General features: G+C 38.4%; 2 protein-coding genes, 1 long non-coding RNA gene and 1 other non-coding gene across 7 annotated transcripts; 2 read left to right on the top strand and 2 right to left on the bottom strand.

Moving 5' to 3' along the window:
* Positions 1 to 58,164: 58,164 nt before the first annotated feature.
* On the bottom strand, positions 58,165 to 58,271 carry LOC149990763 (U6 spliceosomal RNA). Its single transcript, XR_016508712.1, has one exon. It is a non-coding gene; the product is annotated as a U6 spliceosomal RNA (small nuclear RNA).
* Positions 58,272 to 83,534: 25,263 nt separating this feature from the next.
* SMARCA1 (SNF2 related chromatin remodeling ATPase 1) lies at positions 83,535 to 206,077 on the bottom strand. 3 transcript variants are annotated; one of them, XM_090264346.1, is made up of 25 exons: positions 205,760 to 206,077; positions 200,924 to 201,010; positions 198,864 to 199,030; positions 198,428 to 198,528; positions 198,221 to 198,321; positions 194,397 to 194,576; positions 192,525 to 192,680; positions 187,776 to 187,907; positions 186,794 to 186,862; positions 182,583 to 182,692; positions 181,054 to 181,280; positions 179,977 to 180,098; positions 177,291 to 177,326; positions 176,193 to 176,345; positions 165,097 to 165,229; positions 164,357 to 164,505; positions 161,689 to 161,808; positions 151,335 to 151,445; positions 150,922 to 151,035; positions 140,531 to 140,653; positions 128,188 to 128,320; positions 125,731 to 125,849; positions 125,404 to 125,616; positions 85,117 to 85,227; positions 83,535 to 84,011 (listed from the first exon to the last, which is right to left on the bottom strand). In XM_090264346.1, exons 1-25 carry the CDS (start codon positions 205,949 to 205,951, stop codon positions 83,940 to 83,942), a joined length of 3,231 nt encoding a protein of 1,076 aa, XP_090120472.1. In that variant the 5' UTR covers positions 205,952 to 206,077; the 3' UTR covers positions 83,535 to 83,939. The 3 variants fall into 3 exon arrangements, with proteins under 3 accessions (XP_090120472.1, XP_090120473.1, XP_090120474.1); XM_090264348.1 differs by lacking the exon at positions 83,535 to 84,011 and adding an exon at positions 84,018 to 84,080; XM_090264347.1 differs by lacking the exon at positions 177,291 to 177,326.
* On the top strand, positions 205,634 to 215,386 carry LOC149990761 (uncharacterized). Its single transcript, XR_016508569.1, has 3 exons — positions 205,634 to 205,686; positions 206,660 to 206,759; positions 215,352 to 215,386. It is a non-coding gene; the product is annotated as an uncharacterized LOC149990761 (long non-coding RNA).
* Positions 215,387 to 230,409: 15,023 nt separating this feature from the next.
* On the top strand, positions 230,410 to 278,210 carry OCRL (OCRL inositol polyphosphate-5-phosphatase). 2 transcript variants are annotated; one of them, XM_090264552.1, is made up of 23 exons: positions 230,410 to 230,486; positions 234,845 to 234,924; positions 237,574 to 237,612; positions 244,801 to 244,911; positions 245,528 to 245,614; positions 246,299 to 246,419; positions 246,506 to 246,667; positions 248,828 to 248,929; positions 249,456 to 249,570; positions 250,953 to 251,069; positions 251,173 to 251,360; positions 253,585 to 253,696; positions 255,045 to 255,154; positions 256,658 to 256,793; positions 260,620 to 260,730; positions 261,322 to 261,487; positions 261,734 to 261,969; positions 269,473 to 269,496; positions 272,457 to 272,573; positions 273,996 to 274,080; positions 274,639 to 274,766; positions 275,522 to 275,633; positions 275,846 to 278,210. In XM_090264552.1, the coding sequence occupies exons 1-23, from the start codon at positions 230,419 to 230,421 to the stop codon at positions 275,968 to 275,970; spliced, it is 2,652 nt and encodes an 883-aa protein (XP_090120678.1). In that variant the 5' UTR covers positions 230,410 to 230,418; the 3' UTR covers positions 275,971 to 278,210. The 2 variants fall into 2 exon arrangements, with proteins under 2 accessions (XP_090120678.1, XP_090120677.1); XM_090264551.1 differs by lacking the exon at positions 269,473 to 269,496 and having other exon boundaries at positions 230,413 to 230,486.
* Positions 278,211 to 288,358: the final 10,148 nt, after the last annotated feature.

Here is a 288,358-nt window from a genome sequence, read left to right as displayed (position 1 = left end):
TTTGAACCCCAGTTTCCTTCCCTTCACCATTGATTTTGTGTAGATTTTCCTTCATTCAGCATAGCCTTCACTTCTTCCCTTCTGTGTTTACCATACTTAAGCATATTTGTCAATCCTGTTAGCATCTTTATCACCAGTGTTTTGAATTCTATGTGTTAGGTTAGCTATCTCTGCATCAGTTAGGTCGGCTATCTCCTTGTCACTTAGTTCTCCCACTGGAGCCTTGATCCATTCTCTATTTTGAGCCATACTTGTCTGTCTTCTCATCTTGACAGGCTCCTGTGTTTGTTTGCCTCTGTGTCTTAGGTAGAATTGTCACACCTGTTATGTTGTAAGGGGCGGAGCCTTAAGTATTCATCAGTACAGGGCGACCCGTTTCACCATGTTGTGGCACTGTATGTCAGGGAGGGGTCTGCAAGGGAACAATGCCACTTGCTCAGCACTCGCCCCTTTTCCAGGCACTTCTCCCACTTCCATATGGGGCTGGAACCTCTCTTGCTGTTGCGCTGTCTGTTGTTCCCAGAGTGGGTGGGTCTGCCGACATTCTAGGTCCATGGGGGCCATTTAAACAGGTGGACTCTGCTGAGAGACCAGCAGTTTCTTCCTCTGCCCAATCCCCCACCTGTTTCACAGTCAGAAGCAATGAAGTTTTATCTTCTCCAGCACTGGAACCATGAGCTGTATAGTCTGTCTGGTGCTGGGGCACTCCCCAGGTGTCCTTCCCTACTTTTTAAAAGATGTGACTGCACTTTCTGCAGGTCTTCCGCTGCTGCCACTGCTGCAGCTGCTGCCACTGCTGCCACTGCTGCTGCCACTACCACACCACATCCTCTCTGCCCCAGTTCTGCCCCTCCTACCTGTCTGGATGAGTGTTTCTTCTTTGTATCTTTGTTGGACTTCCATGCAGCTTGATTTTCTGGAACTTTTGGTTGTCTATAGTTTTGGGGTAGTTGTATTCCTTCTTAGTTGTGGAGGAAGACACAGTGTGTCTGTCTAGTCCTCCGTCTTGGCTGAAAGTCGCTTACCTCTATTTCATTTAGCATTCTTTCTGGGGATTCCTCCTTTCCTTTTGATGGGGGGTTGTTTCTTTGTCTCCACATTTTTGTGTGTCTTCTTATTTGTTTCTGCCCTTTAGATTAATCTGCTTTCACTTTTCTTCATGTTGTGACCTTTTGTGGTAGGAGACCTGTGCAATTCAGTGGTGCAGTCTCCTTGTTCTCCTGAACTTGATGCTCTTGGGATGCCCTTTATATCATTTATTTAGGCTGTCTGTTTGTACTTGGGGTTTGATTGTTGTTGTGTTGCTCTTTGGTGGGTCCTTCCCTCTAGCTAGCTGACTGAGAGTCACTCCTCCCATCACATCTTGTATAATGTTGTAGAGGTTCACTTTCTTTACTTCCTTTATCTGCCCCTGCTGGTATCAGATCATGTCCCAGTCTGGGCCTAGGCATCGTGATCAAGATTACCAGAGATCTACTGCCTTTGTCTGTCTCCTTTAGTTGTTAATATATTCAATCTGTGATCAGCCATCAGGCTTAAGCACCGAGGGTGAGGCAGATTAATTCCTATGGACAGGGCTATTGCTTTCCCTCAGGTTGAAGCCACTTGGAGAGGAGTGGTCTGTCTGAAATATGGGGAATGAGTCAGCGCTGGGACCCAGTCAGCTGCTCCCTCAGTTCTCTTCTCTAAGCCACAAACCAAAATTATCCTTAAGCATCTCTAGTCCACTCTGCTCTTCCTCTGCTGGAGCCCAGAGTAAGTGGGTGCCAATATAATTGTGTGCATGGTCTCTTTCAGAGCTCTTTGTCTCCAGCTGTTTCTCTCAGGCCAGCAAAAAAAACCTATGGCTTTTCATTTTTCACAGCTGGGTGCTATTTTACTTTACGCTCTGTTGCTGTAGGCTGGGAAGCTGAGCTGGGGGGTTAGACACCACCCCTCTCAGGGGAAACTCCCAGCTGCTGAGATGTTTCTCTGTCCTTTCTTCTGCCACCCATGGGAGCCCAGCTCTTGCATCTCTGCACTTCCTACCAGTCACATTGTGATGAAGGGGCCTTTTCACTCTGTCTGTGGTTATAAGGCTTCTCTCCAGCTAGAGTTCATTTGGTTATTCCAGATTATTTCTCCACAATTAAGTTGTAATTTTGGATTGGTCCTGGGAGGAAGTTAGTGTAACTTCCACTTACTCCTCCACTATCTTTGATCTGAGACCAGATTTCTTATTTAAAAATATCTACTTTCTTACCTGAACCTGGATCTGAATCCCTAATACCCACTATCATGATCCCTGGATAATTGAACCCCACCCCCTGCACCAGCTAATCTGGATTCTGCCAATTGCCAACTACTTTGGTGACCATTAGACACTTCTGCTCATTCAATAGCCTAATTTTTTTTATTTGATTCATCATTGCAGATACTTATAGTCACACCTTACCTACTCTTAGCCTTCTGTGGTCTGATTTCATTTTATTTTTATTTTTAAATTTTTACTGAATTTATTGGGGTTACATTGGTTAATAAAATTATATACCTACCCTGATTGGATTCCAACCATCCTGTACCCAAGCTTATAATAACAAAATCATTAAACTCTGGAATCACATGCTTGTCCTAGTCCCAGATTTTCCCTGACACAGTAATCCCTCCTGAATTCCCAAGCCTTGCCTATTCCAATCTGGACCCTTCTACCACCACCCTGGTTGCATTAGCAGGCATTGTACTAGAATACCATTCAATAACAAGATTCATACTACATCAGAACTTAGTGTCTGAGAATTGGATGTGGATTATTGGATATTTGGGGGCTCTTGTAGTGATACAGCTTAGGCCTGGTAAAGAAATGAGGTGCTCCTTTACAACACTTGAGCTCCCTTGTGCAGTTCCTGGAAAGTTAGCAGTCACACTTGAATAGATTTGCCTGAGGCCTCCCAGTATTTTAATGAGTGACTATATTATATATCCTAGGCTACAGAAATCACTGGGTGACATCACTATATTAACTCTGAGGCAATAGCCCAGAGAAACAAGAAATATCTCCTTCCTGGATTGCTGGAAGACCATATAGATCAGATATGCATCTCTGAACATGTAGGTGAAGGCCCAACTACTAAGGTCCCTGCTCCTCATATTCAAATAGTCAAACTGCAAGTGAATATGGAAGCAGGTGGGGTAGAGGTAGGGGTGAACCTACTAATTGGTTCAAAGTCATTCAGTTTTCTGGACTTTTTAAAGAAGTTATCTCTTGGAAAAAGTCATCTCATAAGAATCTTGGAATCCTCCTGATTAGGGTCTGGTGGTGACTCTGGTTCCAGAGACTGGGAGGAGGAAACTCAAGGCTCTGAGAAAGAATAGAAAAATGTCTGGAAAGCCCAGACCAAAGAGCTGAAGTTAGAAGACACTAAGACTCCATAATAGGCAATAGAAGTAACAGAATGTTACAGTACCAGAAAGAGATCAAAATCAACAGAAGCAGACCAAAGAGGAGTCAGTCCCAAAGTCTGAGAGCTTGTATCACTAGGCAAACACAAGAAGTTCTTTTCCTCTTTAAGCTCACAAGGAGCTCTCTGTAACAGGCTTGAATCTGTATTAATCATAAAGATTATGCTCACATCCCAGGTGTTAAGTTTTTCAGTGGTTGGCCCCAAGACAAAGTATAATAAATAGAATTTAGTTTTTAGGTTTTCTTTCTTCCATTTTAGTATTCTCTCATCCCAGGCATCACTTCCTGAATCTAGCTACAGAGCTCCCATCCATAAAATCTACACTCTCATAATACCCAAGGCCCCAAAATCTCTGCATCTTGGATCCCCTTCCATGCTCTCTTCCAGCCAGTTTAGGACTTAATAGATAGAATGTTGTCTAACTCATTTTTCCTTTGCAATTTTGCTTTTAACAATTGTGTCTTTTAGTGATATCACCCAAAGCAATAATTCAAATATTGGGAACTTCTGGCTCTCCAGTATATCTGGAAAAAGTTGGAGGGCTGGTTTAAAGCAACACAGATTTATTCTCTTACAGTTCTGGAGGTTAGAAGTATGAAATATATCTCAATGGACTAAATTCACAGTTTAAACAGAACTGGTTTCCTATGAAGGCTCTGAGAGGAAATCCATTTATTTGCCTTGGTCAGCTTCTAGTAGCTGCCTGTATTCCTTGGCTTTTGGCTCATTCCATCCTTTTCAAAGTGTCTCTTTTCAATCTCTGCTTTTATCATTACACCTCCTCCTGCATCCCTCTTATTAGGACCCCTGTGATTGCATTGGACCCACTCAGGTAATCAGGATAATCTTTCCATATCAAGATCCTTAACTTAATCATATCTGCAAAGTCTGTTTTGCATATAAAGTAACATTCATGGTTTCCAGGGTTTAGGACATAGAAATATTTGGGGTATAATTATTCACCCTAACACAGGGAACAAACATTTCAAATTGTAGCATGGTACAAATATTTTATGTATATACACATAGTTTATGGATTATATATTTTAAAGAAATGTAAAATAACTCAGTGTTACCTTTACTCAATGATTGTCATCTTCCAGTGGCTGTATGTGAACAGAAGGTAGTGACTGAGGGCAGGGACCATAAGTTACAAAAGTTCTACAGTGGTACATTTGGAATTTGCCTCTTACATGAACAACTCTACTGCCAATTATGATCATGTTCTGCCTTGTGTTTGCATTTGAAGCCTATTTCATGACAATTCATTGCAGTGCTTCTGTTGTTTTCCAATACAATTTGTTCTTGAACACAAATGGTGCTTTCAGGCTGGTTGGAGATTGAAGGCCAGGTTTCTTCAACTCTGGCCTTGATCAAGGAAATAGGAAGTGGACATTTGGAGAATTTATATGGGAAAGGGGGTAAATTAAAACTGGAGGGAACCCAATTGTTTTTCAGAAATGTCTAAATAAATTAGAGCTATGGTGACTCAAAATGACTTCCTACTTAGCTCACAAGTACCCAAGTGTTCTGCACTCTGTGGGGCAGGAGCTAGCCTGAATCCCTATGTCCAGAGGATCTGCGCAAGCCTCAGAAGCTGAGGGCAAGGATGTAGTGGTGAGGAAGACAAGACCATTGCTTCCTAAAATTTCTGTTCTATTGATAGTAGAAAGAAACACACATATTAGCTACCAGTGATTGTGCAATTATACAATATGCAAAGCACTGTGTTAAGCACACTCATGTGTCATGTCATTTACTTTAACCCTCATAACAACCATATAAGGTAGTTAATTTTACCCCATTTTTCAGGTTAGGAACCCAAGGCACAGAGAGGTTAAGTGATTTTCATGACATTAAACAGTTCCCACAAAGCAGAGGTAAAATTTGAGCCTAGGTATATTTGACTCCAAATCCCATGCTGCTATCAATTATCCTATACTAATCTACATGGACCTCTGGTTGGGGGATTCTGTGTTAGAGATGTAGAAGTTTATGGTGCATCATAACTGCTCACTAAAACTATTGTCCTTAAGGATTTAATTTCCACCTTAAGGGAAGCACTGAGGATTTCATCAGGTTTTCATGGATTATTATATTTTGGTAACAGGTGAAATCCAGGCATCTGTATCTTTAAAAATAAATTATATAATGATATGCTAGACAGGGTCAAAGATAACATGGTACGCAAAAGATCATACATGGGTAAAACCCCTTCTGGAGGAAAACTTTGTATGATGAGAGTGTGCATTCAAGCGTACTACTTGTAGTAATCCTCAGTTTCCTCTTTATGTGCATTTTTGAAAAGCCCTATCCAGTCATTCCCTACACACCTTATAAATGGAAGAAGCCCTAGGTCTCATATCCTCGAATCAAAACCTTCCAAAGGTCAACTGTTTCCAACCAGCAAAACTGGTTCAGAGGTATGATGAACTTCAAGAGCCTTGGATATAAGATTTTAAAAGAAGAAGAAAGAAGAAAAAAGAAGAAGAAGAAAGAAGAAGAAGAAGAAGAAGAAGAAGAAGAAGAAGAAGAAGAAGAAGAAGAAGAAGAAGAAGAAAAGAGAGAGAGAGAGAAAGAAAGAGAGGGGGGGAGAAAGAAAGAAAGAAAGAAAGAAAGAAAGAAAGAAAGAAAGAAAGAAAGAAAGAAAGAAAGAAAGAAGAAAGAAAGAAAGAAAGGGACTTCCGGCCAAGATGGAGGCTTAGACGGACACGCTAGGTCTCCCTCTACAACTATAGAGGAATACAACTACTTCAAAACAAAGGATAACTAGAAATTCCAGAAAATAAAACTACACGGAAGTCCAACATATGAAGTTATAAACCAGCGGTGCCATTTGGGCAGGTAAGAGTTAAAGTGGGCAGTGCTGTTTGCGGTCGCACCCGGAGCGGCGGGCAGCGAGGAATCCGGGCTGCGCAAGCCTCTGGCGGTGCGCGACTCCGGAGCTGGGGAGAGCGGCCGCATCGCCTTGAACAGTGAGGCCCAGGGGGGCAGGAGGACGGATCCCGGTCTCCTAGCTGAATAACTGTGTGAATCCATCTTGGACCCCCGCCCCCAAAGAAAGCACCACACGGCTGCGAAATAGGTTGCGGACAGGCAGGCGCCAGCCGGTCGCTGATTTGTGACGCGTACACAGGCACTGCCCCGGACAGCCAGCCCAAGAAAACAAAACGCATCTGTCAAAATGAGGCAGGCAACTTTAGAAATACCGGTAACACAACTCACCAGGCAGCAGATAGAGAACCTGACAGATGAACAGATAAGAAACCTGTCAGAGGCTCAGTTCTGGGCCATTGTTATCAGGTGGCTTACAGAATTCACAAAAGAGCAGGAAAAAGATATGAAAGAAGCGAAAAACTTTCATAACGAAAGGAACAAAACAGCATACGAGACAGAAGGAAAGGAAATAAAATCCAGAGTTCATTTCAACAAACTGGAATATGGAGAAGGAACAAGCAGTCAACCAATGCAGCGAGAGGAAATGGGAAGCAACAATGAAAGGATCAGAAACCTCTGGGACAGCTATAAAAGACCCAACATAAGAATCATTGGTTTGCCAGAGAATGAGGAAGATGAACTAGAACTTGAAAAATTGAGTGAAAATATAATAAAGGAGAACTTCCCAGACTTGGGGAAGGGAATAGACCTGCAGGTCCAGGAAGCAAGGAGAGTTCCCAAGAGACTGGACCCAGGGAGAACCACTCCAAGACACATTATAATCAAAATGTCAAAAATTAAAGATAAAGAGAGAATCTTAAAAGCAGCAAGAGAGAAGAAAAGAATTATGTACAAAGGGGTCCCAATTAGACTATCAGCTGACTTCTCAAGGGAAACCCTACAGGCAAGAAGAGACTGGCAAGAAATATTCAAAGTAATGAAAATCCAAAACCTACAACCATGAATACTCTATCCAACGAAATTGTCATTCAGAATAGAAGGACAGAGAAAGTGTTTCCAGGACAAAATAAAACTGAAAGAGTTCACTAGATCCAAACCACTGTTATATGAGATGTTAAAGGGACTGGTTTAAAAAAAAAACAGAAGCTAGGGAGATGAAACAAAGGCAAACTAAATAGGCAACGAGAGTGGAAGAGGAACTGTGGGTACGGGAAGCATATTAGGGGGAGGTCAACAGGGAGGGGGAATGGGGAAAGGGAGGGAGATGATATAGGAATTGGGGATCAAGGTAGGAGGGAATGGAATAGACGGAGAGAGGTTGGGAGGAACTGTATGCACAACTAATGGACATAATCTAAAAGGGGGGGACAACTGGAGGGAGGGGGGCCACCGGGTGGAGGGGAGCAGAGGGAAGGGAAATTGGCACAAATGTAATAATTTAATCAATAAAACACATTAAATCTGAAAAAAAAATAAAAAAAAATAAAATATTAAAAAATAAAATATTAAAAAAAAAAAGAAAGAAAGAAAGAAAGAAAGAAAGAAAGAAAGAATGTCACAATTTTGAAGATTGATCATTGGAGCCAGTTACCATTGTGCAGTGCCTCAGCTTAACGATAGAGGCAGGACATCATCAAGACTATGCCTTAAAACAATATCCTCCACCTCTATTACATATTGTCTCAACTCCTGTAAGATTGGATCATTCATTACATAGACCTTTATTAGGGACCAACTATGTGCTCAGCACTATGCTACACACTGTGGGAGATACAAGGATGTACAAGACACAATCTTGTTATCCTCCTTTAGATCAAGGTATTACATCTATCTTGCTTTTCAAACTTCCCACCAAGTATAGGAATCACAGAAAAATGAAAAACAAAGGATTAAAACTGGATCAGTCATCAAGTTTGCTTAACTTTGGGTTATTTTCCTTTTTGTGCCAGTGTTTCCCTGTCTCCTTTACCCCACAACCCCTTTGTCCCATATCTCATTCTTTGAAAATCAGACTGCCTTTCCTCTTCCCTCTTCATGTTATGACCTATTTTTTGTTCTTTAACATCTTCCTGCTGCTTGAAAACTCCCTCTGATACCAGATACTTCACCTATTCACATGCATCACACTACCCCCAATCCTAAGACATACACCACTAACAAAAGCAAAAACAAAGCAGTCTGCAGTTTGAATTATGACACCATGTGAATAAATAAAAATTTTAAAAGCTGGCAACCACTTGGCGGCAGCATACCCAAATTTAAATAGCAAGAACAATTTCTAAGTGGGATCAGTCTGAATTTACAAAACTAAAGTTAGAAAATGCCGAATATACAAAGCTAAAGTTAGAAAATGATAACTATGTCACAGCTATAAAGTAATTTCAGTTGTACTCAGGAAAATTGAATTGAGAATGTGTTGCAGTCCTGATAACTGGAGGGGAGAGAGAGAGAGAGAGAGAGAGAGAGAGAGAGAGAGAGAGAGAGAATACAAAATGTATTATGGGAGTAAAGAATACATCCTCAGGGTCATAGCACAAGAGAGAGCCCTGGGTCCTAATGTTTTGCCACTAATGGCAGAAAATCTGTTGTATCTCCATATTCTCTTAGAGAAAACTAAAGTTAGACTAATTGAATAATCCAGACTTTTGAAAACAATGATGAGCCAAATGAAAATACATATAGTCACTTATCTCTCTGGTGTAATAGGACATTAATTGGATACTTACAATAATACAAGCAGCAAGTATATGGCTTTATGGAATGTATTCACAGGAAGTAAAATCCTCCTCTGGGATTTGTATCAAATGTCAGATGAGTTCTCATTGATGCTGAAGACAGCAGGTTGTTGTAGATGTCCTTCTGAGGCTCTTGAATTCTACAAAAACACAGAGACTGTATTCTAGTTCTTAAGAAGTGAGAACAATATAATTACTAGCAGCTCAACACAACAAAGTGTCCCTGATACCTTTGGAAATGTGGGGATCAGAATAGCTTTCCAATTAGCCCCTTAGTCAAATGATCTCTAATTTATTAAGGAATGTCTATGCTTGCATCCTAGATTCCTGAAAAACAAACGGCTACTCTTTATCACATTAGAGCTTTTCTATTTCTAGGGGAGTGAGTCTATAGTTTTCATCTTTAATAAGACACTCAAGCCCCAAAGTTACATGGTAAAAGGTATGGAGTACTTTGGCTCAGCTGACATGCATATGGCCAAAATCAATAAAAACAACATATATTGAGCCCCTACAACATACCCATACTTGAATGCATTTCAGCCAAGATGGAGGCATAGGTAGACATGCTTTGCCTCCTTCCGTAACCATAAGAAGGATTACATCTACGTCAAAACTAAAAACAGCCAGAACTACCAGAAAATCAAACTTTATGGAAGTCCAATAAAGATATAAAGAAGTAATACTCATCCAGACAGGTAGGAGGGGTAGAGTGAGGACAGAAAAGACCCAATGTGGTGGTACTGGAGGTGGCAGTGGCAGTGACTGTGATGGCAGCAAGGCACTGGCTGTGGCCGGCCAGTGGAAAGAGCAGTCATACATTATAAAAGTTGGGAAAGGGTTAGGAACCCCTGAGACAACTTTAAATATACCAAAATTTGAATCACAGTGGTGCCAGAAAAGAAGAGAAAGAGCAAGAAATTTAAAACTTATTTGAAAAAATAATGAAGAAAAACTTCTCTAATTTGGCAAAGGAAATAGACATACAAGACCAGGAAGCACAGAGTCGCAAACAAGCTGGATCCAAAGAGGGCTACACCAAGACACATCATAATTAAAACACCAAAGGTTAAAGATAAAGAATCTTAAAAGCAGCAAGAGAAAAGACGAGAGTTACCTACAAAAGGGTTCCTATAAGACTATCAGCTTATTTCTCAAAATGAACTTTGCAGGCAAGAAAGGACTGGCAAGAAGTATTCAAAGTGATGAAAAGCAAGAACCTAAGACCAAGACTACTGTATTCAAAAAACCTGTCATTTAGAATGGAAGGGAAGATAAAGTGCTTCTTAGACAAGGTAAAGCTAAAGGAATTTATCATTACCAAGACATTATTATATGAAATGTTAAAGGGACTTATTTAAGAAAAAGATCAAAACTATGAACATTAAAATTACAACAAACTCACAACTAACAACAGAATCTAAAAAATAAAAACAAAAATAAACTAAGCAAACAACCATAACAGGAACAGAATCACAGATATGGGGATCATTTGGAGAGTTATCAGCTGGGAGGGGGAAGGAAGAGAAAGAGGGAAATAGTGCAAGGATTAAGAAGCATAATTGGTAGGTACAAAATAGGGGGATTTTAAGAAGAGAATAGAAAAGTGGGAAGCCATAGAACTTACATGCACAACTCATGGACATGAGCTAAGGGAAGGTAGGATTGCTGGAGGGAAGAAGGGTACTAGAGAGGGGACTAAGGGGGAAATTGGGGCAACTGTAATGGCATAATAAAGTATACTTTTAAAAAGTACCCATCCTTGTGCCATCTTCTATAGGATAGAAAGAAAAAGTATAGACTTGATGCCTCATCTCAAGTGCTTAAAATTTAGTGGGGAGATAATATTAACATATAAAACAATCAGATAAAAGACAAAAAGTGTTTTGGATTGTTCAGAGGTTAGGCATTAATGGCATTAAGAGGAAGTGAATATGGACTAGATTGTTGTCAAGAACTGTGAAAGGTCTGAGATTTTATTCTACTTACAAGCTAGCAAGTTAGCCTGCCATATTTTCATGGATACTGGTAGAGAGTATGATATTCCTGTACTAGACAGGACAATGTGAAAAGGACCAAATGACACCTGCTCATGGAATAGGTTACATTACAGGAGAGTTATCCTGAGCTTAGGCAACTCAAGCTCATAGACTCTTTTACAATGGAGGGACAAAAAAAATGGAATTATCTTCTGGAGGGCAGGCCCCCTGTAGCACAGGCTTTCTCATCTAGGTGGTTGTTCTAGAAACCCATCTGTATCAGTGTACCAGCTGGTGTTATTGTGAGAGGCTGTGTTTGGCTTCACTGGATTTTTTTTGAAGACTCAACATATTTGTCCATTCCATGATGGACAATTTATGAGCACACCTGCCCATACTGCACTGAGTATTTAGCAGTTTTTGACCCCAAATTGGCATGATCCCCATGCCTCATTTTTCCCATTCATCCAATCTCACCTTAGGCAACTTTTTTGTTTGTTTGTTTCCTCAGATGAAAAAATTCTTCAAAGGGAAACGTTTTTCTGATGTGGAAGAGGTGAAACAAAAAATGGCAGAAGCACTGAAAGGCATCAAAATTGATGACTTCAAAAACTGCTTTGAGCACTGGGGAAAAATTGTCTCAATAGGGTATTCCATAAAATGGAGAGTACTTTGAAAGTGACTGAATTTATAAGGTGACTGGAGGGGAGTTGGAGGGTGATAATTGTAGAAAGAAGGTGAAGGATCTAGTTAAAGAACATTATGAATGACCCATGGACAGGGACAACAGTGTGGGAATTGACTGTTGGAGTGGGGAGTGGAAAGGGCAGAGGAGGGCAAAGAGGGAAAAAGTGGGACAACTGTAATAGAATAAAAATAAAAAATAATATAAATAAATAGATAAATAAATAAATATGCAAGAATAAATACACAATTAAAAAATAAATAAATTCCGGGTTGGAGGGTGTGCCATTTCATATAATGGGAAATGAGCATCCCTGCTCTTTGTTCCAGAGACACTATTTCTATATTAAAAGACTTTTCCCTATACAAATGTCCTTGAAAAAATAGTCCAGAACAATGGGCAGTCAGCGCCTCACTTGCAATATATTCAGATACCGGAAAGACTCAGTAGTTAGGCTGGGGTTCATGGAGTCATGACTTTGGTGGAGGGTGTAGATCATAGCAAAGATGACTCATGTAAATTCTTGTCCACTAAAAAGCACATGTCCTAAAGATGACAGATTTCCTAAAATGGTTAATAAAATCCTAAAAATATAGAGAGCTGCAAAGGCCTTTGTTCAACATACTCATTTTGCAGGCATGGAGACCAAGTCCCAGAGAAGTCAAGTGGTCCTAATATCATTGTGATGTATAACTAGCATGTTTCTCAGGTCTGATTAGACAGGTATATTTTTTACCCACTGAACAATGTCCTACTTTTCATAATAGGATGTTAGTGGAGCACCTCATTATAAATAAAATTACTACCTGCATGAGACTTATACTAATGTATTGACATCTATAGCACTCGTTAAATGAATAGTAAATCCAATATGCTGAATGAAGTCATTTTCCACCAAACTGAGTTCAAATTTAGTCAAAAGAATTAGCATGTGATATACTTAATGCCTGGTATTTGCCAGGGGTCTCTGACTAGATTATTTCAAAGAGAAAAAGGTGCAGGATCATGAAATAGTGCTGATTAAGTATGTCATACTGTGATCATTCTAACGAGAGCTTGAAGTTTAAGGGCAGTAATCAACTCAAATTTACTAGTTGGCAAAGCCATCTAAGGATTCATAGTTCTTTGTATACTAATCTGTCTACACTTCACTATCTCCAGACTCAGAAGTGCCATAAATAATGCTCCTTGCTTTGTCTAAGAATAATTTTAGTCCTTCTCAATTTGCATAGCAGCAGAGCTGTTGTTAATATTAATTGGGGGAATACAAGTACCCAGAATACAAAAGCTGAACCAAAAGTATAGACAAACCTTGTATTTGTGGGAAATCTGGATAAATGTAATAATCCCAGAGCAAGAAAGTTCATTGGAATTAAATCTATTTTCTGATTATCTTTCATTAAACCTGAAAGTCAAAGGAGAGAGTGTTGAACAAATGAAAAATCTACACATGAGTTTCTGATTTTGTATGCAAATCATTCCACACTGTGAGAAAATAATTGCTCTTTTCAAAACTGGGAGTATACTGACATATAAAAACCAAATATGGAATAAAATCAAGTGTTTCTCTCACCCCCGACCATTATCCTCCACCTCTAGGCTTCCAATGACCTATCATTAACTAAAAAGTTATTGCCAACTGTTACTAGCTCAAGAAGAATCAGTTTGTTTTGGATACCAAAATTACTTTCACAGACAACTAGTGTTGATGTCAAGGGAGATGATAATCTCATTGCATCTGGCAGTTCATACCTGAAGTGTCTGTATTCAATTGTAGGCATCATATGTAACAAGAAATTTTGAAAGTTATAGTGTGTCCAGAAAGGAGCAATCAATATGATTAGGAGACTTGGATTCTTAGCCCCTGAGGACTAGTTGAGACAGCTAAAGATATTTAGCCAGGAAAAGACTTAGTGGGAAACCATTAGTAGTGGCTTCAAACTTTGGAAGGGTTATTGTTTTAAATAAATTACTTAGTTTGAGTGGCTGCAGAGAACAAAAATGGGGCTATTGGCATGATTGAAAAAGGAAACAGAATTCAACTCAGTAAGAGAAATAACTTTTAAATAATTGCAGTTATTTTAAAATGAAATGGGAATTAAGTAGAGCAGGATGACTCTTCTGAGTAAAAGATTCCATTTGCAGTGTTATCTTCCCCCATAGGGATTAGTACAGTCACGAGGTCTGGGAGTCAGGACCTTAAGTGGCAGGACCTTAAAGTGGCATGCTTTCACTAGTCACGAGGACTCTCAACCCTCTGGTTGTGAAACCTCTGGATCTTTGAACTTATTAGATTAAGAACAATCTATCTCTGAGCAAAAGAGTCAGGATCCTTCAAATAAAACCTTTATTTTTGTTCTTATAAACTTTATAACATAGGACCATAGGATGTTGGAGGAAAGAGACCTCTAACATCATCTAAACTTCCAATTAAATTCATATTTCACACCATGTGAACCAAGGATATTCAATAAGGTCGCAGAAGAAACATTTATGGACAACTTGAGATGTTCCATTGACTGATATTATTCTTGCCTTTAATTCTATACACTCTTAAGCAATGGTTTTACTATTTGCTTCTTTTAGCATCTTCTATCAGTTTATTAGAGAGCCAAGCTGAGTTGTGGCCCAAATCAGAGCATAAACTATGCTCTACAAGCAAGAGTTCCCAACACATGTAGTATGTATAATGGTCTGTGTAGAACCTGCTAGGCTGTAGACTCTTCTGAATATCTTCCACAGCCTTCAACCACTTCTCTGGCCCATGTAGTATATTGCACATTTCTGCTCCACAATAAAGAGCCCTGCTGCAGGTGTAGTAACTCTAAACTCAGTGTCTATACCACAAAGAACCAAGAAAGTAACTCTCTCTGTCTTACTACATTTTCTACCCACTGAAGTACGCTGAGGCATGCCTTATTGGCTCAGGATCCATTGCATAGTGAAGAGGAAAAATTAGGACTTGTGTATTGCCTCTCCTACTTCTCTTACTTTTTCTTACAGTGAAGACCTAGAAAGAAAAAACTTTCCCCCTTACACTTTCTGTCTGTTCAAGCCTGGCTGTTGATATGCTAAAGGAGGAAATTTAGGGACTTTTGAAAAATCCTCTCTTAACCATGTACAGCTTTCAACTTGTATTCCTGGTATAAAATTCTATTTTGAACATCAAAAGCTGAAGGTTACTGTTTTCTTTCATATTTTATTCTCAAGCTTATTCCCTTAGCAGTAGATGGACGACTTAAGCTAAAAAAAATTCATGTACCCCAAAACTCAAATAAGAAAATCAATTTATATTTTTTCCAACTAGTTCCTCCATTACATTTATTCAGCACTAATCATGGAAAATGCACTTACAAATCAGGATTCTTTCAGAAGTACGTGAGAGAAAAACTATTCATACTGTTCAAGCAAAAAAAGACATAAATGGGAAAGCCTGCTTCAGGCATAGGTGAATTGAAGAGCTTTCACTGGGTGTTGGGTTCATCCTGCAGACAGGCTTCTTCCATATGTAAGGAAAGATGACTGTCCACAGCCCCAAGTTAACATGCTCCCAGTTTAGAAATCCAAACAGAAAAAAAGTTTATATCCACCCCAGCATCCAAAAGTCAATCCAGGAAAGGCATATAGTTGGCCCTGCTTAAAGCTATTTCCCATTTCTAGACTATTGTTGCCAAGGGATAGGCTACTATTAGAAGTCCATCATATATTATACCATTACCACTATAGCCATTATTTGGAGGGCATCATGATTAACAATCCCACCAGAATCACATGGAATGGTGGAAGGGACAGTCCCTCAAAGGACATAAAGATAGAGGGTTGGACATAATAAAACATCAGAGGTGGACTTCACAAACATTTCCTCAATCCTTAAAATTCTTCAACTTATTCTAATTTAATTGAAATGAGCAAAGTACTTTTCCTAAAGTCAATTAGCTGTGTAATGGGGTTAGAGTTCAAAGCCAATCCTGATTCCCAATGCCCTTGCTCTTTCTGCTACATCTATTTTTAATTCCACCCCCCTCCTTAAGTAGTTTACACTGTCCCTTGCTTTCATTCTTTAACCCCACTCTAAACCTGGTGTGAGAAAAAGAGTTGACAAATTCATTCACACCAACCTTTCTGACAATGAATGACTGAGCTTCTAGTATTTCTCCCAGGGAAAATAGTAATGTAGCATATCTATATATCAAATTTAGAAAGATTAATGGATTAATAATTAAGGAGGTTAATTTAAGACTCACACCTGAATTTTTGGTCTTGCCTCCAACACTTGCTAGGTGTATGATGTTGGGAAAAGTATCACTTTGAATATCAGGCTAACTCATCTGTAAAATGAGAATAATAATACATGTCAAGCAGTGATGTTATAAGGATTAACTAAGTTCTGATAAAATTCCAAGCCCAGAGAGATCTAAGGTGGCAGAGGAGTAAGTGGAGGCTGCACTGACCTCCTCCCAGGGACAATGTGGAACTGCAACTGAATTGTGGAGAAACATCTGAAATAACCATCTACTGTCCAACAGCTGGAGAGAAGCCTTATAATCATGGACAAAAGAAACCAACTCACCACAATGTGACTGGTATGGAGTGCAGAGGAGATGCAAAAGGCCTGGCAAGGCTCCCATGGGCAGCAGCTGAGTTGCCAGAAGGAAATTTCAGTGGCTGGGGTGGGATCCGAACCCCAAGCCAGGCTCCCCGGTCTGTAGCACCAGAGCCAGGAAATAAATGCAGAGAACAGCCACCTGTGAAAAGTGGTGGGGTTTGTGTCTGCACGGAAGAGACAGCTGGAGTCACAGGGAACCTCTTAAAGGGCCAATGCATAAAATTTCATTTGCAGCCACTTATCCTGGGCTCCTGCAAAAAGGGGATCAGAATGGATTAGAGACTCTTGAGGAGAGTCTGGGAATGGTGACTTTGGGGAGAGAACTGAGGGAGCAGCTGCCACAATCCTTGTGTTGAATCATTCCCCATACTGAAGCAGCCACTTTGCTCAAGCACAGCAGTCTCCTCCAAATGGCATCAGCCTCAAGTGAAGCAATAGCCCCATCCACAGGAATTATTCAGCATCACCCTGTGGTGCTTAAGCCTGTCCACTGATTGAAGGTTGACTAGATTAATAACTGAAAAAGACAACCACAGACTAGATCACTGGTAGTCTCAAACAGACTGTCTAGACCCAGACTGGGACACGATTTGACATCACCAGGGGTGGATGCAGAAAGAGAACACAGTGCACCTGTACAACAGCACATAATTTGTGGTGGCCAGAGTGACTTAGCCAGCTGGAGGGAATGACCCACCAAATAGCACCCTAAACCCAATTACAGCCAGAGAGCCCACATAAATGGCAAAAAGGGCATCCCAAGAGCATCAAGTTTAGGAGACCAAGGAGACTGTATCACTGAATCCCACAGGTTTCCTACCTACTACAGAAGGCCACACCATGAATACAAGAAGCCAAAGCAAACCACTGAATCAGAAACAGACAAGAAGATTCACCTAAAATAAGAAGACAAAGAAACAACCACCAATCAAAAAGAAAGAAGAAGTCCCCTGTAAGAGTGTTAAATGAAATACAGGCAAGCAAACTATCAGATATTGAATTCAAAATAATGGTGATAAGGATGCTCAATAAACTCAGTAAGAACTACAGAGAATTCCAAGGAAACTACACGGAACTTACAGCGAAATACACCAGCATGAAAAAGAACATAGAGACTATCGATAAGAGCCATGAGGAAATGAATAATATAATATCTGAAATGACAAATACATTAGAATGAATTAAAAGCAGTCTAGATGAAGCAGTGGATTGAATCAGCAAGCTGGAGGACAAGATAGAAACAATTCCCAGACATAGCAACAAAATGAAAAAAAGACTCAAAAAGAACAAAGAGTTTAAGGTAGCTGCAGGACATGAAATGTAATAATATCTGTATCATAGGAATACCAGAAGGAGAAGAAGTGGAGCAAGGGATAGAAAACATGTCTAAAAAACTAATGACAGAAAAATGTTCCTAACTTGATGATAGAAAAAGTTATACAAGTCCAGGAAGCACAGAGAGTTCCAATCAAGATGAATCCAAAGAGGCCCATTCCAAGACACATCATAATTTAAATGGCTAAATTTAAAGACAAAGAGAATCTTAAAGGCATCAAAGGAGAAACAGCTAGTAACATGCAAAGGAGCTCCAAAACAGCTATCATCTGATTACTCACCAGAAACACTACATGCCAGAAGGGAACGGCAAGAAATGTTCCAAGTAATGAAAAGCAAAGGGATGCAACCAAGACTACTCTACAAAGAAGCCTCTTATATAAAATGGAAGGTGAAATAAGGAGTTTCCCAGACCAAAAAAAAAAAAAATTAAAAAAAGTGAAAAGAATACATCTCTACCAAACCAGCATTGCAAGAGATGCTAAACGGACTGCTTTAAGAAGATGAAGAAAAGGGGGTGGGGGACACAGATACAAAGGGAAGAAATGGCAATGAATAAGTACCTATCAATAATAACTTTAAATGTAAATGGGTTAAATACTTCAATCAAAAGGCAGAGGGTAGCTGAATGGATAAGAAAACATGACCCACATATATGTTGTCTACAAAAGATCCACCTCACAACAAAAGATATACACAGACTGAAACTGAAGGGATGGAAAAAAATTTTCAAGAAAACAGACATGAAAAAAAGCTGGAGTAGCAATACTTATATAAGAAAAAATAAATTTCACAACAGAGGCCATAAAAAGAGACAGAGAAGGACCCTTTATAATATTTAAGAGACTAATCCATCAAGAAGATATAACCCTTGTAAACATATGTGCACCCAACATAGGAGCATCCAAATATATAAGGAAAATCTTGGAGGACTTCAAGAAAGATATCGACAGCAACACACTTGTAGTAGGGAATTTTAACATCTCATTGTCAACAACGAATAGATCCTCCAAGCAAAGAATCAGCAAGGATATTGTGGCACTGAACAACACTCTAGATCAAATGAACTTGATTGATATATACAGAACCTTTCACTCCAAAGAAGCAAAGTATACATTCTTTTCAAATGCACACGGACCATTGTAAAAAATAGAACACATGATAGGACATAAAACAAGCCTCAACAAATTCAAGAAAATTGAAATCATATCAAGCATCTTCTTGGATCACAATGACTTGAAACTAGAAACCAACCTTAAGAAAATAACTAAAAAATATTCAAATTCATGGAGACCGAATAACATGCTATTAAATAATGAATGGGTTAACAATGACATCAAGGAAGAAATAAAAAAGTTTCTGGAAACAAATGAAAATTAACAAACCACAGTCCAAAACCTATGGGACAGAGCGAAGGCAATCCTGAGAGGGAAGTTTGTAGCAATACAGGCCTACCTGGAAAAAAAAATGCAACTAATTTCTGCATATTAATTTTTTATCCTGCTACTTCACTGAATTTATTAATCAGTGCTAGTAGTCTCTTGGTGGAATTCTTGTGATTCTTTATGTACGGTATCATGTCATCTGCAAATAAAGACAGTTTTACTTCTTCCTTTCCAAGTTGGACACCTTTTATTTCTTCTTCTTGTCTGATTGCTGTGGCTAGGACTTCCAATACTATGTTGAATAAGAGAGGCAAAAACAAACACCCCTGTCTTGTTCCCAATCTTAAGGGAAATGCTTGTAGTTTTTTCCCATTGAGTGTGATGCTGACAGTGGGTTTATCATATATGGTCTTTATTATGTTTAGGTATGTTCCCTCTAATTCCATGTTGCTGAGTTCATATTATAAATGAGTGCTGGGTTTTATCAAATGCTTTTTCTGCATTTATTGATATAATCATGTGGTTTTATCCTTCATTTTGTCCATGTGGTGAATCACATCTATTGATTTTTGAAAGTTGTAAGAACCTTGCACTCCCAGAATAAATCCCACTTGATCATAGTGTATGACCTTTTTGATGTATTGCTGTATTTGGTTTGCTAATATTTTGTTGAGGATTTTAGTGTCTACGTTCATCAGGGATATTGGCTTATAATTTTTTTTCTTTGCAGTGTCTATCTGGTTTTGGAATTAGGATATTTCTGGCCTCATAAAATGAGCTTGGGAAACTTCCCACCTCTTGAGTTTTTTTTAAATAGTTTGAGAAGATGTGTTAGTTCTTGGAATGTTTGCTAAAAGTCACCTGTGAAGCCATCCGGCCCAGGACTTTTGTTTGTTGGGAGTTTTTTATTACTACTTCAATTTCACTAGATGTAATCTGTTTGTTCAGATTCTCTGATTCTTCTTGATTTAGTTTTGGAAGGTTGTATGTTTTTAGGAATTTGTCCATTTCATCCATATTGTCCAGGTTGTTGGCATATAGTTGTTCATAATATTTTCTTACAATCCTTTGTATTTCTTTGGTGTCAGTTGTTATTTATCCTCTTTCATTTATGATTTTACTTATTTGGTTCCTCTTCCTTTTTTTTTTTTTTTCCTTGATGAATCTGATTAAAGGTTTGTCAAACTTGTTTATCTTTTCAAAGAACCAACTCTTGGATCATTGATCTTTTGAATCATTTTTAGGCCCTAGTTTGTTTATTTCTGTTCTGATCTTTATTATTCTTTTCCTTTACCTCACTGTGGGCTTTGTTTGTTGTTCCTTTTCAAGTTCTTTTAAGTGTGAAGTTAGGTTGTTTGAACTTTTTCTTTTTTTTTTTTTGAACTTTTTCTTGTTGTTTTCTGAGATAGGCCTGTAATGCTATGAATGTCCCACTTAGGATTTATTTCTCAGTGTCCCACAGATTTTGGATTGTTGTGTCCTCATTTCATTTGTTTCAAAGTATCCTTTGATTTCTCCCTTGATCTCATGGACTCTTTCAATGTCTAATAAGATGTTATTGTGCTTCCATGCCTTTGGGTGTTTTTCACTGTTCTTCTTGTGATTGATTTCTAGTTTCATGGCATTGTGGTCAGAGAAGATGCTTGATATGATTTCAGTCTTAAATTTATTGAGACTTATTTTTGTGTCGTAACATGTAGTCTATTCTAGAAAACATTCTATGTACACTTGAGAAGTGTGTATATTCTCCTGCTTTGGGGTAAAATGCTCTGTAGATATCAATTAAATCCATTTGATCTAGTGTGTCATTTAAGGCTGCTGTCTCCTTATTGGTTGTCTGGACTATCTACCCATTGGAGTCAACAGGATGTAAAAATCCCCGACTATGACTATTTTTGTTGATCTCTCTCTTTATGTCCATCAAGATTTCCTTTACAGACTTAGGTGCTCCTATGTTGGGTATGTAAATATTTACTAGATTTATATCCTCTTGTTGGATTGTTCCCTTTATCATTATTTAGTGTCATTCTTTGTTTCTTACTATAGTCTTGGCTTTTAAAGTCTATTTTGTTGAATATAAGTACTGGTACCCCAGGTTTTATTTTCTTTGCATTTGCATGAAATATCTTCTTCTACTGCCTTTACTTTTAGTCTGTGTGTATCATTCAATCTGAGATGGGTCTCTTGAAAACAACATATATATAGGTCTTGTTTGTTATCCATTCAGTTACACTCTGTCTTTTGGTCACAGCATTTAAGCCACTTATATTTAAGGTGATTATTGATAGATACATATTTAGTGCCATTTTATATTTAGCCTATTTTCCTCTGTTTTTTTTTTCCTTCTCTTTTTCTTCTTCACCTCCTTCTTCTTAAAGCAAGCTTATTAACATTTGTTGCTGCACAGGTTTGGTGTTAACAAACTCCTTTTGCTTTTTCTTGTCTGGGAAGTTCCTTTTTTTCTCCTTCAATTTTAAATGATAGCCTTGCTGGGTAAAGTAGCCATGGTTGTAGGTCGTTGCTTTTATTTACCTTGAATACTTCATGGCACTCCTTTTTGGTCTGAAATGTTTCTCTTGAGAAATTTGATGGCAATCTAGTTGGTGCTTCCTTGTATGTAAGTACCTGCTTTTCTCATGTGGCTTTTAGAATTCTCTCCTTGTCTTTAAGCCATTCCATTTTAATTATGATGTGTCTTGGTGTAGGCCTCTTTGGATTCAATCTGTTTGGAACTCTTTGAGCTTCCTGGACTTGTGTGTCTTTTTCCTTCTCCAGATTAGGGAAGTTTTTGTTCATTACTTATTCAAACAAGTTCTCTACACGTTGCTCCCTCTCTTCTCCTTCTGGTATTCCCATGATGCCGATGTTCTTACACTTCATGTTGTCAAAAATGTTTCTTAAGCTCTCCTCATTTTTTTTTTCTTTGCACTGCACTGCCTTGGTGTTTTTTTTTTGTTTGTTTGTTTGTTTTTTTTTCTATCTTGTCTTCCAAATCACTGATTCAATCCTCTGTTTCATCTAACCTACTGTTTCTTCCTTCCAGTGTGTTATTTACTTCAGATATTGCATTCTTTATTTCTGATTGTTCCCTTTTTATGTTTTCTATGTCTTTTTTCATGCTGTTGAGTATCCTTATAATCATTACTCTAAAGTATCTGTCTGATAAGTTGCTTATCTACATTTAGTCTAGTTCTTCTTCTGGAGAATTCTCTTGTTCTTTCATTTGGGGTCTGTTTCTTTGTCTTCCCATTTTGGCTGCTTCTTTGCAATTTTTTTCTATGTATTATGTAGATCTGCAAAGACTGGTGTAGACCTTTGTTAGACACTGCTTGTGCCTGGCCTGGTCAACCAGTTTGATGCTATCAGTGATCCATAGTGTGTGGCTCCCTCTGCTGGATCTTTTTGTGTGCAGAATGTACCAGGATGCACACTAAGTCTGGCTTTTATCAGTCCCTGTCCCAGGGGAGGGTCACCTGAAGTATCAGGTCCATCTTAGTTGTTAAACTAATCAATGACATAGACTCAAATTGTACTCAGCAGCCTGGCTTAAACTTCACATATTGGGGAAGAGTAATTCCTGCAGGGAGGCTATTGCTTCTCCTCAGGCTGGTCCACTTGGGTGGGAGTGCTCTGCCTGAGCAAGATGGCTTCTGCAGTTTTGGGATGACTCAGCACAAGGATCCTGGCAGCTGTTCCTTCAGTTCTCTCCCCAGAGCCCCCAACCCCAGACTCTTTTCAAGCATCTCTAGTCCACTCTGTCCTGCCTCTGCTGAAGCCCAGGGTAAGTGGCTACAAACTAAATTTTGTGTGTTGGCACTTTAAGAGGCTCTCTGATCTCCAGATGTCTCTCCCTAGTGAACAGAAATGCTACTGCTTTTCACAGCTGAATGCTATCTGGGTTCCTTTCCAGCCCTGTTACTGTAGGCTGGGAAGCCCAGCTTGGGGTTTAAACCCCGCACTTACCAGGGGGAACCCTCAGCCACTGAAATATCCCTCCTGAACTTCAGCTCTCTCCTGTGGGTGCCCAGCCAGCCCTCTCCTGCCTCCTCCTTATTTCCTACCAGTCTTGTTATGTTGAAATGGTTTCTTCTGTGTGTCCATGTTTTTAAGGCTCCTTTCCAGCTAGTGTTCAGTTATTCAGGATGATTTCTCCACAATTTTGTTGTACTTCCAGATTGGTCCTGGGAGAAGGTCAGTGTAGCTTCCACTTACTTCTCCACCATCTTGGGTCCTCTCTCGCATGGAATTTTTGCCAAAGGTTTCAAAAAGGCAGGTTTCACACTGAATTTCAGCTATTGTTTACCTCTCACAGACCTTCAATCATGTAACAAGGGAAAAGCTAGCTCTTATGAGAGCCACACTGTGATAGAGAGCAGACTTAGACAACGCATTCACGGGAGGAAGAAGGAGGGGATATAAGGCTCTTGGATATGCAGTAGGTACTTGATAATAAGTTTGTAAAAGAAGAGGAAAGAAAATAACATGAGAATTAATACCTAAAGGGAAAGGTAGAGTCAAACTCTATTACAAAATTAAAATAATAATAGTATTCCTTTATGTGTACAGATTTTCCCAACTTTCAAAATTCTTTCATTTTCATTTTTTGTTGCTTCTTCTCAAATATCCTGTGAGTTGGGCAGGGCAAGCATTATATCCAGTCTCTTACACTACCTCCCACTTTTGTTGTCATTTCTTTCTATATATTTATATGGCCAGACTTCCGGGGCTTAAATCTCTGCTCTGCCATGTACTAGCTGTGTGTCCTTAGGCAAGTTACATAGCTTCTCTTTGCTTCAGCTTCCTTAACTCCAAAAATAATATGATAGTATTACATACTACATAAAGTTTCTCTAAGTATGAAATGAGTTAATATTTTTAAAGTGTTTGGAAGAGAACCTAGCACATAGCATGCACTATATATCTTTGGTAAATACAAAAATTACCAATTGGGAAACTAACTAGCTGTGTGGCTTTAGGCCTCAACTGGAAAATTGGGGTTACTTACTCTGAAATATTGGGGGTTAAATTTACTTTCAGACTTTCATAGTGGGAGTGCAAACTGGAGCCAGGCTTTTGGAAACAGTTTATCTGTGTATAAAAATATTTACTTTTTAAAACTAAGAAACTAAAATTAATTTTTATAACTCTATAAAAAATCAAAAACATGGTGATCAAGGGGTATTTCCCCATGATTAAAGGTCACTATGAAAGAATGTATAATAACAGAAAGATGAAAACAACAACAGGGGAACTATTAAGTAAATTGTGGTATATACACTTAGTAGAAAATTTTGCAGCTATTAAAATGATAGTAATAAAGGTGTTACTGTAACATGGAAAATGCTGATATTATAAACAAATAATAAATCATATGTATAGTATCATTATGACTTTGTTAGAAAATGATATTCTTGTTTTTTAAATTGCCAAACATTCTATTCTTTTATTTTTTAAAAATATTAGTTAAAGTAATACTAACATTTATCCTGTCTACATAACAGGCTTAGAGTGAGAATTAAATGAGACTCTAACATCTATGGAAGTGCTTTGTAAACTTACACATAACAATCTGATGTAAGGTGTTATTATTTCATGGAGAGTTATGTACAGTCTGTACAAACCTATGAGCATTAAGTGGTACTGTGGTACAGTGCTTCCCACATTTTCACATCAGGACACACATAGGAAATGAAAGTGTTTTTCATCACACAGAGGAAGACAAACTAGGCTGTTTGCAGCCAGAGCAATGGGCCAAGGTTCTGGCCACTCCAGGACCTGCCCCACTTGAAGGTGAAAAGACCAATATCTCTGCATACCAAATGGGAATGTTGGCTTCATGGACCTTACACTTTTAAAAAAGAGGCCAGTGAGTGTAGAGTCCAGAGATCCAACACTTTGTGACCTTGGACATTTCACTTCACCTCTCATTTACAAATAGAGATAGAAGTATCCTTTTCCTTCCCAGCCTCAGAGGATATGGGGAGTATAAAATGAAATGGTGAATGTGAAAGTGCTTTGTTTGGAAAGAAAGAAGATAAAGACATGTGGCAAAAACTGTTATTCTTTTACATTAAACCCCAGAAAGGGACTTCAACATTAAGGAGACTAGAAGCCAGTGTGCTTTCAAATGATACACATGTGCTGCTCATTTATTCTGTTTACAAAACACTGTGCTAGGTGCTAAGAACCAAAATTTCCTGTTCTCCTCAGATAAAAACTGATTCGTTTTTTGGCCACAGCAACAAGTAACCCCCAGAGCCAGTCTTAAACCCATTTCCTTTGTCAGTGACACTTTGTACTAGTAATCATGCTTCTGAAAGCCATCCAATTAGTGCTAGCCCCGCCCCTGGGAAAGACAGTCAATCAACAGCAGATACACTCCAATAAGCATGTTGCCATAGCTAAAGATATAAAGTCCCTAAACACTTCCACTTCTGAAGTTCACCAATTCCTAAATTCCACATTTCCCAAAACACTACATAAAGTAAACTCTCTGCTTTTTTAAGAGAATCTACACCTTATAAGTAAAAATCTCCATTGCTTAAACAAGCAATAAAATCAGCTTTTTGTTGCAGTCATTGAGTAATAGCCTTCAACATTACTGAAAAGTGTTATGTAAATGTGTCAAAGATGGCCTCTGTATATTAGCTCTATGATATTGACTTCTTCATAGCAATCTGGGATCTGTTAGCTCAAAAATCAATTGGCACAGAACTCAAAATTTTACACGCCCAATTGATTTAAATATAGCCCAAATTGGCAGATGTTTTAGCCTACCTGTTTTGCATACCCTGTGAAACTTCACCTAACATATGCTAGGCATAGATAAGATGAATCCTATAGCTATAAAAGACCACAAGCTGCTGCTGCCCTTCAAAGTTTTCTGACCCAGAGTATTCCATTATGCTCTGAGCAACATCACAAGGATCTGTAAGCTCTCTCTCCAATTTCCTTCTTCTCTGGAAGTCCCTTGACGTCCTCCCTCCCCCATTTCTGGGTAGTGGTCCCTATGTGGTAGGCTTTGGAAGGTCTCATGATGTAAGGGACTTCTCCCCTATCCCTACCCAATCTCCATCCTGCTAACCTGTCAAATTGGCACTCAAATAAATCTTATTGTGTGCTACTGCCACCTCGTGGTCATATGTTTTACCTTTGATAAACCCCCATATGCCTTCAAATGCAATACAAAGAGGAATTAGCCTGGCTTGATGGGGAGTTATGACAAAATCATTCAGATCAGTGGCCAGTTGATAGATATAAACTATAGGTGGTAAGATTTGGGAGGAGGTAAGAGGTCTCCGTGGGCAAGGGTGTATCAGGATAGCTTCCTGGAAAATGTGGAAGTTGAACTGAGTATTGAGATGACTAAGCAGAGAAAAGGATATAGAAATCAAAATTTAAAACCAGGATAAAACAGGTCAAACCACTCAATAGAATAATTTTTGTATTTAAAATTTTTCTAAATACCTAGAAGAATTAGATTCTCTAACACAGACCAAATACTGAAAGCTCATTTTTACCAAGTGGATCTGTATCTAAGTACTGTCTCAAAGGTTCTTTTACCCCTTAAATGAACACTAGAGTTATAACAGTGCATGTGAAAATAGTTGCAGGCTAAGTAATGTGTGGATCACAATACAGACCAGCTTCAAGACCCACCTGTCCCTGTGTCTATATAACCCCAGAGAGAAATAACCTTTATAAACACAGAGGAAAGATTGCATCCCACCATGGCTTTTCAAACACAAAAGAAATGTTCATAAATATTCTTTGATTTCACTGGTAACAGTAGTTGCTCACAGGAAAATAAAACCATCCTTCCCCTCCACTGTCCCCAGTCTTCCAAAGGCATCCCACTGCCCTGATCAGGTTATCTTCCTTGAGACAAAGTAACTTTTAATAAAGTGGATTGCTGGCTGGAGAACCTGACATGATCACACACCTGTTATAATAGGATTTAATTCTGCTTCAGATGTTCCAGTTTTAATAAAAAACAATTGAGAAAATAGAAAATAAATTACATTGAAAGGTCAGGCTTATTGCTCGTACTGTTATGTCAACTCCCCCACTGACACTCTTAGAGACTGTATTTATGAGACCTTTTGTTTTGGAAAAGAGAGGTATAAAATACATCTACAATTTCCCTATTATTTGCAATGGTATTTCATTTTCAAGTGTCAATTCCAAGCGCTTAAGTATGGCATTCTTTAACAGAAGTAAATCTAAAAAGTATGAGTTGTTTATAGAATGCTGTTATTCAATATATTAATAAAACAAGCTTTTCTATCCAGCAGAAAGTTAGAAAAATTCTTCAAGAGTTTATGCAGCATGATAATTCACTGTAGAGTATATGGAGCAATTATTAAGAATGAATTGATTTCTGAGATGAATGAATATATTCCTCTGACATAGCATCTCCTTTGCCAGGAGGAAAACCTGCTTGATTTAGTCACTAGGGATGGATGGCACCAACCAAGATTATTTTCAAGATCTTTCTAATGGGACATTCAAGCAGATATAGTGAGTTGTTTCTTTTCTCAGCTTCAAATTAACTAGAAGTGTTACCATAAGCAATTCCAAATGCCTTTCCTTGTTCCTAGATTGGTTTCATGACCCTTCCACCAAAAATAACAGAATGTTGAAGGAGACATCCTATTGCCCTCAAATTGGTAACTATAGTCTAAAGCTGAAGACTAATAATAATAATAAGCAAGGAAATCTTCCATGGCATTTATTATATACCAGGCACTGTACTAAACACTTTACAAACATTAATCTAATTAGTCCTCACAATAACCTTACCAAGGTATTAAATAGATATTATACTACACCTATATTAAAGATGAAGAAACTGAATCAAAGAAAATTTAAGTCACTTGCCCAGTGACACACCACTTATAAATAAAATAGTCAGAATTTGAACTCAGGCACTCAAGCTCCAGAAGTGTAGCTTAGACTCTCATATTCTAAAGACAGCCAAATGGGATCAGATATTTCACTTAGGGCTTATTGGAGATGCTGTCATCTACGATGCTCTACTACCCTCCACCTCTATTCTACTACCCTGAGGCCTGGAGGAAGAGAGGAGAGCAAGTTATTGGTGTTTTCATCCTGAAAGGAAGAAGTGGTTTTTCTCCACCAAGGCCAAGTGAAGTAGGGGGTGGGCTCCAAAAGAATCTGTCATATATTTGGTGATAGCCTAAAAGGAGTAAAGACTGACATCTTGTTCCTTCGCTGTAAATCCTGCATACTTACCCTCATACATTTGGACAGAACAAGGTGAGAATCTTTAAGAAAATGTGATATAGGTTCTGTAAAGGTAGAAGTTGTATATGAATATTGAGGCTGGGGCCTGTTCCTCACCTGGATATTTCTAAAGGCAGGTGACTTCTTGGAGTAGTCTATTCCAGCAAAACATGAAAGGATTGTAGTGTAATGTCATGTGGAAGAGAATGGGATAATACTCTCACCTCAAATCCCTGCTGCCCTTGACAGTCACAGAAAAGGACTGCAGCAGTTCTGTGACTTCATTTAAAAAACATGAAGTAGAAGAGCAGGAACCTTAGTGCTATCCAGGTAGTTTCAAGGCCAACAGTCATGAGAAACTACCTAGTGAAGAGGTTAGGCATATGGACTTCTGGAAATGACTGCAAAAGAACAGGCTTCCCTTCTCTGAGAGCGTTCTCAGTAACAGGACACCTCAATGAACTAGTCATCATTCCCATAAAAGCCACATATACCACCTGTGTGAAGAGAAAGTAGCCCAGTAGCAGAAGCTACCAACAAGAGCTAGACAAAATCTAACCAGGGTAAGGCTGGGGAATATTCCTATCCCTAATAGTTGGCTAGAGAACAATACCCAAGGAGTTAGATTATAAGCAGGAAGGGGAAAATAATGGATAGTATAACATCTCTACATATACTCCTACTTCTCTACCTACCCATCTAGACAGCATCTTTGAATCAAATATGAGATTGAAATTTTTTAATGGACTAAATTTTACTAACTAAAAAGGACTAAAAGTTTATGAACACAAAAGGGGAACTCAACAAACTGAGGCTGGAATCAATGTTCAGAAAATATAAAACATATTATATGTTAATATCCCAACCAAGTTAACATTCCACAGTGAACCAGTTACATCAGAATTTCAATGGAGAAGATAGGTGCCTCTTTATCAGTCTGTAGAGTATGAAAATTCTCTTCATGCCCTTCCTTTCAAATATAGGTCTACGTAAATATCCTGATTTGTAGTTCATTTTCAGTTCATCATTCCTAAATTTACAAGCAACAGGTGTTGCCAGGCCACCAGTGTAAGGCAGAATATAGTCACACATAGATAAACACTAACAAAATTATCTTTCTCTAGTTCAGAATTGGAGGAACACTGATCCCATCCAAATTCCTCCTTCTGGCTTAAGTTAGCTATGGTGAAGGATAGACGAGGAAGGATCCCTAGGGTGTTTTGAAATTTTTGCCTTAGGTCTTATTTCCACATGGCTCCTGGAGAGCAGGTCGTGACCGTTCTCTCCACTCTCTCTGAGGCCTACCATATTTTCACTGCCCAAAGATTCTACTGCTACTTGCTGTCACAACACTCCACCTCCATGATACTGCTGGTGCCATCACCACCACAGCAGCAGACCTCTTCTTTATTGGCAATCAGCCTCATACATATGTAATACACCATAATGTGCTGGCATATTCCAGATACTAAATTGGAACCTCCTCTCCCTTGTACACTGACATTTGTCCCAAAGAAATATGCTAGCAGCCTATGCGAGTGTCAGCCTACCACAATGTACTTGATAATCCCTCTCTCCACATTCTAGCATTGTCCCCACATAAAGTTAATGAACTTCAACTCTCTCTGTTACCAATATGAACTCTTAATAATATTAGATGTGTATTATGCAAGGGCTGTGTGGCCAGGCACTGTGATAATTGTTGCATTATAACACTGAATCTTCAAAACTACTCTATTAGGCAATTCCTGGTTAGGATAAATTGTGCATTAAAAAATAGAAATGAACAGGATAAATTAAAAATGGACTTAATGTAGTCCCTTTAAAGACAAGGAGGGTAATCTTAGGGAGAAAAATCATTATTCAAGGAAAATCACAATGATCAGTAGTACAGTATAAAGTAGGACAACTAACCGTCTTAAAAGTTTCTTCTCATTTAAAATATGGTTTCACTTGGAAATTAAACCATGTCTGTGATATCATCAAAGATAGTCAAGTTGCAGGCAAGTAGAATGTCAAGTGCCTTGCAACTGGATGTCTTCCCAATAAGACAGTCTTACAGATTTAGAGAATTGTTTGTGGGTTATGTTACATAAATTAACATGTGTTTTCTGTTTTCAAAGGGCATAAGCCTATGACCGCATTACCTGAGTGATTGTCTGTCGCATAAGCCTCACTTAATCCTCTCTGCAGCGCTGCTTCCTGAGACTCAATGGTTTGGCTGAACTAAATGGCTGTGTTGGTGAAGAATGGTGTGGTCTGTGGGCTACACTTTAAAACTGATTTCTCTTTTCTATCCTAATGGCTTGGACAGAAGGGGCCCAGAGGTCTGAGAGGGGGAAAACCTAAACTATTTCCCTCAGCCCAAACTAAGTATAATGGGCAAAAGGGTTTTGGACAGGTGAGATGTGCCTAGCACACCTTCCTCCAAAGAAGCCCTTTTTTTTTTTCTTTTCTTCTTTCTCCTAATGTGGAACATTGAAAAATTAATCCCTGCCTTTTGTCATCTAGTAGTTATGAATTGAATGATGTCTTTTAACCCTTTTCGCCAAATCTGTTGCCCCCAGAACACAACAAGGATGCCAGCCTGTTAAACCAAGCACGCCGTTGTCCGGGGACAGCCAAGTGATCTGGAGTCTGCACGATCCTTCCCCATGTGGGAAGGCCACCCTCCCCTCCACACCCCCACTCTTATTAGGGATTTCTGGACCCAAGGGTAGGTAGAACGACGACCATGTCCAGCTTGAAGCAGCTAGAGGAGCTTGAGACCTTCGCCCATTGTCCTTTACAAGATCACAAAGGGTCTTAATATCTGAGAGGGAGGGATAGCTATTTTTTACGAACCAGGGGTATGGACTTGGCAGGCGATTGCTGGGGGAGGGAGATGCTGGGTGGAGGGGAGTAAAGGGGAGAAAATTGGAACTATTGTAACAATATAATCAATAAAATACATTTAAAAAAATAGAAATGAAGAGGAGTAATAGTGGCTTCAACAACATGGGGCTTAGTTTCCTCTCCTGTGCATTATACAACTGGTAAAATGCCCACTTGTGTCAGAGATCTAGTATCCTATTTCATTGCTCCATCTGGTTTCTTCCATTCCCACTGAACAGAGTTGGGAAGATATATGCAATAGTACAATATTATATAGTATTTCCACCATACAGATATAAGTAAATAATCTTGAAAGCACACATAATAGTAAAATATCATCAAATAATTATGAAGTGGTGAGTTTTGAGTATTTGTTTGTACAATAATATAAATTATATATTTATGTGATTTAATTTTTAATATTTAATAATAGCTGTGTTTAAAAATAGGATATCAAGATGATGGAGGAGTGATGGGAGGCTGCACTTTCTGGCTCTGAGACCTGTCTGTAGTTTGGACTAATTGCAGACAGAACATCTCAGTGAGCAGCTGGACACTGGCAGGAGTCGAGCCTTGACACTGCTGGATTAGAGAAAAACCATCTGGGAATGAACTGTTTGGTGAGGATAGTGGAAGAAAAGGGGACGAGATGGGATTTCTGACTGGGGTGGCTCCCCGAGCTGTGGCTGGAAGTACACAAAGGCTTTTTGGCAACCACAGGCTTCCCCAGAGAGGAATCGGGAGGAGAGTGGGTCTCTGCCCACTGGCAGAGACAGGACTCGACCAGGTGGCATTGGCGCTGAAAGACAAGAAACAGCATACTGCTGTCCATGTGAGAACATAATTTTTCTTCATATTTTTCTCTTGTGAACTGCAGAGAGGGGAGAAAAGTTTGGGGGTGATAGGACATTCTTGAGGAGTGCAGGAGTAGAAGTGCGCTCGCCCACTCCCCAACCCTCCCTTTGGGTCGCGCGGGTGCACTTAGGGAAGTGCCCTCATTCACTGGCCCAGGTGCGCTGGGCCACGAGTCCAGATGCCCCTCAGATGCACCCCAACAGACATAAGATCAGTGCCCCAATGGGTGCAGGGCGGGCCCGCTGGACACGCAGAAGACCATGTGCAGACACCCCTGGCCAGCCCCAGTAGGTGCGAGGCCAGAGCGCAGACCACTTGCTCAGGCTCTGCTCATGCCTGCCCAGGCAGGCGCAGAATGGCGGGCTGCTGCGGCTCTGGAACAGTGGGCCGCAGCGACTCACAGATGCTCACTTCCACTGTGCACAAGTATCCCGGGCCCTGCCCTAAGAGGCGAGAGACCAAATCCCAGAGCACGACTTGGTAGGCCTGAGGTTAGCGCTCAGGCCAACTTGGGCGTGCACAGGTGCGCACGCAAAAGCACCTTGCCGGCTCCAACAGACGCCAAAGGAATGCACCACACCAGCTACCACAGGCACATGCCGCTGCTACAAGGAACAGGAACCTCTGGCCCACTTCATTAGATCAGCTGTGGAGGCAGAAAAAGAAGACCACACAAAGGCTGAATTGAGTAAAAACATTCCTTTTATATACTTTTTAAATTTCTATTTCTACTTTAGTTTTTTCATTTGTATTTTATTTTACTTTAATTTTTTAAATTTCTTATTTTTAATTTTAAATTTAATTTTAATTTTAATTATTATGTCTTTTTTTCTTAAAACACCTATATTTCTAATTTGTTTCATGCAATCTCTCCTTCTCATCCTTCCTCTTTAATCATTGTTTATTTGTTTGTGTGTCTAGTTTAGCCTCCCTTTCACACTAAATAAATAGAATATAACTACTATATAAATCTAATACTATAAAATCCCACTTTCTTACTATATTCTGCATTCTTCCCTCCTTTTCTTCTATCGTTATTAACATATAATGTAAATATTACCTGCTGTCTTGCATAGTCTCAACTATTATTAATCTATCATCCCTTGGCAAAAACCATATTTCTCCCCCCTAAAAACAACTCTTATCTATTCTTCCTATAGCATAAAAGCTCTAATCTCTCTACATTTATATTAATACTGGCTTGTTGGCTGACGATAGCAGGATAGAGGGTGGGGGATGTTTTTGAGGGTGTGAGTCTCCTACCTGGGTTGTGTGTTTATGTTTTTTACAGCATCTCCACAAAAGACCTCAAAACAAAGTAGATAGAGTGACTCTCAATCAACTAGCCAGAAGGAAGATCCTATGAAAGAGCATCTGAAATATAACCAGACACCATAAACAAATGACATAAAGGGTACCCCAAGGACATCAGGCTCAGGAGATCAAAGAGACTGCACCACTGAAACCTCCAGATGTCCTATAAAAAACTTCATACCACAAAGGTGGGAAGTCAAAGCAAACAAATCAAAAAAACAAAAACAAACAAGAAGAATCTAACATGGTAAGACGCAGAAACAACCTCTCAATGAAAAGAAAAGACGAATCCCCAGAAAGACAGGTAGATGGAATAGGCATAGCCCAAATGTCAGACATGGAATGCAAAACAATGGTGGTGAAGAAGCTCACTATACTCGGCAACCTCAAAAACAACTATGACGACCTCCAAGGATGTTACCAACAGTTCCAAGAAAATTACAGGGAACTTGCAGAGAACTACACCAGCAGAAAAAAGGACATAAAAACTATTAATAAGAATCATGAAGAAATGAAGAATTCAATCTCTGAACTGAAAAACACAGTAGAATCAATCAAAAACAGACTAAATGAAGCAGAGGATTGGATTAGTGAGCCAGAAGATAATGTAGAAAAAAATTTTCAGACAATACAACAAAATGAAAAAAGATTGAAAAAGTACGAATGAGATGTAAGGGAATTACAGGATAGCATAAGGAAAAACAACATCAGAGTCATTGGAATTAAACAGGGAGAAGAGGAACAAGGAATAGAAAAGCTAATAGGAGAAATAATGACAGAAAGTTTTCCCAACCTGATGAGATAAAAAGTTATGTAAGTTCAGGAAGCATAGAGAGTTTCAATGAAGAGGAACCCAAAAAAACCCACTCCAAGGCACATCATAATTAAAATGGCAACATTCACAAACAAAGAGAGAATCCTTAAAGCAGCAAGAGAAAACAGCAAATAACATACAAGGGAGCTCCGACAAGGCTATCGACCAATTTCTCAACAGAAACACTATAAGCCAGAAGGGATGGTCAAAAATATTTCAAGCAATGAAAAACAAAGGCCTACAACCAAGAATACTCTACCCAGCAAGGCTCTCATTTAAAATGGAAGGTGAAATAACGAGTTTCTCAGACAAAGGAAGACTAAAAGAATACATCTCCACCAAACCAAAATTGTAAGAGATGCTAAAAGGAATGCTTTAAGAAAAAAAGAAGAAAAAAAGAGGAGAGGAACACAGGTACAAAGGGAAATGAATAAACACATGTGAATAATAACCTTAAATGTAAATGGATTAAATGCTCCAATTAAAAGACATAGGGTAACGGAATGGATAAGAAAACAGGACCCACATATTAGCTGTCTACAAGAAACACACCTCAAAAAAAAAGATTTACACAGACTGAAAGTAAAGGGATGTAAAAAAAATATTACATGCAAAGGGACCTGAAAAAAAAGCTGGGGTAGCAGTCCTCATATCAGACAAAACGATTTCAAAACAAGGGCAATAAAAAAAGACAAAGAAGGGCATTTCATAATACTTAAGGGAACAATCCATCAAGAATATATAACACTGATAAACATATATGCACCCAACATAGGAGCACCCAAATACATAAAGCAAATAATAGAAGACCACAAGAAGGATATTAACAACAACACACTCATAGTAGGGGGCTTCAACACTCCATTATCAACAATAGACAGATCTTCGAAGCAAAGAAACTCCAAGGATATACTGGCATTGAACAACACACTAAACCACATTGACTTAACTGATATATATAGAACTAATCACCCCAAAGATGCAAAATGTATATTCATTTCAAAAGCAAATGGGACATTTTCAAAGATAGACCACATGATAGGACACAAAACAAGCCTCAAGAAATTCAAGAAAATTAAAATCATATCAAGCATCATTTCAGACCACAATGCCTTGAAACTAAAAAGAACCTCAGAGAAAAAAAATCAAAGCACCCAAACTCATGGAGAATGAATAACACGCTATTAAATAATGAATGGGTAAACAATGACATCAAAGAATAAATTGAGAAATTTCTAGAAACTAATGATAATGAACACAAAATAGCCCAAAATCCATGGGATGCAGCAAAAGCAGTCCTGAGAGGGAAGTTCATAGCAATACAGGTCTACCTAAAAAAGCTAGAAGAATCTCAAATAAAAAATCTAACTCTAAAGCTACAAGAACAAGAACAACAAGAACAAAAAAGCCTAGGGCAAGAAGAAGGAAGGAAATCATCAATCAGAGCAGAATTAAATGACACAGAGACCAAACAAACAATTCAAAAGATCAACAAAACTAGCAGCTGGTTCTTCAAAAAAATAAATAAAATGGACAAGCCTCTAGCCAGGATCATCAAGGAAAAAAGAGAGAAAACCCAAATAAACAACATCAGAAATGAAAGAGGAGAAATCACAACTGATACCACAGAAATACAAACGATTGTAAGAAATTACCACAAACAACTGTATGGCAAGAAATCTGACAATCTAGAAAAAATGGACAAATTTCTAGAAACATATAACCTTCCAAAACTGAATCAAGGAGAAGTAGAAAGTCTAAACAGACCATTAACAAAGAAGTAAATTGAAACAGTAATCAAAAATATTCCTGCACACAAAAGCCCTGGACCGGATGGCTTCACAGGCGAATTTTACAAAACATTTAGGGAAGAACTAACTCCTATTCTCCTCAAAGTATTCCAAAAAATCCAAGAAAGGAAAAAATCCCAAACTCTTTCTATGAAGCCAGTATTACCCTAATTCCAAAACCAGGTCAAGACACAACAAAGAAAGAAAACTACAGGCCAATATCACTGATGAACATAGATGCTAAAATCCTCAACAAAATATTGGCAAACAGGATCCAGCAATACATCAAAAAGATCACACACCATGATCAAGTGGGATTCATCCCAGGGATGCAAGGATGGTTTAATATTCACAAATCAATAAATATAATACATCACCTAAACAAAATGAAAGACAAAAATCATATGATCATATCAATAGATGCAGAAAAAGCATTTGATAAAGTACAACACCCATTTATGATGAAAATACTCAGCAAAATGGGAACAGAGGGAGCATACCTTAACATAATTAAGGCTATACATGAGAAGCCTGAGGCCAACATCATACTCAATGGACAAAAACTAAAAGCATTCCCCCTGAAATCAGGAACTAGACAAGGCTGTCCACTCCCTCCACTCCTATTCAATGTAGTGTTGGAAGTTTTAGCCACAGCAATCAGACAAGAAAAAGAAATAAAAGGCATCCAAATTGGGAAAGAATTAGTAAAGCTATCATTATATGCAGATGACATGATAGTATACCTAGAAGACCCTATAAACTCCACTAAAAGACTACTCGATACAATAAGTGAATTTGGCAAAATAGCAGGGTACAAAATAAATATACAGGAATGTAAGTCATTTCTGTACACCAACAATAAAATATCAGAGACAGAGACAAAAAAGTACCATTTACTATTGCAACAACAAAAAAATAAAGTACCTAGGAATAAACTTAACCAAAGAGATAAAAGAACTGTACTATGAAAGTTACATAACATTGAAGAAAGAAATTCAAAAAGATACAAATAAATGGAAGCAAATACCATGTTCTTGGATGGGAAGAATCAACATCATCAAAATGGCCATACTACCCGAAGCAATTTACAGATTCAATGCAATCCCTATTAAAATACCAATGACATATTTCACAGACCTAGAACAAATCCTCCAAAAATTCATATGGAACCAAAAAAGACCCCAAATAGCAAAAGCAATCTTGAGACAGAGGAACACAGAAGGAGGAATCACAATACCAGACATCAAACAGTATTACAAAGCCACTGTGATCAAAACAGTCTAGTACTTGAATAAGAACAGACATATAGATCAGTGGAACCGAATAGAGAGTCCAGAAATAAACCCAGGCCTCTATGGTCAACTAATCTTTGATAAAGGAGGAAGGAACATAAAATGGAGTGAGAAGAGCTTCTTTAACAAATGGTGCTGGAAGAACTGGACAGGGATGTGCAAAAAATGAAACTAGACCACCAACTTACACCACACACAAGAATAAACTCAAGATGGAGCAAAGACTTAAATGTAAGCCATGTCACCCGAAAAGTCTTAGAGGAAAACATAGGCAGGAAAATTCAGATATCCCACGTAACAATATTTTCATGGATACATCTCCTAAGGCAAGAGAAATAAAGGAAAAAACTAACAAATGGGACTATATCAAACTAAAGAGTTTCTGCTCAGCAAAAAAAAATCATCAGCAAGATGAAAAGGAAACCAACCATATGGGATAACATATTTGCCAAAGATATCTCAGACAGGGGACTGATCTCCAAAATATATAAAGAGCTTATATGACTCAACATCAAGAAAACAAACAACCCAATTAAAAAATGGGCAAAGGACCTGAACAAAGACTTCTCCAAAGAGGACATACAGAAGGTCCATAGACACATGAAAAAATGCTCAACATCATTAGCCATCAGGGAGATGCAAATAAAAACCACAATGAGATACCACTTTACACCAGTCAGAATGGCCATCATCAACAAATCAACAAACAACAAGTGCTGACGAGGATGTGGAGAAATGGGAACCCTACTGCACTGTTGGTGGGAATGCAGATTGGTGCAGCCACTGTGGAAAATAGTATGGAATTACCTTAAAAAACTAAAAATGGAACTGCCTTTTGAACCAGCGATTCCACTGCTAAGATTATACCTGAAAAATCCTAAAACCCTAATTCAAAAGAACTTATGCACCCCTATGTTCATAGCAGCACTGTTTACAGTAGCTAAGTGCTGGAAACAGCCTAAGTGCCCACCTGTAGATGAGTGGATCAAAAAACTGTGGTACATCTACACAATGGAATACTATGTAGCAGAAAGAAAGAAGGAACTCCTGCCATTTGCGACAACATGGATGGAACTAGAGAGAATTATGCTGAGTAAAATAAGCCAGGCAAAGAAAGCAAAATACCATATGATATCACCTAATACAGGAAACTAAAGAACAACACAAACAAAAGAACTAAATAGGACAAGGAGCAGAATAGCAGTCAATAGTGGGGATGTGAGAGTGAGAGAAGGGGGATAAGGAAGGGAAAGGTTTAGTCAAGGATGGTGTATAAATGACTCATGAACATGGACAACGGGGAGGGATATAATTGTGGGAGAAGGGGTGGGCTGGGTTGGGGGGAGCGATGGGGGAAATATGGGACAACTGTTATTGAAAAAACAAAAAATAAAAGAGAAAAAGAATAAGATTTCAACAAAACCTGAAAAGTTAAAAATTGCCTCTTATAATCCAGAATGAACCAGCTCTAGGACATCCTTGTCTAAGAGTCATAATTCAATCATCTAGTCGTTTAACCAGCCGAGCAAACTCCTTGCTTCATTCTATGAACCAATACTCAGCCACCCATCTCTCCAGCCCTCCTGATATGTATGAGTTAACTGAATATTTATAGCTTGGCCTACATCCTGACATGCCTCTCTGTCCATATATCAGCACTTCTTTAACCTCTTCTATTTCTTTTCAGCCTATATTACTCCTCAGAGTAATAAAATCTGTATGTACTTCTCACTGGTTGAAGCCCATATTTCCTTAGTTTATTTATTCTAAAGCAATATCATTAGACTTATAGTTTCAGAAAGGGTTCCTTACCTTCCTTTTTCATGACCCAACATAGACAACAGCTCCATTTTCTCCTGTTCCCTACCCCCATCTTCCTGATAACAACAGCAAAAAAATTTGTCTTGTCAGCCATTCTTACTCAATTTAGAGTAAGCCTAATATTTTGTCCTTGTGGTCAAATTTATCCACCCACCCATCCAGAAAATTTATTCCTATATTCTCCTTGGCTAGTCTCATTTCCTTCATTGTGGCATATAGATTAAACATTTAAAAGCCATACAAGACCTTTCATAAAGTCTATATAAGTCCATTTCTGGAGACTGAATTTTGTCACTCCTTACCACACATTTGGCATTTCATCAACACTGAAAAGTCTGGAGTGTTTATACTCTCCCAGGTGCTTCTTGCCTGGTACTGCTGCTTTTCTCTCTGCCTGAAATGCCTTCTTACCCTCTCCCTAACCCCACATAATCATGTTCACTTGTCAAATGTTTGTTCATCCCTCTTCAACTCCTCCATGAAGCCTCCCCTGATACCTTGAGGCAGAATTAATGTCTCTACTACATAGTTTTTCCATTATGTACACATTTTTATTGTTATGTGACATAAGATTGCCATATTTAGCAAATAAAAATACAGTACACCCAATTAAATTTGAATTACAGGTGAATAATGAATAATTTTAGTAAAAGTATGTCCTGTGTAATATTTGGAACATATTTATGTTAAAATTATTTATTGTTTCTATCGAATTCAAACTTAACTGGGCATCTGTATGTTATCTGGCAAGTCTAGTGACACCACATTAGCATTTGTATCTGGCAGTTCATTTATGCGCTTCTTGATGGCCCGGATTTGGGTTTGTTCACCTACGTCTCCTTAGCACCATGCTGTCCTTAGCACATTATAAGTGCTCACTAAATGTTTTTGAAACTATATTTGGTCACTTCTTTATACCATGTGAACAGGTTTACATACATCATCTCATTGAGTTTTACAAAAAATAAAACCAGTGAGGTTTAAAAAAAAAGATATTATTGTCTTCAGTGTACCAACAATAAAATAAACCAGAGAGAAGTGAGTTACCCAAGACCAACCAGTATGACCACAATAAAGCCAAAACTGAGATCAGGTTTTCCTGAGTTCCTAGTTCTTTCTACTAAACCACACTACTGTTTTTCATATGGCCACAGATTTTATGCAACTTTGCAATTTTCAGAACTACTTCTAAGGTTTAAATAAATTATCATACTTGCTTTGGTTTTAAATGATATTATTCCTCCATTGGAATAACAGTGACTTTAATATAGCTTGAGGTACTTGAAATTGAGCCTAGTGAATTTTTAATTAGATATCAATCAAATTGAAAGACTGGTTATAAAGCATCATTTTCTAGTTAAGTCAGCAATATGGTAAATTATTTTATTTTCTTTACATATTTATTATTATTATTATTATTATTATTATTATGTCAATACAGCTTTATTCTATCTACGTGTGTATGGCAGTTGACAATATCAGCCACATCATTAGTTTGGTTTCCTTTGCTTGGCTAGATTTTCAGTTGTGGTAAGTGAAGTCTGCATTCCCTGTCTCAGCACTTTTGAAGAAGTGACAGTTACAGTAAAACTTATCTTAACTTGCACCAAAGTAATGAGCCCTTTGTTAATTGAAAATTTTATGCACTTAGCTCTTATGGAAAAAAGAAGAACTATGTGAAGATAGACTGACAAATATTTTTTTTCCCTACAAATCTGATGCTGGTCTATTCAGTTCAATATTCTATACTACTTATTTCCATTTAGAATTCTAGGCAGTAATGGGTGATCAGCACCTTGGTCTTTGCAAAGAACCCAGCTTTTAATTTATATGGGATACAGAAGAGGCATAAAGAAACTAATGTTTATCAAATGACTACTATGAGTATACCTGGAAAGATTCTCAAGAAACTAGTGACTGTAGATGGCGGAGGAGTGAGGAGAGGTTGCGGTTTTAGGCTCCGGAGACCCGTCTGCAGTTTGGGCTAATTGCAGACAGAACATCTCAGTGAGCAGCTGGACACTGGCAGGAGTTGAGCCAAGGCACTGCTGGATTAGAGAAAATCCATCTGGGAACAACCTGTTTAGTGAGGATAGCGGAGAAAAAGGGGACGAAACGGGATTCCTGACTGGGGCGGCTGCCCGAGCTGTGGCGGGAAGCACACAAAGGATTTTTGGCGACCACAGGCTGCCCCGGAGAGGAGTCAGGCAGAGAGCTGATCTCTGCCCGCTGGCAGAGACAGGACTCGACCAAGTGGCATTGGCGCTGAAGGACAGGAGACAGCGTGCTGCCGGGCAAGTGAGAACATAATTCTCCTTTATATTTTTCTCTAGTGGACGGTGGAGAGGGGAGGAAACTTTGGGGGTGGTAGGCCGTTCTGGAGGAGCCCAGGCGCAGAGGCACGCTCATCCACTCCCCAACCCTACCCTTGGGTCGCAGGGGCGTACATAGGGAAGTGCTCTCACTCACTGGCCCAGGTGCGCGGTGCTGTGAGTCCAGACGTCCCTCGGACACTCCCCAACGGACATAAGATCAGTGCCCCTACAGGCACAGGGAGGGCCCACTGAACAGGCAGAGAACCGTGCACAGACACCCCTAGACAGCTCCCGTGGGCGCAGGGCCCCAGGCCGGAAAGCAGACCACTAGCACAGGCTCTGTTTGTGCCCACCCAGACAGGTGAGGGAAGGTGGTCGGCTGCAGCACGGGAACAGCGGGAGGCGGCGACCCACGGACGCTCGTTTCCACTGAGCACAAGTGTCCCCGGCCCTGCCCTAAGAGGCGAGAAACCAACTCCCGGAGCTCGGCTCAGCGGGACTGAGGGCACAGGGCGGCGCGCGAGCGCGAAAGCACCTCAGCCCTGGGTCAGTGGGCGCCAATCCCGGGGAAAGCTCTCGGGCTGCCTGCGAGTGCAGGGACGCGCGCAGGGACACCTCGGTGCGAACGGGGAACCACCGCGGCCCGGCAGCAGTGGGCTCCAACCGCGGGGCAAAATCTTGGGCCGCCCGAGCGAGCAGGGGCTCGCGCGCAAGGGCTCGAGCGCAAGGGCACCTCAACTGGCTCCAGCGGGCAGCAAGGGAGCACGCCGTGCAGGCAACCGCGGCGCGCACCATAGCGGCAACCGGGGGCGCACACCAGTCCTGCAAAAAACAAGAACCTCTGACCTGCCACACTAGACCAGCTGCGGACCCAGAAAAAGAAGGCAACACACCAAGGCTAAAACGGAGTAAAAACATCGCTTTTTTTTTTTTTTTCTCCAAATTTTTTCTCCCTTGTTCTTTCTTTCTTCTTAATTATTTCTTTTCTTTCCTTCTTTCTTTATTCTTTTCCTGGGGTTTTTTGGGGGGGTTTTGGGGGGTATATTTTTTTTTCAATTTTTTTTTCTCTCTTCTTTCTTTCTTTCTTCTTTATACTTTCTATCTTTCTTTGTTCCTTTCTTTCTTACCTTTTGGGGTTTTTTTGGGGGGGGTTGTGGTAAATTTTTTATTTTCTTCTCTTTCTTTCTTCTATTTTCTTGGGGATTTTTTTGGGGGGGTGTTTTTCCTTCACCTTTTCCCATAATAACAAACTTTATCTCTAACGTGTTGCATATAACCTCTCCTTCTCATCCTTTCTCTTTAATCGTTGTTTATTCATTTGTGTGTCTAGCTTAGCCCCCATCACTCTAAATAATATAATATAATTACTATATAAACCCAAATACAATACAATCCCACTTTCTTACTATATTATGTATTTTTCTATCCTTTTCTTCTATTTTTATTAACATACAATGTAAATATTACTAACTGGCTTGCACAGTCTCAAATATTATTAATCTATCACCCCCTCTATCAAAAATTATATTTTTCCTCCCCCAAAACAACTCATCTATTCTTCTTATACTATAAAACTCAAATCTCTTTACATTTATATTAATACGGGCTAGTTGGCTAACGATAGCAGGATAGAGTGGGGGATACTTTTTGAGGGTGTGGGTCTCCTGCCTGGGCTGTGTGTTTATGTCTTTAACAGCATATCCACAAAAGAACTCAAGACAAAGCAGATAGAGTGATTCTCAACCAACTAGCCAGAAGGAAGATCCTATCAAAGAACATCTGAACTATAACCGAACAGCATAAACAAACGACATAAAGGGTAACTCAAGAACATCAGGCTCAGGATATCAAAGAGACTGCACCACTGAAACTCCCAGACCTTCGATAAAGAATATTACACCACAAAGGAGGGAAGTCAAAGCAGACTACCCCCCCAAAATAAATAAATAAATAAATAAAAACAAAAAGAATCCAACATGGTAAGACGCAAAAATAACCCCTCAATGAAAAGAAAAGAGGCATCCTCAGAGAGAGAGATAGACGAAATAGACATAGCCCAAATGTCAGACATGGAATTCAAAACAATGGTGGTAAAGAAGCTCAATGTACTCGACATCCTTAAAATCAACTATGACAATCTTCAAGGAAGTTACCAACAGCTCCAAGGAAATTACAGGGAACTTGCAGAGAACTACGCCAGCATAAAAAAAAAAAAAAAAAACATAGAAATTGTTAACAAGAACCAGGAAGAACTTAAGAATACAATCTCTGAACTGAAAAACACAGTAGAATCTGTCAAAAGCAGACTAAACGAAGCAGAGGATCGGATTAGTGAGTTAGAAGATAATGTAGAGAAAAACTCTCAGACAATACAGCAAAATGAAAAACGATTGAAAAAATATGAACAAGATGTAAGGGAATTACAGGATAGCATTAAAAAAAATAATTTAAGGATCATCGGAATACGAGAGGAAGAAGAAAAGGAACATGGAATTGAAAATCTGATAGGAGAAATAGTGACAGAAAATTTTCCGAACCTGATGAGAGAAAAAGCTATGCAAGTCCAAGAAGCACTGAGAGTTCCAATCAAGAGGAACCCCCCAAAACGCACTCCAAGGCACATCATAGTTAAAATGGCAACATTCCAAGACAAAGAAAGAATCCTAAAAGCAGCAAGAGAAAAACAGCAAATAACATACAAGGGAGCTCCGATAAGGCTATCAACTGATTTCTCAACAGAAACATTACAAGCCAGAAGGGAATGGTCAAAAATATTTCAAGCAATGAAAAACAAAGGCCTACAACCAAGAATACTCTACCCAGCAAGGCTCTCATTCAAAATAGAAGGTGAAATAAGGAGTTTCTCAGACAAAGGAAGACTGAAAGAATACATCTCCACCAAACCAGCATTGCAAGAGATGCTAAAGGGAATGTTCTAAGAAAAAAGAAGGAAAAAACAAGAGAGGAGAGGAACAGAGGTACAAAGGGAATGAATAAATACACGTCAATAATAACCTTAAATGTAAATGGATTAAACGCTCCAATTAAAAGACATAGGGTAACGGAATGGATAAGAAAACAGGATCCACATATTTGCTGTCGACAAGAAACACACGTGAAAACAAAAGATTTACACAGACAGAAAGTAAAGGGTTATAAAAAAATATTCCAAGCAAACGGACCGGAAAAAAAAGCCGGGGTAGCAGTTCTGATATCAGACAAAATGGATTTCAAAGCAAGGACAATAAAAAGAGACAAAGAAGGACATTTCATAATACTTAAAGGAACAATCCATCAAGAAGATATGACTTTGATAAACATATATGCACCCAACATAGGAGCACCCAAATACATAAAGCAAATACTAGAAGACCACAAAAAGGATATCAACAACAACACACTCATAGTAGGGGACTTCAGTACTCCATTATCAACAATAGACAGATCATCAAAGCAAAGAAACACCAAGGATATACAGGCATTGAACAACACACTAAACCACATGGATCTAACTGATATATATAGAACTTTTCACCCCAAAGAAGCAAAATATACATTCTTTTCAAAGGCACATGGGACATTTTCAAAGATAGACCACATGATAGGTCACAAAACAAGCCTCAACAAATTCAAGAAAATTGAAATCATATCAAGCATCTTTTCAGATCACAATGCCTTGAAACTGGAAATCAACCTCAGAAAAAAAAAAATCAAAGACACCCAAACTCATGGAGATTGAATAACACGCTATTAAATAATGAATGGGTTAACAATGACATCAAAGAAGAAATCAAGAAATTTCTAGAAACTAATGATAATGAGCACACAACAACCCAAAACCTGTGGGACACAGCAAAAGCAGTCCTGAGAGGGAAGTTCGTAGCAATACAGGCATATCTGAAAAGGCTAGAAGAATCTCAAATAAAAAACCTAACCATAATGCTACAAGAACTAGAACAACAACAACAAACAAAGCCTAGGACAAAAAGAAGGAATGAAATCATCAAGATCAGAGCAGAACTAAATGACATAGAGACTAAACAAACAATCCAAAAGATCAACAAAACTAGGAGCTGGTTCTTTGAAAAAATCAACAAAATCGACAAGCCTCTAGCCAGTCTAATCAAGAAAAAAAGAGAGAAGACACAAATAAACAAAATCAGAAAGTAAAGAGGAGAAATCACGACTGATACTTCAGAAATACAAATGATAGAAATTACTTCAGACAACTGTATGACAAGAAATTTGACAGTCTAGAAGAAATGGACAGATTTCTAGAAACATACAACCTTCCAAAACTGAATCAAGAAGAAGTGGAAAGTCTCAACAAACCAATAACAAAAAAGGAAATTGAAACAGTAATCCAAAATCTCCCGTCACACAAAAACCCTGGACCGGATGGCTTCACAGGCGAATTCTACAAAACATTCAGGGAAGAACTAACTCCTATCCTCCTCAAACTGTTCCAAAAAATCCAAGAAGAGGGGAAAATCCCAAACTCTTTCTATGAAGCCAGTATTATCCTAATCCTCAAACCAGGTCAAGACACAACAAAGAAAGAAAACTACAGGCCAATATCACTGATGAACATCGATGCTAAAATCCTCAATAAAATATTGGCAAATAGGATCCAGCAATACATCAAAAAGATCATACATCATGATCAAGTGGGCTTCATTCCAGGGATGCAAGGATGGTTTAATATTTGCAAATCAATAAATATATATCACCTAAACAGAATGAAAGACAAAAATCACATGATCATTTCAATAGATGCAGAAAAAGCATTTGATAAAGTACAACACCCATTTATGATGAAAACACTCAACAAAATGGGAATAAAGGGAGCATATCTTAACATAATTAAGGCTATATATGAGAAGCCTGAGGCCAACATCATACTCAATGGACAAAAACTGAAAGCATTCCCCCTGAACTCAGGAACTAGACAAGGTTGTCCACTCTCTCCACTCCTTTTCAACATAGTGTTGGAAGTCCTAGCCACAGCAATCAGACAAGAAAAAGAAATAAAAGGCATCCAAATTGGGAAAGAGGAAGTAAAACTTTCATTATATGCAGATGACATGATAGTATACCTAGAAAATCCTTTAAACTCCACTAAAAGACTACTCGATATAATAAGTGAATTCGGCAAAATCTCAGGGTACAAACTAAATATACAGAAATCTAAGGCATTTCTGTACACCAACAATAAAATAGCAGAGACAGAGACAAAGAAGAAAATACCATTTACTAAAGCAACAAGAAAAATAAAGTACCTAGGAGTAAAGTTAACCAAAGAGATAAAAGATCTGTACTCTGAAAATTACATAAAATTGAAGAAAGAAATTAAGGAAGATACAAATAAATGGAAGCAAATACCATGTTCTTGGATGGTAAGAATCAACATCATCAAAATGGCCATACTACCCAAAGCAATTTACAGATTCAATGCAATCCCTATTAAAATACCAAGGACATACTTCACAGACCTAGAACAAATACTCCATAAATTCATATGGAAACAAAAAAGACTCCGAATAGCAAAAGCAATCTTGAGACAGAAGAACACAGCAGGAGGAATCACAACACCAGATATCAAACAATACTACAAAGCCACTGTAATCAAAACAGTATGGTACTGGCATAAGAACAGACATATAGATCAGTGGAACAGAATAGAGAGTCCAGAAATAAACCCAGGCCTCTATGGTCAACTAATCTTTGATAAAGGAGGTAGGACCATAAAATGGAGTGAGAAGAGCCTCTTTAACAAATGGTGCTGGGACAACTGGATAGGGACCTGCAAAAAAATGAAACTAGACCACCAACTTACACCATACACCAGAATAAACTCAAGATAGATCAAAGACTTAAATGTAAGTCGTGGCACAATAAAAGTCCTAGAGGAAAACATAGGCAAGAAAATTTTAGATACCCCACGTAGCAACATTTTCACTGATATATCTCCTAAGGCAAATGAAATAAAGAAAAGAATAAACAAATGGGACTACTTCAAACTAAAAACTTTCTGCTCAGCGAAAGGAAACATCAGCAAGATGAAAAGGGAACCAACCATATGGGAAAATATATTTGCCAATGATATCTCAGGCAAGGGATTTATCTCCAAAATATATAAAGAACTCATACGACTCAACACCAAGAAGACAGACAACCCAATTAAAAAATGGGCAAAGGACCTGAACAAACACTTCTCCAAAGAGGACATACAAGGGTCCATAGACATATGAAAGAATGCTCAACATCACTAGCCATCAGAAAGATGCAAATAAAAACCACAATGAGATACCACCTCACACCAGTCAGAATGGCCATCATCAACAAATCAACAAACAACTTGTGTTGGAGAGGATGCGGAGAAATGGAATCCCTGGTGCATTGCTGGTGGGAATGCAGACTGGTGCAGCCTCTATGGAAAACAGTTTGGAATTTCATTAAAAAACTAAAAATGGAACTTCCTTTTGAACCAGCAATTCCATTGCTAGGACTATATCTGAAAAATTTTAAAACACCAATTCAAAAACACCTATGCACCCCTATGTTCATAGCAGCACTATTTACAATAGCCAACTGCTGGAAACAACCTAAGTTCCCATCTGCAGATCAGTGAATGAAAAAACTGTGATACATTTACACAATGGAATACCATGCAGCAGAGAGAAAGAAAGAACTTTTACCATTTGAGACAACATGGATGGAACTAGAGAGAATTATCCTTAGCAAAATAAGGCAGGCAATGAAAGAAAAATACCTGATGTTGTCACCTATTACAGGAAACTAATGAACAACATAAACAAAAGAGCAAAATTGAACCAGAGGTATATAAACAAGGAGTCAACTAACAGTAACAATGGGGGAGGCGAGAGGGAGAGAAGGGGTAAGAAGGGGAAGGGTCTATTCAAAGAACATGTATAAATTACCCACAAAAATGGACAACTGAGTGGGGACTGAATGTGGGAGAAGGGGGGACAGGGTGCAGGGAAGTAAGGGAAAAAAGTGGTACAACTCTAATGGAAAAACAAACAAAAACATTTTTAGTGGGGGAAAAATGAAAATATGAAAAATGGAAATGTCAGTTCAATAAATATTAGAAGGACAAGGATTTTCCTTCACACTGTATATTTTTATTTCTATCTGATCCCTCCAGAGTTTGGCATTCTAAACAAGTAAGTAATGACATAAGTTTATTTGCATAAAGCTAATAAGACCAGTTGTTAATAGAAGTTTTTTTGAACAAGACGTTGACTGGAATTTCATACCTAAAGGAGACATGCTTGGGCTCTGGTTGTTGCCAAAAACACTGAGGAACTGGGAATGACTTTTGAAGGTAATAAAAACCCACGAGATAAAAGGCCTGGTGCCGTGGTGGGTTGTGCAGTCCACAGCAATCTTTCCAGGGACGGAATGAAGGTTGTTTTCCTGAAAGATGGCTAGAAGGGACCTTAAGGCACAATGGAAAACCAGAAGGACTTGGAAAAGACAGGTGTGTACAGGCAAGGCTGAATGCCAGGTATGTGGCTCAGCTTCTCTGCCCTGAAGGGCAGACTGAAGGTCACCCTAAATGTTCCTTGCGTAAGTTCCAGCAAAACAGAACTAAAGATCATAAGTGATCATTTGCTGCTCTTGTTATGTTTATGCAAATAAACAGAATATATTAAAAATGAACTTAATGCAGTCCCTTTAATGACAAGGAGGGTAATCTTAGGGTAAAAATCCATTATTCAAGGAAAATCACAATGATCAGTGGTAGACTATAAAGTAGTGGAGCTAACTGTCTTTAAAGTTTTCTTTTCATTTAAAATGTGTTTTCACTTGATAGTTAAGCTATGTCTGTGGTATCATTAAAGATGTTTAATTTACAGGCTAGAAGAATGTCAAATGCCTTGTAACTAGATGTCTTTCCAATAAGGCAGTCTTACAGATTTAGAGACTTGTTTGTATGTTATGTTACATAAATTCAAATGTGTTTTCTGTTTTCAAAGGGCGTAAGCGTATGATCTCATTACCTGAGTGATTGTCTGTACATATAGGTCTCACTTAATCCTGTCTGCATCGCTGCTTCCTGAGACTCAACGGTTTGGCTGATATAAGTGGTTGGGTTGGTGAAGTATGGTGTGGTCTGTCAGCTTCACTTTAAAACTGGTTTCTCTTTTCTATACTAATGGCTTGGACAGAAAGAGCCCAGAGGTCTGAGAGGGGGGAACCTAAAATATTTCCCTCAGCCCAAACTAAGTATAATGGGCAAAAGGGTTTTGGACAGGTGAGATGTGCCTGACACATCTTCTTCCAAAGAAGCCCTTTTTTTCCCTAATGTGGGACATTGAAAAATTAATCCCTGCCTTTTGTCATCTAGTAGTTATGAATTTAATGATGTCTTTTAACTCTTTTTGCCAAATCTGTTGGCCCCAGAATACAACAAGGATGCCATCCTATTAAAGCAAGCACGCTGTTGTCCGGGGACAGCCCAGTGACCTGGAGTCTGCACGATCCTTCCCCATGTGAGAAGGCCACCCTCTCCTCCACACCCCCACTCTTATTAGGGATTTCTGGACCCAAGGGTAGGTAGGACGACGAACATGTCCAGCTTGAAGCAGCTAGAGGAGCTCGAGACTTTCGCCTATTGTCCTTTATAAGATTATAAAGGGTCTTAAGTCTGAGAGGGAGGAATTTTTTTTTATTATTAAAATAATTAATCATTTATTTAAAAAAAGAAGAATATATGAAATGGTGAAGCGGGAGAGCTTTTATGTAGAACCCATGGGCATGGACTTGGGGGAGATTGATGGGGTGGGGGGTGCTGGGTGGAGGGGAGCAAAGGGGAAAAAAATGGAACTACTGTAACAATATAATCAATAAAATATACTTTAAAAAGAAAAAAAACAATCCCATGTTCATGGATTGGAAGATTTCATATTGTTAAAATGGCATTATTCTCCAAGTTAATTTACAGATTCAACATAATCTCTATCAGAATACCAGCTGAATTCTTTGTAGAAATTGACAAGCAGCTGCTAACATTAATACATAATTGCAAGTTTCCCAAAATAGTCAAAACAACCTTGAAAACAAAGAACAATGTAGGAGGGCTCACACTTCCCAATTTCAAAACCTACTAAAAAGTAATGGTAATAAGGACAGTATGGTAGTGGCACAGGATAGACATATAGAACAGAGAAATAGAATCATGAATCCAAAAATAAAGCCATGTGTCTAGGATCAACTAATTGTTTACAAGGCTGCAATGACCATTCAATTGGGGAAAGTCTTTTCAATAAATGGTGCTGGGACATCTGGTAGCCATATGCAAAAAAAAAAAAAAAAGGACCCTTATCTCACATCCTACACAAAATTAACTCAAAATGGATCAAAAACCTAAATACAAAAGCTAAAACTATAGTATCCTTAGAAGGATTTTACAAAGGATTCTTAGATGTGGCACCAAAACACAAAATAGATAATTTGGACTTCATCAAAATTTAAAACTTTTCAGCTTCAAAAGATACCATAAAAATAAAAGTGAAAAAAATCAGCAGAATGGGATAAAATCTTTGCAAATCATATATCTGATAAGAGACTTGTGTCCAGACTATTTTTAAAAACTTACAATTTGTCGGCGGCGGCGGCGGCAGCCGTCCGTCTCGAGAGACGATGGTGTAGCTTCTTAAGAGTCTATCTGCACCACCGAGAATGGTTGTGCAGTCCGACTCGGGAGTGACATGGTATCTGTCTCCTCCCTTGTTGAATCGACATCTTGCGATGACGCTGGGGTGTCCTCTCCAGTGAAGCTGAAGCTACAGAGCCTGGGAAGGGTGATATGGAGGGTCTGCTGTTGCCCATGCAGCAGACCCCCCTCTCTTCGCAGCTGAAGGATCCAAGGGAAAGACGGAGTCAATACAGCTTGGCTTCAGGTGCGCCGCAGGAGTTGCCGGTGTTGACTACAACGTCAAACCGCCTTAGGGACTCCGGCTCCGGATTTTCTGTCGGGGTTTACTCCCTTAGCCTTTCCCCTGAAGAGGTATGCCGCAAGGCAGTGGAGGTTTTGGAGTCAGAGTTTTCCTTCTCTGATGTGCCCTGACTGGAAGATCGAACCAGAGACACTTAGCTCGCAGGCCGACGCTCAATCCACTGAGTCAAAGGATCTGAATAGACATTCCTCCAAAGAAGATGAAGAAATGGCCAATAAGCATATGAGAAGATGCTGATCATTATTAGTCATTAGAGAAATGTAAATTAAAACCACAATGGCATACCATTTCATACCTACTAGAATGACTAAAAAAATAAACAATGACAAGTGTTGGGGAGTATGTAGAGAAGTTGGAATCCTCATACATTTCTGTTGGGAATATAAAATTGTGCAGCCACTATGGAAAACCACCTTATAATTCCACAAATGACTAGTTACCATATGAACCAGTAATTCCATTTCTAATTATATACCCAAGGGGGAAAAAAAAATATCTCCACACAAATGTTTGCAAACAAATATTCACAGTAGCAATATCCATAGAGCCCAAAAATGGAATCTCAACTGCCCACCAACTGATTAATGGATAGACAAAATACAGTATATCTGTATAAGGGAATACTATTCAGTCAAAAAAAGAATTAATTATACTGATACATGCTATGACCTGGATCAACCTTAAAAATCTTTTTCTAACTGAAACAACAGTCACATTGGACCACATATTATATGATTCATCTATGTGAAATACTCAGAACAAGCATATTTATAGAGATAAAAAATAGATTAGTGTTTGCTTAAGGCTGGGGCAGGGAGAGGGGAAATAGGGGTAGCTACTAATAAGGGCAGAGTTTCTTTTAGGGGGAATAGAAATTATAAAATTAGATTGTAGTGATGGCTACAATCCTGAGAAGATACTAACAACTATAGATTGTACACTTTAAATAGATGAATTGTGTGCTATGTGGATTATATCTCAATAAAGCTGCTACCTGTGAGTTGAATTGTGTCTCCCAAAGAGATCTGTTAAAATCCAAAGCCCCAGTCCCTGTTAATATGACCTTTTTGTAAACAGAATCTTTGCAAATTTAATCAATTTAAGATGAAATCATTAGATTGGTCTCTAATTCAACATGAACAAAGATACAAAGGGAAAATGCCCTGTGAGACAGAGGCCGATACTGAAGCACTGCAGCTGCCAGTCAAGGAACACCAAGGATCAATTGCCACCATTAGAAGCTAGAAAGATGCAAGGTATGATTCTACTCAGAGTCTCAGAGGAACCATGGCCTTGCTGACACCTTGCTTTCATGTTTCTAGCCTCCAGAACTATATGACAATAAACTTCTAAGGTTTTTTAATTATATTTTTATGCTATTACAGGTGTTCCAATTTTCCCCTCTTTGCCCCCCTCCACCCCAGCACTGCCCTTAGGCAATCCACATTGTCTGTGTCCATGGGTCATGCATATGAGGTCTGTCCAGAAAGTATTGAGCCATGAAATATGAAAAATAGAGAAATTTATTGAAGAAGATAAAAGGAACATTGTACATAGGAAAATGACACCTCAGTCCCCTTCAAAGTAGGCACCTTGGGACCTCACACATTTCTCCCAATGGCCAGCTGCCCCATTGTATTTTCCTGAATCTCATCAACTGTCTGAAATCTCTTCCCTTTCAAAGGTGATTTTAGTTTTGGGAAAAGCCAGAAGTCACAGGGTGCCAAGTCTTGGCTGTAGGGGGGCTGAATCCCCTGGGTGATTTGATGTTTCGCAAAAAAACTCTGCACAAGACGAGATGCATGAGCAGGTGCATTGTCATGATGAAGCTTCCAATCACAAGTTGGCCATAGCTGCGGCCTTCTGAATCATCTGAATATTTTCCACGGAGGAATGTTCAAGCATAATGCAAAATTTGATGCATATTTGTTGCTCTTCTCACTCAGTCATTTTGAGTGTGATGGCCACACAGTATACATGCTCATTCAACAGCGTTTACCACCCCTACTGACTAATACAGTCAAGTCATCATTGTACACACATGCACATTCCAGTCCACTCTCCTTGGTTGCCAGGCTACATCAATGTCATGTAAATTGTTCTCATTATATTAATAATGGATAGACTTTTTCCGGACAGACCTTGTATATGTTCTTTAGCTAATCTCTTTACCTTCTGTCATTCAGTCCCCTCCCACCTCCCTGACAGCTATCAGTCTGTTCCATGGTTTTATGCCTCTGATTCTATTTTGCTTGTTAGTTTATTTGGTTCATTAGATTCCACATATAGGTGAGATTATATTTAAGCCACCTAGTTTTTGGTACTTTGTTATGCTAGCCCTAGAAAAATAATAGAGCTGGTTAACTAAATAAATAAATGAAACAACCCAATGAGTTTCAATTTATATGATATTCAAAATAATATTGGATTGGAAGTTATAGATTTAAGTTTTACCCCAATTCTCTCATGATTTATTGTATGACATTAGGCAAGTCACTAGCTCTCTCTAAGCCTAAGTTTTCCCATTTACAAAATGTAGAGATTGGGTTGCACAATCATTAAGTTCCCCTCAAGGATGACATTTCCCACCATGGATAAAACTCATTTATTTTACAATTCTGAAAATTTTTGAGACACAATACAGTTTTGAATTAAATTCCACTTGTCCTTTCTCTTATACCTTGTAAATGTAGAACTTCCTTTTCAGCACTGTATTAATAAATGCCTGTGTGATGCCAACAACTAAACCTAATTTACCAAAGAAAGAAAAGTATTATTGTTCTAACTCTGTCTTGTATTCAGAGATGCTTGGTGTAGTTTGTAAACCATTGGCTTTAATGTACATTATCCATGGACAAAAACAATGGTGTGGGGATTGACTATGGTAGTAAGAATGGGCTAAGTGGAGGAGGAAAAAGGGGGGAAATTGGGACAACTGTAACAGAATAACAATAAAAATATAAATCAATAAAAAGAAATCTCAAGCTGATCTTCCCTTTATTATTAAAAATGTACCGTATACTGTTGCACAACACAGCAAGTGTTCAAAATGGCTTCCCCCTCTCTTTTCGCTTTTTAAAGATATGGAACATAATACACTTTCTTTTATGTTTTCATTATGCTTTTATAACTTTCTTTCATCTCTCCTGTGATTTTTTTCTCTTTTCAAGAAAAGTTACTTGACCTTCTTGACACTGGCAAACTTTATTGTAGCTCAAGAAATGGAGTTTGTATCAGTTGCTGACTTGTGTACATGCCATAGAGGTTTCTTCTTTAATACACAGCACCATGTGGAGTTTAATTTAACTTCCCATATCACCACAAACTAGCAGGATGTTTTTTTCACAGGTTAAGTATTCAGGAAGCAGTTTTATATTTAGCTTCAAAATAATGAACTCTTCTTATATGTCAATCATTGGCTTTTGGGCCACTCATTATGGTTTCCATTTAATAACTTGCCTGTTGGACTTATAATTTTTCCATATTCTGCTAATTGCTAATTTGTGTCAATTATTTTTACCCTGTAGATGTTAATAAAATGGAATTTTCAATTCCATGCTACAGTAGTTAATTTTACATTCATTCATTCAGTCACTCATTTATTCAGTATTTGTTGAGTTTTACATAGATTGAATTTTTATAAATTAAATCACTTCTTAGTAAAATACATGAGTGGCTATTTAGAAGAAATCTAGAGTGGATCCTTCTGTAAAGCAAATAATCATTTGGTAAAGAGATAACCCTAAGCTAATGTACACTATATTGAGTTTACTTGAAGTGAAGACCCTAATAGTTAACACAGATAGAGCATTAACGCTCCTAAAGGAATAAGAAGTGTAGTCTTTGGACCACACAAGACAGAAAATGGAAATTTAGACTCTTGTTTAAAATAAGGATCCTCAAAATCTACCCATTCTGTGTAAAGACTAGAACAATTTTACCCATCATCTCAGAGGAACACCAAGGACACTTATAGGTTTCTGAGGGCTGTGAATTAAAAATGAAGTCTTCCATGTGAAGTCATGTTCTAAGTCTGTGACATATTTCTGTGGAGTTGCCCCCATATACATTATTCACGTGCAATAGGGCGATAAATTAACATAAAACATGATCCAAAACTGGTAAAACTCATAAATCTCCTGAAGAATCAAAAACAATTATTTAGAGGCACCTCTACATTCTAGGGTGCATGAAACACAGAAAAAAACAACCCTGAGTTTATAATAAAATATAGAAACCACATAAGGAAATTAACCCTTGTGAGAAACAATCAGCTGTCATAAACAGCAGGATTAACATCCCAAAAACTGAATAAAATAAATAGTTGAAGGAGATTATAAAATAGGTATGTTTAAAATAATTTAAAAGATAAAGAAAGAGTAGGAATTTGAATAAGGAACAAAAAGAACTTCTAGAAATATAGTCATTGAAATTAAAAACTAAATCAGAAGTAAAACTGTAGACTAGATATAGCTGAGGAGAGACTTTGTAAATAGATGTTAGCTGGAAAAATCACTAGCATAGAAAGATAAAAGCTGATGAAAAATGTGAGTGATTAAAATACCTATGGATAGAATAAGCAGAGTATAAAGAGGTAGTATTACCTTAAAATCCAATTTACAATAAATAGAAAATGAGTTACAGAAGAAATTAAACAGAATGGAGAAGAGGCTGGAAATTTTATTTAACTGAAGAAAGACACTTTTCAGATCAAAGCACAATAAGTCTTAAGCAGGATTAGTAAACAAAAGCATATCTAGACATATCACAGTGAAAATGAAGAATACCAAAGGTAAAGCAAACAAAAATATCTTACAAGGGAATGATGATAAAATATACTTAAAATGGTCTGTAAAATCAAGTTTTTAGAAAAAGAGAGTTGATGAATGGTTGCCTTAGGCTGAGGGTGGGAATGGAGAGTAACTAAAATGGACATGAGGGATCTTTCTGGGGTGATGGAAGTCTTTGAAAATTGAATTGTGGTGATGGTTATGCAACTCTGTAAATGATCAAATTCTACACCTGAAATGGTAAATTGTATGGTATTTAAGTTACACTTCAATAAAGACATAAAAAACTATCTGTAATAAATATAGCAAAGTATTATATTGTATGTCTCCGTTAACATAAAGACAAATGTTTATATATGCATTAAAAGCTTTTCTAAAAATGATGGGGTATAACTGTTGGTGGGAAAGCAGATTGGTGCAGCCACTATGGAAAAGAGTATGGAGGTTCCTCAAAAGGTTAGAAATGGAACTGCCCTATGACACAGTGATTTTAGTTCTGGCTATATATCCGAAGAAACCCAAAACACTAATTCGAAAGAATATATGCACCCTCATGCTCCTTGCAGTGTTATTTGCACTAGCCAAGATATGGAAACAACCCAAGTGCCCATCAATAGATGAATAGATTAAAAAAAAAAAAACAGTGGTGTATATATACATATATGCATATATACATATGTACACCACAATGAAATATTATTCAGCCATAAAAAAGAATAAAATCTTACCATTTGTGACAGCCTGGATGGACCTAGAGGTTATTATGCTAAGTGAAATAAATCAAACAGAGAAATACAAATATCATATGATTTTATTTATACATGGAATCTAAAAAAACAAAATATAAACAGACTCATAAATGCAGAGAGCAGACTGATGATTGCCAGAGGAAAGGTGTGTTGGGGGACTGGGTGAAAAGGGTGAAGTAATTAATAAATACAAATTGGTAGTTACAAAATATTCATGGGTTTTAAAGTATAGCATAGAAAATATAGTCAATAATATTGACAGGTATGTACTGGAAATATCAGGGGGAACACTTTGGAAAGTATATGATCATTTAACCTGAAACTAAAATAAAATAATATTAAGTGTAAACTGTAATCAGAAAATAAAATTTTAAAAATAAAAATAATAAAATGAAATGATGGGGAATAGTCGTTGGTTTCTGCCAGTAGGTCTGATGGCTCAAGTCAACTGCTTTTTAAAAAGAATACAAAGAATATGGGATTTAAAATAGCATTGCTGAAATAATAAGAAAGATAGTAGCTATTTTATATTATTTGATATTAATTTAGACATGCCAATATTTAAATTTTAAGTTAGGCATGTTACTTATCCACTCTTATTTCATGAAGCCAAATCAATGTTTTCATATTACTGGGTCAGTTTTTGCTTCATCTAACACAATTCTCCAGAGAACATCACTTTCACTTCCATGTAGTAGTAGAAAATATAGCATTTTTAAACCAGTCCATTTTTTTGTTTGTTTGTTTTTAGAGAGAGAGGGGAAGGGAGGGAGAAAGGGAGAAAAACATTGATGTGAAAGAGAAACATCGATCAGTTGCCTCCTTTACATGCCCCAACCAAGGACCAAACCCACAATCCAGGCATGTGCTCTGACTGGGAATAGAAATGGTGACCTTTCACTTTGCAGAATGATGCCCAACTGAGTCACACCGGTCAGAGTGAAAGATACAGCATTTTAAAAATACTTTCATGATATTCTCTCTGGGGGGAAATGTTCTCAGGCAAAAAGTATTTACAGTCATAACATGCATAACAGTTCATTTTTTCTCATTAATAATTTAACACAGTGATAAAAGTCTAGGCTCTGGAGTTTGTCCAGCTAACATCAATTGAGGACTTACTAAGTACCAAGCCTATCGATCTTTACAATAATCCTTTGAAATAAATATTGTTACTTAGCACCATTTTTCAGATAAAGAAATGCAAGGTTCTGAGAACTTGAGTAATTTACAGCTAGTGAGGATTTTTTTTTTTTTTAATATGGAATGCTTCACGAATTCACGTGTCATCCTTGCGCAGGGGCCACGCTAATCTTCTCTGCATCATTCCAATTTTAGTATATGTGCTGCCGAAGTGAGCACAGCTTGTGAGGATCTTATGGCAAAGCCTGAGTGTCTACTCTAGCTGCTCCTACCAAAAGTCTAATCTACCTAAAGTCATGTTGTAAAATTAACCATAAAAATCTAGTGGAAAGAGAGTTGTCCTCAATCTGTGTCAATGCTATCAGAGAAAAACCTTGTATATTCAGTTCACCTAATGTTTTCACAAAATTTTGACACCAAGGGTTTAAGAGAATTCAGATATCTTTGCCTGTCTTTTTAAGACAGTTCCAAATTCACCAAAACATAGATAATCTCTCTGTTCCTTCAGCTCCAAGAAGACCCAGGAGTGTTGGTTGACTAAATGGCCAAGTAGCCGGTCAGAGATGGCCAACATTCTTTGACAGCAATGATTTAAATTAAAAAGGCATTATTTGCACACACACCCGAAATGAAGAGTAAAGAGACCATCACTGGAGTAGAGATATCAGTAATTCGTTTGTTTTTTTTAAAGATTTTATTTATTTATTTTTAGAGAGAGGAGAAGGGCAGGAGAAAGAGAGGGAGAGAAACATCAATGTGTGGTTGCCTCTTGCACATTCCCAACTGGGGGACCTGGCCCACAACCCAGGCATGTGCCCTGACTGGGAATCGAACCAGCGACTCTGGTTTGCAGGTCAGCACTCAGTCCACTGAGCTACACCAGCCAAGTCTCAGTAAATTTCTGAAGATAAGAATCAGATGTAGAAGTGGTAAGTGATGAAGTGTGGCAGAGGAAGCAATAGCCTAGAAAATGCATAGGGGAATACAGCCAAGAAGGAGTCAGAATGCCCTCTGTGATCCCAGAAAAGCTCACTGTTCAGAAGGTCCAGAGACAACAAAAGTAGGGGTGGGTTGTAGAACTGACAACACAGATATTAATTAAAAGTCTCTATATGAAACAGTTGACTATCCTCAACCTCCAATTCCCCATGCACAGAAATATTAGCCACCAGACAACTATCCCAGACAAGTGGAAGGAGTCTTCTTCAATGGAGAAATTAAATAGTTCTAGAGTAAAGGCCTCTGGTTTCTGATCCTAGGGGTTTTCTTATCAGATCATCCTAAAGTGAAACATACCCGTTGATCAGCTTTATCAAAGCACAGATTTCCCAAGTAGTTGTTTACATTTTATTTCATTATTCTTATATATGAACAGACACCTAAGTATCATCAGCATTTGAAGAAACTTTTGCAACAACAACAACAAAAAAATAGATCAATAATAAGCAAAATAATGGCCCCAAGAAAACAGCAATAGTTCAGGGAATAAAGAGAACTTAAACAGAAATAAGAACAAATAAATGTTTTATTGTGGTAAGAGCACTTAACATGAAATCTACCCTCTTAACAATTTTTAAGTGCACAAAACAGTATTGTTAAATATAGGCACTATGTTGTACATCAGATATCTAGAACTTACTCATCTTATATGACTGAAACTTTATACCCAGTGAACAACCACTCCTTGTTTCCCCCTCCCCACAGCCCTTGGCAACCACTTTTAAACTCTTTGGTTCTTTGAGTTTGACTATTTTAGACACCTCAAGTCAAATCATACAGCATTAGTCTTTTTGTTACTGGCTTATTTCACGTAGCATAATGTCCTTGAGGTTCATTTATATTGAGGGATATGACAGTATTTCCTTCCTTTTTAAAGCTGAATAATATTCCATTGTACATATAAACCACATTTTCTTTATCCATTCATCGTTCAGTGATGGTTGTTTCCATGTTTTGGCTGTTATGAATAATGCTGCAGTGAACACAGGAATGCAAATATCTCTTCAAGATCCTGATTTCAGATCTACAAGTACACCCACAAGTGAGATTGCTGATTCATATGGTAGTTCCATTATATTTTTTGAGGAAACTACATACTCTCTTCCATAGTGGCTGCACCATTTTATACTTTCACCAACAGTATACAAAAATTCAAATTTCTCTGCATCCTGACCACTTATTTTTTTGTTTTTTTATATATTAGTCATCCTAACAGGTATGAAATGGTATTTCATTATGGTTTTGATTTTTATTTCCCTATTAGTGATGCTGAACATCTTTTCATATATCTCTTGGCCATTTGTATGTGTTCTTTGGAGATATGTCTATTTAAGTCTTTTGCACATTTTTAAATCAGTTTATGTTTTTAGGTATTAATTTGTAGGAGTTCCTTATATATTTTGGACATTAAGCCTTTATCAGATATATGACCACCAATATTTTCTCCCATTCTGTAGGTTCCTTTTTCACTCAGATTGTTTCCTTTGCTGTACAGAAACTTTTTTGTTTAAGTTAGCCCTACTTCTCTATTTTTGCTTTTTTTGTTTGTGCTTTCAGTGTCATATCCAAGAAATCATTGCCTAGGCCAGTTTCATGAAGATTTTCTTCTAAAATTTCTTCTCGTGGTTATATAATTTCAAGTTTTTAAATATTTAATCCATTTTGAGTTGCTTTTATTTTCAAATCCTCACCCAAGATTATGTTTATTGATTTTAGAGAGAGAGAGTGGGAAAGAGAGAGAGAGAGAAGGAGAGAGGGAGAGAGAGAGAGAAAGAGAGAGAGAGAGAGAGAGAGAGAGAGAGAGAGAGAGAGAGAGAGAGAGAGAGATCAATGTAAGAAAGAAACATGGATCGGCTGCCTCCCATATATGCCCCAACTGGGGATTGAACCTGCAACTTAGGTATGTGCCCTGACCAGAATCAAATCCACAACCTTTTGGCATATAGGGCAACACTACAGCCAAGTAAACCACCTGGCCAGGACAATTTTGAGCTGCTTTTTATGTATGGTGTAAGATGTCCAATTTCATTCTTTTGAAACCCATTTTCAATAGCATTAACAAGAATAAAATACTTTGGAATAAATTTAACCAAGGAGGTGAAGATTATACACTAAAAACTATAAGATATTGATGAAAGAAATTGGAGACACAAATAAATGAAAAGACACTTTCTGTTCATGAATAAGAATATTTAATATTGTTAAAATGTCTAAACTACCCACAGAAATCTACAGATTTAATGCAATTCCTATCAAAATCCCAATGTCATTTTTTACAGATACTTTACATTTGCCATGATATTTTAAAGTATATTTTATTGATTATGTTGTTACAATAGTTCCAATTATTTTTCCCTTTGCTCCCCTCTGCCCAGTACCCCACTTCTCTCCAGAAATCCCACCCTCCTTAGTTCATGTCCATGGGTCATGCATATAAGTCCTTTGGCTTCACCATTTCCTATATTATTCCCAACTTCCCCCTGTCTATTTTGTACCAACCAATTATTCTTCTTAATCCCTGCACCATATCCCTATTTCTCCCCCTCTCCCATCCCAGCTGATAACCCTCCAATGAACCCCATACCTATGATTCTGTTCCTATTCTGGTTTGCTTAGTTGAATTTTGTTTTTATTTTTTAGATTCAGTTGTTGATACTTGTGAGTTTGTTGTCATTTTAGTGTTCATAGTTTTGATTTTCTTTTTCTTAAGTAATTCCCTTTGACATTTCATATAATAATGGCTTGGTGATGATGAACTCCTTTAGCTTTACCTTGTCTGGGAAGCACTTCATCTGCCTGTCCATTCTAAATGATAGCTTTGCTAGATAGAGTAATCCTGGTTGCAGGTTGCCTTTCATCACATTGAATACTGCTTGCCAGTCCCTTCCTGCCTGCAAAGTGTCCTCTGAGAAATCAGTTGACAGTCCCATAGTCACCCCCTCAGAGGCAACTCTGCACTTCTCTTTTGCTGCCCCCAGGACTCTGTCTTTATCTTTCACCTTTGGCATCTCAATCATGATGTGTCCTGCTGTGGTCCCCTCTTGGTCCAACTCTCCCGGAACCCTCCATGCTTCCCAGACCTATACGTCCATCTCCTTTTCACAATTTGGGAAGTTGTCCTCATTTTTTTCAATTCTTGCTTCCTCATTCTGCACTGGTTGAATGTTCTTTTCTTCCTTATGTTCCAAATCATTGATTTGAACCCCGGTTTCCTTTCCTTCACCATTGGTTTTTTTGTGGACTTTCCTTCGTTTCACTTACCATAGCCTTCACTTAGTCTCTTCTCCATTTGCCATACTCAAGCATATCTGTCAAGCCTGTCAGCATCTTTATTACCAGTGTTTTGAATTCTGCATCTGTTAGGTTGTGTATCTCCTCATCTGTTAGCATGGCTATCTCCTCATCGCTTAGTTCTCCCACTGGAACTTTGATCTGTTCCCGCTTTTGGGCCATACTTCTCTGTCTCCTCATTCTGACAGGCCCCTGTGTTTGTTTGCCTCCAGGTACCAGGTAGAGCTGTCACTCCTGTTATGTTATAAGGGGCGGAGGCTTAGGGATTCGTCAGTACAGGGCGACCTGTTTCACCACGTTGTGGAGCTGTATGTGGGGGAGGGGTCCAAGAGGAAACAATGCCACCTGCCCAGCACTCGCCCCTTTTCCAGGCACTTCTCCCACTGCTGCACTAGACTGGCGCCCCTCTAGCTGCTGCCCTGGTTGTTGTTCCCAGAGTGGGTGGGTCTGCGGACGTTTTAGGACCATGAGGGCCCTTTAAACAAGCGGACTCTACTGAGAGACTGGCAGTTTCTTCCTTTGCCCCAACCTCCACTGGTCTGCACAGTCAGAATCAATGAGGTTTGGTTTTACCTGGTGCTGGGACCGGAGATGCTAGGTCCGGTGAGGAGGTAGGAATGCTTCCTAGGTGTCCCTCCTGACTTTAAAACGTGTGACTGTGCTTTCTGCTGGCCTGCTGCTTCTGCTGCCACCACACTGCATCGTCTCTACCCTGGCTCTGCCCCTCCTACCTGTCTGGATGAGTATTTCTTCTTTATATCTTTGTTTGCTGGACTTCCATGCCATTTGATTTTCTGGAACTTCTGGTTGTTTCTAGTTTTTAGGTAGTTGTATTCATTCTTAGTTGTGGAGGGATATGCAGCATGTGTATCTATGCCTCCATCTTGGCCAGAAGTCCTACAGATAGTTTTTTAACATCCTAAACTTCATATAGAACAACAGAAGACCCCAAATAGCCAAAGCAATTCTGAGAAAGAAAAATAATTTTAAATAGTATCCCCAGAAAGTTCCAATTATTCATAGAAAAAGAAAGAACTTGTGTAAATTTAAAATGTGATTTTCAAAATAAAATTTAGTGACAAGGTTGAGCATAAAGCTGAAGAAATTTTCCAGAAAGTAAAATGAAGTGATAAAGAGGTAGAGAATCTAAGCAAAAAAATAAGAGATATAGAGGGTCAACCCATATATTCTAACTTGTATTAATGGAAGTTTCAGAAAAGGAATTTTAAAAAGAGGGGAAGAAATAATAAAAATAATACAAAAAAATTCTATAGAGCTTCGTAAAGAACCGAGTTTGTATATCAAAAGGGCTTCTCCAGTGCAATGAATCAACACTCCACAAGCCACATCATTGTGAAATTTCAGAATGTCAAAAATCAAGAGAAGATGCTAAAAGCTTCTAAAGAAAACAAAATTGGTTATCTACAAAGGTACAAGAATCAGACTGGCATCATATTTTTCATCAGCAACATTGGATGCTAGAAGACAACGGAACCAAACCTTCAAATTCTGAAAGAAAACTACTTTCAAATTAGCAGTGTGCATCTATAAACTTATCAATCAATTGTGAGACTAGAATAAAAATATTTTCAGACACTTAAAACTCACAAAGTTCATCTTTCACACATTCTTTCTTAGGAAGTTACTCGAGGATCCATTCCAGCAAGAAAAATAATAAACAGAAACAGAAGTCATTGAGATCCAAGAACCAGTGGTTCCACCGAAAGACTGCAGTGAAGAGGAGTCCTGGGATGACTGCTGTTTATCAGAACTAGGGAGCAATCAGGCCAGATTGGAGCAAGGTGATGGAGGGATCCAGAAGTTAGGTATGCATGGATAATAACGAGAATCAAGAGATGTTTATACTATTTTTAAAAAGTTGAAATAGGCAGTAAGTGGAAGCTACACTAACCTCCTCCCAGAACCAAACTGGAACTACAACTATGTATAGAAAAATCATCCTGAATAAACAACTGAAAACTAGCTGGAGAGAAGCCTTATAACCATGAACAGACGGAAGAAACCACTTCACCACATCATGACTGGTAGGGAGTGTGAGGAGGTATGAGACAGCTGGCTGGGCTCCCATGGGCAGCAGCTGAAGTGCCAGAGGGATATTTCAGCAGTCAGGGGGTACCCCCTGAGAAGGATGGGGTCTAAACCCCAACCCAAACTCCCAAGCCTAGAGCACCAAAGCTGGGAAAGGAACCCAAATAACATCCAGCCATGAAAAGCAGAAGGGTTTCTGTATGCCAGGGAGAGATGGTAGGAGACTGAGAGAGCTTCTTAAAGGGCCAATGAACAAAATTCCATTTGTAGCCACTTGCCCTGGGCTCCAGCAGAGAGAGGGCAGAGTCAGAGTGGACCAGAGCTGTGAGAGAAGAGCCTGGGGTTGGTGACTCTGAGGAGAAAGTTGAAGGGTCAGCCACCAGGATCCCTGTGCTCAGTCATCCCCTCATACTGCAGAAGCCATCTTTCTCAGGCAGAGCAGTCCCCTCCAGGTGGTATGAGCCTGAGAGAAGGCAGTAGTCCCACCCGAAGGAACCCCTCTTGTCCCACCCTGTGGAGATTAAACAAGGCTGCTGAGAAGTACAGCTGGAGGCAATTCCAGTGTTTAATTTTAACAGAAAGCCTAAAGACAGAGACATATCTCTGGTATCTTTGAGATTTTAGCTGACCCTCCTGCAAGCCCAGTGCTGGTAAAATCCAGCTTTGGTGCACAGCCTTGTTCTTTCTGCACACAAACAGGTCCAGCAGAGAGAGAGACACACTGTGGATCACTGATAGCTCCAAACAGGTTTGCCAGGCCAGTCATAGATAGCATCTGATGTAGGACTGCACTAGAGTCTTTGCAAGTCTACCTACTACATGGAAAAAAAACACAAAGAAGCAGCCAAAATACAAAGAAACAGGCCCCAAATGAAAGAACGAGAGAATTTTCCAGAAGAAGAACTTGAAATGCAATGAAATGAAATGAAATGGAAGCATGCAATTTATCAGGTATAGAGTATAGAGTAATGATTATACAGATACTCAAAAACATGAGAGAAAATATAGAAACTATAAAAAAGGACCAGTCAGAAATAAAGAATGTAATATTGGAAATAAATAATACACTGGAAGAAATATACAGTAGTAGGTTAGATGAAGCAGATGACTGAATCAGCAATTTGGAAGACAAAATAGAAAAAAAACACTCAAGCAGAGCAGCAAAAGGAAAAATAAATTTAAAAAAATGAGGACAGCTTAAGAAACCTTTGAGACAACAACATCCACATTATGGGAATACCATAAGGAGGAGAGTGAGCAAGAAATTCAGAAACTATTTGAAGAAATAATGACTGAAAATTCCCCTAACCTGGTGAAGGAAATAGACATAAGTCCAGGGAGTGCATAGAGTCCCAAAGAGGACCACATGAAGACACATCATAATTAAAATGGCAAAGCTTAATGACAAGAAGACAATCTTAAAAGCCACAAGAGAAAAAGTTAGAACAACCTAAGGAGATAATAAAGGCAGGCAAGGCCTGGAAATTAGGAAAGCAACCAAGCAAGCAATAAAATGCCAATGGACCCTTCTGGAAAAAACTAGTTAAGAATAAAATATATACAGGCAAGAGATATGCAAAATAAAAAATCTTATAAATGAATATTCTTTGGTAAAATAAACTGGTGTTCTAAGCATTAAATCCATGTAAATATAAAACTAAAAGCAAGCAACTATGGAAATTGAGGTTACACAGATTTCTCACCTTAAGTAATGTGGTGAGTGGAAAAACTACATTCCTCAGCCTTTCCTATATAGATGGGGGGGCAGGGCTGGTGGGGTAGCAGGTAAAGGAATATAAATGGCAGTTGGGCTTCTGGAAGAGTGTTTTTATTACGTTCTCCCCCTCTTCCTTCTTCTTGCCTGGAATTTAGATATGATGACTAGAACTCCAGTGGCCACCTTATGACCTTGAAATGAAAAGTCACACACTAAATTTGGCAAAGCAAGAAGGTAGAGCAAACTCAGTTCCTAATGAGTTCATGGAACCCTGGCCATGTCCTGACTCCAGTCTTCCTTGAAGTGAAAGTAAATCCTTACATATTTCAATCACTATAGTCATGTCTCTATTATCTGGCAGTCAAACATAATTTCTAATAGTAATTCCTAGAACATAAAGTAAATGTTACAAACCTTGACAACGTGCTATGTTACTATATAAAACAAAAATTGGAAAGGAAGAGAAAAAATCATAAGTGTAACTTTATCTTTCATGGAAGAGAGTTAGTCAATATTATTAAAATTGATGACAAGGAAAAAAGCATACCACCAACCTCTTGATGTTTTTTTCTTTTAATTGTTTTTCTATTACAGTTGTCCCAATTTCCCCCCTTTGCCCTCCTCCTCCTAACCCATCCCCTGCTCCCACAGTCAATCCCCACACTGTTGTCCATGTCCATGGGTTATTCATACATGTTCTTTGACTAGTATCTTCCCCTTCTTTCCACTATTATCCCCTCCCCTCTCCCCTCTGGCCATTGCTTTTTCATCAAATTGTTTTCCTCAACCTTAGAAGGATCTATTAGAAACTGGAATTTCCTGTGGTAAATAAATATGGTTCCAAAGTATATAATTACTTCCGTTTGACTTCATTTTCTCTATAATTTTAAATACTAGTAAATGTAAAATGAATAACTTTTATTAACTATATATGGTCCAAACTTTATCAAAAATGTGTTATATGTGTGTAATGAGCTATCTAGAATGCTGTTAACTTCATGTTATTGATAGTTGTATCAGGATTGTGGGAATTGAGGTGGTTTTAGCTTTCAATTTTTTACTTTGAACTTGTGGGGTGGCTCAGGACATGGTCCCTCCACAACCTCAGAGAACAGGTGTCTGCCTGACCAGCATCCATAAGGAGCTAGGAAAACAGTCTATATCTGGAGTACCAGCCTTCTCAAGGCCCCTGTGTTTATTACAATCCTGTAGCGTTTTCACAGGCTACTGTGGCTCCCTCCCTGATGCCGCTGCTAACTCCTTAACCTGATAAGTAGATAAGTAGCGTCAACTATCGCCAAGACTGGAGGTAAGGAGCAGTCTCTCACCTGACCCACTGCCATTGGTGCACTTCCCTGTAAAATGAGTAATAAACAGCATGTCCACAGCATGTCCTCAGCATGTCCACATCTGCTGGTCCTCTGGGTGGTTTTTTGAGAACATCAGGAACACAGGCACAGCTTTCTTGTTTGGAGTTCCTTTGTTACAGAATTGCTTAAATGTTTTATAATGAGCATGTATCACTTTTTAGGAGAACAATAAAGCTTTTTGAAATGAAGGAATTAGACTCAAAAGTCTCCAGATATCTTCAACCTCTAAAAGGCTGTGACTTAATAGCCTATACAAACATATCCATAATTCAATGATAAAAGTCTCCACATTAAAAAAGAAATGCCTCAATGAATCTTCTTGCCTCCCTTTGATCACTGATCTTCATCTAGGCACAATGCCTATTTAAATAGCACTAGATGACCTCAAATAATTAACCTTAAAGGACATTGTGTTCTTTCATCAACCAAAAGCAACTCTTTTCAATAAAAATGAAAATTTCAAAACAAAAAGGATGCTACCTAATCCAAGAACAATGGAGAAACATCAACTTACACATAGTTTTAGTATTTAACTGCAATGGTAGTAAATTGTCTACTTAAAGAAGCTGTAAATATAACTTACATTGGCATCGCTATCTTCAAAAGAAGGAGTCCGAAAATATTATGATAGGAGAATCCCCTATTACCCTAATCTTGCATCTCTTTCAAATCTGCGTCTTTGCACACACCCTAATAAGTTCTACCTCATCTATAGTTTGTAAAAATGCCATTCACTTGGCTAAACTCAGCCCCTCCTATTACTACAGGCCTATAGCACTTGGTGTTTACCTCTGTTTTAACAGTTCTTAAGGCCACTGTTATGCAGGTTGTGCACTGCACAAAAGCACCCAAATGAAGGAATAAGTAGGAGCTAAAATTCTTCCTGAGCTCAGCTGCCAAGCCAGGCTGTGCCTACATAGAGGAGTCTCCATTAAATTTTCACAAAGGCACATTATTGGTTCACATCGACTGTTACAATTGTTTGGATTGAAATCAGAGTTTACCTATTACTTCTCCTAGACTGTGAATTCATCAAGGAGCTGGCACAGAGTAAGAACTTAATGTTTGTTTAACTGATCCTGAATAAATATATCAACAGTTGCCTTATCCTATTAACGTCACAGTGAAAACAAGTATCAGGTATTTTTCTCTCCTCTTATTTCAGTTGAAAAAAATTTAAAATTGTAAAGAAAAATACAAATAAAACTAATTATTTCATGAGTAGTTACTGCATGTCATTCTATGTTCCAAATAACTCCACACATTCAGTCTTATTAGGATAGTCAAAATATTTACCAGCCTGTACAGAATGGGCACCCACAAATCAGAAGGAACACTGGCCTTATCAGAGCAGAGCCTGGTAAATATGAGTTGAATGTCAGTCTTGACCATATTAACCCCACATTACAGATGGGCAAATAAATGCTCAGAGGTAAACCGGTGTATCAAGTTCACACAGCTAGTAAGTGGAGAAGCTAGGAGTAGATCCTGCATAAGTCTGATTCTCCCTGGTCACTACAGCCCAGCAGAGATGTGGGAATTTGGGTCTAAATTTCCTGATGTCTAACCAAGTGTTTGTTCAGTAGACTACTTCACATCCCCAAAGAGGAATAACCATTCTTTTTTTATTATTAAAATTATTTATTTGTTTATTTATTTTTAGAGAGTGAGGAAAGGAGAAAGAGAAGGAGAGAAACATCATTCTGTGGTTGCCTCTCATTTGCGCCCCCAACTGGGGACCTGACGTGCAACCTAGTCATGTGCTCTGACTTGGAATTGAACCAGCGACACTTGGTTCGCAGGCCAACGTTCAATCCACTGAGCCACAGTAGCCAGAGCTGGAATAACCATTCTTTATAACTAAAGTAATGACCCTCATTCTACAAGTCACATACAACAAATAGTCATTTTACTTTAGAGTCATGCTTCATACCTTAATAAATCTGAATGGGACATTCTTATTACTTTATACTTTGAAGTGGTTAGTAAAAGGAGATAATTCTTAAATAATGCTCCTGGCTCCCTTTGCATTTTTTAAAGTCTGTGTTCTTTAAATTTGAACTACATAATGCAGTTCCTCTCAACAAATACACTTCATCTGCTGAAGAATATACCAAATGTAATTTTGTTCTGTGAAAGTTCTGGGCAATACTTTTCCCTACACATTTTATTATTGGTTGATGAATTGGTTTCAAGACCTCATATGTTCATATATTCATTTCAGGATCCTATTATTTACTCAATCCTTGGGTCAGACTTTGCATAACACTTTGGTCAGACACTATGCATCATGCCAAATTCCTACTGAGAATAAAAACATTCAACAATGTTTGGTTTGCTTTGAGGTTGTTTGCATTATATCCCTGTAGGAGATTCTAATAAATTTGTTTATACTATGAAATATTTTCTTCTCTGTAAAGGAAAGGGGATTTTCCCCCCCTTAGGCCAGTTTATTGGAATGTAATACTAACCTATAGGCACTCAACTCATTCTGTTTTGTGACCAAACTTTATTAATTTTTAATAATTTATTTGTTTATTTTTAGAGAGAGGGGAAAGGAGAAAGAGAGGGAGAGAAACATCACTCTGTGGTTGCCTCTCACTTGCACCCCCAACTAGTGACCTGACGTGCAACCTAGTCCCTGACTGGGAATCAAACCAGTGATACTTGGCTCACAGGCCGACGCTCAATCCACTGGGCCACAGCAGCCAGGGCTCCAAACTTTATTTTTATGGCAATTAAAAAGTCGACCTAAGGACAGATTATCACTTAAAATGCCTTTTTTTTTTTTTAACTACTTGCAGAAAGTCCTTTTCTCCCCCCGTGATTCTAAACAAGTAGCTTCTTTTGGGGTATTAGAGAAAAAGTTCAAATGATCCACTGTTCCGTAGCTGGCAATGTGCTAATATTTTCCACAGTTTGTAACTTAATCAACAATGACTGGAAGGGAAGAGGAAGAAAAATATTCTTCTTTCATATGTATTAGAAAACTATCCTTTAAATTCCAAGATTTGGCTTTGGTCTTCTCAGTCTCACAATATCTATCTGCGAGACCTTGAAACTAATTTAACTGAATGCCTCTGACCCCAAATGCCAGCATCATTTTTGGTGGTCTTTGGAGTTAATTTCCCCTTGTTTTTCATGTGTCTATTGAAAAACTAAATGGAGATATTTTGTGCTCTGTCGCTGAGAGATTCTTCGAGTGGGCAGCACTAATTTGGCTCCGGATTGATGAACAGTAGCCATCAGCCTATGTGATCTTTAATATGCTGATGCTCCTCACTGATGCACAGGACATCAGACCTTTTGTAATGGACTATGAACTCACTCTGGGTTTCAGACTGAAGCAAAACAACACATCATTTAGACCATGTTTTACCTTTATCCTGAAGTTCTGGAAGATATGCTGGTTATTTCTTTCCATAACCAATTTAACTCTCAAACATTCCACATCTTTAGGCTAACATGAAGGATATTGAGAATAAATTATGGTGAAATAATTTATTGCTGTCTCCTTTTTCCCTTGCTATTTATTGAATTCCCAGTGTGTGCTGGGAGACACTCTTCTAGGCACCTGGAATGTAACCATGAGTAAAACAAAGATTTCTATTGGTGTGAAATTCACATTCTGCTGCATGGAGGTTTTTTGGATTCTTTATATTTTTTAATTTTATTGTACTGATTGAGAGAGAGAGAGAGAGAGAGAGAGAGAGAGAGAGAGATCACCTTGTTGTTCCAGTTATCCCTGCATTCCTTGGTTGCTTCTTGTATGTTCCCTGGTGCCCTGACCAGACAGAGATCTATCCTGCAACCTTGGTGTATCTTTAGTATGATGCTCCAACCATGCAACCAACTGAGCTATCTGGCCAGGGCCCAGGTTCTTTAATGCCTTGCCTCCTGTTATTGGATTTGGAAAGAAGAATTAAACCAGAAGACTAAATGCTTTACAAATCATATTTTGGTAAACTTACCTCTATTCACCCACCTTGACCGCTGCCATACTTAAGCACACACCTTGAAGGAGAAGGAAGGGAGACAACGTGAATTTACTGTACCAGGGAGTGTTTGCTGTGTTCATACCAAAGGTCTGTGTAACTCTGTCTCCAGTCTTAATAATTGGCATTTTAGAGAATCGGTTTTAACTCTCTTTGTTGCTCCCACTGGACAATTTCTCATTTTCCTGGCATCAAAAGTTCTACCTCCTCAATAAATTTATGATTGTGGCAGTTATTTTCTTAAATAACTCACCCAGTAGTGACGAGTGCACGGGGCTCTGCTCTCTATAGTGTAGGAGGTGTGACAGCCCAGCCCAGGAAGCAAAAATCTGCCAGGATGGCAGGGATAATGATAGAGATCCCAATCACGCAGCTGACCAGAAAGCAAATACATGAATTAATGGACAAACAGATAGATAGATAACCTTTCTGAGGCTCAGTTCAGAGCTATAGTTATAAGACAGCTTACAGAAATAACAGCAGGACTTAATCAAGATGGGGAAGGAATGAAGACTAGTCCTGCTGAAATGAACGAAAACACATACGAAACAAGGGGGGAGGGAAGGAAAACCAGGGATCAAATCAACAAATCGGAACACAGGAAAGGAACAAACAGTCAACCAGTGCAGAAAGAAGAAACAAAAAATGAGGAAAATGAGGAGACGCTCAGAAACCTCTGGGACAACTATAAGAGAGCAAGCATCCGAATTATGGGGTTGCCAGAAGGTGAAGAAGAACTAGAAATTGAAAAATTATGTGAAAAAATAATGAAGCAGAACTTCCCTAACTTGGGAAAGGAAATAGACTCACAGGTCCAGAAAGCACAGAGTTCCAAATAAACTGAACCCAGGGAGAACCACACTAAGACACATTATAATCAAAATGTCAAAAATTAAAGATAGAGAGAGAATCTTAAAAGCAGCAAGAGAGAAGAGAATTATGTACAAAGGGGTCCCAATTAGACTATCAGCTGACTTCTCAAGGGAGACCCTGCAGGCAAGAAGGGACTGGCAAGAAATATTCAAAGTAATGAAAAGCAAAAACCTACAGCCATGATTACTCTATCCAGTGAAGGTGTCATTCAGAATAGAAGGGCAGAGAAAGTGCTTCCAGGACAAAGTAAAACTGAAGGAGTTCATTAGATCCAAACCACTGTTATATGAAATGTTAAAGGGACTTGTTTAGAAGGAGGAGGATCAAAACTATGAACATTAAAATGAAAACTGTATCACAAAAACCAACAACAGAAGCTAGGGAATCGAAACAAAGGAAAACTAAGTAGGCAACGAGCGTGGAAAAAAGAATGATAGGTATGGGGAACATATAGGAGGGATGTCAGCAGTGAGGGGAAAGGGAGGAAAGGGAGAGAGAGGATGCAAGAATTAAGAAGGATAGTAGGAGGGAGTGGAGTAGATAGGAAGATGTTGAGAAATATATGCACAACCAATGGGCATGGACTAAGGGAGGGGCTACTGGAGGAAGGGGGGTCACTGGGTGGAGGGGAGCAGATGGAAAAGAAATTGGGACTTTAACAGCATGATCAATAAAACATATTTTTAAAAAGCTTATGAGATCAAATCACTATGAGTTTAGAAAGAGATGGTACTATGGCAAGCCATTGCCCCAAGCCATGTAGTCAAAGGGAAACAGAAGGACCAAATCTGTGGAGTGACAGGCCCTGCAACTGATCCGACCCCAGCTCTTCCGGTGTCCTGAAGAAAAGTTAATGTTTCTAAAGAACTCAAGTGTTTCTATTCCAGACCACTTTTTGCCAGAGCACACTTGCTGGGTGGAGGCCTGGGTGGGGATCTCACAATGGGACCAGGGAAGTGATGGAGGTGGGAGTGTTCTAGCTCAGACACATCAGTTCAGTCATAACAGATGACAATGCACAATCCAGCCCAGCAATGGCAACAGTGGCAATATTACATATCTTGCCAACTTCAGTGGCAGCATAAGTGGCATGAAAGCGTGTTCTGAAGCAAACCACTGAAGGCAGGGAATGTGAAGATCTTGAGACTCAAGATGTCTTGTCTAAGTTCTGACCCAAGTGCCAAGAGAGGAGTAGCAGGACCACCAAATGTTGGTCCTTGGGGTATTTCCAGATAACACATTACATTTGGCTCATACTGACTATTTTGACCCCTGCCATTTTGACTCCAAGGACATTTTTGTTCTGAATTTTGCTCTTTCCTCTACCCATAGTATGAACTATTCAGGTTAGAAGAATTCAACTTTACTAAGAGTTTAATACCTCTACTTCATCTTACACATTCCTTTGAGTGTATAAATAGGGATTTGACACCTTGAAAGTAGCTGAGCCTGTGAGAGGAAAGACACCGTGTGTTGATCTTCCCAATTATGGAACGAGTAAATGTTTCATTAGGTTCACTTCTTTTTTTTCAACTATGTTTTATTGATTATGCTATTACAGTTGTCCCAATTATTTTCCCCTATGCCCTCCCCCCCGCCAGTACACCATTTCCCTCCAGCAATCCCCCAACCTTAGTTCATGTTCATGGATTATGCAAGTTCTTTGGCTTCACCTGTTCCTATACTGTTCTTAACATCCCCTATTTTGTTTCTACCAATTATGCTTTTTAAGCCCTGTGCCTTTTCACCCATTTGCCCCTTCCCCCTCCCAGCTGATAACCCTCCAAATAATCTCCATATCTATGGTTCTGTTCCTGTTCTAGTTGTTTGCTTAGTTTGTTTAGATTCAGTTGCTGAGTCGTGAATTTGTTGCCATTTTAATGTTCACAGTTTTGATCTTTTTCCTAAATAAGCCCCTTTAACATTTCATTTAATAATGGCTTTGTGATGATGAATTCCTTTAGCTTCACCTTGTCTTGGAAGCACTTTATGTGCCCTTCCATTCTAAATGATAGCTTCACTGAATAATCTTGGTTGTATGTCCTTGCTTTTCATCACTTTGAATACTTCTAGCCAGCCACCTCTTGCCTGCAAAATTTCTTTTGAGAAACAGCTGCTAGTCTTATGAAAACTTCTTTGAAGGTAAGTCTCTGCTTTTCTCTTCCTCCTTTTAAGATTCTCTATCTTTAACCTTTAGCATTTTAATTATGATGTGTCCTGGTGTGGTCCTCTTTGGGTCTAATTTGTTTAGGACTCTCTGTACTTCCTGGACTTGTATGTCTATTTCCTTCACCAAATTAGGAAAGTTTTCCTTCATTACTTTTACAAATATATTTTCAATTTCTTGCTTTTCCTCTTCTCCTTCAGGCACCCCTGTGCTTTGGATGTTGATACGTTCAAAGTTGTTCCAGTGGTCCCTAAACCTCTCTCTTTTTTTTTTTTTTTTTTAACATTCTTGTTTCTTCTTTCTGTTTCAGATGAATGTTTATTTCTTCCTTTTGTTCCCAATTGTTGATTTGAATTCTGGCTTCCTTCCCATCACTGTTGGTTCTCTATATATTTTCTTTATTTCACTTTGTGTAACCTTCACTTCTTCCTTTATTTTGTGGCTATACTCAATCATTTCTCTGAGCATCCTGATCATCAATGTTTTAAACTTTGCATCTGTTAAGTTGGCTATCTCGGCTTTGTTTAGTTCTTTTTCTGGAGTTTTGTTGTGTTCTTTTATTTGGGCCATATTTCTCGGCTTCCTAAATTTGGCAACCTCCCTGTGTTTGTTTCTATGTATTGGGTAGAGCTGCTTTGACTCCATGTTTTGGCAGTATGGCCTAATGTAGGTGGTGTCCTGTAGGGTCCAGTGGCACAGCCTACCCTATCACCCAGGCTGGGTACTCGGGTTGTGCCCTTCATGTGGGCTGAGTACACCCTCCTCTTGTAGTTGAGCCTTGGTTGCTGTTGGCAGATCAATTGGAAGGATTTACCCAGGACTGGCTAACCACCAACCTCCACCCTCTGTGGAGGATCAGCTGTGCAGGGACAGGGTGGTTGTCTCAGATGTGGTCTGTAGCTATCCAATGTATGTGCTGGCCCTGGGGTTTCCTGGGTGGTGTAGGTCAAGGTCCCCCATAACCTGTGTTTTGGCTAAGGTACCCTGCCTAAGATATAAAGCAATCTGAGATAGCTGCTACCTATGCTGTGCTTGGAGATTCCCAGGCAAAATCAAGCTGTGACTCTAAGCTGGCTGCTGCTAGTACTGGGCCTAGAGCTCACTGAGGCCAGCTATTACTTATTTGATAGGATTTAGGAAGTTGTGAAGCATGAGCCAAAACCAGCCATTCATATGGAAAAGCAGCTTAGGTGGGTCCATAAGATGGATGGGAATGAGTCTCTGGGGATCTCCAATGTGGGTTAGCCAGGTTGATGGAGTCTCAGGCACCAGTTTGTCAGCTCTGTGAGGGGAGGGTTTAGAAAAGGGACAAGGGCCTCTGCTTACCTTAATGGCAGACGCTGCAGTTTCTCTCAGCATCCCACTGGTGCCTTTCAAGCTGCTACTCTGATGCTGGAGCTCAGAGAGAGTGACTCTGAATAGGTGAGTCCATGTGTGGAATAAGAGTAACTGCTTGGTTCTCCAGCAGTTTCTTCCACTGACTCAATCCCCATTGCTTTTTGCAGCCAGAAGTTGTGAGGCTTTATCTTTCTGGCACTGGAATCCTGGGCTGGGGGGCCTGGTGTCAGGCTGGGACTCCTCCTTCACTCCTGAGATATTTCTTCCAAATTTTTTTCCACCACACAGAGAGACCAGCTGGTCCCGCCTCTGCGCCTCTCCTACCCATCTCAATGGATGTGGTTTATTTAATTCCATCGTTGTCAGACTTCCATTCAACTCAATTTCTGACAGTTCTGGTTGATGGTTTTCCCATATTTTAGTTGTAATTTTGATGTAGTTGTATAAAGTGGTGAGCCATGTCTGCCTACACCACCATCTTGACCAGCTCTCTCCTGAGGTTTAACTCTTGCAGTACTCCTGCTTTATCAGCTTATACCTATGATAACCTGGAGCATGATGCCCAAGAAAGAAACAAAGCTGCCCCTGAAATCTAAAAGTTGGCCTGATGCTCACATCTAAACTGTGTTATTCTCATATTGGATAGTAAAAATTTCATATGCCAACTTCCAACAAAGTTACTCTGAGAACATGACAATGTGAGACAGAAGAAGGCCACTTCATAATTTTGTCTTATGCACAAAATCAAGACCAGTATGCCCCCAACAAACTATTAAACACCGCTTCCTCTCGGCTAAAGTGAGTAACTGCTTCTTATTTACCAATGATCACTTTATCGGCTTCCTAGCTGGCTCTCCCTATAGATAAAGTTTTATTGAGATACCCAGTCAGAGTCATCCCTGATTTCAGACAGCATCCAACCTAGAATGAACCTTCACTTCCTTAGGCCCTCTCTCAATCAGCTAACCAAAGCCCAAATAGTAGAATAGCTTCTTTCTGCTATCCTCTCATTGTGAGACCCCAGGGTTTTTAACACAGACACCCCCGAAACAAATAATAAATCTACCTTATTCCAACGCAGGTGTGTTCCTGGTGAGTTTTAATTGAAGAGCATTGGAATGCCCCTAAAATTCATTCTTTTGATTTGTCCCTTATGTTTTGCATTAAAGTTGAAGGGTATAAACTTTCAGTATCATATTGATGATTTTGGGTAACAGAGTTTTACATATGTTGAACACACCATAGCTACAAGTAGTTTAAGGAGAACAGGTAAATTGATGTAATTATATGAGGAGAAACTGCCCAGTTAGGTTGTATTACATACAATAAGTGATGTCAATCATTAAATTGTGAATCCATTTTAATGGAAATTTGGTAGTGTTTTAACAAAATAGGTGTCAATTGGGGAGCTCAGAGATGCATAACATTTTTTTTCCATTTAAAGTAATGGTGCTCTAGTCAAGGTAAAAGTGTCATCCTGATGTGCCAAGGTTGCAGGTTTGACCCCAGATAAGGGTGTGTGCAAGAATCAATCAGTGAATGCATAAATGATTGGAACAACACATCAATGACTCTCTCTCTCCTTCTCTCTCTTTCTTTCTCTCTCTCTCCCTTCTTCCCTTTTTCTCTCTCTTTCTCTCTCGCTTCCTCTCTCTCTAGAATCAATAAATTTTAAAATTTTTTAAAAATTAGTCATTGCTACTTTGATGTAGGAGTATTTACACTAAAGGAGATTGCCAGGAACATATCACAAAGGGAAAGGTTATATTTATAATTACTGGATGTGCAACAGCATAGATCCATCTTGAAGAATGTGAAAATTCTGGAACACCTGATGGGAGCTGATCACAATTTCTCTATGGAATCATGAAGAAATTAATATCAATTTCTAAGTAACAATAAATATAACTGGTAAAACTAATCAACACAAAATAAAATGGTCAATGTCTAAAACTTCACATAGTAAAATGTATTAGAAAAAAGATGAAAAACTACAGGTTACTTGTAACATTGAAAACTGAAAATTAACCTGAGAAAACTTAGACTGGGTGAAAAATAATCACCATGGGAAAAAAGTGATAAGTGGTGAAATTACAGAAGAAAAATTTTGTTGTTAGCCATAATTTTACAGAAAAATTACACGTTCTTGAAAATATACAGTATTCCCTCACTTATCGCAGGTATTACATTCTAGACCCCCCTGAGGTAGGTATTTATGTATATTTTAAGGCTTTATAAACCCTTCCCACACACTTATAAACTGTTCCCACTCCCTTATTAACCTTTATCACTTCCTTATTAACCTTTTCCACACTTTTATAAACACTGCTTATGTTCTTAAACGTATTCTACACTCTTAAACCTACATAACTTTAACAACATACATATACAGTACCACAAAATCCCTCAATATAGTAAAAAATCCGCAATAAATAAATATAATATTTTTAAAAATCCCGTGATACAATGAGGCCACAATAAGTGAACTGCAATATAGAGAGGGACTACTGTATCTGTAAGATTTGAGCCAGGAAAGTACACCTTGATAAAAATAATGTTCACTAATAAAAAATTATAATTCAAGGTAAATTTTACTATGAAAATAATTTATTGATAAAGCAAATCCTTTCAGTAAAGTTAAAATGAAACTAATCAATACCAATGAAAATATTTTTGGTAGATTAAAAATATAAATGGAAAAAATGAATAGTTTATCTGTACAGTTCATAAAATTGATCAAGGACCTTTAGTTGGCTTAAGGGAATTTGTTTCAATAAAAATTTGCTTAATAAAAGAATTCATCAGATTTGGAGTATTAGGATACAGCTCAATGTCCCAATGACAATAAAGTTAAAACAATAACAAATTAAAAACGGATGGAAAATTATCTCTCTCTCAAGATGAAAGTTTCAAACTGGAGGCACCCCAGGGCTAGAAATGCAGTTTCATGGTCATCAGCAACCCAGGTTCCTTCTCTATAGCTGCTACACCATCCTTGATGTGCATCCACATAATTCAAAATGTTTGCTCTAACACCAGTCCACATTTCAACTAGCAGGGAAGAACAAAGGATGAAGAAAACCTCCTCTTTTAAGGATACTTTCCAGAAGTTGCAATATCAATTATGTTTACATCTCATTGGCCAAAACTTAGTACTGGTAGTACCTTGCTACAAAGGAAGGTGGATAATATACTCTTTCAGCCAAGTGACAATTGAATAGCTGAAGATAGATGTTCTTATTTCTAAGCAAGAAGTAAAAGATGTATACGGTGAGGCAATTAGAAGTCTCCATCTCTATTAACTTGATTGTAATATATATGCTCCAATGTTCTTGTAACTAAAATATATGGGGTATCCAAACTGCCAGATCAAAAAGACTACTGGTTCAAAATGGTAAGAGTCAAAAAGGCAGCTACAAAATACCTTTGTGCCCTTCATGGACACAACAGGAAGGCAGACTCAAAGTGACAGACTCTCATCTTTCCACTGAACTGTGTACATGGGGTCTCACAGGTTATTATTTGGAATACTAGCAGAGGACTGTTATTCTACACAAACTACAAATCAGGACACCTCAACAGAAAGAGTCTGTGGTAGATTTTCCTCCACACCCATCTTGTGTCAAGATGTTTTACAATGTAAGTTTGTAGCATCTTTGGGAGAGGGTGGAGGTGGGTGGGGCAGGGGAGACCAATGGAGGAAAATGGGACAATTGTAATAGTAAAACAATAAAAAATATTGAATTTTTTAAAAAGTGGAGCCAATTTCCCTACCTATTGAATCTGGTCTGGCCTTGTGATTTGCTTTGTTCAGTAGAATCTAGAATCTAGAAGCTGTGTGACATCCAAGCCTGGGCTTCAAGATACCTTGCAAGCTTCTGTTCTTTCTTTCAAACCCTACCAACCTTGCCATGTGAACAAGCCCAAGCTAGCCTTCTGGATGATAAGACATAAGTGGCTGAGTTACCCAAGCTAACAATCAGTCAAGGCCCCACAACTAGAGTTACCTAGCTGGCCAGTAGTTGACCAGACACAAAGCCCAGCCAAGAACAAACAAACCACACATCTGAGCCCAACCAAAAGTGCCAAATCACAGAATTGTGAGTTAAATAAATGGTTGTTTTAAACCACTAAGTTTTAGAGTGGTTTGTTATCCAGAAAAGCTGATGAGATGATACAGAGCCTAAAAATAAATCCATACCAAGCTTAGTTGTCTTCAAAGCCTGAAGCTGACAATTCAGAATACAATTCTGAGTATTTTCCTTCAGTATATTAAGTGAAAATCCCTGTATCCTGGGAGATACCATCCATAAGTCATGGTTTTATGAGCTTGGGCAGAGAAGCTTGCCATACTCCAGCACCAACCTAGCATTGTTAAAGATCTACATGTGAGGAAAATTATGGCACGCAAATTATTCACAGATAGTTTACATTGCTTTGTTTTAAACTACAAAATAAAAGCAAATCTTTTAAAAACTTAGTTCATCCATACTCAAATTTTAGCATATGTGCACTTGTAGTAGCATATAAAAGCATCACTTTTTCTCCTACTACCATGACCATCAACAGCTGCCATCTCCCTGAAGAGAAAACTCAAAATACTGTGATGCTGTTATAGGAAACCTCTATTCTTTTTTTGTTGTTGTTAAAATTCATTTATTTTTAGAGAGAGGGGAAGGGTGAGAGAAAGAGAGGGAGAGAAACATCAATGTGTGCGAGATACATCCATCATCTCTCAACTGGGGACCTGGTCTGCAACCCAGGAATGTGCCCTGACTGGGAATCAAACTGGTGATCTTTTGGTTCACAGTCCAGCACTCAATCCACTGAGCCATACCAGCCAGGGCTGGAAACCTCTATTCTTAAGGACTCAAGTTCACTGGTGAACTTAATCTTACCAATAATCACAAAATATGGTAAATAATAAGAAATCCCACATAGGTGATATAATGCTCATGAGAAGTTATCAAGTTTGCATTCTATAATGGTACCTCTTATGATAACTTTTGCTAGTTAATGTTCCAGTCATTTATCAACATGTTATCAACCACAAACTGTAGCAAATGACTTGGCTCCAGAAGCTGAGCATCTAAGCAGTCTAAGCATAATTCCCATATTGGTCTCCAGAGGAAGGGGATCAAAGCTTCTCTCTGGTCCTCTCCCTATCTTCCTACACAAGTACTGGAGGAGTGCTGAACTGATGGGTGAGATTGCCAAACACTTGAACCAGCGTCTAGTGGGTGGAGCCTTGGGAATATAAACAATTTTATATCATAAAAAGCCTCTTTCTGGATTCATTCCCCGTGGAGCTGGTAGCTGTGAGGGTTTTGTGTTTGTTTGTTTTTCCTCATTGCAATGGCAAATTGTGAGATTTGACTTTGGCTCAAGAGAAATGCTAAGTCATTAATCCTACTTTGGTTCTGAGTTCCATTATGGTCAGTAGAGTGCTGAACTGGGTCTGGAGCCAATGTCACAGTTAATAAAATGTTACTTTGCCTTCTTTTGCCACTCTTGTGCACATATATCCTTTTTGGAACACACAAGATGGTATGGCCAAGGCAGGATTTAAGTATTCTTGCCTCCCCTGACCTATTACCATCATAATTGCATCTTTTAACAGCATGTGGTTCTCACCTTTGCTCTGAATACTGACATGGTCTTAGCAGATAGAGCAAATATATGCTCTGAGAACTGATATATGGAGAGCAAAGTCCCACAAAAGCAGTTGAAGTTCAGTCTTCACACTTGAAGCTCTACTTCTATAGATTTAGGATATAATATCCTATGTAACAGGCAGGTGTTGGTATTGATGCAAATATTCATTTAGAGCTAGGGTAGCCTTGTCCATGACTTCAAATCACAGGAGCAGCAAGGTCTGCAACACGACCTAGATGTATTATAGAGTGGGACACCTGCAACTTATATAATCTTATTAACCAATGTTACCCCAATAAATTTAGTAAAAATTCAAAGAATAAAATAAAATAATACAAAAACCTTAAAAGAAAGAAATGTTGGACTGATCAGAGTCCAGAAAGCATGAAACTTGGGGATAACAATAAGTCCCTCTCAGGTTATCATTTCTTCTGCTTAGGTGGTTGTAGCTTTTAATCTCATTGGAGTGAAAAATTCCAAGACTTTGAGTTTAAGAACTCTGGATTGAAGTTTGGAGCCACAGCACCAGCTACTGAAGTAGTACTTTGTTACTTTCACCTCCTTTGTGGGCCTTACAGAAAGGGCAGTAAAGCCAAGCATGTATTTGGGTGTCTCTGGGTCCCTTGATCTAATATCGTAATCACATATCTTATTAGCACTCCAATTTCAGCCTAACCACCAATAAAGTACAAGAGTCTAACTCCTAATAATGGGTACAGTAAAATGTATCCAATCAGGAGCATGTCAGTAAGCAATAAGAAATCTGGACAATGAATAAAAACTTGGAAAAATCCAGCAGAGAGTGGGCTGCCATTCTAGGTCTATTCTTGTTTCACAACCCCTATGAGAAGACTGAGGACACGAAACATGTTGACTAGCACTCAGAGCTGCCTGAGATTTGCCAGTGGTACACTAAATAGAATCTGATAGGAAATACAAAAGATCTTGATAGGGGAAAGGAGCAACTCTTTATTGGCCCAAACCTTGTTTTGATAACTACCACTGTCCCGTACTCCCATATTTTCTTATTTGTTGTGTGTTTCACATTAGATTCTGATCCGTTTAATCTGTTCCCTTACATACTAATCTTGACTTTGATTAATTACACACTAACACTTTCATGTGACAGACCCAGGTTCTTTCTTGAACAGACAGCCCCTGTAGCAGAGGCAATAATAGAAAAAAATTCTCTTTTTCCCCCCCCTACATTTGCCAGCTCACTTGCATATATACAAGGCCACATGACTAGTTTTGGATAATGAAACATGTGTCACTTCTGGGCTGAGGCAATAAAGTGCTTACATGAGATTCTCCAGCCTCTTTTTCTCCTACAGTGGTAGCTGAACTGGCCACGTGTCCCAGATGGTGCATCTACAAAACTGGAGTCTCGGTCAGCATGAAACCTTGAGTGACTCTGTAGAGCAGATTCTCTCCCATTCTCACATCCCTCTCATCAGCAGTGGGATCTCTGGTTTGAGCAAGATATAAACTTTTGGTGTGTAAAACTTCTAACACTTTGAGAGTTATCTGAACATAACTATATTCCCATAGAAGGCAGCCTTCCTTCTTCTGCATGCATAGTGCTTATTTCATACTCTTAATTTAGTCATTAATACATCTACATGTTAACCTCATACTCCTCTGAACTGGCTCTATTGGACATAAGATCATGCACAAGTCAGCAAGCAAAGCTTTAACTTTCAACCAAATACACATTAGTGAGCAATACAATTCAGTAAACACAAATATTTTCTGCTGCACAAAAAACAGGAAATAATTAATTTCTTATAGATATTTCTTTATTATATTTCCCACCTGAATAGAGAATAACTTAAATGTGACTCATACTGACAGCAAGCACGGTATCAAATATTAGTTTTTTTATATTTTTTCTGTTGTCACCCTTGATTTCTTTAGGAAAAAATATTTAGATGACCTCAAATAAACAAGTATTATGCTAATCACAGTATGCAGTAACACAACAATCCCATACGCAATAGAAAAGAAAGCAAAAAAGAAGTGAAAAAGTCTTTCTCCTCAAATCATTTTAATTATTTTTCCACAGCCATATAAATTTAAAGTATGAAACAACAATAATACAGCTATAGAATCTAGGTTCTCTCTCAAAGCAGCGGCATATAAAACATAGAAAAGCTAAAACCTCAGCACAAGCTTCAAAAGAACAAGGACTGAGAGGATTTTGATGAAGACATGAAATGCACAAAATACAGTACACAAAAATACTAGAATGCATAAAATATAAAGCTACACATTTCAAGTAGAAAGCATTGTAAAATATATAAAATATGCAAAAAAATCAAAAAGAGAAAGATTTTTCTTAGAGTACCATGAATACACTGGAACTGGCAATTAACATTTGAAGATGGGAACAAGAAAATAGCAGTTTCCCATTTAAAACTTTATTTCTAGGCTTTAGGATTTCACCTTCTTGACATCCTTCTTTCCAGAGCTCTCAGTAGCTGACTCTGCTTTTCTTTTCTGTGACTAAAATGGAAACAGATTTAATGTTCTGCTCCAATATGGACATTTTTAAATGGCCCAACAATGTTAAATCTAGGATGTAAATGCATTAAAAAAAATTTTTAACATGAATATTCACTTAAATGTTACACTCACAATTAATGTTCTATATAGCCCAACAAACTATGTAACCCAATGTAAAATAACCATCAAAGATGTTTGTTTTTAAGAAAAGACAAAAGATATGCATAAAAATAGTAATCAAGTGTCTATTTACATGTGGTACTATAAATGTACTCTTTTCTTATAGAACTACTTAATACTTAAAAGTTGTATGGGCAAAATGTTATTTATGAGTGTATTATTTTTAAAAACTGTATGATGGAAGTTAAAATACCACATTTCATATGCTCTATGATGCACATTTCTTTCCCAAGTTAGCATCTCTGAAATCAGGATGCATCTTACAACTGATGACAAGTTATAGTAACTTGACAACAATTTTTCTCAGTGTACATAAAATAATGCTGTGTCTTAGAGTGGAAGGCACCTGAGACTTGATGAAATATGGTAGTTTACATAACCACGCTCAAATAACATGATCTATTAAAGACTATTTTAAATTGTAGCTATACAAAACAACCTGACTGGATTAAAATCAAGTAATCTTATTATTCAACACTTAAATTACTAGCAAGTAAACCAAAGTCTTCTCAAAGTTCTCATTTGAACTCATAGTTCCACAAAGGTAAGAAAAACTTATTTGATCAAATCAGAACTCCCTGTTTCAATTTCAGTCCCATGCCATCCCAAATCCCTCCTTCTACTCCCCACAACAACTCTAGTCTCAAGTTGAAGAATTTTATTTGCATTATACTTTTTCTTAAAGTCATGAGGAATGTTTTATAAGTACTGAGCCCTGTTACTAAGGAGTTCCTAACCATATATTCTATAACCAAATAGGAAATGTGTTTGTAGTGTAATTCATTTTCTGTCAAAAACAAATTAGCAGTTCATAAAACCAGTTTTTATAATAGGTATCACTAAGGCATTAAACATGATATAGGCATTTAAATTATGTAAAAAAATGGAATCTACCTAAAAGTTAGGAAAATGCTGAAAATTTTACCATTGGGGTTTTAGCTGTACGTTTCTTCTTTTCTGCTCTCTCTCTTTCCTCAATTTCCATATTTTCTTTCTCAATCAATGAAATCAGAGTATTACAGCGTCTCTGGAACTCCTAAACCAAATAGTAAAAGATTTTTTAATTTCTGTAATCCAGGAATAATCCTTAAAGAGTAATAATTCTTTAAATGTATAATTTCTATGGTTCAGATTTCTAAAGTTGGTATTATTAAGAACAATATTCATATAGGATATTAATAGATTCCACCAAAAATATGGGAAGGAGGTAAATGTCACTCAATGGGTGAATGGGTAAAAACCTGTGGTACATCCATACCATGAAATACTACTCAGCAATAAAAAGGAAAGAAGTCTCAGTACACACAACAATCTAGATGAATCTCAAGGGAACTATGCTGAATGAAAAAAGCCAATCTCAAAAGGTTACATACATATTCCACTTATATAACATTCTTGAAATAACAAAAGTTTAGAAATGGAGAACATATCAATGGTTGCCAGGGCCTAGGGAAAGGGGGAGACTGGGTGTGGCTATAAAGAGCTAGCACAAGGGACTCATGTAGTGGTGCTGGTTACATGAATCTACATGTGATAAAACTGTACTGACCTACATTCACAGGAGTGCACATGCACACAGAAGTGCATGCATAATCAATGAAATCTGAATAAGCTCTGTGGATTGTACTAATGTCAATTTCCTGGTCATGGCATTGTATTATAGTTATGCAGGATATTACCATCATGGAAGACCTCTCTGCACATTTCTTTACAACTTCCTGTGAATCTATAAATATTTCAAACTAAAAAGTTAAAATCACATAGACAAAAAAATAAGGTAATATCTTATTGCAAAAATAAGTTTTGGGAGTACTCAGTTTACAAAAGTGAAACATATTGCTTTAGTATAGGGCTTCTCAGAGCCTTCAAGTTCCTGACAAACACTGTCAACCACCAGGTGAGAGACGTAGGACACAAGCAGCTCCCAAAACTATTCAGCCAACAGAACTCCCTTCTCACAGAACATATTGTGGAATCAGAGTTCTGAAGAGCACATCTCAGGAAACACTGCTGTGTTTGTTAACTTGGAGCGAACAATAGCTGAAAAGATTTTGCATTATCCTTGCCACTACTTGTATTTTACTCCAACAAATCAATGCTTCCAACTATAATATAAACTGTTTTTATGAATGTATGCTGAGTATCAAACATGACTCATTAATATGAACACTTATAGTTATTAACCCTGTATACATTTGCTGTATTTTAAAGGTAAATAACAGTCTAACATTAAAGGATAAGTAACATTTTAAAACATGATTCCTTTTTTGCCTAAGCAAAAATTGTCTAATAAAATACAAAATAGCTAAACATCCAAATGAAAATGTATGTTTGTTGACAATTAAAACCCCAACAAAAATTGTCAAAGTACAATAACAGAAAACTCCTAAAAATTAAAATATCTAAATATTTTTAAATTTGTCACTCAAACAAGTGATCAAAGAAATGCAAAGTAAAACAATACCATCTTTATCCAATTAGCAATGATATGTGCATGTATGCACGTGTGGTCTACACATCCAGAGTCAGCAGTAAGATGGTAAAACAAGAACTCAAACTCAGTGATGACAAGATGCTAATGTTATGAACTGAATTGTGAACTCACAAAATTCATATGTTGAACTTAATACCTCACATTGTGACTGGAGTTAGGGCCCAAAGGAGGTAATTAAAGTTAAATGAGGTCATAAGGGTGGGATCCTGGTCCTACAGGACTTGTGTTCTTGTAAGAGGAAGAGATATCCAGAGATATCTCTTTTTACACTCCAAAAGAGAAAGGACCATATGGGACAAAATAAGAAGGTGCCATCTATAGTCTGGGGATAAAGGTCTCACTGAAAACCAACCCTGTTAGCACCTTGATCTTAGACTTCCATTCTCCAAAACTGTGAGAAATTTCTGATTAAGCCACTTGCAAACTAATACACTACCTTTCCAGAAAGTAATTTGGGAATATCAAATTGTTTTCTTAAAAATTTCATACATTTTGAACCAACAATTCTATTTCTAGAAACTTAATGTAAGAAAATAAGAACTATATACAAAGTTTTACAGAAGAATGTTTAGAGCAATGTTATTTATAGCAGGAACATACTGGAGACTAAATTTTTGGTAATTTGGAAATATACAAACACATCTTATTTTATATAATATAAGATGTGTGTGTGTATATATACACACACACACACACACACATACACAGAGAAATAGCTGCAAGAATATTAACTACAGCATTACTAGTGGTTAACAGCGGATACCTCAGAGAATAAGGCCAATGGTAACTTATATTTTCTTCTTTATACTAGCCTGTATTTTCCAAATTTTCTGCAATGAACATTTAGGTGCTAGGCAATCTGTAGCATTTTTAAGAAACGGAAAGTGGAGGCAGCCAGGCCCAACTGCCACCTTCCGGCTTTCTAGGCCACCTCTCCCTGCGAGGCTTGCCGCAGCATGGTCACCCCCAAGCGGTTTCCGACGCTGGTGCAGCTCGAACAGCGGGAAGGGAGGCTATTCCAGGTGCTCAGTAACATCAGCAAACAGCACTACTGGTTCCACTCCGAGTACCTTAAAAGTCCGAAGGCAGTTCATCTCGAGGTGTGGCTGGTGGAAGCGATCTTTGGCCTGGGCGGAAAGCACATTCCACACGTCGAGTGTGTGTCTCAGACCCTGCTTCACATTAATCAATGGGACCCTGAAGGCGAGGCTGAGATCTTGATATTTGGTCGGCCTTCTTACCAAAAGGACATGTCCAAGATGATCATGAACTTGGCTTGCTATCACCGCCAGCTCCGGGCTCAAAGCTCAGAGAGGAAAGCTGCGCAGGAGACTGAGACCTAGCAGTCCCCCCGACGCTGCCCTGGAGGCGGCGACCCAGCGGTCCCCCGACGCTGCCCGGAAGACGGCGACCCAGCAGTCCTCCGACACAGTCCGAGAGGTGGCGACCCAGCGGTCCCCCAACGCTTCTGAAGGCCCGGTTCCCAAGATATGAAGTCATTTTCGGGCCGGTAGCGAGAGCTAGGCAAGGTTCAAGTGGAAACCCCCATCTGGAGGATGATGTGAGTTGCTCTTGGATTCCCCTCCTCACCTCCTCACCCCCCAATGTTAAATGTTTGCAAACACGAATTCAAAAAAGTCCTAACAAATTGAAATTCCTTAATAAAGAATCAAATTTCAAAAAAAAAAAAAAAAGAAAAGAAATGGAAAGTGGTTTTTAAAAGTTTGATCTGTCCAAATAAAAGCCAGAAAAATGCCATGCTGTTACATACAGAAATATTATCAACTACCCAAGTATTTTCTACTCTTTATAATGCAAGCCCAAAAGGAGGCAGAAAACCAAAGATATTCTAACCAGAAAAAAATCCTTGTTAACAAGTTATTGTTTAACTATTAAAAATAACCTTACAAAACACTGGTACATTCAAGTCTTTTGTACATATTCCATTACTCAGGGTTAAATAATTTAGGAAAAATAACACTGGCATTTTCCTTACCAAAACAATACTGGTATCTTTAATATGCAGACCAAATACTCTCCGTAGCTCATCCAATATCACACATACAAATTAAAACAGCATGTTATTCAACTTATCTATTATAGAAAGGGCTAAGCTGACCCTGATGAGATTTGATTGTTGGTTTCTAGGGGTCTTTACTTGAAGCTGATTCTTGAATCATTAAGCTATACCCTCTGGCTATTATCATTCCCAATAACAGTTGCCTATGAATGCAGATATCTTTAGATACAGATTCATGGTTCATATGGGTGATTCAGAAAAAAAAAACCTAATACTTTTGAGACAGTCTCATATGCATATAAGTAGAATATCTCAAAATAATTATAAATAGACTGTATAATAACTTCCTACATTCATTCCTTTTATACTGTCACTAACTACTCCAGACACAGAAAAATAATCAAACTCACTAGAAAAAGGCACCAAGAAATGGTAGAGTATAAATGTTGCTTTCCTAGTCTAGGTATTGTCACTTTCTCTAGAGCTACCAACCCCATTATTTATTCACCTGCTTAAAGACTAACTAAACAGAAAGTATCATAAACAGAACAGTGGATAAAAACCGACATTACAAGAGAGGCCAGGTTACCAATACAAGTGTTATACTTTTTGAATTACTAAGTGACTATGAAATGACTATGAGAAATTTCATGACATCAAATACACTTTCACCTTTTATAATTTTTCCTTTTACTTACATAGTCCCCTAAATTTTTATAACTCTTTATCTTCCTATTTTTCTAGGGTTACAGGGAGTTGTTCATGTTCATGTGATCTCAAACTGTTTCTACAATTCTATGGTCTAATTATCTTTTTCTCTCACCGTTTCCCAATGCTGGATTTAGGCATGAAGTTGGAGGAAGAAAAATAGCACACAAGGGGAAGAGAGATGCTAAACGGGACAACAGGAAAATGACAAGTGGAAAACTGTTCTGCAAGATTAAGAGCTGTGGCAAAAGAACAAAGTGTTTTGTGTTCATGCATGTGTGGAAATGCTGGATTTTAAAAAGGTTAAACAAATACCTTCAAGGCAGGACTTCTCAGAGCAGGATTCAGTATCAGCATTTCCCCAAACTATTTGAACACAGAACCCTTTTTCTGCATGTCATCTACTTGCATATCCTAGTATAATGTTTGGTAGAAACCAACTGGGGAAATGGTGTGCTGTGTAAGAATGATGGATAAGGCTAAGTTTGAATCAAAGTACAAAAGAAAAAACTAGAAATGAAGAACAAAGAACTAAGAAATTTTACTTCATTCAGTTGACAAAAGGATCTCATTGATGATTTTTGAGCTGGATAAGTACTATGTTGGTTCCTTTTGATATAACCAATCGCACTCAAAAATTAAGAAAGCAGTAGTAAAAAATAATGCAGACAGTAACACATTAGTCAAGGGAAGAAAGAAAAGATAAGGAATAGGGAAAAGATAGACACATAAATGTGCGGATTATCAGCCTTATAGTTGGTAGTTGAGGTAGACATTTGCCCACATACACAAAATAATATTTCTGAAATGTAAATATGATCATGTCACTGATCTGCTAAAAATATTTCAGCCCTGGCTGGTGTGGCTCAGTAGATTAAGTGCCAGCCTGCAAAACAAAAGGTCACTGGTTCAATTCCCAGTCAGGGCACATGCCTCAGTTGTGGGCCAGGTCCCTGCTTGGCGGCATGTGAGAGGCAACCGACCCATGTAACTATCACACTTTGATGTTTCTCTCCCTCCCTTCACCTCTCTCTAAAAGTAAATAAATAAAATCTTTTAAAAAGTCTTTCAGTGGCTCTCCACTTCCTATAGACTAAAGACCGAAGACTTCAATATAGCAGACAGGGAGGGTCCTTCGTAGTTTGGCTGCCAGCTATTTCATTTCCCAGAATCTTACCTACTTACACCGTACCATACCAACCTCCTTGCAGTTTCTGAATATGCTCTACTTGTTTATACCTTTGCACATGTTGTTTCCACAACCCTGAATGTAATTCCATGGACAACTCCTTCTAGTATTTTAAGACTTGTTTCTAAGGAAGGCCTCTTCTATGAAGCTATTCCTCTGATCTAACCCACAAGTCGAAGTTAAACTCTACCTTCTCTGTTAATTTCTCTATATAGAACCTTCTCAAAATTAAAGCTAAAAAGAAATATTTTCCTTTTTTAAGTGCATGAGTTAATAATATATCCTTATGAGAATAATCATATTGTGTTAACATTTTAATAATTCTAGTCAGGAAGAGCCCATCAATACACTTTACAGTTTACCAGTTTTACTAATAATTCACATTAATTCTCATTCTCACATTTCATTAACAATATAGTGCTCTAAAATATCAATATTAGCTGTTAACCTACAATTAACTACTGACATACAAAATCAAAAATTGTGAGTTGGCCTGCTTTATGAAATTTTGTAGACCATGCTGCATAAACAACAAACAAAAATATTACTAGGACTATAGAATAAGGTGAAAATTTTCAAATTTGACTTTCATTTATCCAAAGTACTGATAAATAAAATCCTCCTCTGACTGATGAACTAATAACCTAACACTTATCATCCCTGATAAACATATAAAAATAGGAGGCAACCTAATAAAAAGCTATAGTGATATTTTCTAAAAAGTATTTTTCTCTTAAAATTCTAATGAGGAATTTCATTTTCTTAACTTTAAATAAGGGACACTTTCATTAATAATAACTATATTTAAAAACAAACAGTAATAACATGAAATTTTTACTACATTGTATACAACAGTATGTGATTCTCTGAGATGCTATCAGAAAAAAATCATTTAAACTACTACAAAAGGCAGGGTAATTGTAATAATTAATTACTAATAATTTGATTCAACTCCAAGGTACATGGCCACAGGCAATGTGCACACAGCTCCTTTAGCTGGCTGAGAAGAAAGAAAAAAGCTCCCCAGAAGTTAAAAGGTAAGAATTATATTTTACTAAAAGTAAGAGTCAAAGCAACCCTGAAAAGGATACAATCAATTGTTATATGAAGAACTGTTCTTTATCTCAGAGAGTTAAATTCTGCTTTTCTCCTTTAAGTACTTAAAAGAACCTAAGGAGGTTCAAAAAAGTACTGATTAAGCTTTGGGTACTTTCCATATGTCCTTTCCAGTAAACTGACTAATGTGCTAGTTCTTTTGAACCTCTCAGATTCTTCTCAAATCTTCCAATCACATTAGTCTATAACTAAATAAATGGATACAATACCCTGACATCCATTCCCTAAAAGGAAAGTCAAGAAAATTAATGATTTAATGTTGATAAAGGGACTGGCAAGAATTATATAAAAGATAGTATATAAATATGAAGTATTATTTCTTCCTATAGTCATTTGGTAAAAGTCCTTCATTCTGACAGTCTTTGAATGTCCTAGGATTAAGACCCCATTTTAAGATATTTTTCTTAGGAAGAACATGGTAGGGGCTATTCATATGTTCTGAGCTTAAAATTCTAAAATGATGATACCCTTCCTACTTGTTTATGTAGTTCAATAGGGACTGATTACTTAAAGAATACATAAGTTTTCAGAGAAAGAAATCGCAATCTTTTTAGCACGAAGAAGTAAAACTAAAACTTTTTTTCTTTTGTATAGCAAGACTTTTTAAATGGAGAAAAGCATCAAAGAAATTTTCAACTTTTAGCTGAAGGCTTTCAAAATGAGGCATATTTAGAAGTGAAGGTTCATGATTTTAAACACTTTAAGACTGTTGTTTAAGTCAGAAGCCATGAATTCAGTACTTTAAGATCTCAGAATAAAACAACTACCAAGGTTTCTACTTTGTTCTAAGTATTTCCACACTGTTTATTGTATTCTTGGGAAAGAAGAGTCATCTTTAAGCAAGATTATGTTTTCAGAGATAGCTTCTTTAGTAAGCTACATTTAAAGTTTAAACATCAATAAAATTGAATAAAATGAAAACAGAAAATTTTTAATTAGAACACAGTGACACACACAATGAATCAAATTACATCCTCTGTATTTCTAAGATGTGATTTTTCAATAAAACAAATTATTTTAACTTCGGAAATCACAACTGCTTCTTTCAATCTTCCTAGATTGTGAATATGATTCACTATACAAAAGTAATTATTTTAAATGATGGGGGCAGATAGGTCATCTAGAAATACTAGAATCTACTTTTTTACTTTATTTTTATTTTTTCTATTTGATATTATTTTGTATTAGTTTCAGATGTACAGCAGAGTGGTCAGATAATCAAATACTTTGCGAAGTGTTCCCCCTTGTATTTACGGTATGCACCTGGCAATTTGTAATGCACTTATTACAATATTATTGACTATATTCCTTATGCTGTATTTTACATCCCTATGACTATTCTGTTCCTAACAATCTGTACTTCTCAATCCCTTCATCTTTTTCATCCAGTCCCCCAACCCCTCTCCCATGTGGCAGCCATCAGTCTGTTCTCTGTAGCTATGAGTGTATTTTTGTTTCATTTGTTCATTTACATTGTTCTTTATATTCCACATGTAAGCAGTCATATGGTATTTGCCTTTCTCTGACTGACTTCTTTTACTTCCTTAATGATTAATATTATCAAAAATATTCCAACTTCAAGCCAAGATGGAGGCCTAGACACACACGCTGGGTCTCCCTCCACAACTAAGGAATATAACTACCTCAAAACTAGAGAAAACCAGAAGTTCGAGAAAATGGAGCAGCATGGAAGTTCAACAAATAAAAGTATAAAGAAGGAAGTACTCATCCAGACAGCACCACAATGTCGTGAGACGGCTCACCATGTACTGACGAATACCTTGGCTATGCCCCTTACAACATAACAGGAGTGGCAGCTCCACCTAAGACACAGAGGTAAACAAACACAGGAGCCTGTCAAGATGATGAGGCAGAGAAGTATGGCCCAAAAGAGGGAACAGATCAAAGTTCCAGTGGGAGAACTAAGCAATGAGGAGATAGCCAACCTAACAGTCACAGAATTCAAAACACTGGTGATAAAGATGCTCACAGGCTTGACAGATATGCTTGAGTATGGCATACACATCAGGGAAGAAGTGAAGGCTATGCTAAATGAAACAAAAGAAAATCCACACAAAACCAATGGTGAAGGGAAGGAAACCGGGGTTCAAATCAATGATTTGGAACATAAGGAAGAAAAATACTGTCAACCAGTACAGAATGAGGAAACAAGAACTGGAAAAAAATGAGGAGAGGGTTAGAAAACTCTGGGACAACTTAGAATGTGCCAACATCCTAATCATAGAGGTCCCAGAAGGAGAAGAGGAAGAGCAAGATATTAAAAGTTAATGTGAAAAAAATAATGAAGAAAAACTCTCCAAATTTGGCGAAGGAAATAGACATACAAGTCCAGGAAGCACAGAGAGTCCCAAACAAGCTAGATTCAAGGAGGACCACACCAAGACACATCATAATTAAAATGTCAAAGGTAAAAGATAAAGGGAAATCTTAAAAGCAGCAAGAGAAAAGCAGAGAGTTACCTACAAAGGGTTGACTATAAGACTGTCAGCCGATTTCTCAAAAGAAACTTTGCAGGCATGAAGGGACTGGCAAGAAGTATTCAATGTGTTGAAAAGCAAGGACCTACAACCAAGATTACTCTATCCAGCAAAGCTATCATTTAGAATGGAAAGGCAGATAAAATACTTCCCAGACAAGGTAAAGCTAAAGTCATTATTACATGAAATGTTAAAGGGACTTATTTAAGAAAAAGAAGATCAAAACTATGAACACTAAAATGACAACAAACTCACAGCTATCAACAACTGAATCTAAAAAATAAAAACAAAATCCAACTAATCAAACCAGAATAGGAACAGAATCATAGGTATGGGGATCATTTGGAGGGTTATCAGCTGGGAGAGGGAAGGGTGAGAAATGGGGAAATGGTACAGGGATTAAGAAGCATAATTGGTTGGTACAAAATAGACAGGGGGAAGTTAAGAATAATAGAGGAAAGGGAGAAGCCGAAGAACTTATGTGCACGACCCATGGACGTGAACTAAGGGGAGTGGGATTGCTGGGGGAAGGGGAGTACTGGGCAGAGGAAAAAAGGGGAAAAATTAGAACTATTGTAAAAACATAATCAATAAAACATACTTAAAAAATAAAAATAAAGAAAAATGTTCCAAAAATGATAGTTTAAACATATGTGTATTTAAAAATATACTACTTGGAGATCCAAGATGGTGGAGGAGTAAATGGAAGCTACACTAACCTCCTCCCAGGACGAGTCTGGATTTACAACTTAATTTTGGAGAAATCATCTGGAATAACCAACGGAACACTAGCTGGAAAGAAGTCTTATAACCACGGAGAGACAGAAAAGGCCGCTAAATCACAACTTGACCGGTAGGGAGTGCGGAGACACGGAAGGGCTGGCTGGGCTCACATGGGTGGCAGCTGAAGGGACTGAGAAACAGCTCAGCAGCTGGGGATACCCCTGAGAAGGGCAGGGTCTAAACCCCCAGCTGGGCTTCCCAGCCTACAGCAACAGAGTGGAAAGTAAAACAGTATCAGCTGTGAAAAGCGAAAAGTCACAGGGTTTCTTGCTAGCCGGAGAGAAACAGCAGGAGAAAAAGAGCTCTTAAGTGGATCACATACGAAAATATTTTGGCCACCACTTACCCTGGGCTCAAGCAGAGGGAAGGCAGAGAGGACTGGAGACACTTGGGGAGAGTTTGGCACAGTGGCTTTGAGGGGAGAACTGGAGGAGCAGCCGACTGGGTCCCAGTGCTGACTCATCCCCAGTACTGCGGGTAGACCATTCCCCTCCAAGTGGCGTCAGCCTGAGGGGAAGCAAAAGCCCTGCCGACAGGAATTAAGCGGCCACACCCACAGTCCTTAAGCCTGACAGCTAATCACAGATTGAGTAGATTAACAATCAAAGAAGACAGACAACAGCAGTAGATCCCTGGAAGTCTCCAACAGGCTGCCTAGGGCCAGACTGGTACATGATCTGACGCCACCAGAGGCAGATCCAGGAAGTGCAGATCATTCTAAGAAGAACCAACAAACAATAGGAGTCAAAAAAATGGGGAGACAGAGAAACAACCTCCCATCAAAAGGAAAGGTAGAATCCCCAGAAAGAGTGCTAAATGAAATAGAGGGGAGCGAACTATCACATAAGGAATTCAAAACATGGATTATGGAGAAGCTGAATGAGCTCAGCGGAAACTACAAAGAACTCCAGAAAAACTACAAGGAACTCACAGAAAATTACGTGAGCATGAAAAAGGACATAGAAGCTATCAATAAGAGCCAGGAGGAAATGAAGAATACGATCTCTGAATTGAAGAACACAGTAGAAGGAATTAAAAGCAGGCTAGAGGAAGCAGAAGATCGGATCAGCGAGCTGGAGGACAACCTACACAAAAACTCCCAGACAATGCAACAAAATGAAAAAAGACTGAACAAGACTGAAGAGGTTCTAAGACAGCTGCAGGACAACATGAAACGTAATAATATCCGTATCATAGGAATTCCAGAAGGAGAAGAAGAAGAGCAAGGGATAGAAAACCTCTTTGAAAAACTAATGACAGAAAACTTCCCTAACATGACGAGAGAAAGAGTCACGCAAGTCCAGGAAGCGCAGAGGGTCCCAATGAAGATGAACCCCAACAGGCCCACCTCAAGACACATCATAATTAAAATGGCAACATTCAAAGACAAAGAGAGGATCCTAAAAGCAGCAAGAGAAAAACAACTAATAACATACAAGGGTACTCCAATAAGGCTATCATCAGATTTCTCAGCGGAAACACTACAAGCCAGAAGGGAATGGCAAAAAATATTCCAAGCAATGAAAAACAAAGGCCTACAACCTAGAATACTATACCCAGCAAAGCGCTCATTCAAAATGGAGGGTGAAATAAGGAGCTTCCAAGACAAAAGAAGGCTAAAAGAATACATCTCCACCAAACCAGCAATGCAAGAGATGCTAAAGGGTCTGCTCTAAGAAGATAAAGAAACAGAGAGAGAGACAGAGAAGAACACGAGTACAAAGGGGGAAAATGACAATGAATAAGTACTTATCGGTAATAACCTTAAATGTAAATGGATTAAACGCTCCAATTAAAAGACATAAGGTAGCTGAATGGATTAGAAAGAATGACGCACATATATGCTGTCTACAAGAGACCCACCTTAGAACAAAAGATCTACACAGACTGAAAGTAAAGGGATGAAAAAAAGTATTTCAAGCAAATGGGCATGAAAAAAAAGCCGGGGTAGGAATACTTATATCAGACAAAACAGATTTCACAGCAAAGTCCATAAAAAGAGACAAAGAAGGACATTTCATAATACTTAAGGGAAAAATCCATCAAGAAGATATAACCCTTATAAATATATATGCACCCAACTTAGGAGCACCGAAATATATAAGGAAACTTTTGAAAGACTCCAAGAAAGATATAGACAACAACACACTCATAGTAGGGGACTTTAACACCCCATTGTCAACAATGGACAGATCTTCAAAGCAAAGAAACACCAAAGATATTGAGGCACTGAACAACACTCTAGATCAAAGGGACTTAGTCGATATATATAGAAGTTTTCACCCCAAAGAAGCAAAATATACATACTTCTCAAGTGCACATGGAACATTTTCAAAGATAGACCACATGGTAGGACACAAAACAAGCCTTAACAAACTCAAGAAAATTGAAATTATATCAAGCATCTTCTCAGATCACAATGCCTTAAAATTGGAAATCAACCTCAAGGAAAAAAGTCAAAAACATTCAAACTCATGGAGAATGAATAACATGCTATTAAATAATGAATGGGTTAACAATGACATCCATGAAGAAATCAAAAAGTTTCTGGAAACTAATGATAATGAACACACAACAACCCAAAACCTATGGGATACAGCGAAAGCAGTCCTAAGAGGAAAGTTCATAGCAATACAGGCCTACCTAAAAAAGCTAGAGGAATATCTAATAAAAAATTTAACCCTACAGCTACAAGATCTAGAGGAAAAACAACAAGCAAAGCCCAGATCAAGTAGAAGGAAGGAAATCATCAAGATCAGAGCAGAATTAAATGACATAGAGTCTAAACTAACAATTCAAAAGATCAATAAAAGTAGGAGCACGTTCTTTGAAAAGATAAACAAAATTGACAAGCCTTTAACCAGACTCATCAAGAAAAAAAGAGAGGGGACCCAAATAAATAAAATCAGAAACGAAAGAGGAGAAATCACAACTGATACCACAGAAATACAAAGGATTATAAGAAATTATTACGAACAACTGTATGGCAAGAAATTTGACAACCTAGAGGAAATGGACAAATTCCTGGAAACCTATAGTCTTCCCAAACTGAATCAAGAAGAAGCAGAAAGTCTGAATAGACCAATAACAGCTAGCGAAATTGAAGCAGTAATCAAAAAACTCCCAGCACACAAAAGCCCAGGACCGGATGGCTTCACAAGTGAATTCTACAAAACATTTAGGAAAGAACTAACTCCTATCCTTCTCAGACTATTCCAAAAGATACAAGAAGAGGGAAGACTGCCAAACTCATTCTATGAAGCCAGTATAACCCTAATTCCAAAACCAGGTCAAGACACAACAAAGAAAGAAAACTACAGGCCAATATCGCTGATGAACATAGATGCTAAAATCCTCAACAAAATATTGGCAAACCGGATCCAGCAACACATTAGAAAGATCATACACCACGATCAAGTAGGATTCATCCCAGGGATGCAAGGATGGTTTAACATTCGCAAATCAATAAACGTCATACACCACATAAACAAAATGAAAAGACAAAAACCACATGATAATATCAATAGATGCAGTAAAAGCATTTGATAAAGTACAACACCCATTTATGATAAAAACTCTCAGCAAAATGGGAATAGAGGGAGCATACCTCAACATAATAAAGGCCATATATGAGAAACCTGAAGCCAACATCATACTCAATGGGCAAAAACTGAGAGCATTCCCCCTGAGATCAGGAACAAGACAAGGATGTCCGCTCTCCACACTCTTATTCAACATAGCCTTGGAAGTTCTAGCCACAGCAATCAGACAAGAAAGAGAAATAAAAGGCATCCAAATTGGAAAAGAAAAAGTAAAATTGCCACATTTTGCAGGTGACATGATAGTGTACATAGAAAACCCTATAGACTCCACAAAAAAACTACTCGACCTAATAAGTGAATTCGGCAAAATAGCAGGATACAAAGTCAATATTAAGAAATCAAAGGCATTTTATACACCAACAATAAAAACTCAGAGATAGAAACTGAAAGAAAAATTTAATTTACCATAGCAACAAGAAAAATAAAATACCTAGGAATAAACTTAACCAAGGAGGTAAAAGACCTGTACTCAGAAAACTACATAACACTGAAGAAAGAAATTAAAGAAGATACAAATAAATGGAAGCATATACCATGCTCATGGATGGGAAGAATCAACATCATTAAAATGTCCATACTACCCAAAACAATTTATAGATTCAATGCAATCCCTATTAAAATACCAGCAACATATTTCACAGACCTAGAACAAATACTTCAAAAATTTATATGGAACCAAAAAAGAGCCCGAATAGCCACAGCAATTTTGAGGAAGAACACAGTAGGAGGAATCACAATACCTGATATCAAACTATACTACAAGGCCACGGTAATCAAAACAGTCTGGTACTGGCATAAAAACAGACATATAGATCAATGGAACAGAATAGAGAGCCCAGAAATAAACCCAGGTTCATAGGGTCAACTAATATTTGACAAAGGGGGAAAGAACATCAAATGGAGTGAAAAGAGCCTCTTTAACAAATGGTGTTGGGAGAACTGGACAGGGACATGCAAAAAAAATGAAACTAGACCACCAACTTACACCATACACCAGAATAAACTCAAAATGGATCAAAGACTTAAATGTAAGCCGTGATACCATAAAAGTCCTAGAGGAAAAAATAGGCAGGAAAATTTCAGATATCCCACGTAGCAACATTTTCACTGATATATCTCCTAAGGCAAGGGAAATAAAGGAAAGAATAAACAAATGGGACTACATCAAACTAAAAAGTTTCTGCTCAGCTAAAGAAAACATCAGCAAGATGCAAAGGAAACCAACCATATGGGAAAATATATTCGCCAATGACATCTCAGACAAGGGATTGATCTCCAAAATATATAAAGAACTCATACGACTCAACACCAAGAAGACAGACAACCCAATTAAAAAATGGGAAAAGGACCTGAACAAACACTTCTCCAAAGAAGACATACAGAGGGCCCATAGACATATGAAAATATGCTCAACATCACTAGCCATCAGAGAGATGCAAATAAAAACCACAATGAGATACCACCTCACACCAGTCAGAATGGCAATCATCAACAAGTCAACAAACAACTTGTGCTGGAGAGGATGCGGAGAAACGGGAACCCTGGTGCATTGCTGGTGGGAATGCAGACTAGTGCAGCCACTATGGAAAACAGTTTGGAATTTCTTCAAAAAACTAAAAATGGAACTGCCTTTTGAACCAGCAATTCCATTACTGGGATTATATCCGAAAAATCCTGAAACACCAATTCAAAAGAACCTATGCACTCCAATGTTCATAGCAGCACTATTTACAATAGCCAAGTGCTGGAAACAACCTAAATGCCCATCTGTAGATGAGTGGATCAAAAAACTGTGGTACATTTACACAATGGAGTTCTATGTAGCAGAAAGAAAGAAGGAACTTCTACCATTTGCAACAACATGGATGGAACTAGAGAGAATTATGCTTAGCGAAATAAGCCAGACAACGAAAGAAAAATACGTTATGCTGTCACCTATTACAGGAAACTAATGAACAACACAAACAAATGAGCAAAATTGAACCAGAGGTATGTAAACAAGGAGTAGACTAACAGTAACAAGGGGGGAGGTGGGAGGGAAAAAAGGGGGTAAGAAGGGGAAGTGTCAAATCAAAGAACATATATAAATGACCCACAGACATGGGCAACTGAGTGGGGACTAAATGTGGGGGAAGGGAGGGGCAGGATACAGGGAAGCAAGAGGGAAAAAAAAAGTGAGACAACTGTAATGGAAAAACAAAGAAAAAAATTTTTTTAGTGGGGGAAAATGAAAATATGAAGAATGGAAATGCCAGTTCAGTGAATATTAGGACAAAGATTTTCCTTCACGTTGTATATTTTTCTCCCTATTTGATCTCTCCAGAGTTTGGCATTCTAAACAAGTAATGACTTAAGTTTCTTTGCATAGAACTAATAAGACCAGTTGTTAATAGATGTTCCTTTTTCTGACCAAGCCTTTGACTGGAATGTCAAGTCTAAAGGAGACATGCTTGGGCTCAGGTTGTTACCAAAAAGCCCTAAGGAACTGGGAATGACTTTCAAAGGTAATAAAAGCCCGCGAAAAAAAAGGCCTGCTGCCATGGTTGGTTGTGCGGTCCACAGCAATCTCTTCAGGGAAGGACCGAAGGTTGTTTTCCTGAAAGATGGCTAGAAGGGACCTTAAGGCACAATGGAAAACCAGAAAGACTTGGAAAGGACAGGTGTGTACAGGCAAGGATGAATGCCAGGTATGTGGCCCAGCTTCTGTGCCCTGAAGAGCAGACTGAGGGCCACCTTTAATGTTCTTTGGGTAAGTTCCAGCAAAACAGAACTAAAGATCATAAGTGATCATTTGCTGCTCTTGTTGTATTTATGCAAACGAACCGGATAAATTTAAAATGGACTTAATGTAGTCCCTTTAAAGACAAGGAGAGTAATCTTAGGGAGAAAAATCATTATTCAAGGAAAATCACAATGATCAGTGGCAGACTGTAAAGTAGGGCAGCTAACCGTCTTAAAAGTTTCTTCTCACTTAAAAAATGGTTTCACTTGAAAATTAAACCATATCTGTGATATCACCAAAGAGATTCAAGTTTCAGGCAAGTAGAATGTTAAGTGCCTTGCAACTGGATGTCTTCCCAATAAGACAGTCTTACAGATTTAGAGACTTGTTTGTTGGTTATGTTACATAAATTAACATGTGTTTTCTGTTTTCAAAGGGCATAAGCCTATGACCGCATTACCTGAGTGATTGTCTGTACGCATAAGCCTCACTTAATCCTCTCTGCAGCGCTGCCTCCTGAGACTCAACAGTTTGGCTGAACTAAATGGCTGGAACACAAGAAGGATGCCAGCCTGCTAAACCAAGCACGCCGTTGTCCGGAGACAGCCAACTGACCTGGAGTCTGCACAATCCTTCCCCATGTGGGAAGGCCACCCTCCCCTGCACACCCCCACTATTATTAGGGATTTCTGGACCCAAGGGTAGGTAGGACGACGACCATGTCCAGCTTGAAGCAGCTAGAGGAGCTTGAGACCTTCGCCCATTGTCCTTTACAAGACTACAAAGGGTCTTAATATCTGAGAGGGAGGGATAGTTATTTTTTACGAACCATGGGTATGGACTTGGGGGGGGATGCTGGGGGAGGGAGATACTGGGTGGAGGGGAGTAAAGGGGAAAAAATTGGAACTACTGTAACAACATAATCAATGAAATATACTTTAAAAAAAAAAGGAAAAAAAATATACTACTTTTATACTAAATCTAGACATATAAGCAAAAATGATCTATTACCTAAAGGGAAAATAGAAACAATATGACAAAAAAGTTAACAGTCTGTATTACAATATTTAAATATGAAATAAACTATTATATATTTTAAAGATTAAAAATCATAAATTCCACCTTCTAAAAGGTAATTATAGACAAAGATGTCTTCATTTACAAAAGAAAAAAGGAAGGTTTCATTTTGCAATCACCTATATAGTTAATATCTGCCCTTTGGAACATACACATTAGAGATAAGTATCTTGGTAAAGAGAGAGGTAAAAGTTTTGTAGAAAGAAGATGCAGGAAAAAAATTATTTACAAGGGAATTCAGAGACATCTAGTGGTTGTTAATAATATACTTAGTTTTTATTGGAAAATGAAGTAAAGGTATATACAGTAGTTCTACAGTCATATTCATATTACAAAAAATGTGAGATTTTCCCTGTCTTTCTAAATCTGTTTCACCCTAGTGCTTTTGTGTAATGACTATAGAAACTGAAAACAGCATTAAACTCTCAACCTTTTTAAAAAAATAGTAAAATATCACTGAAATAATACTCAAAATTCAGCAAAAGTTCCACCGCATAAAAGGGCATGTATGATCTAAAATATGATTCACCAAAAAATGCAGGTAGGCATTTGTCTTTTATAAGTTGTTGAAACTTATAAAACTAATGTTATACATCAATTATAACTTTAAAAATGCATGGCTTTTCAATGGAGTTCTCTGCTAAACATGGTCAATGATGCAATGAGCTAGAAGGCACCTAAAAAAGCTAAGTAGCTCGGTACCAAAGCCTTGAGACAATCAAAATAGATTCTCATTTTCAAATCTAATAGAAAAGCTATTCTACATTGTTCTTCAATAATCTATGTCAATGATCGAAAGAACCCTGTCAAACAATTCTTCCCCACATTCAACCTTAGCTCTTTATTCTATAGATTAATTCTTACCTTTTTTATTCTTCATCTTTTTTGAACAAGTATAGCATTTTACATTTATTTTCATTAAATGTCATGCTGTGAGACCAACAAATCCATCACTCCAGTCTCTTTAGTTACTTTGGCATCCTGGCTTGACCCAAAGAATTTGTTAGCTCTCCCAGCATTATGTATTTCATAAACTTGACAGGCATGGTCTAATAACAACCCAAGAACACTCTAAATTTGTGTTAAAGTTTTAAAAACTATCTGATCTTATAAAGCATCTGCCAATATTAGCATCTTCAATAGCAACTTAGTTTTTTTTTTTCTTTTTTTAATTCAACTTTAACTGAAAATACAAATTCAAACAAAATCTTTGCACCTCTATAAACTTTGGCCAAGAAAATAATTATGATAGATAGCAACTACTTAAAAAAAGTGTTCAATATTTAGATTGTTAGTTTCTGTTTACTTTTAATTTTTAGGCTGTATAAAGCTATTTTTGTTTTAACTACCTCAGCTGACAAAATATTGATGATGCTGACATTAAAAAATATCATTAGAACACTGCTAAGCAGCACTAGAATTTATCAGAAACACAATTCACATAATAAAGTACCAGAGTAAATTACAGGCAGCTAAAATAAAAATATCTCTTCTATTTACTTATTCTCTGTCACATAATATTCTTATAAAGACTTGACTTAGGCAACAATCTCTTCTCATTAAAAATAAATCCTTGCAGAGAGAGAAGATGGCCGCGGAGTAGGGACAGTGTTCTCAGCTCGCTCCTGTTAAGGAGACAATCCAGGAGGAACAAAGGCGGGGAGGAATAACTGAGTGAGTGTGAATATCTGATAACGTGAATGGGGAGGAGATCGTGGGAGCAGCGTGGAGGGGGGTGGAGGGGTTTATCACAAACTGCAGGCTGAGTCATTCCGAGACTCCCTGCGTTTGCAGTATCAAGCCGGAGAGCTCACTAGCAGGGAGTGAATTCTTGTAGGGAGTTAGGGAGAGGATTTGGCCGAAAAAGCCAGAGGAGGGAGAGAACAGTGAACAATCAGGACTGGGAGAAACTGTGTGATCTGAGTCTAGAGAGAAACATCCTCAGCTGCAACCTCCGACGGAAAGCTCAGCATCCCGGGCGCGCCCAGCACTTGCGCTAGGGCCCTACAGAACAAAGGAGCAGTTTTGGGGCAAGGAGAACGGCAGCACAGAAAAGCTGCTGCGGAACTCCGGACAGGGGGAGAACTGTGTTCTTGAAATCAGTGTTTGCTCTTTAGTCGCGATAGAATCCCACAGAACAAAAGGCGGGTTTGGGGCTAAGAGAGAAATAGGACGTGCAGGGTGTGTAAGTAGGGAAGAGAGCGGAGGCGGAGGTTCTGGAGGGGAGACGGTTTTAGGGCGGGGAGAAGGGGCCGCAGGGAAGGGCTGCTGCAGAGCTCCAGACCGGCAGAGAGCCCCGGGGTAGGAGAGTGCTGCGCTGACCGACCACACTGGAATCCTACAGAACAAAGGGACGGTGCTGTGGTAGGAAGAAAGATAGAGCGCGCAGGCCGATAGACAGGGAAGCCAGCGGAAGCGGTAGCTCGGAATAGAGAAAGTTTTGGGGCAAGGAGAAGAGCACACACAGGAAAGCCACTGCAAAGCTCCAGACTAGGGGAGAGGCCCTGGGCAGGAAAGGGCCACTGGGCCCGGCACTTTGACCGACTGTGCCAGAGTCCTGCAGAACAAAGGGACGATCTTGAGACAGGGAGAGAGATAGGGTGCACAGGCATATAGACAGGGAAGAGAGCAGAAGCTGTAGCTTGGGAATAGAAACAGGACTGGAGGCAGAGCGGGGATTGCTGGCAGGCACAGGCTGGACCAACAGTGGGAAGGAGTAGCTGGACAAGCCTGAGGAGGGCTGAGGGTGCCTCAGGAGGGGACAACTAAAGGCAGCTCACAGCAGAGCGGTGGTAGGCCCACAAAAAAAAGACTAGCAACCCCAGAATCAAGCAGAACCCTCCCACAGCCAGCCAACCAACCAGAAAAGATTTGAAACTCATGGAATTTTGAATAGGAGCAGACTCAGGAAGGAAGCAAGGAAAAACCAAAAACAAACAAACCAAAAATACCCAGAGACTGTGCATAAAAGTTGAATTGAGTTAAAATCCTCATTCTTTTCTCTCTCACTCTCTCTCTAACTACTCCTACCGTCAGTCCCTTCTTATTCTCACTCATTTTCTCCCCTCCCCTTCCCTCCCTTCTCTCCCCTTAGCGTTCTCCCCTGCATCCTATTCTCAGTTAATTTTATAATTTTAAGTTCTCTCCCTTTCTCACCCTCTCCTTTCTCTGCGCTACGCACCTTCAACTTTATTAAATTTCTTTATTTTGTCCCCCTTCAGTCTACATTCGTTTTTCTTTCATCTCTTGTCCTTATTTTCCTTCTCTCCCTATACATATTCTCTCTCTCTCCCTAATCCACTTTATATTCTAATCTCTTAATATTCAAATTATAATTCTAATCTATCCCCCTCTCCCTTTACTCTCCCATTCTTACCCCTTCTCTTTTTCTACCCCATCCCCCCACTTCTTTCCCTACCTCTTGTATTTCTCTCCTTCATCCTATCTTTTGTCAACTCTTCAATTTCAATCCTCCCCTCCCTAATATCTCCTCTTCCTCCTGATTTCCTTCCCTCCTCTGAGCTCCTTTCCTCCCAAATCCTCTTGCTTTCCTATCTCCTATTCCTCTCTCTCTCTATTCACCTTTTCTCTCTATCTTGCAGCTTTATATCATGTTTTAATCTCCTAATCTTTTTTATAATATATAATTTAAAAAAGAATTTTAATCCAGTCCCCTCTCTTCTACCTCCCCTTCTTCTTTCGTTCTCTCTCCTACCCTTCTCTTCTCTACTTTCTCTCTCTCTTTCCTCTCTCCCTTCCTGTCTTGCTATTTTCTACTCTGTATTTTTACCCTTAAAAAATTCTCTCTCAATCTATTTCCTACCTTCTAACCTCCCCAGCCCTCTCATTCAATTTCTGGCTGTCTGTCTACCTAGATGTCTGTTGTGTCTACCTTACCTCCCACACTAATCATATAGTATATACCGATTATATAATCCTAATACTATACACTTCCACTTTCTCACTCCACACTGTAACCCTCCCCTCCTTTTCAAACATACAGTGCAAGTGTTAATTGCTCTCTTACATAACCTTGATCCCAATTGCTAATATTAATACTCTATCAACTTCCAGCTCAAAAATTACCCTTCCTTCATTTAAAACAACTCCTTTCTGTTTCTCCTACAAAATAAGAGTCCCAGTATCTCCACAAGTATATTAACACGGGCTCATTTGCAGCCTATAGTGGGATTGTATTTGGGGGAGACATTGGAGGGTGTGGGTTTCTTGCCTGGGTTGTGTAATTATGTTTTACCAGCACCTTCACAAAAGATCTCAAGACAAGGTGGGCAGAGTGACTCTCAATCAACTAACCAGAGAAAAAGATTCACCAAAAAGTAGCTGAAATACAACCAGACAGATTAAAGAAATATCATCAAGGACAACACAGACGGAGATCCAGGAGGGCGGAGGAGTAAGTGGAAGCTACACTAACCCCCTCCCAGGACCAGCCAGTGCTGACTCAGCCCCAGTACAGCAGACAGACCATCCCCCTCCAAGTGGTGTCATACTAAGGGGAAATAAAAGCCCTGCCTACAGGAATTAAGTTGCCACACCCACGGTCCTTAAGCCTGACGGCTGATCACAGATTGAGTATAGTAACAACTAAAGAAGAGAGACAAAGGCAGTAGATCCCTGGAAATCTCCAACAGGCTGCCTAGGGCCAGTCTGGTACATGATCTGATGCTACAAGAGGCAGATCCAGGAAGAACTGATCATTCTAAGAAGCACCAACAAACAAAAGGAATCACAAAAATGGGGAGACAGAGAAACAACCCCCCATCAAAAGGAAAGGTAGAATCCCCAGAAAGAGTGCTAAATGACATAGAGGGGAGCAAAATATCAGATACGGAATTTAAAACATGGATTATGGAGAAGCTAAATGAGATCAGCGGAAACTACAAAGAACTCCAGAAAAACTACACTGAACTCCAGAAGAACTATAAGGAACTTACTGAGAATTATACCAGCATCAAAAAGGACATGGAAGCTATCAATAAGAGCCAGGAGGAAATGAAGAATACAATCTCTGAATTGAAGAACACAGTAGAAGGAATTAAAAGCAGGCTAGAGGAAGCAGAAGATCGGATCAGCGAGCTGGAGGACAACGTACACAAAAACTCCCAGACAATGCAACAAAATGAAAAAAGACTGAACAAGACTGAAGAGGTTCTAAGACAGCTGCAGGACAACATGAAATGTAACAATATCCATATCATTGGAATTCCAGAAGGAGAAGAAGAAGAGCAAGGGATAGAAAACCTCGTTGAAAAACTAATGACAGAAAACTTCCCTCACATGAGGAGAGAAAGAGTCACGCAAATCCAGGAGGCACAGAGGGTCCCAATGAAGATGAACCCCAACAGGCCCACCTCAAGACACATCATAATTAAAATGGCAACATTCAAAGACAAAGAGAAAATCCTAAAAGCAGGAAGAGAGAAACAACTAATAACATACAAGGGAGCTCCAATAAGGCTATCCCCAGATTTCTCAGCAGAAACACTACAAGCCAGAAGGGAATGGCAAAAAATATTCCAAGCAATGAAAAACAAAGGCCTACAACCAAGAATACTCTACCCAGCAAGGCTCTCATTCAAAATGGAAGGCGAAATAAGGAGTTTCTCAGACAAAAGAAGACTAAAAGAATACATATCCACCAAACCAGCAATGCAAGAGATGCTAAAGGGTCTGCTCTAAGAAGATAAAGAAACAGAGAGAGACAGAGAAGAACACGAGTACAAAGGGGAAAAATGACAATGAATAAGTACTTATCAATAATAACCTTAAACGTAAATGGATTAAACGCTCCAATTAAAAGACATAGGGTAGCTGAATGGATTAGAAAGAATGACCCACATATATGCTGTCTACAAGAGACCCACCTTAGAACAAAAGATCTACACAGACTGAAAGTAAAGGGATGGAAAAATGTATTTCAAGAAAATGGACATGAAAAAAAAGCCGGGGTAGCAATACTTATATCAGACAAAACAGATTTCACAGCAAAGTCCATAAAAAGAGACAAAGAAGGGCATTTCATAACACTTAAGGGAAAAATCCATCAAGAGGATATAACCCTTATAAATATATATGCACCAAACTTAGGAGCACCCAAATATATAAGGAAAATTTTGAAAGACTCCAAGAAAGATATAGACAGCAACACACTCATCGTAGGGGACTTTAACACCCCATTGTCAACAATGGACAGATCTTCAAAGCAAAGAAACACCAAAGATATTGAGGCACTGAACAACACTTTAGATCAAATGGACTTAGTCGATATATATAGAAGTTTACACCCCAAAGAAGCAAAATATACATATTTCTCAAGTGCACATGGAACATTTTCAAAGATAGACCAAATGGTAGGACACAAAACAAGCCTCAATAAATTCAAGAAAATTGAAATTATATCAAGCATCTTCTCAGATCACAATGCCTTAAAATTGGAAATCAACCTCAAGGAAAAAACTCAAAAACATTCAAACTCATGGAGAATGAATAACATACTATTAAATAATGAATGGGTTAACATGACATCAAGGAAGAAATCAAAAAGTTCCTGGAAACCAATGATAATGAACACACAACAACCCAAAACCTATGGGATACAGCGAAAGCAGTCTTAAGAGGAAAGTTCATAGCAATACAAGCCTACCTAAAAAAGCTAGAAGAATCTCTAATAAAAAATTTAACCCTACAGCTACAAGAACTAGAGGAAGAACAACAAGCAAAACCTAGATCAAGTAGAAGGAAGGAAATCGTCAAGATCAGAGCAGAATTAAATGACATAGAGTCTAAACTAACAATTCAAAAGATCAACAAAAGTAGGAGCTGGTTCTTTGAAAAGATAAACAAAATTGACAAGCCTTTAGCCAGGCTCATCAAGAAAAAAAGAGAGCGGACCCAAATAAATAAAATGAGAAATGAAAGTGGAGAAATCACAACTGATACAACAGAAATACAAAGAATTATAAGAAATTATTACGAACAACTGTATCGCAAGAAATTTGACAACCTAGAGGAAATGGACAGATTCCTGGAAAACTACTGTCTGCCCAAACTGAATCAAGAAGAAGCAGAAAGTCTGAATAGACCAATAACAGCTAGCGAAATTGAAGCAGTAATCAAAAAACTCCCAGCACACAAAAGCCCAGGACCGGATGGCTTCACAAGTGAATTCTACAAAACATTTAGGAAAGAACTAACTCCTATCCTCCTCAGACTATTCCAAAAGATACAAGAAGAGGGAAGACTCCCAAACTCGTTCTATGAAGCCAGTATAACCCTAATTCCAAAACCAGGTCAAGACACAACAAAGAAAGAGAACTACAGGCCAATATCGCCGATGAACATAGATGCTAAAATCCTCAACAAAATATTGGCAAACCAGATCCAGCAACACATTAGAAAGATCATACACCACGATCAAGTAGGATTCATCCCAGGGATGCAAGGATGGTTTAATATTCGCAAATCAATAAACGTGATACACCACATAAACAAAATGAAAGACAAAACCACATGATCATATCAATAGATGAGGAAAAAGCATTTGATAAAGTACAACACCCATTTATGATAAAAACTCTCAGCAAAATGGGAATAGAGGGAGCATACCTCAACATAATAAAGGCCATATATGAGAAACCTGAAGCCAACATCATACTCAATGGGCAAAAACTGAGAGCATTCCCCCTGAGATCAGGAACAAGACAAGGTTGTCCGCTCTCTCCACTCCTATTCAACATAGTCTTGGAAGTTCTAGCCACAGCAATCAGACAAGAAAGAGAAATAAAAGGCATCCAAATTGGAAAAGAGGAAGTAAAACTGTCATTATTTGCAGATGACATGATAGTGTACATAGAAAATCCTTTAGACTCCACAAAAAAACTACTCAATCTAATAAGTGAATTCGGCAAAATAGCAGGATACAAAGTCAATATCAAGAAATCGAAGGCATTTTTATACACCAAAAACAAAAACTCAGAGATAGAAACTGAAAGAAAAATCCCATTTACCATAGCAACAAGAAAAATAAAATACCTAGGAATAAACTTAACCAAAGAGGTAAAAGACCTGTACACAGAAAACTACATAACACTGAAGAAAGAAATTAGAGAAGATACAAATAAATGGAAGCGTATACCATGCTCATGGATGGGAAGAATCAACATCATTAAAATGTCCATACTACCCAAAGCAATTTATAGATTCAATGCAATCCCTATTAAAATACCAGCAACATATTTCACAGACCTAGAACAAATACTTCAAAAATTTATATGGAACCAAAAAAGAGCCCGAATAGCCACAGCAATTTTGAGGAAGAACACAGTAGGAGGAATCACAATACCTGATATCAAACTATACTACAAGGCCACGGTAATCAAAACAGTCTGGTACTGGCATAAAAACAGACATATAGAGACATATAGATCAATGGAACAGAATAGAGAGCCCAGAAATAAGCTCAGGTTCATATGGTCAACTAATATTTGACAAAGGGGGAAAGAACATCAAATGGAGTGAAAAGAGCCTCTTTAACAAATGGTGTTGGGAGAACTGGACAGGGACATGCAAAAAAATGAAACTAGACCACCAGCTCACACCATACACCAGAATAAACTCAAAATGGATCAAAGACTTAAATGTAAGCCGTGAAACCATAAAAGTCCTAGAGGAAAAAATAGGCAGGAAAATTTCAGATATCCCACATAGCAACATTTTCATTGATATATCTCCTAAGGCAAGGGAAATAAAGGAAAGAATAAACAAATGGGACTACATCAAACTAAAAAGTTTCTGCTCAGCTAAAGAAAACATCAGCAAGATGCAAAGGAAACCAACCATATGGGAAAATATATTCGCCAATGACATCTCAGACAAGGGATTGATCTCCAAAATATATAAAGAACTCATACGACTCAACACCAAGAAGACAGACAACCCAATTAAAAAATGGGAAAAGGACCTGAACAAACACTTCTCCAAAGAAGACATACAGAGGGCCCATAGACATATGAAAATATGCTCAACATCACTAGCCATCAGAGAGATGCAAATAAAAACCACAATGAGATACCACCTCACACCAGTCAGAATGGCAATCATCAACAAGTCAACAAACAACTTGTGCTGGAGAGGATGCGGAGAAACGGGAACCCTGGTGCATTGCTGGTGGGAATGCAGACTGGTGCAGCCACTGTGGAAAACAGTTTGGAATTTCCTGAAAAAACTAAAAATGGAACTGCCTTTTGAACCAGCAATTCCATTGCTAGGATTATATCCAAAAAATCGTGAAACACCAATTCGAAAGAACCTATGCACTCCAATGTTCATAGCAGCACTATTTACAATAGCCAAGTGCTGGAAACACCCTAAATGCCCATCTGTAGATGAGTGGATCAAAAAACTATGGTACATTTACACAACGGAATTCTATGTAGCAGAAAGAAAGAAGGAACTTCTACCATTTGCAACAACATGGATGGAACTAGAGAAAATTATGCTTAGTGAAATAAGCCAGGCAACAAAAGAAAAATACCTTATGCTGTCACCTATTACAGGAAACTAATGAACAACACAAACAAATGAGCAAAATTGAACCAGAGGTATGTAAACAAGAAGTAGAGTAACAGTAACAAGGGGGGCGGGTGGGGGAGGAAAAGAAAGGTGTAAGGGGAAGGGTCAAGTAAAAAATATATATATATATATGAATGACCCACAGACAGGGGCAACTGAGTGGGGACTAAATGTGGGGGAAGGGAGGGACAGGGTGCAGGGAAACAAGAGGGCTAAAAAAGTGAGACAACTGTAATGGAAAAACAAACAAAAAATTTTTTTAGTGGGGGAAAAATGAAAATATGAAGAATGGAAATGCCAGTTCAGTGAATATTAGGACAAAGATTTTCCTTCACGTTGTATATTTTTCTCCCTATTTGATCCCTCCAGAGTTTGGCATTCTAAACAAGTAAGTAATGACATAAGTTTCTTTGCATAGAACTAATAAGACCAGTTGTCAACAGAGGTTCCTTTTTTTTTTTTGACCAAGTCTTTGACTGGAATGTCAAGCCTAAAGGAAACATACTTGGGCTCAGATTGTTACCAAAAAGCCCTGAGGAACTGGGAATGACTTTCAAAGGTAATAAAAGCCCGCGAGATAAAGGGCCTGGTACCATGGTTGGTTGTGCGGTCCACAGCAATCTTTCCAGGGAAGGAACGAAGGTTGTTTTCCTGAAAGATGGCTAGGAGGGACCTTAAGGCACAAGGAAAAACCAGAAAGACTTGGAAAAAACAGGTGTGTACAGGCAAGGATGAACGCCAGATATGTGGCTCAACTTCTGTGCCCTGAAGAACAGACTGAAGGTCACCCCAAATATTCCTTGGGTAAGTTCCAGCAAAGCAGAACTAAAGATCATAAGTGATCATTTGCTGCTCTTATGTTTATGCAAATGAACAGGATAAATTAAAAATGGACTTAATGTAGTCCCTTTAAAGACAAAGAGGGTAACCTTAGGGAGAAAAATTATTATTCAAGGAAAATCACAATGATCAGTAGTAGAGTATAAAACAGGACAACTAACCGTCTTAAAAGTTTCTTGTCATTTAAAATATGGTTTCACTTGAAAATTAAACCATGTCTGTGATATCATCAAAGATATTCAAGTTGCAGGCAAATAGAATTTCAAGTGCCTTGCAACTAGATGTCTTCCCAATAAGACAGTCTTACAGATTTAGAGACTTGTTTGTGGGTTATGTTACATAAATTAACACGTGTTTTTTGTTTTCAAAGGACATAAGTCTATGATCACATTACCTGAGTGATTATCTGGACGCATAAGCCCCACTTAATCCTGTCTGCAGCGCTGCCTCCTGAGACTCAATGGTTTGGCTGAACTAAATGGCTGGGTTGGGGAAGAATGCGGTGGTCTGTGGGCTTCACTTTAAAACGGGTTTCTCTTTTCTATCCTAATGGCTTGGACAGAAAAGGCCCAGAGGTCTGAGACGGGGAAAACCTAAACTATTTACCTCAGCCCAAACTAAGTATAATGGGCAAAAGGGTTTTGGACAGGTGAGATGTGCCTAGCACACCTTCTTACAAAGAAGCCCCCTTTTTTTTTTCCCTAATATGGAACATTGAAAAATTAATCCCTGCCTTTTGTCATCTAGTAGTTATGGATTGAATGATGTCTTTTAACCCTTTTCGCCAAATCTGTTGCCCCCAGAACACAACAAGGACACCAGCCTGTTAAACCAAGCACGCCGTTGACCGGAGACAGCCAACTGACCTGGAATCTGCACGATCCTTCCGCATGTGGGAAGGGCACCCTCCCCTCCACACCCCCACTCTTATTAGGGTTTTCTGGACGCAAGTGTAGGTAGGACGACGACCATGTCCAGCTTGAAGCAGCTAGAGGAGCTTGAGACCTTCGCCCATTGTCCTTTACAAGATTACAAAGGGTCCTAATATTTGAGAGGGGGGGATAGTTAATTTTTACGAACCAGGGGTATGGACTTGGGGGGGGGGGATTGCTGGGGGAGGGGGGTGCTGGGTGGAGGGGAGCAAGGGGGAGAAAATTGGAACTGTTGTAACAATATAATCAATAAAAAACATTTTTAAAAAATAAATAAATAAAAATAAATCCTTGCCCTGACTGCTGTGGCTCAGTTGGTTGGGCATTCAATCCCCAGTGGGTTCACATGCCTCAGTTGCAGGTTGTACCCCCATTGGGGCACATACAAGAAGCAACCAATCATAGGTAACCAATCAATATTTCTTTCTAACATCAATATTTCTCCCCTTCATTTCTCCCTCCCTTCCCCTCTCTCTAAAAATAAATGAATAAAATATTTTTTAAATAAATGAAATAAATACTTAAGTTATACACACAGTCTTAAGTATCATCTGCTTAATTACAAAGGGGAAAATGTACCTTTAAATTGGAGAGCTCTAGTGTTCACATATTAACCAAGTAATCAAACTGAGCATCATCAACACTAACGTTCTCCCAGGACAAATCTGGAATTACAGCTAAACATTAGAGAAATCATCCTGAATAACTAACTAAACAATAGCTGGAGAGAAGCCTTATAACCACAGACAGACAGAAGAAACAACTTCACCGCAATGTAATTGGTTGGGGGTGTGGAGGAGATGTGAGAGGTCTGCTAAGGTCCCATGGGCAGCAGTTGAAGTTTCAGAGGGAGGGATATTTCAGTGGCTGGGGGTTCTCCCTGAGAAGTTTGGGGTCTAAACCCCAGGCTGAGCTCCTCAGCTTACAGCACCAGAGCCACTTCGAAAAGCAGCAGGATTTCTGTCTGCCAGGGAGAGAAGGTTGGAGAGTCATAGAGCCTCCTAAAGGGCCAACACACAAAATTTTGTTTGCAGCCACTTACCCTGGGCTCTGGCAGAGGGAAGGCAGAGTGAATTAGAGACATGTGAGGACAGTCTGGGGTTTGTAGCTCTGAGGGGAGAACTGGAGGAACAGCCATCAGGATCCGCATGCTGACTCATTCCCCATACTGCAGGAGCCAACTTTCTCAGGCAGAGCACTCTTCTTCATGTGGCATCAGCCTGAGAGGAAGCAGTAGCTCTGCCTGCAGGACTTATTCTGCCCCATTCTGTGGAGCTCAAGCTAGAGTGCTAATTACAGTTTGAGGGTATATCAATGAGTAGCAACTATGACAGATCTCTGGGACTCTATGAGACTTCAGCTGACTCTCCCCTGGGCCCAGTGCTGAAAAAATCCAGTCAGGGTGAGCAGCCTGGCTCTTTCTGCACACAAACAGGCCCAGCAATAGGAGCCACATGCTGTGGATTAATGATAGCTCCAAACAGGTTGACCAGAGTCAGTCACAAGTAGTGTCTGACAAAGGTCTACTCCAGAGTCCTTCCAGATCTACATAATACATAGAAACAAACACACAGAAGCAGCCCAAATGGGAAGACAAAGAAACAGATGCCAACTGAAAGAACGAGAGAACTGTCTATAAGAAGAGCTATGTGAAATGGAGGCAAGAAATTTAACATATAGTTTAGTGATTATAAGGATATCCAACAGCATGAAAAAAAGACATAGAAATTATAAAAATGGACGAGTCAGAAATTAACAATGCAATATCTGAAATAAATAGTACACTAGAAGGAATAGACAGTAGATTAGATGAAGGAATTTACAACCACTTCAAAACTAGAGAGAGAGAGAGAGAGAGAGAGAGAGAGAGAGAGAGAGAGAATCCAGAAAATCCAGAAACTACAGGGAAGTTTAGCAAAAATATAAAGAATAAATAATCAGCCAGAAATGTAGGAGGGGCAGAGCTGGGACCAAAAGAAAGAGGAGTAGAGCAGCAGCTGCAGGGGCGGTGCTTGGTGAGTGTGGGACTGGCAGGCGCAGCTGGCGGCACAGCTAGCAGTACAGCAACTGTAGCCGTGGTGAAAAACAGTCATACAGCTTAAATCCAAGATGCGATCCCAGCCCCAGACCAGACGGGATAGCTTGCGGTAACAGCGCTAGGAAGATAAAGCCATATTGCTTCTAATTGGGAAAGCCAGTTGGGGTCCCCCGCATACAGCGCCATAATGTGGTGAAACAGGTAACCTTATACTGATGAATCCCTAAGGCTCTGCCCCTTACAACGTAACAGGAGTGACAGCTCTCCCTGGGACATGGAAGCAAACAAACCCAGAAGACTTCTGGCCAAGATGGAGGCCTAGACTGAAACGCTTCATCTCCCTCCACAACTAAGAAGGAATACAACTACTGCAAATCCAGCAATAAACAGAAGTTCCAGAAAATAAATGGAAGTCCAACATATGAAGTTACAAAGAAGTGGGGCTCATCTGGACAGGTAGGAGGGGCAAATCTGGGGCAGAGAGGTCAAGCTGTGCTGTCTATGGCAGCAGCAGCAACAGCAGCAGGACAGCAGTAAGCACAGACACCTGTATCTAAGGGGAGGTGAGAAGCGCCTGGGGAGTACCCCCGGCTGCAGACCAGACCCATCAGCTTGTGATTCCAAAGCCAGGGAAGGCAGACCTCCATTGCCTTGGACTGTGAGGCCCGGTGGGGGTAGAGACAGAGGAGGAGGCTGCCGGTCTCTCCACAGAGAGTGAACAGCAGGAATCCATCTTGGACCCCCACCCCCACAGAAAACGCCACAGTGTGGTGAGACAGGTCACCCAGTTGTGACGAGTGCACGGGACTCCGCCCTCTATAGTATAGGAGGTGTGACAGCCCTGCCCAGGAAGCAAAGGTAAACACAAAACTGTTCAAGATGGCACAGATCTTGACAGAGATCCCAGTGACGCAGCTGACCAGACAGCAAATTTCTAATCTAATGGAGCAGCAGATAGCAAATCTTTCTGAGGCACAGTTCAGAGCTTTGGTTATAAAAGTGCTTACAGACCTAACAGCAGATCTTAAACAAGACAGGGAAGGAATGGAGGTTAGTCCTACTGAAATGAACAAAAACACATATGAAACTAGTGGTGAATGCAAGAAAAGCAGGAATCAAATCAACAAGTTGGAACATAGGGAAGGAACAAACAGTCAACCAGTACAGAAACAGGGAACAAGAAGTGAGGAAAATGAGGAGAGGCTCAGAAACTTATCAGAAGCTATAAGCAGGCCAACATCCGAATCATAGGGTTATCAGAAGGTGAAGAACTAGAAATGGAAAAATTATGTAAAAAAAATAATGAAGCAGAACTTCCCTAACTTGGGGAAGGAAATAGACTTACATGTCCAGGAAGCACAGAGAGTTTCAAAACAACTGGACCCAGGGAGAACCACACTAAGACACATTATAATCAAAATGTCAAAAATTAAAGATAGAGAATCTTAAAAGCAGCAAGAGAGAAGAAGAGAATTACATACAAAGGGATCCCAAAAAGACTGTCAGCTGATTTCTCAAAAGAAACTCTGCAGGCAAGAAGGGACTGGCAAGAAATATTCAAAGTAATGAAAAGCAAAAACCTACAACCACGATTACTCTATCCAGCGAAGCTGTCATTAAGAATAGAAGGGCAGAGAAAGTGCTTCCAGGACAAAGTAAAACTGAAGGAGTTCATCAGATCCAAACACTTATATGAAATGTTAAAGGGACTTGTTTAGGAGAAAGAGGATCAAAACTATGAACATTAAAATGAAAACTGTATCACAACAACCAATAACAGAAGCTAGGGAACTGAAAAAAAAAAAGACAAACTAAGTAGGCAATGAGAGTGTGAACAGAATTATAGGCATGGGGAAAATTATAGGGGGAGGTCAGCAAGGAGGAGGAAGGGGGGAAAGGGAGGGAGATGGTACAAGAATTAAGAAGCATAGTAGGAGGGAGTGGAGTAGATAGGGAGATGTTGAGAAGAACTATACGCACAACCAATGGGCATGGACTAAGGGTGGGGGGCAACTGGAGGAGGGATGTCACTGGGTGGAGGGAAACAAAGGGAAAAGAAATTGGGACAACTGTAACAGCATAATCAATAAAGCATATAAAAAAAAAAAAGCCAGCACCGATTTACAATAAAAACTCTCAGCAATATGGGAATAGAGGGAACATATCTAAACCTAATGAAGGTCATATATGACAAACCCACTGCCAACATCATACTCAATGAGCAAAAACTACAACTGTTCCCCTTGATATCAGGAACAAGACAACGATGTCTGTTTCCACCTCTCTTATTCAACATAGTACTGGAAGTCCTAGTCACATCAATCAGACAAGAATAAGAAATAAAAGAATTCCAATTTGGTAAGAAAGAAGTACAACTGTCTTTATTTACAGGTGACATGATACAGTACATACAAAATCCCAAGGATTCCACCAAGAAACTGATAGAACTGATAAATGAATTCAGTAAAGTAGCAGGGTACAAAATTAATATCGAGAAATCAGTTGCATTTTTATATGCCAATAATGAACTGACAGAAAAGGAAATTAAGAAAACAATCCAACTCACAATTCCTACAAAAGGAATAAAATACCTAGGAAAAATACTAAGGATGTAAAAGACCTGTACTCAGAAAATTACACGACACTGACTCAGAAAATTACACGACACTGAAGAAAGAAATAGAAGAAGATACAAATTAGTAGAAGCACATACTGTGTTCATGGATAGGTAGAATTAACATCATTAAAATGTCCACACTATCCAAAGCAATCTATAGATTTAATGCAATTCCTATCAAGAATCCAATGACGTATCTCACAGAACTATAACAAATATTTCAAAAAGTTATATGGAACCACGAAAGGCCCCATACAGCAACAGCGCTCCTGAGAATGAAGAACCAAGTTTGGAGGAATCATGCTGCCGAATATCAAACTATACTGCAAGGCCATACTAATCAAAACAGAATGGTATTGGCAAAAAACAGACACATAGAGCAATGGAACAGAATAAAGATCCCATAAATAAAACCACACCTTTATAACCAATTAATATTTGACAGAGGAAGCAAGCACATACCATGGGCTAAAGATAGTTTATTCAATAAATGGTGTTGGGAAAACTGGACATATACAGGCAGAAAAAATGAAACTAAATCACCTTTTTACACCACACACAAGAATAAATTGAAAATGGAGCCAAGGCTTCAATATCAGACCCCAAACCATAATAATCACAGAAGGAAATATAGACAGCAAAATATCAGACACTGCTCATAGAAATATTTTTTTGGATACATCTCCTCAGTCAAAGGAAACAAAAGAAAAAATAAACAAATGGTACTACATCAAACTAAAATGTATTTGCACAGCCAAGTAAACCATCAACAAAAGAAAAAGACAACCCACATAATGGGAGAACATATTCACCGATACATCTGATAAGGAGTTAATATCCAACACTTATATAGTGCTTAAAAAACTCAACACCAAAAAAACAAACAACCCAATTAAAAATGGGCGAAAGACCTGAATAGATACTTCTCCAAAGAGGACATACAGATGACCAATAGACATATAAAAAGTGTTCACTGTCACAAATCATAAGAGAAATGCAAATTAAAACTACAATGAGATACCACCTCACAACAGTTAGAATGGCTATTATCAATAAATCAACAAACAGGAACTTCCAGCCAAGATGCAGACATAGACAGACATGCTGTGTCTCCCTCCACAACTAAGAAGGAATCCAACTACATAAAAACTAGAAACACCCAGAAGTTCCAGAAAATAAAACTGCATGTAAGTCCAGCAAACAAAGACATAAAGAAGAAATACTCATCCAGATAGGTAGGAGGGGCGGAGCCAGGGCGGAGAGGACACAGTGTGGTGGCAGCAGCAGCAGGCTGGCAGAAAGTGCAGCCACACGTTTTAAAGTCAGAAGGGACACCTGGGGAGCATTCCCAATTCCTCACCGGACCTCACAGTTCAAGGACCCAGCACCAGGGAAAATCAAGCTTCATTGCTTCTGACTGTGCAGACCAGTGGGGATTGGGGTGGAGGTGTAAACTGCCAGTCTCTCAGCAGAGCCTGCTTGTTTAAAGGGCCTCCACAGCCCTAGAACATCCGCAGACCCACCCACTCTAGGAACGATGACCAGGGAAGCAGCTAGAGGGGCGCCAGTGTGGTGCGGAAGTGGGAGAGGTGCCTGGAAAAGGGGCAAGGGTTGGGCAGGTGGCATTGTCCTTCTTGGACCCCTCCCCCACATACAGCTCCAAAATGTGGTGAAACAGGTCGCCCTGCACTGACGAATCCCCAAGGCTCCGTCCCTTACAACGTAACAGGAGTGACAGCTCTACCTGGTACCTGGAGGCAAAACAAACACAGGGGCCTGTCAGAATAAGGAGACAGAGAAGTATGGCCCAAAAGGGGGAACAGATCAAAGTTCCAGTGGGAGAACTAAGCGATGAGGAGATAGCCAAGCTAACAGATGAGGAGACAGACAACCTAACAGATGCAGAATTCAAAACACTGGTGATAAAGATGCTGACAGGCTTGACAGTTATGCTTGAGTATGACAAACGCCGTAAGAGAAGAAGCGAAGGCTATGCTAAGTGAAATGAAGGGAAATCCACACAAAACCAATGATGAAAGGAAGGAAACAGGGGTTCAAATCAATCATTTGGAACATAAGGAAGAAAAAAACAGTCAACTAGTGCAGAATGAGGAAGCAAGAATTGAAAAATAATTTTGTATAGGAGATGCACATACAGGTCTGGAAAGCTCGGAGGGTCCCAGGCGAGCTGGACCCGGAGGGGACCACACCAGGATGCATCATGATTGAGATGCCAAAGGTGAAAGATAAAGACAGAGTCCTGGAGGCATAGAGTTGCCTACAGGGGGCTGCCTATAGGACTATCAGCTGATTTCTCAGAGGACACTTTGCAGGTAGGAAGGGACTGGCAAGCAGTATTCAATGTGGTGAAAGGCAACCTGCAACCAGGACTACTCTATCCAGCAAGGCTATCATTTGGAATGGAAGGGGAGATGAAGTGCTTCCCAGACAAGGTAAAGCTAAAGGAGTTCATCATCACCAAGCCATTATTATATGAAATGTCAAAGGGACTTACTTAAGAAAAAGAAGATAAAAAACTATGAACACTAAAATGACAATAAACTCACAACTCAACAACTGAAACTAAAAAAAAAAAAAAAAAAAAAAAAAATCCAACTAAGCAAACCAGAATAGGAACAGAATCACAGGTATGGGGATCATATGGAGGGTTATCAGCAGGGATGGGGGAGGGGGAGAAATGGGGATATGGTGCAGGGATTAAGAGGCATAATCAGTTGGTACAAAATAGGAGGATGTTAAGAATAATATAGGAAAGGGTGAAGCCAAAGAACTTATGTGCACATCCCATGGACATGAACTAAGGGGGTGGGATTTCTGGAGGGAAGGGGGGTACTGGATAGAGGGGAGCAAAGTGGGAAAAATTGGAACTACTGTAACAACATAATAAAATATACTTAAAGTCAATCAATCAATCAATCAATCAACAAACAAGTGCTGGTGAGAATGTGAAGAATGGGGGGTCCTTTTGTACTCTTGGTGAGAATGCAAACTGGTTCATCCACTTGGAAAACAGTATGGAATTTCCTTAAAACACTAAAAATTGAACTGCTTTTTGACCCAGCGATCTCACTGCTGGGATTATACCCTAAGCATCCTGAAACACCAATTCAAAAGAACCTATTCACCCCTATGTTCATAGCAGCATTATTTATAATAGCCAAGTGCTGGAAACAGCCTAAGTGCCCATCTGTAGATGAGTAGATCAAAAAACTGTGGTACATTTACACAGTGGAATGCTATGCAGTAGAAAGAAAACAAACTTCTACATTTTGTGACAACATGAATGGAACTGGAAAATATTATGCTAAGTGAAATAAGGCAGGCAGTGAAAGACAAATACCATATGATCTCACCTATAAGTGGAAACTAATGAACAAAACAAATGAGTAGAACAGAACCAAAGATATGGAAATAAAGAACAAAATGACAATGACCTGAGGCGTGGGGTGAGGGGGATTATGGGGGAAAGAAGGGAAAGGGGCTTGTCAAGAAACAAGTATAAAGGACCCATGAACATAGACAGCAAAGTGGGGACTGACTATGGGAGCGGGGATGGGAGGGCGAAGCAGGGGAGAACAATGGGAGAAAATTGGACGACTGTAATTGAAAAACAATAAACTTTATAAAAAAACGAGATATCATCTCACACCTATCAGCATAGCTATCATCAATAAGTCAACAAATACGTGCTGGAGAGGATGTAGAGAACAGGGAACCCTTTTGTACTGCTCATGGGAATGCAGATTGGTGCAGTCACTATGGGAAGCAGTGTGCAGATATCTCAAAAAATTAAAAATGGATCTTCGTTTTGACCTAGTGATCCCACTTCTGGAAATATATCTGAAGGAACTCAAAACACTAATTTGAAAGAACATAAGCACCCCTATGTTCACTGCAGTGTTATTTACAACTGCCAAGATATGGAAGAAGCCCATGTGTCCATCAGTAGATGAGTGGATACAACAATTTTGGGACATTTACACAATGGAATATACTTGGTTGTAGAAAAGAAGAAAAGTTTACCCTTTGCAACAGTATGGATAGACCTGGAAAACATTATGCTAAGTGAAATAAGCCAGTTAGAGAAAGACAAATGCCATATCATTTCACTCATATGTGAAATCTAATGAACAAACTGAACAAGGAAAATGGGGACAGACTCATAGATGGAGGACAAGGTGCCAGCTGCAGAAGAAGGGAGGTTAGGGGGTGAAGGGATGAGCAAATAAAAAAAAGAGAAATGGTCAACAGTGTGGTGATTTCTGGGGGGAGGGGATGTAATAGGACTAGATATTAATGGAAAAAATACAATAAAGATTAAATTTTAAAAAAGTTAGAATCTTCGGGCCAAGGTGGAGACCTAGACAGACACGTTGTATCTCCCTGCACAGCTGGGAAAGAATACAACTACCTCAGCACTGGAGACAACCAGAAGTTCCAAAGGGTCAGGCTGCATGGAAGTCCAACAAACAAAGATATGGAGAAGAAGTGCTCATCCAGATAAGGGGGTTTGGAGCTGAGGCAGAGAGGATGTGGTGCGGTGGCAGCAGCAATGGTAGCGGTGGCAGCGGTGGTGGCAGGCTGGTGGAAAGTGCAGTCACATGTTTTGAAAGGTCAGGAGGGACACCTGGGGAGCACTCCCAGCGCCAGACCAGGCCACACAGCTCATGGTTCCAGCACCGGGGAAGATAAAGCCTCATTGCTTTTGACTGTGCAGACCAGTGGGAATTGGGGCAGAGGAAGAGGCTGTCATGCTGGTCTTTCGGTGGAGTCGCTTGTTTGAAGGGCCCCCACAGTGCTGGAACGTCCACAGGCCGACCCACTCTGAGAACAACAGCTGGGCCAACAGCTGGAGAGGCGCCAGTCCCATGCTTGGAAGGGAGGCGAGTGCTGAACAAAGGGCATTGTTACCTCTCAGACCCCTCCCCCACAAACAGCATCACAACGTGGTGAAACGGGTCACCCTCTACTGATGAATACCTAAGGCTCCGCCCCTTAAAACATAACAGGAGCAACAGCTCTACCTAAGACACAGAGGCAAACAAACACAGGAGCCTGTCAGGATGAGGATACAGAGAAGTATGGCTCAAAAGAGGGAACGGATCAAGGTTCCAGTGGGAGAACTAAGCGATGAGGACAACCTAACAAATGAAAAGACAGCCAACCTAACAGATGCAAAGGTCAAACACTGGTGATAAAGATGCTCACAGGCTTGACAGATAGGCTTAAATATGGCAAACACATAAGGGAAGAAGTGAAGGCTATGCTAAATGAAACGTAGGAAAATTCACACAAAACCAATGGTGAAGGGAAGGAAACCGGGGTTCAAATCAATGATTTGGAATGTAAGGAAGAGAAAAACAGTCAACCAGTACAGAACAGGAAACAAGAATTGAAAAAAAGGAGGAGAGGCTTAGGAACCTCTGGGACAATTTTAAACGTGCCAACATCCAAATCACAAGGGTGCCAGAAAGAGAAGAGGAAGAGCAAAAAATTTAAAGCTTATGTGAAAAAATAATGAAGGAAAACTCTCCGAATTTGGTGAGGGAAATAGACATACAAGTCCAGGAAGCACAGAGAGTCCCAAACAAACTAGACCCAAAAAGGACCATGCCGAGACACATCATAATTAAAATGCCAAAGGTTCAAGATAAAGAGAGAATCTTAAAAGCAAAAAGAGAAAAGCAGAGTTTCCTACAAAGGGGTGTCTATGAGACTATCAGTGATTTCTCAAAAAAAATTTTGCAGGCAAGAAGGGACTGGCAAGAAGTATTTAAGGTGATGAAAAACAAGGACTTACGACAAAGATTACTCTATTCTATCATTTAGAATGGAAGGGCAGATAAAGTGCTTCCCAGACAAGGTAAAGCTAAAGGAGTTCATCATCACCAAGCTACTATTATATGAAATGTCAAAGGGACTTACTTAAGAAAAAGATCAAAATTATGAACATTAAAATGACAACAAACTCTCAATTATCAACAACTGAATCTAAAAAATAAAAACAAAATCCAACTAAGCAAACCAGAATAGGAACAGAACCATAGGTATGGGGATCATTTGGAGGGTTATCAGCTGGGATGGGGAAAGGGGAGAAATGGGGAAATGGTACAGGGATTAAGAAGCATAATTGGTTGGTACAAAATAGACAGGGGGAAGTTAAGAATAATAGAGGAAAGGGTGAAGCCAAAGACTTTATGTGCACGACCCACGGACATGAACTAAGGGGGTAGGATTGCTGGGGGAAGGGGGGTTTTGAGCAGAGGGGAGCAAAGGGAAAAAAAACTGGAACTACTGTAACAACATAATCAATAAAATATACTTTAAAAAAAATTAGCATCACCATAAGAGTAACAACCGATCATGTGCCTTCTGATATGATACTATAAGAAGTACATATCACTTATGTATCACTCTTGCCAAAAATACTTAATCTAAGTCTAACAGTGAGCAAACAAAAAGTTGTAATTCAAAGAAACTAAAGAGACTCAACAACCAAATGAATTATGTGAACTTGGATCATAAACTTTAAACAACGGCTATGAAAGACACTTTTAGGACAACTGAAAATTTTGTTCATAGACTGTATAATATTACCTGAATTGATGTTAACATTTTCAGGTAGAAAATGATATTGTGGTTATACAGGAAAATGTCCTTATTTTTAGATGAACACTGAGGTATTTAGAGGTGAACACTAATGATGCATACAGCTTACTTTCAAATTGTTCAGCAATAAAGATATATATTTTTATAAATATAAAACACAGATAGGCATTTCTGAATTCTAAATATAGATTCTACATGAATATATACATTCTAAGTATATATACACATATAGGGGTGGAGGGTAGAAATCCAAGGTGGTACATGTTAACAATTAGTGAATCTAAATGAAAGATATGTAATATGTGACATTTCTAAAATAAAAGTGGGAAGAAAAAAGTAAGAAAGGAATACATACCATTGCAGTTCTAGACTTGATAAACCAGTCAAATCTAAACTGAGGAGCATTCCGTACACATTGTCTTAATTCTTCATACACATTTTCTCTATCAAAGCCCATTTTGTGTAACATACAAATCAAGAACCTATCTTCTTCCTCAGTATAGTTCTTTCCTTTACTGGTTCCATACTGAATACGTAACTGATGAAATGGAGCCTTGTATCTTGCAATCTGTGGATTTAAACAAATTATTGGTTTAACTAAATGTGCAATGGTAAGTCAAAGCTAATCACCATGTCAGTTAAAACAACCTAATAATAATTTTACAATTATGAAATATAGTACTTTAGCATCCAGGGCTTTCTTGATATTGATCCTTCGTTGAATTCTTGCTTCTCCGCGTTCAATCTGAGCCATGATCTTCTCAATGTCTTGTAATTCATTGCAACGTTCCCAAAATACAGCTGAAAAACAGTTAATTACTTTAGAATGCTATCATCTTAAGAAAAAGAATCTAAAGAACTGTAGAATAAATAATTAACAGAAAAGGATACAATAAAATTATAATGTTTAAAATTAAGATTCAGATTCTTCTGTATATAATATGTTCAATTATTAAATACCCTAATTTTTCACTTAAAATAAGACCACTTACAAGAAGGTTTCAGGTTAGTGAGTTTCCTGTCATGAAATATTATGGCATTTTTAACTATCTATCCTAAATGATAAGATTTCAAGATACTACAGATACCGATTTAGGTGATACTTTTTTCCAAACACGATATAGAAGGGACCTAACACATAAAATGAAACAGGAGAAAGGGTGACCATATTAACATAGAGAATATAGATTCCTAGAAAGCATAAGCAAAAATAAAACCATTATCAACAGATTATTCAAACATCCTATGAAGCAGCAATTCTAATGAAACCATTGCTTCACTTTTGGAACCACTCGCTGACCTTACAATATTCCCAATGACCTGTATGTAGCTTTTTTTTTTTTTTTAACTTAGTTGAAATAGCCTATTCTCTAAAAAACAAAACAAAACACCAAGCCACCCAAATTTTATAAATGAGCTAAATAATCTGGCCACAATAATGACTTCAGTGAAAAGGCTTTTTAATGACATACTTTACATTCTCAATTTTTTAATTTTTAAAGCCTGTCAAGAAAGAAATGTTAGCATGCTCTGATTTTTATAAGCACCTTGCACTCATTATTCATTCCATCACTTATTCATTCAAAACATAATTAAATAAATGCCTGCTATGTATAAGACAGTCATGAACAGCCAATTATATTCATTTCTTCTCTTATTGCAACCAACTACATTAACCCATTCCAATCTCCCCACCCTCTGACAGTGCCCCAATTAAGCTGTCCTGAGCTAGTCAGGCCATTAGAACTGGTGTCAAGTTTGAGAAAACATCTGACATGATATCTTTTTGAATCACTTGTTTTCTTGCAAATTCATATACACATATACACATATATTTATTCAAGCAGTATTTTTATCTATTCCAGCTTGCCTGGAGTTAATGGAACCCACACGATGTGCCTGGAGTTGATTGGAAACCTGATGGTGTATTTTGAACCTGATGGTTATTTTGAAGAAAATTCTACTTCAGAAAATCACTATGCACCTATCTTTTTACACTCCTTTCATTTACCTCTTGCTGCTAAAATTTCTCCCTCTCGTCTATTTTCCCCTCTCTAAGCCCTCAAATGTCTTCAACTTATGTGATAAAGCTTAAGAGTAACAGAAATATTATGCTGGTATCAAGGAATAGAAAGTTCATAAACTTGATTTTTATTATAGGAACTAAAAAATCAAGATAATCAACCCCTAAAGTATTCTTTAATTAAACCTGGATTTCTTCAAGCACTAGCACTACAGTTCATTTAAGAGGTGGTCCTGGCCTTTATTAATCCCTGATATATTTATTAGTATTGTAATGTTTCTTCCACAGAATTTGAATTAAGCTAAATAGATTTGAGGAGCTCACATAGAAACCTAAACCTATTTTGTAACATTGTTTCTATGAGAAAAAAACGTGCTGAACAGCTAACATTTAGACTAAATTTGAGAGTTCAACCTATTTGAAAGTTAGAAACTTCCTGTTCTACATATAAAAAATTTCCTAGACATAATTACCTATTTTTAATAAAACATTTCAGAAGCCTAAGGTTAAATAAACACAGGAATTATATTAACTCCATGCGCTTCAGCAGCTAACCTAGTTCTGGTCAAGACCGAAAACATAGCTGAATAATAGAGGGGCATGATTCTAAGATCAAACAGCATATTTATTCAAGCAGTATTTTTATCTATTCCAGCTTGCCTGGAGTTAATGGAACCCGCACCGATGTGCCTCAAGTTGATTGGAAACCTGATGGTGTATGAGGACCTAAAAGGGCCTAATAGCAATTCTCTACTTCAACGATGACCTAGAAAGACACCAATTCAATCTGCTGAACCTGAAGTCTCAGACTTACCCAGAAAAGGACCAAATTCCAGAGGTAAGAAAATGAGAAACATATTTTGTCAATGCTCATCCAATAGCCTTGCTTCATCAGGGTTTACTTTGCTCCATTAACCAACTATTATAGGCAATAGCAGTCACTTTGTTTTGATAAATATTAAAATCTTTTCATAGAAATATAATTAAATTTTATACTCTCACCTGTACTTTATTCCTAAAAGTTTAAAAGATCTCTGAACAATGGAACAATTAAATTGACACTAAAGAAGTGAATAAGATTACAATTAAATACCACATTTTAAATTACATGCAAACCTGAATACTCCATGACCTCCTCAGGGGATTTGCCCTCCACCTCTCGAGTTATATTATCAATGTCATCTCTTCCATACTTCTCATTAGCTTTAATAAATTGGTTAAAATCTCGCTTGGTCCAGTTTGTGAATCCCTGTGAACAAAAAAATTAACCATCATCAATCAAGGTTAAATTAACAAATCCATTTATTTTTCTATTTATTTCTATACAACGATACATCAAAACTGTTTAAAATACTTAAGGACTTTGGCCAAGATGGAGGCCTAGATAGACATGTTGCATCTCCTTCCACAACTAAAACGGAATACAACCACATCAAAACTGGAGACAACCAGAAGTTTCATAAAATTGAGCGGCATGGAAGTCCAACAAACAAAGATACAAAAAAGCAATACTCATCCAGACAGGTAGGAGGCGTGAAGCTGGGGTGGAGAGGAAGCAGTGGTGGCGGTGGTGGCAGCAGCGGTGGTGGCAGTGGCGGCAGCAGCAGCACTGGCACAGCAGGCCAGTGGAAAGCACAGTGACACATTAAAAAAGTAGGGAGGGACACCTGGGAAGCGCTCCCAGTACCAGATCAGACCAGGTGGCTCACGGTTCCAGTGCTAGGGAAAATAAAGCCTCATTGCTTCTGACTGTGAAAACCAGTGGGGGTTGGGGCAGAGGAAAAAACTGCCAGTCTCTCAGCAGAGTCCATTTGTTTAGATGGCCCTCACAGTCCTAGAATGTCCATAGACCCATCTACTCTGGGAACCACGACCAGAGCAGCAGCTAGAGAGGTGCCAGTCTCATACGGGAAGTGTGAGAAGCACCTGGAAAAGGAGCGAGTGCTGAGCAAGAAGCATTGTTCCCCATCAGACCCCTCCCCACATATAGCACCACAAAATGGTGAAACAGGTCGCCCTCTACTGACAAATACCTAAGGCTCCACCCCTTACATTGTAACACGAGTAACAGCTCTACCTAAGACACAGAGGCAAACACAGAAGCCTGTCAAGATGAGGAGACAGAGAAGTATGGACCAAAAACAGAGAACAAATCAAGGTTCCAATGGGAGAAATAAGCAACAAGGAGATAACCAACCTAACAGATGAGGAGACAGCCGACCTAACAGACACAGAATTCAAAACATTGGTGATAAAGATGCTCACAGGCTTGACAGATATGCTTAAATACAGCAAATGCAGAAGGGAAGAAATGAAGGCTATGCTAAGTGAAATGAAAGAAAATCCACAGAAAACCAATGGTGAAGGGAAGTAAACTAGGGTTCAAATCAATGGTTTGGAACATAAGGAAGAAAAGAACAGTCAACCAGTACAGAATGAGGAAACAAGAATTGAAAAAAAGGAGGAGAGGCTTAGGAACTTCTGGGACAACTTTAAACGTGACAACATCTAAATAACAAGGGTGCCAGAAGAAGACGAGAAAGAGCAAGAAATTGAAAAATTATGTGAAAAAATAATGAAGGAAAATTTTCCAACTTTGGTGAAGGAAATAAGACATACAAGTCCAGGAAGCACAGAGAGTCCCAAACAAGCTAGAACCAAAAAGGACCACACCAATACACATCATCATTAAAATGCCAAAGCTTAAAGATAAAGAGAGAATCTTAAAAGCAGCAAGACAAAAGAAGAAAGTTACTTACAAAGGACTGCCTATTAGACTATCAGCTTATTTCTCAAAAGAAACTTTGCAGGCAAGAAAGGACTGGCAAGAAGTATTCAAAGTGATGAAAAGGAAGGACCTACAACCAATGTTACTCTATCCAGGAAAGCTAACATTTAGAATGGAAGGGCAGATAAAGTGCTTCCCAGACAAGGTAAAACTAAAGGAGTTCATCATCACCAAGCCATTATTATATGAAATGTTAAAGGTCCTTATTTAAGAAAAAGAGGATTAAAACTGTAAACATTAAAATGACAACAAACTCATAACTATCAAAACTGAGTGTAAAAAATAAAAACAAACTAAGCAAACAACCAGAACAGGAACAGAATCATAGGTATGAAGATCATTTGGAGGGTTATGAGCTGGAAGGGGGCAGAGGGAGAAATGGGAAAATGGTTCAGGGATTAAGCATAATTGGTTGGTACGAAGTAAGGAGAAGTTAAGAATACTACAGGAAAGGGTGAAGCCAAAGAACTTATATGCATGACCCATGGACATGAATTAAGTGAGGTGGGATTGCTGGAGGGAATGGGGGTACTGGGTGGAGGGGAGCAAAGAGAAAAAAATTGGGACAGCTGTAACAACATAGTCAATAAAATATACTTTAAAAATTAAGTAACTCATTTTTTAGAAAAGACTTAAAATGTTCCTCCTCATAAAATCCCAGGTTTTTTATACTGGAATCAAAAGTTGAGTGTTATTTACAAAAATAACTGCTTTTATATTATGCAGAGAATGTACTTCTCTCTAAATTAAAAACAGAATTACAGTTTCAAGATATTGTACAGTTTTTAATTCCATATTTTATAGATGCCTACTACATTAAAATACAAATGTATTAAAGTAAAAATACTAATATAAATGAAGTCCTGGTATTCCAGAACTTCAGTGTTTTTTTCCTTTTCTTTTTTTTATTTTTTATTTTTAGAGAAAGAAGAAGTGAGGGAGAAAAAGAGGAAGAGAAACATCGATGCAAGAGCGAAACATTGGTTGCCTCTTGTGCCTTGACCAGGGACCAAACCTGCAACCCAGGAATGTGTCCTGACTAGGAATCAAACTGGTGAACTTTTACTTTGTGAAATGATACCCAACCATCTGAGCCACACAGGTCAGGGCTCGATGTTTTTTTCACAGCTCTATTCCCATGTAAATTAAGGGAAGAATGTGGATGTATTATATCAGAAAAACATGGAGGATAAAAGGAAAGAAAAAATATTTTGTAGCCTTTAATATCATTCCAAGCATATAATTTCTCTCAAAATTGTATTCAAATTAGAATTCTTATAAACAGAATTATATTGGGCCCACTAAATTTCTTTACTAAAAGATAAATCAGTTTAACCAGTATTTTAAAACTCTTCAGTATTATTAGCATGTCACTGTGAAGTCACAAGACCAATACCCCTGTAATGTGTTTTCCACTCCTTATGTCCCAACCCACATAAATGTGGTATTCTCAATAGTGCAAAACTATCCCTAGCCTTTAGTTGATAAAGATTTCAAATGACCTCATATTTTTCTTTGTACTGCCATGAGTTTTTTAAACATGCATATATGGTCAATTAATTTATGACACAGGAGTCAAGAACATAGAATGGGAAAGGAACAGTCTCTTCAATAAACAGTGCTGAGAAAATCAGAAAGCCACAAGTAAAAGAATGAAACTGAACCACAATTTTATACCATATACAAAAATTATCTCTAAATGAATTAAAGACTTGAAACTAAGACCTGAAACCATAAAACTCCTAGAAGAAAACATAAATGATAAGCTCCTTGACGTGTGTCTTGGAAATGATGTTTTGACTCTGACACCAAAAGCAAAAGCAACAAAAGTAAAAATAAACACATGAAGCCACATCAAAATAAAAAGCTTCTACACAGCAAAGGAAACCATCAACAAAATGAGAAGGAAACCTACAAATCATGTATATGACAAGGGGCTAATATCCAAAATATAAAAATAGCTCATACAACTCAACAGCAAAAAAAAAAAAAAAAAAAAAAAATCTGATTAAAAATGGTCAGAAGATCTGAATAGGCATTTTACTAAAGAAGACATAGAGATGGCCAACAGGCACATGAAAAAATGCTCTACTTCATTATCTCCAGGGAAGTGCAAATCAAAGCCACAATGAGTTATCAACTTGTACATGTTAGAATGACTAGTATCAAAAAGAGTATTGTAGACTTCCAGCCAAGATGGAGGCTTAGACTGACATGCTCGGTCTCCCTTTACAACTAGAAAGGAATACAACTACCTCAAAACAAAAGATAACTAGAAATTCCAGAAAACAAAACTACACGGAAGTCCAACGTACGAAGTTATAAACCAGCGACACTTGTCGGACAGGTAGGAAGAGCCAAAGTGGGCGGTGCTGTTTGCAGTAGCACCAGGGACAGCGGCAGGGAGAGAAATCCCGGCTGCAGTTGAGCCCTGGCAGCTCGCAACCCCAACGCTGGGAAAAGCAGCCACCGCATTGCCTCAGACAGGGAGGCCCAGAGGGCAGGAGGACGAATCCTGGTCACCCAGTGGAGAATAACGGCAGGAATCCATCTTGGACCTCCGCCCCCACACAAAGCGCCACAGCGCTGTGAAAACAGTTGCGGATCGCCACTGGTCGCCGGGTTGTGCTGAGTACACAGGCTCCGCCCCTTATAGCCTGCCCAAGAAGCAAAGCAAAACACAAATCTGTCAAAACGAGGCAGACAACTATAGAAATCCCAGTGATGCAGCTCACCAGGCAGCAGATGAAGAATCTGACAGATGAACAAATAAGAAACCTAACAGAGGCTCAATTCAGAGCTATAGTCACTAGGTGGCTTACAGAATTAACAAAAGATTGGAACAAGATGAGAAAGGATTGAAAGCCACTCGTACTGAAAAGAACGAAAACACATACGAGACAAGTGGTGAGGAAATAAAATCCAGAGATCAAATCAACAAATCAGAACATAGGGAAGGAACAGTCAACCAGTGTGGAAAGAGGAAATAGAAAGCAAGGAAAGTGAGGAGAGGATCAGAAACCTCTGGGACAGCTATAAGAGATTGAACATATGGATTATAGGATTGCCAGAGGGTGAAGAAGAAGAACTAGAAATTTAAAAATTAAGTGAAAATATAATAAAGCAGAACTTCCCGAACTTGGGGAAGGAAATAGACTTACAGGTCCAGGAAGCACAGAGAGTTCCAGAAAAACTGGACCCAGGGAGAACCACTCCAAGACACATTATAATCAAATTGTCAAAAATTAAAGATAAAGAGAGAATCTTAAAAGCAGCAAGAGAGAAGAAAAGCATCATGTACAAAGGGGTCCCAATTAGACTATCAGCTGACTTCTCAAGGGAGACCCTGCAGGCAAGAAGGGACTGGCAAGAAATATTCAAAGTAATGAAAATCAAAAACCTACAGCTACGAATACTCTGTCCTGCGAAATTGTCATTCAGAACGGAAGGGCAGAGAAAGTGCTTTCAGGACAAAATTAAACTGAAAGAGTTCCATAGATCCAAACCACTATTATATGAGATGTTAAAGGGACTGGTTTAGAAAAAGGAGGATCAAAACTATGAACATTAAAATGAAAATTGCATCACAAGATCCAACAACAGAAGCTAGGGAATTGAAACAAAGGCAAACTAAATAGTCAATGAGAGTGGAAAAAGAACTATAGGTATGGAGAACATATTGGGGGGAGGTCAGAAGGGAGGGGGAGTGGGGGAAGGGAGGGAGATGGTACAGGAATTAAGAAGCATAGTAGGAGGGAACGGAGTAAACAGGAAGATGTTGAGAAGAACTATATGCACAACCAATGGACATGGACTAAAAGGGGTGGACAACTGGAGGGAGAGTGGCCACCGGGTGGAGGGGAGCAGAGAGAAGGGAAATTGGGACAACTGTAACAGTATAATCAATAAAACATATTAAAAAAAAAGAGTATTGTAAAACTAAGTGATGAGGAAGTGGAGTAAAGGGAACCCTTGTACATTGTTCGCAGATAGGTAAATTGGTGAAGCCACTACAGAAAATAACGTGGAAGTTCCTCAAAGGTTTAAAAATAAAACCACCAACTGATCCAGCAATTCAACTTCTGGGTATTTATCTAAAGAAAAGGAAACCACCATTTCAAAAAGATATACACCCCCCCCATGTTCATCATAGCTCTATTTACAAGTCAAAATGTGGAAACAACCTAAGTATCCATTAATGGATAAATGGATAAGGAAGGCAGTGGAATATTATTCAGCCTTAAAAAAGAATAAAATATTGCCAGTTGTGACTGCATGGATGATCCTTGTGGGCACTATATTAAGTGAAATAAGTCAGAGACCAACAAATACAGTATGATCTTTTATACATGGAATCTTTAAAAAAGAAAAAACTAAGTTCATGGAGACAGAACCATGACAGTTGCCAAAGGCAGTGGGTAGGGGATAGGAGAAATGGGTGAACTGTTTTGAATTTTGTTTAGTTAGTTTAAATAAATTTTTTTAAAACAATTACTTAGGGCAGCAAATAAAGATGATTAAAGATTGATTCAACTACCAGAAGGGGCAAAAAATTGGTTTTACTTCTAACTACAAACTTAAGCAATTTCTCAGTTGAGACTCTATATACACATTATATTATATAGTCCCAATATACTGCAAACCAAGTAGCACTCTAGGACCATAACTTTATTTTTATGTCCAGGAAATAAATTTTTAAAATAAAACATGTATATTAAATGTTTTATTCTATGGTAACTCCTAATATTCAGCCAAGTGCAATAATATTTCAAACTTAACTTTAGGACTTCCAGGCATTTGGTTTAAAAATTATTAACATAATTTCTAAAAATGCATTCAATAAAATTGTAAGATATAACAAAAAAAAACACCTACATAATAAATAAGATATGAATATAAAAACTATCTTTCAATAATTAATGTGGAACATTTCCTACCACCATGCCTTACATATTGTTCAAAAGAATTTGTTGAATAAATAAATCTTGCTGTCAACTTTTTATACTAATGTGATATCATTCAGTAAGCATTTTTATTATTTTCCAAGGTTCTTTATGCTATAACTTTTTCAACTTCTACAAATTATTTTGGAAGGATGACATAAAAGTCATTAAAGCAACAATGAACAGAAAACATTAATATTTTGTTCAAATGGAAATGCTTCCTATTTAAGAACTATTAGTTTTTTTCTTTTTTGAAATCATATTTTATTGATTATGCTATTACAGTTGTCCTGATTATTCCCCCTTTGATCCTCCCCCCACCCAGCACCTCTCACTCCCTCAGGTAATCCCCACACTATTGTTCATGCCCATGGGTCGTGTGTATACTTTCTTTCACTACTCCATTTCCTATACTGTACTTTATATCCCCTGACAATTCTGTAACTATTTGTACTTCTTAATCCCCTCACCTCTTCACCCATTCATCCTATCCCCTTCCCATTTGGCAACCATCAAAATGTTCTCCATATCCATGATTCCATCTCTGTTCTTCTTGTTTGTTTAGTTTGTCTTCAGTTCCAATTGTTGAAAGATATCTATTTTTTGCCATTTTATTGTTCATAGTTTTGATCTTCTTCTTAAATAAGTCACTTCAACATTTCATATAATAATGGTTTGGTGATGATGAACTCCTTTAGTTTTCTCTGGGAAGCTCTTCATCTGCCCTTCAATTGTAAATGATATCTTTGCTGGGTAGAGCAATCTTGGCTGTAGGTCCCTGCTTTTCATCACTTTGAATATTTCTTGCCAATTTTTCTAGCCTGCAAAGTCTCTTTTGAGAAATGAGCTGACAGTCTTGTGGGAACTCCTCTATATGTAACTAACTTCTTTTCTCTTGCTGTTTTTAAAATTCTCTTTTGGCCCTGGCTGGTGTGGCTCAGCGAATTTAGCGTCAGCCTGTAAGCCAAGTGTCACTGGTTCGATTCCCAGTCAGGGCACATTACTAGGTTGCACGTCAGGTCCCCAGTTGGGGGTGCAAGTGAGAGGCAACCACACAGTGGTGTTTCTCTCCCTCTCTTTCTCCTTTCCCCCTCTCACAAAAAATTAAATAAATAAATATATATATATATATATTTTTTTTTTTTAAATTCTCTTTTTGTCTTTAACCTTTGGCATTCTAATGATGATGTATCTTGGAGTAGGCCTCTTTGTAATTATCTTGCTTGGGATTCTCTGTGCTTCCTGGACTTACATGTCTATTTCCTTAACCAAATTAGAGAAGTTTTCTTTCATTATTTTTTCAAATATATTTCCAATTTATTGCTCTTTCTCTTCTCTTTCTGGCATCCCTACGATGCAAATGTTGGACCTCTTGAAGTTGTCCCATAGGCTGCTTATACTATCTTCATACTTTTCATTCTTTTTTCTTCTTGTTGTTCTGATTGGTTGTTTTTGCTTCCTTATGTTCCAAATGATTGATTTGATTCTCAGCTTCATCCACTCTATTTTGTTTTCCTGAAAATTGTTCTTTACTTCAATTGAATGTATCCTTTGTTTCTGACTGGATCTTTATTATGATATTGAGGTCCACACTAAGTTCCTTGAGTATCCTTATAACCAGTGTTTTGAACTCTGCATCTGATAGATTACTTATCTCCATTGTGGTTAGTTCTTTCTCTGGAGTTTTGATCTGACCTTTCATTTGGGCCATGTTTCTTTGTGTCCTCATTTTGGCTGTCTCCATGTGTTTGTTTCTTTGTATTAGGTTAAGATTCTTTGACTCGATCTTGGTCATGTGGCCTAACATAGTAGGTGTCCTGTATGGTCCAGTGATCCAGCCTCCCCTATCACCCAAGCTAGGTACTAGAGGTGTGCCCTTCATGTGTGCTGAGTACATCCTCCTCTTGCAGTAGAGCCTTGGTTGCTGTTGGTAGATTAGTGGGAGGGATTTACCCAAGCCAGTCAGCTGCAAGGACTGGCTGTGACCACGTACCACCAACCACTGCCCTCTGTGGAGAATCAGCTGTGCAGGGGCAGGGTGGTGGTACACTGACATGGTCTGTAGCTATCTACCGGGTGTGCTGGCCCAGTGGTTTCTCATGTGGTATAAGCCAAGGTCACCCCGCACCTGTGTTCTGCCCAGGGCCATCTTGCCTGAGCTATAAAACAATCTGAGATGGTTGCTACTTGTGCTGGGCTTGGAGATTCCCAGGTGACATAAAGCTGTGGATTTAGGCTGGCTGCTGCTAGTGCCAGGCCTGGGATTCACTGAGGTAAGCTGTTGCGTGTTTGAGAGGATTTAGGAAGTTGCTCAGTATGAGCCAAGACCAGCCTTTCATATGGAAAAGGAGCTTGGGTGGGACGAAGTCTCTGGAGATCTCCAAGGTGGGTCAAACAATGTTAGCCAGGTTGACGGAGTTTTGGATATGGCACCAGTTTGCCAGCTCTGTCGAGGGAGGGTTTAGAAAATGAACAAAGACTTCTGCTTGCCTTGATGCCAAACACTTCAGTTCCTTCCTTTATGCCACTGGTGCATTTCAAGCTACTACCCTGCTGCTGGAGCTCAAAGGGAGAATGTCTGAATAGGTGAGTCTGTGTGTGGGTTCCTTTAAGAGGAACTGCTTGGGACTCCAGAAGTTTCTTCCACTGACTCAATCCCTGTTGGTTTTTGCAGCCAGAAGCTGTGGGGGCTTATCTTCTTGGCACTGGAACCCTAGGCTAGGGAGTCTTGCATGGGGTTGGGACCCCTCACTCCCAAGATATCCCTCTCAAATTTTATTCTCCACAGGTGGGTGAGAGACTAGCCTGTTCTATGTCTGCGCCACTCCTTCCAGTCTGGATGGATGTGTTTTTTAAATTCTGTAGTTGTCATTCCACTTAACTTGATTTCTGATGGTTTTGAGTGATGGATGTTTTCTATTTTAGTTGTAATTTTGATGTAGTTGTGCAAACAGGCGAGCCATGTCTGCCTATACTGCCATCTTGACAGGAAGTTGGAACTATTAGCTTTTAATTATATAATGATTGCCTTAAAATGTTTCAGAAATCTGAAGATTCTCCAACATAGTGGCCTAGGTCAACATGCCTCACCTCCTCACACAACTACATCAAAATTATAACTAACGCTAGAACAACCATCACTCAGAACCATCAGAAATGGATCTGAATGGAAGTCCTACAACTATGAAATCAAACAAGAAACCAAATCCATCCAGACTGGTAGGAGATGAAGAGATGTGGAGATGCAAAACAGGCTGATCCCTCACACAGGTGTTGAGGATAAAAATCGGGAGGAATACTCTCAGAGAAAGTGATCCCAGCCTCAGGCCAGACCTCACAGCCCTGGGTTCCAGCACCAGCAAGATAGACCCTCATTACTTCTGGCTGTAAAAACCAGTGGGGGTTGGGATGGTGGAAGAAACAGCCATATTTTTGCCACTTAAAGAGCCCACACAGGGTGGCAGAAGAAACTGCAGGATTTTTTTCCCCTTAAAGAGCTTGCATGGTCTTAGAACATACACAGATCCCTGGGCAGCAACTGGAAGGGCACCAATCACACATGGGAAGTGGGTGAAGTGACTGGAAATGGGTAAAGTGCCAAGCAAATCACCAGAAGCCAGGCAGCGGCACTGTCCCCTCTCCAAGCCCCCCACCACAAACAGAGCTACAAATAGTGAAGTGAGTGGACCCACCCTGGCAATTACCTAAGGCTCCACACCACACAATTTACAGGTGCCTTTTCTACACAGGCCACACTGCTAAGACAGAGAGTAAAAGCAGCTCTACCTAATACAAAGAAACAAACTCAGGGAGGCTGCCAAATTAAAAAGACAAAGAAATATGGCCTAAATGGAAGAACAGAACAAAACTCCAGGAAAAGAACTAAACAAAACAGTGATAGCCAACCTATCAGATATAGAGTTCTAAAAACTGGTGATCAGGATGCTCAGAGACCTCATAGAATATGGCAAAAAAGTAAAGGAAGAAATGAAGGTTACAAAAAGTGAAATAAAGAAAAATATACAGGAGACCAAGAGTGAAGGGAAGGAAGCCGGAATTCAAATCCATGATTTGGAACAAAAGGAAGAAATAAATATTCAACCAGAACAGAAAGAAGAAACAAAATTGCAACAAAAAAAAAAAAAAAGAGGAGAGGCTTAGGAACCTCTGGGACAACATTAAACGTACCAACGTCTGAATCATAGGCATGCCAGAAGAAGAGGAGAAACTGAAAATTTATTTGAAAAAATAATGAAAGAAAACTTCCCAAATTTTGTGAAGGAAATAGACATATAAGTCCAGCAAGCACAAACAAGTTGGACCCATAGAGGATCACACCTAGACACATCATCATTAAAATGCCAAACGTTAAAGATAAAGAGGGAATCTTAAAAGCAGCATGAGAAAAGCAGAGAGTTACCTAAAAAGGGGTGCCTATAAGACTATCAGCTGATTTCTCATAAGAAACTTTGCAGGCAAGAAGGGACTGTCAAGAAGTATTCAAAGTGATGAAAAGCAAGGACATACAACCTAGATTACTCTATCCAGCAAAGCTATCATTTAGAATGGAAAGGCAGATAAAATACTTCCCAGACAAGGTAAAGCTAAAGCTAAAGGAATTCACTGTCACAAAGTCATTATTACATGAAATGTTAAAGGGACTTATTTAAGAAAAAGAATAGTAACACTATGAGTGTTAAAATGACAACAAACTCACAACTATCAGCAACTGAATCTAAAAAACAAACAATCAAAAAAACTAAGCAAACAACCAGAACAGGAACAGAATCATAGGTATGGAGATCATTTGGAGAGTTATCATTTGGGAGGAGAAAGGAGAAATGGGTAAGTGGTGCAGGAATTAAAAAACATAATTGGTAGGTAGAAAATAGACAGGGAGATGTCAGTAATAGTATAGGAAAGGGAGAAGCCAAAGAATTTAACGCATGACCCATGGACATGAACTAAGTTGGGGACAGCTGGAGGGAAAGGGAGTACCAGGCAGAGGGGGGCAAAGTGGGAAAATTGGGACTACTCTAACAGCATAATCAATAAATATGCTTTAAAAAACAAAGTACAAATAGGTAGTTACAGAATAGCCACGGGGATGTAAAGTACAGTATAGGAAATAGAGTAGCCAAAGAACTTATACACATGACCGACCCATGGACATGAACACTGGTGTGGGGATTGCCTGTGGGAGGTGGGAGGGGGGAGGGGAACAAACAGGGAAAAATTGGGACAACTCTAATAGCATAAACAATAAAATATGTTAAAAATTTTTCAGAAATTTCTCATTGTATTAAATTTCTTTCCAAGAAAGGATAAAAGGCATTTTGAGAATTATAACATTATTACATAAAATATTACTAAAATATAATTTCATATCACTCAATAAAATAAACTTAAATGTTCAGGAATATGCTAGTAATTGCTGTCTGTCAGAATTCATAAGTGAATTAAGTGACTTTATTATAATTAATAAAATACATGTTTTCTTTCTACCAATTTACACTTACATTTTACATTGATGTTATTTCTTGGTATTTCCAAAAGGGTGTATTTTGTAAAAAGGACAAAAAATAGGGATATTTGGTCTCAACATTTACAAAATAGCCCTGAGTTTGTTAGTGTGTTCAATCAAGGTACTGAGCCTATATAATAAATTTATCTGTATATTTTTTCTGTTGGTTGACTTGAAGTATTTCAGTCACTTAAAATATCTTACTTGTGTGAGGAGTTTTTCCTTTTCCTCAGTCTCTTCTGCTGTAAGAGGTTCAGCTCCATCAATCTTTTTTTGCTCCTCTCTTTGAGCCACAGCTGGATTTGGGATATCAGAATTCCTTGGGACCTATAAATTACAAAATGAGTCAGGAGTAAACTGTTGATAAAAATTAAGTGTATATATACATATATCAACCTTTGGTTATTTCAACAGTAAATGATATAAGGTATGAAAGAATGACACGTGATCTGCTCTGTATTCCTACCATCATGATATTACCAAAATAAAAACTTTAAATGTAAAAAAAAAAAAAAAACAAAAAACTTAAATGTGCCACACAGTATTTTAGATATAGTTATACTGTGGAACAAAATATACCCTCATAACATAGTAATATATGATAAAATTAATAATATCATTATCCCCAATACCAACACTATATAATAAAGTCTCAAGCCCAGAAGAAACAAAGTTTTGGCAGTACAAAAAGAGCCTATATTCACCCCACAGTATAGACAGCAGTAGATAAATGGCAGTGCACCTGAATATTGAATCCAATGCTCTGACCAATTCATTGTGCAAAAGGAAAGGCATGCTTTTATTGCCTTCTAGGGTATGGAAAGGGAGAGCATCTTCCCATAAAATGCAACAAGTCTAGAAGTGACAGGATAATGAAGAAGCATAAAAACGAAAAGATTATATACAAGGTGAGGCAAAAGCAGGTTTATTCTTGTATTATTATTTATTAATTATTGTATTATTTTCCATACAAACAACTGTAAACCTACTTTTACCTCACCATGAATATAAGAGGGTAGGGGGTAGTGGAGCACAAAAACAGCTGTGATGGGACCTGCAGTCAAGGGAAAAGGACTACAGCAGAAAAGGACTACAGTAGTACTGACTAACAGAAATTTAAAATAGTGTTCTGAGTAGGGAGCTGTAAATACACCTACAATTAAGGAGAAGAGAGCTTAAGTTCAAAAGACTGAGGACAGAAACTCAGCTCTGGAAGGAAGCAGTCAGTCACCTGTTATCTCAAAACCATAGCCAGAGGGGCCCCAGTTGGCACAGTGAACATAGGAAACCAAATGTTCAGCAGCAAGGAACAGCAGTCATTGCATGAAGAGACAAACTAAGTCACTCAGCCCAAAGCCTCACACCATTTCTATAAGCATCTGCAGTGAAAACGAAGCACATTCATTTAAGAGGCAGGTACATAATATATGTATTAGTACACTTTATAGTGTGCCATTAAACATTAAAAGGGTTGACAGTAAGCCTTCCACTGTTTTGGAATGCCCATCTATAATAAATGACTCATTTCCTAGGGTTATCAGTTTTACTACAATGTAATTATAATACATATTATTTTTCTAATTTTGATATGTATTTCATACAGATTGAAACTATATCATTTTAACTTAAAAATAAATATTTTAAAAACTATTATATCTAGCAGTTGTTTAAATATAAAGCCTACTAACAGGACATTAAAAAGAAATACTGAAAAAAGACTGATTTGTAATCATCAATACAGACAATCAAATTTTTAAGTATTGACTAAAAGTCTATTATGTCTGTAGCACTATGATGGGTATTCATTGAAATATAAAAGAAGTAATGGACATGATCCTTGCCCACAGCGAGCCTACAACCTAGTTGTGAAGTTTTGAGCTATATCTTAAGAACTTGAAGGATTTCAGGAGATGGAGAGGAAGGAAGAAGTATTCTAGGTGGGAGCAGTATAAGCAAAAACATGAAGGCACAAATGTATAGGAAGGAACACATGGGGTTTATGTTGAGAAGAGATAAGAAACAAGGCCAGGTGGAGACACAATTAAAAAGCCTTTTGAAACTACACAGTAGGCAACAGCAAGCCAATGGAGATTTCTGAACAATTAAAGTGTCAAAACATAAGTCTTTTCACCTTTTAGCCTTGTGCTGGATGAAGTGGGGAAGTGACTTGAGGCAAGAGAACCAACTAAACTATTGAAATCTACTAAGGTATGATCATCTGGCCTATGACAGTAGTAAGTGGAAATGAAAAAAGAAGGCATAAATTAAAAATGAATTGTAGTCCAGTGGTAAACATAACTAAAAATAATTTTTTCAATAACGAATTCAATTTTTTAAATTACAGACACACCAGCAATTTCATTCCTATTTACCCAAAGAAAGGAAACAAATCTATACAAACACTTTTAGAAGAATGTTCACAGTAACTTTATTCATAGTAGCCCAAAACCAGAAAAAAAAAAACAGAAGTCCATCAATAAGAGAATGGATAAGCAAACTGTAGTATATCTTTACAATAGGACAGTACTCATCAATTAAAAAAAAGGAATGAACCTCTGATAATGGGGCAACATGAATGTATCTCAAAAACAGGATGGTAATTGAAAGAGCATTATTCCATTTATGTGAAATTCTAGAACAAAAAAAATCTAATCTATGGAGGAAAATAATATCAGAACCATGGTTGTCTCTGGGGTTTGGGTCTGGGGATTGACTGGGAAGAGGCACTTTCAGGAGTAATAGTAATGTTCTATATTTTTATTTGAGTTTCATTTATGTAGATGTAAGCATTTGTCAAAATTCGTCAAATGATACTTAAGATTTATACACTTCACTATATGTAAATTTTACCTGAAAAAAGAATCAAGTAAATACTGAACTCTGGCTAATGATATGTATGTTGACGTGTTTCTGGGTAAAGTATACTTATTTCTGCAGGTTTAAAATGCATGAAAAAGTAAGATGGATATCCATTTGAGAGAAGACAGGAGAACTGGACAAATAGGTGATAAATCAAGTACAATAAGATGTAAATTGGAAAATATGTGTGGTCTATATATGAGTGTTCACTGTAAAATTACTTCAACATTTTTGTATGATTTAAAATTTTTCATGATAAAATGTTTTTAAAAACTTACAGACATAGCTTTACAAGTTTAACAGACCCCTTAAATTGCTATGTGAAATTATTTTGGCTTCAAATTTTAATTGAGAAAAACCTTTAATCATAAGATATTTCTCTATTAAATAACTTCAAAATTTCTATGTCCAACAAAACATATTTAAAACAAATAAAATAGTTCGTAAACATGTAATTTTAAGACAGAAAATGGAAAATAACACACAAAATAAATTCTTTATTCCCACAGAGATATTTCCAATACTAAAACTTTCCCCCTTGAACTTTAATGAGAACAAAATCAGAATGTTATATCATACTCTTAGGTTTTAGGATCCATTACATATTTCTTCCATAACCATCAGTCATATTTTCAAGACAGCAAAATTTTAGAATGCCTTCATCAATGTCACATTTACTATTTTAATTCTAAAAATTACTCAAATACATAGTTGCTAAATTTTCTAGAATTGTAAATGACTCACCATTTTTAAATTCCTGTATCTCCTCCTACCAAAAAAATAGCCTTTTTAATACTCATCATTTTAAAAAAGTATTCAATTTTATGTCATGAGCTTCCTATCAACATTAAGCTTCTAGGAGTAATTTAAAGGTTCTATATAATAATTAAGTAGAAAAATTATACACCAATAGCAGTAACCAGATACCTCAAAGGTCTTGAGTACTCATACTGTAATTCTTACTGATGGCCCCCAGCAACACTTAATATGACCACAATATACAAAAAGTTACATTTCAAGAGGAAGCATCTCAATTACTATATGGATTTCTAGTCAGACCTTAAGGAATTTGCACCCAAGGGCTGTATTCCACAGAAAAGGGAAAAACATTTTTGGACTCATTTCTTAGTTTTAGCAAGCATTTCATAGAAATATGAACTACTGAATTAAATGTGATGGCACACGAAATGAAAGCAGTAACCTGAAATCAGCTCACTGTATTATAGTTCTACCCCTGCAAAACAGGTGGCCCACAAGGGCACATTACCAAAGCTCACAAAGACTATGAAATTTCCCCCATTTGTCAAATATTTATAACCATCCCTAAAGACTTTTTTATTAAGGATAAATGTTAGATTGTTCTACAGCTCTCTTCAGCTTCAAGTATCACAAAACACTTTCATTCCAGGACTTAGATTCAGTGGGATTTCTAAAAACTCTCTATTTTTTATTCTGCAGTTGAAATTTCAATTAAGTCATCTCTTCCCATGTAAATAGTTTACTGAACAAGCAATTAAATGCATTAAGTAACTCCTTTACATTGCAAGAGCAATGAAATTTCTGAATATGCCTAACTTGCAACAAAGTGAACACTAATGCAGCAGAGAGAGATGGCACATATGCACTGCTATCCACCAAGTGGTTAGGGCAAAACAAACCTGTATTTCATTCAGCCTCAAGTAAAATTAAACTCTTTTAACTAAGGGTCTTACAGCAATAGTGCTGTGACTCCATGTTGGATATGGTGGGGAGGGATGGGTAAACAAAATAGAAAATAAAAATTCAAGTAAGCAGGCCCTCGAGAAAAATGCTCTTTCCGAACTGCTTCAAAACTATTGCATCCCTCACTAGCCGCACCCCATACTACTACAGAATAAGACTGTGAGAGACTCAAAATGGACAAAAACAATACCATTTACGACAGGGCCCCACCTATAGACAACACCTCATATCCTTTGGACAAAAAATCATTTAAGCAGGAAGGAGGAAGGAGTACCACAGCAGTTTTGTTCATCTGAGAATATACCATTGCTCTGTTTATTTGTGGCTCTTTTGAGTTTTCTGGAGATATGGGGCAGTGGGATCAATGCTTGATACCCATGAGAAAATAGGTCTAACAGTTATCAATATCACATTGTCCTTCAGAGAAAGCTTTTGCATATTATTAACATGCCATGCTATTCTCTCTGTACTCTGAACCCAAACATATAACCCACACAATTAAAACACGCACCTTAGCTCAGGTCTGGAGCTTCTGGTAAAAAATGGAAGAGACAAGGTTATGAAAGAACCAACATCCAGAATGTATTCTTATTTATCTCATAAATCCTCAGCTACAGATGCACACAGAGGATCAAGGTATGTCTTAAGATGGTACAGAAGCAACTCAGGATGGGGTTGAAGAGAATACAGGCTAAGAGTAGAGTGGTAGGGGGATCATTCTACTTTCTCCTCCTCCACCTCCTCACCATCCTCCACTTCCCTCCACTACCTCAACCAACTCCACCATCACCACCACTGTCACCACCACCGCCATGGCCACACTCCAAGCCACCACCATCTTCTCTTACCTTCACACTTCAACAGCCCCCAGGCTGATTTCACTGGAGAAATTAATCATTCTCTGTGTCCCAGCCAGAGTGATCTTTTAAAAGTATAAATCTTATCATACTCTACCACTTACTTATGTTGTTTGACCTTTAGACTCAACCTCTCTAAGCCTCAGTTTCCCCATCTATAAAATAAGGATGTACTTCCAGGGCTATTATGAGGATAATGAGCTAACGTTTTTAAAGAACTGAAAACCAGACTTCCAGCCAAGATGGAGGCATAGGCAGACATGCTTTGCCACCTCACACAATCATAAGAAGGATCACAACTAATCTCAGAACAAAAAACAACCAGAACTGCCAGAAAATCAAATGGTATGGAAGTCCGACAACCTAGGATTTAAAGAAGAAATATTCATCCAAAAGGGTAGGAGGGGCAGAGACTGGGAGCCAGGGTGGAGAGGCTGTGGTATGGCAGAGGCAAGGCAGCGGCAAGGGAGCAGCGGCGGGTGGTAGAACTGATGGTCCCACATTCAGGTGTGGCAGATAAAAGCCAGAAGGGACACCTGGGGAACAATACCAGCCCCAGGACAGACCCCAGAGCCCAGGGTTCCAGTGTGAGGATAATAAAGCCTCATATGCTTCTGGCTATGAAAACCAGTGGGGGTTGGGGCAGCAGAATGAACTGCCCATATCTCAGGAGAGTCTGTTTAGACTCTAGAATGGGCCCTAGAATCTTCACAAGCCCACCTACTCTGGGAATGACCACCAGGGCAGCAGCTAGAGGGGTGCCAGCTGCATGTGGGAAGCGGGTGAAGTGACTGGAAAAGGGGCAAGTGCAGAGTAAGTGGAATTGTTCCCTCTCTGACCCCTCCCCCACACATAGCACCACAAAGCAGTGAAACGGGTCACCCCACGATAACGAATTCCTAACGCTCTTCCCTTTACAATGTAACAGGCGTGCCCAGACAAAGAGTCAAAGCAGGTCTACCTAATTTACAGCAACAAACACAGGGAGGTTTCAAAATTGAGGAGACAAAGAAATATGGCCCAAAGAAAAGAACAGAACAAAACCCCAGAAAAAGAATTAAACAAAATGAAGATAGCCACCTATCAGATGCCAAGTTCAAAACACTAGTGAATGCTCAGAGAACTCATCAAGTATGTCAAATGCATAAGAGAAGAAATAAAGACTACACTAGTGAAATAAAGAAAAATCCACAGGAAACCAATAGTGAAGGGAAAGAAGCCAGGGCTCAAATCAATGAATTGGAACATAAGGAAAAAAATAAAAAGTCAACCAGTACAGAATAAAGAAACAAAGAACAGAATAACAGTTATTAGGGGGGAGGGGAGAAGGGGGAGGGAGAGAAGGTGGATAAGTAAGGGAAGGGTTTAATCAAAGAACACGTATAAATGACTCATGGACATGGACAGCGGGGGGATATGATTGTGGGAGAAGGGGTGGGCTGGGTGGGGGGGAGCAATGGGGAAAAAAATGGGACAACTGTAATTGAAAAACCAAAAAATAAAATTAAAATAAAAAAGAACTAAGAAAAAAAGGAGAGAAGAAGAAGACTCTGGGACAGTTCCAAAAGTGCCAACATCCGAATCACAGGGATGCCAGAAAGAGAAGAGGAAGAGCAAACAATTGAAAACTTATTTGAAAAAATAATGAAGGAAAACTTCTCTAACTTGGAGAAAGAAATAGACAAGTCCAGGAAATACACAGAGTCCCAAACAAGTTGGACCCAAAGAGGACCACACCAAGACACATCATCATTAAAACGCCAAAGGTTAAAGATAAAGAGAGGATCTTAAAAGCAGAAAGGGAAAATCAAGAGTGTCACCTACAAAGGAGTTCCCATGAGACTATCAGTTGATTTCTCAAAAGAAACTTTGCAGGCAAGAAGGAACTGACAAGAAGTATTCAAAGTGATGAAAAGCAAGGACCTACAACCAAGATTACTCCATCCAGCAAAGCTATCATTTAGAATGGAAAGGCAGATAAAGTGCTTCCCAGACAAGATAAAGCTAAAGGGGTTCATCATCACCAAGCCCTTATTATATAAAATATTAAAGGGACTTATTTAAGAAAAAGAAGAAAGTCAAATCTATGAACATTAAAATGACAACAAACTCACAGCTATCAACAACAGAATCTAAAAAAAAAAAAAAAGGAAACAACTACAACAGGAACAGAATCATAGATATGGAGACCATATGAAGGGTTATCAGTGGGGGAGGGGGAAGGAGGTGAATGGGGGAAAAGGTAGAGGGATTAAGAAGCTTAATTGGTAGGTAAAAAATAGACAGGGGTATGTTAATAGTACAGAAAATGGAGAGGCCAAAGAACTTATATGCATGACCCATGGAAATGAACTAAGAGGGGGATTGCTGGACGGAAGGGGGTACCAGGCAGAGGGCAGCAAAAGGGGAAAAATTGAGACAACTGTAATGGCATAATCAGTAAAATATAGTTTTTAAAAAAGAACTGAGAACAGGAAGCACCACAAGTAAGGACTAAATAAACAGCTGCTATCTCACCACCAATCCACCCTTCTGTCTCAAAGACATCTCAATGGTTTTCCTTTGCTCTAAAGCTAAGGTTCAGCCTCACTGATATGACCTACAATGGCTCCACATGATCCACCTCCACCTACTCATCAGCTGCATCTCAAGTCACTCTCCTCACTGGCCTACTTTCAGTTTCTAAAGTGACAGTCCTCCTTCCTACTGCAACACCTTTGCAGCTATAGTTCCCCTTCCTGAAGTCCTCACTTCCACACTGCATGTGGCTAATTCTTGTGCATCTCTCTGATCTCAGCTTAAATAACCCTTCCTTAGGAACCGCTACCTTTATCTCACAGTCCACATAAGATATCCATGTTATGCTCCCTTGTAGCACCCTGTGTTAGACACTGAAACACACAAACAACGATGTCATTACTCTGTGGTATCTGCGTAATGTCTGTCTCTATTAGAATGTAAGTCTTGACTGGGTTATTTCAAAAAAAAAAAATGATGTAAGTCTCTCTTACTCACTGCTTTCTCCCCAGTGCTTGGTATAGAACCTGACACAGAGAAATACTCAATAAATATGTACTAATTTTTTAAGGTCTTCTTTTCACTTATTCTTCCTGTCCTATCACTTCTTTCTGGGAGGTGAAGGGAAGAAAATAGTAAGGTGCCATAGCACAGATTCCACATCATCTTCCCTCTCCTCATTCACCCTTTTCCTCTCTTCTTACACCTTCTTTTTTCCCCATCATCCTTTGCATCTGTCCACTTATTCCTCCCTCTTCTATGGTTTCCTCTCTCTTCCATCACCTTGCAGTTGGCCACCACCCAACCTGTCATTATGAGACATCACCCCTAAACACAAACTGCCTGTAATGAAAAGCAGTGTTTACATTAAAACCAGATCTGTGACGAGAATGTGGTGGACACTGTATTATCACTGGGAACAGAATTTCAGTTACCTCCAAAAACAGTTATATCAGCAAAGATTATTTCTTTTATTACTGCTTCTTGATTATCTGTTGGCTCACCTCCCAAACAACATATCACACCACTGTAAACACAGCCCTTATTTAGGGCTGCAGAAGAAGCAGGGTTATGTCACATGCAGAAATAGCCCAGAATGTCTGAGTGGAAACAGCATAGCATTTGAATGTTGAGAACCTGGGTTTGAGACCAGCAGCCTTGGAAATTCTGTTAACTATGTGACCTTGAACAAGTCATTTAACCTCTCTGAATTTCAGTTTCCTCACCTATTATATAGAAATGATAATAACACCTGTTTCACAGGGTTGTTGGTAATTGAATGAAGTATGAGTTCTAACATTTCAATTAATTTTTCTTTCAAGTCTCACCAAGAACAGTCAATGAAAGTAATAGAAAATACTGACCTAAATGTAAACCAAAATTTTATAATTTTAGTGGGATGTGTGTGTGTGTGTGTGTGTGTGTATTGTTTGCCTCATAAAATCTTATTAACTACTTGATTAATTTTACTATACCATTTTTATTTCATATTTTGTACCCATAACTTGCTTGTTTCTCTTGGCATATTACCATTTTCATTTATTTGAAACAGTTTTATGCCTAGTCTGAATGTTCAACCACAGTTACTATACTCCTACAACTTCCTAAGAAGGATTTCATCCAGTCATGTTGGTTAAATACATTTGAATTTAATCATATTTCCATAACCAGATTATAACTACTTATATTCAACTTAAGTTTTTTATTCTTATTTATATATATTTAAACTTTGGTACATAAAGAACAAGCAAAGCATTTTTACTCTGTTTCAAATGACAATGCTCCCACTCTGTAATAATAGTAGAAACTCTAGAGATCCACTCTAGTTCCAAAATATAAACTAAATACCTTATATAAATGAAACTTTTCTAGGTTCACAAAATAAATTTTAAAACACAGCTTCCAATTCATAAACCCGAAAATTTTATAAAATTACAATAGTGTTAATATTTTATAATTTAGTTTATACTATTGGTTATACTTTTTGTCATCCCATTTTGTTCACTACGAAGTCAATTTTAATATATAGAAATAACCTAGTGTGCTCAATCTCTCAATGTGATAGTTTTAGTATGACAAACATTAAATTTCACTCACAAAAATGGATTCCTATCTACCTATATAAATAAGAATTTTGAATTCCAAAAGTTCAGTTTTAAATGATGTAATTTATTATCATGTTTATCATTAATACCTAAGTGGTCACAGTCAACTAATCACCAAGAGGGCTTTCATCAACCTTGAGCAATAAATTCAAAAATACTATATTTTGGTCATATTAAGAAAAATGATCAAACCTTTTCTTTCATATATCATGCATTCATTTCTAACTAAACACACACCTATTGTTCTTTCTACATATTCTTAAACCACTTGAACACCAACATTATTAAAATAATGTTACTATAATTATTTTGAGATACTGAATAATTCTCCATAGTCTCATGTACTGATAATCCTACTGGTGATTCAGTAGTGTGATGCTTTACTTATAGTTAAACCTCTTTGGCTTGTAAACACCACTATTTCGATAGACTCTTATGTCCTCTCACATTAAAATAGAACACCTTCTGGTCTACCTTAATAGATTATATTACCTTAAAATATTACATTACACTAGTCTAAAAATTGAAATGTTACCTTATAGCCTATTGTCTTCCTATAATAAAGAATTTCCTTTTCCAGGAGCTCAAATAAACGTGGTGGGAAAAACTGAAAATCCTGAACATTTGGCTGTTTTGAAGGTCGTGGAGCCTGTGGGGGGAAAACGCATGAGATATATATATTTATACACACACACACGTGTGTGTGTGTGTATTTTTTAAGTACATAAAGTGAACATTCTTATCTTTTGCTATTTCTTTAATATAGAAAAATAAATTCAATGAAATCCATTGATATGGCCAGGCTATAACAAATACTCTTCTGTATTATTGTTATATTTTAGGGACTATGATTTATTTAGTATGAATATAAGTAAATCTGAATCAAAGACAATGTTACAAAAGAATTCTACTGTAGGACATAAATACTGCCCTCATACTGTTTTTTACCTTTGGAACCTTTGGCTCGCTGACACGTAAAGCCTCTCTAAAGTAGGCATCCACTGCGTAGTTTGCTTTGCGTTCTCGTTTAGGAGGTTCAATCCATTCCACCATCCCGAGCTATACACAACCAATAAGAACAAGGAGTTTAATTACTCTGAACTGTTTTATAGAAATCAAGCACATCAAGGATGCAGAAGCATGAGAAAACCAAAGCAATTAGGAAGAACCAAAACACATAATTACACATCCTAAGTGATAAAACCTTGCCCTGTATACCAAGTTTAGATGCAAGGATGGTTTTCTTTTCTTCTCTATGGTCATAAAGTACTGCAGTAGTTCAAGAAATCATATATGAAAATCTACCTCACTGTGTAACTCCTATGATGTATGTATAAACACCTAAAGTGAGATAAACAATAATTTGGTAGCATTATAAAACTTTACCCCAATATCCGCTAGAAAATACTATTTAAAAATAAATAGAACAAACTGACCATACAAACTTATGGAGTCTGTAGAAATGGTTTTCTTGTTCAGACATTTTTCTTGATTTCATACTGCCTAGCCTAGTGCCTTTATACAACAGAGGCCATTATCTAAAATTAATGGTCCCACTCTTTTTTATCTTATCTAAGGGTTGAGTTCCAACCTTTGCATCACATTTAAAGAGTGGATGATAAATTAAGATTACTCAGATGGTTAGAGATCTACAAACTCTCACAGTGTATTGAGAAGTAAAGTCTAAAGACAAACATAAAGGTAGCATCTACATAAGTAAAACTCTATCAAACAGAAAACAACACAGTTCTTCATTGATTCTAAGATTAAAAATGTGGAAATCCACAGCAAAGTAAGCTGCTACTCAACATAATTTAACAAAAATATCTTAAGTACCTATTGTATTGTTTTCAAGTCAGTGTCAAGGATACAAAGATGAATAAAATAATCTCTTCCATTAAGGAGCTTATATCTTCTGAGAATCAGAGAGTATAAAACAATGAAATGAACTATTCTGAGAGGAGTAGGATTCCCAACATGACCATATTCAGAGGCTAGACAACTATCCTAGATGCTATAATGGGACTTTTTTAATTACAAAAAAGATTAGAGTAAATAAACTTTAAGGTCTCTTTTTAACTTTAGACTTATGAGATATGGATAATATAATGTGAATTTAGAGAAAGTGAAAACAGCCCAGAGCAGTGAAATGAGTTTTGTTTTTTTTCCCCCTCAGATGGATTAATGTGGAAAAATAGTAATATTTTATAAATAAACAGTATTTTATTTGTCTCAACTGGGGTGAAAAATAAATTAATAATTTAAATTAATTTTCTAAAAGTAATTTATCTGACCATTTAACCTATTTTTTTGAAGGTCTAGGTATTCAAATTTGAAAAAATCATTAAAGAATAAGTCATGCTAAATAAGTTTTTTTAGACAAGAATACATTAATACAAACTTATTCAGGTTAATGTATTCAGTATCAAGGTCTATCATTTTGACTTAATCTACTAGATATGGTCATAAAGTACTGCAAGTGGTTCAACAAATCATAAAGAAAATCTACCTCACTGTGTAACTCCCATGATTTATGTATAAAAAATATTCTTGCAAGTTTTCAATTCCTTCAAAGGAAAGAAGAAACCTATTTAAAGAACCTATTTAGAAAATATGAAAAGACAGGTAAAATATAATCTCAACTCAGATATTCAGAAAAAAATCTGATTAGTCAGACATTCAATTATAAAAATACATCCCCATCATTATTAAAATTTCTCTGTATATCATTACTGTTACAATTAGAAACACAGGGAAAATGGTTATTTTAGAAAAAGACAAGTATTTTACTAAGTCTAATTTACCTCAAAATGTAGATAAGAAGCTCCAATGATATTTAGTCTCTTCACTGTTTAATTTTTTTTCACTTTGTAAAACACTCTTAATAACAGTAAGCCCACAGGAATAACTACAACACTTATAAAATCCATATCATTATAATGAGGTCTAAAAAGCATATTAGAAAGGCAATTTCCACCCTATGCATGTAGGCCATCACCTCTATCTCTTCACAATAAAACATAAACAGTCAGAAGTAAGGTTGTAGATATAACTAGATAGATTTAAGCCAAAACATTAGAAACTACCAGAAATAATGAGTGTAACAAAGCACTGTCAGCATACTAGTGCATTGTGAACTGAAATGGATCAACTCTCATTTTTTCAGTAAAATCAATTTCCAAGAATAAGCTTTTTTAAAAATAAATTCACTTATCAGTTAAAAAATATAACAGCTTGATAAAACAATTTGAGCAACAAAATAATGATAGAATTTTAATATAACTCAAAAAATAAAATAACTATCTTTGAGGCCATGTTGATATAAATAAATAATTTAGTATATAAATAAATGGGAGGAAGGAACAGCTCTTCCTTACAATATACCATTAATAAATGTAGATTCGTTAATGAAGAAAAAAATTTTTAAAGATGTTATTTATTTATTTTTAGAGAGAGGGGAACAGAGGTAGAAAGAGGAGAGAAACATCAATGTGGGGTTGCCACTTGCATGCCCCCAACTGGGGACCTGGCCCTCAACCCAGGCATGTGCCCTGACTGGGAATCAAACCAGCGGCCTTTAGATTTGCAGGCCAGCACTCAATCCACTGAGCTGCACCAGGCAGGGCTGAAGAAAAAATTTCGAAATTACCATTAGGCAAACACCACAACAATAAATACTGAAGATAAACTCCACCAATAGATACTAAATCAGCGTGTAGAAATTTGAGGAGTATCTTCCCCCAAGATACTGTATTTATCATTTACTAAGGAAAATAATGCTTACTTTGTAGTAGAGAAACCCATCAGATACCACTCAACTAAGTAATAAAGGTTAACATCCCCAGTAATAAGATATAGCAACATATGTTCCCTGGTATGATGTACTGAGAAGGACATAGGATCCTTTGTATGGCATTCTTGCCAAAAATGCATAGTTTCAATCAAAACACACAAAAAAATGTCAGACAAACCCAAAGTAGGAGACAAACTAAAAGGTAACTTAACAATACTCTTCAAAAGTGGCAAAGTTGACTTCCGGCCAAGATGGAGGCGTAGACATACAAGCTGGGTCTCCCTCCACAACTAAGAAGGAATACAACTACCTCAAAACTATAAAAAACCAGAAGTTCCAGAAAATCAAACTGCATGGAAGTCCAGCAAAGATATAAAGAAGAAATACTCATTCAGACAGGTAGGAGGGGTGGAGCCGGGGTAGAGAGGACGCAGTGTCGTGGTCGCAGCAGCAGCGGTGGCAGCGGCGGCAGCAGTGGTGGCAGCAGCAGGCCGGCAGAGAGCACAGTCACACGTTTTAAAAAGTCAGTAAGGACACCTAGGGAGTGTTCCCAGCTCCTCACCAGACCTCGAAGCTCACCGTGCCAGCACTGGGAAAAATCAAGCCTCATTGCTTCTGACTGTGCAAACCAGTGAGGATTGGGGTGGAGGCAGAAACTGCCAGTCTCAGCAGAGTCTGCTTCTTTAAAGGGCCCCCACGGTCCTAGAACATCTGCAGACCCACCCACTCTGGGAATGATGGTCAGGGCAGCAATTAGAGTGGTGCCAGTCCGGTGCAGAAGTGGGAGAGGTGCCTGGAAAAGAAGCAAGTGCTGGGCAGGTGGTATTGTTCCCTCTCGGACCCCTCCCCTACATGCAGCGCCACAACGTGGTGAAACAGGTCGCCCTGTACTGACGAATCCCTAGGGCTCCACCCCTTACAACGTAAAAGGAGCAACAGCTCTACCTGGTACGTGGAGGCAAACAAACACAGGAGCCTGTCAGAATGAGGAGACAGAGAAGTATGTTCCAAAAGGGGAAACAGATCAAGGTTCCAGTGGGAGAACTAAGTGACGAGGAGATAAGCCAACCTAACAGATGAGGAGATACACAACCTAACAGATGCAGAATTCAAAACACTGGTGATAAAGATGCTCACAGGCTTTACAGATATGCTTCAGTACGGCAAATGCATAAGAGAAGAAGTGAAGGCTATACTAAGTGAAACAAAGAGAAATTCACACAAAACCAACGGTGAAAGGTAGGAAACCGGGGTTCAGATCAATAATTTGGAACATAAGGAAGAAAAAACAGTCAACCAGTGCAGATTGAGGAAGCAAAAATTGAAAAAAATGAGGAAAACTTCCCAAATTTTGCGAAGGAGATGGACATACAGGACTAGGAAGCACGGAGGGTCCCGGGTGAGCTGGACCCAGATGGGAACACACCAGGACGCATCATGATTGAGATGCCAAAGGCGAAAGAAAAAGACAGAGTCCTGGGGGCAGCAAGGGAGAGGTGGAGAGTTGCCTACAGTGGGGTGCCTATAGGTCTATCAGCTGATTTCTCAGAGGACACTTTGCACGCAGGAAGGGACTGGCAAGCAATATTCAATGTGATGAAAAGCAACCTACAACTAAGATTACTCTATCCAGCAAAGCTATCATTTGGAGTGGAAGGGCAGATGAAGTGCTTCCCAGACAAGGTGATGCTGAAGGAGTTCATCATCACCAAGCCATTATTTTTATGAAATGTCAAAGGGACTTACTTAAGAAAAAGAAGATCAAAACTATGAGCACTAAAATGACAACAAACTCACAACTATCAACAACTGAATTTAAAAAATAAAAACAAAATTCAACTAAGCAAACCAGAATAGGAACAGAATCATAGGTATGGGGATTATTTGGAGGGTTATCAGCTGGGAGGGGGGAGAGAAAGAAAAGGGAAATGGTGCAGAGACTAAGATCATAATCGGTTGGTACAAAATAGACAGGGGGATGTGAAGAACAATATAGGAAAGAGTGAAGCCAAAGAACTTATATGCACAACCCATGGACATGAACTAAGGGGGGTGGGATTCCTGGAAGGAAGGGAGTACTGGGCAGAGGATGTTACGGCTACATAGGCGAGATTGAACACTCTGAAGTGGTGTATAAAGTAAGCAAAGGGTTTTTAATAATGGCCAGGAGTTGGGCAGACCCTGAGCTGGTCTTTAACATGCTCCAACCTACAATGGAGTCTAAACGCTGGGTTTTTATACTGGTGCAGTCTCTTTGTTTCTTTTTTTGGCGGGAAACAGCCTTAGGAAGAGGGGGCTGGGCAGGACTGCAGGAATGTCTTGGCAGTAACAGGAACAGAAATTCGCAAGGCTATAAGGTTATCTCCAGCAGCAGCATAGCTCTTCAGCCAGGGATGAACTCCCTGTGAAGCAATTTATTTTCAAAGGGCTAGACATTCTGCAAAGCACAACCTTCACAAATGTTATAAAGCAGACACAAGCAAGCAAATGGGAGGTGATAGAGGCTGAGGTGCTTTTAGCTCGTAAATCACTAATTGCTTTAACACTCCTTTTTACATTTCTTTTTCCAAGGCCTTTCAGCAAGTCCTTGCTACTTCTTACAAAGAACGTTTAAAGCCCTACATACTTACATATTTAGCAGACCTCTGAAACGTTTTTTACAGGGAATATTTAGTGCCCCTACAAGGGGAGCAAAGGGAAAAATAATTGGAACTACTGTAACAAAATAATCAATAAAATATACTTTTAAAAAGTGTGAAAGTTATGAAAGACAAAGACAAACTGAGATCTATTACAGGTTAGAAGAGACTAAGGACACATCGAAACAAATGCAGCTACAGAAGAAATCTCTTAAGTAGACTACTCCCCTCCAAGTGGCATCGGCCAGAGGCAGCAGCTCAACAACTGTATACAAGAACGTAACACCACGAAGGCAGGATATAAAAGCAGGTCAATCTATGAACAGAAACAAACAAGAAAAGCCACCTAAAATGGGGAGAAGGAGAAACAACACCCCATCAAAAGGAAAAAAGGAATTCCCAGAAGGAGTGATACACGAAGTAGAGGCAAGCAAAGTATCAGAGATGGAATTCAAAACAATGATAACGAGGAGTCTCAATGAACTCAGCAAACTCAGAGAAAACTACAAAGAACTCCAGGGGAACTACAAAGAATTCCAGAGAAACTACAAGAAACTCCAGAGAAGAAACAAGGAACTTACTGAGAACTACACCAGCATGAAAAAGGACATAGAGACCATCAACAAGAGCCAGGAAGAAATGGAGAATACAATTTCTGAACTGAAGAACACAGTAGAAGCAATCAAATGCAAGCTAAATGAAGCAGAGGATTGAATTGGTGAGCTAGTAGTGGACAACATAGAATAAAATTCCCAGTCAGTGCAATAAAATGAAAAAAAAGACTGAAAAACAATGAAGAGGGTTTAAGAGATTGTCAGGAGAACATGAAATGCAACACTATCCATATCATATGGATACCAGAAGGAAACGAATAGGAGCAAGGGAGAGAAAATCTGATTGAAAAAGTAATGACAGAAATCTTCCCAAACATGAAGAGAGAAGAAGTCTTACAAGTACAGGAAGCACAGAATGTCTCAATGAAGATGAACCTAAAGGAGGCTCACTCAAAGGCACATCATAATTAAAATGGCAACATTCAAAGACAAAGAGAGAACCCTAAAGGCAGCAAGAGAAAAACAGCAAATAACATACAAGGAAGCTCCGATAAGGCTATCACCTGCTTTCTCAACAGAAACACTACAAGCCAGAAAGGTAGTGGAATGGATACCAAAACATGACCAACATATATGCTGTCTACAAGAGACCCACCTTAGAACAAAAGATCTACACAGACTGAAAGTGAAGGGATGTAAAAAAGTATTCCAAGTAAATAGACATGAAAAAAAAGCAATACTTACACCCTACAACAGAATAAATTCAAGACGGAGCAGACTTAACTGTAAGCTGTGACACCATAAAAGTCCTGGAGGAAAACATAGGCAGGAAAACTTCAGACATCCCATGTAGCAGTATATTCACCAATATATATCCTAAGGCAAGGGAAATAAAGGGAAGAATAAGCAAATGGGACTACATCTAACTAGAGTTTCTGATCAGCAAAGGAAAACATCAGCAAGATGAAAAGGGAACCAACCACATGGGAAAATATATTTGCCAATGATACCTCAGACAAGGGGTGGATCTCCAAAATATGTAAAGAACTTATACGACTCAACACCAAGAAGACTGACAGCCCAATTAAAAAATGGGCAAAGGACCTGAACAACCCTTCTCCAAAGAGGACATACAGAGGGTCCATAGGCTTATGAAAAAACGCTAAACATTACTAGCCATTAGAGAGAAGCAAATAAAAACCACAATGAAATACCACTTCACACCAGTCAGAATGGTCATCAACAAACCAACAAACAACAAGTGCTGGCAAGAATGCGGAGAAAATGGAACCCTAGTGCACTGTCGGTGGGAATGCAGACTGGTGCAGCCACTATGGAAAACACTATGGAATTTCCTCAAAAAACTAAAAATAGAACTACCTCTTGAACCAGCAATTCCATTGCTAGGATTATACTGGAAGAATCTTGAAACCCCAATTCAAAAACACTTATGCACCCTATGTTCATAGCAGCACAACTTACAATATCCAAGTGCTAGAAACAGTCTAAGTGTCGATCTGTAGATGAGTGGATCAAAAAACTGTGGTACATTTACACAATGGAATACTATGCAACAGAAAGAAAGAAGGAACTCCTACCATTTTCGACAACATGGATGGAACTAGAGAGAATTATCCTTAGCAAAATAAGCCAGGAAATGAAAAACAAATACCATATGATAACACCTAATGCAGGAAACCAAAGAACAGCACAAACAAAAGAGGAAAATTGAACCAGAGGCATGTAAACAAGGAGCAGACTTATAATTACCAGGCAGGAGGGGAGAGGGAGAGAAGAAGGGTAAGTAAAGAAAGGGTCTAGTCAAGGAACTAGTATAAATGACCCGTGGACATGGAAAATGGTGTGGAGATTGACTGTGGTAGAAGGGATGGATGGGGGGGGAGCAATGGGGGAAAAAGTGGGACAACTGCAATAGAAAAACAATGAATAAATCAAAAAAAGAAAAATAATTCTGCGGCACACCAAAAATATATACTTTTGTCAATCTGACAAAAAGATAGGAATAATTTTGGTTCCTTCACACTAGGAAAAACAAAACAAAACAAAACAAATGCAGTGTGGGTTAAGAGAATGAGAAGACAAGCCACAGCTTTGGAGAAAATAATTGCAAAAGACATATCTGATAAAGAACTATTACCTGAAAAATATACAAAAACTCTTAATACTCAACAATAAGAAAACAACCAATCTGATCTAAAATGGACAAAAGACCTGAAGAGACACCTCCTCAAAGAAGATATATTGATGGCAAATAAACAAATGACAAGATGATCCACATCATCTGTCATCAGGTAAATGCAAATTAAAACAATGAAATATGACTACATATCTATTAAGATGGCAAAAATCCAGAACACTGACAATACCAAGTGCTGGTGAGGATGTATAGCAACAGTAACTCTCAGTCATTTTTCATGGGAATTCAAAATGGTACAGCAACTTTGGAAGACAGGTTGGCAGTTTCTTATAAAATTAAACGTATACTTACCATACAATCCATCAATCATGATCCTTGGTATTAACTGAAAGGAGCTGAAAATCTGTGTCCACACAAAAACCTGCACATGGATGTTTATGGCATCTTTGTTCATAATTGGCAAAACTTGAAATTAACCAGATGTCCTTCATTAGGTGAAAGGATAAATAAACTATGGTACATCCAGACAACGAAATATTACTCAGATTTTAAACGAAATGAGCTATCAAGCCATGAAAAGACATGGATGGAGCTTAAATGCATATTGCTCAGTGAAAGAAGACAATCTGAGAAGGCCACATACTGCGTGATTCCAGCTATATGACAGTCCGGAAAAGGAAAAAAAAAATGCCTATGAAAAGTACAAATATCAGTTGTTGCAGAGGTTTAGAGGAGGGAGGGATAAACAGGTAGAGTACAAAGGATTTTTAGGGCACTAAAACTATTCTGTATGATATAGGGTCAATAGTATCAAATGTACCACTGTGGTGGGGGATATAGACAGTGAATGAGGCTGTGTTTGTGTGGGGACAGGAGGAATATGGGAACTCCATGTTTTCTGCTCGATTTTGATGTGAACCTAAAACCCTTCTTAAAAATAAAGCTGTGTGCTTCTTCAATTACAGTTTACTTTCAATATTATTTTGTATTAGTTTCAAGTGTTCAGCGTAGTGGTTAGACAATCATATACTTTACAAAGTGTTCCCCCTGATATTTCTGGTACCATATACAGTTATTACATATTATTGATTATATTTCTTATGCTGTACTTTATAGCCCCATGACCTAAAGGATACTATGCTAAGTGAAATAAGTCAGTCAAATAAAGACAAATATCATATGACTTCACTTATATGTGGAATCTAAAGAACAATATAAATGAACAAACAAAACAGAAACAAACTCACAGATACTGGGAATGGACTGATAGGTGCCATAGCAGAGGGGCTGAGGACGCTGGGTCAAAAAGGTAAAGGGATTGAGAAGTACATATTGGTAGTTACAAAATAAAGCTGTTTTTAAAAATTTTAATGTGGGATCCTGGTCTGTATCCCCTGGAACAGGGAAAGGACATTAGTGGAAAATGTGTTAGTTTCCTAGATTCAATCATTATACTATATTATATAAGTTGTTAACATTAAGAAAAGCTGAGTGAAAGATATATGTCAACTCTGCACTATTTTTTTTGCAATAAACTCTAAAGTCATTTCAAAATAAAAGGTCTAAAAATTACAGCCACAATTCAATTAAACAAAATAAATAAAACTCCCACTACCTCAAAGGATTCTTGTCCATGCAGTATAAGGCATTATTTCATAAATGAGACCACCTTTAACAAAGTCTTTGTATCCTTTCAGTAACTATGTTAATATTATCACTAATATGTTTAGTACTAAGTGCCACGCATTATAATTACTTCATGAATATTAACTCATTTAACCTCAGAATCATTCTAAGATGAAATTAGTATAATCTCTATGTGATAGGTGAGAAAACTGGATAACCAAAGTCACTTAGTGATATAGAGCTGGGATTTCAGCTGCAGAATCCATGAACGCAACTACACTCCTACAGTGTTTCTCAAAAACAAAAGTAGTAGTGATGGCAGCAACAGTAGCAAAAATGATGATGAAAATAATGGTAATAATATTAAGCCAGCAAAATACATTAAAGATAGCCCTTGCATGAGATCTTTTGACCTACATCAAATTTTTACTGTATAACAGAGTAGTGTAATAGGTAAGTGCCAGTGAATTTTATAATTGTTATGGGAAGAAAGGTTAATTTCATAGTCTAACAGTTTAAGATAAAAAGTTACCTTCTGTTTTTCTCTGTAATCTTCTCCTTCAAACCTGTACAAACTTTGTTCAGTGTCCATTCTAAAATTTCTCAGAGAAGACTCTCCCATTTTCTGCAAGCGTTCATTCATCTCTGCGGTCTAAATTTGAATGCATTGAAATTAGAAAATTACCACTGAATTACTTATAAATATCTGAGTATTCTCTATATTTTTAAAAAGTCAGGTTTTGACATGAAATACCCAATCTTTTCATTAACAAGGTAAGGATGCAATGCTAACATCAAATTTTAATATAAACTTAATATGGCCCAAGTATTTTAAGTACTTAGATGATTCTTCCAAAGTATTCTTCAGTTAGGCTTTCTTTAAAATCTTTCATCATTGAAGATATAGGCATATTATAGTTTCTACTGTATAACTTTAATGGGACAAATAGCTAATACTAAAATAAAGGAAAACATGGATTGAACTATACATTTTTCATACTAACACAAGATTGCTCCAAATTCAAGATATGACCTCAGATACATAAAAAGATGCTCAACATCACTAATCATCTGGGAAATTCTGATCAAAACCACAATGAGATATCACCTCACACTTGTCAGAGAGGCTATGATTAAAAAAAAAAAGACAAGAGCTAACAAGTGTTGGCAAAGATGTGGAGAAAAGAGAATCCTTTTGCATTGTTGGTGGGAATGCAGATCAGTGAAGCTCCTATGGAAAACAGTATGGAGGTTCCTCAAAAATTAAAAATAAAACTACCATATCTGAAGTAAACTCGATAACTAAAAAAGACGTCTGCATCCCCCATGTTCATGGCAGCATTATTTACAATACCCAAGATGTGAGAACAACCTAAGTGTCCACTGATGAATGAATGGATAAAGAATATGCAGTACATACATGTATACAATGGAATATTATTCAGCCATAAAAAGGAAACCCTGACATTTGTAACAACATGAATGGACTTTGAGGGCATTATGCTAAGTGAAATAAGTCAGACAGAGAAATAAATTCCAAATAATCTCACTGGTATGTGGAATGTAAAAATGAAAAATCTCATAGGTACACAAAACAGAAAAGTGGTTGCCAGAGGCAGGGGTGGGGGGCTCAGTTATGAAATAAATAAGTCCTGGAGATATAATGTAAATATAATATGTATATATAGGAATATAATAAATAAGTGAACATGGGAAAATACCCCATGTAGATGGAATCAGCAAAATCTAAACTGTGACCAACGTAAAATGGAAATAACCCAGTTTCTGCACCAAATAAATTATAAGGAAAATAAATAAATGGAGGGAGAGCTACAGATTTAAAAAGATATAGGTGATATATCAACCAATGGCAATGTGTGGACCTTATGTGCATTCGAATTTAAGAAAACTTTTTAAAAATATATACTAATTAGGAAATAATAGGAAATTTGAATACTTACTGGATATTTGATATTATTAAAGAATTATTGGGGTTTTCAGGTGGGACAATACTATTATGATTATGTTTTTAGAAAGAGTTGTTACATTTTTTAATGCTTATTTTAAATTACTTATTTATTTGATTTTTGGTTATTTACTTATTTTTAGAGGGGAAAGGAGAAAGAGAGGAAGAGAAACATCACTGTGTGGTTGCCTCTCACTCGTGCCCCCAACTGGGGACCTGACGTGCAACCTAGTCATGTGCCCTGACTGGGAATCGAACCAGCGACACTTGGCTTACAGGCCGATACTCAGTCCACTGAGCCACAGCAGCCAGGGCCTAAATTTTTTTATTTATGGAATTTATTGGGGTGACATTGGTTAGCAAAACTATATAGGTTTCAGGTATACAATTCTAAAATACATTATCTGTATAATGTATTATGTGTTCACCACCCCAAGTCAAGTCTCCTTTGATCTCCATTTATCCCCCTCTACCCTCTTTTACCTCCCTCCACCCTTTTCCTCTCTGGTAATCATCATACTGTTGCCTGTGTCTATGAGTTTTTTCATTCAGCCCCCAACTCCCCTCCCCTCTTGACAGCTGTCAGTCTGTTCTCTGTATCTAGTCTGTTTCTAGATTCCACACATACATGAAATCATATGGATACTGGTCTTAGACTAGTTTATTTCACTTGGCATAAAGCTGTGGTTCATTATACAATGGAATGCTATAGAAAAGGATCTGTCTACTTTTGCTTGTGTGTGAAATTATCCAAAATAATTTGTGGTAAGGAAATTCAACTCAAAACCACAATATTCTCAAATAGCTTATTATACCTTAACAAATAATTTTTTTAAATATTTCATGAAATGTTCACAAAACATTTTCAGGTAACACAATTAATCAGCAAACAATTTTTAGTCCAATGCAAAAAAATGTAGTCCTGATACATGTGATTAAACACAAAATTTATTTGGTTTTTACATAAATACCAACATTATGTTCAATAAGCATGTGGTATAAGGCCACTCAATATTAAACTCTGGTTCTTAGCATTTCTCACCACAAATTAAACTAAAGAAACTTAACTACCCCTGGATATAAATCTACAAACTCTCAGAGAGAACATGAGCTTTTTGAAGCAATCAATGTGGCTTAAAACATGCATTTGAAACAATGTAAATACAAAAAGCATGCTGAAGTATGTTGATTTCAAAACAATCCATCATGAGAACAAAATGCCATGTTAACTAACCTTCTTTTCCCCTCTTTCCAGAAGAGTTGTAACATCTTCATCCGTTAGCTCACTTTCTTTAGAAGCAAAAACATGGGTGGCTCCATGACGTATCATTTGCAACATTTCCTCTTTTGCCAGCTTGTTAGACTGTTGGTCAATGAGTCTTCCTAATAGTAAAAATAAAAGTTGTATACATTCTATTGTATTCCAGAGAAAGCATGGCATAAGAGTTCTAATAAGACACTACTACATTTATGCATAAGTAAAGCTTTATAGGAACAAAAAATTAGTGAGCTTTAAAGTTATTTTTAATGAAGAGCTCTACAAGTTTTTCTTCTACCATACCTTCTATTTCAGTATGAATTTGATTCTGTAAAATTCAGTTAAAACTGAGAAGGACAGAAATATTTTTTCAAGTACGAACTTCACTTTTTAGATCAAATTTCTCTGTGTGGAAAGGCACCCCTGAGTACATGTTTAAAATTTTTTTTCACTAGATGTTTTGTCTGCTAAATAATACAAGATCCTTCAAAAGACATACCACTGACATTCAGCTATAAGCCAGTAATGTTTAACAATCTTATAATGAATGCAAGGTTTTAGTTTAAGATCTAAATTAGCATTTTGTTTTAAAAATTGATATTTTTGTCCAACTAAGTTTGCAAATTTTGGTCAACTTTCATTAAAAGTAATATCCTTTGAAGAAAATTGCTTTTATTTTTGCAAAAACACCTGATTAAGTTTATACATATAAATACCTTGTTGTATAACAATTGAGTCAAGTCTCAGTTTTATCTCAGCTCTTTCTACAATCCTTTCTTCAACAGTATTGTCGGTGATGAGACGGAACACACGTACTGGCTTCTTTTGACCAATACGATGTGCTCGATCCTAGAAAAAATTATATTATAAGATATTGGGTATCTTGTATAAAATTTGTATAGCCACCATATGCTATAAAATTCTGAAAATAAAATTAGTTCTTGATCTCTCTACACCTGCCACTTTTGAAAAAAGGATGATGATTATGAAGGCATTAAGTACAAATTGGTAGTTACAAAAAAAGTCATGGGAATGTAAAGTAAAGTACAACATATGGAATATAGCCAATAATATTGCGATAACTATGCAGGATGGCAGGTAGGTACTGGAAATGTTGAGGGGAACACTTTGTAAACTATATGACTGTCCAACTACTATGCTGTATCCCTGAAACTAATACAAAGTAATATTAAAAACAAATTATAAAAAAAATTAAAAGAGTATATAGAAACAAAGAAATCTGCAAATATTCTATTGTACCATTAATGAAAAATTTACAGAAGGAAAACAGACAAAACCCTACCATATAACCTAGTAATTCCACTTTTGGGTATTAAGTCAAAGAAAACAAAAATACTATTTTGAAAAGAAATATGGCCCTGGTCAGTTGGCTCGGTTGGTTGGTGTGTCATCCTGTGAACGAAAAGGTTATGAGTTTGATTTCTGGCCAGGGCACATGTCTGAGTTGTGGGTACAGTCCCCGGTCAGCATGCATTCCAAAGGCAGCCACATGATGTTTCTCTCTCACATCAATGCTTCTCTCCCCACCCTCTTTCTTCCTCTCTCTCTCCACCTCCCCTCCTACCTTCCCTCCCTCTCAAAAAGCAGTGAACAATGTCCTCGGGTAAGGATAAAAAAAAATTTTAAAGAAATATGGACATCTATGTTAATTGCATCATTATTAACAACAGCCAAGATATGGAAGCAACTCAGATGAGTTGATAAAGAAGATATAGCATATATATTCAATGAAATATTACTCAGCCATTAAAAACTGAACTCTTGCCACTTGCAACAACACAGACGGACCTAGAGGGTATTCTGCTAGTGAAAGGAGTTGGACAAAGACATTTGTATGATTTCACTTATATTTGAAATTTAAAAAACAAAACAAATTAACAAAAAAAATAAACAGAATAGACTCATAGATATAGAGAAAAAACTAAAGCTGAGGGGGGGAGGGGATAAGCAAAAAAGATGAAGGAGATTGAGAGGTACAAACTTTCAGTTACAGCATAAATCACGGAGGTATAATATAGAGCACAGGTAATAATAATTTTCATTACAACTTTGTATACTTATAATGGTGATCACTTCATAAGGTATACTAAAGTATACAGATGTTGAATCACTATGCTATATACCTGAGACTAATATAATACTATATGTCAACTATAATTTAAAATTTAATTTTTTTAAAGGTAAGAACAAGGGGGAGCTGAAAGTTTCTAGATTAAGTTACTAAATAACTTGCAGCCACTACATCCAAACATCTTCCACTCCTTCCAAGCAAGGAGTTTTGTAAGTAATGGACAAGGTAGTTAACAAAGGTTGCCATGACAGAAAAATTCAGCTTTATCTGTAGGAATCTGTAGTAAAGTGTCAGAAAAATTAATGGGATGCTAATATCATTACTATATATTGGTCTAGAACTGGCCCTCTGGTTTATATCAGTAAAGATGACAAGTGACATGTTTTGATAGTACAGAAATATCTATGGGTAGTGTGTTATAAAACACAGACGCTGATCCAAGATGGCAGAGGAGGAAGTGGAAGCTATAGTAACCCCCTCCCAGGACCAATCTGGAATTACATACAACTACAATGTGGAGAAATAATCTGGAATACCCAAATGAACACTAGCTGGAGAGAAGCCTTATAACCAGAAACAGACAGACAGAAGAAACCACTTCACCACAACATGACTGGTATGGAGTACAGAGAAGACACCAAAAGCCTGGCTGGGCTCCAACAGGTGGGACCTGAAGGTCTAGAGAAATATTTCAGCAGCAAGAGAGTTCCCTGTGAGAAGTGCGGGGTCTAAACACCAAGCTGGGCACTACAGCCTATAGCATCAGAGCTGGAAAGGAACCCAGATAACATCCAGCTGTGAAAAGCAGCAGGGTTTCTGTCTGCCAGGGAGGTATGGTTGGAGATGCAGAAAGCCTTTTAAAGGGGCATCGCAAAAAAAAAAAAAAAATTCATTTGCAGCCACTTATCCTGGGATCTGGCAGAGGGAAGGCAGAGTGGACTAGAGACACTTGAGGAGAGCCTGGGGTTGGTGGCTCTGGGGATAGAACTGAAGGAACAGCCACCAGGATCCCCGTGCTGAGTCATCTGCATACTGCAGGAGCCATTTCTCTCAGGCAGAGCACTCCTCTCTGAATGGCATCAGCCTGAGGGGAAGCAATAGCCCTGCCCACAGGAATTACTCTTCCCCACCCTGTGGTGCTTAAGCCTGAAAGCTGATTACAACGTGACTCAATTAACAACTGAAGGAGACAGCCACAGACCGTACCTTGCTGGTAGTCTCAAACAGGCTGCCTAGGCCCAGACTGGAACATTATCTGACATCACCAGGGTGGATCCAGAAAGATAAAACAGTGATAAACACTAGATTTTACTGAGATGAATTGCACTGTGGTCTTCTTCATGATTTGCATTATTTTTTTTCCTGCACAGCTTTTTAAACATTCATTTCTTGTCCTTTAACTTTGTGTCTATTTGATCACTGGTTTTCCTATTACAGTTTATTTCAAATCTCATATTTGGCTCCTTCTTTCTCTTACTCCATTTTATCTTCTTTCATTTTCTTATTTAGTTTCAAATTTTATTTTCTAAGACTTGTTTCCATTCTGCACTCTTACTTTTCTCCCCCCTCCAGCCTCTCAAAAGCATTTTTGTCACATCATCTCACATTCTTTCTCCTGTTTTTAAAATACCCTTATTCTCTCTCCACCTGTATCAATCTTTGCTCATTGGCTGTGGATATGGTGGTTGTTACTGCGTTTCTTCAGTCTTATTTCTAGATCTTCATTTTTTTTTGTATTTCAAATATTAAATTTTACTGTTCCCCTCTCCTAATCTATTTTGCCTTTCTCCTGCCTTTTTTAATTTTTGTTTTAAATTTTAATTTTTCCTTGTCTTAACCTGGTTTTCATCCTCACTCTTAGCATTCATTCTCCCTCTATCCTCTCAAAATGACTTATATTTCCTCTAGACTTCTCTTAAGCTTATCTTTTTTGTTTTTCCCTCTTATTCCTATCCCACCTATATTAACCTAGGCTCATTTGTTTTTGATAGTGCCGTGGTGGATATTTTTCTGCAATTTGATTCGGGTTTTTGTTTGTTCGTTTTTATCTCTCTCACTGTATTTTTGTAAATTACTGTTTAAACATAATACAATATGTTTCCCTTTTCTTACTGCATTCCACCTTTTTTATTTACAATGTAAATTTTACTTACTTTCTATCTTCACTTTGTCTCTATTCCCTACTCTATTATTGCTGCTACCTTGACCCTCGCAAAATCAATTTTCTTTCTGTTAGTCATCTCATATTTATTTTGCCTTTATTATAATAGCCTTAATCTTTTTACACTATATTAACATTGGCTCATTTGCTGTGGTTATTGTGATCGTGGGTAATGGATATTTTGGTGCGTGTGGGTTTGCTTCCTGGCCTGTCTTCTTTGGTTCTGGCAGCACCTATACAACAGCATATAAGACGTGTTGGGCAGAGTAACTCTCAGGCCGCCAGCCAGAGGGAATGACTCACCAAAGAATGACCAACAACAACCAAAACACAATTACAACCAGAGATCCCACATAAATGACAGAAAGGGCATCCCAAGAGCATCAAGTTCAGGAGATCAAGAACACTGAACCACTAAACCCCACAGATCTCCTACCACAGAAGGTCACACCACAAAGAGTCAAACAGATCAATCTAAGATGCAGAAACAAACAAAGACAGTCACCTAAAATGGGGAGACAAAGAAACAACCCTCAATTGAAAAGAAAGGAGTAATTCCCAGAAAGAGTGCTAAATGAAATAGAGGTATGCAAACTATCAGACACTGAGTTCAAAATAATGGTTATAAGGATGCTTAATTAACTCAGTAAGAACTACAAAGAACTGCAGGGAAGCTGCAAGGAACTTATGAACTATACCAGCATGAAAAAGGACACAGAAACTATCAAAAGAGTCAGAAGGAAATGAAGAATACAATATCTGAAATGAAGAACACAGTAGAAGGAATAAAAAGCAGGCTAGATGAAGCAGAAGATCAATTCAGCAAGCTGGGAGACAAGGTAGAAAACATTCCCAGACAGAGCAACAAAATGAAAAAAGACTCAAAAAGAATGAAGAGATTTAAGTGAATTGCAGGACAACATGAAACATAATAATATCCGTATCATAGGGACACCAGAAGGAGAAGAAGAAAAGCAAGGGATAGAAAACCTGTTTGAAAAACTAATGACAGAAAATATCCTTAACTTGATGATAGAAAAAAATCATACAAGTCCAGGAAGCACAGAGAGTCCCAATCAAGATGAACCCAAAGAGGTCCATTCCAAGACGCACCATAATAAAAATGGCTAACTTTAAAGACAAAGAGAATCTTAAAGGCAGCAAGGGAGACACAGCTAGTAACATGCAAGGGACCTCCAAAATGGCTATCATCTGATTACTCAACAAAAACACTACACGCAAGAAGGGAATAGCAAGAAATATTCCAAGTAACGAAAAGCAAAGGCCTACAACCAAGACGACTCTACAAAGCAGCCTCTTATTTAAAATGAAGGTGAAATAAGGAGTTTCCCAGACAAGAAAAAGGCAAAGAGAATATATCTCCACCAAACCAGTATTGCAAGAGATGCTAAAGGGACAGATTCAATAAGAAGGGGGGAGAGATAGAGAGAGAGAGAGAGAGAGAGAGAGAGAGAGAGAGAGAGAGAGAGAGAGAGAGAGAGAAGGGCAGGGAAGGGAACAGAAGGGAAGGGAAGGGAAGGGAAGGGGAGAAGACAAGAGAAGGGGGAGAACACAGGTACAAAGGGAAAAATGGCAATGAATAAGTACCTATCAACAATAACCTTACATGTTAATTGTTTAAATGCTCCAATAAGGAGACAGAGCATAGCTGAATGAATAAGAAAACATGACCTGCATATATGCTATCTGCCAAGAGATCGCCTCAAATAAGGAGATCTACACAGACTGAAAGTGAAAAGATGGAAGAAAATATTCCACACAAACAGACATGAAAAAGGGGCTGGGGTACTAAAGCTTGTATCAGACAGAATGGCTTTCAAAACAAAGGCCATGGAGAGAGACGAAGAAGGACACTACATAATATAAGGATGTGGGCAGCTGCTCCTCGTGGTTTAAGGAATTATAGCCCCAGGCTGAGCATGACTGCCACCGGTCTTGTCTTTAAGTCTCAACATAAGGCTGTGTGTGGAACATAACCGAAGACCACTCAGAGGGTTGCTGTGGGAATTGGATTAAAGAACGTTTATTATGCTCGTTATGCTTTAGAACTTGCTCTGCTTTCTTTATCACTAATGTAACATAAACAATCTCTAGCAAGGAGTGTATGAAACCTTGCACCTGGTGCCGATGTGGCGTCAAGATGTTTTTTAGATCTTGACACAGACTGGTCATTTTGCCCCCTGTACTGGTACATGTAATCTGTTACTGTCAAACGCGTAAAAGCTGTTGATGATTTACGAATTCTGACCTTGTATCTCTTGTGTGTATCCTCCGCAATAAAAGGCATGAGGGATGAAGGCTTGCCTGCTGTTCTCCACTAGAGAGAGAAGCCACCTTCTTTCCCCCAGACATAATAAAATATCCTGGGTAAAATTTGTTCTGCCATGGTCATGAAGCCTCTGCTGCACAGAGCAACTTCCAACTGAGCTTAGGGTGTGTGAGGTACCTCTCCCTCATAAGGAGCACCCACTAATATAAGGAAGATCTTGGAGCACTTGAGGGAAGATATCAATAGCAACACACTCATAGTAAGGGATTTTAACAATCCACTGTCAACAACTGATGATCTTCTAAGCAGAGAATCAATAAGATATTGTGGCAATGAACAAATGGACTTAAGTTATATATGCAGCACCTTTTACCCCAAGGAAGCAAAATATACATCTTTTTAAATGCATGTGGAACATTTCCGGGGATGGACCACAGGGTAGGACACAGGACAAGCCTCAACAGATTCAAGAAAATTAAGATCATGTTGGGCAACTTCTTGGATCACAATGGCTTGAAACTCAAAGCTGGCCTCAGGGGAAAAACACAAGGGCATTCAAATTCATGGACACTGGATAACATGCTACTGAATAATGAGTGGGTTGACAGTGAGACCAGGGAAGAAATAAAGAAGTGTCTGCAAGTGGATGAAAATGAACACAAAGCAGCCCAAGACCTATAGGACACAGTGAAGGTAGTCATGAAAAGGAGGTTTTTTAGCAATACAGGCCTACCTAAAAAGGACAGAAGAATCTCAAATAAACAACCTAACCCTACATCTATACAACAGCTAGAGGAGAAACAGCAAACAAAGCCCAGAGAGAATAAAAGGAAGGAAATACTCAAGAGCACAGCAGAATTAAATGGCATAAAGGCTTAAGGGAACAATTCAAAGGATCAATAATACAGGAGCTGGTTCTTTGGAAAGATAAACAAAATCGACAAACCTTTAACCAGATTCATCAAGAAAAAGAGAGGACCCAAATAAATACAATCAGAAATGAAAGAGGAGAAATCACAACCAATACCACAAGAAATATAAAGGATTGCAAGAAATTACAATGAACAACATATGCCAAAATTTGACAACCTAGACAAAATGGACAAATTTCTAGAAACATATAATCTTCCAAAACTGAATCAAGAAACAGAAAGCCTGAATAGACCAATAACAAATAGTGAAGGTGACACAGTAATGAAAAGAATCCTGGCACACAAAAGCCTGGGACCAGACAGCTTCACATGTGACTTTCACCAAAACATTTAGGGAAAAGTTAACTCCTATCCTTCTCAAACTATGCCAAAAAATCCAAGACAAGGGAATACTTCCAAACTCTTTCTATGAGGCCAGTATTACCCTAATTCCAAAACCGGGTCAAAACACAACAAAGAAAGAAAATTACAGGCCAATATCACTGATGAACATAGATGCTAAAATTCTCAACAAAATATTGACAAACCTGATCCAGCCAGACATTAAACAGATCATACGCCATGATCAAGGGGGATTTGTCCCAGGGATGCAAGGATGGTTTAATATTCGCAAATCAATAAATGTAATACACCACATAAACAAAATGAAAAGCAAAAATCACATGATCATATCCATAGATGCTGAAAAAGCATTTGATAAATTACAATACCCATTTATGATGAAAACACTCAGCAAACTGGGAATAGAGGGAGCATGCCTCAACATAATAAAGGCCATATACAAGAAACCTACAGCCAACATGATACTCAATGTGCAAAAGCTAAAAGCTTTCCCCTTAAGATCAGGAACAAGACAATGGTGTCTGCTTTCACCACTTTTATTCAACATAGTATTGGAAGTTCTAGTCACAGCAATCCAACAAGAAAAAGAAATAAAAGGCATCCAAATTGGAAAAGAGGAAGTAAAACTGTCATTATTTGAAGATGACATGATAGTGTACATAGAAAACGCTATAGATTCCACAAAAAAACTACTCAATTTGATAAGTGAATTTGGCAAAATAGCAGGGTACAAAGTCAATATTCAGAAATCAAAGGCATTTTTGCACACCAAAAATGACATATCAGAAACAGAAACTACGGAAAAAATCCCATTTACTATAGCAACAAGAAAAATAAAGTACTTAGGAATAAACTTAACCAAAGAAGTGAAAGAACTTTACTCAGAAAACTACATAACACTGAAGAAATAAATTAAGGAAGGTACAAATAAATAGAAGCATATACCGTGTTTATGGATGGGAAAAATCAACATCATTAAAATGTCCACACTACCCAAAGCAATTTATAGATTCAATGCAATCCTCATTAAATTACCAATGACATATTTCACAGACCTAGAACAAATACTTCAAAAAATCTATATAAAACCAAAAGAAAACAAAACAAAACCACCGAACAGCCAAAGCGATCTTGAGGAAGAAGAACGCAGTAGGAGGAATCACAATACCTGATACCAACCTATACTACAAGGCCACGGTAATCAAAACAGTCTGGTACTTGCATAAGAATAGACTGATAAATCAATGGGACAGAATAGAGAGCCCAGAAATAAACCCAGGTCTGTATGGTCAACTAATATTCGACAAAGGGGGAAGGAACATAAAATGGAGTGAAAAGAGCCTCTTCAACAAATGGTGCTGGAAGAACTGGATAGGGACATGCAAAAAAATGAAACTAGACCATCAACTTACACCATACACCAGAATAAACTAAAAATGGATAAAAGACTTAAACATAAGCTGTGACACCATAAAAGTCCTAGAGGAAAACATAGGCAATAAAATTTCAGATCTCCTATGCAGCTATCTTTTCACTGATATATCCTCCAGGGCAAGGGAAATAAAGGAAAGAATAAACAAATGGGACTACATCAAATTAAAAAGCTTCTGCATGGCTAAGGAAAACATTAAAATGAATAGGAAACCAACCGTACAGGAAAACATGTTCACCAATGATACCTTGAACAAGGGTTTAATCTCCAATATATATAAAGAACGCATGACTCAACACCAGGTGGACAAACAATCCAATTAAAAAATGAGCGAAGGACCTGAATACACACTTCTCCAAGAGGGACATATTGAGGGCCCATAGACATATGAGAGGATGTTCAATATCGCTAGCCACCAGAGAGATGCAAATTAAAACCACAATGATATCACTTCACACCAGTCTGAATGCCCATGATTAACAAGCCAACAAACAACAAGTGCTGGCGAGGATGTGGAGAAAAGGGAACCCTAGTGCACTGCTGGTGGGAATGCAGACTGGAGCAGCTACTGTGGAAAACAGTATGGAATTTACTCAAAAAACTAAAAATGGAACTGCCTTTTGACCCAGAGACTCCACTGCTGGGATTATACCCTAAGAATCCTGAAACACCAGTTTAAAAGAACCTATGCACCCCTATGTTCATTGCAGCACTATCTACAATAGCCAAGTGCTGGAAACAGCCTAAGTTGCCCATCAGTAAATGAGTGGATCAAAAAATGGGTACATTTTACACAATGGAATACTGCACAGCAGGAAAAGAGAAGGAACTCCTACCTTTCGCAATAGCATTGGTGGAACTGGAGAGTATTATGCTAAGTGAAATAAGCCAGGCAGCAGAAGACAAATACCATATGATCTCACCTATAAGAACCTAATAAACAAAACAAACAAACAAAATAGAACCAGAAGCACGGAAACAAGAAACAAACAAACTGACAGCAACCAGAGGGTAGGGAGGAAGAGAGCAAGGGGGAAAAGAAGGGAAAGGCTCTAATCAAGGAACTAGTATAAATGACCCATGAACATGGACAACAGGGTGGGGTTTGAGTGTGGCAATGGGGGTGGGCAGGGCAGGGGAGAGCAAGCAACAGGGGAAAATTGGAACAACTATAATAGAACAACAAAAAACAAATCTGGGAAAATAAAAAAACACAGAAGCTGCTAGAGCAAATAGGTGGAGAGAGGAGGGTAGTTGAGGAAAAAAAAAAAAAAGAGAAACAAGGTTCAGTACAGCCCTTGTACTAAATATAAAAACACTAGAGCCCAGTAACACCTTCAACCCAGAGCACTGAAAGAGAATGCAATATCCCTACACATATTTAAAATTACAAACTCAAATCAGTAAATTGTGAAACATCTATACTCTAACAATTTTATGGAAATAAAAGTTATCATCAGTAAGTTTTCCAGTTCAGCAACACTTTTACTAGGGTTTGCTCTTACTTAGTCATATCAAACAGTTAGTTCAGTAACATGCTAAAATAATAATTATGCCAACACATATTGATTTTAAAATGTCCCAATGGTCACTATTTTTCAATTCTCTATTATAAAAGAAAATGAAGGACTTCTAAGCTATGCCACATTGGCATATGACTTCCAAAGACAATCAGTTCCATAACTTCTTGCAATTCTGAATAAATAGCTCTGCTGAATCTTTTTACTTCTAAAATTATATTTCTTTATCTTAAAATGCGTCACATTCACAAAAGGTGTAGCTCTAGTCAATAAATGACACCATGATGAAAGGTAAGAGAAATAGCTCCCTGGAAAAAAATTTTTAATGGTAAAATCATTTCTGATACTGTCCTTAGGAAGCAAGTGTTTCCCTGAAATATTTTCCTTTTATACCTTCGTACCTTCTCACCCCAAATTTTTTAAAAGATTTTACTTATTAATTTTTAGAGAGAGGGAAAGGGAGGGAGAAAGAGAAAGAGAGAAATATTGATGCAAGAGAGAAACATCGATTGGTTGCCTCTCCTACGCGCCCTGACCCGGGACTGAACTGCAACCCAAGCATGTGCCTGAACTGGGAATAGAACCGAAGACCTTTCACTTTGAGAGAGGATGCCCAACTAACTGAGCCACATAGGTCAGGGCCCAAATGTTTTATTACAAAAATTAAAATCCCACCTCTCCCAATTTCAGTACTGAGGACTTTAATATATTTAATTGTTAAACAGAATAATACTGAGAGACTTTTTAACCCTCTTTAGTAGTTAGAAGTGGGAAAAAATTACATTTCTGTTTCATAATAAAAAGCCAAAATGGACACACAAATGCTATAGTTGGATTTGGGGTATGTTTTCATTTCCTTTGCTTTTGCAATTGGCACAGCAATTGCGAAATTGTTTTTGTCCAGGATAATCTATTTTTAATATCTACAAAACCTCCCCCAAATTGTTACCATTTTTATCAATTATAAATTGCCTTTATGCTATATAAATAACAACAGTATTCTGATCCGAGACAAATTTCTGACATCATTTAAGATTACTAACCATAGCCTGTAGATCAACCTGTGGATTCCAGTCTGAATCATACAGTATAACCACATCAGCACTGGCCAAGTTAATTCCAAGACCTCCAGCCCTGGTACTCAGCATAAAGATGAATTTGCTGCTATTAGGAACATTAAAGTCCTCTATTGCTTCCTTTTTTAAATTGACACAGTAGATGGAAGGAAAAGAAAGAAAAATCAAATTATATTACCAGAGTTCTTAAAAAATAAACCCTTTAACATGCAAGCTCATATCCCCACTTTATAATATTCTTCTACCTTCTAAAATATTTAAACATTTAACTATCTGTATACTGTACTGTGTGAATTGCTATAGAAAGTATATTGCATAAAGTACCTAATCCTTATAAGCTTACCGCAATAAAAACAATCTTAGAACAATCATATAAGCAAACTTAACTAAACAAGTAATAAATCACTGGAATTATTTTAAACAATAATAATGAAAACGTTTTAACTGAGTGAGAGCTGACATATATCTAAGGGGAAAAATGTCAAATATCTCAACTTCATTCCCATTAATTTATGAAGGATTAGTAAAGAAGGTATAGTTAAGGAAACTAATCAAGAGGAATAAAAGGTTTAGAAATGGGAATGAGAGTAACAGATATAGGGGAAGGTAAGTAGATTTATTATCATATGGTGAAAGGTGGCAAACAGAGAAGTAATGAAGAATCAGGAAGGTAATTAGGGGATATTTAGTAAAGAGTCTTAAAAATTAATGGGATGTTAATATCTTTATTATATAAAGATCTCATACAAATTAATTAGGAAAAAAAATTCTAAGACCCCAAAAGAAAAATGAAAGAAAAAAAAAAAAAAAACCAGACAATGCAGAGAGGAACAAACACAAATAGCTAATAAACACAAGAATAATGTTCAATCCACTAGTAATCAAATAAATACAAATCAAAACAATACCATTTTTTGAAGATTAAAAAAATGATAATACTCAATGTTGACGAGGGGGGCGGTGAGACGGGCACTCTCATACATTGCTGCTGGGAGTGTAAATTGGTACAACCTTTCTGGAAAGCAATTTGGCAATATACATCAAGAGTCTTAAAAATGTTCATACCCTTTGACCCAGTAATTCCACTTCTAGGAATTTATCCTAAGGAAATAATCAGAGATGTGCACAAAGATTTATGTATAAGGACTTTCACTTTACCATTATTTATAATATTAAAAAATTTTAACAACCTAAATTATCAACAATAAGGGAATAAATTATTTATAATACATCCCTAAGATGAAATATTACACTAAAACTATTTTTACGATGATTTTTTTATTGATATAGGAGATTACAATTCGATGTTGAGTAAAAAGTATCAGGATACTGAACTTTATATATAGTATATACAGATATCAATTATAATCTTTTAATGTGTATTATATATATATACACACTTATATTTATATATTTAATATGTACATTAATATATGATTGGCCAGAAATACTTTTTTGTATTTTCCAAATTTCCTTCAGCCATCAAATATTACTGTTATAATCACAAAATATAGGAAGTTATATTTTCAGTGAATGGAATGGCATGGTCAAAAGTTGCAGGCAGAAAAGGTGACTCCCACTGCCACAGTCAGTATAGAATGTAGAGGAGGCAGTATAGAAAGCAGCATGGTGTAGTGAGAGGCAATTTGGTGTAGAGGAAATAGCAAAAACCTGGGTGTGAATCATAACTCTACCATTTATTACACATGTGAATCTGAGCAAGCATTTAACCTCTCTGAGACACAGTTTCAAGTAGAGAAAATTCTACCAATACTTTACCGGGCTGCAGGAAGAATTCAGCTGGAACTATAAGATGCCTAGCTTATAGTAGGTGCTTGAAAAATGTTAGTTCCTTTCCCTATAAAAGTGAGGATGCCAATTAAGTGAAAGTTACAGGAACTGAATCAGAGGATAACCAAAGACTTAGCTGTAGCAATGGAGAAAAGGCAAATCTGTGAGCTGTTGAGAAAGAAGTGTTTATTAACAGCTAGTAAATGATTAAAGTAAGGAATCAAATATAGTATTCCCCTTCTTATTGGGAAAATAATAAGAAATAATTGAAATGCTTGTGTGGACAACAGAATAATGGGAAAGCAGGGCATTTCAAAAAAAAAATGAACAGCTCTGACTTTGCTGTATCTGAAGTCAATACATGCAATTTAAAGTTTCTGAAGGTAAAACATTATTTGAAATTATAAAAAATAGAATAATCTAGGCATAATTAGGTAAATCCACATTGTTTATGAGCAGAGAGATCAATCAAAAATGCAAATTGGCTAGCTGAAGTCAGAAAGCACCCATCCTTCTGCTTTAGTATCATCTTCGTTTCAAGAAGAAGGGTCATCTCAAATGGTACTATATGGCCTATGCTTAAAGTAGATTTGGAGAAACCCATTCTCAGGAGTAAATCAGCAAAAGCCCAAGCTACCATTTCTTAAAGAGTAAACTACTATTGAGCAAGGGAGAGTGTAAACTTTGAAATGTCCCACATTTGTAAATGTTAATCCAAGTATGTCCCCAGAGTGGGTAGCAGGTAACCCTTAATATGAAAAGGGCCTGTATGCTTGCTGTGGACACTATCCTACGCTCTAGTCTGGCTTCAGTGAGGCACACAAGGGACATAGCGCCCAGTGCAGCAATGGAAGGAGAGTGCCATGGGCTGAGTCTGTGTGGCCTGAGAAGGGACCCTAAAGCTGAGAGGTAAAAAGGCCTGTGTACAATTTCATGACATGTGTTATATAGTGCACTACACAATTTAAAAACTGTATTCCTACCTATTATATCCAATGGTCCTCACAACGTTGTCAGAAAAAAAGCCTAGGTATTAGTATTACCCTTATAATACAGTTAAAGATACTGAGGCTCAGAGAATTAAATGGCTTGCATACACTACAAAGTGGTGGAGTTGGTGCTAAAATTCAGGTCTTCTGAAACCAAGTTCAGTGCATTTTCCACTATACCATGAAATCACGATCTTTGCCCAGAGCATGAGTACAGACTTAAAACAGAGGCCAAAGACAGAGTCCTGAAGGATCACAGAAAAGAGAAGATAAATTAGCAAAGCCCTCCCCAAAAAGTGCTTTAAAGAATTTAAACTACATTAGACCCATGACATTCGTGAGAAAAAATCTAAGATGTATAAGAATTTCAAAATCTGAGAAACATACTGGGTGCTAAGTAGGCTTCTTCACGAGCTAAGTGACACTTTTCTGCACACCAGACTTAGTATTCCAAGATCTAAATGCATGATCAGCACCTATACCTGTGTTATCCCATCTCAGTTTTACAAAATCTCTATAAGACTGAGATCATTCCTTTTATAAATTACTGTGTTTCACAAGTCTTTAGGGTTGCTCATAAAGTAGAAAAATCTCAATGGTTAAACTCCACGAACAGTGAGGGTCTACTGTAGGAGGCAAATAAAGAAAATAAAATGACATAAAATCAGAGGTCAAAGAGTTAGCTGAGAAACAATTAGTAATCAAAAGGTCAGAGATAGTGGTTCAAGGAGGTAAGGAAGTAATGATGTAGTATCTTTTATATAAGTGATAATGTCTTTAAAGACCTTGCAAAGAATGATTGGTAGAGTCAGTTTAACAGAAGCCAAATGGAAGATCTCAGAGAGACAGGAGTGGCAGTGAGAAATTCAATGCACCTAGCTATAAGGAAAGGCCAAAGTTCAAAACTACATAATGATGAAAACATGGCTTAATTGGACTCTTGAAGTGATACTTTATTTTCTCATTCTCACCTCTCTTTCTTCATGTGGGGTCTGTCCATCCAGTCGACAATACTCATAACCACGCCACATACAATAATCCTCCAAAATGTCCAGCAAACGAGTCATCTGGCTAAAAATGAGAACCCTTGAACCTAAAATATTTCACCCAAAAAAGCAAGTTATTCAACTTGTGTAAAACCAATCTGAAAGTTACAAAAATAAAAGTAAACATTATACGCAATATAAATATATAGTACATGAACGCTCCACTAAACACACACTTATATGCACACCTTCAAGGGATCCTATACAGAATTATACATTTGTTGAGTTATGGATTTTGAAGGCCTTCAAAATCTTCCACACATACTGAGATGATTTAAAGTCTGCCTTTACTCTGTCCTAAGGATGAGCAATGGGTCCACACAATCTTTTACTGAACTACTCTAATAGTCTCCCAATAAGTCTCCGCTTTCCAGTCTCTCATCCTTAGTAGATTCTCCCACACTGCTTCCAACGTTGTCTCCTGGAAATACAAGTCTGACTGTCACTTTCCACAGCCAAGTATTCTGTGAACTTCCCTGCACCCCACTCTGCCTTCAAAATAGCCCTAGTTCCTTAAAGAATGATTTAAAAGGCCTACTGTAATATGGCCCCATCCATCTTCCCAGATTCATTATTGCCACTCTATCTCAAATACCATAAGTTGCACATTCCCTTCTTTCACACCTATTTCATTGCTCTGGAAACCCTTCCCCTCCTTCTTCCCAAGGGTTACTCTTGTACATTCTCCAGGGCTTACCTCAAATGTCATCTCTGTAACCACTTCCCCAACTCCCAGTTTCTCAATAAATTACAGCACTTAACACAATGCACTGCATCTATTTCTCCTCACTACACTGTGAGCTTCTCCAAGGCAAAAACTGCTGTGTGTGTCTTTTGCATCTTTGTATACCCAGTCTGTAGGACAATTCCTGGCAAATAGTAAGTACTCAACAATGTTTGCTGAATGAACAAGTGAATTAATGATAAGTGATTATGAAAAATGTTATTCATACATAAGTCATTGATATTGTTTTCATGTTAATAGAAAGATTTGTAACTCACCCTGTTCTTTGAGTTTGGCCAACAGTTTATCAAGAACTACCATTTTACCACTGTTGTTGACAATATGTTCATCAGTAGTATAAGGTGGACCAGATTCAGCACCATCAAACAGGTAAGGATGATTACAACACTTGCGTAGCTGCATCAGAATGTTTAAGAGTCGCATCTTGTCCATCTTGCCAGCAGAGTTTAAAACATCAATATCTTTCATCAGGATTTTTGTATACCTAAAATTTTAAAATGTAATTAATCATTGATTATTAGAAATGTTTAATGCCATCAAGAAATGTCCCTTTGGAGATCTGTTTAGATTCCCATTTAAAGAAGAAACAAGATTTGGGAGTAAATCTGGTCAGCAAACCCAAGAAAGCAGTAAAGATTGAAACATTTTAACTTGTCTGTTACCTATAAACCTGTTTCCTCCTGATTTTTCCATGACTAGAAATCACAATCAGCTGATAACTCTTCAGGTAATAGTATCTGATAATTATTCAATAACTACAGTGGTTGCTGAAAGTTGGCATCCAACCTTTATTTGTGCGAGCTAAAAACAATCACAATTTCTTATACCTGTCTTCATAGGTCATTTTTTCTAATCCTATAAATATTTTTCATTATCTTTTCTAGACCTACATTCAGGTTTCAACAGTAAGAATACTTAATTATGAGTCAACCTGTATGGAGAGCACGTGCTAGGTATCATGTCAAAGGTTTTATATGAATTATCTTGTTAAAGCTTCACAAAAATGCTTAGATACGTACTATTATCAATCCCATTTTACACACAGAAATTTAGGCAGCTAACAGAAGTAAAACAACTTACTCAGGGCCACAAAAAAGGACAAATCCAAGGTCTGCTCTTATGTTTGAGTCCAGAAAAACACAAATTTCACCACTATTGGATACTGGTTTCAATAGTAAAGAAGTCATTACATATTATAAGTGATCTAATTTTATTTATATAAACAATATTTTGCCTCTCTCTTACACTATTAACATGTCTAATTTATGATTCCTTGTGACTCCTCTTATCAATTTCCTACTTTACCTGTATTTATCAAACCATTCCAGCTTCTATTTTTGTAATATACACAATCACTGATATTTTCACCCATCTTATTATTGATTATTATTGTAGTTATTACTATTTTCACTGATGGAAAAAAAACTAACAAATGTGTCTGTGATATAATCCCCTTTAACCCTGATATGATCTTGATAAGCTAAGTAATATAACTCTGATTTTACAGAAGGGAAACTAAGGTCACATAACTTGCCCAAGCTAAATAGCTATTGAGAAGAAGAGCACAGAATTCAAACACAGGTCTATAGACCCCAAGGCCAATGTTCTTTCCCAGAGGTTAACTAAAATACTCACCAATTTTCTATTGAAATATTTCAACTACTAAACTTGCCATTTAAATATAAAATGTAATTTCTCAACTAAAGGTATAACTGAAACACTACAAATATAATTTTTAATAACTCCATATACATAAATAAATTCTAATAAAAATAAAATAGCTCACCATTCCCGCTGCATTTTACTCAGTCCCAAGTAAATCTTTATTTCCTTTTTAGGAGGCAGGCTCTTCTCTACATCAGTTTTTATACGACGTAACAAAAATGGTTTTAAAACCTAAAAGGTTATAGTTTTTATAAAAGTTTATCAGACAATTAATATATAAACCTAAATTAGACATGCATAATCTAATGGCACAAAATACATTAAAAATCAAGACAAGATTACTGACTGCTGAATACATACAAAAGAGCCTTTAAAAAGTTGGCTGTCATGTAAGATTTTTAAACCTTGGGAGAAATCTGAATTCAGAATATGGATCAAAGGGTCTCTAAAAGTGAAATAAAAATTCAGGCAATTTCAAAATGGTTAAATACATGAATGAAGAGAAAATGGTTCAGTGTTAAGGAAGATATGAATGAACAGAGCAAAAAGATGAAATAATGAGTATATACCTGCAAGGCAAATTCTACCACAAGAAAATAATAGTGATACCATCTATAGAGTACCTGCAATGTGCCAGATACTGCACCATGAACTTCACATAACAAATAATGAATCCTTACAATAAACTTTTTTAGGGAACTGTGATTACTTTAATTTTAAAAATATCGCCAAAGTTTCTTGGCTAGTAAGAGGTAGAAGCAGAATTCAAACACAGATCAAGCTGATTCTACAACCAGCTCAGTCCCTAATTAGCTGTCATGAGTGGGTCAACTCCTTAACTTTTCCTAGCCTTTTTCCTCATCCATTCGTCCAAAACATATATATTTATGGTATATATATATGCTAAGCATTTTTAAATGGGGATAATGATGTCTGCTTCTGAGGCTGCTGTGACAATTTGTGGTAGTGCATGTGTAGAATTTAACCACGGTAGACATAAATAAACTGTAGCTGTTATTATTAAAGATCTATGGGAGGTAAGTAAAAGGAAGACACAAAAGCAGACTTCTGGTTTCTGGTTTTAAGAATTTGTCTAAAGGAAATTTTTAAGAGTTTCAAATGCCTGTGAGATAGTTAGGCAGCAGACTTAGAAGGCAGTGGCATATGTAAGTCTAGAGCTTAGGACAAAGATATTGAAAGATAAATTTGGGAGTTATAAGTATATAGGTGGTAGCTGAAACTATAGAAATGGATCCCCAAGGAGCGCATGTATGGAAAAGAAAGTCAAAGACAAAGCTTTACAAAATACTGAGTTTTCAGGGACAGAGAAAGAAAAGCCAATAAAGGGGGCCAAGAGGAGCAGACAAAGAGGTAAGAGAAGAGAAGATCCATTTTGTATCTCAGAAATCAAGCAAGAAAGAGTTTCAAGCAGGAACAATGGTTAGTTATGCTAAATTATACAGAAAGCCAAGGTACTAACCAAAAGGTGTACCTTGCATACAGCAACATGAAAATCACTGAAGACTTGTGAGATAAGTTTTAGTTGTATGGAATGGATAGAAGCCAATGGTAATGGATCCAGGAGTGAATAATACCCACTAGAGACAGAATAATCAGTCCCCAGAGCTGACCAAGTTTGATATCTGAGGTCCAGCTGTATTACAACTCATATGACAAGATTCTTGGAAGATTTATTTTCTACTCTTCTGCATTCTTACAACAAATGTCCCCATTACTTAAGGTAATTTGTTTTCTGACTTGTTCTGTTTAACTCTGAACATATATTTACAGCATGATGACTCTTGGGGATTCAAGTCAATGAACGTTTAAAGAGTAGTTACTCTGGACCAGGTACACAGGGCATAATGTGGTGGAAAACAGAGAGGGTTTCTGCTGCATGAAGCTTACATTTTGCCAGGATAGGGGGAGAGAGGGAGAAATGAACAATACATTTCTGTTTTTATTTTCTAATTTATAAGGAAGGCTTGACATTCTCATTAAAAACAGCAGACAGACCTGGCTGGTGTGGCTTAGTGGGCTGAGTGCCAGCCTGTGAACCTGAAAGTTACAGTTTGATTCCCAGAGTACATGCCTGGATTGCAGGCCAGGTCCTCAGTTGGGGGCAAGCAAAAGGTGGCAAATCAATGTTTCTCTCACACATCAATGTTTCTCCCTCCCTTCCCCTTTCTCTAAAAGTAAATGAAATCTTTAAAAAAAAGCAGACAAAAAAAAAAAAAAAAAAAAACAGCGAACATGCACCTGTATCCACTTCCTCATGAAACTCCACTAAGAAATTTTTTTTTAAATTTACAAGTGTACATAAAAAAAGGTAATACGAAATTAGGTAGTACAGAATGAGAGGATAAACTACTCTTTCAAGAAGCTTAGTTAATAAGGGGAATAAAACAGAATCACAGAGAGGAACACAGTGTTGAGAAAGTACTGTTGTGTTCATGTGTGAGGGTGGTTGGGTATGGGTATGGGTTTGGACTTAGTAAGGGAGATACAAGGGGGACTCCAAAAAAGCAGGAATTATATTCTGGAGGGCAGGCCCCTTGTAGTACAGCCTTCCCCTGCTAGGTGACTGTTCTAGGAACCCATCTGGTATGAGGTGATGTTGTTGTTTGGCTTCAGTGAATTTTTTTTGAAGACTCTTTCACTGCATTTGCCCATTTCCTGATGGGTGATTTACAAGCACACCTGCCCACACCACGCCTTCAGCATTTTTTGACCAAAAATGGCATGACTCCCTTGCCCCACCCTCCCTATTCACCCGATCTCACCTCAAGCAACTTTTTTTTTTGTTTCCCCGGATGGAAAAAGTCCTCAAAGAGAAACATTTTGCTGATGTGGAAGAGGTGAAACAAAAAATGGCAGAAGCACTAGAAAGCATCAAAACCAACACGTTCAAAAACTGTTTGAGCAGTGAAAAAAAAATCTCAGTAGGGGTATTGCATGAAACAGAGAGTACTTTAAAGGTGACTGAAGTTTAAACATGTAAGAATAAATACACAATTTTTTATAAACATATCTCGGGTTGTTTTTTGGAGGGTTCCCCCTCGTACTTGAGAATGTTTACACATTGAGGGAAGTGAATCAATACAGAGGGAGAGATAGAAAATTGAGTCAGTAAAAAGATTAAGTCATGGGGAAAAGTCCTTAAGGAAACAGGAAAAGATGAGACCCATGGTTCACTTTGGAAGAATTAGCCACTGCCCAGAAAAAGAACACCTATTCTACTTAGAAGGTAACGCACATGCAGATACCCTTGAAAGATGGATATCCTTGAAGGAGCTCCTACCCTAATGACTTCTATTTTCTCTTTGAGAAAGGAATAATGTTACCTGCTGAGAAAGGAGGAGGGCATGCAATACCTGGGACAAAAGTCTGGGGGAAGTTTGGGAAGGTGTGAAATAGCTGTTATAGAAAATGGGAAAGAATACTGTAGAAGCCCATGTTGAAGGATCACTAGCCTCATTAGACCCCAGCTTATACTGGCTCCAACCTGTACAGTTGTATAAAATCTTCTTGACAGTGTTGACCAAGCCCCAGCACAGACCGGGTCACTCTGCTAGTAAGTGCTAGAAGCAGAATTTAAACCCAGAGGACAGAAACACACATTATTCCAATTTAGGGCTTTCAGGGCAGAAATTGCAGATCAAGAGAGCAAGAAAGTTTGGGAGTATTGGCAAAAAATTTGGTTCAAGTGATAGGAAATGGGCTCATCACTGGGTACAGAAAAAGGTAACAGATAAAGGCTGATGGGTGGGGATAAAAAGCAGGAGTCCAGGGACTAGAGGTCTTTTTACAGAATAAGCACAAAAGGAGTTGACATGAGTGAAAGTGTTAAAAGGATATGAAAAGTTACAAAAAAATGTAAAACTGATCTTCAATAAATGTGAGGGGGTCACCTCATGATGAGCAGATGAGAGAGAAGAGAATGGGTGGATGGTGGACCTGCAAGATAACTTGAGCCTCAAAGGAAGAGTTCTATACATGACAGTGGAGAAGCAGTGGCTCAGAAGTGGCATTGGAGAACTAGGAAAATACTGATGTGCTCTTGAAGACCTGTGATGTGTGTAGAGTGAGTAGCCTCCACTGCAGAGGATCACATGATCCACTGAGGCGAGCAGAAGCAAAAGAGCTGTTTCACAGAGAGGCTGAGGAAATAGTGCATTTGTTTCCCAAAGAGGCTGTCAAAGTTTGAGAGGGAGAAGTGCTGAGAATGTGCCAAGAGGCAAACCCACAGTTCAAACAGATTCTTTGGCAGTTTATTTCTTAGCTTGTTAATATATACTGAATTACTAACTTTTCTTATCTGCCATTACTTACTGAGTGAAGTCTTTCCACAAGTTTTTGATCACCAAGACAATTTTTAGTGTCAAACCAAGAATCAAAGTCCTGTGGAGGGGTGAAAATTCTGCAGTAAGTGCACAGTTTTGTTTTTTAAACAAACCCAACATTCCATAAATTCTTATGCAATTGACAGCAATAATTCATTTTAAAAGCACTTTCACAATATATTAACTGTGATGGCCAATATTATTTACTTCTGAAAATAGATAAAATACTGCAATAGTTAACAAAACTTGAAGCCCATTATACAGGAACTCAATCAGCAATTCTTCGTTAAAACACTTTTATTAGGATTCCCATACCTTAGTAGCATTATATCCAGTAGGAGTATGAATATAGACTCAAAAACTTATAATGGCAATGAAAATCTTAATCAAATAATAGAAAGCCAAACAAAACAAGATAATACAAACCAATGGATAGCTGAATTTGGTACTTTTATTATCAATTAATATCAGTAATGAGGAAAATCAATCTCCAAATTCCTTAAATCATTCAATTCACAACCTTGTGTTAATGATAAAAATAATATAAATCATACATTTACAAAATTTGTTTTCAGCTCACATACTTTGAGCTCTTTAACACTCACCAAATGTTAATCCTGCAATAACCAAAGATTATTTTTAAGACTCAACCTGCCAAACCAGTCTGCAGAATACCCATCCAATTTAATTAAAAGAAAATCATGAATGCATTGCTCTGAACTCAGTCTATCTTATAATTTTGGTAGTAATGTGATATAGGCAAACTTTAACAGGCAGAATAATCTCAAAGAAAAACAACATTATTTCTCTAAATATTCCCACTTGAAAAATTTGTACCTAAGAGTGCTCTTCTGAGAAAACCAAAACACAAATGAAAAAGAATTATAAATTTCAATCTATATTCTATGCTTTGAAAACATATACCTGTAAACATAAGAAAATTATACTTAAAACATATGACTTAAACTTACATCTGCAGAATTAAAGACATCAGGCAATAAAAAGTTGAGTAATGCCCAGAGTTCATGCAGGTTATTCTGCAAAGGTGTTCCAGTTAGGAGCAAGCGGTTAGTTGACTTGAATTCACGGACAATCTCTGAAAGCTAGAAAAATAATAGTTATGTTCACATTGTTTTATTTATTAGGAAACTCAACATTCGGATCTTTCTCCAGCCAATACATTTTTTGAATAAAATAAAACTTACAAGTTTTTCTGTGGAAAAATATCCAAGTTTAGGAGACATTGCCGCAATAAAGCAAAGCTGAACAAAATATTCTAGGCATTTCTACACTTTCAAGAATGTTGACCATAGTCATACCTGAGACCCTTCCCCCACTCCAAAAAAATTTATTTTTTTTCATTTTTGGTGCACAGAAACAGTAGAGTTCAGGCTAGTCACTTTACATAATAATATCTTCTTCACCCTGTCAATCAGGTTATGCCCAGCCAAGTTCTAACTTGACAATCACAAATTTTAAGCACCAGAGTTGAGCCCGATTTCCCTGATATCTTGGATTAACTTTCAAAATGTATGAACACAAAAATAAAAGCACAAAAATATAAAAAAATAGCAATCTTATCAATAAAAATACACATTTTATAACGCTCTCAAATAAACAATTATTCTCTAACATGTATCCTTTTATCAGGCATTAGTTCTAATTTGAAATTATATGATCCACCTGGTGCTTTAGTTCCAGTTCTGTCCCTGTTTCTCCCAAAGTAGCCCAGTGATCCAAAGAAAGGTTCATTATAATAATTGATACTTTTCCAACTGTCAATGGAATTGAATGGCAAGAAATATGATACTGTTCGAACACAGTTGGAGGAATCACAATACCTGATATCAAACTATACTACAAGGCCACGGTAATCAAAACAGTCTGGTACTGGCATAAAAACAGACATATAGATCAATGGAACAGAATAGAGAGCCTAGAAATAAACCCAGGTTCATATGGTCAACTAATATTTGACAAAGGGGGAAAGAACATCAAATGGAGTGAAAAGAGCCTCTTCAACAAACGGTGTTGGGAGAACTGGACAGGGACATGCAAAAAAATGAAACTAGACCACCAACTTACAACATACACCAGAATAAACTCAAAATGGGTAAAAGACTTAAATGTAAGCTGTGATACCATAAAAGTCCTAGAGGAAAACATAGGCAGGAAAATTTCAGATATCCCACGTAGCAACATTTTCACTGATATATCTCCTAAGGCAAGGGAAATAAAGGAAAGAATAAACAAATGGGACTACATCAAACTAAAAAGTTTCTGCTCAGCTAAAGAAAACATCAGCAAGATGAAAAGGAAACCAACCATATAGGAGAATATATTCACCAATGACATCTCAGACAAGGGATTGATCTCCAAAATATATAAAGAAGTCATACGACTCAACATCAAGAAGACAGACAACCCAATTAAAAAATGGGCAAAGGACCTGAACAAACACTTCTCCAAAGAGGACATACAGAGGGCCCATAGACATATGAAAGAATGCTCAGCATCACTAGCCATCAGAGAGATGCAAATAAAAACCACAATGAGATACCACCTCACACCAGTCAGAATGGCCATCATCAACAAATCAACAAACAAGTGCTGGCGAGGATGCGGAGAAATGGGAACCCTGGTGCACTGCTGACGGGAATGCAGACTGGTGCAGCCACTATGGAAAAGAGTTTAGAATTTCCTCAAAAAACTAAAAATGGAACTGCCTTTTGAACCAGCAATTCCATTGCTAGGATTATATCCGAAAAATCCTGAAACACCAATTCAAAAGAACCTATGCACTCCAATGTTCATAGCAGCACTATTTACAATAGCCAAGTGCTGGAAACAACCTAAATGCCCATCTGTAGATGAGTGGATCAAAAAGCTGTGGTACATTTACACAATGGAGTACTATGTAGCAGAAAGAAAGAAGGAACTTCTACCATTTACAACAACATGGATGGAACTACAGAGAATTATGCTTAGCGAAATAAGCCAGGCAATGAAAGAAAAATACCTTATGCTGTCACCTATTACAGGAAACTAATGAACAACACAAAAAAATGAGCAAAATTGAACCAGAGCTATGTAAACAAGAAGTAGACTAACAGTAACAAGGGGGGAGGTGGGAGGCAGAGAAGGGAGTAAGAAGGGGAAGGGTCAAGCCAAAGAACATGTATGAATGACCCACGGACATGGGCAACTGAGTGGGGACTGAATGTGGGGGAAGGGAGGGACAGGGTGCAGGGAAGCAAGACGGGGAAAAAAGTGAGACAACTGTAATGGAAAAACGAACAAAAAAGTTTTTTTAGTGGGGGAAAAATGAAAACATGAAGAATGGAATGCCAGTTCAGTGAATATTAGGACAAAGATTTTCCTTCACGTTGTATATTTTTCTCCCTATCTGATCCCTCCAGAGTTTGGCATTCTAAACAAGTAAGTAATGACATAAGTTTCTTTGCATAAAACTAATAAGACCGGTTGTTAATAGAGGTTCCTTTTTTTTTTTCTTTTTTTTGACCAAGTCTTTGACTGGAATGTCAAGCCTAAAGGAGACATGCTTGGGCTCAGGTTGTTACCAAAAAGCCCTAAGGAACTGGGAATGACTTTCAAAGGTAATAAAAGCCCACGAGATAAAAGGCCTGGTACCATGGTTCGTTGTGCGGTTCACAGCAATCTTTCCAGGGAAGGAACGAAGGTTGTTTTCCTGAAAGATGGCTAGAAGGGACCTTAAGGCACAATGAAAAACCAGAAAGACTTGGAAAGGACAGGTGTGTACAAGCAAGGATGAATGCCAGGTATGTGGCCCAGCTTCTGTGCCCTAAAGAGCAGACTGAGGGTCACCCCAAATGTTCCTTGGGTAAGTTCCAGCAAAGCAGAACTAAAGATCATAAGTGATCATTTGCTGCTCTTGTTGTGTTTATGCAAATGAACAGGATAAATTAAAAATGGACTTAATGTAGTCCCTTTAATGACAAGGCGGGTAATCTTAGGGAGAAAAATCATTATTCAAGGAAAATCACAATGATCAGTGGTAGACTATAAAGTAGTGCAGCTAACCATCTTAAAGGTTTCTTTTCATTTAAAATATGGTGTCAGATATGATTGTGGGAAAGGGGGTGGGTTGCGTTGGGGAGATAAATTGGGGGAAAAGAGGACAACTGTAATTGAAAAACCAAAAATAAAAAAAAAATAAAAAAAATAAAATATGGTTTCACTTGAAAATTAAACCATGTCTGTGATATCATCAAAGATATTCAAGTTGCAGGCAAGTAGAATGTCAAGTGCCTTGCAACTGGATGTCTTCCCAATAAGACAGTTTTACAGATTTAGAGACTTATTTGTGGGTTATGTTACATAAATTAACATGTGTTTTCTGTTTTCAAAGGGCATAAGCCTATGACCGCATTACCTGAGTGATTGTCTGTACATATAAGCCTCACTTAATCCTCTCTGCAGCGCTGCCTCCTGAGACTCAACGGTTTGGCTGAACTAAATGGCTGGGTTGGTGAAGAATGGGGTGGTCTGTGGGCTTCACTTTAAAACTGGTTTCTCTTTTCTATCCTAATGGCCTGGACAGAAAGGACCCAGAGGTCTGAGAGGGGGGAAACCTAAACTGTTTCCCTCAGCCCAAACTAAGTATAATGGGCAAAAAGGTTTTGGACAGGTGAGATGTGCCTAGCACACCTTCCTCCAAAGAAGCCCTTTTTTTCTTTTTTTTCCCCTAATGTGGAACATTGAAAACTTAATCCCTGCCTTTTGTCATCTAGTAGTTATGGATTGAATGATGTCTTTTAACCCTTTTTGCCAAATCTGTTGCCCCCAGAACACAACAAGGATGCCAGCCTGTTAAACCAAGCACGCCATTGTCCGGAGACCGCCAACTGACCTGGAGTCTGCACGATCCTTTCCCATGTGGGAAGGCCACCCTCCCCTCCACACCATCACTATTAATAGGGATTTCTGGACCCAAGGGTAGGTAGGACGACAACCATGTCCAGCTTGAAGCAGCTAGAGGAGCTTGAGACCTTCGCCCATTGTCCTTTACAAGATTACAAAGGGTCTTAATATCTGAGAAGGAGGGATAGTTATTTTTTATTGTTAAAATAATTAATTAATCATATATTTACTAAAAAAAAGAGAGAGAGAAGAAGAAGAAGAATATATGAAAGGGTGAAGTGGGAAAGCTTGTATGTACGAACCATGGGTATGGACTTAGGGAAGGATTGCTGGGGGAGGGAGATGCTGGGTGGAGAGGAGTAAAGGGGAGAAAGTTGGAACTATTGTAACAATATAATCAATAAAATACATTAAAAAAAGAAATATGATACTGTTCAATGTTAATATCACACTCTAATTCACCCAAGTCAGATAATTCCAGGAAATGATATTTTCTAAGCCACATGAATATATGAGTATATAAGGTAGCTCCTCAATAAAAAAAATCAATGCAAATGATATTTGCACATCAAATATTACCAAAATATAAAAGTACTGTTGCAGAACAGTTAGGCTGTGAAAGGTATTCAAAATTGTGCTCTATTTTCATCTGTCTTGTATTCAATAATTTAAACTTTAAAAACTGATTTTCATTCATATTCCATGAATAAAATCACAATCTTCCATTAGTATTTTTTTTAGTGTTCTATTTTGAATACAGAGAAACAAACAAACATAATAGCTAAAAGAAAACTTAAATATATTGAGAACTGGCTTACCTTAGATTTTTCATTCTTTATTCTGTGAGCCTCATCAATGACTAGGTATCGCCAATGAAACTTTTTAAATACATATTTTTCTTTAATTACCACCTCATAAGAAGTAACACAAACATCCCACTCTCCTGGCATCATTTCATCACGAATAAAAGCAGCCTAATGCAAAATAATGTTCCTTATATTAGAGTATGCTGACAATTATCACAGAAATAAAGCATCAAGAAATCATGAAGAATGTTATGAAATTCCGTGAATTATGTGAACTCACACATTTTAGAGATAGGAAAACTGAGGCATAAAGTGTCAATTGTTATCATGACATGCTAATATATTTCCTTAAACAGTTACAGCATATTCAATTAACTGGGGAAGTTCATATCACCAAAAGATGATTAAATTACTAACCTCTCTTTTTATACCACAAGGGGTCCAAAAAGATATGGGCAAATAACTGTTTTCTGAGTGCCATATTCTTAGCGAGACCTAAGTATCACCAACATGATATAGTGTCAACAAACAGAAAGAACTCAATATACATGAGTGATCACAACCTTTTGAGATCTCTTGTTATCTTCCTTTGTTTCTAGCAGTGACAAGTCATATACTTTGTTAAGGGGTCATAAAAACCAGTCATGTTTTTGTGAACTTCCTGATGTTGTTATGAGGCTATGAATGTGATTGTATAAAGGGAACTTTCTCTATCTAGTAAGAAGTCTATTTAAAACCATGAGACTATCTAATAAACTATTTTTAAATCTTCACAGGCAGTGGCTGATATGGTAGCCAAGTTGACTGATAGCATTTTTAACTTGTATAAACTGAATTCTAGATGTATGCATCAAAATAAAACCACAGAAGTCAACAAGGAGCAGCAAAATCTGTTTGAGGTGGGCTAATTAAGATTATAAATCTGAAATTATAGTACATAAAAAAATGAACTGTTCGCTGCAAAGTCTTTACTTCATAAATTCACAGTTATGCACCAACACATTGTGTACTCATTCAACAAATATTCACTGAGTGTCCACCATTTATAAAAGGATTGCCTGGACTGAAGTAGAGGAAAGGGGGGGAGCCTTTTTTGAGATCTCAGTTGCGCCCTGGGATGTGGTCATATTAAAAAAGTCAATACATTAGGGAATTGTAGGCAAAAATAAAGGAAACCAAAGTGCCAGACCCCATTCAGTCCTGGAAATACCTAATCTTTGGTTTTGTGAAACACTCAGTTTAATGGTTCCTTCTACAGCGCTCTAGATTGGCAAATGGCTAATTAAACAAGAGCCCAGAGTTTCTTATATTATCTAAGAATGCATTCAGGCATATATTTTTCTATTCAAAGACCAAAGTTGAAATCTGTGTCTATGCATAAACACAAAACACAAGGCTCTCTGTATAAACAGAAAAGGTTCTATTCATGTGTGTGTACACATGTGTGCACAGACGTGTGCATGTACACAAGTCAAAGTCAAAAGTCAAAAAGTTAAACATAAAACCTTAATTCATGAAAATTTTCATGTTTCTGGTTTCAAAATAGCACAAATGATAGTTATTGATGAGATACACTGTCAATAAAATGACTTTTTAAATAAAGTCACCTGAAAGTGCAACTCAAACATGCTACTTAAAAGTAAATGCAGATAAGCATAATAATGGATTGTCCATTATTAATATATAACACATCCATTACATAGGAGTATTGTGAGAATGAAATTAAAATATAAAAAGCATTAAAACAGAGCCTAACTTAGAGCAAGCACAAATTAAGTGTTATTTAGTAGTAGTAGTCAATTTAAATGTCTTGTGTCAATAGCATGCAACTTGACCTGAGAAAAGTTATTCTTGATTGCTTTTTTAAACCTGTTTCTCACTTACTCTTGCATCCTTGTCTCCAACGAAACAAATAACACGGAGAGACGGGACCCATCGTTTAAATTCATTCATCCAGTTGTGTAAAGTAGACTTTGGAACTAAAACCATGTGAGGTCCAGGAATGTTTCGGTAATGTTTCAGGTAACCAAGCAGAGCAATTGTTTGTAAAGTCTTACCAAGACCCTGTATTATCATCACAAGGAAAAAAATCCACAAACATTTTTATTTAATAAAACATTTTGTTAGTAACAACATTACAAAAGATATTTGTCAACTATCTCACATAGCAAAAAGTTAAAAGACTCTCTTTCTAAAGTAAATAACCATTCCAATTCAATAGTTACTGTGGGCACAAAAAGAAATCAAGAACTTGCTATTAGAAATTTGTTCAACAAAGCAACTCTCTAGGAGATTTTTACTCCCCAAAAAGCAAGCAATCTATTGTACTATATAATTTTTTCTATTAGTTGCAAAATTAAGAATTCTGAGTGTGTATTTCACAAAGACACATTTCTTTTACCAGCCTTAGGTACCAGTGTTTCTTTCCTATTGTCCCAACACTACAGCCCAAGCATGAAATATTCAGACTATGCATTTCAAGGGGCATGTGGCTCTGTATGAGTATCTCACACCCTTCAAGACCTAAGGAACCATAAAAGAACAGAACAGAACTCTTAGGCCATAAAGGATATTAGAGATTATCCAGTTCAGTGGACTTTTAAAAATACTGTATTTACCAACTATGAACCCACCATCTAACCCATGGGAAAGGGAACAAAGTCCTATGCTGCGTGGCCTTTTAAAACAATTTATAGCCCTGGCTGGTGTGCTCAGTGGATTGAGTGCCAGCCTGCAAACCAAAAGGTCGCCAGTTCAATTCTCAGTCAGGGCACGTGCCTGGGTTGTGGGCCAGGTCCTCCATTGAGGGTGTGTGAATAACCCATGTAGCAATGTGTTTGCCAATATATCTCCTAGGGCAAGGGAAGTAAAGGAAAAAATAAACAAAGGGGACTACATCAAACTAAAAAGCTTATGCATGTCTAAAAAAACCATCATCAAAATAAAAAGGGAACTGACTGTATGGGAGAACATATTTGCCTGTGATACAATAGACAAGGGTTTAATCTCCAAAACGTATAAAGAACTCATATGACTCAACACCAGATAGACAAACAATCCAATTAAAAAATGGGCAAAGGCTCTGAATACACAGTTCTCCAAGGAGGACATACAGATGGCCCATAAACATATGAAAAGATGCTCAACATCACTAGTCCTCAGAGAGATGCAAATTAAAACCACAGTAAATGAGTGGATTTAAAAACTGGTGCATTTACACAATGGAATACTATGCAGCAGAAAGAAGGAGCTTCTACCTTTTGTGACAGTATGGATGAAACTGGAGAGTATTATGCTAAGTGAAATAAGTTGGTTGGTGACAGACAAATACCATATGATCTCACCTATAAGAGAAATCTAATGAACAAAATAAACTAACAAACAAAATAGAACCACAGGCGTGAAAACATGGAACAGACTGGAAGTGTCCAGAGGGGAGGGAGAGGAAGGTAATGGTGGAAAGACGGGGGAAGGGACTAGACAAAGAACATGTATGAATGACCCATGGATATGGACAACAGTGTGGGAATTGACTGTGGGGTTGGGGGGTGGGCTGGGCAGAAGAGAGCAAAGGGGGAAAATCTGTAATTGAATAACAATAAAAATGATTTAATAAAAAAATAAAATAATTTCTGGCTTTATATCTATGTACAGTATATTATTTTCCTTTATAAACCTTAACTTAAAGCTATTTTTATAAGGTTTATCCTGATATTTCACTTAATGAGATGGGTTTTATGTATGCTACACATCAAACTACTGTATTTATATTCTTTAACTGAGTAACTCCACTTCTAGGAATCCTATGAAAATAATTTGAGAGGTACAGAATAACTAAATTATGAGGTTTCTCATAATAGTAGTATTATATACCACACATACACACACACACAGTACATTAACTGATTCAAATGACCAGCAATAAGGGATGTGATGAATAAAATGATAGTACCTCCCTAGGATTAATTATTATGCAATAACTGACAGTTATTTTTACAAAAATGTTTAAAGTATGTGGGAAATGTGTGTGAATGTGAAAAAGCCAAAATACCCAATTATATATACACTATTATCTTAACTATGCAAAATAAATATATCTGAAAGAAAAAGACTAAAAAGAAATATGCCCAAGAGTTAAATGTGGTTATTTTTAGGTGGCAGAATTATAACTTACTTTTAGTATTTTTGTTTTTTGTTTTTCAATTTTATCTTTCCTTTTTCAGTATTAAATCATATCTGGTGTCAGCATAAATTCAATATGAAGGCTCTTTAGAGCCCTATCTGCTATGGCTCAGTGGATTGAGTGCTGGCCTGAGAGCCAAAAGGTCACCAGTTTGATTCCCAGTCACGGTACATGCCTGGTCCCCAGCAGGGGGCATGCAAGAAGCAACTGATCAATGTTACCTCTCACACATCTCTCTCTCACGCATTGATGTTTCTCTCCCTCTCTTTCTCCCTCCCTTCTCTTCTCTCTAAAAATAAATAAATAAAGTCTTTAAAAATTTACTCTTTAGAGCCTTCATGTTTAGACAGGCTGTAGCCAAGTGTATTAATAAAAATGAGTCTCACTGGGTCCTATAGATCTGGAACGCCCCTTGCCCTCCCTTAAATCCCATCTTATTCTCCTCTGGTCTTAAAATAGCAATCTAGGCCTGATAGGATGACTCAGCATTTTAAATAGCCTTACTTTTTCTCTTTGATCATTTTATTTATGTCATTTCTTGGCTTATTTCCTGACTCCCACCTGACACTCAACTGTCAAGACTCAACATTGCTCTTCACTATTTTGTGCTTTATTCCATCTATTCACTTTCTGGTTGCTCACACATGGAGTCATTTACATTCATTCACACATGCATGCATTAATATGTTTATTGTTTGTTTTATTCATTTAGTGTTTGGTTTACACATCCTGCCTCAATTCCCAAAAGGATTTCAGGTAGCCTACAATGAAAATCCATTTCAGGTGGCCAATGATGAAAACATGGGACAGAAATTAATGGTAAAACAGAAATAAAGAGGGACCAAAGAAAGTAAGACTAGAAGATATAAAATAGGATAAGGCACAAAGGATATAATAAGCAGACCATTAAAAGTTAACACAGATGTTCTACTTTGGCATTCATTTTAGCTCTGAGTTTCCTTGAAGCCAAAGCACAAACAAAAACAAAACTATGAGGCTTTTAAAATATCATTTGAGGAAATCCCATTAAGAATTTTGTGGCTTCCCCTGAACAATGTGCCTCAGTTGGTTGGAGCATTGTCTTATAGAAAGGTCACTGGTTCGATTTCTGGTCAGGGCACATACCCAGATTGCTGGTTTGATTACCAGTCAGGGCGCATATCAGAAAGCAACTAATCGATGTTTCTCTCACATCAATGTTCATTCTCTCTCTCTCTCTCTCTCTCTCTCTCTCTCTCTCTCTCTCTCTCTCTCCACCCCCCTCTCTTTCCCCTCCCATCTTCTCTCTATAAAAAAGAAATGAAAACATGTCCTTGGGTAACGATAAAAAAAAAAAATTGTGGCCAGTGAAAGTATATGTTCTACAGGATACTTAAACAATTCTAGATTTTGTAAGTGCCTTTTATGTTACAATAACTATGTAAAATTAGTCTCAAGACTTCAGAGGCAGTTCAGCTCAGTTTTTTCAAATTTACAAAAAAATTCTTTATAATTGAGAATGTGTTCTCAGCTACCAACTCCTTACCATTTCATCAGCCAAAATACCATTGACTCCATTTTCATACAAAGAAATCAACCAGTTTAGTCCTCGAATCTGATAATCCCTCAGTGGTCCTCCTTTCACATCTGAAAAAAAAAAAATCAATGATGTCTCATACTTCCATTAATACAGTCAAGTAAACTTTTTCTAAAACCAAACTGAAAAAGAAAAAAAACATAATAGAGTACTCACACGAAGGTGACACCTCAAATCTAACACACACGTTAGACGTCTTCCGACTTTCCGAGAGTAGCTCTTCATCTTCTTCCTGTTCTGTGCGCCTGTGGCGGTAGCTGAGATGAAAAAATAAACACCTTTATATTCAACCCAAATGCTAAGGTGTTGATTAAGTCAGTATGCAGTGCCAGTATCTTTAATGAAAAAAAAAAAAAAGAGTTATCTAGGGTCTTGCTCAGAAGTGTGTAGTACCAGCCTGCATTTTTACTGATTAACTGCTAGTGAGAAAAAATATTATTGCCTACAAAACATTTTTGCAGTAACAATAACATTATTTTTTGAACATAAAGTTATAGTTAATATATGAAGAGGGAAGGAATATATGAGGAGAGGGTGAAGGGGAGACAGGAGGAAGAGAGAGGGAAGAAAGTAGAAAGAGGTGCCAACGTACTCTCCAGCAGAAATTAAGCTCTGCTTATCATCTTTCTTTATTCGAGGACGTCCAAATTTCATGTTTAGAGGAGATGTTGGAGATTTCTGTGCTGAAGGCTGAATGAAATGTGCAAAAAGTTCTGTCTGCTTCAGCAAAAATTCAAATCTCTTCGCTCGGTCTGCTTTCTAGTTCACAAAACAAAATAGAAAGCAATGACTTTCTTTTTCATTTGTTTAAAGCTATTTAACGAACACTTATATTGCACTTAATTTGTATTATGTTCTAAACTTTAAACATACTAACCCATTTAATTCTCTTAATAAACCTATGAGATAAGTACTAGTATTATCCCCATTATACAGATGATAAAACTGAGGTACAGAGAGAGTAAATAACCTGGCTCAAGCTCCCACAGCTAGTAGGTAGCCAAATCTGAAAACAGTATTTTCAGACAGTTTGAATAAAACCCAAATGGTCTGCCAGACTGGGTAAATACTCCAATAAGTAGTACCCTACTTAAATAGTTGGAGTCAAAAAACAAATTCCTCTTTCCAAACCATTACAATTTTCTTTTCCTGAACAGTTAACAAAATTAAGTATCATAATATATAATGTACCCCAGATACAGAAATTAAGTTAACTATGATATATATATATATATATATATATATATATATACAAACACACACACATCATAAACGCTCAAAAAATTTCAAGCTGCATTTAGAAATAATTGAAATCTTAAAATACAGTGTCACTTTGTCTCAAAATATTTTCGATGTTATGGTATAATAACGTAATAAACATTTATCTCTTCAATTACATTTTATGATAACAGTATACAAAGTTTCTCTGCAAAGTGATACAGAATTTGGAAGAAAATACACACATGCACACACAAGTGAAATAGTATATTAACTACTGAAAATTGTTATGTATTATAACTTCTCAATAAATTATAAAAGGTCATATAACTTGTACCATCCAAATTCAATAAGAGTTTTTCACTAAAAAAATCTTAAAAGACCAAAAGATGTACTTACTTTATTCTAGATAAAGAAAAGAAATGAAGATGATTTTTTGAATCACAGGATAGAGGATATTCTATTGCTAATGAAGGATGCATAATTAACAACACCAGAAACTTACAAGAGTTTATTAACATAAATATAAGAATTAGACAAATATATTCGGAGCAGTAGCTGGAAGGAGGCCAAAACTTTTTCATTTTATGTTATCCTCACTGGAATGTTGTTTTCAGAGTTGTTAACACATTAACTATCTATGTTAGATGTGGCCTTAAACATTAAGGCATGGAGTTTTGTAAAATCACTACGAACAACCAAAAAATGTACTTCATCTCTATTTATTTTTATAAATTACCACAAAAAGAAACCCTCAAAAATTAAAAAAAGTCTATATTCCAACTACCTGTTAATTTTTCTTTTGACGGAATTCACTGGTCTTAAAAAATCCCAAGCATAAAAATATACAGTTAAATTAAACTTAAAATATGGATTTTAGTGACTGAAAATTAAATAAGCGTATATAGCAAAGCAGTAGGTGGGCATAACTATGATTATACTGCTTAAACATGTAATATTTTCATGCACTGGACAAATATCCTCTCCAAAAAACATATTACTATATCACGTTTCACAATGTGTAGCATTCACATATCCAAAGCAAGGAAAGGGGGAGAAAAAAATATCAGTCTAGCTTTGTGACCTGCTTTCTTTCAGCCATATTGATACTGTCGCAGGTATTTTCACTTAGTGGATAAAGTATTTCTAGCACAAAACACCTTAATATGGAGTAAAGAGCACAGAACAAAAATGAAGAGATGTGGCTTCTAGTCCCAACTATTTCATGTAGTTTCTCTGCTCTTTTATTTCCTCATCTGAAAATGAGGAGATTCATTTATTCAATAAAAAACCTATCACAATAATAATTACTTTCTAATTGTAAAATATATAATTCTGTATTCATTACACATACACGTGTATTTTTTAATCTTTCATGTCTCCTCTATAAAAATTACCTACAACATTCACTATCCTACCCAAGAATATATTTACCATTTTCTCTTCATATTCTGGGTCCATTTCCTTTTCAGATTTAGAAGCTTTAGCAGCAAGTTTGAGTTGAAATGGAGAAACGCTTTTCTAGAATTTCAAAGAAAATCGATCATCAAATTGCAAAGCAAGGTCTTAAAAATGGTCAATATTTTCATATAAAGAAAATAAAAAATAATTAAATAATAAATAAATAAACGTGAGCCATGCATGGATTAATGATGAGAGCATGTCACGGAGCAGGGCTTATGATTAATCTAGTTCTGTGCACCTGAGGTCCAATAAAAAAAAAATGCATAGAATTGTGAAAGCCAGAGAAACAACATTTACTGAAACAACAGCCAAAAGGAGAAACATTGAACCTTTTCACCTATTTTCTAATGTAAAGTGTAAGAAAATGTGTAGACACTGAATAGCTTTTAAATCTCAAATATACTAAAAAATAGATTTAAAAATCTAGAATACACTAATATTATCAACCACAAACCAAAGAATTCAAGGAAGGTAAATATTAATACTAACACTTTATGTAATGAAAACACGCCAGAGTTTCAGAAGAAAAGAATATGGTTTCTGCTCCTAAAAAGACACCATATTTTATTGTTTCCATATTCTAGTTAGAATATTTAAACTTTTTATGTAATAAAATGTGACCATTTATATTTAACATAATGAAATAATACAGTTTCAAACTTTTAGTTTATGTTAGTTTTCTCCAGCCTGGGAGAAAACTATTTTAACTATTTATATTACCTAAATATTTTGTAGAAGCATTTTCTCAGGGCTATTAACTATTAACCTTCGGTATTTAGAAAGCTGTAATTTAGTGAAAACTTTAAAAATCAGCTACTTAGAAACACTGAAATTATCTGGGGGCTTATCTCATGCATTCTATTCTTTGTAAAGATAAGCTTGTACTTGTAAATATAAATAGGTATGTAGAATACAAGTCCTTCCCTGTATGGAATCAAGAAAAAAAGACAGTAAAAACAAACGCAGCCATTAGTATGAAAGCTGAGACTATTTCAGTTTTAACAAAGTCTGTACAAGTCAAAATATACATCTGTTTGTGAAAACTAAAGAAATTAGGTTCATTTTTATCATGGGTTTAGTCAACCTTCTCCTGAAAACTTAAATTATGATTCAAAAACAGAATGTGATCTTAAACATAAGACAAACATGGCTCCAATAGTTAATGTATTTACTAAAATTTCTATTCTGATGAAACCCAAACTAAGATCAGGAAATTTGACCCTGGTCAGGGTTATACTTTGGAGCACCAATCTGATATTGTTCAGGTGTTCCTAACCCAAATAACAGTTGTCTTGATATGCAGCATCTCATATGTATGTATATAGCATCTATGTAAGATATTTTGAATGTAATCCGGGGTAGATGAGAAGAGAAAACTGCTAAAATCCCCTCAACCCCACGGTTTTTTAAATCCACACCCAAAGATATGTTTATTGATTTGAGAGAGAGAGAGAGAGAGAGAGAGAGAGAGAGAGAGAGAGAGAAACATCCATTGGCTACCTCCTACATGCACCCCAACTGGGAACAAACTGAAACCTAGATATGTGCCCTGAACAGGACGACACTCCAATCAACTGAGCTGCCCAGCCAGGGCTCAACTCCACTTTTAAGATGTCACATATACTATAAATCCTATTTTATTTTCAAAGCAACAATTAAAGGAAATTTGGGTAACAAACTCCACACTTTTATTATTCCTTGAAAAATTATATGAAGTCTAGTTTTCAAATTTCCAAACAAAGAAAATTACTTTACCCCATACAAACAAATATATTATCTAATGATGTGGCACTTATTGAAAACTAAGGTTTTAATATTAGAAAAATATTTTAATCATTACTTTTTTAGCTAATTAAAATTCCTAATCTTGAACAGTACTATTAAAAGCTGTGGACAATTACATAATTGGCACTATGTTCAACAAGAAATTTTAAACCTATCCTCTAAACCTTCTTAATTACATATGTATATATTTTCCGAAATAAACTTCTCATTCAAGAAAAGATAAAAGGTGACTATACTATTCTAATAAATTCCTTAAGGATCTTATCATCTGGTAATCTAGATATCATGAGAATGCAGCACAAAGTCATCAAGATGCCCTATCTTAAAAGACCATGACCTTTTCCTTGATATTTTTATTACCAAAAATACCAACTCCAGTTTATATGTAATCTAACATTGAAGTTATACAACTATCACTCAAACCAAGTAAATTTAAGAACCAGAAGGTAAGCAAAAATACCTTTCCGTAGTTAAATGCCACAAGTCAATTCATTAAATCCTACCTACTTTACGCATCATGGAAATGCTCTCATTCAGAGCCTATTTTCTTTTATTTGATATACAATTCCTAGGAAGTTTAATAATCTGGCTTCCCATACTACAGAAAATAAAAACAGCAGCAAATTACATGAAAAAGACCAGTAGAAGAAGAAACACTGTCAACAGCAAGAAGGGATGGCACAAGCCCAGGACTAAAATGTGAAGAGAGCTCCACCACAGCAACATCCCTTTTCCCTGGTGTTCTGGTGTAATCATTTCCCGCTCCCTGCTGCATCACTTGTATTTTTGTATTTTATAGTTGTTTTAAATACTTTTTTGGTTTTGTTATTTCTACGTCCATTATCATAAACAAGTTTTTCTAATGAAAGTAGATGAAATATTTTAAAAGTGATAGCTAACAACCTGGCAATTGAGGGAGGAGACAGAAATTATTTAAAAATCAACACAACACTGGAAGTGTCTGGGAGGTGGTTACTTGAGGGAAAACAGCCGCCTAGATTTCAAATGCCTTTGTATCACTGTCAGAGTACAATAATTGATAGACATGAAGAAAAGCTTAATGTGCACTTTTAGTACACCCTTTAAAAAGTCAAGGTAATGTGCAATATATTTAGTCACCCCCCAGGGTGGGGGGCGTACCAAATTAGTTTATTTGAAAGAATGGTATAAATGAAAAAAACATAAGTAGGTGTTTTGGTACTATTTAGATTTTTTAAGTAAAAATTAAAAATAAGAAAGATGTAATAAGTACAGTAGTAAATTTCAGATACCCAGAAAATTCCTACCACATAGCACCTCATTTCCCTATGCTGAGCAGACAAATGAGGTACTATTATTAAGGCACTTTCTAATGAGGCTATAGAGTTCATGAACCTATATGTATCAACTCAGTGGTTAGTATGTAGTTTTTTGAAATTGATTCCCAGTCTTTTCACAGTTCAAAAAAACTTATACGACCTGGAAATTCAACCTTTACTGTCATACAAAAGACAGGCTAGCAGTTACATTGCCCAGTCTAGGGAATAAAAGGCACCTAGATGCATTTCTGAATTTCCCAACATTTGACTTACAGCGGCGTTTGGTATTTGGCCCAGATTTAATCATCAATATTGTCTTATTGATCCAAGTATCGCATGGAACTTAAAATGTGCATGTTTTCTACGGTTTTCATTTAGCACTTACAATTGTTTTTCTGATGGTCAACCTTGTTACAGTAAAATATGTCACTTAAGCAACTGCCAGATTTAAGATTACTCTGATTCACAGTGAGAGATGTTCCTTCGAAAGCTTTTCATTTGGTCGTATAGTCTCACATAATGATTCAGACAAAACCACCTGAGATCTCTTAAGCATAATTTTAATTATCTACCATTCTTAAATTGTAATATGTTCATAAACGGGAAAAATCCACCCATGCATAAATTATCCATTCTACAATTTTATTACACATCAAAAATCTTTATGCCCCAACCTATTTTTATCTCAATTTTGCAATGTTTCATAGTTTTATTCACATGCCTTGGTCTACATGAAATATGCCCTACGGAGATAATATATATTTTCTGGATTTGGCTTTAAGAAGTGTCTGAACGGTCCCCTTATTTACGTTAGCAGCAAGTCATCCTGGCGAAGCGAGATAAAAATTCTTTTTTTGTTAAACCTGCCTGTTTCCAGAAGCCAGCAGCGCCTACTAGAAGAAAGAAGCCTGAAAGGCTTGGGGGCCGGATTGGGGGACCATTTGGGTGGCCCTGGAGTGAAACACTATACCGTTGGGGGCGGGGCAGGAGAGGGTAAGGGTGCACACGTTAGAAATTTTCCTAAGCCAGGTTCCTGGGTTTGGGGTTTGAACTGGAGGAGGGAAGGGAGTACGACGCAGAGAGTTCTTTTTCTCGGGATGACACCCCCCACCTCAGCAGGCGGGGACCCAACGAACAAGGTATTTTTTTCCCAGCCACCCAAAAGATCGACATTGCCAATCAAAGCTGTAAAAGTCTCTTCTATCATCCTGCGCCTCCCAACCACCGGCACCTTGAAATTCAATTTAAAAAATAAGCCCCAGCCAAACCCCTTTTGCGCGAGTGTGGGATTGAAGGGCCCAGATTTCCCAGGCAGAGGCCGACGGGAAGAGGGGGAGAGCGAGGGAGAGGAGAGGGAGCGGCAGAGGCTGATTTCTGCACGGTCCCATCCCCCACCCCGCGCGTTACCCCAGTTCCAGGAACGTGAGGGGGGCTGGGAGCTGCCGAGGGGTTCTCAAACCCCCAAGCCCCTGGATAACGGGCGCCCAGAACCCTACGCCGCGCCCGCGCCTCAGCCCCGCCCCCGCCCTCCAGGCGGCGAGAAGGAAAGGGGGAGGGGAGTGAATACTAGACTGCTCCTCCGCCCCCCAACTCCGCGCGCCAGCGGCCCCCATCCCCACCAAGCTCTCGTGTACTTATCGGCGCAAAAAGGTGAGGGTTTGGGTCCTTTCGAGGGATCCGGCACAGGATTTGTCCACCCTACACACACCCACTTCCGATTTACCTCCTTCTTCTCGCCCTTCTCCGTGGCCACGGTGGCCGCGGCAGCCGCTCGCTCCTCCCTAGAGGTGGACGGCCCGGGCCCCGGCTGCTCTTCCTCTATGACCACGATTGTGGCGGTCACATCAGCGGCTGCCAAGGTGGCTGCCACTGCGGTGGTGTCCTGCTCCATGGCGTTGGAGCGGGAAAAGGACATGGGCCAGGAAGGGGACGAGGGCTTCGGGAGGCGGCAGTGCCTGCACTGGAAAGAGCTAGATGGAGCTGGGGTGGGGAATCACTCTGCTTCCAACCCCTTCGCTCGGCCCCCCTTCTTTAAATAACCCTCAACCCTGCCCCACTTCCGTCCACCCACCCTACGTCATGGCCTTCCCCGTCACGTTCCCCCCTTCCCCCACCCCACCCCCCAATGATCGCGAGACTCCCCCTCCCCACTCAGAGACCGAGCTGGCCCCGCACGACCAACTGTTGCCTGCGTGTTGGGCGCGGACTGGAGTGGAGGCGGGAATCCATAGCCCCCAGACCCTTGCAAATCTGCTTTCCCACACGGCCCCGACAGTCAGCCTGAGCTGCCCTCGCAGATGTATGCACAAGGAATCCTCTTTCCTTAAATCTGCTCTTTGTACATCCGTGCTTTCCTCTTCTTGCACAAAGAACTTTTCCTCTGCTCATAACTGTGCTCTAGAAGGTCTTTCTCACCGTTTGCAAAACCCAGACACACACACAACCTCCACGGAGAACTGCCCTTTCCCAGGTCCCAGGGGGATTTCTGGTGCTATTCCCGCCTTCATAGATTCTGCAGAAGGAGAAGCACTCCTTGGATTTCAGCTGCAAATATTCTCTTACAAGGCAGAGCATGACTGTTGGGTTTTATGTATGTTCTGTTTTCAACTCTTACACCTCTCAGATAGCCAATGAGCAAGGAGCCTTTCTTTTGCCATAAAGACTGAATTGTGAAAATCCTGGGGGCAAGGTCGAGGTCCACACAAAACTTGGGGTAACTCAATGTAAGTACCAAATATTAGTAATTGGATTGAGTTAGTGTGATTTTTTGGAGTGTGTTCTATATGTATCCTCCTTATTATTTAGTAATAATTCCATACCAATAATATACACAATCATGAATATAAAATCATTTCGTAAAGGGTGCAACTGTGCAAATGTCAGTTATCAAATATTATATTTTCTGTCTCTTCACCTTTTATTTTTATCAATAATGGGAAGATTTGCCTCCTATATTTTAAATTTCAGGGACAAAAGATCGCAAAACATATAGCAAACAGCAATCACAAAAGCTACAATTTCTGAAATGAAGCAAATACTTTCCAAAGTGTAAAGAAACCATGATTAACTTCCCTCAACACACCTTTGTAAATTACCAATTTGAAATCAAGTGTGAATTCTGCAAGAAGGCACACAATCGTCCCCCCAATATATCCCTTTTGCCTGGGGATAATGCCTTAAGTTCCTTTGTTTTAAAGTTGTGACACAATATTGAAAAACCTTGTAACATTTTAGCTATTATTGGTCATTTACACCTTAGTGTGAATGAGTGTGAGATCCTGTCTAGGTACTGGTTTTCAACAGAGAAAAAGAGGCAAAGAGCAAGACACTGGTGATTGAAGGAGTGAGTCACTGAGAGGGGAAAGGAGGGGACTGGTGGTGCTAGCTAGCTTTGCTCTGATTTTACTTTCATCATGTTCTCATTTATTTTAGATTTTCTCCCTGGTGCCCTTGTTTCTTATCCTGAAGTTCTCCCTGGTGCCCTTGTTTCTCATCCTGAAGAACACAGGTGTACTATCCAACAGGTATAGGGAGTGTCAGTATAAAAATGATTTATATTTCTGGAGCATCAACTTTAGTCAAAAACTGGGACAGGTTTCAGGAATTAGAGGGTCAAGATGGCAGCGTAGGTAAACACAGATCACCTTACACAACCACATCAAAATTACAACTGAATTATAGAACAACCATCATTCAAACCCATCAGAAATAGAGCTGAATGGAAGTCTGACAACTACAAAATTAAAGAAATTTCGTCCATCCAGACTGGTAGGAGGGACACAGATGCAGAACGGGCTGGTCCCGCATCCATATGTGGTGGGTAAAATTTTGGGAGGAATATCTTGGGAGCAAGGAGTCCCAGCCTCTCATCAGGCTCCCCATCCCAGGGTTCCAATGCCAGGATATAAGTCCCCACAACTTCTGTCTGCAAAAACCAGCAGGGTTGAATTGGTAGAAGAAACTGCTGGAGCCCCAAGCAGTTCCTCCTAATGAACCCACACACAGACTTACTCAGACTTACCGTCTCTGAGCTCCACTTGAAAGTCACCAGTGGCATACAGGGAGGACTGAAGTGTCTGGCATCAAGGTAAGAGCTGAGGAACAGCTTTCTCCCAGCGAGAAAGGCAGGCAGAGGTCATTGTCCTGACTGAACCCTCCCCCTCCACTAAACCACAAAGCTGGCAGGTTGGTGCCATATCTGAGACTCCATCAACCTGGCAAATACTGTTTGCTCTGCCCTGGATACCCACTGAGGCTCCATCCTACCCAACTTACAAGTGTTAACAATGGCTTTTCCATAGAGTGGCTGGTTTGGGCTCCTTCACAACTTCCTAAATTCTTTCAAACAAACAACAGCCAGCTTCAGTGAGCCCCCAGCCCCCATATCTCTTACTGAGTGGCCCCAGTAGTGGCACTAGCAGCAGCTAGCCTAGATGCACAGCTTGGCTTTGCCTGGGACTCTCCAAGCCCAGCACAGGTAGCAGCCATCCTAGATTGCTTTATAGCTCAAGCAGGGTGGCCCCAAGCTAAACACAAATGGGGGCTGACCTTGACCTGCACCACCCAGGAAACCCCAGTGCCTGCACACCCAGTAGACAGGTACAGACCTTGTCAGTGCACTACCACCCTGCCCCTGAACAGCTGATCCTCCATGGAAGGTAGAGGTTGGTGGTCGGTGGTCACAGCCAATCCTTTCAGCTGACTGGCCTGGCTAAATCCTTCCCATTGACCTGCCAGCAAGCAACCAAGGCTCAACTGCAAGAGGAGGGTGTACTCAGTCCACATGAAGAGCTCACCTCTAGTACCCAGCTAGGGTGATAGGGGAGGCTGTGCCACTGGACCATACAGGACAGCTACTAAATTAGGCCATGCTACCAAGACAGGGACTCATAGCAGCTGTACCTAATACATAGAAATAAACACAGGAAGGCTGCCAAAATGAAGAGACAGAGAAACATGACTCAAATGAAAGAACAGACCAAAACTCCAGAAAAAGAACTAAACAAAATGGAGATAAGCAATCTTTCAGATGCAGAGCTCAAAGGTTATAAGGATGCTTAAGGAACTTAGAGACAAAGGATAGATACACTAACCGAAACAAAGAACAATTTACAGGGAAACAATAATGGAGTGAATAAAGCTAAGAATCAAATCAATGATTAGGAACATAACAACGCAAAAAACTACCAATCAGAACAAGAAGAAAAAGGAATCCAAAAAAAACTAGGATAGTATAAGCAGCTTCTGGAACAACTACAAACATTACAACATTTGCGTCATAGGGATGCCAGAAGGAGAAGAGAAAGAGCAAGAAATTGGAAATCTATTTGAAAAAATAATGAAAAAAAAATCTCCCTAATTTGGTGAAAGAAATAGACATGTAAGTCCAGGAAGCACAGAGAGTTGCAAACAAGATGGATGCAAAGAAGCCCATTCAAAGACACACCATAATTAAAATGCCAAAGGTTAAAGATAAAGTGAGAATCTTAAAAACAGCAAGACAAATGAAATTACTTACCTGCAGGGGCATTCTCGTAAGACTGTCAGCTGATTTCTCAAAAGAAACTTTGCAGGCTAGAAAGGATTGGCAAGAAATATTCAAAGTCATGAAAAGCTAGGGATCTACAGCCAAGACTGCTCTACCCAGCAAAGCTATCATTTAGAATCAAAGGGTGGATAAAGAGCTTCCCAAACGAAAAAAGTAAAGGAGTTCATCACCACCAAACCATTATTATATGAAATGTTAAAGGGATTTATTTAAGAAAAAGAAAACCAAAACTATAAACAATAAATGGCAATAAATACATATCTATCAAAAATTAAATCTAAAAAACAAACTAAGCAAACAAGAAGAACAGAGACAGAATCATGGAAACAGAGCATTCTGATGGTTTCCAGATGGTAGGGGGCTGTAGGGGAATGGCTGAAGAGGTGATTAAGAAATACAAATAGTTACAGAATAGCCGTGGGGGTGTAAAGTACAGTATAGGAATTGAGTAGCCAAAGAACTCATGACCCATGGACATGAACAATGATGGGAGGATTGCCTGAGGGAGTGGGGTTGCTGGGTTGAAGGGGGCAAAGAGTGAAAATTTGGGACAAATGTAAAAGCATAATCAAAAATATATAATTTTTTAAAAGTGGGATGCAATTAAGTCACTTAACTGATTATTTTATACACAATATTTTCTATTAAAATGTGCAGATGAATTAAGGAATGAACTTCCCACTTTGAAGTGTCTCCACATAAAAGCTTGAGCCTTCCAGTTAAGCATCCTACCCCTTCCCCATTACCTGTTTAATCTTCTCATTCATTAAGGGTTCTTTAGTGAGAAGGTTAAAGAGCACTGAAAGAGGGGAATGCTGAAATGCATGCATCCACTTGACTTGAGAGGGACCCTTCCAGACAAGGGCAGTGGAGGATTTCTTTTTCACTAAACTGCAGGTATGGGAGGACAGAATTCCTCTTTCATTGCCTGAGGCTTCGAAGGAAAAAGCTCAAGTTATATTTGTTGTGTATCAATGTATTCCTGCTTGCAAAGGCCCTTTGTTCCATTGTATATCTCATGGCCAATGTACAGTATTTCAGTTACATTGTGGGCTAAATGCATTTTTGTAAGAAATCTGAGAAAGTTGTATCCCTTTATAACACCTCTCCTGTGCAAACATGTATTCCAAGTTCCAAAAAAGAATGTAGAAAATAATTTGGGGGACTGAACATATTTGTACATTGGCAATTTTCTGTGTGTGCATAATGTGACCCTTTCATTTAAAGATGACATGGCTGAAAGTGCTACCAAGTATATGAGTTTGGGAGACTTCCAGCCAAAATGGAGGTGTAGACAGACACGCTCTGTCTCCCTCCCCAACTAAGAAATAATACAACTACCGCAAAACCAGAAATAACCAGAAGTTCCAGAAAATAAATGGAAGTCCAACATATGAAGTTATAAAGAAGTGGTGCTCATCCGGACGGGTAGGAGGGGCAAAGCCAGGGCAGAGAGGTCAAGCTGTGCTGACAGTGGCAGCAGCAGCAAAAGTGGCGGGACAGCGGTAAGCACAAATAACCATATTTAAGGGGAGACGAGAAGTGCCTGTGGAGCAACCCTGGCTGCACACCAGACCCGTCAGCTTGCGATTCCAACACCAGGGAAGGCAGACCCCCATTACCTTGGACGGTGAGGCCCAGAGGGGGTGGGGATGGAGGAGGAGGCTCCCAGTCTCAGCAGAGAGTGAACAGCAGGAATCCATCCTGGACCCCCATCCCCACAGAAAACACCACAGCGTGATGAGAAGGGTCGTCCAGTTGTGATGAGTGCACAGGGCTCCACCCCTATAGCGTAGGAGGTGTGACAGCCCCACCAAGGAAGCAAAGGCAAACACAAAACTGTCAGGATGGCACAGATCATGATAGAGATCCAAGTGACGCAGCTGACCAGACAGCAAATATCTAATCTAACGAAGCAGCAGATGGGAAATCTTTCTGAGGCACAGTTCAGAGTTTTGGTTACAAAAATGCTTAAAGACCTAACAGCAGATCTTAAACAAGATGGGGAAGGAATGAAGGCTAGTCCTGCTGGAATGAACAAAAACATATACAAAACTAGTGGTGAGGGAAAGAAAACCAGGGATCAAATCAACAAGTCGAAACATAGGGAAGGAACAGCAGTCAACCAGTGTGGAAAGAAGAAATGAAAAGTGAGGAAAATGAGGAGAGGCTCAGAAACCTATGGGACAGCTATAAGCAGACCAACATCTGAATCATAAGGTTGCCAGAAGGTGAAGAAGAAGATCTAGAAATTGAAAAATTACGTGAAAAAATAATGAAGCAGAACTTCCCTAATTTGGGGAAGGAAATAGACTTATAGGTCCAGGAAGCACAGAAAGTTAAAAAAAAAAAAAAAAAAAAAAAAAAAAAAGGACCCATGGTGAACCACACCAAGACACATTATAATCAAAATGTCAAAAATTAAGGATAAAGAGAATCTTAAAAGCAACAAGAGAGAAGAAAGGAATTACGTACAAAGGGGTCCCAATAAGACTATCAGCTGATTTCTCAAAAGAAACTCTGCAGGCAAGAAGGGACTGGCAAGAAATATTCAAAGTAATGAAAAGCAAAAACTTACAACCATGGTTACTCTATCCAGTGAAGCTGTCATTCAGAATAGAAAGGCAGAGAAAGTGCTTCCAGGACAAAGTAAACCTGAAGGAGTTCATCAGATCCAAAACACGGATATGAAATGTTAAAGGGACTTGTTTATGAGAAAGAGGATCAAAACTATGAACATTAAAATAAAAACTGTATCACAACAACCTACAACAGAAGCTAGGGAATTGAAGCAAAAGCAAACTAAGTAGTCAACGAGAGTGGGAAAGAATTATAGGTATGGGGAACATTATAGAGGGAGGTCAGCAGGGAGGGGAAAGAGAGGGAAATGGTACAGGAATTAAGAAGCATAGTAGAAGGAAATGGAGTAGACAGGAATATGTTGAGAAGAACTATATGCACAACCAATGGGCGTGGACTAAAGGGGGAGGACAACTGGAGGGAGGGAGGTCACTGGGTGGAGTGGAACAAAGGGAAAAGAAATTGGGACAACTGTATCAGCATAATCAATAAAGCATTTTTTTTTTAAGTATATGAGTTTGGCTGTAAAGGTCAAAGCTTGATCCATAGACCTTCACAGGATTCATGTAAATATTGCCCTTTGGCTTGTGGCAACAACTGCTATTTACAGAGCATGTGCTATCCTTATTTGCAAATCTGCCTAAAACTCATGATCTGTAGACTTTGTTCAACAACAGTCTCCTGGTTTCTGATTCTTTTCAACACCTTGCTCTATCTGCTACTACTTTTCCTTATTGTCTTTTCATTTGAAATGCTCTTTAGTTCCTCTACTCCATTGAGGCTGGAGAACAAAGCAAATTTTTATAAAGAACCTTAGGGCCGTGTTTGAGAACCTCAAAATGAATCCTAGTCTATTGGATAATGCATCCATTTTGTCAGATTGTCAATATTGTAGAAGTCCAGGAGTCATTTTTGCATAGCCAAACTTGTTTGGTAGTTACCAAATGCATATCCAATGGTGCTATTAAACGATTTTATAAAGTTCATAAAGGCAAAGTCAAGAGCTTGGTGTTCCTTCTGTTCTTTCTCTTATAATGAATCTGAAATTTATCGTTGAGATCACAGTATGACTTAAAACCACATTGCGGTCCTACTGATCAGTGTTCTTCAAAAATTAGTACAAAATATTCTGGTAGCAGTATCTTGCTTGGAGCTATAATGATCATTCTGTTCGTATCAGTAAGCTTTCTCACCATTATTCTTGAAAACGTTCATAATAGTGGCATTTTTGAAAATGTAATATTTCCTCAGTTCTCTGTATATTAAGGAAAAGGTAGTGGTAACAGCTTATGTACATCTACCATATTTTGAGCGCCCACTATTTTGTCAGGTACTGTACTAGATTCTTTACATGTGATGTTGCTACTCCTCTTGGTAATTTTATAAAATAAATGTTAGTATCCCTATTTAAATATCAGAATACAGAGATTTAGAGAGGCTGAATAACTCATCTAAGGCCCCATAGCTAGTGAGGGACAGAAGCCAGATTCAAATTCCAGATTGCTCCAAACCTTATTTTTTCACTTCATCTATATTAAGTTCTCTGTCATCACAGGGTTTTCTCCTGACAGTAGAAATCATATTGAGAAAATGACTGAGAAATATTTTTGCCACCGTCTCTATGTCATTCCCTCTGGGTTTATAAAGAAACATTGTAACTCTTAAGGCTCTGGTATTAATGAATAGCCAGATAATTTCTTTAGGTATACATAAAAGTTATTATAAAGTGGAAGTTGGAGAATCATTTTGGATTCTCGCATATACCCAAAGTAAATTATTGGAACACTAATGGGACTCAGGACAGTTAGAGTGCAGGAAGGGGGGAAACCTAACAGAAACAACTTAGATGTCTAAGAAGAATTGTTTTGTTTTGCAAAATATTGTAGAGTACAGTACATTAATAAGTTAAATGCTGTGCAGTCATTATGAATGAATGATTTCATAATATATATATGTATATATATACACACACACACACACACATATGGATATATGCTAATATTTTAAGTGAAAAAAAGCAAGCAAGAAAATAGAATAGTCCCATTTTTTGCAAAATAAGAAGAAGAGAAGAAGGGAAGGAAGGAAGGAAGGAAAGAAAGAGGGAAGGAATGAAGAAAGAAACTATTTACATAAATAAATTTCCACAAAGGAAAATGTCTGAAAGGTTGTACTCCAAATATTAATAGTAGTTACAGCAAGGCAGTAAGATTATGAGTGACTTTTTTATATTTGCTTTTATATTACTTCTAATTTTCCTTGATGAAGGTATTTATACTTACATAATAAATAACTAACATTTTAAAAGACTATTTAAAAACTATTGCTCAAAAATGGACCTGATGAAAGAGTCCCTAATGGGCAGAAACAGTAAGTCAAAAAACAAACAAACAAAAAAAAAACCAATTTCATATTGAAGACACAATGCAGTTATTTAATAAAAGAAATATAAATTACTGTGCTATTTACAATAATGTTACCTGGTTAAGGAATTGTTTATGACATTATTATTTTAAATTGTATGTAAAAGGGACTGAACTCACACCCCAGGCATGTGCTCTGACTGGGAATCTAAACTTTGACCTTTCAGCTTACCGGATGATGCTCAACCAACCGAGCCACACCCGCAGGACTTTTCTACTTTTAAAATTATCACACAAAATCTAGCTCAGGAAAAGGATACAGCTGATTTTTAAATATTTCCTTCCATGCATACCCTAAAATATGAAGCACATGCTAAGTAATCTCAATTTGGTTTGTGTTGTCTTGCAATACTGCAAATGGTGAATATTATTAGAGGCACAATAGCACAAGTATTACCAGGTTGGGCTCTACAGTCAAAAAGATTTGGTGTTCCAATTCTACCAAATTATTTAACCTCTCTATACCTCAGATTTGCATCTGTAAAATAAATGTAATAATACCTAACTCAAAGTGACTTTATGAAGATTTAATGTAAGAGTATAGGCAAAACTTTTAGCATAGCCATGGCATGTAATATGTACTCGATGGATGGTAGTTAACAAAAAGAAAAAAACATGGTGATGCTTTGAGATTCAGACTGAATGAGCCAAGGAAAAAGCCAGGATATGAGAAAATCAGTTTGGAAGTCAGTCCTAAAATAAATTGGGAATAAGGTATAACTGTTGTTTGCCAAGTTAATTTTTTTCTGTTTGTTTTTGTTTATTAGGGTCAGTGATTTGGTGCAATTACACTTCCTCAAAGGTAAGTTCTGAAGAAAGGCAGTAAATGAGGGAGAAGAGGGATGGCAGGACACCTCCCTACTTACACTATGACCTCCTTGAGGACAGGGACCATATCTGATTCATCTTTGTTAAAAGGTTACATAAAATGAGGTGGAGGGAAGGAGGTCCAGGGACTGGCTCCCTAGCTACATTGAGTCCTCCACCTTCCACACATATCCTTTGGATTTTATGTTGCCTTCTGTGGTTTATTCCACCTTTCCTCTTTAATTTTGCCCTAGGTGTCCATTTTGGCCAGACTTCTCATGCATAATAATACACTTACAGAACACTTTTTAAGATTATTTTACAGCTTACCCACTACATGTAGAACAAGATATCAACAACTATGATTTGCAAAGAAAATGGATTAGGTCCTTTTCCTGAACCTAGACCAGGGGTCTCAAACTTTAACACATCAGCATCACCTTGAGGAGTTGTTAAAACACAGATGGTTAACCCCATTCCCAGAGTTTCTGAATTGATAGGTTTGGGGTATGCCTAGGAATTGCCTTCTAACAAGTTCCCAGATGATGATGATGCTGGTGCTGATGGTCTGGGACCCCACTTAAGAACCAGTGACCTAGAACAGGGATCGGTAAACTTTTCTGGTAAAGGGCCAGACAGTAAATATTTCAGACTTTGCAGACTGTAAAGTCTTTGTCACAGTGACTAAACTGTGCTGCTGTAGGATGAAAGCAACCACAGATGACAGGTAAACATATGAACATGGCCAAGTTCCAATAAAATGTTACTTATAGGCACTGAAATTTGAATCTCCTATAATAAAATATTATTCCTCTTTTGATTTTTCAACAGCTTAAAAATAGTAGGTCTGTCCAGAAAAAGTCCAGTCCAACATTGATGTAACCTGGCAACCAAGGAGAGTAGACTGGAATGTGCATGGGTGACCAATGACATCTTCACTGTACTAGTCAGTGGGGGTGGTAGACACATCGTGTGAGCTTGTGTACTGTGTGGCCGTCGCATTCAAAATGACTGAGCGCGTTGAGCAATGAATCTGCATCAGATTTTGCATTAAGCTTGACATTCTTCCACAGAAACTATTCAGGTGATTCAGAAGGCTGCAGCTATAGCCAACTGGTGATTGGCAGCTTCATTACAACAATGCACCCACTCATGCATCATGTCTTGTGCAGAGCTTTTTGGCAAAACATTAAATCACCTAGGTGACTCAGCCCCCCCACAGCCCAAATTTGGTGCCCTGTGACTTCTGGCTTTTCCAAAAACTAAAATCACCTTTGAAAGGGAAGAGATTTCAGACCGTCGATGAGATTCAGGAAAATACAACGGGACAGCAGGTGACAACTGGGAGAACTGTGTGAGGTCCCAAGGTGCTTACTTTGAAGGGAACTGAGGTGTCATTGTCCTATGTACAATGTTTCTTGTATCTTGTATCTTCTTCCATAAATGTCTCTATTTTTCATTTTACATGGTTGGATACCTTCTGGACAGACCTGGCATAAGACCCATTCTTAGGATGAAGGACATACAAAAATGGACATCAGGCTGTGTTTGCTGACCCCTACCTGAAAGAAGCTCATTATCTAAGGAAGACAAAACAAACACAAGTTGAAAAATAAAAGACATAAAGCAATAAACATGTGAGAAGGTGTTTAACCTTAATAGTCATCAGGGAACTGCAAATTAAAACCACAATGTGCCCTGGCCAGGTGGCTTAGTTAATTGAGTGTCATCCCACACACTAACAAAAGGTTGCAGGCTCATTTCCTAGTCAGGACACATACCTAGGTTGTAGGTTCAATCCCTGGTTGGGGCTTGTACAGGAGGCAACTGATCAATGTTTCTCACATCTCTTTGTCTCTGTTTCTATCTGTCTCTGTCTCTGTCTCTGTCTCTCTCTCTCTCTCTCTCTCTCTCTCTCTCTCTCTCATCAATAAACATATCCTCAGGTGAGGATTAAAAATAATAAAATAAAATCACAGTGAGATACTCCTACACATCCACTAGAATGGCCAATTTTTAAAAATATTAATAGTACCAATAGTTGGTAAGGATGGGGAGCAATGGGAACTCATAATGCACATGAGAGTGTAAATTGCACAACCACTGTGAAAAGTTTGCCATTATTTACTAGAGCTGAATACATTTATATCCTATTGCGATAGAAAAACAGAGACGTGCCACCCAAATTCTCCTTCAAGGAAGGCCATTCTCTACAGATATGAAGAATGCCAGCAATAGATAGCTTCCAGCTGCCAGCTCCTTGAAGGGTCTGCCTTAGCTGCAAAGAGTTGCTTTGCCCAAGGTCACGCTGTTCCTAAGGTGAATGAGCAAGGTAGGAGTGAAAGTGAGTGAGTCCTGATGCAGAACACACCAATGGGCACTATTTGTTCCAGCTCTATGTCAAGTTGACCCAAGCTTTGTCAGATTTGTATCACAGTTCATTCTCTCCCTCTGCACAACTGTATTTCCTCTGCCTTACATTTACAAGTTTTGGTCCTTAATAAACATATTATACTCAACACTCCATCTCAGCTTTTGCTTCTGGAGAGTCCAAATGCAACATCTTTGACTCAGTAATTCCACTAGGATAATATACCCTAGAGAAAATAATTCATATGTGCACCAAATGCTATGCACAAGAATGTTCATAGCAGCTTTTGTTTATAAGTCAAATACAGGTAGCCACCCAAATGTTCATCAACAGGAGCATGAATGAACTACGATATATTCATATTATAGAATAATATACATAAATGAAAATAGCAGCTATAAACAACTACATATATGACATAATATTGAGTGAAAAAAGCAAGACATAAGAGTGCATACTGTATGGCACCATTCATAAAAAGCTCAAAAACAGTTTGCAGTATGGCTGCATTCACAAGTAATAAAACTATGAAGAAAAGCAATTAATTATCACAGAAGTCAAGATAGTGGTTAATTTTAACAATCAGTATGACTCAAATCTTGACCAATCTAAACAGACAAAAGTTTTCTACCTCATCAGAGTGTGCTGGCTCAATACCAGCCCTGGTTTAAATCTGGGTGGGGGAAGAAGGGGTGATAAGAGGTAGAGGTACCTGAGAGGGAGATTTCCAAAATGCTAACAATGTTCCATTTCGTGACCTGGGTGAAAGTTACATGGGCATTCACTTTATAATCATATATATATATATATATATATACACATATACATATATATATAAAATAATTTGTGTATATATACACATATATACATATGTAATAAGCATATAATATGCACATTGAAAGGGAAAATATAGACATACTATAGGAAAATCTAAATAACTGTTTTATAAACATTTTACTTTTAAAAGTATAACTATAAAGCCCTGAGAAGATTGTTGGGGAGTGAAGAGTAGAATGATCAGAGCTATCATGGGCTTATGCATTCTGCAACAATACAATAACAAACAAACCAACCTTGAGGAATTCCAAGAGCTCTATAAGAGTTACACAGAGACACTGTTGCACAGAAGAGGGAGCATTCTTTTCCAGCTGAGAGTTGATAGGACAAAAGCTTCACAGAGGAAAGACCATTTGAGGTGAGCATTGAGGAATAGAGAGGATTCTGGTGGGTTCAGTTGCAGAGAATGTTGGAAGAAAAGATGGCATTAACAAGATAGAAGTAAGAATAAGTAACATGTGATCAAGAAATTAAATACTAGTCAAATTAATTACAGTGGCATCTTCCAATTTGTTTTGGTGCTTAACATCCTTAGGGAAATTCTAAATCATACATTTTTTTTTTCTCTAAGGAATATAGGTTCCACAGACACCTATTGAATAATTACTACTGTAGGTCCTAGGGGATACAGCCATCCCAACAAGACAGACAAGGTTCTGAAGATTACACTGCCTATATCTGGGTTTAACTTCATCATTCTTCCAGAGAGCAAAAAACAATATAGACTCATTCACACAATGTTGTTTGAGTGTGTGTGTGTGTGTGTGTGTGATTTCATGATTAAACTCAATCAGATTTAGGGTCACCCTCTCCCTCCTTCATGATTCTTGTACAGATTTTGAAGTCCAGAGTTTATGTAAGATTAAAATTGCAGTAGTGGGAAGGTGTTGGCCACTTCCTGGTCTCTTAATAGATTCTGCACTGACATTTCCTGACATGTAGTCACCCTGTCACCCCTCCATGCTGCGATCCATTAAAGTGGCCAGCTCCTCATCAGGCCTCTAATGGCATGGTCCTTACTGCCCCCCAATACTGCTTCCCCTCATCATGACCACAAGACCCCAGCTTCTAAGTTCTCTTTTTCTATTTTCTTCCTTCTTCTTGGTTAGGAGGCTCTTGCCTATTAGGGTAAAGAGATGAGATCAGTAGCCTAACACATCTTGCCCAGAAAGCATTCTTCCTTAAATTTTTGTCTTACACTCTGGACTGAGACAAAAACAACCTAAGGTCCAAGAGTGTGTTCTACCTTTCCTTTGTGACACCTGCACAGGAGGTGAGACCAACCTCGTGTGTCACTGCCTGCCTTGAGAAGGGTCACAGTTTTGAGGTTACAAGGGAGCTCAGCTAATCTTCATGGATTGTCCCACTGGATCCATCACAGTATAGATTAAATGTCACAAATACTCAAAAGCTGTTTTCAAGACCTGATTGAAATTTTTGAATTTTGTGCTTTAAATAATATCAGTTTGCTTACTTTAATAATTTCTGTTTTCTTTCTAAATGATGAGATTAAAGAGATGGTTTTACTTGGCAGATGCGGATATTTTTCATTCCCAATAAGCAAAAAAAATGAGTTGAATTTAGCCATAACTATTTTCTCTTTAGGGTTTTCAACATACTAGAGGAATCTTTATGTGCTATGTAAAAATTTGGATCAGATAAATGCAGCTGATGGATCCGGTGAGTAGCATCTTGAGAGTTTATAGAATTTTTATCATTTTTATGGCCTACATTTCAACATCAACATGACTTTTATCCTTTGTAGATAAATATTAGACAACTTATGACCAGTTTTTTTTTTTTTTAAATTTAGCAATCTATAAAGGTCAAGATCAAGATGGCAAGTTAGTACTACTCAGCTGCATGGTCATCTGAGTCATGAGCACACCAGTCTGATTGCTACTAACCACTGCACATGTTCAATTCCTCAAGGAAATAAATGCTAGATAGAGCATAAGATTTGTGAAGAGTGGTCTTGGGAGGCAACTCAGAAATGGTTTGTTTTGGAAAGATTCCTTGGAGCATTAAATGTCAGGCTAACCCTGTACTCTTTCAGTTCCTATTCCCAATTTCTGAGGTGAGAAGGAAAGCAGGCATGGGTAACGCCAGACCTGGCTATGAGATTCACTAAGCAGACAGGAAAGCCTAGCCTGCGAGAACAACATAGGACAAAGAGAATTAAGAAACTATCCAAAGCAGAAATACAGTAGCAAATGGAAAGTGCCTGTCACCATCTAATGAGCCTTTCTCACCCCAAAGTCTATAAGAAATGAAAAACATAAGTGGAAATATGTAAATGAAAATGAGCTCTTCATGATTCTCTACATGGAAAGAAAAATTTATGTTGGACTTGTGCATATGAAAAGTAAGTCTGTTCAACTAGTGGTGAGTTAAAAATCAATGAATCATTTATGCCTCTGCCTGGCCTGCCTTCCAGCCTCTGGCTGCTGACTCACCTATGGGAAATCTTCCTCCCCACCCTCACCTATGTTAGGCAGGCCTGTTTTTGCCTTTGCAGGCCCAAAGCTCTCTTCCTTGTGAAAGCTTCAGCCAGCATTATATTAAACATATTAAAATGCATCTAAATCCTGCATTAAAAATATTTATATTTTGATATAACTTTTTGAAAGAGCTTTTAAAAGTTTGGTCTTGAAATTACTTGTGCATAACTAATTTAACTGATACTGACTGTGATTTCTCTATAATCATTATGCATACCTGGAAATTTTTGGAGAGTGAAATGATTCAACCTAAAAATTGTTTTCGAAGACAATAGATTTTTTTAATAAATACAAAATTGAATAACTAATGAACTTAGTATAATGTTATATTTTATAACCATTTAATTAAATCATTACTATTTCTGAGTTGTACATTTTGTTTTACTACTATATAGTTTCTTTTTGATATCTCAATTTTTTTATTTTGTCTCTAAAAAGCCCATAAATCATAAGCACTTAGTTATAGTGGTCTAATGGATAAAAGACAGTCACTGAGCACCCATTTAAGTGTGTGTGTGTGTGTGTGTGTGTGTGTGTGTGTGTGGTGAGGCTTGTGTTGTGTTTTTTTTTGTTTTGTTTTGTTTTCTGCCAAACATTTATTTATTTATTTAATTTTTGGTTTTTCAATTACAGTTGTCCCATTTTTCCCCCATTTCTCTCTCCCACCCAGTCCAACCCCCCTTCCGCAACCATATCCCTCCCTGCTGTCCATATCCATGAGTCATTTATACACGTTCCTTGACTAAACCCCTCCCTTACTTCTCCCCTTTCTATCCCTCCCCCCTTCCCCCCATTGACTGCTATTCTGCTCTTTGTTCTATTTAGTTCTTTTGTTTGTGTTGTTCTTTAGTTTCCTGTATTAGGTGATATCATATGGTATTTTTCTTTCTTTGCCTGGCTTATTTCACTAAGCATAATTTTCTCTAGTTCCATCCATGTTGTTGCTAATGGCAGGAGTTCCTTCTTTCTCTCTGCTACATAGTATTCCATTGTGTAAATGTACCACAGTTTTTTGATCCACTCATCTAAAGATGGGCACCTAGGCTGTTTCCAGCACTTAGCTATTGTAAACAGTGCTGCAATGAACATAGGGGTGCATACGTTCTTTTGAACTGGTGTTTCAAGATTTTTCGGGTATAATCCTAGTAGTGAAATCGCTGGTTCAAAAGGCAGTTCCATTTTTAATTTTTTGAGGTAATTCCATACTGTTTTCCATAGTGGCTGCACCAGTCTGCATTCCCACCAACAGTTCAGTAGGGTTCCCGTTTCTCCACATCCTCGCCAGCACTTGTTGCTTGTTGATTTGTTGATGATGGCCATTCTGACAGGTGTAAAGTGGTATCTCATTGCGGTTTTTATTTGTATCTCTCTGATGACTAGTGATGTTGAGCATTTTTCCATGTGTCTATGGACCTTCTGTATGTCCTCTTCAGAGAACTGTTTGTTCAGGTCCTTTGCCCATTTTTTAATTGGGTTGTTTGTTTTCTTGATGTTGAGTCGTATTAGCTCTTTATATATTTTGGAGATCGGTCCCCTGTCTGTGATGTCATTGGCAAATATATTTTCCCATATGGTTGGTTTCCTTTTCATCTTGCTGATGTTTTCTTTTGCTGAGCAGAAACTCTTTAGTTTGATGTAATCCCATTTATTTATTTTTTCCTTTATTTCTCTTGCTTTAGGAGATGTATCCATGAAGAAATTGTTACGTGAGATATCTGAAATTTTCTTGCCTATGTTTTCCTCTAAGACTTTTATGGTGTCATGGCATACATTTAAGTCTTTGATCCGTCTTGAGTTTATTCTCGTGTGTGGTGTAAGTTGGTGGTCTAGTTTCATTTTTTTGCAAGTCCCTGTCCAGTTCTCCCAGCACCATTTGTTAAAGAGGCTCTTCTCACTCCATTTTATGTTCCTTCCTCCTTTATCAAAGATTAGTTGACCATAGAGGCCAAGGTTTATTTCTGAACTCTTTATTCTGTTCCACTGATCTATATGTCTGTTATTATGCCAGTACCAGACTGTTTTGATCACAGTGGCTTTGTAGTATTGTTTGATATCTGGTGTTGTGATTCCTCCTGCTGTGTTCTTCTGTCTCAAGATTGCTTTTGCTATTCGGGGTCTTTTTTGGTTCCATATGAATTCATGGAGTATTTGTTCTAGGTCTGTGAAATATGTCATTGGTATTTTAATAAGGATTGCATTGAATCTGTAAATTGCTTTGGGTAGTATGGCCATTTTGATGATGTTGATTCTTCCCATCCAAGAACATGGTATTTGCTTCCATTTATTTGTATCTTCCTTAATTTCTTTCTTCAATGTTATGTAATTTTCAGAGTACAGGTCTTTTATCTCTTTGGTTAAGTTTACTCTTAGGTACTTTATTTTTCTTGTTGCTATAGTAAATGGTATTTTCTTTCTTGTCTCTGTCTCTGCTCTTTTATTGTTGGTGTACAGAAATGCCTTAGATTTCTGTATATTTATTTTGTACCCTCCTATTTTGCCAAATTCACTTAATATATTGAGTAGTCTTTTAGTGGAGTTTATAGGATTTTCTATGTATACCATCATGTCATCTGCATATAATGATAGTTTTACTTCTTCTTTCCCAATTTGGATCCTTTTTATTTCTTTTTCTTGTCTGATTGCTGTGGCTAGGACTTCCAACACTATGTTGAATAGGAGTGGAGAGAGTGAAGAACCTTGTCTAGTTCCTGAATTCAGGAGGAATGCTTTTAGTTTTTGTCCATTGAGTATGATGTTGGCCTCAGGCTTCTCATATATAGCCTTGATTATGTTAAGGTATGTTCCCTCCATTCCCATTTTGCTGAGTGTTTTCATCATAAAAGGGTGTTGTACTTTATCAAATGCTTTTTCTCCATCTATTGATATGATCATGTGAATTTTGTCTTTCATTTTGTTTAGGTGATGTATTATATTTATTGATTTGCGAATATTAAACCATCCTTGCGTCCCTGGGATGAATCCCACTTGATCGTGATGTATGATCTTTTTGATGTATTGCTGGATTCTGTTTGCCAATATTTTATTGAGGATTTTAGCATCTATGTTTATCAGTGATATTGGCCTGTAGTTTTCTTTCTTTGTTGTGTCTTGACCTGGTTTTGGGATTAGGATAATACTGGCTTCATAGAAGGAGTTTGGGATTTTTCCCTCTTCTTGGATTTTTCGGAGTAGTTTGAGGAGGATAAGAGTTAGTTCTTCCCTAAGCTTGTGTGTTGTTGAACCTAGAGTTTCCTTTATTTGTGTTTTGTCTGATGACCATTTATTCTTTCCATTTGATGAGTCTTGCATGTAAATACAAGTATAAGGCACAAGACTTTTATTTGGTTAAGGCAAAATGCCATCTGACAAATGAGAATGATCAGTGCTACAAAGGGGAGGCCAAAAAAACCAGAATTTATTTATTAAAAATTGTGTATGTGTTCTTACATGTTTAAACTTCAGTCATCTTCAAAGTACTCTCCATTTGATGCAATACACCTATCGAGATGTTTCTTCCACTGTTCAAAACAGTTTCTGAACCTCTCAGTGTTGATGCCTTTTAGTGCTTCTGCCATTTTTTTGTTTCACCTCTTCCATGTCGGCAAACCTTTTCCCTTTGAGCACTTCTTTTCATCTGGGATAACAAAAAACAGGTTACTCAGGGTGAAGTCAAGAGAATAGGGACGGTGGGACGTGGGAGTCATGCTTTTTTTTTTTTGTCAAAAACTACAGTATGCACTGGTGCACTCATAAATCACCCATCATCAAATGAGCAAACGCATTGAAAGAGTCTTCAATAAAGAATTCACTGAAGTCAAACACAGCCTCTCACAACAATGCCAGCTAGTACACTGATACAGATGAGCTCCTAGAACACTCACCTAGCAGGGGAAGTCTGCACTATAAGGGGCCCATGCTTCAGAAATAATTCCGAGTTTTTTTGGGGGGTCCCCCCTTGTATACATTAATGAATTTACTGTAGAATTGACAAAACTTAAGTTATGGGATATAAAAGGAGAAGTAGAAGCAAAGTTCATGGATAAACCTGAAGTTTCAAACTTGGATGGCTGGTTAAACAGTGGTATCATTAACAATCACAGATAAGTCAGAAGTGGTTGTGAACAGAAAATGGCTTTAGCCAACTTACAAAAATGACTTCACACATACAGAAGCACATAAGTATAAATCCCGAAATGATCCCCTCAGTGGAAATATAACAATTTGCCACAGAATCAGGCCTAGGGAAATGATTAATTTTGTCAAGTTTTCTTTTGTCCCCTCTGATGGCCCTAGGCTGAGGGGATTTATATCTTCAACTAACTTTGACTCTGGGGCCAGCTGTTTCAGTGCATTCGAAATACCACTTTAGACTCCCTCACCTCATGACCTTCTGCTGTGCCTGCTATACTAATTCCCAAGCCTAACGCACCTTCTTGGTATATTTTCTCTACTCCTGCTTTCCATCTGCCAAGCATTGCCAAAGAAAGTTACAGGCATGTGCTCATTTGGATCACTAATAGAAATTCATGCCATCTGCCTTCCATTGGGCTTTCTCTGTTGCTCTAAAAACTTTTATTAGTGATTCTTCATTCATTATCATCTCCAACAGTACCTTCACTCCTTCTCCACCTATTTAAGTTCTCAAACCCTCCTCTAATCTCAACTTCAATTGCATCAGATTAAATGCTATAATTTAGGTAGAGCAGGTATCATAGTACCTGGCACATTGAAAGTTCTAAATAAATAAACACTTACTGCCCCGACCAGTGTGGGTCAGTTGGTTGGGCATCATCCCATAAGGCGAAAGGTCACTGTTTCAATTCCTGGTGAGGGCACATGCCCAGGTTGTGGGTTCTTTCCCTGGTTGGAGTGCATATGAGAGGCAACGGATCAATGTTTCTCTCTCATGTCAATGTTTCTCCCTCCTTTCCCTTCTCTCTAAAAAATAAATTAATTAATTAAATATTTTAATAAATAAATAAATAAATAAATAACTATTGCTACTGAGTGAACAGCAAAATATGTTGGTTAAAAAAAGACTCAGGCTTTGGATTCAGACAAATGCCAGGTTGAATCCCAATTCTGCCAATTACTAGTTAATGGGCAAGTTGCTAAACCTCTCTGAGTTTCAGTTTTCTCATCTTTAAAATGGAAAAAAAATTACTACTTTACAAAGATTTAGTGAGAATTAAATGGAATTATGTGTGTTAAGCCACGAGGAGAGTGTCTGTCACTGAGTATTTAATGTTAGTCACTGGGATTAGGGATTATTGTTGTTATTACAACATCCACTTGTTACTTTTTTGAGAAAATCATCATTTCCCCTGTGAGATACCACAGTTTGTAATGTCCTCACCTATAGTTCTTCACAACCTCTTACTATTTACAACATATATCTGCATACCCTACTATGTGAAGGGCACTGTGTTAAGTGCCAGAGATACTATAGACTTGGAGGAGGATGCATCCTCTTCTCTAAGATTGATGCCTCCATCTCCACCTTGGATCCTTCTTCCTAATCACCCAGGGATTTTTCTTGCAACCTATCTACTTTCCTCTTCTAGAATATTAAATGTCCCCCTCTTCACTGGTTCCTTCTTCTTTGCTTTAAAGCGGCTTCAGGTGCCCTGGCCAGGTGGTTCAGTTGGTTGGAGCACTGTCCCATATATTAAAAGGTTGTGGGTTTGTTCCAGGTTAGATAGTATATGGGAAGCAATGGATCAGTGTTCCTCTCTCACATCGATGTTTCTCTCTCTGCCCCCCTCCCATTCTCTCTCTAAAAATCAATAAGCATGTCCTTGGGGGAGGATTAAAAAAATAAAATAAAGTGGCCTCAGGTTTTGCCAAGTATTCTTGTTTGACCATTCTAACTAATTTAATTAAAATTTTATTTCACTCTTTTTTATTTCCAAACTTCTTCAGTAGGTGGTCTCTCATCTCCATTTCCTCACGTTACAGTCCATTCTCAATTCTCTGTCACCTTGTTTCTACCCTCATCACTTATTGAAACCACTTATTTTGTGGTCTCCAGTGAACTCCTTGACACATCTTAAGAAGAAAGTCTCTCAATCCTCATTTTCTTTGTCCTATTTTCAGCATTTTACATTGCTACCTCCATCTGCATACCATTTTTTTTTCATTTTCATTGATTGCAAACTATTTAAAATACAGGAAAAGACATGGAATAACAAAATCAATATATGTAGCAACCACCCAATTCTATCAAATCTTTCAACATCAACTTTCAGATTGTGTTTAAAAAATAAATATTACAGATATAGCTGATATTCCCTGTATGCCCCTCCCCAATCTCAGTACTCTACCTCTTTCATATTTGGTGATGATTATGCCCTTTCATGTTTTATATACTTTTACTATTATATCTATGTAGCCATAAGCAACATACATTTTCAGACTTTATATAAATGTTATAACATACATACATGTTTGAAATTTTCTCTTTATGCTCAGCATTGTATTTTTTAGATCTAACTTGGTTAATACATATAGTTTGAGTCCTTTTTATAGCAGTTCTACCAACTTACGCTTCTCTCAGTGACCAGAGTTCTATCTGTTCTACATCCTTAACAACACTTGGCATTGTCTGAATTTTAATTTTTTCCAAACCAATGGTTGTGAAATGGTAGCTCATGGTTTTAATTTTCAATTTCCCTAAAAAGTAATGAAATGAAGCATCCTTTTGTGTCTTTATAGGCCATTTGGGTTTCCTTGACTATGAGTTTCTTATTTATACATTGTGTAAGCTTTTCTACAAGTTTTCTGATTTATAAGGGTCCTTATATATTCTGGATACTAATTCATTCATTCATTTAATCTATTTTTTCTAGCATCCACTTTGTTATAGAAATGATTCTAGGCACTGGGAACAAAGCAATGAACAAAACACACAAAAATCTCTGCCCTCTTGGAACTTACCTTTCAGTGGCAGTGGTAAGCAATAAACAAAATTAATAAGCAAAATAGGCAGAGTAATGAAAAGTGATAAATCCTCTGGAGAAAAATAAACAGGGAAGAGGGATAAGGAGCATATGTGTACAGAATTGGGAAAAGAGATTGTTGAACTACAATTTTCAATAAAGTTATGTAGGAAGGCTTCACTGAGAAAGTGATATTTGAGCAAACACTTGAAGGAAGTGAAAGTGAAGGCAGGGTAAATAGCAAGTGCAAAGCCCCTGAGGCAAGAGTGTCCCTGGAAAGTCCTAGGAATATCGAGAAGCAATGTGACTAAGCAGAGTGAGTTGAAGAGAATGGCAGAAGAGGGAGTCAGAAATGAGATAACAGCTGGAAATGTAGAACATCCCAGGTTATCCTTTGTCAGTTATATGTATTGAAAATACCTTCTCCCAGTAAGTGGCTTGTATTTGAACCTGTTTATGTTGTCTTGGAGTCCATACATTTTGGAGTGTAATATAGTTAAATGTGTCATCAATTTCCTTATTGTTTGCACTTTTTAGTATCTTTTAAAATATTTATTTATTTATTTGAGAAAGGGGAAGGGAGAAAGATAGAGAGGAAGAGAAACATCCATTGGTTGCCTCTTGCACATGCCCCGATGATCAACAGAGCCCTCAACCCAAGGCATATGCCCTGACCAAGAATCAATCAGTGACCTTGTGGTTCATGGGCTGACCCTCAACCAGTTAAGCCATGCCAACCATGGCTATGCTTTTTATTATCTTAAGTAGTCATTCTCATTCCCTATTTCAAGGTCATAAAGATGTTCTCCCATTTTCTTCTGAAAGTTTGAAAGATCTTATTTTCACATTTAAATCTTTAATCTATCTGGAATTGAATTGTCCCCTCTATTGTGTGAGGTAGGGATCTAATTTTATAATTTTCCATGTGAATAATCAATAGTCCCTGCACCATTTAGTAAATAATCCATTTCCCCCACTGATTTCAAAAGTCATATGCTGCATATCAACTTTCCATATATGTATGATATGTATTGGGGCTGTGTATTCTGTTCCATTGGTCTATCTACTTCTATGCCACACTGTCTATATTACTACAGGTTTAAAATATAAATATAAAGTCCATTGTAGATTCTTGAGCAAATTAATAACAATTGAAGCATTCCTCTGGGAATAATATTCTTACAACCGTCAACAGAGTAAATAAATGGTCAAAGGCGACATCTATCACAGGGCTTACAATAAGGTGATGGTTGTGTGAACAGAGAGAAAACACGCATTCTAAAAGTCATTCCAAAGAAAATATGAACAAGGTTATTGATTGATTGGATACAAAGAAATGATGAGAGGGGAAGAAAGCATGTGGCTTTGAAGTTTCAAGCGTGGGTGATGAGGGAGTTTTGTTATTCAATGTTGTGATAACAATGGGGTATATTAGGCAAGGGGTTATGACCAGGAACATATATTTGGTCGTTGCCTGTATAAAGGTGATCTGGAGAGAGCACAAAGGTCTGAGCTTTGGACATTTTTCAGATTTAAGGGGTAGAAGGAATAAGAGAGGAAGGGGAGGAAGGAACATCAGAGAAATAGGATAACCAGCATGGTGCATTATAACTGTAATAAGGATATTTTGAATGGATGATGCGGATCCTCTTGGCCCAGCACCTTTGAGTTCCCTCGTAGGTATGACTATGTTTTGTTTCTATGGCAATCTTCAAAGTCCCCAGAACAAGTCTGGTGTCACCGGCAACATTTAAAATATATTCTTTGCTGGACGTGGTAGAGACTCCCCGGTTCCGTCGGGTCTCTTGCTGCAGTTCCGCAGGTCGGCCGCAGGGGGCGGACTCTGTGGCGGCCTGGAAAACTGGCGGGGGCGCGAGGCGCCTCTCTCTCTCGTGTCAGGCTCTCGGCTCACTGCGCGCAACGCGGAGCTTTTCCTAAAACGACGCGCAGCCGAGGCGCGTGGGGAGGAGGACTCGGTAGGCAGTGTTGTCGGCTCTACCGGCTGTTGTCGGATCTGCCGGCAGTCTACAGCCCAGCTGAGACCTGAGGCCGCCCGGATGGAGCCGCCGCTACCAGCCGGAGCCCAGCCTCTTGCAGTATCCACCAGAGAAAAGGAGGAGGGGAGGCCGCGCGGGTCGGAGGTGGGGTGGAGGGTCGGGGGTGAGGGGACTGCCGAACGTGGCTGAGGCGGGGAACAGGAACGGTCAGGCCCAGAGGCCAAGCCTAGCCAGGGATGGGATCGGCTTTGGAGGCGATGCCTCCGGCACAGGGGAGAACGGGCAGAGGGGCGGCAGCTTCCCCCAACTCCGCACCGCGCCACTCCTCCCTGACAGCGCTTCTAGTGCAGACCCTTGACTAAAGTCCACATACTGTTGAGGGTATGGAGGTGAAGGGTCTTCTCCGAGAGCCCTGTGTCCTGACCGTAGCCCAGAGGAACGGGCAATATGAGTAAGTAGCCGCCTGATTCCCGCAGCGGAGGGGAGCCTGCCATTATCTCCCTACCCCAAACCACGAGGAGCCAACCCCCACCACCACCATTGCCTAGTGAATAACAGGTTCAAGGCCAGGTGTGAAGTGCGAGTGTTCTAACCGCGGGGCTTTGTCCCCCACTTCCAAGCCGCTGGCTTGCCTGGCAGTGTGGCTTAGTGGAAAGACTCAATGGGCGGGGAAGCAGGAAGCCTGGGTTCTTAGTTCCTGCCCCTGCAACCGACATATGTTGTGTAACTTTGGGCAAGTCAGTAAAGCTTTCTGGGCCTTACCCTCATCGGTTAAGTAAAAGCATTAACTGCTTACCTTATAGTCTTTGGAATTGGAACTGAGAGCATTATAAATGTGAAAGTGGTTTAAAAAAAGTTAAAATGCTATAGAATAACTTCATTGTTAACCTTAACAGAAGTGCCTTTTCTTAACCCCATTCAACTTGTTGCTCCAGTCTCCCCACCCCTTTAGTCCACTTGCTACAAGGCATATTCATTAATTCAATAATGGTTTAGTGTAGCCCAGTAACTGCCTCATTTATTGACCTGACGGTTAGAAAAAGTAATGAAATGAATAGAAATATAAATGATATTTGGCATTTCATCATTGTGTTACCTTCCAGTCTAACTTGCACATAGGAGCTCAGTAAATACTGTTGACTGATGGATAAAAAGATTATTTTGATAAGCTATCACTGTAGCTGCTGATCTCACTCCCTTGCTACTAATGCCTCATCTTAAAAGTATCTATGGTGACCATTACATTTCATAGGCTCCCATCTATCCCTGTGTGATCAATCCATCTCCCTTGGTCACAGGTTTCTTGACATTAGAGTTTAAAAATTGTTGATCACTTAAATCCTGCCATTGCCTAACATTGGGTTCCACCTAAAAACAACTTCTCTCAGTCCTAGCTTTTAGATGGTCCAGACTCAGTCTGTATCTATGATGTCTAATTTTACAGAAGAAATCCCCATTGGTCTATCCTGCTCTTTTCTGAGACTCTTGGTGCCAGCCTAACTGGACATCAGCGGGTTCTATGAAGTAGCTGTTTGCTAGGTCCTACTTGGTTAGTTCTATTGATGTAAGAAACTCCTATTATTTTTCCCATATTTCTTCAAACCCCAGAAGACCAATTTAATAAAAGTCAATTTAACAGGAAAGTGAATTGAAAAGTGGACTACCACTGTCACTTCCAAAGGCTAGAAAACGGTGGAGAGATGTGACCCTTGGAAAAATCAGTAAATTTTTTAGTGTCTTGGTTTCCTCCTATGTAAAAAAAAAATTATGAATATTAGATAAAATATATTGTTGAGATCATCACAGCCCAGGATCTAGAGCCTTGGTTCCATAGGTTTGGAACTCTACTCAGCTAATAAGGGAATGAACAGTTGACCTTGAGATAAATGTTTCACTGTATCTGAGCTCTTATACTAAAAGAACTTTTAAACTTGCAGTGGTAGCTCTCCTAATTATTTGTCTTTCCCACATAAAATTAAATTCTTGTGTTCCATATCTGCATAAGTTAAGGGGGTATAGCAACAACTAACACAATGGCTTGATCTGTGCCAGATACTCTAAGCACTTTTCATGAATAAGTCCATTTAACCCACGTGTGAGCAGTACTGTGAAATAGTAATATTTTCATCGTCATCTCCCTTTTGTAGATAGAGAAATTAAGGCAAAGAGAGAGTAAATCACTTGCTCACAGTTGGGATGTAGAATAGGTGAGATTTAAACGCATGTAACATCTCAGAATTACATTGAGAAGTTTCTTTAGAATTCATTTATTAGAGATACCTAATACTATCATACCATCTATAATCCTCAAATTCTTATCTCTTGGTTTCCTTCTCTGAATTGGGTGTCCATAACTTTTTTACTTTGGCCTATTTTAATTTTTAGTTCTGTAGTTATTGCTGTCGACCATGGAGAAATTTACATGAGAGACTTAACACTGCAATTAAAAATACATTTTTTGGAAACAGGCACTAATATTTATTTTTTCAGGGAAAATAGATTATAATGTAACCTGCTGTTTCCTCTTTAATCTTCCTTGAACGAATCAAAGTATTTCCTAGGTATAATGCTGAATAATCCACATTTACAATTTGTCATTCTGTTCTGTTTAACAACTACAAAATTCTTGTTCCCATTGTTTCGCCATGTACCTGTTATTTTTTATCTTTTTGTTCTGAAAGGAATTGTTAGGTAGCACTTTTATGATTATTCTTAGCCTTACTTTCCTGCTACAATTTACTTAGTGACAAACACATAGATAGTCCATAAATATTTGTGGACTTGACTTAAATTCCCAGTTTGTTTTCTGACAGGCTTTTTAGTTGCATTTGTTCTTTTTTTTTTTTTTTTTAACTGAGATATAATTGACATACAACATTATATTAGTTTCAGGTGTACAATGTAATGACTCAATATTTGTATATGTTGATAAATGAGCACCACATACATTTTTTAAATGTATGTATGTATATTATATCCCCATAACTTATTTATTTTATTACTGGATTTTTATCCCTTTAGACCACCTTCACCCATTTTGCCCACTTCCTACTTCCCTGCCTCTGGACCATCAATCTGTTCTATATGAGTTTTTGTTTGTTTTTGTTGAGATCATGCAATATTTATGTTGCTCTGTTTGATTTATTTTACTTAGCATAATGCTTTCAAGGTCTATCCATGTTGCCTGTTTTGTGATGGCCTTTAACAATGCATTCCAGTTGAAGCTTTACTGCCAGTGTTTAACACCATTTCTAGTCTCGTTACTTTGAGATTGCAGCAGTATGTGTTCCTTTCCCTCAAAGTAAGTCCTTCCTCCTTGACCCTTGCTTTGTCAGCTTTTATCTAGCTTCTGGTCTCCATCTGGGTTTATAGGACTCTCTGCTCAATGCAGGAACTTGTAGATTGAAAGAATCTCATATTCCCCTAGTCACCTTAAAATACAAACCCCTACCAATTAGGATCAGAGCAGAAAGACAGCATTATTTTTCCTAGTTTATTTTCATTAGTTCTGTCTCAGCAATTTCTTTCCCCAAGTTATCTCCTTAAAACTTAACACATTTGAAAAACTTCATAAAGCTAAAACAAGTCCCCCAAAAGATAACAAATAGGAATCAAACCCTTCAAAAGAATGACATTTTTAATGTCAGAAGTTCAACAGTTATACTTAGAAATTCATCTTTGTTTATAGCTTAATCTAGTTGTTTTATTCAAGCAATATTTATGTATTAGGCAAGAGATAAATGTGAATATGATAGGGTCCTTGCTTTCAAGGAGCTCACATCAGTTTGGGAGATAAATATAACTATAATGGAGTATGTAAATGCTCTATTACAGGGGCAAGCAAAGGAGGGGATGAGGCCTCTGGCTCTGCTTGTGGGTATTGGGGAAAGCTTCACACAAGAGGTGATATTTGAGGTGGGTCTCAGTATGAAGAATGTTCCTGGTAAAAAGAATCCCTGAAGAGTCCTAGATCTGGGGGAAGCAGGAATGTGTTCAGAATGGCCATCTACCAGTAGGTTATACTTTGATTCTGGGCCACAACAGATAAGTCGTAAGTGAAAATTAATATTTCAGGAGTACATAGGAATTTAGAAGTCATATTTTAACTGGAGGGCTAAGTTTTTCAGTCATGTTTACCTAGAACTACCAAGTGAAGTTGGAAAAGCAGAGTAAAAGCACAAGGGATGTAAAGGTAGTCTGGTGATATCTGCTACCTTGTTGGTCTCTGGGGTTATTTTGACCAGTCCAGCTGGCTGGACACCTCCTCTTAGTCCCCTGTGAACCTGTATTCTCATTTGAAGGGATAGAACCAGTTTTTTCGTCAAAGCCATGGAGATATCATTGGAAAGCTAACTTACAAAATTTCAAATTGATTCATTCAACAAAGTTGAGTGATTGCTAGGTGCCAGGCACTTTGCTAGGTGCTAGAAATACTATGGTAAAAAGATAGCCATAGTCCCTACCCACATAGAGTTCACATCTAGCTATTAGTTCTTCACCCTGGTATGCATGCTCTGAAGGTATATGTGCATAATTCATGCACCTAAGATTGTAAGTTGCTCTTAGGATACAGACTATTCTATGTTCTGTATGGCATAGAACAGTGTGGGTATTCAGATATTGATCACCACTAATATTCTTTTAGACCTGGAGCAATATCTAGCTGTCATGATGCTCAGATCCAGGGAACAAGTTACAGCAAGTCTAATCAATATAGACTATAGTTGTGTAACAGCACAGCAGTGTGTTTTGTTGTTAAATGTTTGGATTTTCAGTAGCTATTTGTTAATGCACTCTTCTGTTTCCTAGGTTAATAATCCAGTTGCATGCAAAGGAGCAGCATGTTCAAGATATCATTCCTATAAATAGCCACTTTAGATGTGTTCAAGGTACTAGCTTTAATTGATTAACTAGTTTTATAATGTTTTTCTATGGTCATTATTGCCTTGTATACTACCATACATATTTAAGTTTGTCTCTGTATGTAAAATGAAACATGTTACTCTTTTGCATAAATCTACCATTGAAAAGATGGTAAATGCACTGTCTAAGAGAGCTGAAGGGTTATATATATATTTATATATTCTCAACTGCTTTTCTGACTGAGATTTAGAAGTGTATGTAGTCTGTTACCTATGTAGGTTAGTCTTTTATGCTTTCCGACTTATATGTGAATTTAAGTGACATTCTTGGGTTTAACTGACACATTGCTCATTCTAAAGTATCAAGGTTGCTTGAATTCACACATGTTCAGCACTTTATCCCCTCACTGTTTGAAATGAAAACATTTGGCAATATGCCTTGAAAGATCATAATACCGTATACTCTATTGTGCTGATTCTCAAACCTTGCCATTGGTAAATCATAAGAAGAATGACTCAGGGGAGGATATATTTGGTTCTTTGCCCTCAAATTTAGAGACAGAGAACAGAACATCTGTTGTTTCATCTGCTACAATGAAAATCAAAAAATTGGGACGTTTGTGTAGGAGGTGTTACTTCTGTCATCTCACATTGCTCTCGAAATGAAATCGATTACTAGAGAACAAACGCATTGTTTCCAGTGGGTGCGTTGGCTTCATCAGGCAGAAGCAGTCTGTAACCGCTGTAGCTCCTTGGAAAACTTGAATTCTACCTTGCTTGAATTGTTTCTTAAGCTACATTGAACTTTTTTTTTTTTTTATCACAAAAGTGATATGTGTACTATAAAAATTTTGGAAAGAACAAAAGTATAAAGCAAAGCAAACTCACATCCTTTAGAGATAAACACCTAATATTTTCCCTTTTCCTATACATATAACTTTTACAGTGCGACTCAAACTTTGTATGGTTGTCTGTACCTCAAGCCAACATATTATGACAGCTTTTCCATGCCATTAATAGCTGTGTGGTATTCTGTTTTATGAATGGCTTATAATGTAATTATTTTCCTGTGTTTGACATTTGGGTTTATTTTTTCTGCTAGTGTAGAAAGTAGTGTGATAAACATCTCTGTACATAAGTCATCCTATATACCATTTATTTCCTTAGGATTTATTCTTGTAAGTAGAAATATTAAGTGGGTATGACTTTTTAAGACAGCATGTATTAAGAATTAAAAATACCTGCAATGAATGGCATCCACATTGTATAGAAGAATGAAGTCATAGCCATTCCACTTGCCCTGTGTGAGAGAGACATATTGAACAAGGCACCTGCATACCATGCAAGTTGCTGTAGTCACTTCACTGTTCATGGTGTAGCACCCTTTGTTACATAGCCAGCCCTTTAAGGAGGTGAAAAGCCAAAGAACATGACTTTAGATTAGTACCCTATTAACTGTATACTTTTTTGTACTACTTCTAGATTCTCTTTTACCCTGTTTTTCTTAGTATTGTTTTTAATAAGAAATACACAGAGTGTTAGATTAGAATCTTGGAAAATATGTGTGCTGACAAACAGTAGTTCCCCATAACAACAGGAACAGTTACCTCGAGTTTTCATATATTTTGTTTCCTGACCTGTGCCTATATTTTGAAAAGTCTATAAATACTCAGGTTTTAAAGAATAAAAGTTACTGAAGACAGTGGTAAACATATAAGAGCTATGTCCTGATGCCCTGTGGTCTCTTGCTTCATCATGCTAGTGAGAGTATTGAGACTATTATTTAATATTAGACAATTTAGATCCTTACTGGTTGCTTCTGTTGTGCCTGAATAGTGGAGTCGAATATAAATCCAGACTTGTGAGGGAACAAGAAAAGGCTAAGTCTACTAGTTATGGCCACAGTAGATCCTAGCTAATCTGAAGGAGTCAGTATCCAAAGTGCAACTAGCCAGGAAGTTCTGGTAGGTGCTGTTGGCCAGATTCAGGGAAGTCAGTGAGGAAGAGATGGATTGGGTCTAGACACTAACGGTAAGGGAGGAAGTCCAGGAGAGCCATGGAGGGAAAACAGAACTCTGAACTTGGAGACCATGCTTTGCCCCAATTTATACATTCTTGTAGGGTGTGGGAGACCTTGCAAGACCCACAAGTATTAGTTATAGCCTAAAGGTAAAGAACTTTGTGTATTCTCTGTTCCTATATGGGTAGAGGTAATGGTATCACTGGGAAATTTTCAGAGACTAGATCTGAGTTAAGAAAATAATTTACCTCTGGGCTTTTGGGGTTACTTCCTTGGCTTCTTATAAGAATTATCGAAATGACACAGATTATATGAAATTGGTATGTTATGGTTGGGGGGATTTAAACTTGTATTCACTTGAATTAACATGTTACATTCGCTAGTATTGTAATTCCTTGATTTGCTTCGAGGTGTTCCATTTGGCAACTTGTTCAGTTCCTTTTTCTTTTATTTGAATTGCTCATGATCTTTAGTACTTAGTGCGATTAAAATCATTTTAAGATATTAAAAAAAAAGCAAAGGATTTTTTAAAAATGTGTTCTAAGACCTAGGAGTGGTAATTGAGAGAAACATTTATTTAGTTAGGCATATACTTCTTTTGGTTGTAATGACTGGTTTTCTCTCCCCTGATTCTGTTCTTTCTTTTTTTCCCTCAGAAGCAGAAGAAAATCTTTTGATTGATATAGCTTCAAACAGTGAGTATCTTTCTGAATGGAGTTGATTTTCATTCAACAAACATTTACTTGAATACCCACTATAAGCCACCTTTTTTTGGTGCATTTTTATTTTGCCATCTTATCCTGGATACTCCATTTTCTTGAAGCAGCCATACAAATGAACATTGCTTAACAAAAACAGGCTAAACGTAAGAAAAAGCAGGTGGCTGGCAAGAATCTTCTAAAAATTTGAAAATATGATCTGCTTTTCTTTTCTTTTTCTTTTTTCTTCTTTATTTTTTTAATATGCTTTATTGATTATGCTATTACAATTGTCCCAATTTCTTTTCCCTTTGTTCCCTTCCACCCAGTCACCACCCCTCCCTCCAGTTGCTCCCCGCTTAGTCGATGCCCATTGATTGTGCATAGTTCTTCTCAACATCCTCCTGTCTACTCCACTTCCTCCTACTATGCTTCTTTTTTAAAAAAAATTATCTATTTGTTTTTTTTGTTTATTTTATTTTTAGAGAGAGGGAGAGAAACATTACCTTGTGGTTGCCTCTAACTCGCGCCCCCAACTGGGGACCAACATGCAACATAGTCATGTGTCCTGACTGGGAATTGAACCAGCGACACTTGGTTCAAAGGCCAACGCTCAGTCCACTGAGCCACAGCAGCCAGGGACCTACTATGCTTCTTAATTTCTCTACCGTCTCCCTCCCTTTCTCCCTTTCCCCCTCCCTGCTGACCTCCCCCCATAATGTTCCCCATACCTATAATTCTTTTCCCACTCCCGTTGCCTACTTATTTTGCCTTTGTTTTGGTTCCCTAGCTTCTATTGTTGGTTGTTGTGATATAGTTTTCATTTTAATGTTCATAGTTTTGATTCTCTTTCTCCTAAACAAGTCCCTTTAACATTTCATATAACAGTGGTTGGGGTCTGATGAACTCCTTCAGTTTTTCTTTGTCCTGGAAACGTTTTCTCTGCCCTTCTATTCTGAATGACAGCTTCACTGGATAGAGTAATCGTGGTTGTGGATTTTTGCTTTTCATTACTTTGAATATTTCTTGCCAGTCCCTTCTTGCCTGCAGAGTTTCTTTTGAGAAATCAGCTGATAGTCTTATTGGGACCCCTTTGTACATAACTCTCTTCTTCTCTCTTGCTCCTTTTAAGATTCTCTCTTTATCCTTAATTTTTGACATTTTGATTATGATGTGTCTTGGTGTGGTTCTCCCTGGGTCCAGCTTTTTTGGAACTCTCTGTGCTTCCTGGACCTGTAAGTCTATTCCTTCCCCAAGTTAGGGAAGTTCTTCATTATTTTTTCACATATTTTTTTCAATTTCTAGATCATCTTCTTCACCTCTGGCAACCCTATGATTCAGATGTTGGCCTGCTTATAGCTGTCCCATAGGTTTCTGAGCCTCTCCTCATTTTCCTCACTTTTCATTTCCTTTTTCTGCACTGGTTGACTGTTTATTCCTTCCCTATGTTTCGATTTGTTGATTTGATCCCTGGGTTTCTTTCCCTCACCACTAGTTTTTGTTCATTCCAGCAGGACTAGCCTTCATTCCTTCCCCATCTTGTTTAAGATCTGCTGTTAGGTCTTTAAGCATTTTTGTAACCAAAGCTCTGAACTGTGCCTCAGAAAGATTTGCCATCTGCTGCTTCATTAGATTAGAAATTTGCTGTCTGGTCAGCTGCGTCACCAGGATCGCTATCATGACCTGTGCCATCCTGACAGTTTTGTGTTTATCTTTGCTTCCTGGGTGGGGCTGTCACATCTCCTACGCTATAGGGGGCGGAGCCCTGTACATTGTCACAACCGGGGGACTCTTCTCACCATGCTATGGCATTTTCTGTGGAGGTGGGGGTCCAGGATGGATTCCTGCCATTCATTCTCTGCTGAGAGACTGGGATCCTCCTCCTCCATCCCCACCCACTTTGGGCCTCACAGTCCAAGCCAATGGGGGTCTGCTTTCCCTGGCATTGGAATCACAAGCTGACGGGTCTGGTGTGCAGCCAGGGGTGCTCCCCAGGCGCTTCTCGCCTCCCCTTAAATATGGGTGTCTGTGCTTACCGCCGTCCTTCCGCTGTTGCTGCTGCTGTCACTACCAGCACAGCTTGACCTCTCCACCCCAGCTTCGCCCCTCCTACCCATCCGGATGAGCACCGTTTCTTTATAACTTCATATGTTGGACTTCCATTTATTTTCTGGAACTTCTGGCTATTTCGGGTTTTCGGTAGTTGTATTCCTTCTTAGTTGTGGGGGGAGATGGAGCATGTCAGTCTAGGCCTCCATCTTGGCCGGAAGTCTCCTGTGTGTGATCTGCTTTTCTAATGCTGAAAACTTTGAGCCTCCAGTATTGTTGCTATCTGTTAAAACCATTGCTATGGAATTGATCATTGTAGAAAGGGCCAGAAATGTTTATGAGTGTTTTTGTTGTTGTTTTTTTAACTGCTATTTTAAGATTTTTATTATTTGCATGTTAAATTATGTTTTCCTTTATTTGTTACATTATTTTGGAAGGCTATAGAGTCCCTCTTGTACCAGATATACCTTTATTTTCTTTCTTAAAATAAATTTGAGCTTTTATTTAAGCACCATCCCCTCAAGACATCCCTTAATTAGAGACAACATTGTGTTCTCAGTGTTTTCATTCTTTCATTTGTATCTGTTTGAAGCAAATCATTGTTGACTTCCTGTGCAAGCTGTTCTTTGCTTATCTAATTGTACCGGGTTATGGGGTGGAGAAAATGGACACTGTATGATTGCTGTGGAAAAGAGTTATGTGACCGCATGAATCTGAGTCAAACCGGTTCCTTATCTTGGTTAAGTCCTTGGATGAGTGAGCCTTGGATCTTATCTTGGGGCTGTGGATTATACATACTTTTGTTTAGACATAGTCCCTATCCTTGGTATCATTAATTTGCACTGAACAGTTTAGGTGAGCTTTATCTGGGTTGGGTTTTATTATTCTTTAGTTGTGGAGTTTGAAAGTCTTAAGGGCTGATCCCGAAAAGCTAAGTAAACTGTCTCTGCCTTCTATTGCTTCTACTTCAGGTATCTAAGAGAGCAAATCACTAAGTATCTGTATGTTCTCATGCTTAGAAAAAAGTCATAAAGAACACTAAAAACAAAATTTGAGCAAAGGTAGTTCAGCAGTGACTGACCTTGCTGCTAAAAGAAGATAACTGAAATATCCTGTTCTTGGTGCGGAAATAGGTATATCATCCAAAGCTGAAAAGTTAAACTGAACTATGCCTTTTCTCTTATATAAAGCACCTAGTTTGTGGCATTAGTTTTGTTGGCCTTTCCTACATAGAAATTAACCATCTGTTCCTCTGTCAAGTTTAAGTTACTGGATCATAGAAGGGAAATAGTTAAGTAAGCATTTGAATAAAATCCTTGTTTATTTCGGCCCATTTAGTAATATTTGCACTGAATACAAATTTTATCTTGATCCTTCGGCTTTCTACATAAACTTTAGAGCACACAGTATGTCCCAGGAGGGGAATCCTGGGTTTTTGTTAGTATAAATATATATGCACCTAAAGCTCAAAAGAAAGGTTTGGGTCACTAGCGCGTAGATGGTATTTGAAACCAAGAGAGATGATGTGATTGCATGTAGAGCTGTTCTATCAGGGACAGTTGTAACTAGTTACCAGTGCCTATTTAAATTAATTAGGAAAAAGTAGAAATTCAGTTCCTCACTTGTAGTAGTCACATTTTTAAGTGCTCATTAGCCACATATGGTCATTAGTTACCATAGGCCAGTGCAGTTATTTAGAACATGCCCATCATCACAGTAAGTCCAATGACAATCCTGTTATAGAGTGAGAAAAAGATTTAGGGTTGAACTCAAAGGAACACTACTGTTTAAAGGTTAGATAGAGATGGAGATATCTCAAAGGGCACTGAAAATTAGTGACCAGAGAGAGAGAGCCAGACAAACTAGATAAATGTGGTGTCATAGAAGCTTTTGGAAAAGAGATTATTTCAAGGAGTGGTCAACTGTTGATTTCTGTTGATAGGTCAAATGAGATGATTGAAGAGTACTCATTAAGATTTAGCAAATGGAGGTTACTGGTGACCTTAACAAAGCAATTTCATGGGGAGGGTGGGAGCCAGTCATATTGGAGTGAATTAAAGAGAGAAATGGGAGATGAGAAGTATTAACTTTGGTTTTTTGAAGGAGCTTGACTGTGGACAGGAATATAGATACGGAGTAGAGCTACAGGTAAAAATGAGGTCCAGGAAGGTATTTTTGTTTTTAAAATGGGGAGGACTTAAAACACAATTTAATTTAATGCTGATGGGAAGTCGCCTATAAAAGGGACAGGTTAAAAAATATTGGGGGGAGATGTCTAGGGATTATTCTGAGTGTGAGACCCTTGTGAGAATCAGAAGGGTTGTAATTCAAAGAAAATGAAGCCTTTTATAGGAATACTTTTCTTCCTTGTATCAGAAGGGAATGGAGAAGATGAGTGCAAATACAGGTATGTTTCCACTCGATGGCCTCCTTTTTCTCAGAAGTATGAGGTGAACTAACCAGCTTGGAATGAGAGGGCTTGAGATAATGGGGATGCAAGGTTGAGGATAAACGAAAACATATAAAATAGTTGTTCTAGATAGTAGTAGGAGACTAGTTGACTATGGAAACATAGATTTGCTCCCTACCGTAGAGTGCCCCATTGAGGTTAGCAATCAATTTATAATGGGGTGTGTGTGTTACTCCTGGTTGCTCATATATAAGTAAAGAAGAAAGTTAGTTGGATTTCTGGGGGTTGGACATTGGCCATGTAGGTGCTGTGGAAGAACAGAATGGTAAGGCTGTTTTGGGCTTTTGGAACAGCATAATGATGAGCATCTGTTTGGTAAAAAGGGAACTGAAAGCAGAAGGGAGCGTGTGCTGAGAAAGCAGAGGGATCAATGGGCTGGAGGTTCCTGTATGAGTAAGCAAGCTAGAAGGAATAACAGGTCAGAGTGGGATATTTGAATTAGAGATTTATGAGATGGTGGTGTGTCTATTATGAATAGGTTCAGTGTATAACAGAGGAAGTCCAAGTAAGGACTGAGGGAGTAGGTAGCTGAGATAAGAGGGGCAAGGCCATTGGATAAGAAAGTTGAAGGCATTGGCTGTGCTTTCTGAGCTAATTTTGAAGGGACCCAAAATCAAGGCAGGAGTTTGAGTGGAGAGGAAGTCTTACAGGTCATGTATTGAATCCTGGATTCAGAAGTTTCTGGGAAGATGGTAAATGATCTTGTGGTGTAAAGAAGGAAAGAAGCTGGTATTTCCCAGTAGGTAAGCCTCAAAGGAGATGGGATTTTTCTTGAGGGAAGAGAAGGAATAGCCTAGAGATGGCTTTAGGACAGATAAGGACATCAGTCTTAAATTATATATGGTGCGGAAGACTCCATTTCAGAGAGCTACTGGGGGATTGCTGCTTTCAGGGACCAGCCAGTTTGCTGGTGACTATGATTTTCAATCTGGGTGCACATAGGATCACTCAGGGAGTAATTGAAAAACTACCAGTGTTTGGGCTTCACACCTAGATATTCTGTTTTATTGGCCCAGGGTGGGGCCCAAGTGTCAGTATTTTTTAAAAGTGCCTCTGATAACTTCTAAGGCAGCCATAGTTGAGAACTGCTGAGAGTTGCAGGGAATGTTCAAAAAAGTTGAGATTCTAGGAGTGTTTGCTGATCACGAAGAGTCCAGAGGGTTTTGGAAGGGAGCCAGGTAAAGGGTAGGGTGGTGGGGTAATTTGTCCACTTTCTCATGGTGAGAGAACATCTAGTGTTACTTTGTAAACAATTTCTGGAATCTTCTATCCATTAAATGGGTTAATTTATTTATTTTTATCTGTGCTAAAATTATCTTTCAAGGATTGTGGGAGAGAGAGACTATGTGTTCTTGTTCTAAGTTTCTGTCAGATTGAAACTTGTCATTTTTATTTTTATTTTTTTACAGCTTTAACAATAAATTATCTGAAAAAGAAAGGACTGCTTGTTCCTTGAAGGAGTTTTTCCCTGTATCTCAAGGCTGCTCTTAATTGGCCATCTTTATCCATATGCCCTCTTTTTTTTCTCCTCACAGTTGTACTGTCATTAATTTTCTTATTTCTGATCCACTTGGGTGCTTTTTCTTTCATTTATTTCTCTACTTTTCTGTTTCTTTTCTGATCACTTAATCTGTGGAGATATAAATGTAAGGAAATGCGAAGGGAAAAAAGAGAATCAAAGGTTCAGCAGTGGATTTCCACCATAAGAAACTAGGATTTTTATTTCATTTTCTCATCTTTCTGTCATTTACAAGTGTGAGAGAGTCCAGTTAAATAGTCATTTATTAAATAAATGCCTTCTCTCTGTGAAGGCTTTCATCATGGCATTTTCCAGGAAAGTGACCAACCATCCCTGTTTGCCTGGGACTTTCCTGGTATTAGCTTTCAAAGTTCTGAGTCCTGAGAAGCCCCTCAGTCACAGACAACCCCCGGAGACCATCAAAAGTGTTGTGTTGGATAACCTGTATATGTGTGCTGCCTCTTGCCCTCAAGAAGCTTATAGTTTCCAGGGGCAGGAGAAAACAATACAGGTAATAAATCCATTAAAATAAAAATATAAACAAGTACATAAGTTTCCCAGATCATGATATCTAGATGATTGATATAGAAGATAACTAGAGGGCATCAGAAAAAGACCGAGAGTATGTTGTATACATAAGAAACTTAAGTCCTAGAAAACTTTGCTTGTAATTATATTATTTTCCAACTGATTGTGCTTGAACTGGACCACTCTTGGACATAGGTCATTATATTGCTTTTCTAAGTTTATTCAAAACATGAATTTTCCACTAGTAATGGGGTATAGATGCTTCTTTTCAGAATAATTTAAACTAATGTAAATTTGCCTAGGTAGAATCTGCACCTAGGAACAACCATCCTCTTTCTTTTACTTTCTTCACACTTCAGATACTATTATTATATGCGCTGCTCACGGGCCCAGTTCACCAGCCCCTTAGATTTCCCTCTTCATTGCCCCCCAACCCTGCATAAACCCCACCACCACCACCACACTGAATCCCTTGGTCTTGTAGTCATGCTTCCTACATTAGAGGTCTGAAATATTTGTGGTCTGAACTTTCTCTTATTAAACTGGTAAGTTGAGAATATGATCCCAAGAAAAGAGTGTATTCTATAGCTATGTGTATATGTATTTCAATTCTGTTTAGGTGGCTGCAAAATTCGGGTTCAGGGAGACTGGACCAGAGAGCGCCGCTTTGAAATCCTTGATGAGGAATACTGTTTGAAGTTCCTGTCAGAGGTCCTTGCTGCTCAGGAAGGTAAATCAAGACACAGCAGTTTTCTTCCTACTATTTGAATGGGAGTGAAATTCTGACATGCTGGTACAGAGGCAAGCAACCATGAACAAAGTACCTCACCCCCGGAGCCTTGATAGCTGATTTTTTTAAATTCAGGAATGAACCCAGGGGTAGGTTAGAGAACAAGTCTATTCAGCTTTAAGGACACAGAGCCAGTTTCCAGAATATTCAGTGTCATGGAAGGACAGCTTACTCCAGACTGTATTCTGCCTTCTGCCCACAGATGATCCATGAGTTGCTCTCACTTTCATTTTATTTTTTTAATGCTTTTATTATTGATTGATTTGAGAGAGAGAGAAACATCGATATATTGTTCTGTTTATTTATCCATTCATTGGTTGATTCTTGTATGTCCCTGATTGGGGATCAAAACTGCAACCTTGGTATATTGAGATGGTGCTCTAACCAACTAAGCTACCCAGCCATGACTGTCTTCATTTTCTTAGTCTCTTCCTTTATATTCAAGAATGCTGCTGGCACATGTATTTGAGAAATGCTGAGTGAATGGCTTTGGTTATGGTAAATTCCACTCAGTGAAGAGTTCCTCAGTTTCTAACCATGACCCTTGCCTCTCCAGCTCAGGCACAACTTCTTGTTCCAGAACAAAAAGACTCATCCAGTTGGTACCAGAAATTAGACACTAAGGACAAACCTGTTTTTTCAGGTACTGAAAAGATGTTTTCCCCCAGGGTTGCTTTGATCATTGCAGAGTAAGTAGACTTATCAGGAAAGATACTATAATGTGGATTACTGTCAGTGTTAGGCATCTCCTATGGAGTCCATGCCCACTGTGTACTCCTAATCCTTTCTCTGACATGTTAGCTCCTCAGGAGTCAGCTTCACAGTGTGGTTGAAAAAAATGCAGGCTCCAAGGCCACAGCGCCTTAGTTTGAATCCCAAATTCTACAACTTACTAGTTATATGACCTTGGTCAAGTTACTCAGTAACTCTGAGTCCATTTCTTTTTCTGTAACATGGGAGGATTTTTAATCGCACTCACCTCATGGAGTCTTTGTGACAATTAAGTGAGATAATGATATAATCCCTTACTGTCAACTAGGCATTGTGCTAAGTCTTCAATAAATGTTAACGCTCATTCTTTAAGGTTCAAATTACTGTAACTTACCACTGTTCTAGTTAATATGTCAGTGTTTCAGGGACAGATGTGCTTCTTCCCCTAATGTAAGTTATCACTACCTTTGTGTTTGGAATTTGCCATTGAGCAAGTAGTGATCAAATAAAAACCACTGATCAAAGCAAAGCCCTATTTGTCCTGGATAAGTTGGATATTATTGCTACCCCTGCCCCCCCACCCCCACCCTTTGACGCTTGGTTCCGTGTCCTTCAGGGCTTCTTGGATTTGAGGATAATTTTTCATCTATAAATTTGGACAAGAAAATAAATTCACAAAGCCAGCCTGTGGGGATTCATCGGGAACCCCCACCCCCACCTTCTTCAGGGAACAGAATGTAAGTCCTATGTCAAAGCATTTCCCATGGAAAAGATTTTTCTATTTTAGGCAGTTTCGTTTTTGAATTTCTCATTTATTTGCTAGGCTTCCACGTGACAAAGAAGCTTCTAACAAGGAGCAGCCCAAAGTGACCAACACCATGCGGAAGCTCTTTGTACCAAATACCCAGTCAGGGCAGCGGGAAGGTCTCATCAAACATCTCCTGGCAAAGCGAGAAAAGGATTATGTCAACATTCAGACTTTCAGGTTAGTCTCTCTTGTACTACTGAAGTATAGCAAAAAATGGCCTTTTGGTATTTAAGGTATTTACTTAATTAACTTAATTAATGATCAAAGCATAATGAAAAGGAATGCTTAGCTGTTTCAAGCCCCTGTCTCTATCCAAAATAATGCAAATGCTACAATTTACCTTGGATTTACTAACTACTAACCCTGGCTGGTTTGGCTCAGTGGATTGAGCGTTGGCCTGCGAGCTAAGTGTCGCTGGTTTGATCTTCCAGTCAGGGCACATCAGAGAAGGAAAACTCTGATTCCAAAAAAACCTCCGCTGCCTTGCGGCATACCTCTTCAGGGGAAAGGCTAAGGGAGTAAACCCCGACAGAAAATCCGGAGCCGGAGTCCCTAAGGCGGTTTGACGTTGTAGTCAACACCGGCAACTCCTGCGGCGCACCTGAAGCCAAGCTGTATTGACTCCGTCTTTCCCTTGGATCCTTCAGCTGCGAAGAGAGGGGGGGTCTGCTGCATGGGCAACAGCAGACCCTCCATATCACCCTGCCCAGGCTCTGTAGCTTCAGCTTCACTGGAGAGGACACTCCAGCGTCATCGCAAGATGTCGATTCAACACGGGAGGAGACAGATACCGTGTCACTCCCGAGTCGGACTGCACAGCCATTCTCGGCGGTGCAGATAGACTCTTAAGAAGCTACACCATCGTCTCTCGAGACGGACGGCTGCCGACAACGACTAACTACTAATGATACTATGTCTACTAATGTTTCTGTCTACTCTTAGGGAACCAGATCAAGCTCACATGTACTAGAGCACTGATTTTCAATAGTGTGCCCACAAGAATTTTTAAAACATGGTTACCTGACTGTTTAGTCAAGGACACTAATGCCTTTTTCCTTAAAATGACAACAGCCAGTTCAACAACAGCATTTCAGTGTGAATGAATCAAAATTATACCTGTTTTTTGTCAGATAAGCAAAAAATAATTTTTTGGTGTGCTGCAGAATTTTAGTAATTAGTTTGTGTGCCATGAGGTGAAAAAGGTTGAAAATTGCTGTACTAGAGAATTGTACCCTAGCACAGTCCATAAACAAGTGTGTTTATTTATTTGGCCTGCTGAATTTTTTCCCACCAATATTGGAAAATTAAAGTTCACCGTGACCACTAGATCTTAACTTACTTACTTTAGTAGTTAACTAAAGAGAGTGTCACCTAATCCTCTTAATGAGGAGGTCTGTCTTTGATTCTTTTCTCTCTATTATGTTTTTCATGTCACCTCGTTGATTTCTTCTTTTCTGGACCCAGTGTGTGTAGTGTGGTGTGGCCTGGTGTGGTGGCCTGGCATGTGTCCCAATGTACAAAGCAGTAACACTTTTCCTTCTATTCCAAGATTCCAGTCCCATCTGCTATCCCATTATGCCTCATTTATTCTAATTCAATCATAACTATCCCTATGCTAAAATCTCCAGTTCTTCATATTCCCCATGATGCTTATATTTGTATGTAAACAGTTGAGACAATCAGGAGTTTTTCCTTCTGCTGTCCCCCTTAAAACTATATCTGCTTCAGCAGAATTCCCTATGAAGATGTCCTTGTAATTCTGGAAGTAAGTTTTTGGATTCAACTATAGCTCCTCACAGAACATTTATCCATATTAGACATGCTTACGGCATGAAGATACCTCTTTCCCTCAACAAACTCTCCCTTCAAGTATGAGTTTGGATGGAGTTTAATTAATTAAAAAGAAATATGGTAGAGTAATTAACTTTGTGGGTTTTTAAAAGATTTTATTTGTTTTTAGAGAGAGGGGAAGGGAGGGAGAAAGAGAGGGAGAGAAACATCAACATGCGGTTGCCTCTTGCACGCCCCCAACTGGAGACCTGGCCCACAACCCAGGCATGTGCTCTGACTGGGAATCGAACCAGCAACCCTAACTTTGTGTTTTTTAAAGAGAGACTTGGTTCCTTTCTGTAGATTCACCTAATGTAAAACTTAGAATAAGCTCACTGCCTTTGTGGTCTACATGCAGGTGGCTTTTCTTATGTGTGTGACAAAACATTGGAGAAATTATGTTGGCTTATTGTGAACACACCCTTGTATAAAAGTGATCAAAGAACTTCCATTGGTTCATTATTTACCTTTGTTTTCACATTATTTTATTTTTGTGTAATGTATTAGATTTTTTGTTGGAACTTGGAACGTGAATGGCCAGTCTCCAGATAGTGGGTTAGAACCTTGGCTGACCTGCGATCCGAATCCTCCTGATATCTACTGCATTGGGTAAAGAACATGTCTGGAATTTCCTTTTGGCTATATGTTTGGTGTTAGTTTACGTGACATTTTGCCTTCCTTTAAAAAAAAGACTATTTGGTAAAAACCTACTGTAGACTATAAGTGAGAATTAACTTGTGCGTCAAATTTATGAGATCAGAAAAGAACAGATACCTAAAATGGTATAAGGAAGCACCTAGTCCCCTTGAAACACATAGAAAACTATATTCTTCACAGAAACTTAGACATGAGGTCAATTCTAACAGTGACTATTCCTAGGATATATAAACAAAGCTCTACTGTTATCCCTTGTGGAGGCTTTTTTTGTTTACATCTTGCATAGTCTGTGCATATACTTGTGGGGAGTCTTTTGAAAAAAAAGCTACTTGTCCTTACTGATCACCTGGTCAACAGAACAGTTCTATAAAATCTCTCTCTGCCATTCCTTTTTTCTCCTGATATCTCAAAATGGTACAGGGGGTAGTTGGACATAATTATGAGATACATATAGATTTCATATCCTCTTGCTTCTCAGATTCCAAGAGCTGGACTTGAGCACTGAAGCCTTTTTCTACTTTGATTCCATGAAGGAACAAGAGTGGTCCATGGCTGTGGAAAGAGCTTTGCATTCCAAAGTCAAGTATAAGAAAGTAAGTCACATTTAATTATCTTTTTAAATATGTGAATAAATAGAACTCCTTACAATTTATTGTTATGTGTAACTTGTTCCAAATAAACAGTTTAATTGAATTTTTTCCCTGTATAATACTGGAATAGGGAAGACTAATCCTTTTTATACTTAACTCCTAGAAAAAAAAATCATTGAGCTTTCTCATCCTATATTTTCATTGCACAGGTAGCTTTTAAGAGAGAAAAAAAAAAAAAAACTTTGTTCTTATAGCAACAATTAACTCAAAATAATTACATATAAGGCCAGTGATTTATGCAGTAAGAGTTTAAGATTGAAATTGTTCACTGACATTGTCAGAAATGGAGCCTTTACAGAAAAGCAGATTGAATCATGTGGATGCATAGGGTATGTTTTAGAACAGAGCAAGAATATGAGTGTTAGGGAATTTAAATGAGTTTCAAACTTGGTTGTAAGTCAACCAAGATGACTTTAGCAAGGTGGGATGTTTGTTGAGCTTTAGAGGGCACAAGGTAGAGACTACCTGAAGAGTTATTTTAATTGCAGGGTTACCACACTGAAACCTTTAAAAGGACTCATCTGCCTGAATAATTTTTAAGTATATTTTATTGATTATATTGTTACAATAGTTCCAATTTTTTCCCCTTTGCTCCCTTCCACCCAGCAACCCCCCACCCCCAGGAATCCCCCCCAAGTCCATGCCCATGGGTCGTACATATAAGCTCTCCCGCTTCACCGTTTCATGTATTCTTCTTCTTTTTTTAAAATAAATAAATGATTAATTAATTATTTTAATAATAAAACATAACAATTCCTCCCTCTCATACTTAAGTGCCTGAATAATTTTTATCTCTACCTTCTAACAGTTGATGTAGATAATAAAGATCCTGATGATGTTATTCCTCTCATAGGTCCCTGGCTGATACAGATTTCAGACATATGGCTAGCTCTAGTTCACAGACTTAAGATAAAACAAAAAAGACTGATATTTTATAAGTTCATTTCTTAGGAAATTGGGAACTAGGAAGCAAGGCAAAAGTAACAAGCTAAGATAGAGGCTTTCTCTTACCTATTTGAATTTTTAATGCTCCCTAACCCTTACAGGCTAAAAGAAAGTGATTAAAATAATGGCTCTAGAGCTGAGAGCACTTACTGTCCCCTGAAGACTTTTAACTCTCACTGGTCGGAGCCAGAGTAGAGCTTCCCCAGAGATTTTTATTTCCTTCTTTTATGGGGTCCACTGGGGGATTACATGATTTAGATTCAGATTTAGACATTTGTTATGTCTCCCTGGTTGAAAATTAGTTGTGGGAAGTTAGATAAGTGGTATCTAAAAAGAGTTGTATTAACATGAACCTTTTCTTAACTCCCTGGATCTCATAGGTTCAACTAGTTCGCCTAGTTGGGATGATGCTCCTGATATTTGCCAGAAAGGATCAGTGGCAATATATCCATGATATTGCTACAGAAACAGTTGGAACTGGAATCATGGGGAAAATGGTGAGATCCTTTGGAAATGAGCTCGATTATTATATATGTCCATGTGAAGTTCAATTGCTTATTTGTGTCTTTGTACTAATTGAGTAATTACTCTGGCCAACAGGGAAACAAAGGTGGGGTAGCTGTGAGATTTGTATTTCACAACACTACATTTTGTATTGTCAATTCCCACCTGGCTGCCCATGTGGAGGACTTTGAGAGAAGGAATCAAGATTATAAGGACATTTGTGCTCGAATGAGTTTCGTGGTCCCAAATCAGGCTGTCCCGCAGCTGAACATTATGAAACATGAGTAAGTGGTTAAGTCTCCTTTAGCCTTTGAATAGTGGGACTGATAAAAGAATAAATGTGGTGAGAATCTGTAGAACCATGAAGAGTAAGAGATTGCCATTTAGGGATGGGGTCACAAAGTAGAGAGGGTTGGAGGAATAGCAGATTGAGACAGAGAAATTAAATTTGCTATTAGAGGAAAGGTTAGTTCTGGTAGAGGACATCTAGAGTAATGCAGGAGGGGTCTGTCAATTGGAGTCAGTCTTTTCTTAAAGATTTTATTTATTTTTATAGAGAGAGGGGAAGGGAAGGAGAAAGGGAAAGAAAAATCAATGTGTGGTTACCTCTTGCTCACCCTCAACTGGAGGCCTGGCCCTCAACCTAGGCACGTGCCCGACTGGGAATCAAACCGGCAACCCTTTGGTTCACAGGCTGGCACTCAATCCACTGAGCCACACCAGCCAGGGCTAGAGTCAGTTTTTATTGTTGTTTTTGTTTATTATAAAATATAAATGTTTGTTATTAATTATAGTAAAAGATAAAATTAAAAGTAAAAATTCTTGATTTCTTATCCTCTATTCTTCCCAGCCAGTCCCTATCTCCAAAGGAAACCACTGCTAACAGTTTGATGTGTATCTTTCTCAGTCTGTGCTTTCCAGTATGGCAGTCAGTAGCCATGGGTGGCGGGGTACTGGAAAGCAGCTAGGCTGAACTGAGATGTGCTGTAAGCATAAACTATACAGTGGATTTCAGAGATTTGGGAAAACATGTGAAATATCTAAAAGTTTTAGTATTGATTACATGTTGAAATGATAATAAATTGGATATATTGAGTTAAATGAAATTTATTGTTAAAGTTATTTTCACTTTTTTTTTTTACTTTTTAAGTGCAGGTACATAAAATTATGTCTGGGATGTGCTTTGTATTTCTTTTGAATAGCACTGTTCTAGACTTTTCTGTATGCACATACAAACACAGACGTACTTGTTATATGGGGCTATATTATCCTTTTTATTGTAGATCTCTTTTCAAGCCAGTATATATAGATTTACATTATTCTTTTAATAGCTATAAATTGTTAAGAATAGGGGTGGTGAAGATTTGAAGACTCCAATGGATCAATACGAGAAAAAGGTTAGTGAAGAATGGGACTTAATAAGGATAGAAGCAGAAATCAATTGAGGAGAATGGGTTGGGTGATAGAAAATGATTGGTTGTAAAGAAATTAATACTGGTAATTGAACTTCTGAGAAGGCAATGTGGTTTAGGATAAGCAGTTTGAGAGAGGGATTGTAGGAAAACAAAACAATTTTGGGATATTAGAATCACTAAAGGATAGGGTAATTGAGGAAAGAGTAGAGAATGATAGTGATATTGGCCTGTTTCCATAATGTATCAGAAATTAGGGATCTATGGAATTGTGTTTCACAGTGGTAAAGTCAATGCCTTGACATTAATGGTCATAAAGTTGCCCTGAAGTTCCATAAATTTACTTCTCCAGGATTTCCGAAATTTCGTGTTGCACTTAAGATTGGCAGAGAGACTTATTCAGTGCTTGAGATAGCTCACGGGAGAATCTGTTTTGTTGGTAATTTCAGGGTCTTACCTGTAGGGTTCTCAGTGCATCTAGGGGCCTGTTGGTGTGCTTGAGAGCCTGAGGATCTCATGGGACCATATAGATCCCACTCTGTTGCAGCCTCCTTTCTGCCTGGGATTGGAGTGCAGATCTGGGGCAGAGATAGACAGATTGGCTGAAGCAGAGAGCCCTGGACCCACTTTTCCTAGTGAGCCATGCCTGGGAGAGGTGTCATTTAGACCATGCAGACCTTAGTGGTGGGTCTGCAGAATGTCAGGGCTCAGAGAGGCTGAACATGTTCAGATTCTCTTCCCGTACAGACATGGCAAGCAGCCAGGCAAAATTCTGAAGCTAGTCCAGCAAATAAACTACGTAGTTTTCTCAGGCAGTTAACTCCTTGGCTTCTGAATCCCATACATATACTGTGTTATTTCCCCATCTTTGTTCTTCATGTTTGGAGTGGGTATCCTCCCTGCTATTTTGTAGTCCCTATTCCCTGTCAGCTATTGATAGGACATGCCCCCAAAGGATAGTTACAGCTTTAGCCCCTGGTGAGATAGTGATAAACAAATCCTTAGCAATAATCTGCTCATTTTTCTTTTCTCTGTTCTGTGATTGATTTTTATGCTAATTATGGCTACTTCCTTTCATATATTTCTTGATCCTCAGTGTTGTCATCTGGTTAGGCGATTTGAACTATAGACTTTGCATGCCTGATGCAAATGAAGTGAAGAGTCTTATTAACAAGAATGATCTTCAGAGACTCCTGAAATTTGACCAGGTAAGTAAAATTTGATTTTGTAGGTACTTTCCTAGATAGCAAATACAATTGTTAGGTTTATGAGATAGATGTGTGGGAGGTGTGTCTCACTCTAGGAATAGATGGGAAGGTCTAATTATGTTAGGAAACAGTGTGACTAAGTGATGCAGCGAATACACACAAGGCTTGTACTGCTTTTATTAAGTACTTAGATGGCAGGAGGGGAGGTAGTGTTAGTGATTTAAAAAGTAAATACAAAGTTTATTCATTAAGTCTTTGTCAAGAAGAGATTTGTGTCAGTGAGTTGAAGGATGGGTGGGATGAATCGGAGAACACTTCCTGGAGGAAGTGGGCCTTCAGCCATGTTGATGTGGTTTGGCAGATGCAACAGGGAAAGCTACTTTGTGATTATTTGGCAGGCTCACTAACAGCTTGGAAGTAAAAGAGGGAGGCCCTGTGAGGGGGTTGGGAAGCACAGAAGAGAAGTTTGGGACAAATAACAGGGACTGTGGTTTATGGGAACTGACTGAGAAGTTGGGGCAAGCTGGGTTGTAGGTGTTAAAACCTGTGGGAAAGCATTGATTCGGTTTACATTTATGTGAAAGTTGAAATTCAGGGACCTAGTTTTCTGTAAATTTACCTCAGAACCTAGCACATGAGTTGAATTTTTGTTTCAGCTTATGGATACTGGATGCTAAAAGTTGATGCTTCTTATTAAGGGAAGAAAATGTTTCAACTTGATTTGAATGTCTTTAAATCCTTATGTGAGACTTTGCACCTTCTCATACAGTCAAATTTCAGGTGTTTTGCAGTAGAATGGTTTTTGTAGTGAGCCTTTCTTGGCTGTGTCTTCCTTCACACTAAGGTTGGCTGGCTAATTTGTGTGCATTGTTTCCTCTATTTTGCCTCCAAAGCGGGTACAGTTGGAATAAATTGTTAGTGTTAGGTAATTTTGCTAACATTTGAGTGAGGATGACTTTCAAATCAATCTATAGCTATTCACTGAATTCGACTTGGAATTATGCATTCAACATCTGTGTGCTTTTTTTTAAGTAAAATTGTGCTAGATGATTCTTGTGTAACATCAGGAAATTTAAGACTATTCAGATTTCATTTTTCCACTTACCTGACTGCTATTACCAGTAAATAATTAGCAATGTGCTCATAATGAGCATCCTATCTGTTGGTCAGTTTGGGTGCTATGGAAATGGTGTAATTTAATTCATAAGGTACAGAAAATGTTGTTTATATACTCTGACAATTGCAAAGGTTATTATGGAGCTAGCTACTTAGAAATGGCTGATGAACCCAATTGTCACTTATATTAAGGGTGCTACTCTGCTTATGTGATGCTGCTTTCTATTTCTAGCTAAATATTCAGCGCACACAGAAAAAAGCTTTTGCTGACTTCACTGAAGGGGAAATCAAGTTTATCCCCACTTATAAGTATGACTCTAAAACAGACCGATGGGATTCCAGGTAAAGTAGCAAGAACCTCCTCATGGAATAGATTAAGGCCTGATCTTATTTCTGTCCCTCCATCTTGGTGAAGGGCTAAGAACTTTTCAGGTCATGTCAGGAGCAGATATAAAAGACCTGATGGCTCACTGCCAATTATAGAACATTTTTTATTCATGTGTACTCAAAGGTAAGCATATCTTTAAAAAGCATAATTTCATATCAGGGCTGTTGAAGTTTTATAGGCTGTTTGCAGTACTTTATTTCTCTCTCCCCAGCAGACTTGCTTAGACTTTGACCTTCCTGATCTCACCCCTATTTCCTTACCTATTGCCCTGTTCTGTTTTTTTCTAAACTATTTCTTAACTATTTGACTCAAGACACCAGAAGATAAACAAAGAGCCATGAAAGTTTTTCAAGCACAGTGGTTCTCAGTCCTGAATACACATTATAGTCATTTGAGGACTTCAAAAATACTGATGCCTGGGCCCAACATCTGCAGTTGCCAGAGAAATCTAAGACCCACTGTCTGGGGGACCCTTTGATTTCCTAATTACCCTCGGTAAAGTGCCATTGGTACATTTCTTATAACTGTTTGTCTTCTACCTATGGTCTTTGTCTTTATTTCCTATGGTTTCCTAGCTGGCTGAGCCCAGAAGCTTAAACAATGAGTCCCTGGGAAAATTTAGTTTCTTTACACTCGGAGGGCACTAGGATGGGGTAAGAGGAGTCTGTGCTCCATGGGAGCTGGTCACAAAATGAAAAGTGACACTGACAGAAGATCTGTACACTTGGCTTTGTTTCTTCCACTCACCTGACTTGGGAGTCAACTGTAGAGCTACTGATAAGAACTTACTTATGTCACCTTCTGGATCAGGTGTACAAGGTGTTGCTTATTTTAACAGAATGCTGAGTGGTCTTTTTCCTGACCCCTGATATTCTATGGGCTCTTATGTGTTCAGACTTCCATGCTTAAGTGTTCATTCATTTCTATTAGAAGAATTTAGACTTTTCTGTAAAAGTCCAAGTTTAAAGGAGAAATCCAATTACTTATCTCCAGAGATTAAGCCAGCCTAGGAATATAGCATTAGATTGTAGATTTTATTAGTTGTCTATCTCTTGTGAAGTATCATTGCAGTTCATAGAGCAAAGGAAGAGAACATGTTCTGAATATAATTCTGACCTTCTGAGAATATTTAAAAAGGTACTATTATACTTTCCCCCGGGACAATGGTATTGAAGATGTAATCCTAATCTTAAGAGCACTGTTAATTCGTTCATTAGATAAGTGTTCATTGAACACTTGCTTTGCAACAGATATTGGGCTGCGGGCTGGGAATTCGGTGGCAAACAAGCAGACACAGTCCCTTCACAGAGCTTGCAATATATAGGAAAGATAATAGTTGGGTTGTTAAGGAAGGAGAAGTATATAACAAGAGGGCCTAACCTAGGTTGGAACCAGTGTGGTAGGTATTACATTCTTGTGTGGTATATTCTCATTATGATTCCTTTCTTTATTTGCAGTGGGAAATGTCGGATTCCAGCCTGGTGTGACCGAATTCTTTGGAGAGGAACAAATGTTAATCAGCTTCATTACCGGAGTCACATGGAGCTGAAAACCAGTGACCACAAGCCTGTTAGCGCCCTCTTCCATATTGGGGTAAACAGTTGCTTGTTCATTCACTTGTTTGTGTGTTAAGTATCTACTCTTAGGGCATTATTTAAACTCAGGACAGATCAATAATTTCCTGAGACGTAAATGTTTCCATAACCAAACAGTCATTTGTAGCATTGAGAAGTTAGTACCCTTGACCCTCCCAAATGCTATCTCTACAGCTCTTAAAGTGACACAGATGTTTCTCCTACTACATAATGGCTTGGTAGTAACCTTAACCTCCTAAAGTCCTTATACTACATAAAAAAGAGAGGCTAGGTTTTAAAGGATGGATAGCTTTCCATCAGATAAATAGTAGGGAGAGAGATTCCAGGTACAGGGGTGGGAACAACAGGAACAAAAGCACAGATTGGTCAGAATACAACCAAATTTGTATATACCTGAAGAAGCATATTGTCAGCTGTACAATGAGGTCGTCCCATCCAGGAACACAAGTTTTACATTTTTCTTTAATTCCGTTGTATCCTGGGCTGGATTAATGGCCAATTATTTTATTTTTTTGGTCTCTTGTGAGTAAAGTTTTTGATTTCACATTGTATAATTCTAGTTGTGTGTTTTTAGTATGCAGGTTATATCTTGGGATTGTGTTGATTTATTACAACATGTACATTTAGATTATTTCTTGGAGATTTTCCAGACTTGTGGTCATGTAATCTGTAAAAATCTGTATAGTGCTGTGTTTGATAGGATGGGCTTATAGTTAGACTGCTTAGATACGTGTCCCAGCTCAACCACTTTCTGTGTAACCATGGAAAATTTATGTGACATTTCTGTGCCTCAGTTTTCTCCTCTACAAAATGGAACTAAAATGTACCTACTTTTGAGGATTAATGAGGTTAAGACATTCTAAATTTTATTGAGGCAATCATGATTTGACTTTTGTGCATTTTGAGATTTTAAAATAATAATAGTAAGTGTTCTTCAAATAGTAGGTCGTATGTGCCAGGAACTGTGCAAGGCAATTTACACACATCTCATTTACTCCTTCCAATAATTCTTTGAGTTAAATATTTCTCATTTAACAGATGAGCAAATGGAGAACCAATGCATTTAAATAGCTTCTTTAAGAATATTCAGCTAGAAGAACTGCTGAGATTCAAATCTTAAGTCTGTTTAACTCCCAGGCCTTATAGATGCTCTTTCTACTATCCCCACAATGCTTCTATAGTCCCAAGAAACTTACTGAGTAGATAGGCCTTCAGATATGTTTGCATTTCTTTTCAGAACCTTGGGCTATTTGTAATACTCCATACATATTAATACAGACCTTCCAGCAGGATATTTAAATTTTTTTCCGTGCTTCTTGTGTATTTTGTGTATCTTTAATAAAGGTCTGTTTTTCTATTTTTTAATATTTTAAAAATTACCCAGGAGTTCAAAAGAACTTTCTCTTTAAAATTAAAAATATTTAAGCAAAATTTACAGGTAAGCCTGAAGTTCTTCGGTTCCTGTTCTATCACCTCATTCCCACCTTTGCCCATACCCCCAACCCCCAGCTAGGTCAACTGCCCCTTATGAATTTATCTTTCTAGACCAGCACTAATAGCTCTTTCTATAATGATGGAAATGTTCTAGGTCTATCTTGTCCGGTACAGTAGCTACTAGCTACAAGCAGCTATGGATCCCTTCAAGTGTGGCCAGCGTGACTTAGAGAACTGAATTTTCAGTTCTATTCAGTTCTATTTACTTTGAAGTAATTTAAAGGTCCCTGTGTGGTTACTAGCTATTATATTGGACAGCACAGTTCTAGACCTTTCCATAAGCTTTTCTGTTTACCCATAGATAATGTAGTATTGTTTGGTATGTTGGTATGTACATATCATAAATGGTCTCATACTCTATCTGTTGGTCTGCAACTTACTTTTTAAAACAATTCAGTGGTGCATTTTTGGAGAGTATCCATGTTATTACATAAAAATCTAGTTCATTGTACTTTTTTCTTAATTCCTAATTTTCTCAATAATTTCCTTTTCTGAAATGGACTTATCAGGTGGTGGCATTCTATGGTGTTTTCCCCTTCATTAACTTTAATGTGGCATTAAGGGCTGTGATCATGATAACCCACTGAGAAAAGCTTTGATTTTATTGAGTAAACCACCTCATATTTTGGATTCTTAGGCATGTTACGATTAGAGGCTTTAAAAACCACATTATAATTTTATCACCGTTGGCATCAATGACTGTTAACAAAGGGATCAAGTACTCAGTGGCCCATTAACTTCAGAAGACTTGCTGTGGGCTGGCTGAGATTAAGCTGAGATAGGGTTCCCATCCTTGCACTTGGTAATAGGATCTGTTGCATTGGCTCAGACTTTGGTGGATGTAAGAATTGCCTGGAGAGCTTTTAAAAATGCAGATGCATGGACCCCAGCCCCAGAGATTTTGGTTAGTAGCCCGAGGTATCTGCATTTTTAAGACCTACCCGAGTTGATCCTGTTGCACACTGGTATTTTGGAAAGGGTCTTACACTAGAGGTTCAGGTATCCCCTCTAATATTAAAAGTATAACATTCCTTTTAATGTAATGGTGTGGTACAGACCCTGGTGACACAAGTGATTGCTGGCTCCTCAGTTCTCAAGTGTTAAGGTTCAGATACGTAAAAACTTCCCCTGGTTTTGCTTAGCTTGGATGTTTTTATTGTCCACATTTGGTTTACAACCTTTACTGCCTTCACATTGGATTTGTGAAGTTTTGTATTCTAAAAAGAAACTGGGATCTGAATAAGTTTAAATGTTGTGTTAATTATGTTTGTTCTTGGCATTGATTTATGTGAAGTTTTAACAGTGAAAAAACCCAGCTATGTCAGGAAACTGAAGGTGCTGTGTCAGATAGGATTTTTGTTCTCTTGGTCAGGATGACTTGTCTGTCTGTTATCATGCTTTTAGCCTAATCTAGGGTATTTTGGGTCAGCCCTTTTCTAAAATGGTTGTAGGCTGCATTTACTAGCCTACCTTTATCGTTACGTTTAATCTGAGCATCAATATTATTATTTTTGGCATAATATGCCTCAGTGCATAGCAGCTAATAGAGTTAAATGCTTTAATCATTATTTCCTGCTATTTCAACACTTTATGATCATTGTTAGAAACATTAGAAGGTATGTTTGGACACTGTCATTTTGTACAATGCAGGAAATCATTTTACAGAATCATCACATTTTCTCTACCACCAAAGTACCCTTGGAACGAGAAAATATTCCTCTCAAATATTTATTATTTTTGTCAACCTTCTTAGCACAGAGGTTTAACTTTTCCAAGAAGTTAACCAATTAACTTAATATTTATCTTAAAGTGTATGATTCTGTAATATTTAGTTTAACCCTTTGAGTGCCAATGTCACTGGGAGCGACACTGACAAATTTTCCCAAAAGTGCCAGCATCGTTCCCAGCGAGTTTTTTTTTGATGACTATAAATGTAAATAACAATGGAATAATTTGTATTTTATGTCTTGTTCTCTTTTTTTGTACCTCAGGTTATATATTGATATAATTTTTTTCTCATGTTGCTCCAAATTTCGAATTACATATGTCACTCAAAGGATTAATGTATATTTGCTTTAGTGAACTTGTAAAAATTGTTAGACTCTTAGAGGTATATAAGTTGAGAGCCCATAAGACTAAAATAAGGGCCTGTTTTCTCTCAAGTAAATGTTTTGGATAGAGTGAGATATCAGAAAGTATTTGAGAATGTTGTTTGAACCATAGTATATTTTAAATGATTGCTGTAATGACCAGTTTTAATTGTTAGGTAATCTCAAAAGAAGATGAGCCAGAAGCATGTTAAACTGATAAGAGGGTTTGTTTTCTTTCAGGTAAAGGTTGTTGATGAAAGGAGATATCGGAAAGTGTTTGAAGATATTGTACGCATCATGGACAGAATGGAAAACGATTTCCTTCCTTCCTTAGAACTCAGCAGGAGGGAGGTGAGCAAAAATACTCGGCAGCCCTTTATGCTTCCCCTCATGCTTAGCACAGGGAAAACCATGCGACTTAGAGAAGGTGACAGAAAAGTGGTGAAAACTGTATCTGCTGAAGTCACACTGTCTCCATTCCAATCCCAGCACTGCTATCTAGTAGATTGATGACCACAGGCAAGTACCTTACCCTTTCAGAGCCAGTTTCCTTTTCTGAAAAAATGGGTGGTTGTAAGGATTACACAAATTAAGATATGCAAAACTCTTAAAACAGCACCTGGCCTAAAATAAGCCCTCATATTTTAGCCACTCTTATTTAATATTTTATAATTACTGGCTAATTAATATCTCAAGAACCAGGAACAATCAGAGTAGCCTAGAAAAGTAGCAAGAACTGTGTAACTTCTCCTCTGCTGTTGTGAATATAATAACATGTGAGGGGATGGCATAACAGCTGGCTGAGTTGGTGACCGTATATCTGGCAGTTACACACCTGGTTAATAATTACCTCATTTTTTATTCCTATTTTCTATGGAATAATCCAACTGACTTGCTTCCCCTGCTAGTGATGCATGTTTGTGTCTGTCTGTTATTCCCCAGTTTGTGTTTGAGAATGTGAAGTTTCGGCAGCTACAAAAGGAGAAGTTCCAGATCAGCAACAATGGACAGGTTCCCTGCCATTTTTCTTTCATCCCTAAACTTAATGACACCCAATACTGCAAGCCATGGCTTCGGGCTGAACCTTTTGAGGGCTACTTGGAGCCAAGTGAGTTTTTCCTTTACCGTTGTCTCTGCTTGGGGTGGATAATCTCCTGCCTTTGTTTAACTTCTTGTTTTCTAACCACATGTCTCTTACTTTCATTTTCATTATATTGGGGATACCTCTTTTGTATGTCCAGTCTCCCCTTTGTCACTTGATGATTTTTTAGAGGACACTTCTATTAGTTCTCATCCCAATTTTGTTTTTCCATTGGAAGTTTCTGTTACCATGTGTCATCTCTTAACATTTCAGATGAGACAGTGGACATTTCTCTTGATGTGTATGTCAGCAAAGACTCTGTGACCATCCTGAACTCAGGGGAAGATAAAATTGAAGATATTCTTGTCCTTCACCTGGATCGGGGCAAAGATTACTTTTTGACCATCAGTGGAAATTACCTCCCAAGTTGTTTTGGTACATCCTTAGAGGCTTTGTGCCGAATGAAAAGACCAATCCGAGAAGTTCCTGTTACCAAACTCATAGACCTGGTAAGAAACATCTTAAGATGTGAACCTCCTTTAGATATAATTTTCACGACACTTAAAAGTAACATCCTCATTGTGTCTTTGCTTTCTTTTTTGTCAGGTAGGGGTGGGGTACGACTGAGAGGGAAGTGTCATATGATAAATGAGAGTAAGACTGTCACTTGCTCTAGCATTACTTTTATTAGATTATGCCTAAAAGGAAAGAGGAGAGGGTAATCTTTTATTAGCTCTTGTCAGGAATATAATAGGTAATATTAAATTCACTGAATTAGAATAAAGGTTCCCTTCTCAAAGATAGAATGCTTATTTGTTACGCACTTCATATTTCAAACTCATTTGTATAAATTGGCATGTATGTGAGGTATACTAGGCGGAAGAGGCAGTATTATGCTCACTAAACATAGGAGAAAACTAGGCACAGAGACAAGAACTTGTCCAAAGGGGAATAAATTAGTGACAAACCCAGATTTTCTGACCTCCAGTCCACTGCTTCTCACTATATCTTATCTAATCTAAGTCAAACCTGGCTGTTTATTGCAAGCAAGACCTATATGTGAACTTTAGAGTACCTGCCTCAGAAGCCCTGGGGGTTGTTATGCAAGTACAGGTGCTTCACCTCACCTCTGGCAACAGAATCAGAATCTTAAGATTGTGCGGCCTAGGAATCTGCACATATCAGCACTCCAGAAGATTATAACATGCACAGAAGTTTGATACATGTTTAATGTGACTCAAGAATGGAAAGAAGGAGGCTTTTCCTTCCCCATCACTAAGCTGCAATATTAGTGCCCTTATGGAGGAAATGCTTGTATTCTTTAGTAACATAAGTTGATTTAGTAACAAGTTCATCCTATTAAGTTTTCTTGTAAATGAATGTACTATTGGATTTGTGTGCAGACCTCTTTAGACTACGAAAGTATATTCTTGATCTTTTGCCAAAGAAAATTAGGTGACTTGACAGCCATACATTATCACTACCATTAGAATTCATTTGACCCTTCTGCACTGGACAGAGCAGTGATCATATTTAGCCAGAGGGCTGAGCCATTGGGCAGGTTGCTGGCTTGTCTGAATGTGGTCTGTTCTGTTGCCATGGAATTGTTTTAGCTGTGACTCAGAGGGCAGATTAAAACACTTGAGTCCAGTCCCAGCATTCTTTCTTAGAATTATACTTGCTTCCTTAGAGCCTTCATGACTGAGTATGTTACCTCTCTTCAAGAGAGAACCATTTTCTTTAAAAATTCATATGCTAACATTCTGTTATTTTTTATGATGCTTGTTTTCTTCTTCTACCACCATAGACCTGTCTTTCAAACTTAATATTTAACCTTTTAGAATATGCTATAAATCAGGGGTCCCCAACCCCAACTGGTCTGCACAGAAGGAGATGAGCAAGCAAACCTTCATCCCTCTCCCCACCCCCTGTCTGTGGAAAAATTGTCTTCCACGAAATTGGTCCCCTGTGCCAAAATGGTTGGGGGCCACTGCTCTAAATGAAGTTGTTTTTCCTTTTTTTCATATCCCCTTCTCAAACACCGTCCCAAACACCATTTTCCAGCTTTTTTTCAACTTTTTATTACAAAAGTGGCAAATGTGCAGAAAAATTGAAAGACAATACAATGAACACTCACATTCTTACATACATATAGGGGTGGGCAAAAGTAGGTTTATAGTAATTAATAAATAATAATACAGTAATAAATAATACAGGAATTAATTCTGTTTCCTATATTCACAACTGAAAACCTACTTTTGTTCACCCCTATAGACAAAGATGATTTTTTTTGGCTGTATCATTTGAAATTAAGTGGTGATATTTCACTTTCATCAGTGAATATTTCAGCATGTTTCTCTTAAGAAGAAGGACAACTTCTGTTATGCACAGTACCATTATTATGTCTAAGAAGACTACGCATCCATATCTAGATTTCTCTAGTTGTCCCAAGAATTTTTTTGTAGCTTTCTTAAAGCCAGAATCCAATCTGGATTCATACAATACATTTGGTGAGGTTTCTTCAGTCCCTTTTAGAGTAAAAGAGTTATCCCCTTTTTTTCTTTAATGGCATTGAATATTTTTAAGAGTCCAGGACAGTTGTCCAGTCAAGAATCTATTTCCTATATTTGTTTGTTTCCTCTTGATAGTTTTTAAACTTATCCCTTTAAACTGCCTCCTCCCACCTTATTTCCGGTAAACTGGAATGTACCTTTATTTTTGGTCAGAGTTGGCAAAAGCATTATAATACCTTTTACTGTAATTGTCCCACATTTTAAAAAGATTTATTTATTTATTTTTAGAGAGAGGGGAAGGGAGGGAGAAAGAGTGGGAGAGAAATATCAATGTGTGGTTACCTCTCACACACCCCCAAACTGGGGACCTGACCTGCAACCCAAGCATGTGCCCTGACTGGGAATCAAACCAGCAACCCTTTAGTTCACAGGCCTGTGCTCAATCCACTGATTCACACCAGCCAGAGATAATTATCCCATATTAAAGTGACTGGAAGGAGGCTCAACCAGCATAAAATTTTAAAATTTTATTTAAAGTATTATCAAGTAATTTAACCATATTTGACCATGAATAGGAAGTAGCCAAACTTTTTTGTGAAGTTGATGGCTCTGTAGGAAGTCCTTTCCTTCTTTTTGTGCACAAATGATTTAAGGTTTAAAAAAATAGAACCCTGATCATTTTTCTTTACAAAATTGCTGAATTCTTATTAAATTTTATGTGTGTGGTCATACTTTATTGCTTCAAAGCTTTTATTTTGCAGGATTTAGGGTTCTGATTCTTTTCATAGCCTGTTACATTTTCACATTATTAAATTCTTGTATTTCATTAATGATAAAATTACCCATATTAGTGTGGGGCAGTAAACAAGAAATCTAACATTTTCTGTACCCTCTTCATAATACCTTTCCCACTCTTGATTTTGCCCTTCTGAAATGCTTTCTTAGTTTGTTTCTTCCAAGATACAAGATATTTCAAATCCCTTGAGATGATGCTACTAATAATGGTACCTGTTGTTCTCTTTGTATTATGTACTCTAAATTTTCAGTGAAACCAGAACTCAGTGCAGTGCCTGCATTGACTCTCCATGTCCCAATTAAGAAAGATTCCTGTGCCACACCCTCTTCCCACTAAATGCAGAATTAAGTAGCTGGCAAAAGTCCTTTTCATTCTTCCCATCCATCTCAATGACAGTGACTTTGCCATTTCTAGAGTAGTTGTAATTAGCCTGAAGTGGAAAACAGAAGGGTATCTGTAATTATCTTTATTCTTTTCCAGACTGTAATTTAGTGCTGATAAAAGTTCACTTTTATGTACAGTATGGCTAAATTCTAAATCAAGGTTAATAGGGAGTTTAGTTAGAAATAGTCTGAACATTAATCACCTTTACTGTCTTAATGTCCAATGTGTTTGGGAAGTCAATATTTTGGAATGTCATTTAGAATGAGAGTTTTGGAGTTTGTAATTTGTATTAACAAGAGATTCCTTTCCTGTGCTGTTTACTCAAGCCCTTATATGCTATAAAAGCTTATTGGTTAACCAGCTAATCTCTGTAAGAATCAATCTCAGAATCAGCCTATTTTGGCTTTTATGAATATTTTATTCATGTAGCATTAACATAACTGAAATTAGTTCAGCACATAAGAGTAATGTGGACTAGGAAAGTGTTTGGGGGCTTGTCATAGAAGTATTTTGAGTCAAGTTCAAGTATTTAAGAAATGTGTGTTAATATATTAGGTGAGCAGGCTCTTCCAGGCATAAGGGACATAGTGAATTAAAATTAGAAGGTGAAAATGAAAAATTATAACAATTCCCTGGGAAGAGTGGATATTAAGGATAAGAATGTGTGGATCTGGTTAGGTAGGGTAGGGGCAGGGGGTAGAGTCTCTAGGTCAGCAGATGAGTTTATGTTAGAGCCAGGGGGCATTTAGAACCTGCAGGAGTGGTATGAGTTTATAATGTGACACATTGGGAGGAATAGACTAGACTATTGGAGAGGAGACCAGATTTCAATGTGACAGACCTGATTAAAAATTTGACTTGTAAATACAGGGATGAGAAAAGTTGAGGGATGGGTGGACAAACTGTATTTTCTTGGAAACGTGTCTATTAGGAAAACAATATCAAAAATGTAAAATAGCAGGAATAACAACTTGGTGGTTAATTCATCTCCATTGATTTCTCTACTAGATGTTTTCTTTGTCTTACTGGTCTAACTCCCTATTTCTTATGCTGTTAGTTGTATGGGTTTTATTTCTTTAATTTCACATGAAGTCCTTTCTAGAACTTAAGTATTCATTCAGTTTCCTGCTTTTAATTTTTAAATATGAATCTGCCTCTAAATGACTCTTTTACATTATTTTAGCTGCATTTACTCCTGGGAAAATTCCTCTAGGGGTGAATGTTGGGATACAGAATGATTTGCTATACATTTGCAGTGTGCCAGTGTCACCCCACAGGGAAAATTGTGAACCATGTTCCCTTTTTAAATGTGATTGATGGTGTAGCCTTTTGCAGAGAGTGGGCAGGTCAGTTGAACTAAGTAATTAACAACCACAGACTACCTTAGGAGTATGCTGTTTATTAGTGGGGGCTAATTGGTGCTTCTAATTTCAGACTTGAGCCTAGTGTTGAAATAACTAATTTACATCTACTTTATGCCTATAGCTATGCGAGTAAGCTCACAATGTAAATCTAGTGCCCATCTAATCAAAGTTCTTTTGATTCTTTCAGAGTTTTCTCTTGTGTCTGCATTCATTTTTTAAAATATTATTTTCTGATTTTTAGTTAAGAGGTTTACTCTCTCCTGCTTGACATACCTTGATAGCCTTTTGACATTCTCTTTGCCTCTATTTCATTTTTCTTCTTCGGGGCTGTCAGATTCATCTTTCTGTAATACAGCTTTGGGGCCTGTCACTTCCTTGGTTAAAGGTAGTCAGTGTCTCCCCCATACCTCCTGAATGCAATCCCAATTGCTCTACCTGTTATTCAAGGTCCCCCAAAGTCTGACTTCAGCATGCCTTTTCAGATTTATGTCCTACTCTTTTTCTCAACATCCCCCTATGCTCTCCACAAACCCAATTACTAAATTTTCCCGAATCACACCTCATGATTTACCTTATCTGCACCTTTATTTCTGCCTCTTGCACTTGTAATGTCCTCACCCAATTGCTACCCTTTAAAATCCTGTGAATCTTTTACAGGCTAGTTAGGTCCCATCTTCATTATGAAATGTCCACTGACAGCCCCAGGTGAAAGCTATCTCTCCTTCATTTGAACCCTGTTTGGTTTGTTTGTTTCTTTCTTTGAACATTTATTGAGAACTCATATTTGTGAATTATGACAGTATCAGGCCATATATTCTGGACTCCTCACCCCAACTCAGTTGCAAACTTAAATCAAGGACCATGTATTTCTCCTCTGTAGCCTCACTTTTCATCCTCCCCAAACTACAAAGGTATTAGTACAGTACCTTTTACTGTTCAAAGAAAACTACTTTGAGGGCCTGCTTTGATAGGTTAGTATATGAAAACTCTGCCTAGTTTTACTTATCATATCTATGTGGCATGTATTTATGGGAGGGAAAATTGAGTTTGTCAGACAGGTGGAGTCTCCGTTTCTTATTAAGTAATCTACATTTTTTAAAAGGTTGTGCTCCAAAATTGTGCTAAATTAGATGTTTGGCACTCAGAATTCACTTTGGCATTAAAAAGGATTGTAATTATAATACTATAAATACTGTATATTTTATAAAGCATTGTTACTCTGATTATTTTTATTTCATTTTATATGTGGCATTTAAAAGTGCAGGTAAACCCACAAAGAAATGTGTAATTCATAATGTATCTAATAAGATTAACAGTCCACCCACCATATATCGTAGTCATTTGGTAGAAATGCACTCAGCATTACCACTTGAAATGCCAAAGAACACATAACTTCCCCACTCCCTCAGACCCCGATATATCTTTTGACAGCAACATCGGATGCGTCCTTTTACTCTCAGACTTTAGACATGTGACTTATTCTCAAGTTCTTGGTGGCCCATGGCGGGATTGGGAGGGTTCCAGTTGGACGTTTCTGGGGAGTATGAGGAGCTTTGAGAAACCTAGGCCTTCTTCGGCCTACTGTCCCACCATCCCTGGGTTTAGGCTCCTTCTCTGACCCTATGAGGTAAATATTGTTATCCCTGTTTTAGAAATGAAAACACTGAGGCTTTACAATGTTTAGTACATTGCTTAAGGTCTGTACAAAATTAATAAGAGGCAGAACAGAGATTTGTACGCAAGACTCTCTAACACCAACGCCTGTACTCTTTCCGCCAACTATACTGCCTTGTTACTGATGGTATATATAACCTACTGACATTTTATTAACCTTTTAAAACCACTAAGGATTGTGAAGGTTCTGCTTCCCACTATCTTTAGCCTGCTATGGAGTGGAATACATTCTCACCGCTTTTCCCTGCCTCTCTGTCCGGGAAGCAGTCAGAGTGTCCTTTTTAAGTTGTCTAAGGCAGCACAGTGGTAATGACTGGAGTCAGGCCTGAGTTCTAATCCTGATTCTGCCACTTATTACCTAATAATGTGACCTTGGGAAAATAATTTAACCTCAGGGCCTCAGTTTCCTCACTTGTAAAAGGGGAATAATATTACTTTGCACACAAACACAGACTAAATGACATTGCACGTGAGCACTTTGCACTGTTCCCACTACATGGCAGCGGCTCCCTAAGTAGTGGTGGTGTAGTTATTGTTGCTGTTGTTACTGGATTTAATAATAGCACAAAAGACAGAGATGCTTAAAAAGCCTTTTAATTCAGTGCTTCTTCCCTCTCCCCCTGCTTTTCTTTTTTCTCTTATACCCTATAGGATAACACAATAGGGGATAAAGATGGATATTCTTGCCCACAAAGATCTGAAATGAAATTAATTTACATTTCAGAGGGACCTCCATATTTGGGGTCTTTGAGGAGGGGAGTGGGTATGGGGAGATGGAAAGGACTGTGGCTGGCTAGGGTGAGAGGAATGGCAGTGAGAGGAGGGAAGCCTACCATCTCCCTCTGAATGGCCACCATCAGGCTCACAGCCAAATTCTTCCACTGAAGTGGCATCAGGGTGAAATGAGAAGCTGCACAGCACAGCAGCAGGGCCTGCCTCCAAGCAACCTATGAAAAGGAAACATCAGTGGGCATTTGGTCGGGTCAGCTGGCAGCTGCCAAAGGACACAAAAGTCTAGGATTGCACATGAATGTTTCTTGACTGATGATAGTCTCAGCAAACTGCACAAAAATTTAATGTGTATGTAACAGAGAATTTGGCATAGGAGAATGTGTTGCATTTCAACAATCATGATTTAGTTGAAGAATTTAAAACTGTTTAAAGTGTATGTATCTAGTAAGCTAGTTGAGTGCTAATAATACTGATCTGTTTCTAATTCTGTAAATTAATTCTAATCATTTTCTATCTGTCAATGACTTTCTTTTCTCGCTCTGCTCTCAGGAAGAAGACAGCTTCCTAGAAAAGGTAATGCAATCTGTTGGTGGTTATGCATTTCCCTTTGCTTGATTAACATTTAACTGTGGTCCTTGGAATTTGTCCCTAGGCTCCTCCATATCAGAGACCTCTGACTCCATGAAAATCCCCCAGAGGTGGCATTTTGTTTAAAGATTTTTATTTATTTATTTTTAGAAAGAGAGGGAGGAAGAAAGAGAGGGAGAGAAACATCAATGTGTGGTTGCCTCTGGAGCACCCCCAACCAGGGACCTAGCCCACAACCCAGGCATGTGCCGCAACTGGGAATCAAACTGGTGACCCTTTGGTTCGCAGGCTGGCACTCAGTCCACTGAGCCACACCAGCCAGGGCCCAAAGGTGGCTTTAGTGTGTCTTAAGTACAGGAAAGATACTTTGTGTGTTGGTCAAGTTATTGAGACCCATGACATAAAAGCAGTAGGACTCAAGGTTCCAGAGTTGTATTTTTGAAGAGAGAAAAACTAAAGTTATCTGATGTATCTGAAAGCTCATGAGATGGAAGAAGATAGCATTTCGCTGCCCTCCATTTCCAATGATAGTAAAACCAGAAGTGGATTACTCTTGCATTAAGAGTGATTTAGAGGTTAGTGATAATAGTGATTAATTCCTAAAAGAATACCCACATATGGTCAAGAAATAGAGCATAAGAATAGAATGATAGAGCTTAATGAGCTCATAAGGGATCATCTGCTCCAGCTCTCTGCCTTCACACAGGCTTGGGTGTTTTCTGCATTCTATTGATGAGGCAGCTAAGGCCCAGCACAATCGAAAAACTCACTAGAGTCATACTGCTCCTGACATCAGGGGTGTTAGGAGTGTGGGGCCGAGGGGACTAGAACCCAGATCTGCTGAATACCTAGTGAAGTAACCTAGTGAAATGCTTCTTCTGCCTCTTCTACCTGGAAAGTGCCTGGCTCCACAAAGGGCTATCAGCAGAGAAACACGGGCTTGAAAAACACTGATAAAGCACATTCATATATTATCTAACATGACCTCCCCATTTGGTGTAGTTAAGGCATTTTCATGGTGGGGAGGGCATACTGTTTTTTGTGCTTTAGTTATTAGCACTGAGGTTACAATGTATGGACTTAATCAGGCACCAAATGTATCTTATTAAAGGAAGACAAAGTGTGGCTGGTTTCCCTTTGAAAATAAAAGTTCAGGATAATTTGTGTACTTTTTTATAAAAAGTATTCTTTCTTGTGCATGATCTCTCTCCAGACTTCAGAGACACAAATGTGACATTTCATATTATCATGCATGAATTTGAAAATGGATAGTGGATGGTGTATATAACCTACTGACATTTTATTAACCTTTTAAAACCACTAAAGATTGTGAAGGTTCTGATTCCCGACCCGTTTCCTGTTAGTAGCAGGCCATGTTCTGTCTTTTCATCTTGAACAGTACCTTGTGTTGCCTTAAGGCCTTAGTACAGGAAAAGTGTCAATTGGATGTCAGGTTTTTTTATAAGTACATGAATCAATACTGAATAATTTATATATGGTAAGTTTCGTGACGTCTGCTAAAGAATTTGTACATGTATTGAATTTGGTCCAGAAAGTGAGTAGAGTGCATTATGGGCAGTGTTTTGGCCCAGCTATCATGTGGATGCCTGGATTTAATACTCTCAACCAGGAAAAAGTTAGAGGATGAGCCACTGATAGTTCTGTCAGCTCTAGGAAACATAAATATCAAATAATAGAAGCCTGGGAAAAGAAAGAAAAGAAGCAGAATACATGTGAAAATATAGATTTTAAATGGTAACCAGCTGTCATGCTCCCTTCTCTTTCTCATTCCCTTAGAAAGACAAAGTGGCTTTAAAAGGTCACCAGTGCTTATTGAAGAACATCATGTTAAGAAGAGCCCTTAGCTCTGTTCTAGTGTACACAGTCTCTGGAAGTAGTGAAATGCTCCTTTTCTTTCCCTTAAAGCTACATGGATGGGGGTTAAGCATGGAATTTACAGAATTTCCTTAAGTTGAACATACATAATATATGGCCTTAAGCTGGACATGGAGGATGGGGGCAAGATGCAATAAAGTTTGTCACTGTTTCCTCCACTAGACTTTTTCTGAAGGCTGCCTTCAGATGAATTTTAACCCATTTCAGCCATCTTTTTCATATAATTTATATTTGACTATATAAACATGAGATAATTGAGTTCATTTCCCCACCATATTCAAGTTCAGATTTAGTTACTGGTCCCATTTAGGTCACTTCCAGATTTTTCACTTAGATTCTCTTAGGAAAATCTAACAGAAAGGTAGGTGAAAGGAGTCAAAACCCTGAGAAATCTTTGCTGAGCTATTAATATAAAACATAACTTATGGACTCAGACCCTAGACTTTTCATAGTGTTTCTGGCTCTTAATGTGCTGTATTCAGTTTACTATTTTTGGATCTTAAGGCTTATGACTTGTAGTGCCTTAAGATTAGACCTTCTGTCAAGCCTGAAATAATTCATGTATGTAGGTCTGATGTGGAGAATTGTCTTTAATTCCTGAGGACCAGTGAACCTCATTTAAACCAACTTTGAAAACTGTAATATTTTTGGTAAAACGTAAAAGATGAGTAACTTAAAAGTCAACAAAAACCTAAATAGATGCTGCTCTCTGAGAGTAGTGTGTTGACAATTGTAATTCAATGGTCCAGAAGTCTCTGGTGGTGTGTGGACTCTACTGTGACTGAATTGCTGGAGTGCTGGCTCGGTGTCATCCTTGAAAGGATTTACAACACACAATGCAGCCAAGTGATAATCCTAATAAACCCAAGTGTAATGCTGAACGGTTAAGTAAAGCATCTAGAATAGGAGATCCTTTACCTGTAGAAATTAGTATCCAGTACCTTCTGATCAGGGGTGATCCCAGTGAGGAAAAAAAAAATCATAAGAGGTAAAGATCAAGTTGTATCCATATAAGGAGAGTAAGTTACAGACAGAATTTTATGTCTTAGGAGAAATCCCTTCTGCAGATGGTTCCCTTGGATGAAGGCACCACTGAAAGACCTCTTCAGGTCCCTAAGGAGATCTGGCTTCTGGTAGATCACTTATCCAAAAACGCCTGTCACCAGGTAAGTGAGAGTGGGCTTGCCCTGCAACTTGGCAAGGTGTATGAGTCCAGTGGGAAAGGTAATATCTCACATCAGTATAGAGCTTTCAACTCTCCCAAGCTACCTCCTCCACACAGCAGCACTGTCAGATTGTCTGGGCAGATCAAAGTATACCTGTTTACAGATGTGAGAGCCAAAGAATGCAAGTGAACTGATTTACCTAAGATTAGGGCATAGGAGTAGTGGCAGACTTGGGTCCTGACCCTAGTGTGCCTGCATCCCGGTTACACATACTTTCCCATGGACCACTGCCTACCCGAGTCTGTTCTGCCCACTTCAACTGTCACATAGGCAGTGCAGATTTTAAAGTTCAAAGCAAACCTCAAGCTCACTTTTTAAATGTGGTCCTCATTTTTCTTTTATTTCCTATTTAATACACTAGTCACCCCCAACCCATTCTCCCAAAAAAGAGAAATTTCTTGGGACTAAATTGAGGGGCAGTATTGTCTTACCTACTGAAGAATAATAGAACTTCAAAGCACGGTTTGCTGTGAACATGCCATTTACTTCTGCCCCAGCATTTCATAATACAGGTCTGCCCGCTCTCCGGAAGCAGAGCATTTCTTACGAAATCTTTCTTAAACCAAAATGGAGTAAAGTGAAGAAGCACTAACCATTAATTTATATGAAAATATTTTTGAGTGTTCCCAGACCCTCAAAATAACCTACCGAATCATACCAAATAACATGTAAAACCTAAAATAGCACTAATATATAGTAAAATCAGGAATGCATGAAATAAATGGAGATAAAGCAAAGATGCTCACAGATACAGTTCAAAACTGGTGGCTTGATGCTGAGATGCTGAGTGGATCCTGGGAAAAGAACTTGGTGGGGCCACTCTCGCTGCTAGGGATGTGCCCTGCCTGTATAATGGCTTGCTGCAAAACAAACACTTGAATGCTATTTTACCGTTTTTTCATAAAAGCAAAAATTCTCTTCAGATTACTTTTGGTTAGCAAAAATGGATACTTACATGGGCCTTTCATAAAAGCAAAGTGGCATAACATGAGCTTTCAAAAAGTGGGGGATACCTGTATCCGTGTTTGAATGTGGTTCCACTGTTTGGATTCTGCCTTCTACCTTGTCAACGGGCTAGAAGTGGGAACACCTGGTCTCCCAATCTAGCCAGCCAATCCCCTGCTATATCAAGTACATGCAGGCTAAAACATTTGAAGATAATTTTCTGGTGTGAAATGAAGTTTTACACAAATTATAGAGATGGTAAGAGAACAGGCACCATTGTCACATCTCCATTCCTAATCATGAATGTGCATACCAGCCTTCCCTTTACTCCCTGCTGCTCTCCTCATCCCTGGAAGGTCTTCAAAACCTTAGGACTTTTTATCTTGCTTGTTTCATTCCTTGTGACCTCTTTGGTAGGAGGACCTGTTCCAAACCCCTGGAATGCAAGAAGAGTTACAGCAGATCATAGACTGTCTGGATACCAGCATTCCTGAGACAATCCGTATCCTTTTCGGCAAAAGCTTAGGAAGCTGGATGAGTGCTTGGCCAAGCTCTTCTTCCCACTTATATTTGATTTTTGTGCTTCCATCTTCATGACTGTCTTTTAGCATAAGGTACTCGTTTACTATACAGTTGTTTCTCAGTTTCTTCTAGGAAATTTTGACCTTTCTTTGTATCAGACTCTTACTGAAAAGAAGGGATAAGTAACAATAATTTTTAATAATGATGGAAAATATGACCCACAGCACTGGTACTATTCTGCTTCTGGCAGTTGATCACTCCTGCCACCCATGTTCTGTCACTGTGACAGGGAGGAGGGTGGGATTAGTTTCCAGGACTGAGCCAGTGTGGACTGTCACTCTGTAGGCTATATTACCCTGACACACAGGTTGGGCCTAACCTCCTAAGAGGTTATAGCAAGTCAGCTGCAACATACATGGACCAATAAAATAATCAAACTCTGAGTAGGATCAGTGTGGCAGCTTGAGCAGGGGAGCAAATCAGGTATCTCTGTGTCCTTTCTCCTGGAGCTTCTTTCCCTTGACTAAAGTCTCTCCAGCTGGCAGTAATCACTCTGTGGCTGAAGCACTGCTCATTTTCCTGGAAGCCCTGCCAGAGCCTGTCATTTGTTATGAACTATATCAGCGATGCCTTGACTCTGCTCAGGATCTCCGGGTCTGCAGACAGGTGAGTTTTTTGCCCTGAAGATGTGTTTGGGGAAGTTTCCCCTATAGAGAAATCATGGATTTACAAAGCCAGATGGGCAGCCAGCTATGTCATAGTATGGGTCTGGATCTATTTTTCATGGCTTGAGACCAACATTGAAAGCTGGAACCCTTAAATTTTAGGTTGTGTTATTTCCTATTATATTTTACACCCTCTTGCAGTTGGCCTGTTGAGTAGGTTGGATACCTCCACTCTGGCATAAGATGGCTGAAGCTGATCGCACGTGGGATTCTGGCTAACATTACTTGTGATCCTGTCTTCTTTTTGTTTGCTTGGTCTTACAATAGCTGAGAATACCTCTGAATCAGACTAGGGAGTATGGGGAGGAGCTCCCATTCATGCTAAATGACATTGCAGAGAAAACTATTCAGTTAGGCATATGCCAAGGGTACCTGCCATTTTCCCATCATGGGGAAATGAGGAAAAACCAGGTTAACACTGACCTGATTTTGACAGGAGGTGTGCATATGAATGTATGATAATGACATTGCCTGGTCATTTAGTGGACAGGGATCAAACAGTATGACCATTCTGACTTGGAAATTATCATCTGGCAGTAACTGTGTTGGTCATGAGTAAATCAGGAAGAGTTGTGGCAAATGAATGGGGTCCTTTAAAGGTTGGATTATAAACTAATTTTATGGAAGCTCTCAGCTCTTCTTACTCCTTTCTTCTACCTGTTCTCCTCACTGCCTACTCCCCTTTTTAAATGGCAGGTGATTTCCCATCTTCCAAGATGCCATAGAAATGTTTTCCATTACTTGATGGCATTCCTTCGAGAACTCTTAAAATTCTCCGAATACAACAATGTCAGTGCCAACATGATCGGTAAGACTACTTAATAAGAATGGTCACAGTGGGTGTTGGTAAGGACAATCTGTGTATGGTATACACAGTGTATTCCATCCTTAATGTCCAAGAACAAGACAGTCACTTCCTTCCCACTGCCCTCATCCACTGGCCCCCCATACCCATCCCTGAGGCTTTAGTTAAGTTGTGTCTGACAAGGGGTTTTTCTTTTCCTTTCTCTTACCCTCTAGCTACTCTCTTCACAAGTCTTCTCCTAAGGCCTCCACCTAACCTGTTGGCAAGACAGACTCCAAGTGACCGCCAGCGTGCTATCCAGTTCCTTCTGGGTTTCCTGCTCGGGAGCGATGAAGACTAATAAGTCATTTTCCCTTAACCCCCCCCCCCAAGATTCTGGAGGTGGAAGATCTTGGACACCAAGTATTTTAGAATAATTTGCAAAGTTATGCCACAGGAAGGATTTGTTGCAGAATTTTGAGGCTGTTGGCATGAAAAAGGAAGTTTCCTAATCCTTCCCTTACCATATACTACACAGCAAAATACTTCTAGACTTATATCACCAAGCCAAAGTTACCATATTTTGGTGTTTTTGTGTTCTCTCTTTATAAGGCAAAGAGATCTGTATTTACTGGGGATGTGTTTGTTGCCCCCTGCCCAGCTGTCATAATTGTCCTTAGCACCCTAGGCCTAGATCCTGAGATGTTCTCAGTCTAGGCCTACAAGCACTACTTGGTGTAGCTCATACTTGAGTGTAGTTCTTCCTCTAAAGCACTTTTTCCTACCATCCCCATATCATCCTTTGCACTCCACCTCACTAGTACTGTCACGTTGAAGGGAATCTGAGTGAGGCTAGTGACTCCTTGGGTGTCCCCAACAGTGAGTTAACCATCTATATGTAGCTGTTACATTCATTTGTGCATTTCTACCATAGTGCTACCTGTATGTCTGTAACATTAACTTTTTCATGGATCTGCACTGGGTGGAACTATATTCTCTTGTCTCAGACCACATTTACTAACAGAACTTTAGGGACTATTTGAGATGACATCCCATTGATGTGAGAATCATAATCAGATCGAAAGTACTTTGAGTATTCAAGAGTGAAAACATTCATGCTTGATAGGTCCTGCTTCCTACTGCCCCTTTCTCTTTTTCAAATTTTACATGAAAACTAATCCTGGGTATGTAGGAGACCCATCCCTGACTTAGAAATCACCTCTGAGGCAATACTTGTACCACAGTCAGAAAGAAATTCTGCACCTCGAGCAGACCTTTCTAGAGATATTGCTCCTTCCCCTAGCAACAGTACTGAACCCCCTCTCTGGTCTCTTGATGTACAGGGGCAAGATGTTACCCTCCCCTTTCATCAACACTGGCTGGGCTGTGAAGCCAGCTCTTTCCAGTGCTGTGTAAGAGAGATTGTGCAGTGGGAGCAGCCAAGCACCTTTCTCTCGCACCTGAGACAACCTCTGAGCTCATTTACTCAAGCTCTGTGGGGCAACCTTTAAAATCAATGTTGGTTGGCAAACCAGCCACCAGGCACTAACTGCAAAACTTCCTGATGCAATTGGCTTCCTCCTGGTTTTCTTTCATTAAAACCTCAACTTATTCTTGCCTGTTACCATTAACTCCAAGGAGCCTAACGGGCAGGCGTTGTGTCAGGTCTTGGGCATTGACTTCTGACTCTTCTGATGCATCAAAGGAGAAAGCCAGGCGAAACACCACAGCTGAATGGTTCTCTGGTTACACCATCTCTTATAAGTTTAGTTTTGGGGGGAAAAGAAAATGTACATATCCTGTGATAGGTTGGTTAACTCTTTCCTAAGTGGGAGTTATGGAACTAGGAGTCAAGTTATTGGTGCCAAATAGCTACAGATCTAATAGGGTTGGGTGTTGACTTAGTCGATGGTAGACAGTGAGAAGAACACTTTCGTCATCTCCTTTAGACCAGAATGCAATTATAGGTGAGGCAGATTATAAAAACCATGCAAGGTCATAACACAAAGATAGGGCAATGGCTGTCCTGGGCACATGGTCTAGTATGTTGCCAACCTGGCACCTTTTGATGATTAAAGATGTGGTTATTGGGGACTCTGTGCAGCATCCTAGCTCTTATAAGGTAAATGCACTAAGTTATTTCATTGCCTCAACCTTTTTTCCATCTCTGATCCTGGGATGTACACAGGGTTGAGGATTTTTGACAATCTCTATGTAGGGGAGACAAGATATAGAGCAGGCATAAGAGATCGGCCTCCCTACAGTGACTCCTCTAGCACCCCAAACTCTAATTCCTAAGTACCTCTTATGTACTACTCTGTAGCAGCTCTGAAGTAAGGAATTCAGATCCACCTGATATGGAAGGACTCTGCATCTATAGTTTTAGGGAAGAAACGGTTCATTCAAACTCATGTGGTAATGTTGCATTAGTCTCCTTTGCACTGTTTTCTGATTCTTATTCTGTAATTATTTGTTACATTTCCCAAAAATGTCTTGGTCACTAAGCAAAGCTGCTAGTTGGATTCTGTATTTTGTGTCATCTTTTTTATTATAATTTATTGCAATTTTTCTGAATAAATTTATGTTGTGTGAAAAATCAAAGTGTGATCTTGGTAAGGAAGTACTGAGGAGGGAGGCTTATGTTCCTGGGTCCCAGTTTACTGCTGCAGTCTCCCCAGCTATTTCTGTATTGTCATTTCCTGTTTTACAGAGAAATACCAAGAATTCTCAGTATATTTGCCCTTAGACAGGAGAAGCAGCCAGGTGTTTTCAGAGGCTAATAAAGAAGTCACAGTGCTTCCAGAGGCCAGCCAAGGATTCTTATTTTAACCCTGGGGATTCAGGCAACAAAATAACACTGTTAGGAGAAAGAATGTTGATTCTTAATGCATATAAATGTCACACTGGGTCAGATTTAGGAGCACTCCAGGCCCATAAATATGACAAACTCCAACATATAGTATTCCCTCACTTATTGCGGGTATTACATTCTAGACCCCCCCCCCGATAGGTGAAAATCCATGAAGTAGGAACCTTACATTTATTTTAGTATTTATATATATTTAAGGCTTTATAAACCCTTCCCACACACTTATAAACCATTCCCAGTCCCTTATTAACCTTTTACACACTTTTATAAACACTACTTATGTTCTAACCCTGGCTGGTTTGGCTCAGTGGATTGAGCATCGGCCTGCGAGCTAAGTGTCGCTGGTTCGATCTTCCAGTCAGGGCACATCAGAGAAGGAAAACTCTGACTCCAAAAAACCTCCGCTGCCTTGCGGGATACCTCTTCAGGGGAAAGGCTAAGGGAGTAAACCCCAACAGAAAATCCGGAGCCGGAGTCCCTAAGGCGGTTTGACGTTGTAGTCAACACCGGCAACTCCTGCGGCGCACCTGAAGCCAAGCTGTATTGACTCCGTCTTTCCCTTGGATCCTTCAGCTGCGAAGAGAGGGGGGGTCTGCTGCATGGGCAACAGCAGACCCTCCATATCACCCTGCCCAGGCTCTGTAGCTTCAGCTCCACTGGAGAGGACACTCCAGCGTCATCGCAAGATGTCGATTCAACACGGGAGGAGACAGATACCGTGTCACTCCCGAGTCGGACTGCACAGCCATTCTCGGCGGTGCAGATAGACTCTTAAGAAGCTACACCATCGTCTCTCGAGACGGACGGCTGCTGATGACGACGACTTATGTTCTTAAACATATTCTACACTCTTAAACCTACGTAATTTTAACATACATATACAGTACTGCAAAATCCCGTGATATAACAAAAAATCCACGATAAATAATTATAATATTTTTAAAAATCCCGTGATACAGGGAGGCTGCGATAAGTGAACCGCAATATAGAGAAGGACTACTGTACACGTTTTGGGAGAACTCAGTTGTCCTTGCCAAGGTAGCCTCAGTAGTTGCAATGTAGCCCCTAAAGAGCCTTTTTTCACATAATTCATTTTGCAACTTCTGAAAACCAGTTTTGAACTTTTATTACCTCTTGGGGTAACAGAGTCCATAAATTCAATACTTGGGGGGACTGTAATATGAACTCTAGCACTTCAGGAGGAAACCCCTAACTTGAGCATGGTACAATTCTGTTATGAATTTTCACATTCTGATTCCATTGCCTTTGAGACTGAAGAGGCCTCAGCTGAAGGTTTCTTTTCAACCAGGGCTCTCTTCCAGTTTATTTCAGCTGTGAGCTTGACCCTGATGAATGTGCTGATTCAGTGTTGTCAAGAACAGTGTTTCTAGCCTCACCCAAAGACTTGGCAGAAGAAGGTGTGCTTTTTTTTTTTCTGAGAGTGATTTTTCTCCCAGTGAATGGAGATTGACACCCAGCAGCTTTTTACACAGCAACAGGCAATGTGGCAGAGCAGCCTCAGTGAGCACCTTTCAAGAGGTTAGAAACTGCATCCCTGGTTGCTGTTCCAGAACCATTAGGGCCTTTCTGACTACAAGGCAAACTGAAAACCTGGTTCTTGGTGTAGCCTAACATTCTAAAGCCACGCTCTGCACCATAAGCTCTTGGAGTGTTAGGAAGAAAAACATTAGTGATGATCTAATCCAATCTCATTGTTTTGATGGGCAAAGTCGGGCTCAGGGGGGACAATGAGGGACTTAAGATCACTTAGGTTTCATTTAAGTGATTACATGATGCCCCCCCCAAAAAAGCCAACCTTGCAAGATACTGCAAAGAACCTTCCAAGGAAAGGAAAGAGCAAATGTAAAGGTCCTAAGGCAGCAAAACATCTAGCCATGTTCAGGGCACAGCTAGGCAGAATACAGGGTGTGGGTGAGGGGGTTGCTGGATAGGAGGTGGGCAGGGGCCTGATCACTCAGGCCTGTGGAGCCCGGAGCAGGAGGCTGCCTTTTCAATGTGCAGTAGGAAGCCATGGATCGCCTTACTCAGGAGTGACATGAATTTATGCTCCACCCCCCAACTTTAATAGTAATAGTAATAACCAATAACTATAGCTATCATTCATCCCAGTGCTATACTAATACATTTCACCTCACCTTTGGCCTTGACTTTATCCCACTTTCATAGGTGAGGCTCAGAGAGACTACCTAATCTGGTACTCGACTAGTGGCAGACCAGAATATGACCCCAGACCATATTTCAATCCTTAAACACAGTCACTCTCCAGCTGGAGTAGAGGTGAAGGTGGGGGTACTCCTTAAAATTCCTCTCTCTTCTAGCTGTATCCCAATATTGCAAGTCAGCTGGATAACCTGCCAGGAGCTCAACTTCAACCTGACTTCAAACCTAATCAGTTTCTCTTGGCATCCTCTTCTCTCCTGTGAATCCTCGGTTATTTTTTCCCCTGCCCTAGTTCTAATCAATCACCAACTTCAAAATTCACAAGTATTTATCAACCACCTGCTAAGTGTACACCACTATGCAAGGTTGTGAAGGAAACCAAAATGAATAAGACTGGTCACCATAAAATAATACATGTACAGTATCATATTCTTTAAAAGAAGTAGGGAGAAAGAGGAAGGAAGGGAAGGAAGAAAAGGTAAGGAAGAAAGAAGGAGGGGAGGGGAGAAAAGATATCACTATCACGGGACATCCACAGAAAAGGGTCCAAGGTCAGGTCATTCGCAGTATCCTCTATCTGGCCCTTCCTTTTCACTGTTCACTTCCCACAGCCCGCCACCAAATTCAAACCCATATTTCCTCAGGCCTGGTGTATCCCTCCACCCCCATCTAAAAAATAATTCAACTACAGCTTACATTAAATGTATTAGTTTCAAGTGTATAGCATAGTGGTTAGACAATCATATACTTTATAAAGTGTTCCCCCTGATATTTCCAGTACCCACTTGGCCCCACACATAGTTATTACAATATTATTGACTATATTCCTTCTGCTGTAACTTACATCCTTGTGACTATTCTGTAACTACCAGTTTGTAGTTCTTAATCCCTTCACCTTTTTCACCAGCCCCACCCCTCTGGTAATCATTAGTCTGTTCTCTATGAGTCTGTTTCTATTTTGTTTATTTTGTTCTTTAGATTTTGCATATAAGTGAAATCATATGGCATTTGTCTTTCTCTAATTTACTTCAATTATCATACCGGATTATCCTTTTTAATCCCTTTTTAACTCATTTCTCAGTGCCAGTACCTCTCCCTTTTCATCTATCCTACATATATCACTGCCAGACTAATCTTCCCAATGCATTGTTTTTCTGTCACTCCCCCAATAAAAACCCCTTTGGGCCCCTTACTCCCACTTATCACAGAAGTTCTATCTCTTTACCCCAGCATTCAAGCTCTCCTTAGCCTCTTCCACTCAGCTCTCCAAATCTCCCACTCAACATTCTCATGTCCTCTCCTCCCTAAACTCACAGGTGCTTTCCACTTTGGTTCAGTGTGTGCCAGCCACCTGGAAACCTCTAGCCCCATAACCACTCCACCTTTCCATATCCTATCACACCCAAATGTCACCTCCCCCAGGAAGCCTTTCCCCATGACTCCTGCATCCCCTGAACACTTAGAATCTTCCCTTTATACCACTATTTTAACATACCACACGCCACAGGATGTTGCTGCCCCTCTGGGACTAGAGCTTCGTGAAAGTGGAAACCCAGCTGAGCATATTTTGGGTTTCCCCATGATGCCTTGCAGAGAGCAAGTGCTCAACAATACTTGGTTAATAAATAAGGACTGTCCCTCAAAGCACTTAAAGACACAAGTTTGTATACCGTATGTGTTCCTGAAATGTAAATACATTTAATCATTCATACTGAACACTATTAATTTTAGAGGAACTCAGGTGTGTTACTTAGTAAGTTATATTAATGTAGTCCAAAAACAGAATAGCTTTTAACAGCCATCCAACTCTATTTTCTACTATCTTGTAAGGAATAACATCAGACTTGCTGAATTTGCTTTTTAAAAGTGATTCTCAAGGTTCCTCAAAAAATTAAAAATAGAAGTACCATATGATTAGCAATCCCACTTCTGGGTATATATCCAAAAGAGTTGAAAACAGGGACTTGAACAGATATTTGCACACCCATAGCAAATTTCATAGCAGCACTACTCACAATAGCCAAACCACGGAAGCAGCCCAGATATCCATCAGTGGATGAATGGAGAAACAAAAGGTGGCATATAAATACCATGGTATACTATTCAGCCTTAAAAAATAAGGAAATTCTGACACATGCTGCTATATGAATGAACCTCGAGGCCATTAAGCTAAATGAAATAAGCTAGGCAGTCACAAAAAGACAAATAATATATGATTCCGCTTATATGAAGTACCTAGAGTAGTCAAATTCATAGATACGGAAAGTAGAATGGTGGTTGCCATGGGCTGGGAGGAGGGGGAGATGAGGAGTTGTTCAATGGGTGTAGAGTTTCAGTTTTGCAAGATGAAAATGTTTTGGGGATCTGTTGCACAACAATGAATATGTGTCTCACTACCGAGCCATACACTTTTAAATGGTTACAGTGGTAAATCTTATTACTTTACTTTTTATCACAATTAATTTTTAAAAATTTTTTGAAAAGTGATTCTCAAAAAGCAAATTTTCTCACATTATCCTCTGTTTAAAACCATTCAGTGACTTCACAGAATTCTCAAAGGATCCACAAGGCACAGCAGGTCTCCTCCCATATCCTGCCTCTCCTATTCTCTTGGCTTCAGCCATGAGGGACATCTGTCTCAGACTGCTCTCTGCTCCCTGCTCCCTCTCACTACAAAGCCATCTCCTCTTGTGCTATATTCTCACACCTCCTCCAGAGCATGTATCACAATTTTTAATTATATATAAATGATTTGATCAAGGTCACTCTCTCCCTCCAGGTCAGGAATTCAGTGGAGGCACAGACCAATAGACCACTTCCTTTTCTCATCTTTTTTTTTTTCATTTCCTTACTATGGTATCCCCAGCACCTAGCCTAATGCCTAGGATTCAAAAATTTGTGTCATCTCCAACTCTAGTGTTGGCAAAGGCAAGCGAAAACATGCATGTCTTCTGTTTGTCAAAGGGCAAATGAGTGTTACCTTTCTAGAAGCAAGATGGCAGTATATATCAAGAGCCTGGAGACATTCACAGTAGTAATTCTGCTTTGCCCAAATCCATGAAGGTTAATCCCAGCATTATTCATTACGGAAAAAAAAAAAAAAAAAAAAAAAAAAAGATCTATATAGCCTTCAGAACCGTAAGGTGGGGAACCACTGTAGACTTTTATGGATAATGTGTAACTGTATGGTAATGGATTTTAACTAGATTTATTTTGGTGATCATTTCACACTATATACAAATATCAATCGGTATGTTGTACATCTGAAACTAAATATGTCAATTATAAACTAATTATATGTCAATTATATCTCAATAAAATAAACAAAATATTATAATACATAGGCACAAAAATGGTGGAAGTTGATACTCCATTCTGTAAAGAACAGTTCCCCCCCAAGCTTGTGGTATTGTGGTGGCTTCAGAATGTCATTCAAAGGGAGGCTAGGGACTTTGTGTTGAAACTGCCAGTTGCCTTTACATAGCAACCAGAGTTTTTCTTTAAATTGCACGTGTATTTGAAGTGACTGGGGATGCCAATGGAGATTATGGTAAAGCCCCCAAGCCACCCTCTGGTGCCAACCTAAATGATTTACTTTTATATTTGTTTGGTTTTCTAAATATTTTACAATGAGTATGCATTACTTTTTATATCATAAAAAGATTAAAGAAAACATTATTTCATAAAAGAAAGAAATGTCTGTGTGTTGGAATGAACGAACACAGTGTCTTGCTCAGGCATGTAGGCAGCTGGAGAAGGCCCTGCAGGCACAGGGCCGGGCCCATTCTGCCCCACTCCCTCACATCCCAGGCCCACTCTGTTCTTGGATCTGCAGGCTCCTCTCCTCTAGTTTCTGGCAGGTCAGACAAGCAGGCCACTCGGTATCCTCGAGTCTCCATAGGGCCTGGCATTCTAAGACATGTCCATTCACAGGGCATGTAACAATGGCCCTGGCTTTGAAAAGCAAGGGTCATTTACCAGTTGTAGCTGTGGCCAGCAGATGGCAGAGGAGAATGACAGTCCCTGTTGTAAAACTGGTATTTAAAGCTGTATTTACTTTTCCAGTTTCATGATCATTTCTTTCTATTTTGAGGAAGTTGTCTGACTATTCTTAAAATCTACTTGTGACCTAAAAAGTCAACAACAACAACCACAAAACATTTTTTCAGTACTAGACTGACATTGTTTAAAAGCCATGGAGGTTTCAGCACTACTTTCCACTGAAAACCAGGAGGAATTAAATAACATTTTCTCTCTTGGTTTCTTTACTGCCCGTCAGTATTCCAAGTTATTTCGAAACTTTCAGCGGGGGTAGGGAGGTAATTTTGCTGCTGAAACTTGATGAATTAGATCTCCGGAGAGAAGTGAGCTGGAAGGAAGGATGGAGGTGACAGAACAGCTGGAGGAGGGGAAGGTGCAGATATGAATGGAAGGGAAGAGAATGATCCCTGGCTGGATGTCTGGAGAGGAACTGGAAAGAAAGCAGACCAAAAGACTTGTTATGGGTTGACTTATACCCCTCCCCCAAATTTCATATGTTAGAGTCCGAAACTCTAGCACCTATGAGCGTGACCTTATTTGGAAATAAGGTCATTGTACATATAATTAGTTAAGTAAGATGAGGACGTATTGGAGTAGGATGGGCCCTAATTCCACATAAACGGTGTCCTTACAAAACGGGGAAGTTTGGACAGAGACACACACAGGGAGAAGGCTCTGGCCACACACTCACGGGCTCTCGTGTTGAGGGGAGAGAGGTTCTTCCTAACTGGCTGTGACCCCAGAGGCGGTGATGACATGCTAGAGATGGGCAGCCACTTTCCATGGTGGCCAGGCCCACTTGCTGGCAACATGCTCACTGTGGGGAGCCCATTTGTGAGACCCACTCCACCGCTCCAATTTTCTGGGTGGGGATGTCCAGAATCAGGTGAGTGGGGGGTTACTCAAACACAACTACCTTTATTTGTAGGGTGGTATCTATCAAACATGGAAGGCTGGGGATTCTGGGGACTCCAACCTGTTCCACCTGGAGCTTCTTCCCACGTCCTGCCAAGAACGGGGACCTCAGGTCATAGTTATTTGACTCTCCTGATGTCATCTTGGGCTACCTCTCTACCAGCTGGTCCACCTAGCAGATGTGTTGTTTAGATCCCTAGGAGCTGAAGAGTGCCATTAGCACTCCTGATGTGTGATCTCCAGCAGGGGAAGGATCCCTGTGCCCTGCCAGGGGAGAGGTCAAGAAACTAAAGCTTTCCCAGTGGTCTACAAACCAGGCTCCTATTGCACCTCAGTCTGCAATGTACTGTTTGACCACTGGGAGGCACTGTTGGGTCACAAGAAGCTCTAAGAAGCCAGGCCACCATTCCAGTCCCAGCTTTCTGGGGTGAGAAAGCCCCTAGGAAAACCGGTGGCTTTCTGGAATGTTTGGGATTTTCCTCCATGGTACGAAGGAACTGTCCTAGTCAGGCTGGACACCTCATGCTAGTTGTTGCAAAGAGTAGGCCTGAAAGACAAAAAACAGAGGACTAAAGGAGCCCTTGCTTGATTTCCAGGCACCAGACCCTGGCTGATTAGCTGGATCAAACAAGGGGTAAGATCAAAATGCAAAACAAAGTAGGTGAGAAAAGGAAAGGAACCAGGCAGGAGGCAGATGGAAATCTGGATGATGTTTTGGTTCCTGGGTTCAGGAGTTTTCTAAGATGTTCTAGGAAGGATCCTTGACCACAGTGTGTGTGGTGGTTAGGCTGGGATGCAGTTAGAGGACCAAACACAGAACAAGCAGCCCAAAGTGGAGACTGTGTATTATATTTGACACCTCTCTCTCACCTTCCCTCATCCATATCATTTCCTTCTGAACTTCCCTGGTCTGTCCAACATACTTCTACCTCCACCCTATCTGAAGTGCCAATTTCACTGGTATTGTGTGGTTTTTTTCTCTTGTTTATATCTCTGGCAACTCTCCCAAGAGCCTCTCCAGTCTTACATTTCTATAATCCATTCTCTACAAAGCAGCCACAATGAACTCACAGAAATTCACATCTGATCATGTCACTACTCTACCCAAAGCCCTTTAAGGATTGTCTACGACCCAGGGATCAGGTCCAAGCCCTCTGCATGGCACACAAGTACCTCCCTGCCCTGACTACCAGCCAGCCCTCAGCTTCATCTCCCATTATCCTTCCAAACCCATACTATGGCCCCAGTATACAAAACATCCTGCAGTTCCTTACATGTGCCCCCATGCCTTCATACACACACACACACACACCTCTGTCCTGAAGGCTTTTCTCTCAGCCACATAAAGAACTCAATCATGTCATCAAACTTAACCACCACCTCTTCTTTCCAAGTTCTTCCCAACATGTCTCCATTTCCCCCAAGCCAAGCTCACTCTCCTTGTGCCACATGATCTTTAACAGAGCACTTAATTAACTGTATCAAAATGATCTCTTTGTGTGTCTGTCTGCCCCCACTAAACTGCAGCCCCTTTCAAGGATGGGCCTTAGTGTTATACATCTTTGTACCCACAATGTACAGCACAGTGCCTGGCCTAGATCAGGGCACTCAGTAAATGTCTGAGGCATGAATTAATGAACATAAGTGATTGTAAATTTCCTGAAACCTAAATGAGACACTAACGGTGACTGCAGTACAGAAGAAGACACCAGGGGGCAGAATAACCTTAGTTTTGTTTGGCTTGTTCCGGGAGTGGTATGAAAAGCTGCCTTCCTGGCACTGGTTTCCTCTCTCCAGTTCCAAGGAATTTATGTTGTTTTCTTTTGTTTTTAAATCATGGAAACACAAAAAGGAAAAGATCTTAAAAGACAATACAAACCAGCCCTCTGCTTTCAGGTAGTTAAAAAAGTCTTTTTATTTCCACTTAATACCTCCTTTCAAGTAGTTAAAAACATTCTTTGGTTTGTTACAGATTAATCACACAGAGGTTAGGCAACTTGCTCCGAGTTACACAGTAACTGAATTATACAGGAGGTTCTGCTACTAGCTGTGCAACTTTGGATAAGCCACTTCCCTTCTCTGAACCTGCTTCTTCAGGTATTAAGTAAGGATGATAACACCTCCTTCAGGATCAGAGTGGATCAGATGAGATAGTATAGAAGAAATATGAGCTAGCAGAGGGCTCCCTAGGTAGAGGTATGCAATCAATGTTGGTAATGGCTACTACTATTAGTAGATCAGCAGGCATTACAAAGAGAAGAGGGAGCCATGGAAAGTTTCTTGGGAGAGATTAGACTTGATTTTGACTTTAAAAGAGAAGAATTTGGAAGGTCACATGGAGGAAGATATTTGTAAGTAAGTCTTGCCAAGCATTTTTTTAAAAGGAAGGTCTTAATGTTCCCTTCCATTCCCCGTCATGGATGGTCTAAAGAGATGGTCATGAAAGTTGTCTCGCCCAAAAAGGGTGTACCGAGAGAAGTAACAGGAAAAAAATGAGGTGGTGACATGGCCCTCCTATCCTAGATGAAATTCAAATTCAAACCTCCTCAAGGCAGGGAAGGGCTAATCATGGACCAAGCTGTGTGGTCTGCGGCCAATTAGTGACCCAGGGTGGCCTCCAGAGGCCCAGAGCCTGCCTCTCCCCACCCCCACCCTGAGAATTGGTACTTGAGAATGTGCTTCCTGGAAGTCAGTAGATAAATGCTTGCAACCCCTGCCAGGGAATTGGTATGCATTTCGATGG

This window comes from Furipterus horrens, unplaced genomic scaffold (assembly GCF_987537825.1).
Source record: "Furipterus horrens unplaced genomic scaffold, mFurHor1.1.pri manual_scaffold_17, whole genome shotgun sequence".
Classification (NCBI taxonomy): Eukaryota; Metazoa; Chordata; class Mammalia; order Chiroptera; family Furipteridae; genus Furipterus; species Furipterus horrens.
Note: the sequence above shows the minus strand (reverse complement) of the source record. Positions and strands in the feature narration are given on the sequence as shown.

What these genes read in the sequence shown, in the direction of transcription:
- OCRL (XM_090264552.1), top strand. Translation starts at nt 230,419, where the DNA reads ATGGAGGTGAAGGGTCTTCTCCGAGAGCCCTGTGTCCTGACCGTAGCC. An exon ending in CCTGATATCTACTGCATTGG is followed by an intron (nt 248,930 to 249,455) that starts GTAAAGAACATG and finishes CTTGCTTCTCAG; the next exon opens with ATTCCAAGAGCTGGACTTGA. An exon ending in TAGAACTCAGCAGGAGGGAG is followed by an intron (nt 260,731 to 261,321) that starts GTGAGCAAAAAT and finishes GTTATTCCCCAG; the next exon opens with TTTGTGTTTGAGAATGTGAA.
- SMARCA1 (XM_090264346.1), bottom strand. Translation starts at nt 205,951, where the DNA reads ATGTCCTTTTCCCGCTCCAACGCCATGGAGCAGGACACCACCGCAGTG. An exon ending in TGGAAAGAGGGGAAAAGAAG is followed by an intron (nt 161,809 to 164,356) that starts GTTAGTTAACAT and finishes ATTCAAATTTAG; the next exon opens with ACCGCAGAGATGAATGAACG. An exon ending in GTACAGCTAAAACCCCAATG is followed by an intron (nt 84,012 to 85,116) that starts GTAAAATTTTCA and finishes TTTCCATTTTAG; the next exon opens with TCACAGAAAAGAAAAGCAGA.